Source organism: Sceloporus occidentalis, unplaced genomic scaffold, assembly GCF_023333645.1.
Source record: "Sceloporus occidentalis isolate IW3139 unplaced genomic scaffold, rSceOcc1.0.p SCAF_6, whole genome shotgun sequence".
Taxonomy (NCBI): Eukaryota; Metazoa; Chordata; class Lepidosauria; order Squamata; family Phrynosomatidae; genus Sceloporus; species Sceloporus occidentalis.
The window spans coordinates 56,069,458-56,294,407 of NW_028316986.1; the positions used below are offsets into that span (position 1 = coordinate 56,069,458).

General features: G+C 40.2%; 6 protein-coding genes across 13 annotated transcripts; 4 read left to right on the top strand and 2 right to left on the bottom strand.

The window, feature by feature from the left end:
- Window positions 1–14,937: 14,937 nt before the first annotated feature.
- On the top strand, window positions 14,938–52,836 carry RNF212 (ring finger protein 212). Of its 4 annotated transcripts, none has more exons than XM_089529729.1 (10): window positions 14,938–15,110; window positions 40,373–40,434; window positions 41,124–41,198; window positions 42,841–42,897; window positions 44,187–44,254; window positions 45,954–46,002; window positions 47,222–47,285; window positions 48,058–48,130; window positions 49,332–49,528; window positions 52,707–52,836. In XM_089529729.1, exons 1-10 carry the CDS (start codon window positions 15,074–15,076, stop codon window positions 52,742–52,744), a joined length of 720 nt encoding a protein of 239 aa, XP_089385855.1. In that variant the 5' UTR covers window positions 14,938–15,073; the 3' UTR covers window positions 52,745–52,836. The 4 variants fall into 4 exon arrangements, with proteins under 4 accessions (XP_089385855.1, XP_089385853.1, XP_089385854.1 ...); XM_089529727.1 differs by lacking the exon at window positions 14,938–15,110 and adding an exon at window positions 39,231–39,612; XM_089529728.1 differs by lacking the exon at window positions 14,938–15,110 and adding an exon at window positions 39,231–39,612 and having other exon boundaries at window positions 45,957–46,002.
- Window positions 32,839–37,656, bottom strand: LOC149310779 (N-acylneuraminate-9-phosphatase-like). The gene is given in 3 exon segments (XM_089529726.1): window positions 32,839–33,052; window positions 33,054–33,730; window positions 36,722–37,656. Coding segments are annotated over 3 exon segments (810 nt in total). The 5' UTR covers window positions 36,812–37,656; the 3' UTR covers window positions 32,839–33,009.
- Window positions 52,837–55,393: 2,557 nt separating the features above from the next.
- LOC149310780 (sulfotransferase 6B1-like) lies at window positions 55,394–76,192 on the top strand. Its single transcript, XM_089529725.1, has 7 exons — window positions 55,394–55,589; window positions 57,435–57,547; window positions 59,656–59,745; window positions 60,534–60,660; window positions 66,329–66,423; window positions 68,337–68,493; window positions 75,786–76,192. Exons 1-7 carry the CDS (start codon window positions 55,394–55,396, stop codon window positions 75,914–75,916), a joined length of 909 nt encoding a protein of 302 aa, XP_089385851.1. The 3' UTR covers window positions 75,917–76,192.
- Window positions 76,193–81,407: 5,215 nt separating this feature from the next.
- Window positions 81,408–118,854, top strand: EIF2AK2 (eukaryotic translation initiation factor 2 alpha kinase 2). Of its 2 annotated transcripts, XM_089529724.1 has the most exons (17): window positions 81,408–81,543; window positions 84,030–84,162; window positions 87,743–87,863; window positions 89,590–89,789; window positions 91,492–91,618; window positions 95,536–95,621; window positions 99,665–99,761; window positions 100,539–100,573; window positions 100,747–100,806; window positions 103,641–103,760; window positions 105,160–105,291; window positions 109,767–109,959; window positions 112,715–112,849; window positions 114,263–114,361; window positions 115,624–115,686; window positions 115,762–115,911; window positions 116,575–118,854. In XM_089529724.1, exons 2-16 carry the CDS (start codon window positions 84,035–84,037, stop codon window positions 115,867–115,869), a joined length of 1,704 nt encoding a protein of 567 aa, XP_089385850.1. In that variant the 5' UTR covers window positions 81,408–81,543; window positions 84,030–84,034; the 3' UTR covers window positions 115,870–115,911; window positions 116,575–118,854. The 2 variants fall into 2 exon arrangements, with proteins under 2 accessions (XP_089385850.1, XP_089385849.1); XM_089529723.1 differs by lacking the exon at window positions 116,575–118,854 and having other exon boundaries at window positions 115,762–116,272.
- An 8,937-nt stretch (window positions 118,855–127,791) lies between these two features.
- On the bottom strand, window positions 127,792–139,724 carry GPATCH11 (G-patch domain containing 11). 2 transcript variants are annotated; one of them, XM_089529733.1, is made up of 8 exons: window positions 139,639–139,724; window positions 138,005–138,227; window positions 137,189–137,230; window positions 136,976–137,096; window positions 136,106–136,196; window positions 133,966–134,073; window positions 128,985–129,066; window positions 127,792–128,279 (listed from the first exon to the last, which is right to left on the bottom strand). In XM_089529733.1, exons 2-8 carry the CDS (start codon window positions 138,210–138,212, stop codon window positions 128,224–128,226), a joined length of 708 nt encoding a protein of 235 aa, XP_089385859.1. In that variant the 5' UTR covers window positions 138,213–138,227; window positions 139,639–139,724; the 3' UTR covers window positions 127,792–128,223. The 2 variants fall into 2 exon arrangements, with proteins under 2 accessions (XP_089385859.1, XP_089385858.1); XM_089529732.1 differs by having other exon boundaries at window positions 138,005–138,231.
- A 2,712-nt stretch (window positions 139,725–142,436) lies between these two features.
- Window positions 142,437–208,828, top strand: HEATR5B (HEAT repeat containing 5B). 3 transcript variants are annotated; one of them, XM_089529720.1, is made up of 37 exons: window positions 142,437–142,582; window positions 143,165–143,287; window positions 146,777–146,940; window positions 149,024–149,235; window positions 152,004–152,112; window positions 155,479–155,628; window positions 156,827–156,998; window positions 158,310–158,467; window positions 159,903–160,152; window positions 161,940–162,095; window positions 163,483–163,733; window positions 165,234–165,345; window positions 165,818–165,970; window positions 166,387–166,486; window positions 167,927–168,036; window positions 169,021–169,184; window positions 171,062–171,237; window positions 173,017–173,122; window positions 173,977–174,167; window positions 174,427–174,586; window positions 175,602–175,791; window positions 177,489–177,658; window positions 179,489–179,633; window positions 181,665–181,904; window positions 187,289–187,540; window positions 194,431–194,612; window positions 195,237–195,305; window positions 195,986–196,165; window positions 197,119–197,359; window positions 198,925–199,185; window positions 199,378–199,505; window positions 200,935–201,079; window positions 201,974–202,243; window positions 203,048–203,272; window positions 203,901–204,052; window positions 205,675–205,888; window positions 206,801–208,828. In XM_089529720.1, the coding sequence occupies exons 3-37, from the start codon at window positions 146,815–146,817 to the stop codon at window positions 207,103–207,105; spliced, it is 6,225 nt and encodes a 2,074-aa protein (XP_089385846.1). In that variant the 5' UTR covers window positions 142,437–142,582; window positions 143,165–143,287; window positions 146,777–146,814; the 3' UTR covers window positions 207,106–208,828. The 3 variants fall into 3 exon arrangements, with proteins under 3 accessions (XP_089385846.1, XP_089385845.1, XP_089385847.1); XM_089529719.1 differs by lacking the exon at window positions 143,165–143,287; XM_089529721.1 differs by lacking the exons at window positions 142,437–142,582; window positions 143,165–143,287 and adding an exon at window positions 143,339–144,021.
- The last annotated feature ends 16,122 nt before the right edge of the window (window positions 208,829–224,950 follow it).

Below are 224,950 nucleotides of genomic sequence, written 5' to 3' on the forward strand. Positions count from 1 at the left end.
AAAAAAAGCAGCAATGATAAATACGGACAATATAGCATTTTGTTAAAAGCCCTTTTCCCATCAGCTATTCTCAAAGACTTGTCAAAATGGAAAGGTTTTTAATGCCTCCAGAAAGGAACCATGGATGGTGCCAATTTAGCCTTTGTCTGGAGAGAGAGTTATAGAGCCAGGGAACATCCACCAAGAAAGCCTTCTCCTATGTTCCCAATGATGGATCTATGAAATACATGCTATCTGGGATCCACACCACACTGCAGTTATGACTAGTAGCTTCCATGTCAGTAGGACTGTGAATCTGCTCTGGATCCAAGTCTGAACTTTAAAGGTGATCGAAGGTGCTGAGTACAGAATCCACAAAATATGTTCAACACCATGGATAGCTACTTTGAACTTTGACCTAAAACCTAGAGTAGATTCACTATCCTACTTACATGAAAGTCACAAAGTACCACAGTGTGATCCACAGCAAGGGTGTGTTCCTTATGCTATCCTAATCTCTTTTTCTCCTTGATGGATTTTCCATGATAAGAAAAACAGACATAAAAAAGCAGTGGAAAAAGCAAGAGAAAACTGCAGGTAGATGGGAGCTGCATGAGGAAGCTTTTGCCAAGCTCAGTTAATGAAGCTGAGAAACAGCATGATAAAATGCTGCAAAATCTTGCTTGGAACCACTCCAAAACTGGACCTATCATTGGTAGAATGAGACAACTACCTCAGGCGGAAAATGCTGGGGACAGTGCAAGCAGCCTCCCAGATGATCCCCTTAAGGAACATCCAGTACCATTTATGTTCTCCAAGGACTCCAAAGACTCCATCCTCTGCTCTCTGAAAATCAGGTTTGGTAGAATGCCCTCTACCCGTCCTATCTGTAAATGGAAGGGTGGGGATGCCACCTTGTCTTTTGCCTTAGGCAGCAAATTTTATTTGGTCAGCCATGACCAAATTGTCCAAATTTTCTTTGGACGCCACCACCATCATGTATACCCTAACCTCTCCCCAAAACTAAGACTTCAGGCAGCTTAGAAATTAAAACAAGTACAATATGATTAAACACACACACACACACAACCAACACAACACAACACAACACAACATATTAAAATAGAGTTAAACTTTTAATAATACCAAAATAGTTTAAAATATACAATTTAAAATGTTAAATGGTAGTTGCTTTTTTTAAAAAAAAGTACAATTAAAGCAGCACAGCATGCTCTTAAAAGCTCTTTCTTTAAAAAAAAAAACCCTTCCGTTCTCAAAGTCCTGTTGAATATTTAAAAAGTCTTTTCCTGGCAAAGAACAATAAGGAGGGGGGCACATTAACTTCAGTAGGAAGGGACTTCCAGAGCCTGAGGGTCTTTGAAACTAGTGTAATAGGCACCATGCTGAGCTTATGAGGAATCTGGTGATGAGTTGCACTTCTTTCACACTGCAAGGACAGAAGCTCAGTGGGTTTTTCTTTCTGCAGCATCCTATTGCAATCCAGCTAACTCAACAGGAGTGCTGAAAATATTATTGTCTGCACAAACTATTGTATTTCAAAAGTTATTTAACACAAGGTCACTGGTCACCTAGCCTTCTGGTTCAACATGAAAATATTAGTCTGAGCAAAGAACATTACCCATAAAGTACACCAGTAACAGATTAATAACTATTTCTCCTGGGTCTTTTCCTTTGATAATAATATTCATGCTGCAGAAAATGGCTGATGCTAATTGCTAATAACTTGAGAGTCATCCTATGATACTAGACAAAATATGATAGAACACCTTTAGGCTCCAGTCCTATGCACACTCAACTGACAGTAAGACTTCTTGATTTTTGTGGGCTTATCTCTGAGAAGACCTGCACGGGAGGTCTTATATGAAGACATCAGGTATATTAAACCCTGATGTTGTTTATTAATTTGGAAGGATAGTATTAATAAGCTTAAGAGAGCAGGTAAAAACTTGCCTGCTTTTCAAAAAGCTCTGAAATACTTTCAACCTCAGAAGAACTTAATGATTGCAAATGTTTTTATCTCCCTCACAGTGTCCTCACAGGGGATCTGTGAAGGCTTGAAAGTTGCTCTGCCCACCTTCTTTCTGCAGTGGAGCAGCCACATAACAGGAGCAAAGGCAAAATCAGGCAGGCTGGCTGGCTGGCTGATCTTGCACATTGCCGTTCAGTCCATTCCAGCTGCAAACTGGTAGGAAGAAGCTGAAAAAAGTTCTTCCCTTCCAGTCTAGCATCTCTGAGGGAAGGTTTAACAGATGCTGTAATTGTTAATGGTTCTGTGTTCAAGTATTATTGTTGTTAGAATTCAAAGACGTAGCAACGTTAATCTGGAAGATGAGTATGCAAAGGCACCTTTGAGACTAACTGAAAGAAAGACGTTGGTAGCATGTGCTTTTATAGACCTGAGCCTACTTCCTCAGATGCATATTTGGAATGGAGAATCCAGAGACAGACTTATATAAGCCAGTTGTATTGTTGTTGCTGTTGTTGCTACTGTTGTTATGGTTTCAAATCTTGAGTTAAATCTTGGGAGGCCATGGCAACAAAAGATATGTAAAGGGGGTCCCTGGTAAAGAAAAGGTTAAGAACCACTGTTTTTAACTGTTCTAAGCAGATTTTCTTGTATTGCTACTTGAGATCCTCTGATATAGGGTGGGATCAAAATATTTTAATAAACTAAACTAAAGAGCAGTGCAGTTACTGCTGGATTCCACATGTGAGCAACTGATTGTGTTACAGGGTCAGGGCCTTGAGCTCCTGTGTGTTGTGAACAGCTGTTTAGCTCCCTACCCACCATGTCCAAAGTGTAAGAGAAGGCTGTGTCTCTTGCATAATGACTGGCTGCACTAGGAGCCATGCTTATGCAGTCATGAAGAAAGGGTGGCAATATGCACAACAATTTGTATACTAGAGTAGTTCCACAACAGGGCCCTTACTTACAACATACAACATCCATCAAATTAAGCAATTTAAAGGCAGAGGGCCATCACGAGACTGAGTGGCTGGAGCCCCCAAGAACATTAAAGAAGCCCTTCCATCATCCATCAAAAGAAAGGCAGTGAGATCAAAGCTAGATTTATTCTCTTGATGGGAAGGTTTGTTAACATTCATGGCCCATTGCACTGGCAATCTCCTGGCTAATAATTTTAAAGACTGTATAGAAAATAAGAAATAACTAACGATTTATTTAGGCTGGAAGTCTGTAGGTTAAAATTTCCATTGGATATTTTTAATGCATAGCAGTTATGAGCACTTGATACATAGTTTTACAATCAGCCCCCCATATCTATAGATTCTTTATCCATGGATTAAAGCTTCTACAGCTTGAAAATATTCAAAATTCCAAAAAACAAACTTCAAATTTGGCATTTTATATAAATTATATTTTATATAAGGGACACCATTTTACTATGCCATTGTATTTAATGGGACTTGAGCACCCACAGATTTTGGTATCCATGGTGTGTGTGTGCACATGCTAGAACTAAAGCCCAGTGGATACCAAGGGCCCAGTATATTACTTTTGTTTTGATGATGGACACTATCTGATGGTGCCACTTCACAAACAACATTATACTTGTGTGGACACTTAGCTTTGCATTATGTGCAGGAGGGATATTCATCACTGTTCCCAGTTTGTATAACCAAATGCAGAATTAGTTGTGCCCTTGGTTACAAAATTGAGTGCACATTCTTTACACAACTACTGTATGTGAGGGAGTGGTGCAATGGTTAAATGCCTGTATTGCAGCCACTCACTAACAAACCATAAGGTTGCAAGTTCATTACCAGCCAAGGGGGCTCAAGCTCAACTCAGGCTTGCATCCTTCCAAGGTCTCTAAAATGAGTACCCAGATTGTTGGGGGCAAATACTTTATACTTTGTAAACTGCTTAGGAAGTGCTTAGGAAAAGCGGTATAGAAATGTACTTGCTATTGCTATTGCTATTTACAGAATCAGTTGCACAAATAGAGGCTTGCCTGGAGACCAGAAGAATGCCACCACTTGCAGAGAGGGACCATGGGAAAAACAAACAGAATTCCACAAGTAGAGCTTTCCTCTACCAACCATTATATTGTATTTGTTGTGGTTGCCCAAATAATTTCCAATTTCTGGTGGCCCCAAGGTGATGCCATCATGGGGTTTTCTTTGGCAAGGTTTGTTCAGAACAACATTTCTCTTTACCTTTCTCTGAGGCTGAGAGAGTGTGTGACTTGCCCAAGAAGGTTTCTTGGCTGAGAGGGGATTTGAACCCTGGTCTCTGGGATCCTAGTCCAACACCCAAACCACTCCTAATCCAGTGCTCAAACCGTGCTCTCTTGCTCTCACTCTCATATACAGACACACAGAATAATTTTCACTTCAGTTCTTTTGACCCCCTTCTTTAGTTATTGTTGTGCATTAATGGTGGTGGTAGGATAAACAATGCTATCATTTCCCATTCATCTTACTGTTGGATTTTAAAAAGATGTGATGATGAAAATTCTACACTGAAGAAACAGTTTTAAAATGTTGCAAAAAAAAGAAAAGAAAAGAGAATACAATTTTGTAGTCCTTCCCCCTACCTCCTTCCTCTTCCCCTGCTCAGCACCTAGAAGCAGAGGAGCATTTCTTGGGCCTCCCCAGCCTCTGAGGCTGTATTCTCCCTCATTCACACAGAAGCAGATCTGAGAAAAAGGGTGATGAATAAAGAGTACAATAGCAAAGGCGGGAGGCCGCTGAAGGGGGGCATTTCAACGGGTGCAAACAGGCTGTACAAAGAGCTAGCCGGGATTTTGTAGAAGCCTAGCCTTCTGGCAGAATTTGGGTAAAAGAGACAAAGAAATACGTGAGTGAGTGAGTGCTTTCACATAAGCACCTTTTTGCAGTGAACAAAAGATGTTCATATTTTTGCTTACCACAGTTTTATTTAAATGTTAAAGAACAAGATTTGGATGTTAGAAAAAGGGGAAAGAGCACTTGTTCTTTGCGATACAGGGAGAGTTTGAAATGTTTCTTGTCTCCTCTGTGGCAGTCCTCTTGGCTTTCTGTTCCTTTGTCCCCTGGGTTTTTGTTGCTGCTATATTTTCAATAAATGATTAATTAATTTTGTTGGTTTAATTGTAAATTTTGAGCAAGCCAAGATGTGAGTGAAATCTTAAGTAAGATTATATTATATTATATTATTATATATCATAGCAAAGTTTTCTGGCAAAATCCAGAATCCACAGGCTTTTATTAGGACCTGTTGGTAGAGATTCCTATTAAAGTTGAAGGATGAAATAGTTTGTCCCAATATATAGGATCAACACCTTGGCCCTACTATTTTATTAAGTTCAACTACATATTAACTATTTGTCAGTGGTATTCCCCTGTTTTGAATTCTGGATTCTCTTTTTTGTTTGTTTGTTTGTTTTCCCTCTCTCTTATGAATCAACAGGGCTTTTCTTTATTGTTTTATACATGTGGGTATGGCATGAAATAGTAATTTACCCTCATGCTTTACAGTGGGACAATTTTAGTCTTGTGTTGTCATCTGCACAGTAGTAAACAGTATCCTGGGAATTCATCCACTTGCCCTATACATTTGTTTTCTATAAATGAAAACACAACTGATGGTAGTAAGTATCCCAACTAATCCATGTGTTTTTGTCACTGGGGGTACCTTTTTTTGTTCTAGCTGCTGTATTTTTAGCAGCTCATGCTGCAGAGAAGCAAGAATGATATCCTCTGGTTCTCAGCAGCTTTGCCTCATTTTAGGAAAACAGAATGTATTGCTGTCAAGAAATGCTACAAAACACAATAAATTCTTGTTATTTTAATGTATAATTTTCTCTAATGTTATTTTACTTTTGTTCCACCTTTTGTTCTGGCTCTGGCTGTGTAGATGGAACATACTTGATTCTGCACATACAAATCTTCCTTGGGATTATGGGGCATTCTTATACCTCTCAATATACTGGAACTTGCTTGGATAAGAAATTGCCCATGCCTCATACAATGATAGTGTGTGATGGCTAAACAACTCCCAGAAGGAAATCTTGTCTTGGCAACATTGGTACAGTCTGAACATCTCACCATGTGGGAAATAAATGAGCTCCTTTTTTGTACAATACTCAAATTGTTGAGACAGAATGGAACACTCACTGCCATATCATGTATTAAGTGGCTCTGAACCAATGCTTGCAAATGCACAAAACAGAAGATGAATCAACAACTATTCACTGAATGATAATTTTATCCTGCCCTATTTTTTTCCTTCTTTGTACAACATCCTTCTAATTTTTCTACTGAAATTACACTGTGATATCTCAGAGGCATTTTAAACTGAACATGACAAGCACTGAAGTTTTATTTGTCTCCCTAGGCCTGCTCTTTCTTTTATCCTTTTAGCTGTTTAATGACAACACTGTTATGTTTCATTCTATTGAAGCATAGACCTTGGAAATTGTTTTCTTATACTTTTTTCCTTCTTTCCATTTTTTGTTGCTTAATCTTACAGAGTTCCATTTTTAAAATATGTATCTACTAATATATGTCTATGAAAAATACTTTAATGTTTTCTACACTGTATGGCTTTTCTTCCCTTGATTTCTCAACCCTTAATTTTTGTATCATATTATGAAGTACAATCCTACTATGTATCTTTATCCATCACATTAAGTTCAATAGGACTTAATCTCTAGGAAGCAGGCTTTGAATGGTAGCCTATATTAATCATATTCTATCTGTATCAAAATTCTCTACTACTTATAGAGAATGGGCCCTCCAAATATTTTGTTTATATGTGACCCAAACTGCTGAGCCCAGATTGTTGATTGCTCCAATCCCCTGGATTGTGAGAAAGTATTTTTGTTCCTATGTAACCACTACTAACATAACCAAGATCTATCCTGTGGGCATTTTCTGTTCTGATCTGTTCTGAGAATTTCATGCTTTTAAAACATATCTCACTGATTTTCCAATTCTAATCACCATGCCTCAAAAGTTTTCTAATTTTATCAAAATATGGAAGCCTATACATATTACATTTATACCTATACCTATATATGAAACATAAACATATATGTTTCTAACACATTGTGATTTCTGCATCACTGTTTTTACAAGAAATAATAGCAAATTAATTTTTTATTAGGAAGAGATATTTGGGGGGGAAAGGATGAAAGAGACTGATAGTAAGAGCTGAACGTGTAACAGAAATCGGGTTTTTTGTAAATACTTTACTAAATCCATGTGCTTTATTTCTACAAGGAAAAAAAAATAACACTTATCCTGGAACAATTCTTAATGGCTGTGATCATCAGCCCGAAGATCCTAATTGCAGCCTATTAGAAATAATGAGATTTGCATGGCAGAAGCCAGGGTATTATGAGGATAAAAGGGGAAAAAAATAACAATGCAAAAGGTTATTGCAAACATATACTGCTGGAAAATGCAAAAGACCCATCAATTGGGCCTCATTACTGAAGACTGACCCATGGGTAAAAGTGTCACTCAGTTCAGAGGCTTTCCCATGAGGTCTGGCTGAAGAAGTTACAAAAGATATGGACATAGTTGTGGAAACTTTTAAACTAATGAGAGTTGAAAGTCATTTGAAATATCCCAATGACCTCACAGATGGGATGCTTATTAAGATATCTTCATCAGGCTCCCTTTTTGTCTGTTGCAAAGCTGTGCCGAGGCGTAGGCAACAGTCCGTGAAGGTGTCTCTGTGCTTTCCAGCATAGCTACAAAAAATCTGAATGAATTCGGAATCTGAACCAAGATGCTTGCTCAGTTTTTTGTTTGCAGACATGGGATAGTGCAAGCGAGGCAGTCAACTATGATTATTTCCAAAACTGGCTTTGCTGCTACCTACGTGACTATCTGGTTCAGTGCGCTGGTAGCACGCCAACTCCAAATGTAGGTCTTGGAAGTCCAAAGAAAAGGGCTCTATGTGTATGGGGTCTACGAAGCCTTTCGAAAAGTAATTAAGCCATTTTTTAATAACAACAAAAGCCTATCTACTAGGATCTGGGATGACATAAGTAATTAAAATATAATTCAGGAATACAAATGTGTGCCCTTTTAGCACAATCAGTTTGGAAAGTCCTGTGAAAGAACAAGAATAACTGTTAGTTGGAACTTAGAGGAGATACCAGTTGATCTGTGTATATAACCTTAGTGATCATTAACTGTAACATGGGAGTTTTCTGTTGATATTCACATAGAACATCACTGTTTTATGGAGTTTTGTGGAACCTATATGCCAGAAAACTAGGTGTTGAAGTGATAAGATGCAACTTTGTGGGGGATGTCTTTGTTATGATGATATTTTAACAGCACTTGGAACTATTAAATATTGATTTTGGGCAACTATTAACACATTTAGTCACTCAAGTAGAATGTATGAAGAATGAAGCCTAAACAAACAAACACCCCACAATATTTGAAGATATTGGAGAATCACAATTCTGTCCAAATGAATCTTTCTCATTGGCTTTGACAGGACTTTCCAAACTGATTTTTAAAAAATTCTTTCCCATGCCCATCTTATGAAACATTTCTCATTTGATATGCCATGTTTTCTTCAATGATTATCCAGAATAATTTTTTAAATTACTTATCACCTTATCCCATTAACAAATAAGCCGGCTTACTTCTTCCAGCTTGAATTCAGGATCTGGAATGCCCCCAAATGTTATCATACCTAAATCGCTGCTGATCTAGCCAGGGTGCTGGCACCCGGGTGCATCCCAAGTCAAAGCCTCGCTCAGCCAGAACTTCCAACTTCAAAAATTGGCCAGCTGGGTGAGGCTTCTAACCCGGGATGCATCCAGGCGGCAGCATCCTGCCTAGATAGGCAGCAATTTAGGTATGATAATATCAGGGGGCATCCTGGATCCTGAATTCAAGGTGGAAGAGGTAAGCAGGCTTATATGTTAATAGGATAAGCTCCTTAATGTGGGTTTTGCTGCTTATAGCAAAGAGAGCTAGCAACATATAGGTGTTTGAGCATTGGACTAGGACTCCACAAGACAAAGACTCAAATCCTTGCTTGGAATTGGATATCCATTGGATGACCGTGGGCAAGTCACCTCAGCCTAAGAGGAAGGCAATGGCAAACCTCTGGATAAATATTGCCAAGAAAGCCATATAATAGTGTTGCCCTTGGTCAGAGTTGATAAGAAGGTATGTAACTACTGCTGCTACTATGGATGTATCTACCCTGCAGAAATTGATACCACTTTGTCTGCCATGACTCTAGCCTACAGAAAAACAAACATAAAGTAATAAGAGAAAAATAGACTGTCAGGTGAATTAATGTTGTTTTCATCTAGATTTAAATAAATAATTAATTAACCAAGGCTGCAATCCTAAACACTTTCCTTGGAATACCACTGAACCCACAAGTTGAATTTGCTTGTGAGGAGATAGGAATAGGATTGCACTGCCAATTTAAATGAATGGACACATAACATAATATCAAAAAAATGATAACATTTTTTTTAAACTATAACACTTTTGAATGAAAATTTAGGAAAGAAATATTGCCCCTTAAATGTAAAATAACCTATAGTCATTAAACAAAATCAGCTATTCAGTATAGAATGAAATACTCTTTTAAATATCTCTTTTGTCATCAGTTTTGGAATTTGAAATATCCAGTAACTCAGCAGATTAAAATGGGTTTAAAACTACTTCACACCCTTATTTCTGGAAGATCCTGATTTAAAATATTTACTATCAGTGGTCTTGTCTGCACTGCAGAAATAAAGCAGTTTGACCCTACTTTAACTGCCATGGCTCAATGTTATAGAATTCTGGCATTTGTAATTTTCTGAGATATTTAGCCTTCTCTGTCAGAGAACTCTGGTGCCACAGCAAGAGACCAATTCCAGGATTCCACAGGATGGAGCTGTGACAGTTAAAGTGTTGACAAACTGATGTATTTCTGCAGTGCAGATGCAGCTACTGATGATATTAACTGAGACAGTCAGTTTCATTTGCAGTGTTTGCAAGGGATTTGGTCCCATATATCAGAAGAAGCATGTTTACCATCATTGCTCTCCACTATTAATGTCTTCAGAAGAGTGCCATCTCTGAATACTGTGGAAGAAATACATTATGCATTAAGAAAAGCATGTCTTCATTGTTATTGTGCCCCAACCTTCTTAATAACCTTCTGGGAGAGATGCCATTGATACCAACCTGCAGCTCGTGCCAGTCATACCACACATGCCAAATTCTTTGTGTCCAAGAATTGTTAACTGAACCTTATCTGTTTGTTTGCTAGTCAAATAGATTTTATCCTAAATATTTTGTAATGTTTATAAAATAATAATTTTATACTATTACATCAGGCCCTTTGTATCTGCTGGTTTGGTTCCAGGACCCTCATGGATACCAAAATCTGTGGATGCTCAAGTCTCATTAAATACAGCAGTGTAGTAGAATGGTATCCCTTATATGAAATGGCATAATCAAGGTTTTCTTTTTGGAGTTTTTAATATATATATATTTTTTCAAGCTGTGGATGGTTGAATCTATGCATAAGGAATCCATGGATACAGAGGGCTGGCTGTACTATATTTGGTTTTTTAGAACATTTATTTATTTATTTACTTCATTTTTTATGCCGTCTTTCTCCCAAAAAGGGACTCAAGGTGGCTCACAAGATAAAAACACCTTAAAAACCATTAAAAATAATTTAAATAACTCAGTTAGGGTAAAAAAAAACAAGATTATGTAGCCATATCCCAATGTGGGCATCCATAAACGAAGCATTCTTTAATAGAACACAACTAGACAAAAATAAATGGATTACTTATGAAAAATTACTGGGGGGAAAGCAAACGGATTTAAAATTGAAAACACAAAACCAACTGTTGGGGGAAGGGTATAGTTGTTTCTGGTTTACTTACCATCAAATTAGACACAGATGTTTGTTAGATCTGAAATCGAATAACATTAAAGAAGCAGATCCAAATTTTGAAAAAATGTTTAAGTCCAGTAAGAAACATCAGATTAAGAAATTTTATAACCTACTATTAAGTTAATATTTGGAAGAAGAAGCAATCAAGCCTCAGATGGTGAAATGGGCACAAAATTTGAGACAAAATATACATTTGGATCAGTGGGAAAAAACATGGAATTCGAGATTAAAATATACACTTTGTTACAACATTAGAAAAAAATTATTATAAAATGCAATATCATTGGTATATTACCCCCTCTAAATTGGCCAAAATTTACAAGAATCAATCGGATAGATGTTGGAAATGCGGAAATGAATTAGGGACCTTTCACCATCTGTGGTGGGCTTGTACTTTTGCAAAAAAAATACTGGAAATAAATACATACAATGACAGAAAAAATACTTGAAATATCCTTTTTGTTTGATCTTAAAAGATACTTACTAAATATTAACAAAGAAGACAATTTAGAAACGAAACATGTCAGGTTAATGTTTTATTTGATATCAGTGGCTCGCATAACATATGCCTCTAAATGGAAAGAAAAATCAATTTCTAACATAAATGAATGGTTGCTCAAAACATATGATTTCATGAATCGGATAAACTGACTCAAGTTATTCAGAAAAAAGAACCAGACAAATTTCAAAGAGATTGGTATCCCTTTATTTAGGTATTTAAAATATAATTGGAGAGGAAATTAGACAATAGGCCTGGAATAACTAATACAATAATCGGTTAATAGAAGGTGTTGAAGAATCCAAAAGTTATCTTTTTTCTTTTTCGATAATACATTCAGAAGGTAATGTTAAAAAAATTCTAATTAACAAGGAGAAGTCATTTATTAACAGATAAACAAAGCTGATTGATCTGGTGGGAAGATGTTTTTGTTAATCCTTATATTTTTATTGTCTCTTGTTTTTTGTCATAGTCTGTAAATGTTATTGTTGTTTTGTGTTTGTTCAATGTCTTTAACATTTAATAAAATGACTAAAAATAACTCAGTTAAAACAGTATAGAAATAAGAGTAAAAACATACAAAACTAATCTAATGGCAAAAATTTTTAAATGTTATGAACACCATAGTTGAATCCCTTGGCTCATCATCATCATCAATCATGTCATTACGTTACCAAAGAAAGACCACAGAGGTTACATGCTACAAAATACTGGCTTGTTTTGCATACACACTGGAATGAAAACTCTGAGAGGCAGAACCCTTGTGTCTGCACAGTGGGTATGTTTCCCAGTCTTAGTTCCACAAATTAATCTGTAGTTAAACCAATCTATTCAAGGGGTTGGAATTCGGAGACATAGCCATGTTAGTTTGGAATATCAGTGTGCAGAGATCTTGTAGCAATTTATAGACTAAGTGGCGGCGGAGCAGCAGAGCAGTGGCTCTTTCCCAGGCGGATCAGGGCCATGGCAACTGCACACTGCAGGCCCGATCCAGCCTTTCCAGGGCACGAAAAGGAGCCACAAAAAGCATATCCTTTTTGCACCCTGGAAAGGGTGCCATAGCCATGTTGCCGTGGCTTAGTGGTACTCCTTCAGCGCTGCATCATACGAATGTAGCGCAGGAAGAATGCCATGATGCTGCACACCATGCAGAGTGGTGCGCAGGATCATGATGCCCTGGGGGCAGAGCCAGGCCGTGCGTCGTGGAGACACTACACCCTGACTACGCCCCCCAGCCAGCCTTTCAGGCCAGTCTGAAGAGCCCCTAACTGAAAGAAAGAAGCTGGTAGCGTGACCTTTCATGCATCTGAAGAAACAGACCAAGTCTATGAAGGTTTATGCTACAATGTCTTTCCAGCAGTTAGTTCTTAAAGCTGCTACAAGATCCCTTTGCAATCAATTCAACTTGTTTAAGTACTTATCAAAGGATCTAAATTCCTTAAAGGCACTGCATCCATCTAATCTTGGAAACTAAGAGTCGGCCCTGGACTTGGATGCAAGATAGGCAATGAATGCCAGACACTGGGATATATTTCAGAGGAAGAAACTGGCCAAACCACTTCTGAGTACTCCTTCCCTAAGAAAATCCAGTTAAATTATGGGCTCACCACAAGTCAACAGGTAACTTGAAGTCACATACACACGCAAGTGCTTAGCAAACGTTTCTGCTTAGAAAAAAAGTCCCTCTGAATTCAAGGGGACTTTTAACAGGAAAGTCTACACAAAATTGTAATCTTCATTGATAAACACAGTATGCAAAAGGATCCCGTAGCATCTTTGAGACTGAAATAAAGAAGCTATTAGCATGAGCTTCCATAGACGAGTCTACTTCCTAAAATGCATGAGGTGACAAACACAGTGATTAAATCAATTAAATATATTAGCTAGTTCTATAATCAATTGTTTGTTATTGCCTCCAGAATATAGAACATAGATCCCCACTTCCAGGAGCGTGCCACGCGGCTTTTTTTGGATCCAGGAGTTTTCCAGCTTAAGAAAATGGCCACCAGATCACTCTTGGAAGCAGGGATGCACCCAGGATGTATTCGGGTGGCAGATTTGGTAGCAAAAACCTTCCAATAAGATCAGGATGCAGCCCGAACTAAGACTTAAACTGGATAGAGGTAAAATGGATTATTAAACCATGTGATAAGCTCTTAGGCCTGACTCAAGACTTTATCACACACAGCTTTAAAACCACCACTGATGTTGGATAAGACATGCTAGGTAGGGCATAGGCCAGGAAGTCAAGGTTAGGAAGGAGTGTGGAAGACAGCATGGGTGCCCAGCTGTGCTATTGAAGAGACATGCTCCATGGAATGCTCCCAGACTAGTATGTATCCAATTCCTTTTACTAACATAATCACAGAGAGAATGGGGATCATGTAATAAACTCCTGACTGAGTACAAGATAGTTTCCAATGGTCCTAGTACCTTCAGATGAAATATTTTAATAGAGGCAACAGGAAATAAGCCAGTCTTCCTTCCTCCAACACTATAGACCCAATCATATTTGAAAGTTTCTATGGCTGGTGTCAATTTTGTTTAAAGCTATAAAATATCTATGATCACAGGCCTTTCCTTGTCCATTGGGTTTGGCTGTTCACCTGATTCATATGCTACTTTAGCAATGTGAGAACCTGCTTTTGCATTACTGCTTTGTTATGATCACAGCAATCCTATATAAGAGGCGTCAAATGATCGACCCAGCAGTGCCATACCTTTATTAGGGTTGCTGGTGCTTGTGGGAACTACATGGTGCTGTTGAGCAAAAATTATCAGCTCTTGTACATATCACTGCTGCAATGTGGAATTTGACCACACAGAATTGTTCTTTCTCAATGGTTAATGCATTGACTAGACAAAGAATGAATTGGGCCTCTGTGTGCAAAGCACTTTGCTATTCCTATTGCATTCATCCTCACATTAATCTTGGGAAGAAAGGAGCCAGTTTCATGTCCAAATTACAGCTGAAAGCTTGAGGGATGAGGGAGGGAGAGAGAGTTTTCCTTTAGGATTACTGAGTGAATGTTTGGGCGAACTGGAATGGGAATGCAATGCAGGCCAGATGCCAAGTCAATATATTCAGTGGGACATCCTGGCTTTCTAAATATCTGTGCTAGTGTGGGAGAAAGAAGAAAGTTTTGTCTGTGGGTATTCTGCCAGTTTGAGGCGTATCATTTCCTGGTTTGACCCAGTTTCCTTTTAGAACAGGACGGGAACTGGACAGAGTAGGCACAATTCAAGAGACACAGGCAAGCATGGCAAAGCTGTAATCATTTGTGCTTCAGTTTGGCAGCCTGCAGTGAGTTTTTCTGTCTCACGCTGATTTGTGTACCCAGGCCCTGTAGCTGAGTAGCTCAGAATGATTAATTTAGAAAGAAACAAGCCTGTTCACAATGCTGCAACCTGGAATGGTTGAGATGATGAGTTCCTATTCATATTTAATCACAGCATGAGGGCAGTCCTGTTTTTTTAACCCTAACAAGATCTGTCATTAAAAGTTACTGGAGCTTGACTTTTCTTCATTCTCCGCTAGTCACCCAAATCTAAGGCTGTGGGTCGGATTTTCTTTACAGACAGCTGAGCTACTGCTCTCCCATGAGTCTTTGTTTCTGTTTTTGCTGGATAATGATGATAGGCAGTGCTGGTAGCAGACTTGCTTGTTGGGGAAAGAGGCTTTGATGAATTACGGCTCCTCCAAAGGGACAAATATATCAGGTGTGTTTCGTTTTTTTCTTCCCCGTGGCATTATGATGAAAGAAGCTCAGCATACATTATCCTTATTTCACCAGCAAAAACAAAAGAAATTACTAAAATGGATCCTTATAATAGGTAATGTAGAAAATATTGGTAGTATCAGATATATCTTTATTCAGATCTTTATTGGTATGCTAATCTGAAAAGCTAGGAAGTAGATTCAATTGTCTCTTTTAGGTCTCTTCCAGGGAGATTTCAGACTTGATCTATACAAGGACCCATTTGTTTGTCTTTTTTGTTGTCCACAGTATCCTCAGCATTCTTCTCCAGCACTGCATCTCAAATGACTTGGTTTTCTTTATATCCGCTTTCTTCACTTTCCATATTTCACAGCTGTACATGGTGATGTGGGATAAAATGGCTTGTATGATTCTGACTTTAGTGCTCACTTGTCTTTACTCTTTAGAATCCTGTCTAATTCCTTCATAGCTGCCCTTCTTAGTCCTAGTCTTCTGCTGATTTCTTGACTGCAGTCTTTATTCTGAGCAATGTTTGATCCAAGGTACTGGAACGCTTTAACTATTTCAGTTTCCTCATTGCCTAGGTTAAATTTATATAGATCCTAAATGCTCGTTATTTTTTATTTCTTTATGTTCAGCAGTAATCCTGCCTTTGCACTTTCTTCCTTGACTTTCCTTAATAATTGTTCTAAGTCTGTGGTGTTTTCCACCAGTAGTATGATGTCATCTGCATATCTTAGGCCTATGGTGTGCCCTCGTCACGTGCTAAGGGTTGGCCGAGGGCACACTGCCCATATGTGCCTCACCCCTAGCACGTGACGAGGGCATCAAGATGGCGGCGCCGTGTACACACGGGCTTCACCATTTTGATGTGACGGAGGCTTAGCATCTGCATGTCGCATCCCTTTGTGACGTTGCAAGTGCACCATTGGCGCACTGCAGCGTCACAAGGGTGCTGCAGAAAGAACCCACTTTTTGCAGGTTCTTTTTGCCGCGCAAGGAAGCCACACGGTTTGTCCGCTGTGGCTTCATTGCGTGGCAAAACAAGGTGCCGGTAGACCGCCCTTTTTGGGCGGTCTATACCCCGCCTTAGATTGCTGATATCCCTTACTCCTTGCTTCACTCCTCCTTCTTCTGAGCCTAGACCTATTGACCCTGAGTTCAATCCACTTGTACAACTGCTGATTTCATCTTTATGCAGGTGAAGATTCTCTGGAGGTCCCCCTCCTCTCCTGCTGAGCTAGATGGGATCCCTTGAGACCACATTTTATCTAAAGACTTTGCTGCCACCACCCCATGATATACCTTAGCAATGCATTGGGACACTGCTGGAGAATTCTACTGGTATTTCACTTGCCAACCTAGGAAAGAACTGGGCCAAGCCAAGGCATGTGAGAAAGGAGTGCAAGAGAGGCAGAGTGCCTTAAAGAGAAACTTTGTTCTTTTAAAAAAAGGAGTTTTATAAAAAAAGGATATAACTACATGAAGGACCAATTTGCCCTCTAGGCACAGATAGAAAGTATAAATTACAGAACCAAGTTAATCCAGACAAACTAGGAAAATAAATCCGAAACCTGATGCCCCTGGCTGGTGCATTTTCCCTACTCTTATTAATACAGTACTGTACATCAGATGGGTTTCATAGACTTATTAGTTATAAGGTTCTCACGATCTTCTACCAGGCTTGAACCAGAGAGAAGGCAGACAAGCAGACAGGCTGAAGCATGTTGTTGGGTTGTTGTTGTCATTGATGTTGTTGTTGTTTTGGCCTTCTTAAAACCTCTCATTAGAACAATCTAGATAAAGTTCTCTCTTCTCCCCAATGGCTCATCTCATCTGAGTTTCCATCTCACCACTTGTGTGATGTAGACCCTCATTAAAATGTAACTGTGCCTCCTCCCACATTTAAAACATTGTTATCTGTGGAGAAGGCTCTGATAAATAGAGAGACTTCCATTTCATAGAATCATAGAATCATAGAGTTGGAAGAGACCGCAAGGGCCATCCAGTCCAACCCCCTGCCATGCAGGAAATCCAGATCAAAGCATCCCCAACAGATGGCCATCCAGCCTCCGTTTGAAGATCTCGGAGTGTTGTGGAGGGAGACTCCACTACACTCCAAGGAAGTGTGTTCCACTGTTGAACAGCCCTTACTGTCAGGAAGTTCCTCCTAATGTTGAGGTGGAACCTCTTTTCCTGGAGCTTGCATCCATTGCTCTGTATCTTGTTCTCTGGAGCAGCAGAAAACAAGCTTGCTCCCTCCTCAATATGACATCCCTTCAAATATTTAAACAGGGCTATCATATCACCTCTTAACCTTCTTTTCTCCAGGCTAAACATACCCAGCTCCCTAAGGCATTCCTCATAGGGCATGGTTTCCAGACCCTTCACCATTTTAGTCGCCCTCCTTTGGACAGGCTCCAGTTTCTCCACACCCTTTTTGAATTGTGGCGCCCAGAACTGGACACAATATTTATCACAATACATCTTTAGTATAATAACTGGGGGGAAAGGGATGTAATGTGCTGAAACATTTGTGTTGGAATCAAACTATAGTGAAATAGGCCAAGAAAAACTCATCCATGGGGTTGCCAGGTCATGATTATGTCAGGCTCTAAGATTTTAGGGCCAAACCCTGAAACTGTGGGATCATGTCTTGTGATGTCCCAAGAAGCTGTCCAAAGTGATGTTACAAAGAGCAGCTCCTGGTGATGCCATAAAGCATGATACATGAAAGATCAATCACATTAGCACAAAGACTGTGATTTAAATTAAAACACAAAATCTACCCAATGAGGACAATACAAATACACATACCAGACATATATATGCACTCAATGCTTGTGTGCTGAGGTTCCTCCTGCTTGCTCTGAGAACTGGAGATGAGAGGCCAGGCCCTGAGATTTGGCAACCCTAGTCACCCATATGGTCTCCAGGACCAAGAACAACAGAGCTAAGCAAATTTTGTTTTCCAGTTAATTGGATTGGTTCTCAGAGATTTTATAGAGACCCTGACCTTATTGGTTCAAATGAAATTTTGTTCTAAGGGTCAATAACAAACAGATACAGATTATCTGAAGAGAAACAATGTGCATTTGTCTGGTTCCAGGTTCATACCCGTGCACCTGAACCATATGATTTTATACACCACTACAAAGTTATAAATAATGCAATAAGGATCTGAAGTCCAGTCAGTATTGCTTGTCAAAAACTGTAGGTAAATTCTATATTTAAAACACTAAACAAAACTGCATTCTGAATCCATATATTTCCTGGCTACCTAAAAATCAAGCAGAGGCAAGTAATTTATACTTTTGGGATACTACTCTTAAAGGAAAGAAGAAGAAAGCAGAAATAAATTCCTAATTAATTACAATTAAACCAAATATGTATTGTATATGATTTAAATTATAGACCACCTTAATGGGAATAATGAAGATAATAGTTGGAACAAAGGAGGTTAAACAAAAATGCAGTTAAAGCATCAACCTGATTTCATTTAGATCCAGGGTCCAGCTGCATTGGAACTATTTTTCAATTTAAATTATCCTGTGGCTGTTATTTTAATTTCCCACATTGCCACCAACACATTGTTACTCTAAGGCCTGGTGGAGATGTATGCGTGATAATTACCCAGAATGTAAGTAATGCCAAATTGTGGGGACTGTGAAAAATTAAAATGTCAGAGTGATATATGTGGTTATAATCCTTGAAGAGGTACATAATAAACTCATTAGAGCATGGCCTTCCGCACAGAAAATATTGTAAACAACACCTGCGTTCCACTCTGAAAGCAGAAACACACCTATCCCAGCCTTCTTGTGGTTCATAAACAAACTGTTTTTAAAACTGTATAAGGCTACTTTATTTTAATAATGAGAATGAAGAGAGCAGAGCAAAAATTATATGACTGGAAGGGAGAAATGCATCTGCCTCTGACAACTCTGATGAAAGATAGAAGCTATAAGAGCTATAAGAGCATCAGAAAAACTAGGATGGATTAAATCAAAAGCCTATCTAGTCCACTTCTATATTCATGCATTAAACGATGTAGAAAAAACACATGAGTTCAATAACCCCGTCCTTGTCGTGAATGTCAACATCTAGTATCAAGCTGTAAACTGCCTCTGATACTAGTGGTAACACTATAGGTTGGAAAGTGTAGTTTTCTGGATTACAGTTTCCAGAAGCCCACAACCAGTTACTCAGCTGTCTGAGGAAATCTGGACATTATAGTCCAGAAAAGTTTCTCACCCCCTCAAACGCTGGGTAATACATAGCATCATTACTAGTACCACTATGGCCTTCTCCATGATGCTTTTGTCCAATCTCTCTTTAAAGTTCTATGGGCTATAAACCAGACAGGATGTATATACGTACATATGACAGAAAGGTCTGTTCATGGCCACATGAAAGAAGCTGCTATACTGCAAAAAGTGGAGCAGATCCAGTGGTGTAGCTACAAGGCAGGCAAAATGAAGGCACTGCCCCCCAAATAAAAATACTGTTGCCTCCAAATAAAAAATTCCTCTGGTCCCCACATATCTAGCATTGTAGTAAGTTAAAGCTTCAGATGAATATTTAGCAATACAGTTTAGACTTCCAAAGAAAAGAGATAGGCCAAGTAACCAAAGAAATGTTAAGACAGTAAATATGAGTTCTAGATGTGAATGGTTTTCAATGTCTCCTTCTCTGCAATGTTAGAAATTTAGGGACTGAAGGAAAAATTTATTTGGAGAGGGGCAATGCCCTGCCCCTTCCCTCATGGTTAAATCCTGGTCAGATCTACCAAGATATCATGCACTTTGTGATAAAAGCATAAAATCTGGCACAGATAAAGTTAATTTCGTTGCTAAAGGATCTACAGATGGGTCCAATGGTCACTTCAACTTTAAAGAAAAATGCGTTTGTCATTTTTAAGAGGACCACAACAGAGTTGTTCTGGTTCCTATGAGACACTGCCCTCAGAATTTTCAGTAATGATGATAAGCAGCTTGTAATTACTAAGACTCATGAAATTCTGAGTGTACAAACACTGCAGGATTTGGCATGTTTTACATGGTAATAACACAGATGAAACAAGCAACAAAGTGTGTGCAAAGAAAAATAACATGCACTTAATTCCACCTTATAAGGGCAGCTTTAGAGGACCGTATGACATGTATGGGACAAGTAATCCTACTGAGATTGGATCTTCCAGCATAGCTTTCAGCAAAATGTTGATATTATAGGATGATACAAACCACTATAAAATCTAAACATGTCAAATAACATGCAAACACCAGGTTCAGCCTCATTGTCTCTTATGATACACTTGGACATGGGTGCCATTTTGAAAATGGCTGTTATTGTCTTCAGGAGCCAAATGAATGATGGCCCATTATCCAAATTTGTTTAATATATAGTAAGCAAAATCTGTGACAGGTTTTGTGTTTTTATCAAAAAGTATATGTACAATTCTTTCATATTTTTCAGTTTATCCATCCTGATAGTGCTACTAAGTAACAGATGCATACAATTAATAATAATAATAATAATTAGACCTTGCTTGGTAACATCCACATGAATGCAAGAATAGGAAAATGAATGCCAGGTACAGGTCATTCAGGGCTTGGAATGGTTACTCAAAATAGCATCATCTTACTCATTTGTCTTTCCCCCCCAAGAGTAATATGCTGTTTATTACTTGCAAGTAATGTAATATGTTATTAACACATTACCCACAATATTACTTATTTTCAAAAATTCAATTAAAAATGGCTCGAAGCCCTTCCAGAATTCCCTCCTGCAATATAATGCATCTTGTAAAATAAATGCAGAAAATCCCTAGTTGGTGCGGGGCCATCTAAGGCATTCTTTGTTAGTCCACAATCCGATGGTGTATGTCTACTCCCTCTCATCCAGCACCCACAAAAGAACATTATACCCCCAAGGTAACATTTCAGAAACAGGTGATTGTTGCTCTTTGTGCAAGAATTCTAATGCAAATATAATTTAATTAAAATGTCATACTAACGATTTTGCTGCTAGCCACTTAAAAAAAAAACAAAATAGTGAATATTATTATTATTATTTTTAAAGTGGTATTGTACTTATTTTTAATTTCTGTCCCAGTTTTTTCCTAACATGGGACTGAAGGCAGCTTACACCATAGGTTAAAGTCAAATACAGCTAAAACTATTTGTAGCATAAAAGTTTAAATAATTAAATAAGCAATCCCATTAAAACACTTGTTTAAATAAGCTTAAAAGCACCGAAGACATAATTATTAAGATAAACATAAAGCATGCCAGTTAAACACCTGCTCTACGACAGCCAATTAACAGCCAAATAAGGCTGTCCTTGTAAGGTGTCCAAATAAAAAGGTCTTTGCTTGAGAGAAGAAAGAGGGCAGAGAAGGGATAACCTAGGCTCATCCGCACTGCAGACATAACAAACTACATTTCCCAGAATTCCATAGCATTTAATGTGGTGTCAAACTGGACTATTTCTACTGTGTGGATGCAGCCCTAGTCTTCCATAGGAGATAATTCCAGTCTAAGAGCTGCTGCTGAAAAGGTCCTCTCCTGTGTCTTTGCTAAATGTGCCGGTACCACATAAAGCCCTCCCCTGAGAATCCTAATACTTGGGCAGGACCATATAGGGAGATACAGCCTGTCAGATGGCTTGAGCCTGAGCCACATAGGGCTTTATAGGTCACAACCAGCACTTTGGACCATGCCCCAAAGCAGATCTATAGCCAATGAAGATTTAGTAATATAGGGTTTATATATGCCCTGTAATCAGCCCTGGTCAACAGTCTGGTCAAGCAGGATGTAATCAAGGCTTGTGTCACCCTGGCCAGATCTGACATCTCCAGGAATGTGTGCAGCTGGAGCATTAGCTTTCACTCGGCAAATACATATCTGGCCACTATTGAAACCCTGCGTGTAGGCTCAGTGATGAGTCCAGAAGTATAGTCAAGCTGACAACCTTACATTTCAGGAGGAGGGCAACCCCATCCAGCACAGGCTGAATCCTTATTCCCTAACCTCCCTTTCAATTGAGCAGGAGCACCTCAATCTTGTTTGGATTAAATTTCAATTTTTAAAAGCAATGATCCAATCCATTATTGACAGAAAGCACTGGTTAACAGAATAACAGAAGTGTGGTTTTATCAAGGTGCTTTTTCAATCCCAGAGCACTCAAGTGTCAAAGGTACTTTAGAGGTCTGATAACTTTACCATACCCCTCAACTTTCCCAAATTGTCAGAAACATTCCTGATTCATCCACTGTCTTCTATTCCAGCTGCTTTTAAAATGTCGTAGTTTCTCTCTCCTTCTTCCACTTTCCCCCTTTGTCCAGAGCTTACTTCAGTTGCTACAAACTAAATTCAAAGTGCAAAAGAAATTTGCACACAATTAACTCAGTTGTGGGGAGGGAGGGGTGGAATCTTGTCATTTCCAATAGGGTCAGGCAAAAGCAAGGGGCTGCAGCCTCTCCTAACTTGTGTGTTATTCTTCATTAATAATGTTTGCCATCTTGACCACACACTGATGTTGCTTGGCCACATGTGTCCCACAGTTTTCATCTGTTGGAAGGTATACTTTACATGTGTCCCACATCCAATCTGCTAGAATGGGAAAAACTGAAAATGAAAATAGTCTCCCCAGCAAACACCAAGTTTCGACACATAGGCGCACAAAGGCATGACCCCAGCTGTTTCTCTCAAACTGAGTAGACGACTTGCATCATTGGGAACTTTCTATGCCCTTGGTTTAATGGGTATATTCTTGTAGCAACTATCAATTGGATTTATGCCAGACTGTCAGACTCCAAATGGTTTACCACACCCAGGCACACTTTGTACTGTCATGTGTGGGCTATGACCTCCTTAAGAGAAAGGAAAACACTGAATGTCCACAATAATTTGTTCCTGCCACTTCCTCAGTTTGCCAGCTTCAGAAGAGGACCAAAAACAACAGCAACAAAAAACAGGACCTCGATTTTGGAAGGTGATGCCACACTTGGGCTAAATGGTCCAACCAGTATTGCGTGACTGACTTGATAATCTCAAGGTGTTCCGTGCCAGAAAGACTGCCAAGTCTTTTGAATGCGCTTTTGTTATCTCCTCTACAGTAGCCTGCCAAGGTATGTGGTTTGGCAGGGCAGAAGCAGCTTCCTTGTTTGTATTTTGTTCCCTTGCGTCAACACAGTGGACTTGTAGATCAAAAATGTATTATCATGAAATTCTTGCACGCATGAGATTAAGTAGCTTCTCTATCATTTCAAGAACTGAAAGCCACAGGATGTATCCGTGTCGTTACCATTGGCTTTCTGAGCACCCTGTGGGTGTCCAGGGTGGTTCTTGATAGTCCCAAGGAAGTGCACCAAAGTGAGTAGCAAAGTAAAATGCTCCCCTCCTTTGTGATGCCACTATATGGTTTTGGCAGTCAATCTTGTTTCTTAAGAAAACCCACAACATGAGACAACACCATCAAAACAACCTCTCTGATTCTGAATCTATCACCTGATTTGCACTGCAGACATAATCCGGTTTGACACCACTTTAACTGCCCTGGCTCAAGGCTATGGGATTCTGGGAATTGTTCTTGTGCAAACATGATGTTGCATGATATAGCGATTATCCCATGATAATTTCTCTTTATTCACATGATAATCGTGGGATAATCACTATATCACACAATGACACATGATAATCTTGCGCTATTGTGTGGTATTGATGGGAGCATCACATGCTCCCGGTTTTTTTGCCTGTGTGACAAAGTCCTAGGCTCATAGGGTGCATCTAGAGAAGGAATTTAGTGTACAATGCACTGCAATCACACACTCAGTCATGGAATTTTCTGGGGAGTCCAGATGACACTGTTTCCCATTTACACTCCTCCTGTGTTTTCCTACCTTTCTGTGTCATTTTTCTTCTCCTCCCGTCCCCCCCCCATTGCCCCCCCCCAAAAAAAAAGTCAGAATAGCTGCACAATGCCTTTTGGATTGGTAGTGCAGTACTTGATCTGGAAGCAGGCTCAGGTTCAGGCTTTAGGATTCAGTGGTTATTTGATATGAGAAAATGATGCTTTCCCCCTTGACTGCATTTGAGGTGTCAAATAATCTACTTTTAAGTCTTGTTGACACTGTGATCTTAATGCACTCCTCGAAGGATTAAAACTCTTTCAAACACATCATTTACCTGATATCCTGGCAATAAACTTATTCCAGAAAAATAACTTAATTTTTCTCTTCCCTTTTGTTTAAGGCAGCCTGTAACTTAGATCTGTCAAGATGGGTGTGGTTGGCTGTTCTTCAAACTAAAATGTATTCTGAATGATTAAAGAGAAGCTTGGCACCGTTTCAGACAAAACAACATTTATCTGTGTAAAAAAATGCCACCAAATGGCATGTAGAACAGCTTTCTCTCCTGCAATTACGCAGGGATTTTTTTTAACCGCATGCAGAGAAATAAATGATTCAGCTTGTTCATTTTCTCTAATTAAAAATATTACGTGAGGAAAACGCTAAATAATCTTTCATTGTTTATATGTGGTTTCAGTGTTTATGTTGTTTGTGGTGAAGGAGGCTGAATGAACATGCTGATGCTGCAGTTACTACAATGCAGAGGTCTTAATTACATTGTAAAGCCATTGAATTGAAAGCTAAGGGGGCCATAAAAATAATGGGCTACTATACCAGGCTACATTTCAAGCTAAGGTTTGGGATTAGATACCCTGCTCTTCCACGAAATCAGGTTGAAGATCAAAGCCAGACTGGAATGCACTGGTCTCCAAAGCCATGCATAATATCATGGAAATGCTGAGACAGCAATGTTAGTATGAAAGGTTAGTACCTTTAATTAATCATTAATGAACCAAAAAAATTCTAAGGCATAGCTGTGTTACTCTGGGTCAATATGGAAAGGGACCTTGTAGCACCTTTGAGGCTGAGAAAAAGAGGCTGGTAGCATACACTTTCATACACTTATGTCAACTTCATCAAATGTCAGTCTGATGAAGTACACTTAAATCTATGAAAGCTTATGCTACCAACTTTTTTCTTTTAGTCTCAAAGGTGCTACAAGATCTGTTTGTATACTAAAAAAATCTAATTCAATTGTATTTATGTTGGAATGGCAAAAAATCTATCATATTTATGTTAAATTGCCATTTAAGGACTTTGGACAAGTCACATGTTCTTAGCTTCAGAGGAAAGGAATGGCAAACCTCCTCCGAACAAATCTTGCCAAGAAATCCCCATGATATCTGTGTAAGGCAGGGTGACCAGATGTGCTAACTGCAAAGGAGGACAAGCACCACAAAATATAGGATATGTAAGAAAAATGTAGGACATTACAAAATAAAAGCTACAAAACACTAATATAAATGTAAATTCATGCTTCTTAGTCATGTTCAAAATGGAAGATATTTTGGAATTTCTCCTGGGAAGAAGGCTGAAATGTAGGACATGTCCTAGAACAGGGGTAGGCAACCTGCGGCCCGCGGCCCGAATGCGGCCCGGCGAGGCCTTGGGATCGGCCCCAGCCCAGTCCTGCCACCGATTGCCGCCGGGGCCTTTGGCGTCTCGCGCAAGGGGCATGGTGGAGCAATTGTCTATAGAAGCCTCAGAAACATGCATTTATCTTAACATTTTTTAAAAAATCAGCAATTTTTTTCACCTGTCCTCCATTTTTTATGTAAAAAGTGCCCTCCATTTGAAAATTTTGTCCTACATTTGTCTCGGTTTATTTATTTATTTAATTTTTTAAAAAATTATTTAATTATTTATTTTTTGGCTTCGGCCCCCCAGTTGTCTGAGGCACAGCAACCCGGCCCCTGGCTAAAAAGGGTTGCCTACCCCTGTCCTAGAAAATGGATGCAAAAGGTCACCATATCTTAGGGTCGCCATAAATCAGAAATGATTTGAAAGCACATAACACACACACACACACACACACACACTAAAAGCATGAATATAAAAAATGCCACCCATTATTTTACTCCTTCCTCTTGTCCTCATTTTGAACTCTAGAGGCAAGGAAACAGTCATATCCAAGGCAGAGGACAGAAAGAAATGGATGCAAAAGGTTTTTCTTGTAAAATATCTTGCACACAGGTCACAATAACTCACACAGAATGTGCTAGAGAGGCTCATAAAACAGCACATAAAGATGAATAACTCCTACAGTAGCCTTCTTCAACTTGGTGTTCTCCAAATAGGTTACACTGTCACTCCCAGCATTCTCAGCCAGCATGGCCAAATTACAATCTATCACATCTGGAGAGTGCCAAGGTGGGGCAGGTTGGCCTACTGGCTCCTACACTTTGCTCTATAAAACTGACCAAATGATGGACTCAAACAAGAGTCAATAGTGTGATACGACAGCCAAAAAAGCCAAGAGAATTCTAGACTGCATTTTCTTTTTAATTTTATTTAATTATATCTGTATCACTAATTGCCTGAGACAATGAATAAATCAAAATCAGTTAAAACAATACAAAGATAAAATCATTTAAAATGCATTAAAATACTCTTTAAAAACTCCTAAGAAGCAGTCTAAAAATCCAATCCATCAACACTAAAACTCAAGTATGTGGAATCCTGTATCTACCACCTACTGTATATCTATCTAGTAATCTATCTAGTCTAGTAATAATTTAATTTTGTTTCCAATATAAAAATTATTAACCACTGCAATTCTAGGCTGCTTCAACAGGACTATAGTGTCCAAATTAATTTGAACATTTCAGTGTGGCAGAAATATTATTTGATTATACTGGGGATATTCCCTTTTAACTGAAAGATAGTGAATCTATCTTGTTTTAGAATACTTTCTATCCTGCTTTCAAAGGACCTCCAGGGTTCTTTATGGGGGGGGGGGGGGAATGAAAAGACAATAAAGTGAAAGGTGGACTGTTTCCAGAAATGTATTGCTCACTACATTAACACCAATGACTTTGTATACTCAGCTTTTAGTCATACTACTGGTTGAAATACAAAATAAAGAGGTCGTGCACAGTGACTTTAATGTCAGTGGAATGACACTAATGGCCCTTTCTAATTCAAGCAAGTGATGCTATACAGAGGCCTGAAATTAATGCATTTTTAAAGTTATTTTTATGTTGGAAGAGTTGGAGTAGAGAACAGAGGAAGTGTTAAAGGGGGTTTATTTGATGGGGTGCCCTTTCTGGTCTGCTATGATTTTAAGGCTGTAATTATGCTTAGGAAAAGAGAGATTCTCCTGTGTTTACCAAAAAGGTTATTGACAAAAAATTGTTTACCATACATTATTGGAAGAATGTGCCACAAAGGACTAATGACAGGTATGAAACATTGCACAAATGTATAAAAACACATCCATATCTCAAATACATATACATCAGACACCGATGTAACTAAGGATTAGAACAGAAGTAAGTAGCATTTAAAAAAAACAACATATGTTGCAGTCAAGAAGGAAGCAGAGTTTCCCCCCTGATGTTGCTGCATTTTCATATTGAAAGATAAAATCAGAATATTCAGGACACCAACAGAAGTGGATTGAAAAACAGTTTGAAAAACAAAAGCTTATCTCATGTGTGGGACAGTTGTTCTAATCCCTAGCTCTGACAAATATATATATATATATATATATATATATATATATATATATTCTAAATCACAGAAAATAATTCATGCTAAGCTAATTTCATGTTAAAACACCAATAATTAAGATAGTAAAGAATTATAGGCCTGTTACAGACAGCCAAAATAAAGCTGCTTCGAGTCACAGTGGAGGTACGGTGTTTCAATGATGCATGCGTCCTAAGAGTCCAGAGGTCACAACAAAGCCACGCTCCAGCCCTAAGGACTGGAGCATGGCTTTGGTGTGGCTTCTGGACTCTTAGGACGCATGCATCATTGAAACACCGTACCTCCACTGTGACTCGAAGCAGCTTTATTTTGGCTGTCTGTAACAGTCCATACACCAGAGCTTTATGAAAGTATCATTTTCCTTTCATCCTCCACCCCCAGCAGTAAAAACAGGGTACTGCAAGTGTAGAGAATAAATCATTTTATTACTGTATAAGTTATTCCTCTGTGCTTTAATCGGTCTATGCTTACTGGCCCGCAGAAAATGCAGAAGCAGTGTCTGTAAACAACAAATTATAAGTAATGCAGTAAAATGTAAGGGCTACATTTTTGGTACAGGTTGAGTCTCCCTTGTCCAGAATTCTGAAATCTGAAATATTCTTAAAAACAGGTTTTTTATGGATGGCTGAGATAGTGACACCATTTCTTTCTGATTGTTCAAGGTTCACAAAAGAATAGTGTTTTTATTATTATTATTTGCGGTTTTCTCACATTCGCGGGAGTCCATCACTCCTAACCCCAGCAAATGTGGATGGACCACTGTACTTTGTTATACATCCTTTAAGCATATACAGTGAATCCTTGTTATACGCTGGGGTTTGGTTCCAAGATCCCCCGTGTATAACAAAATCCGTGTATGCTCAAGTCCCATTGAGTATAATGACATAGCAAAATGGTGTCCCTAATAAAAAATGAAACATCAAGGTAAATTTATACTTTTTTGGAACATTTTCAAACCGTGTATGCTTAAATCCGTGTATAAAAAATCCGTGTATAAAAAATCCGTGTATAAGAAGGGCCGACTGTAAAACCCATGTATACAGTGGATGTGAGACCTGTTACTTCTTACCATTTCTTCCAGAAATTCCATGGCCCTATATAGGATTGCATCCATTAAGAACCCATCTACATGCACATCCTGAATGGTGCTATCCTTCAGCTTAAAAAAATTAGGAGTCACACCTATTGCTAGGTACATACACCCAATGTCATACCATATGAATAGTGGTGGGGAGACATGTATGCAGCCCTGAATTTTCCCCATGTGTATGGAACCATCAGAGTACTGAATAAACAGAGTAGTTAAAATATACAGCTAGCCCTCCATATCCATTGATTTATTGAAAATATTTTAATATATATACATTCCAAAAAATAAACCATGATTTTGCCATTTTAAATAAGGGACAGTATTTTACTATTGTATTTAATGGGACTTGAGCATCCATGGATTTTGTTATCCATGGGAGATCCTGGAACCAAACCCCAGTGGATACCAAGAGCCCACTGTATTTAAGAAAGTTCCTTGTTTCCTCAGGCCTTTTTTGTGTAGAACTCAACTATCAATGCATGTCTTGTATGGGACTATATCAGAGAGAACAAAATAACTTGTAATAGCAGCACCCAGTAACATTGTGGTTTGGAAATCTTTTAAACACTGTCAATTTTATGAGGTTGTTCTATACCAGTGCGTTTTAAGCTATCTGATGTGGGTAGGGATGCCATATCCCGGCGGCCCCCAGGACAATTCCGCTTTTGGGGCCCCCTGCCTGCACCGGTCCGGTTCCCCCCCAACCCCGGCCTTTGTCCCGCCTCCAGGCCGGCCCCGCTCATGCAGCCATTGCCACGGCTGCTAATGCGACTGGGCACCAACCCACCTCCTCCTCCTCTTCTTGGGCAGTGCTGCCCTCCTGCTCCTGGGCAGCGCCGCCTTCCTCCTCCTTGCCGGCGCTGCCGCCGCCGCGCCATCCGCAGCAGGGCTTTCCCTGCCGCGTGCGGGGCTATGACGGAGGAGCTCGTCCCCTTGGGCCAGCCGGCCATTGGCCAGCTGGCCAAAGGAGATGGGCTCCTCTTCCCTTGCGCGCGCCGCCTCAGCCGCAGCATGGGCCAGCGGCAGCGCGCGCGCATCCCCCACTTGCGCGCCCTCGCACAGGGCTTCCCAAGGAGCCTTTGCGCCAAGGAGGAGGGGAGGGAGGAGGAGGAGGATGAAGTAGAGGAGGAGGTGGAAAGGTGAGTCAGCGGCCATTTCAGGTCTGCCTTGGGGTTTTTTAAAATTAATTTTTAAAAATATTAAATACTTATTTTTTGTTTTTTTATTTCATTTATTTTTATTATTGCTTTTTATTTTATTTTATTTCATTAATTTTTATTATTGCTTGTTTTTATTTTATTTCATTTATTTTTATTATTGCTTGTTTTTTATTTTATTACATTAATTTTTATTATTAAATATATACACCTCTGCCTTGTTTTTTATTTTTTCCCCATTATTTTTTATTATTAAATATATGCAAGTGCATTTTCTGTGTATTTATGGCGCTTTGAATGCTAACAAGTCTGCCTTTCTTGGACAATTATAGTGATGATGATGATGATGATGATGATGATGATGATGATGATGATGATGATGATGATATTGATATCAACAAGCCTCTGAGGCACGGCCAATGTAACTTGCTGTGATTTTTACAAACTCATGCGCAGTGAAGAAAAACCACAGTCCCTTGACCAAGTACACACTTCTGAGAAGTACAGTTGAACCCGAGGGCAAGTACATTTCTGCCATCTGTCTAGGAATAATGCCAAAATGTCCTCCATTTTGATCATGCCTAAAAAACATGCATTTATATTAACATTTTTAAAAAACCCTCAATGTTTTTGCGCGTCCTCCATTTTAAAAAATTGTGTCCTACATTTGAAAATGTTGCCCTACATTTGTCCTACATTTGTCCCGGTTTTGAGGTCCTGACTTATGGCAACCCTAGATGTGGGGGACTGGCAACCCCCCTCCATGTGCCAGGGACTAGCACTTGTGTCCATTGGGTACAACTGTTTCTTCCTTTCCTGGAAACCTGCCAGAGACCACCATTTTGAGTAGCATTGTTCTATATTCTTCACAGCTGACTCATAATTTGGTCCATATGGTTCCAAGTTGTGATACCTGTGTTGTTGTGTGCCTTCTAGTCATTTCTGATTCATAGCACCCTAAGGCAAACCTATTATGTGGTTTTCTTGGCTGGTTTCTTCACCGTGGGTTTGCCAATGGCATTCTGAGGCTGAGAGAGTGTGACTTGTCCAAGGCCACTCAATGGGTTTATGTGGCAAAGCTGGGAGTCAAAGTGTGATCTCCAGTGTCTTGGTCCAATGCTCAAACCACTACACTACGCTATCATGACAACTGAGTTACATGATTATAAAGCATATCATTTTACCCTTTCGTAAATGGGCCTGTATCCAAGCACATATGTCTGAGTGCTATTTTTAATTTAAGGAAAGCTGGGACCATTTTATTGAAACACATATCCCTGAAGAAAGTTATAAGAGAATACAGAGCTATAAGAATTTATGAGATGCTAGAAGACCAGAGTTGTGTGCCTAGATGCATTTTTGAAGAATAAAGTTCTCTAAGAGGTATGGCATAGTTGTTTGCGTGTTGTGACTCTGGAGATCAGGGTTCAGTTCCCTGTTCAGCAATAAAACCCACAAGGTGACCATGGGCAAGTCACATGCTCTCAGTCTGAGGGGAAGGCAATGGGAAACCATTAGCAAGAACAAATCTTGCTAAGAACACTCCATGATAGGTTTGCTTTGAGTCACCATATGTTGAAAACGACTTGAAGGTGCACTACAACGACAACGTTAGTTCTAAAATCCTAGAACAGGTTTCCCATATGATTCTTCCTCAATGTTATATGTTCATGCTTTCCGAATAGTACTTTTTATTGTGAATCCAGCTTGTTTCCCATCTGTTTATACATAGCAGACTATGTTCTGTGCTTGAACTTTCCAAATTATATTTACTCTTTTTTTCCCCTCAAGGCAGAATATTCCTTACTTTGGTAAAGGTTTGTCAGATAACATGCAAGATGCACTTGTGAGTGCAATTGCAAAGGATAGTCAGATGGGGGAGCAGTGATACCTTCTACAACCTAATGATTCTTCCACACAAGCTGAGCTTTACTTCTGTTCCCAAAGGTAGCTAAAGGAAAAAAAGTTTAGGAAATAGAATTTGTGCAGGAGTATGGTGGTATAAGAGTTAAGCACTCCACTTCTGTCTATTGATTCCTTCTTCCAAATGCCCATCCCTACAATAGCACTTAAGATGGAGATAATGTGTGAACAGAAAACAAGTTTAATCAGATCCACAAGCCAGTTAAACTGAATTACTGTATCTGAAGATACGTAACATTGCAAAGACAGGACAACTAATGGAGTGCATCAGGGAATTCCAAAAGAAAATTTGCATGTGATTTGTTGATTAGAGCAAAGCCTTTGTCTACATAGATCACAGAAAGTTATGGGATGGTCTCAAAGAAACAGGAGTGCCATTACATTTGATAGTCCTGATGTGTAACCTATACTCATGACAAGAAGCTCCTGACAGAACTGAATACAGAGAAACAGAATAGATCACCAAAAAATACCAGGTACTGTGGGCTAAATTTCAGAGGAAGGAACTGGCAAATCACCTCTGAGTATTCCTTGCCTAAGAAAACCCTATGAAAGATAAGTTGATAGGTGACATGAAGGCACACACATATCCATACTTCTAAATAAATATATTTAAAATTGGCCAAATCATTCACAGTGCAGCTCTGTTCTTTTTTCCTAAGCCTGAACATCTTATGCACTGGCACAGCAAGTTTCCATTCTTTCACTTCCACTCATTTCAGTTCAAGTAGGTTGAAGTTAACTATTACAATTAAATAGTGTTTTTAAGTGACAAAATTAATGGTAAAATGTCAGTTTTCTACTCTTTGAATACGCTCATAGTTAGATGCTTCATAGCTAAGTTTGCTGCCATCTCCTGTCGGTGAGTGTGTTGTCACAAGATGAGTCTTTGGAGTGTTATTGAGACATGTACACATTGGGGTTTACTCATATTTGTGCCTCATGTGAACACTGTTAATGTGGGATAGAACAAAGAAATCAAAGAGAAATCAAAGAGAATCAAACATATATTATAGCTAATGTATTTTTTTAAAAAAACATTCAAATTATAGAACATTTAAGATAAACCAATTTAATTTTCACATGAAAAAAGTCCTTATCATCAGCCCTAGCTAGGTAAAGTCTTTGACTTTTCTGTGGAAAACTCACATATTACAATTACCAGCAGCCTTGTTAATTTCTAATGTAGTAGCTCCTTTGTTAGGAAGAAGTCCAGGAAGATCAAGAACAGAAGAAATAATATAGTGAGGGACTGGAGAAGTAGGTTTTTGTGTCACTGTGGCTTTATTTACCCAAATTGTTGCTTTCAAACCTGCATTCAAGCCTCCTTGAATGTCTGTATCTAGAGAGTCACCAACCATCACACAGTCCTCAGGTTGAACTCCTAGAAGTTCACAGCAGTGATGAAATATTGAGGATGCTGGTTTTTCTTCTTGATGCTCTCCTCCTACAACAATGGCATCAAAATATGGTTGGCAGGCACAAGCCTCAATCTTTTCCCTTTGTGTCTGTGATTCTCCATTTGTTAGCAGAAGCAACTTGAAAACCTTTCTGAGGTCAATAAGCATCCTTCGTGTCTCCTCTGACAAAGTCAAATGTTGCAAGCGAGTAGTTTTCCAAAGGAAATAGCATTCTGCAGCCAGATTCCGATTGACTGTCCCTCCCTTTACTTCTTGTATAGCTTCTTCCCAGTGTTGAATCCTGAGGTCAGTAATACACATTTTAGAAGGATCATAGCATTCTTTAAGCAATTTGGCTTGGAATTTATCGCATATCATGCAGGCTTCTCTTTCATCACAATGATGTTTTGACTGTAAGACATTAATCACCTATGACCAGAGGGTTAAAACAGAAAGAATCAGTTCAGTTCAAATTGTACAATTTTGTCTTCTATCAGGCAATGGCTTATTAATCAAGTTGTTCTACTGGAATGAAAAAGAGCATAGACATGGTTCAAATCTCCACTCAAGCAAGTCGCATTCTGTCAGCATCAGAGGAAGGCCTTGCCAAGAAAAAAAACATCATAGGTTCACCTTAGGGTTGCCATAAGTCAGAAATTACTTGACAGTACACAACAAAATTATTCTGCATCAGCGGTATAGGCCTGCACTTATTGTATAGGCTGCATCATCTCAAATAAAGATTTCACTTTAGGATACCTGAGTCCCATTCTCTTCCACTCTAATGTGGCAAATCATGACACATTTTGGGGAATGTAATTATGTCACATATCTAAAGTTTGGTGCTATCTGATTGATTTGAAATTCATAATGAGAATCCAATACTGATCTCTATCCCACAAATTCATTCTTTAAATAACAATAAGAAGAAGACATGCAGGAATATCCCTCCTTTTATCCCACCCATTCACATTCACTTACCTTGAATTATCCAACCCTGAATAAATGACGAGCTTCTGATCACCACATACATGTGACCTGCATGGTATCTAACACACACACATGCCACTACTACTGACAGGCCCACAGGTCCATCTTCCAGAATCTGTCCTCTTCTAAACTCAAAGATATCTTAACAAAGGATATATGGTACAGTTCTTTCAGACTGTTTCCTGTCTTACAGCTGACAATGGGCTTTTCTCTGAAAACTAGACTGAGCATTTTACTGCAAGAGGCAGGAAAAAGCACCTTTCTCACATCTACCCAAGTCAAGGTGCGTACTAAGTTATCCTGGCAAATATGGCATAAAATCCCAAAGTGCCTCTTGCCTTTCCTGGCAGTAAAATACAACGGTCTGTTCCAGACTGCCAAAATAAAGCTGCTTCGGGTCTCTTTGGAGGTATTCTGTTTAAATAATGCGTGCATCCTAAGAATCCGGAAGCACCAAAGCTGCCCTCCAGTGCTTAGGAATGGAGTGTGGCTTTGGCGCGACCTCCAGACTCTTAGGACCCATGCATCATTTAAATAGCATACCTCCAAAGAGACCCAAAGCAGCTTTATTTTGGCAGTCTGTAACAGGCCAACGTCTACAAAATAAGAGCTGTATGACCAATGATATTAGCTACTTTAACCCAGTAGTTGGTGTTTAAGCCTAGTGGGTATGGTCAATTGTTATTGTTGTCATTGTTGTGTGCTTTCAAGTTGCTTCTGAGTTATGGTGACCTCTAAGGTGGAATATCATGGAGTTTTCTTATCAAAATTTGTTTAGAGGAGGTTTGTCATGGCCATCCTTTGAGGATGAGAGTGTGATTTGCCCAAGATCACACAGTGGCCACTTTAGAGGATATAAATAGCCAAATTCTATACTGCAGACACAGTGCATTTTGACACCACTTTAATGCTCCATCGTACAGAATCCTGGGATCTAGTTTATGTGAGCACTCTTTGGCAGAGATGGCTAAAGAACTTGTAAAACTACAAATCCCAGGGTTGCATAGGTTGGAGCTAGAGCACTTAAAAGTGGTGTCAGATTACCTTATTTCTACTTGGAATCCACCTAAAATTAAGCCTCAGGTCGCCCTTTTAATTAGAGCTAGTTAATTAGAAAGGGATGTAAGAATTTGAACTCTATTAATCACGTTTGTATAATTTAGTGTTAAGATGTTCAGTTTAACTGAATCGGATGAGTTGCAGTTGAGTAATTATAAACTCTTTATACAAAGTCATTTTATATCATGAAGATCCACTAAGGCTGAGGTCCTTAGAAGTCCTTTTTTTAATAGTTTTTTTCTTTCTATTTGTGTACAGGTATTTGTTGTTTGCTTGTTTATTTGTTGTTTGTTTTTATGATATATAATAAAGATTTATTAAAAAAAATAAATTAAGCCTCAGAGATGCAACCTTTCCTTCTGCGCTTCCTAGGCTGCATCCACATTGCGGAAATAACCTAGTTTGACACCACTTTTAACTGCCATGGCTCAATGCTGTGAAATTCTGGGAGCTGTAGTTTGTTGAGGCACCAGAGCTCTTTGACAGAGAAGGCTAAATGTCTCACAAAAAAACCTACAATTCCCAATTGAGCAATTGAGCCATGGCAGTTAAAGCAGTGTCAAACTGGATTGTTTCTGTAGTGTGGATGTATCCCCAGGGTGACCAGACTATGTCCTACATTCCAGCCTTCTGTCCACTAGCAATGTCAAAAATGTCCTCCATTGTGAGAAGGACTACAAAACACGGATTTACATTTATAGGAGTGTTTTAATAATAATAAGCAGGACTAAGAAGCATGTATTTACATATATAGGGATGATGATGATGATGATGATGAAAAACACCCCTATAAACCTAAATCTATGCTTCTTAGTCCTGCTCAAAATGGAGGGCACCTTGACATTCCTCCTGGACAGAAGATTGAAATGTTAGTATTAAAAATTATTATTATTATTGTTATTATTACTTCTTACTTGCCTCTCCCCAGGGATCGAGGCAGGGGACAACAACAATTAACACACATCAGTTAAGACACATCAATTAAAATACACATCAATTTAGAGCTGTGCTTTTTAAGGGATGTTGGACTTCAGCTCCCAGAATCCCTGACTATTGGCCAACATGGCTGAGGCTTCTGGGAGCTGAAGTCCAAAAACTCTTAAAGAGCACAGTTTGGGGGACCACTGGTTTTAGAAGGACATGCATAGAGTTTTAAAAGGACAAGATATGCACACATTAAAACAATCCACATTTAAAATTCATCCTTAGCTTTTATTTGGTCAGGCCCTCCATTTTGCCCTGAATGTCCTCCATTTGGGATGTGTGTATGCCTTGTCCTCCTTTGGGGTTAGAGGACATCTGGCCATGCTGGGCAGCCCTAGTTCCCCAAGAGAAGGAGGAAGAGAGGGAGGGAACTGCCTAATCTAGTACCTCTTCAATGGCCCTCCTGCCAGCTCCAGCTGTGTCGATCAAGGTGTTGTCCAGGTCAAAGAAGACAGCCTTGGTCCCTTGCAGAGCCATTGGACCCAGAGGCTTCTTCCTGCAACCTCACCAGTGGAAGAAGCCTTTCTTTTAGTCTCGCGAGAGGAATGCAGAAGTCCTGGGGCTGCTCAAGTTTCCCTGCTGCCCATTGATCTCATAGCTGTAGACAAACAAAGAAGGATTAAAGCTATAGCAGCCCTGTTAGTCTGGAAAATCCGTATGCAAGGGGAGACTATTGTATCTGGAAAATCACTATTTAAAGAGAAATATATTACTGCACTAACACTCATATAGAGCTGCTATTCTACATTTATTGCTCTGGGTGCCTCTGTTGCATCCTGGGATTTGCAGTTTAAGGAGGGGCGTTTAGAATTCTCAGCCAAGGAGCTCCTAGGCCTCACTGAACTACAAACCCCAAAATGCAACAGGAGGCAGATATAGGCATATAAAATAACAGAGCTGTAAAATACCTCAAGGGTCATCCAGTCAACCCTTTGCCATGCAGGAACTCACAATCAAAGCGCTACCGACGGATGGCCATTCAGTCTCTGTTTAAAAGCCTCCAAAGAAAATTGTAGGGCAGTATGTCTGGAAAACCAGTATGCAAAAGGATCTTGTAGCAGTTTGGAGACTTAACTGGAAAAGGGAAGCTGGTAGCATGAGCTTGCCTAGACTTGAGCCTACTTCTTCAGATGCTTACTTGGAGTGGAGAATCCAGGGACAGACTTATATAAGCCAGTTGTGTTGTTGTTGATATGGTTTGAGAAAGTAGGCTCAAGTCTAGGAAAGCTCATGCTACCAACTTATTCCTTTCAGTTACCACATTACCCCACTACCCTCTTAGTTACTTTATCAGACAGGGAAAATTGGGGGTTTAAACAGCTGATTGTCCTGTGCAAAATGCGATATTGCATTTAAGATTTTCAGACACATTGCTATTAAAGAGGCAATAAAGATCAACAAATCATTTTCGGGATTATCCCAGTGAATGATTTGTTGCTGTGTATTGCCCCTTTATTGCCTCTTTAATGGTGACGTCATGTGAAAATCTAAAATGCGATATCTCCTTTTGCACGGGATAAGCGGCTGTTTAAACCCCAATTTTGCCCTGTTTTCCCTGTGTGATAAAGTCCAAAGGTGTAGCAAGATCCCTTTGCATACTGATTTTCCAGACTAACACGGCTATACCTTTGAATTCTACCACCTCTGGATGTTCTTGAATTGCAGCTCCCATCGTTTCTTACCATTGCCTAAGGTAGCTAGGGGTGCTGGGGGTTGCAGTGCAAGAAACACTCCTGGATTACAGCTGAACTCAATGCAACATGAAATGTGTGATTGGCTCTTGTACATGTGTTCATATATTACAATAACCAAATGTTCCTGATGCAAAAACTGGAGACTTCTTGATGAATCCATTGTTCTCTGCCTACAAAAAGGCCTGTGACCTCACTGGAATGAAGACATACTGGATTGCAGAAGAGGAGTCCTTGCTGACATGCAAATAGACTTTACATTTTCTGGACTTTGAAAATCTCCCTATTGCCACATGGCCAGGAGGAGGAAGAGCCTGCCTGCACAAAATATATCCTCCCCAGACAGTATACCATCTTTACTAAGGTCTGAAACAACATCACAGGGTTTTCTTAACAAATTTCTTGAGATGAGCTTTGCCATGGCCATCCCCTGAGGCTGTAAGAGTGTGACTTGCCCAGGGTTACCCACTGAGGTTTGACATTCCAGAAAAATGTATGTCATTGCCAAATAAAAGCTGGAAACACTCATAGAAATCTAAATTCATGCTTCTTAGTCATGCTCAAAATGGAGGGCTTTTTAAAATTCCTCCTGGACAGAAGGTGGAAATGTAGGACATGTCCTGGAAAAAGGAGGAAATCTGGTTACCCTGCCTTAAGATCGCTGTAAGTCGAAAATGACTTGGAAGGCACACAACACACACAGCTGAATATAAAATGGGAGTTTATGGTCCAAAACACACTGAAGAAATAATCCAGTTTGAGACTGCTTTAACTGCCCTGGCTCAATGTGAGAGAATTCTGGGAAGTGTAGTTTTGTAAGACATTTAGCCTTCACTGTCATAGAGCTATGGTGCCACGACAAACTACAATTCCCAGGATTCCCTAGCACCAAGCCAGGGCAGTTAAAGCAGTCTCAAACTGGATTATTTCTGTAGTGTGTTGTTGTTGTTGTTATTATTATTATACTTTATTTAGTTTTGGACCTATACGTTCTGTATTTCTGGTCTCTCCATCACCAACTCCTGTGGGGACTTCAAGGTGCATCTACACTGTAGAAATAATGCAGTTTGGCGCCTGGGGTGTGTAGTTTTTGTGAGGCACCTCATGTCACGCTTTGGCAAAGAAGGCAAAAAGCCTTGTAAAACTACAGATCACAGAAGTCCATAGGCTGGGCCTAAAGCAGTGAAAGTGGTGTCAAAGTGTGTTATTTTTACTGCGTAGATTCCCCCTCATGAGGCCTTGCTCTGGGCCCCTTCCGGACTCAGTAGTTGGGTTGCAGAAAGTTCCTGTCTAGTTTCTGAGAGAGATGAGAAAGAAGTGTCTCTTCAGTTCTCCCTCAGGCAGTCTCTTTCTCTCTCTAGGGCAGGCTTCTGAGGACCTAATTTGAATGGCGGCCTGGTGGCTGCTGTCCCTTTCCCGCCGAGGGGCCCAAACCGGTGTGTTTGTCCCCGCTGCCTCAAAGGCAGCTTGAGAAAATGGCTGCCCTTGTGTTCTGCAACGCCTGTTTCCAAAAGCCCCGGGGTGCCGCCTCAAAGTTCAGCCTGACCAGCTGCGGCCATGTTTTCTGTGAGCAATGCCTCCAGAAAGGTAAACCTGCCCTGTGGCCCTTGACAGCCACCCACAAGAGCAGGCTTCCTTCCTTCACCTTGGCTCATCCCCCAAAGGCTTAAAATGGCTGCTCCTGTGCAACCCTGGATCTACACTGCAGGAATAAAATGTGCCTGGGATGTGCAGAGAAGGCGAAAGGCCTTGTAAAATTACAGATCCCAGGAGCCCATAGGCTGGAGCTATAGCAGTCAAAGTGGTGTCAAACCGCTTCATTTCTATAGTGTAGATGCACCCACAGTGTGAAGAAAGTGTTTCGCTCCATGCTACAGAAACCTAGGATTTGTAGGGTTTTTTTGAGGCACCAGCACTCTTTGCCAGAGAAGGCGAAAGACCTTGTAAAACTACAGATCCCAGGGTCTCATAGGCCTTCCCCCTGCTGCTCTTTGTGCCTCCTGAAAATCTGTGCCAGAAGATTGAGAGACTGGAAAATAAAGGACTTTTTTCTTCACTGGCATCATCCAATGGTTCAAAACCCTTCCATAAATGGAAAGAGACCTTCTACACACAACCTCCTCCCCCCCCCAAAAAAAAATTAAATTGTAATTAGTCTAGTAAATCAGATTAATCCATTGTAATGCATTCTATAACATGTGAATATGAGAAAAACACACAGAAATAATGGCTGAGTCAGGCCTTATCAATGAAACTTATATTTCAAGATTTGTAATTTATCACACATGGCAGCACACATTTACCAGTCCAAATGATACATAGCATAAATTAATCTTTATTTTTTTAGGTAAAAAAGATGAGTGTGTGATTTGCAGAGCTCCTTGTCGAACAATAGTACTTTCAAAAAAGGTATAGCAAAATATTATAACTACAGTGAATTTAGTAATTTGCAAAATGCTTTAAAAACAGGATATTCAATGTGTACCTCAGATCCAGGCACTTACAGTTACCTGGTCTTATTCGTGTCACTGAAATGCAATTCCATTTAAGTGTGCTTCTGTTTTAATTACAATTTTGTTGCCCAAGGTTAGTGAATACATGCACCATTAGCAGAATACACAGTGTGGTTTATACTGAGCTACTGGCAGATCATCTAGAAATGTTTCTAATATTTTAAAATCACTGATGTTAATAAGTATTGCAATATTGTTTGACAGTGAATTCAATTGTGACTGCAGGTAATTTTAGGCTCCAGATTTAAAAGAACAATGAGGCTTTCCCTCTCTAGGTGGCAGAGTGTATCACTTAATTTATTTGAAAACATTAAGACAACCCTGCCACATTTGGGGGCCATCCTGTTCATTTTGCTGAGTGGGACCTTAGATATCTGCCTTGTTCACACCACTGAAAGAATTAAATGAGCATATGTACATTGTGTGAAGAAGGCATTTATTTTTATTGATTCTGATATCTATTTTAACCCATGATACTGAGAATAAAGATGGTGTCTTAAGATTTTCCTGCAAAGTGACTTACTTCTGTGGATTTCAAAAACATCTACTTTTATTATTTTTGCTATATGTAATGTTTCACTGCAGATGAATCCAGATATCCAGGCTCTGTTTATGGGAATAGATGGATTATGCAGAAAATATTCCAAAGAAGTTACACAAGTGAGTTGTCTATTATTTTTAATATTTTTCACAAGAATGTATTAGGTAACGATTTTCACATCTGCTCTGTCATTTCCAATTTATTACCGTATTACTGGAGAAAATTCTGTGTTATCTCCTTCATAAGATAAAATATAGCAAATCGTTGCTTAAAAATTAACTTTCATGTAACTTTTAAAAGAAGAAAAATATGGATTTATATAGGTTCTATAAAAATAGCAATTCTTGAAACACTGGGGCATGTTTCTTCCTCCAACATAGTGTTTTAAAGGTGTGTTTAATAACCTTCATATTAATAAACCTGCAGTATCTAAAATGGAGGGCAACATTTTAACCAAGTAAAGAATGTGATGAAACTGGACCCTTAGCTTGAAACTGAGACCCTTCAATGCATATTTTGTTCTTCTTCCCAAGGTGCTTAGTACATAGGGTTATTTCAATAGGCATCTGAGTAAAGCATAAGTGAAGGCTGGAAAAGGACTGCCCATAGATTATACACATTGACATATGTCTTTAAACTGTATTTTTCATATTTAAATATATTTTACCCTTTTAAATTCCCCTTGCTGAATCTTAACAACATTCATAATTACCTAAGTATATCTATTTTTATCAGTCTTACCAGTATCAACATAAATCAGCATTTTAGGGCAGCATGTAAAGGCAAATAATCAGACTATTAGGAATGATTGTATTGTATGATCAAAACAGCATCTGTTGCATTGGAGGCTGTAGAACAGCCTGGTAAGAACTCTACCTGGGCTTGATTTTGTCCTGTTCTTACATCCAGTCAGCTTGTTGGCTGACCAATCATGAAAGTTCTTCACCTTATGACTCATCCTTTATCTTGTCATCTGTCTGTTACTTCTAATGACACCTCATCTAGTGTTGGTTATAGAGTTCCTCTCTAGTTTCATCAAGTGTCTAGGGTCTAGTGTACCCTTGTGAATGTGTTTATTATCTATTTAAATTCCAGAGCATCTGACAGTTTCCTGTAGCCAATTTTCTGCTTACATGCACATACTCACACACAAAGCTAATTGTCTAAATTAATATTAGGTGAAAATTTCCTTTAAAAGTTATGAGTAGGCTGAGAAGTAGTTAACATAAGTCTGACCTCTAACACTTTAATGTCTGAAATTGCACTGTTTTTAAACTTTAAACTAATGACAAGAAAATTTAGGAATATTGCAGATTTTCAGTATGTTCCATGCCCATTATCTCCTGTGCTAGTAGACTTAAGTAATAGTTTTAATTAGACCCCAGGACATTTATATATGTTATTCTCATGTACACATACTATTTGAGCTGCCAGATTTCTGAAAAATAAAATTCACCTGCCCACTCCAGAAAATCAACATATCAACACAGCCACATAGCCCAAAAACCCCGCCAAAAAACTATAGATGCCAGCTATGAAAGCTTTCCACTTCACAATCCTTGATTTTGCCATTTTATATCAGGGATACTATTTTACTATGCAATTGTATTTAAGGGGACTTGAGCATTCATTAATTTTGGTATCCATGTGGGTTCCTGGAATCAGACTTTCCTCCAGTTCTTGGTCTGCTCTGGCTGCAGCAATTAATAAGCAATATTTCTTTTGTGGTGCTCATTTTCTACCTCCTCTCCCAATTTCTAGATTGTCCAGTTCCAGGAAAAGCACAGACAACAATTATTAGCACATTACAGAGGAAAGGTACTGAATTGATTTTAAATATTTTGGAGGTAGTTTCATGAGATTACATGCACATTCTTATACATATTGTCAAAATGTAACAGATTGACTAACCTGTCAATATAACCAATATTACAGTACATTAAATGTCAGAGGCAGAGCTTCTTACTTCACATGGGACTTTATCACACATGGGGGGGGTGCAGCTCAGATCCGCAGTCACTCCTGTTCTGGCAATGCAAAGCGTGATGTTTTTCCACACCAGATCCAGACTCACTCCTCTCTAGCAATTCGGATTGAGGTTAAAACATCATGTTTTTCCACACCTGGTTGCCTTTCTATTGTCCTTCTGAAGTGAAGGGGAAGAGAAGTCAGTTCGATTACAAGTTAGTCAAGTGATGTATTACCACACCAGAGCATACTGTGAGGGGTCAATGATTCGAATCTGCCCCCTTGCACATGCTCGGTGGGGCTCCGGACGCTGTCCTCCTTCCCTGCCCCCTCTTTAGCTGTCATCCTTCATCGGGGTCTAGGAGAAAGCAGGGGATGATGGGATAGCTCGCTGGGGTTGCTGGGGCCAGGATCAGGATGCAGGAGCAGTTAGGGGATGATGGGTTAGGTGTCAGGGTGAAGGAGAGGAGCAGATGGGGGTCTAGGAGAAGGCAGGGATGATGGGATTGGTGGGAGGCTGAAGGAGTGGAGCAGATTGGAGTCTAGTCTAGGGGGACGCAGGGGATGCAGGGGATGATGGGATCGGCTGGTTGGCAGAGAGGAGGACATGGCATGAAGGAGGAGGAGGGGAATGACAGAGCAGGACGCAGGGGCCAAGGGGGGTGGCATCGGAGTGCTTTTCCACACCAGACCAAATCACGGTGCAATCGAAGGCAGCCTGGAAGCGAATTCTCTGGAGTCACTTTTTTCCCGTTTTAACCAAAATGAGGGGTGACTTCAGAAACGCTGCTGAAGCAATTCGCAAGGGGCTCCCATAGAAATCAATGGTGTCTGATAAAACAGTCCCTTTATGAGGTGAAACCGCATCGTTGGAAGTGCAATCACTTCGGAAGTGAGCTGGAACTGAGCTACAAAACCACCCAAAAGCTCCGTGTGATATACTCCATGATGTGGATGGACAGGATCTAGAAAAATATTAACCTTTGTATCATCTAACAGTTACAGTGCTATGACTGTAGACCATCAAGCACTCACTCTGGAACAATCGCATTAAAGATAGTTGAACTTTTCCAGTAGGTTATGGGAGGCAGTAAAATCACAGAAGTTGAAATTATACTGGAGTGTATTTTTCCATGCAGATTACAAAACTGGAAGGATATCTTAAGAGGGCAACACAACAGATTCAGCAGATGCAACAACTGCAACAGTAAGCAGGATTTTACTTATTAACAGTGTAATTAAACTATGAATATTACATGGGATGACTGTTACCTTCATGCTCGCCTGTGAACTTTGTAAAGTAATTAATATGGAACACATGGCACAGGACTGGATGAATCTTTGGGTTGTTTCAGTAAGATTCTTATATGGGAAAGAAAGTTATAGGTTGAGTTTCCCTTATCCAGAATTTTGAAATCAAAAATGATCCAAAACTCAAAACTTTTTTCATGGGTGGCTGAGGTAATGATACCTTTGCATTCTGATATTCAAGTGTACACAAACTTTATTTCGTGCACAAAACTATTAGAAAATATTGAAAAAATTACCTTCAGGCTATGTGTATAAGTTGGAAACTATTTGAAGGCACACAATAACAACAAAAAGGTTCTTTTATAGATAAATATAAATACAGTATAGAAAGATTTTATTAATGAATTGGAGGAATTTTAATAACATTTAATGATCAGTTTAATTAATTTAAGCTAAATTTTCATCTGTTTTATGTAGGTAATTTTTAAGTATGTTTAACTATAAGGGTTTTTCTTATTATTCTAAAAATGATAAAGGTACCATCCATGAACTCTTGACCAATCTGGGAAGTGAGGTCTGACTGTCCATTAATTTTGACTATGCTTTACAGCTACAGTCCTTTATCCATTTACCTAAGCTCCATGGAATCCAACAGATCTTACTTTTAAATTGAGGCATAGGATTTGTCTGTCACCCTAACCCTTGTCTAGTTCTTCATAATAGTAATTTAAAAGTGCAAATGTATCTATATCACACCCAGAAAGGGGTTGAATCCATAGCACAGATCTTATATATGCAAATAAAGATACATTGTGCATTGGATATGTGCATTGGAGGTTTTTAAACAGTGTTTAGATGGTTGTCTCTTGGAGTACTGTAGCAGAGGATTCCTGTACAACCAAGGGGCTGGGCTAGATAGGCCTTGGGACCACTTTCAGGTCATTTTTGTTGTTGTGTGCCTTCAAGTTGTTTCCTAGTTATGGCAATTCTAAGGTGAACCTATCATGGAGTTTTCTTGGCAAGAACTGGGGGTTGCCTTTCGTTTCTTCTGAAGATGAGAAAATGTGACTTGCCCAAGGTTACCTGATGGTGTCCATGGCTGTGCAGAAATTCGAACCCTGGTCTCCACTGCTCTAACCACTATACCACGGTGGCTGTATGGTTCTATGGATACTATAAAATCAGTATCACACCCCTCCAAAAGCATCAATAATATTATCTTATTCCAATGCTCTATTTTATTATCAGTTACTCATCAAATCAAATCCTTAGGGTCGAAGCAGACGGCCCTCAAGGAGTGATCGCCAGCCGTGATCGCTTCAGGACTGTGGTGACCGGACAGTCCGTTCTCAATGCAGGCCACTGCCACAGTCCTGAGCAGGCCTCTAGCAGGAGTGGAATAAATCTGCCCCTTTTGCTGGTGGCTTCGAGCCGCCTTAGGCAGCCTTGGAGCAGCCTCTGGCCACTTTGGGGGAATATGTCATCTAAACACCACACCCTTGAAGCAGCCGAAAGTCACTCTATTTGGCCTGTCTGTTTCAGGTCTTAGATGTAGTGATTTCTGTTGAATCAGTCTGAAAAATTAATTTAACTGGCATTATAATATTTGACAAGTTGAATATTAATTTTCCCATTTGTATTCCATTCTTTATTAGTAGGGTTTCATCAGTGGAAGTGGATTATGTGCCATCTTCAGTAAGGAAAGTAAGTTGTTTGCTTACTTCATATATACAAATAGTTGTCATTATAAATCTTTATCCATGGATTCAAGTATCCATGGCATGAAAATATTTTTAAAGTACATAAATTCCAAAATGCAAAACTTGATTTTGCCATTTTATATAAGGGATACCATTTTACTACCCCATTGTATTTAATGGGACTTGAGCATTCATGGATTTTGGTATCCATGGTGGGTCATGAAATCAAATTCCAGCTGATACCAAGGGCCCACTGTAATACAGTATTACCTGGCTGTTGCTAGAGAACATGCCATTGACTAGAATCTTACTGTAGGTACTCATTACTTTTCTCTCTGGACTTGACTGTTTAAGAACAGCCTACTATGTTGGATTTTAGGAGGTGGTACCTTTTCTGTTCTCTCCATACAATGGATACCTGTTACACTTTTGTATAACGGTGTAGAAGGAGGGCCATTAGAAGCAAGGCCAACCCTAATGGTACTTACTCTAAATTAATACGGAGTACATAACACACTGTTTGAATCATGTCTAGAATTCTTTTTTTATTTCAAACCTGCTTTCATTAAGTGAAGATCCAAAGGACCCCCCTGCACTCTTCAGTCTTTTATGTATCTCCAGAGTAAGGATGATTTCAGCAATGGGCGGTCTTCAGCACTGTATAAAACAATATCCAATTATATAGAGTTGCCATTTTTAAATTTCAAAAAAATAAATAAAATAAAATAAAATAGGAAGGTTTGAGTTAAAATAGCATATCCATCAGGAGACTTCAGTCTCATGTTCTCCCCATTCTCTCCAGGTATATTTGAGAAGAAGAGCACAGAAGTATCTGCTTTAATTATAAACTAACTGCAGTTTTATTTATTTATTTATTTATAATATTTATACCTCGCTCTTCAGCCAAAAGGCTATCAGAGCAGCTTACATTTTTAAAAATTAGACATTTCCCTGCCCTCAGGTTTACAATCTTTTAAAAAAAAAGGAATTTGACAACATTCGGAAGGTCAGTTTCCAGTCCCTTTGGTTTATTTTGATCAATACAAATTATTAATAATATTTTTGCTTCTCAAAGAAACAGTGAATTCCTGACAACCTGATATGTCCATGATTCATCAGCTCTGTAGCAAAAGTTATCAATCATAAGACAAATAGATATATATGAATTTATGTTACTTATTTTAAAATTATTTTATATTATCTATTGTAATGTTGACATGTAGGCTGAAACAGTGGGTGGACCAACAAGGATATCATTGATAAGCCCACCTCAAGATGGACATATGGGTAAGAAGAGTTAATTATCCATATTTTAAAGCTGTTCATGAATAGCTATGGGTTCATGCTATAGCCTGATAATGATATTCTTCATGCAGTGATTCCACACTGTGGATCAATGGGGAAATTGTACTTTTGGGATCTGGTGAGAGGAGTGACCAGTGGGAGGAGTCCCTCTGAATATGGGAGAGCCCCCTCCAGGCTTCACCTTTCCCCATGATGTAAAAGGTAAAGGTAGTTTCTTGACATGAATGTTTAGTCGTAACTTACTGTAGGGAGCGGTGCTCATCTCCACTGCTAAGCCAAAGAGCCAGTGTTGTTCAAGGACTGCTGTGGTGGCCATGTGGCCAGCATAACTGAACCAAATGCTGTTATCGTCACAATGAAGTGGTACCTATTTATCTACTTACCTTTGCATGCAAACTAGCAGTGTCTAAGCGGTTTACAACTGTAAGCTAATTGCCCCCAACAAGCTGGGTACTCATTTTAGCAATCTCGGAAGGATGCAAGCCTGAGTCAAGCTTGAAGCCTTGCTAGTACTGAACTCACAATCTTAAGGTTTTGAGTAAGTGGCTGCAGTACAGGCATTTAACAACTGCACCACCAGGGCATCTTCAAATGCACCTTCACAATAAGATATTACTTGGTCTATAATGTATTGCATTGTAATGTATTATGATCCTTTACAAGTCTACTGGCATGTACTGAATTCAGTGGGTCTTACTCCCAGGTAAACAGATAGAAATTAATATTGTGATGTAATATGAAATATTATTTGCAGGTAGTGTTTCATGCAGAAGTTCTCAGTTGTCTGGAAAGAATTCATGTCAAAAGAGTTCGTCAGGGTCAATAAGGTAATTAAAAACAACATTGAAAGGCAATTCTGCACTAGAAATAAGAATGTTACCTTTTTTTGCTTCAATCTTCCCAGAGAACAGAAGGCATTATTCACATTGATTTTGTTTTATACAAATATATTTCCCATGGTTGAATTGTACCAAAGTGAAATGTCAGGTACTTGTTTCATGCAAGTAATATTTTTTTTTTAAAAAAAAATGAACACACCTGCATCTACTGTATTACATTCCAATTTATGTACTACATGAATTGTTCAAAATTTGCTTCAGACTATATAGCATATCTGTTTTTAATTCTGTAACATAGAACTTTCCATGTTACTGTCACACATAATATTCTCATGTGACTTAGAGACTGATGGGTCACTCACAAACATAAACCTCTCTTACCTGACCAAGGTGCCTTAGTTGCCTAACCAGCCCCCTCCGCAGCCCTAATGGGCAGTTGAGTAGTTGGCTCCCCCCCCCCCCCAAGAACCTGCACCAAGTGATACTAACATTGAGGATGCCAGAACTCTGTCAGATCTGTTTCCAGCCCTGAATATTGTGTTCTTGCTTAGGGTGCTTTTCCTCCCATCCCAAACTACCTATAAGCAGTCCTTTCACTGCACTATTGGTATGTATAAAACCTCCACCTTTACTATTAAAAGGGACAACTGGGGAAACACAACAAAATGATGCAGTATCTACTAAAGCACTACTTAAGAAGTGTTCTTATGTACAGCTTTAGGAGAAACCTTGTGTTGTTGTTTGTGGAGCAAAGATAGTACTTTCTGATTATTATTTTTTGGGTGCACACCCCATTGAAAGCTCCCCCCCCCCCCCCATATTGTTATATAGCACCAAGGAGCTCTGTTTCCAGCCTGGTTGTTTTGATCATTTGATCTAAACATATGGTATTATAAGGAAGGGGGAGGGAACCCACAAGAAAATGTTGGAGGATAACCCCACATATGATAGGGATGCACCTTTTCAGGGTGCACCTTTTCAGGGTTCCAGACAGCCACAATTTATCCCTTTCTAACTTTATCATTTCCCCAGCAAATTTCTCATTTCGTTATTCATTTGGGGGGAAATGTGTAAGAATAAATCTGTTGCTAAATTTAAAAGATGTACATTCTATTATAATTGATTGCACAGTATATATCTGTCTTCTCAATATACTATAAAGACTCAGTGTGATCCATTGAATTACTAGGTCATCACCATTACGAATACCAGCTAATAGAACTTCATATATGTCACAATTTGTATCATCACAAGATAACAGAAGTCATGTGCCAGATGCTTTTGGACCAAGAACTACTCAGCACTATCTATGCACACCGTCTTTACTCCCAGCAATGGCAAAACACTCAATTAATCTTGGCAGTCTTTTACAAAGACAACATTTAGGTAAGCAAGTCCAGAAATTATTAAAATTAATAAGTGTAAATTGCAGTCTATTGATTGTATGGGATAATAATAGCAACTTATGACTTCGGCAGGTAATTACTTCTTGCCTATTTAAAATAATACATGTTCTTGCTCTGCCATGGTGAACTCCATCTAGCATCTAGAGAGGCCTGGATTGATCACAGTACTGTATATTCAGCTCTGCAGCATATTGTCTATGATATGTACAAAGAGGTGCTAAAAAGTTCTCAGCCTGCCCAAGAAGGAAAGACCTGGAGCCATGAAACTTACATGCTATTCCACACATTCACCCCAAAGATTGATGCACTTGGCACATCATCTCTCAAGTTTCTTTAACTCATATATATATATATATATATATATATATATATATATATAATGTCTGGTCACTGAAATGCTGCTCTATTGTTGCTATCACCTATGAATCATTCAGAAATTTTCGTCCTTTCAAACTCTATTTAACATCTGGAAACAGAAAATAGTCAGATGGAACAAGATGGTTTATGCCCTCAAACCCCAAATTCTTCAAAACATTCATCCTCTATACGGCTTGGGTCCAGACTATTTGAAGGACCGCATCTCCCTGTACGAACCCTAGAGAATATTAAGGTCATCAAGAGAGGCCCTTCTCTCTGTCCCATTACCCTCTCAGGTGTGTTTGGTGGGAACAAGAGAAAAGGCCTTTCCAGTGGCTGTTCCCAAGCTCTGGAACTCCCTCCCTAAGGAGGCCAGGATGACTCTGTCCCTGCTGTCCTTCTGGCAGCAGGTAAAGACGTTTTTATGCCATCAGGCTTTCACATGACAATGAATGCTGTTTTGTTTTTGTTTTATTTAAAGAGTTTTAAATTTTAATTTTTTTATAATATAATGCTTTTAATTGTTTGAACTGTTTAATTGTTTTTTAAACTTGTATTTAGCCTGTTTTATACTGTTTTAACTTGGACTGTTTTAAATTTGTAAGCTGCCTTGCCAGCTCTGTGAGCAGGAACATTGTCCTGCAATAATAATAACTCTTGAATTTCTTGGGCCATGGAAAAGCCAAGTGTCACCATTGCAAGGACTATTGTTTGGTCTCCAAATGATAGTGGTAGAACCATGTTTCATCAACAGTGATGAGTCATTCAAAAAAATCATTAGATTGCTCAAAATCCTGCAAAATCAGCTTGGAGGTATCCACTTGTTTTCATTTCTGGACAGCATTTAAACATTTCAGCACACACTTGGCTGACAACCTCTGCATAGCCAACTGTACATGAATTATTTAGCTGAGATTTGCTGATCTGCCAAGATCAGGTCATGAACAAACTCAACATTTTCAGAAGCTGGCACTGCTGATGGCATTCCAGACCATGCTGCATATTCAGTCTCAAAATCTCCACAATGGAAGTTGGCTCACCACTTCTCCATAATTGAGTATGATGGGCACTTGTCACTCAATGTTCACATCATTCACAGATGGATTTCCTTTGGGGTTTTCTTTTGCAGGAACAGGAACTTCATCACAGTCTGAGTTTCAGTGCTTGAAAATTCCACACTTTTTGTTGACATAGTTTTATCAATGATCTGAAAAAATTCAGAAATTAGAGCTACAGTCCTGAAACTTGGTAATTCATAATTCAAAAGAACACTCTTTCAAGTTACAGTGACAAAACTACCCTGATATTTTGGGAAGTGGATTGAGCCAGGAACTTTTCAGTACCCTCTCATATTGCCATTGCTAAGAAATCTTTAATAAAAGTACAATGTGTCTCTTTGAGTACAGTGGCTGCATTAGGGTTGGCATCACCTGGTGTAATAACTCATGGTGTCACCCTTGCATTGACTTCCTCTCTTACCACACCATACTGAAGCTTTAGTCATGCTATTTGAACAATGTTACTCATTAATCATAAATCCTCCATATCACTGATTGTCACGTTAAAAGTTGTGACATGAACAACTAGCAAAATTAGATTTATGCCTTTAAATTATGATATCATGTGCACAGCCACAATCCATTTACATATACTTAGGGGCTTGGCAGACTTATATTAAGAGGCGCTGCCATGCCACCCCTGAAGGCGCTGGGTTGGGGATGCGGCAACTGCACACCACACCCCCAACCTGCGCAAACAGAAGCTACAAAAAGCGGCTTCTTTTTGCGCTGTGAACACAGTGCCCTTTCTGTGGCTTTTTGGTTCAGCGTGATGCCACCTGACATGTGGTTGGTCAGGTGGCGTGATGCCAGCATGGGAGCATGCAGAATGTGATTGCCATGCCCCCACACTGCCCTCATACTGGCATTTTTACCAGTCTGTTGAGGGCCATAGTTTCATGTGTTTGAAGTGGAAAATTTGGTAAAAGATACTGTTTTTAAAGAAAATAAAAAAAGAATAAATTTTATTTTTTGAAAAAAATAAGTTAAAATTTAATTTTTTTAAAAAAACTGAGACCTCTCAGTCTTAAAGGAAGACTTCTTCCACTAAGCATCATCCCACTCACCCCATCTGTTCAGCATTTTAATGGGATACAGGCAAATGCCATAGACCATTTCTGCCAAAAAGCAGATGTTTGAGGAGCAGTGGTGTCACTTTCCCTTAGGGTGTCTCCTGGTGTGATTTGCATCCCCCCCAGTGCAATGTTTGTATACAAGTAAAAAAAATCTAGTGTGGATAAAGTATTAGCGTGTGGAGGAACTGCTCTTTTTTAAGAAGGCAGGTCTGCTACTTAAACAGAAATTATTAATGTATGTGAGACCTTGAACAAAATACCATTCTTTAACTCACAGAACTATATAATTACACTACAGTTTAACTGACATACAGTGAGCTTTTGTTGCCTTTGTAACTAAATAATAACTTGCTAGGCAGTACCACATTCAGGATATGATTGCCCAAACCAGAATACCTGTATGCCTTTGGGATAAATCTGTGTCTTTAAGTCTTTGTTACTAAACATAATTGCTGCCATTTTCAATTATCTGGCTTTTTTCTTTTTCTTTCTTACAATCATTATTGTATATTGTATACAATCATTCTTACAATCATTACTTTTACAATCTAACAATATTACTGTATATTATATTATACAGTAATATTTCTTAGACATAATGGCATTTCATTGGCACTTCATCTTCAGCGATGATATTGATTTCAGTTTTACTTTTCTCTTTATACAGGATCTGGTATTCTTCCAGGACATTCATTACAAAAATAAGTACATGTGCAAGCTCTGCTCAACAAAACAGAAAACTCATCCACTGTATACTTTTAAAACGTATATTAAGAAGTATATAAAAGTGAATACATTATATAAAGTATATGTTTTGATTAAAAATTGTTTAACTTAATTGTTATATTTTGTTTTTGTTACTCTTTTGTTGTGATCATTTTTGGTGCCAAATCAGTGTCTCATCTGAATGTATCCTGAGAACTGGGAGTTTGGTCTGCGATGCTGAGTGTCTGATTTGAACCTATGCGAGAAGGAGCTAACAAAGCACTCAGAAGCAACATGCAGCATTGCAAACCAAAGCCGTATTTCCTGCAACATTCAAATTAAATACGCAGCATTGAAAACCAAAGCCCAAAGTTAGAGACATGCTGCCTTGTTAATGTCTTCCCAGGATATGTTTGAATCAACCAAGAGGGAGTGAGGGGCAAACAGGAGCACCATGCCTACATTCTTCCTGCTTCCTGGGAGCATGCCAACTGCCCCTTCTGAGTAGCAGAAGCAGAAATAATGTGTTCCTGGTGCCTGGGCCTTCCTGGCCAGCCTCTCTTACTGCCCTGAGACTGCTTCTCAGTCTGGATGCCTCAATCTCAGGTAAAATTAAATTTTAAATACTGACTTGAGTATCCACAGTGTTTGGTATCCGCAGGGGCCCTGGAATCAAGCCACCACAGATACCAAAGGTCCACTATATTTCCTGTATCTACATATGGTTGTGAAAGCTGGATGGCAAAGAAAGCTGACAAGAAAATAATTCATTTGAATTGTGGTACTGGAGGAGAGTTGTACAGACAGATAAAATGAACTGCCAGGGGGAAAAAGGGGGACAGAGGTCCTAGAGCAAATTAAACCTAAACTCTTCCTTGAAACCAACCCCCCTACCGCTGCCTAGACTGTAGTTATTATGCTTCAGACATACCATGTAATGGCATGACTCATTAGAAAATATGATAATGCTTGGTAAAGTCAAAGTCAAAGGCAGTTGGAAAAGAGAATGACCGTATTACAGGAGGATCAACTCAATCGAACTTTTATTGCAGTTATCAAAACTACAAGGCAAAACTCAAGCAAGGAAGCCATGGACCTAAGTTGGCAAGACATTAGCATGATTGTTAATAACATGAGCTCTTGGTGGTCTCTCATTGACAGGGTCGCCATAAGCTGAAGCCAGGTTGGCAGCAACTGACAACACCAAAAAACTGCAGAATGAGAATGAACGGGGGTGGGGGGGAGAACTGGAGATAACTATATTGTCTTGGTTTAAATTTACATTTACAAATGGAAGCTTTCAAAGACACAGATCTAAAGATTCACTACAATTTCTGGCCACAAGAACAATTATTATAATAAATATTACAACTGTATTTTACTGCAGGTACCTGATTATGGTTCTTGTATTTTTACTTCTTGAAGAAAGAAATGTATGGAAAACTGAGACTATTAAGGTCATTCAGATTTTATTGATGTAAAGAATACATATGCAGAGGCACAACTTACATTGTACTTGACATCAGGGAATTCATTTGGACACTGCACTAAAACAGACCAAGTCACTCTTGATTGTATTCACCATGCTCCAATGCCAACTCTGTGGGGTAGATCTCTGGCTGCATCCTACACATCTGTTGATATCTTTTTTAAAAAAAGGTTTAGCTTGAACTTAGGCAGACTTTTTCCTACTCTTTACTAAAGTAGCCAGTTATGCTCCCAGAGTACCTGATTCTGGTGAACATATATTTCCTTCTACTTTTATGCTGTTGCTACCAGTACTATAAAGCTTTATCCTCTAACCTGGGAATAAGTCCCTCTCAGTTCAGTGCACTTACTACTTTGTAGTGTGCATGTAGGATTGTGTTGTAAAGGTCTGGTCATGATCTACACTCCTGACAACGAGGAAGCAATAGTTAAAGAATTTACATTGCATCTCATAAAGCATTCCCTAACACAATATTCATTTCATTTGAGGGATTTTATACACCAAAGTTCAATAAAATCCCCAGGGTGTCTTGCAGAATATTGGAACACAATAAAACAAGATTTAAAAGCAATTCACATTACAAATATACAAAAGTATAATTACAGAACCACCCAGTTATAGTTGGATTGCTAAAGGAGATCTAATCTTACTACATATCTTGCACTGTATTTTAAACACTTTGATTGACTCTTAGAGCAAATAGACAGATTTTTTTAGCGTTACAAAGTTCATGTTACACAGTTGTCAGACAATAACATGCTGGGAAAAATTCAATATAATACTCCTTCCTTAAAGGGACAGTGCTGTCTTTAATTTGTGCATTTGGTTTTAGTCTATTCATTCCACTCCTCTAGGGCCCCTAGTGTTGCAGTCTTGTCCCACAAGCTATTTTCCCTTCCAAAAAGAGTTATACTCAGCCAGGGAAAGAGTAAACAATACTTTGTTCTAGAAACTCATAAAGTCAGATAGTATTACAAGACGCAGTCTAAACTGGAATCCAGCATATGAGCGTATGTGATTCAGGGTTGCTTCCTTCCGTGAAATATTCTTTGCAGAGCAAGAAAAACCAGTGTATGTGTGAACACACTGGTCACAAAAGAACTGAATCTGTTCTTTAAAAGAGGTCGTGACAAGTCAGAGGACTCCAGCAACTAGAAAGGATGGCTGAGGAAACAACTGGCTTTATAAAATTAGATAAACTTTTAATTCCCCTGAAAGATAACAAGAATGAGCTGATGTTTTCATACAAAGGAGTGCTGTATCCTCGGCGCCTTTGTTGCGCTGAGACATTTGAAGCTTTGGAAACTATGAAAGTCAGAAAGGATGATGTCCTGATAGCGGCTTATCCCAAATGTGGTGAGTATTCCTTTAATGAGAGCTTACAAAGGGAAAGGATCTGGTACCAATTCTTATCAGGCTATTGATAGCAGATGCTCTCTCTCGAGGGTGGAACATCAGTGTGGAAACTTGCTCATGACCAAGATAGAAATTCAAGCTGGGTTGCCAGAATTTGGTTGTTTAGCTTTTTAAGCAAAATTATGTGCCCTTTTACCTGTCAGTTGTTGTAGTTTCCTGTGTTGCTCCTTCCTAACATAGTGCTACCCATCTGACAGAGCTCCCTTGGGGATATGACTGACATGGAAGTAGTGTCTCTCTGAACATACAGGAAATTGTAGCCTCAAATCTTGCTCCATGATTAATTCCCTTATCCCATAGTTAGGACTCCTAGACTCAAAACTGGAGATGGCTCCTATACATTTAATGCTTGTGTACAAGGGGGGGGGGGGAGGGGTCAACAGGTGTTGCTTGTCATCCAACCAGGTAACTAGCATCACTTGCTGAATTTCCCTTTTCTAAACAGCCATTAATGGTACAGAGCCCGTCTTCAGTTTCTACTGTGGCAAAACTACCAGAGTTAAAGGGATTACTTGTTGTTTCCTTGCAATTTTAGGTCTCCGTTCTCTTCCCCTTCCTTGCCACTGGATACTTCTCTGGATATGGGAACTATATTTCCAGAGATTGGAAATGTATGGAGGGCAAAATGTGGCTTATCCGTTTTTTGTGGCCCCCAAGAGTCCCAAGGGTCAAAAAATGCTCCCAAACAACTTGTACTGGAGGCATGGAGAGCACTTTTGCCACACTACATTTCTGCCCTGTGAGTCCCAACATGAAATGACTTCCAGGTCACTTGTAGCTTGTCTTGCTTCATAGATATGTAGATATGTTGATGATATTTTGCAAGGTAGGGTGGTAAAGATAAGAAAAATGCTTTTGTAAGATCTGACAAGGAAATCTTGAAAAATTTGAATAAAAAAAATTAAAGTAGCTTCTACACATTCAATAGCTTCCCTTTAGTAAACAGTACCTACAGGTCAAACAAATCCTGATTATTACCCACGTTCAGAGAGGGCTAAGGCATAAGGCCAAATGAATGAGCCAAGAAAAATGATCTCACGATCAAACACATCCTCTTTCATTCCCTTCTTCCTTTATCTGCTGTAAACCCACCCCACTTATTTTGGTTTGAAGGAAATCAGAGTTTGCCATTTCGTTAATCTTAATGAACTCTTACTTTGCAATGTGAAGTCGAAGGCTTTCACAGGCAGCATCCATAGTTTTTTGTGGGTTTTTTGGGCTCTGAGGCCATGTTCTAGAAGAATTTATTCCTGACGTTTCACCTGCATCTGTGACTTCAGAGAATGGTGGCACTTCCTCTCAACCAAGGGTCACACAGTACATATACACCACTCACCTCCATGCCACCATTCTCTGAAGATGCCAGCCACAGATACAGGCAAAACATCAGGAATAAATTCTTCTAGAACATGGCCTCAAAGCCTGAAAAACTCACAAAAAACTAAAGTTTGCAATCCTGGGTGTGCAGAGAAAGCACTAACCACTGTAGGCAGATAAGGATGAAGTGGCAAACAAGGGCTTGCCTCATCGGAGGGGAAGAAATCCAGATACGCAAGGGTTTTGGAGGGAGAATAAAGTCCCGAGACTTCTTTGTTCATTTGCAAAATACTAAACTATAATTTGGCATAATAATGAAACCAAATAGTACTAAAAATTCAGAAAATAAAGGCTGCTTATTTTAATAGCATAGAGCTTGTCATACTACCTCTCCACTGACTGTATGCTTGGCTGTGTGTGTCTTATGTCGTTGACTCCATATGGGACTCATTTGTTTTTATGTTGCAGGTACTAACTGGGCAGTACATATTTTAAACAACCTGGTAGCTGCAAGTTACAAGGATTATTTACCAGGAAAAACCTTACAAGTGCTTGAGTTTGGAACCCCAGAAACAGTTAAGGTCAGCATGGACTCCAAGTCTGTCTAGAAATTTAAGTATTTACATCACTTACAATGTATCACATTTTACGTATATAATAATTAAAATATTTTCACAATATTGTATTTTATGTATAGATTATATTATACAATGTATATTTATACTGTGATTCAGATGTTATTGTTTAATATAATAGTTTTAGACACTTTGAAATTAATCCCAGCTCTAGAATATTGTCAAATAAATAGCATATTATAGATTGTTGAGATACAGGCTTCTAGTTTACTTCTTGTTGTTAAAATTCCTGGTTTAAAAAAGGTCTCTCCTGGGCTAAAACAATGGTGGGAAGAGAACATGGCAAAAATGCCACTCATACCCTGCAGTGGGTATTCAAGGCATTTCTAACAAAGAAAGATTCCCCTCCCACAATTTTAGGAAGGCTAGGAAGCCCTTGGGGGCTCAAAAAATGGCTTGGGGGCCACACTTGGCCCACCTCTGATTGTATATTACCTCTGCCTGAACTCATTGTCTCTTTGCAAAGCTTGGAATGTTATTTTTTTAAAAATAATGTAGTAGTTTAGATACTTAGAAATGGGAAAATAATTTGTCATTAATATTCTGAAGGTAGAATTTTCTTCCTTACATTAATTAATACATATTATTGGTTTTTAAAAACCATGGGGTTTACAAAGAATAGCATATTTAGTTGTTACGGTTGCCCCCACTGGCTAATTTTTAGTGGCGCCTTCAAAAGATGTGTGTACGTGTGTAGTTTTTAAACTCCCTTTCCTATACCTTGGAATTTTCCAAATGCATTGGATTACTAATCCTAGAGTCAGATTTATGCTTGGGGATGGTGTGATTTGTACTGCTATGCATTTCTGTTCGATTGTGTAAAAACATTTATTCTTACCTGTTTATTTGTATATCTTTCAGTATATATTGTATATTTTTAGATGTGTATAGTCTGATATAAGCTGTGCATGTTTAGGGTATTCATACAGATATATATTATATTGTGGTTGTTGCACTTAGTGCACTATATTAACATTTTATATATGTGTGTGTGGCATTGCTTGTATTACTATGTTTTGAGTATTTTGAAACGGCTTCAGGCTATTCAATAAACTTGTTTGTTTGCATTTGGAGATTGCCAAATTGGAGATAACTTTTCTAAATCATGAAATCTAACAATCCATTCAGTTAAATTTTGTAATTCTATATCTCTCTTCGATCCTGTGACACCTATCCACCCATACCAGAATGTATCCTGTTGACTCACTCTTCAAATAATGGGGATTGTTGGTCTGGTTTCGAAAGGTAATAAGGAATTACGTGTTAATTCCAGTTAGAGGACATAATTCCATTACAATACAGAACCATGGGGGTAAGTGGCTATGAGGATGAGCTGGTACATCAAGAAAGGAGATTTCAGATTAAGAAAAAAATATTTGAGTGCCTCCAAGCATATCTAGACATTTTTGACATAAACACTGCATCTTCTGTCTTCCCACTCAGAATAAACAAGATAGGTCTAGAAACATAAATGTTAGAACACATGTGTAGCATGAAGGAGCCAGGTATCCCAAATCCACTCCCTCACATCTCCAGTTTGCAAGAACATCATTGCTCTCCAACAATTCCTCTTTCTCTTGAGACCAGCTCCTCCAAAGAATAACAAGGCAATTATTTGTATCTCAAGCATAATGAATAATGTTAATAAACAAATTTTTGATCTTCATTGGGGGAAGGAGTAAACGTTACATATACCTTGTATTCAAAGATATAGCCATGTTAGTCTGTAGAATCAGTATGTAGAGAGATCTTATAGCACCTTTGAGACTGAATAAAAGAAGTTGGCAACATGAGCTTTCGTAGACTTAAGTCTACTTCCTCAGATGCATATAACTTGTTTATTATATACAGTTACAACTGTTGCATAATGCTTCTCAAGCCCAGCTTCACTATTTCACTACAAACTACACTTCTGTAGAACAATTCTATATTTCCATGTTTGCCAGGTATAGAGATATACATGAAAGCCTTCAACTTCACATATACTTGTGACTTTCCACATGTGTGAAGACAGACTTTTGTTTACGCATAGCTGTATTTCATTTTCTTTCTAGGAAATGGAAGACCAGCCTCCACCTCGTGTTTTTACAACTCATCTCCATTACAATAACATTCCCAAATCTGTTTCTGAGAACAAGGTGAAGGTAAGTGACCACTTTCACTATCAGTATTTTCACTACCAATCTTATGGGAATGGCAGGTAACAAGGATGAAGTTACTAAATAGATTTCTGTAGACCTCATAATACAATATTTTTTTTCTTTTAAGACTAAGCTAATGTTCAACCAACATAACTGTTATTTTAACCTTAAACTGTTTAATTCTTTTTTAAAGGGGGGATATTTTGTCTATATGGTGTACTCTTTTAACATTATAAGCTGCATTGATTGTTTTTACAAAAAGCAGGGTAGAAATATAAGTTTTATTTATTATTTATTATAACTTGAGGTGGAGATGCTCTTTTTTCTATAATGTCTGTCCCAGATAACGTGTCCTTGAACAAAGGACCTTCCACACTGGAAGCCTTCTACAAATTTGACACACATGACAAATCATAGCATGCAAAGTCTCCTTTCCTGCCTTCTTCCTCCTTGTAATTTGTACCCAAAAGTATTGGACTAAAATTCTTTCTTGGACACAAGGAGGGAAACATGGATCCTTAATATGAAATATAGCCTACTCCCATGTCTTCACAAGAGCAAATATTGAGGTCCAAGGGTGAAGTTGTCACTCTTTCTCTTTCCTCCCATGTTAGGTGGGATGTGAGGTAATGGGAACCTTACAGATTTTGATGTCAACTGAATATTTCCAGCATTTTTAGTTTGCCTCTAAACTAATGTTAGTTTCAGTACAGAAACAGTTCATATCACTAGATGTCAATGTCTGCTGTCAGTCACAAGTCTAACATGCCTTTTACTGTTGTTTTTCATAGATACTTGTGATATTTCGAAATCCCAAAGATACAGCTGTCTCCTATTATCATTTTTACAACAAAAATCCTTTGCTTCCCAATGTCAGCTCTTGGGATGAATTCTTTCAAATGTTCATGAATGGCGAAGGTATGTCAGAGGTATTTCTCCTCTCTCTTTTAAAAGTGTTTTAAGAGGTCTAAAAGCTTCTGAAAGCTTGTAATATGTGGAGATGAGACAGTTGGGTTAATTAGAGACTTGTATTGGGCATGTGCCTTATGGGAAGAAGAGCTTCAATTAATCTGCCATCATCTAGGTATTGTACAAGAATTTTGGAGACCAGGGTTTGAATCCATGCTTGGTCGTGGATACCACTAGGTGACCCTGGGCAAGTCACACCCTCTCAGCTATAGAGAAAGGCAATGGAAAACTCCTTCTGAACAAAGCTTACCAAAAGCACCCCATGATAGATTCAGCTCAGTGTTGCCGTCAGTCAGAATTTTTTTTAAATGTAACACAAAATTGTATCCAATATGTACATACAAACTATATTTGGTAAATCTTTGGCATGTTTCACATTTTCGATAAGCTAATCTGAAACATTCTGTGCATTGTTATGTCCAGGTAGTTCCCACTACGATAAGCTCCGAATTCTGATTTGAGCTATATGCTCCTAGTTCCCACTGGAAATTGATCCCGATCCTCATTGGATCCATTCCAGTGAGGATAATGCGGAGCAAATGCAAAAAGCCCAGGATATTTTGATAGCACTTTTTTAGAGGTTCTTTTGGTAAGAATCGATTCTGATGCGATTCCTAACAGTGGGAATGCCAGATCAGAATCAATTCTTTCAGAGGGGAGGGTCAAATGGCAGAGGGGTGTGTGCCATCCATCCCCAGAGATGTCTCACTCACACACAGTGCCTGCCACCCTTCTTTTTGGGTCCTTTTTTAAAAAAAATCAAATTAATTGCAAAATTGATAGATTGGCAAAGCAACTACTGTACGTGCAAAGGCCTGTAGCTGCTAAGCCATTCTACCGATTTTGCGATTATTTATTTATTTATTTATTTATTTATTTATTTATTTATATGATTTTTTTTTAAAAGTCTCCCCCATCCTCCTGGCTCCTTCCCCCAGCCTCAGATCTTCATTTCCTGGCCTCACCTTGGCCCCTTCCCCGGTCTCTGTGCTCCCTCCTCCCGGCCTTGCCTCCGTCCTCCTCCTCCTCTCCGCTCGGCATTCCCCTCTGCTCTCCTCTCCACTCAGCATTCCTTAGATGCCTCTGCAGACCTCTTGTGGGCCCAGGCACCCATGCAAGGGAAGGGGTACAGAGTCGATTGTGGGTGCCGTTTTTGCCCTCTGGTGCGCCTCCTTCTCTGCCGATGCACCACGCCACTGACCTCCAGCCCCGCGCCTGCAGAGTGATGCACCCGTTGGCGTGCCGCTGCCATCGTAACACATCCAAGGGCCGAGAGGTCCTCCCAGAACAGCTGGCACCACATGCTCTGAAGCGGTGAGAGGGGCCCGGCCTGGCAGAGATGGAGGAAGGGCTCCCTGCCTGCTCCTTGCCCAAGCCCAGTGCCCCTCTGCCTCCTTGTGCAGCGGTGCTTTCAGTGCTGCCTGCTGGGGCTGCCACTAGCCTCCCTCCCCCAGCTCAAACAGCTGATCAACACTAGGTAACAGGCCAGGGGGAGGAAGCGCGGAGGCTGGGGGAGGAACCAAGTCATGGCTGGGGAGCAGGAGCCAACAAATTGTGATGAGAATCGTGCCAAAGAATAGAGATTCCAAAAGACCCCAGTTCATAGTGTGGATAAGGGACCTTTTGGAATCGATTGGCATTGCGGAGCAGAGCCAGATCGGGACTCGGATTTTTCAGTAAGTGGGAATGAGCCCTAAGATAGCATCACCATAAGTGAGAGTTGACTTGAAGACACTTAACAGCAATAAATAAGTCTGCTGCAGTGATTGACTTCTCTTATATTATGTTTCAAGAAGCAGTGGACAACATGTGGCCCTCAAAATGTTGTTAAACTCAAATCTGTGGCCAGAAATTCTGCATTGGGGTGGCCTAAGTACAATGTGGATAGCCAGCACAGAGAAATGAAAATAGATGAAGTAAAATACTTTGTTCTTGTATGCCTTTAAGTTGTTTCTGATTTACGGCAACTCTGACGCAAATGTATAATGATGTTTTATTGACATGATTTGTCACGGGTGTATGTGTGTGCTTTTGTCTTCCTCTGGGGTTGAAAGAATGTGACTTGCCCTAGGTGACCTAATGGGTTTCCATGTCCAAGCATGAATTCAAACCCTTGTCTTCCAGAGTCATAGTCCAACCACAATACCATGCTGGCTCTCTTGGTTCAATATTTGCAAATACATTATTAAATAGGCTCCACATCATCTACCAGGAAATAAATATGCAGACAGACACCCATGCTCTAGGGATGGAGGATAGAAGCATGTTTTTGGCAGTCATATCTTTGTGCCTTCTGGCTATGGGCCTGGTTAGGCTACATTTCTCATCATCTTTCACCACTGGTTATGCTGGACAGAGCTGATGGGATTTTCTGCCCCAAAATATCTGAACAGTTATACGTTGCCCATCTGTTTTAAGAGCTGAATAAATGATTAATGTGAATAATCACATGCCCCTTGCCTTTCAAGATATTATAATGTATCCACAATAAGGACTGCTGTTGAACAATAGCAAGATAATAACTCATCAAGAAAGGTTTAGGCAGAATTCAGGGTGGTTTTCTTTAGATGGCAATAGAAAAGGTTTTACTATATATGAGTTAAGGTAAGACAAGATCTTATTGGCATGAAGAGGAAGAGTTCAGGTGGCTCTAAAGATGTTCAAAATGGTAAAATACAGTTAGCCCCCCATTTCTATGAGATCTTTATCCACAGATTCAAATTCCAAAAATACATAAATTCCAAAAAACAAATCTTGATTTTGCTATTTGATATAAGGGAAACCATTTTACTATGCTATTGTATATAATGGGAGTTGGGCATCCACAGATTTTGGTAACCACAAGGGGTCCTGGAACCACACCCCAGCGGATATCAAGAGTCACTGTATTTGTAGGACAGAATGCAAAATTTCATACTGCAGTTGTAATTCTGAGTGGTATCCTGGTTGTTTGGAAGGAAGTACACTGAATAATGTGGAATTATAAAACTCTTCATATATTCATTGGAGAGATAGAAAAATATCTCACTTGATCCCTAATGTGGCAAAGCAATAGTCAAACTATATTAACTGAAGAAAAATCAAAGAGCACCAAGATGGCCCAACACAAGAAGCTGAAAGGCTGGCATCATGTTTTGTACCATGTCATTGCTAACAAGATGCTGATAATGTTGGGTAGTCAACTTTTTCACTGATTTATCAATTAATCCAGTTATTTCCCTTCCATTTAATAATCTTGATTCATGCATACAGGCTTTAAAGGTAAAGATATTCCCTGTTGACAAAGATGTCAAGTTGTGTCTGACCATAGCGGGTGGTGCTCATCTCCATTACTAAGCCGAAGAGCCAGCGTTGTCAGAGACTACTCTGTGATCATGTGGCCAGCATGATTGCACAGAACACTGTTTACCTATTTATCTACTTGCATTTGCATGCTTTCAAACTGCTAGGTTGGCAGAAGCTGGGACTAGTGATGGGAGCTCACCCCATCATGTGGCACCTGGGCCTCTAACTGCCAACCTGCCGATCTTGTAATCAACAGAATCAGTGTCTTAACCAATTGAGCCACTGCATCCCTTTTATACAGGCTTTACATGTTATGAAAATAGGTGATTTGCTAGTCAGTCTGGGACTAGTATTACCGGCTTGGATCCAGATTTAAGACTTTATCACACATGGTTTTTAAGCCAGAGTTCCCACAGGAAGGAAGTGGCATGATGATCACACAAAGCCACTTTCCTCCTGTAGCTGCCCCATCCCTGACCTGGGCACTAATCATAGAATTGGAAGAGACTGCAAGGGTCATCCAGTCCAACCCCCTGCCATGCAGGAAATCTAATCCTCAGGTGTGCAAAGCCATTCCCACAGCAGCAGCGCAACTGGCAGTGACATGATCTCACTGGCCCCTCCTGCCTGCTTTCCCTCCTCCCTCCCTTTTTAATTATCCCTTCCCCCCCCCCCCCCCAAAAAAAACACAACCTTTTTTGTGGTATTTCGGAGCTCCAGAGCCCGGAATGAAGTTTCAGAAATTATTTTTAGAGTGGATTGGGGCTGCAGAGCTCCAAAATGGGGGAGAATGGTTTGGGAATTCCCTCACCCCAACCCCCCCCCCCAAAAAAAAAAAAAAGCATTACTGGGCAAGGGAGGGGAGAGGTTAAAGGAGAGGAAAGGAAATGAACAGAAGGAAGTGTGGTAGTAGCTGCTTCTAAATAAAGGTTAATAATAATAATAATAATAATAATAATAATAATAATAATATGCTGGTATTGTTCCTTTTTACTTTTACTGCAGGACTACACCGTGAAAGGGTGATAAAGCCCATATAGGGACCTTTCACACTAGGCAATTATAGCTGCATCCTATTGAATCATGGGGTTTGGAATTCAGTGTGAGCTACTGGAGTGCTCTGGTGGGAATTCAAAATGCCCCTCCCTAAACTGCTAATCCCAGTATTCCACAGGACAGAACCATGGAAATTAAAATAGAATAATTGCACTCTTAGTCTGTAGTGCAAAGGGCCCTAGCCATGCTTAGTTTAAATCAAATCTTATCGACTTCTTAAAGTGTAATCCTATATACCCTTGCTTGAGAGTAAACTTGATCAAAGTCAGTAAGAGCTGCTTCGGGTCACTTTGGAGGTATGCTGTTTAAATGACGCATGCATCCTAAGAGGCCAGAAGCTGCCCCAAAAGCCATGCTCCAGTCCTAAGGACTAGAGTGCACCTTTGGCGCAGCTTCTGGCCTCTTAGGACACATGCATAATTTAAACAGCATACCTCCAAAGTGTCCCGAAGCAGCTTTATTTTGGCCTGTCTGTATGGGCCCTTACTTACATAATAGACATGCATGGGATGGGATTGTTACAGGAGTCTAAGCATAACTAAGGACTTCTTCACACAAGCTCTGTCTATTCTCAATCACATTAGTAAAAGTAAACAGATGCATACTGGTTTGGGAGCTTTCCTTATTACACATTTCTCCAAAAGTATAAAAGGGGCTATTTCTGGCACTGATGGTCCCTTCCATTCTCTTCTGCACTCCTGCTTAACCCTGCTCCCCTGCCCTATGCTCTACTTGGCATGTTTTTCTTTCTCTTTGTAACACAATTTACCAATGATAGCAATGTCATTTAGGAAAACAAAAACAAAAGGAAACAAAACAGTCTGCTTAAGAATAGCAGGGGTGGGGGAGAAGAGGAGACTGATACCAGATGACTGCCCAATGCCAGGACTGCTGTGGGAAGAACTTATTACACCACAGGACTAACGCCACAGTGGAGTGACTGGGGGCTTGTTGATGGGTTTCCCCCATCAATGAAAAGGCATGCTCTAACCACACTTGGGAAACACAGCAGCTAAAAGGTTGGAGATTATGTAATTGACAAGTATTGCCAAAGACACTATTTTCAGATTTTCATTGTGGTTTAAAAGCTGCATGTGCTCCTGTAAATCTGGCTCCAACTGCATGGATTATCTGTAATGAATTAATAGTTATATTGTTAGCATATCCTTGTGAAGTTTTTATATAAGCTGAAACTGATGGCATTGTGGTACCCACCCACCCCCACCCCACCCCCCACACATAATTTGATGTATACTGTGTTGGCATTTCATTTTAGTTGGTTGGCGATCCTACTTTGAACATGCTCTTGTTTGGGACAAACATATGGATGAAGAAAATATCCTGATCCTCACATATGAAGAGCTTAAAGAAGTGAGAACACATACTTATTCCTCTGAGTAACCCCCCCCCCCCCCCCCCATGCTCAGTCTCCTTCGTTTTGTGATACTGGTCAGGAAATAGAGGGACTTGTCTTTGGAACTCTCTTTCACATGGGGTTTAAATGGCTCCTTCACATACCGTATGTGTTCTGCCATGATGTTTTCTCTTCTATTCCACAAGAAGAATGGGGTTTAACTTGTTCTGCTGTTGTTCTGCTGCTGTGAATATTTATTACTTATTTCTGTGGCAGCAGTTATATTTATTTTTATTGTATTCCTTTTTTAGTATTTTGTTAGCTGCATTTGATATTATGTTTTAAAATTAAACAAAAAAGTAATCTTGCATTTGATTAACACAAAATGAACAAATGTGTCCTTGAGATTACCACTATATTGCTATCCAGTTTTACTCAGAAGTAAATTTTATTAAGATCAGGTATGTGGGTATAGGATTGCAGCCTAATCCTTCGTATTGTAAATTTCACAAGAATGTAAAGACATTCACTAAAATATTAACGTAATTAACAGGGGACTTTGGATACATACCCACGAAGCAGTGGTAGTGTACCTAACTTGCCACTAATTTTATATATTTTCAATTTAAGTAGAGTTTTAAAAAATTAACATGGATGATGAGGCATGACAGGAAAGTGAAGAATTCTGATAGCAAAAAACTAAGAACATTTTCTTTTCAGTAAATTCATGTTGCAGGTCTTCTTTTTATGAAGTAGACCCACCCTACAAAAGCTTATGTTTCAAACTTACTTCTCTTAGGTCCAAAACATACTGCAGAAATAATCCAGTTTGATACTGCTTTAGCTGCCCTGGCTCAATGCTAGGGGCTTCTGGAAACTGTAGTTTTGTGAGACATTTAGTCATTAGTCAGAGAGCTCTGATGCCACAATAACTACGGCCCGGTACATACCTTATTGAAGGTTTGGAGCGGCGGCGTTTTTTCCTCTGCAGGGAAGCCGCAGCCACCAAACCATGCGGCTTCCCTGTGGAGGATAAAGAACTCGCAAAAAGTGGGTTCTTTTTCTGCTACGCCAGTTACATCCGAGTGTGTCCGCAATGTGTGGATGCTATGCATCTGTTACATCATAATGGCGGCACCCTTGTATACGGGGCGCCCCCATTATGCCATCGCCAGTACATGCTAGGGTTAGGTCTGTGAGGTTGCTGTGCAGTCCCGTAACCCTAGCACAGCACGAGCATGGCGCTTTAGCAACATCTGTACCACGCCTACATTTCCCAGGATTCCCTAGCACTGAGCCAGGGCAGTTAAAGCAGTCTGAAACTGGATTATTTTTGCAGTATGTTTTGGACCTTAGTTAGTTTCAAAGATGCTACAAGATGACAGAGTTTATTGCACTGCTAAAAAACCTGGCTTACCTCTCCCTATTTGAATTCTAATTCAGGAAGTAGTCACGTTCTATTGCACATAATTCACCACTGGATCCATCGGCTGAATACAGCCTGGGTCCCAGGATGGCTCAGAAAACTGCTTTTCAAAGTCAGAAAGCTCCCGACTTTGAAAAGTGGCTTGCTGAGCACTCCTGGGACCTGGGTTGCATCCAGGCTGTATTTGGCTAGTGGATTTGGTGGCAAATTACAGTACATGTGATAGAACACAGCTGCTTCCCAAATTAGAATTCAACTTGGGAGTGGTAAGCCGGAGTTTTTTAACGGTGTGATAAACTCTAATCTTCCATACTTTTTCAGACTAATATGGCTAAATTATAATTGCAGGGAACATGTGGCCTTCCAGAAGTTGTTGGATTGTAACCCCCATCAGCCTTGACCAGCATAATGGGGTTAGAGTAGAAATGTCTTTGTCTCCGATTTTAGTCTATCCCATCCTGTTTATGAAATCATAATGAACTTGCTTGTGTTATTATTTTACAGAATCTTTATGAAGGAATAAAACGTATAGCAGATTTTTATGCATTTCCTCTTTCTGAAGAGAAGATCAAGGCTATAGCAGACAAAGCTACCTTCCAAGAAATGAATGACAATTCCCCCCAAACTCATGGTGCACTTGGACCTATAATTTTCCGGAAAGGTACTACTTTATTCTGAGTAATAATGCCATTTTCAGGGCCCTAGGTGGCAGGTTACTGTTTAGGTATTGTTTAGTCTAATAACATGCAAAAGAGATCTAGAAGTCCTGGTAGACCACAAGCTAAAGAGGAATCAATAGTGTGATGCAGTAGCAAAAAAAGCCAATATGATCCCCCGTTGCATCAATGTAGCGTCTAGAAGGAGGGAAGTAATAGTGCTACTCTATTGTGCTTTGGTCATACCTCATCTGGGATACTGTTCTGGGCACCACAGTTCAAGAGGAATATTAACAAGCTGGAGTGTGTCTAGAGGAGGGCAACCTAAATGGTGGACGTTCTGGAACCCATGCCCTATGAGGAGTGACTTAGGAAGCTGGATATGTTTAGCATCAAGAAAGAAAGAGATGACATGATAGCTATGGACTTTATCACATGGGAAAAAGAGGGGGTTTAAACAGACATTATCCCGTGAAAATTGCGCAATCGCGTTGAAGAGTTTCACATGACACCGTGATTAAACTTATCCTGGCAATAAACAGGTAATAACCAGCAACAAGTAATTCACAGGGAAATCCCATGATCTTTCCCCCCTATTTTCTCCTGTGTTATAAAGTCCTATGTTTAAATATTTTAAGGGATGTCATATTGAGGATGGAGCAAGTTTGTTTTCTGCTGCTCCAGAGAACAGGATGCGGAGCAATGGATTCAAACCACAGAAAAAGAGATTCCATCTCAACATTAGGAAGAACTTCCTGACAGTAAGAGTTATTCAACAGTGGAATATGTTGCCTCAAAGTGTAGTGTAGCCTCCTTCTTTGGAGGCGTTTAAACAGAGGCTGGATGGCCATCTGTCTGGAGTGCTTTGAATGTGTATTCCTGCATGCCAGGGGTTTTGCCCTTTCCAAATCTGTGTTCTGACACAAGAGCCCTAGACGATGCATTTATGGTTAAAGGCAAGACTGAGGCCTGTTACAGACTGCCAAAATAAAGGTGCTTCGGGTCTCTTTGGAGGTATGCTGTTTAAATGATGCATGCATCCTAAGAACCCGGAAGCTGCACCAAAGCTGCACTCCAGTGCTTAAGAATGGAGTGTGGCTTTGGCGCGACCTCCAGACTCTTAGGACCCATGCATCATTTAAATAGCATACCTCCAAAGAGACCTGAAGCAGCTTTATTTTGGCAGTCTGTAACAGGCCTGAGTTTTATAAAATTGTATTTTGCCAGTGTCTAATAAATATTTGGAGCTGATTTCAGCTTTCCATTGTGATTCAAGGAATAAAAGTTAGGGTTGGTTTCCTCTGAATTTGATTGCTGGCATTTTGCTGGCCTTTTGTACTATATGCATTTATTTACCAAATAGTGCAAAACCAGCAAAGTTCATTTCTTCCACACAAGATTTCAGAGTGCTCACACAGCATCTTTGGAACCCATAGAAATTTCCAGTTTGACTCTTACTTGTTGTGACCAGCTTCTTTCTTTTTTAAAACCATGCCATCAGGGGAACTTGTATTCTGTATGATTAACTGGATTCTTTCAGACAAATGGGCTGCTGCGATCAGATTTATGAATTAAGCCCCAGTTTACCTTCAAATTACTAATCACAAAACAAAATATACCAAATATCAAATGTGTAGGTAAAGAAAATTGCTAGTGTAAAAAAATTCAATTCAATTTTTATTAATGCTTAAGCCAAAGGCCATTCTCATGGTTAAAATGTAAAACTGATGACAGAAATTCAGAATTATAAAATGCTCCATGTTCTAGAAGAGTTTCTTCCTGATGTTTCACCAGCATCTGTGGCTGGCATCTTCAGAGAATTCTCAATAGCCTGAAAAACCCACAAAAAACTATGGATGACAGCCATAAAAGCCTTCGACTTTACATATAAAATGCTCCATCAAATAACTAACATCCAAATTTTATACATTAAACATAATAAAATTCCAGACAATTAAATAAAACAACATTAAAAACAACTTCAAAGTTTAGATAAGATCATCCTCATGACAATCAACTGCAATGTCCGCTATTACCCTTGCCCGAATTTTGATTGCTGCTGAGGCAAACAGTGAAACCTTATAAGTTACCTTAGAATCAATATCAGACAGGAGGTAAAAAATCTTTTCAGAAGTGGTATTAGACTGTAAATTGGACAGAATAGATCCCATAAATTTAGTTCTTGGGTCAGTATATAGTGAGCAAAAAAGCAGATAATGAGGCAAATCTTCAATTTCTGGAGGTCCACAAATACATAAACGGGAATCCTTAGGTGTGTGTGAATATCTGCCATCGATCATGGCTAAAGGCATTGTTTGAAAACGAAGAGCTGTAAAAGCCTGCCTAAGCTTTGGGAATGTAAGCTTCCCTAGGTAAACAGCCATCTGATGGTCCAATTTGTGTAATCTAAACCATTTGGAAAATTTTGAATTGTTAATAGCCAGTCTATCCAGATACACATCATGGTTACAAATGTATTCACGAAGCTTCTCTCTTGAATTCCAGGTAGAAGGATTTTCAGTTAGAGCAGGATATGATTCAAGCAACCTATGGTATCTTAAACTCCAGACTTTGCAGCTTGGTAAATGTTGGAAACACAACTTAGGAAAAACCTTAAACGGAGAATCTGTTACAGAACTCCAGTAGTTAAATAAGGTAAAATTAATACAAGCTCTGATGGAAGGGAGGCCGACCTCAGCCCGAACCAAAGCTGCAGGCGTACCAGGTGGAAGTATAAGCAATTTCTTTAAAAATGTATTCTGGAGGGCCTCCAATTTGACCAGTTGGGAATCATCCCATCCCGACACAGAAGCGCCATAAAAGATCTGAGCTATAACTTTACTCTGAAATATTTTTAAAGCTGGTGCGACTAGATGACCTCCTGCCTGGTTGTAGAATCTAAGGATTGCTCCAATAGATCTCACAGCCATTGCTCTACTAGTTTTTATGTGGGACTTCCAGGAGAGGTTTTCTGTAAAATAGATGCCAAGATACCTAAATTCTCGGCATTGTTCAATCTGATGACCATTAACAGAGCAACGAAAATCAGAGTGTCTTTTCCCAAACACCATCACCTTTGTTTTATTATAATTGATAACAAGCTTTTCTTTAGAACAAAATACCTCAAGCTTGGAGAGTAACCTTCTCATACCTATACATGTAAGTGAAATTAAAACCATATCATCAGCATATAACAGAATAGAGATCTTTTTTGACCCAAGTGTAGGTGGAAAAAATTCTGGGCCAGAAAGTGTTGGAATGATGTCATTCAGTTATAAATTAAAAAGTGATGGCGCCAAAAGGCATCCTTGTTTGACTCCTTTACTTGAGGGGATAGGATCAGCTAGTGAACCAGAGATACCAACTCTTATCCTTGCTGTTGTATTGGTATAAAGTTCCTTGATCAGAAACAGTAAGCGGTTATCTATATTAATATTGGCCAGTTTATTCCATAACAAGTTTCTATCAATTGAATCAAAAGTTGCTGCTAAATCAATAAAAGCAACAAATAGGTGTTTTGTGGGACCCTCAATTCCTTGTTGCGCTAAAAAATAAAGAGTCAGACAATCGTCAATAGTACTCTGGCCTTCCCTGAATCCGGCTTGTTCAGGGTAAATGATCTGATTACTAGATTCCCATTCCTCCAATCTATTTAATAAGTATTTACTATATAGCTTGGAATCAACATCCAGAAGGCTTATAGGCCAATAATTGTTGGGATCTTGCTTATCTCCCTTCTTGTATATGGGGACAACTAAGCTCTGTTTCCAGCGTACAGGAGTTATCCCTGTATTACTGATTTGGGTAAACACCTTAGCCAATATTGGAGCCCACCATTCAGAGAAGTTTTTATATATTTCTGGGGTCATCATATTTTCTCCTGGGGCCTTATTCAAAGCAAGAGCTGCAATCAACTTTTTTATCTCAGACTCTGAAATCGGGGGCCAGTAAGGCAAACAGGTAGTTTTTAATGAAATAGAGGAATGATGCTCTGCATTTGTAGCTCCATAGAGTTTACTAAAATGGCTATACCATTGTTGCGATGTGATGTGCCCAACAATAACCGGTCTGATCCTGTTCATGCCAGAGGCACTAAGATCCCAAAACTGTTTCTCATTCTTTTCTGTGACAGCTTGTGATAATTGTTTCCACTGTGTTCTAATATACATATATCTTTTTTCTGTTTTAAAAATGCCTTGTAAGATGACCGCACAGAAGCTAAGATGTCAGGGGAGATATTATCATTATTTCTAAGTACCTGTCGAGTGCAATCCATCAATGCTTTCCGAGCGCTTTGGCATTCCAAATCAAACCATCTGTTAGTTACTAACTTGTTGGGGTTAAATTGTTTATTACTCACCAACTTGGGCCTAAGCTTTTGAATAATAGTTTGGAAAATGTGTGAAATATCTGAATTGGAGTTTAAAATAGCTGATTGTAGGGACTTAAAAGTAATACTCTCCAACATCTGATGAATTGAGGTGCCCAAATTAATTGATCACCTGTTCTCCCATATGAATTCCATTTAAATTTTGGAGAATACATGGGGGGGTAAAACGACCCAGAATTAAATAACAATGACAATGGGAAATGATCACTTTCAGCACGATTAATAACTTCAAATCTACAAATATCAGGTACCAGGTTTGCATATGCTATTATATAGTCTATTGTACTTGCTCCCCTGTTGGTGACATAAGTATAAGGGCCCGATGTCAGATCATAATGGGTTCCATTAAGGCATTGCAAGCCATGCAAAGAAAGAACTTCTATAAGCTTTAAGCCAGATTTGTTGGTGGTTATATCTTGAGAAACTCTAGGGACAGGTACAACATAAGCGGTCGATCCGTGATTAGTACTCTCCACCTGCCTTGAGTCATTTCCTATTCTAGCATTAAAATCTCCACAAAGTAAAAACCTTGTAGAGGGATATTGACTCTCCAAAGAGGACAGGGTTTCAGATAAACTATCCCAAATACTATTAGGATCTACGTTCTTTGCTAAGTTAGGAGGAAAATAAATATTTATACAGATTAAGGAACCAAAATGTATGCTCTTGATGACAACCACTTGTATACATTGTGGAAAAGCACTAGTTATTGGTTGAATCTCAGCATGTAAATCAACTGAGATGAGTATTGTGAGACCACCACTACCACGGCCTCTTGTACAAATTTTAACTGCAGGAACTGAAAATGCTTGAAATCCATGAAGAGATGGCAAATTAATTTTGAGGGCCCATGTCTCTTGTAAACAAAGAATTACTAACTTGTAACAAACAAAGAATGTAAAAAAATAGATAAATTGCTAAATCTATTGTCTGATTTGACCCATGGATTGTACTACATTCCTTAAGGGAGGAAGGAATCTAATAGAATCAGCTTTTGGCTTTCGTGTTCTTTCACAAGGGTATCTGATGCATATCAGCTCTGCTCCTGACAGAGTGACATGTCCAGGCAAGAATCTCACCAGAACAATCTGCTAGTTCAGGATCCTTTAGAGTTAGAATCACTATGTTGGAAATGACCCCACAAGAGACCTCACTCTCATAACAATATTTTGTCTTAGTCATTAAGTATTTTAGAAGATAAAGTATCATGTACAGTATTTCTTAAATCTAGAAGATAAAATAATGTATAGCTGGTTTTTTAAATCTCCAATTAAAAAAATTAATTAGAAAAAAGGGCATCTTCTTTATTTTCACAAGCAAAACTAGCCTTTTAAAAAATGGAAAAGTCTCCAGACATCCCTCCAGTGTTTCTTTCCCTCCCTGCAGGACTTCTAATTTCCAAATATAGCCATCCTTTGCATGTTTTCTCAGACTGAATTTCCTTATTACCTTACTAGGGCCCCATTCATACTGGTCTAAAAGACCTGGAAGGAACTGGGCTGATCCGGATGCCCCTCCCCCGAATCGCTCCGTTAGCAAGTGCCCACTACAAATTGAAATCGAATGCATTTTGACCTGCAAATAAGAAATCGAATGCATTCTGTGTCTGCTGGCGAGGTGGCTGCTGCCAATCAAGCTATCATCATGGTGACGTTTGCAGGGCATCGGGGAAAGTGTCCTCCCTTTTTAAAGAGCCAGGTACAGGGGTTTCAGCGGCTGAAGCAGGGAGAGAGATGCCTTTCTCTCTCTCTCTTTTTTTATAAACCTGTGGGCTTTGGGGTCAGATCTGCCCCTGTCCCAGGCAAAGGATGGGATTGCCATGCATTTTTTTTATGCTTTTAAAAGCAACATTAGCTTTCCCTTTGCTTCCCTTGCTGTATCTGCTCAAGAAGACAAACCATGCACATATTTGCTCCAAAAAAATGGTTAAAAATGTAACATTGATTGTTTGCAACATTTGTAGCTTCCCCCTCTGCAGAAGGCAAGGAGATCCAAGGATATAAAGTGCAAGCCTGGCTCCATCTGCCTCTGGAATACAAACATAATGTATTCAATGCGCATATTTGCTCAAAAAAAATTGTTTGAATTTGAAAAGGGGGGGGGTTGCCTGACATGAGCTCCGTTCGTGACCTGAATTTTTTCCTCCTGCAAGGGAAGGAATGCCCAGCGACAGAGGGCTTTGGGCAGGGGATGCAGGGAAAAGAGGCTCCTAAAGAATGCCTTCCCTTGCTCTCTTCTTCCCAGGGCTCTTTCCTCCTCCCCCTCCCCTCCGATGAGGGGAGGAAATGCCTTGCCCTTTGCCCACCCTCTGACCTAAATCCCTCCCTCAATTTGCCTCGATTGTGATCGAGGCCAAGTTCTCATTCCCAGGACCCGGGGTTTTCAAAAAGAAACGGTATTTGCGCCGATTTCAAAAACACCGCGCTAGGGGCCATTTAACACGGAACGGGTGTGCAAGCCCCGGATTCGCTTGTGTGAGATTCGGGGTGAGTAGGAACTTCACGTGATTGAATCGGTTTCAGAACCGATTTTTTTTGTAATGTGAATGGGCCCTAGGTAAACTCCAAAGTAAGATCCTAAAGCCACAATCTAGAAAGTGAGTCCCACAGTGGGATATATTTCTGGGAAAATAGGTGTGTGGGATAGTGTACATGATTGTAGAAGTGTATATTTTTATTCATGACTTTCTATGGTTCTCATCTGTATTATTTTAAAATGTGTTGTTAGACTTCTCAAGTCCCATTATTGGAAGAAAGGTGGAATATAAATTTATGAAATACATACTGTAACTAATAGTAAAATAGGATTGTACTACAAAGCAAGCAAATTAGGACAAGACAAGATTGAAAAATTATCTAAGTTTAGGAAGGAAGACATCATAGAATTCATTGTCCTTGTTTTCTGCAGGGGAAGTGGGCGACTGGAAGACATTGTTCACTGAAGCTCAGAGCCAGGAAATGGATGCAAAATTTGAAGAGTGTTTAGCAGCAACAAAACTGGGTAGAAAACTACAATATGACAAATACTGCAAATTCTGAAGTGGGCTGAAGTATTTTAATTGTGCTTCTTCTAAATGGAGAAATATTCAAACGGCATAGACATTTACGTATAGAAAACTGACAAACTTTCTCAATTTTTCCTTTCTTTTTAAATCACGGGCTCAGATTTTAAACATTCAAATGGGAGAAATTGAAGGGTAACATATGTACAATAATATGAAGCAATTCCAGAGAAATGTATCCTCCTTGTAATGTATTATGTCCTACCTCAAAGATATATCTCATTTACCTTGCTATCTTCATTTAGCTTAAAACTGAGGAATCTGAAAAACTGAACTTGATTCTGTGAAAGCCTAATCGATAATAAAATTTTTAGTCTTTGTGTTATTTGTTGTTGTTGTTGTTATTTGCTGCAATACACACTTCATTCCTACACTTTTACAGGTACACTGCTCTCCTTTTTATATAGAGGTAGCTTAGGGTTGCCATTTGGAGCTGGCAGGGGGCGGGGTCTGCTGGTCTGCCCTGCCCCTATTGGCCAGCCCTCTCAAGGAGCCAGCCCTCTGCTTCCTTATTTGGGCATGCTCCAACTTCTAAGCTGGCCTGGCGGAGCAGGCATCAAGTAGGCTGCTGGGGAGAAGGAAAGGGGACTTATTCATGGCTCCCCATGGGGCCATTGGGGGCTTTTTTGGTCTCTGGGGCAGCCTGGCCTGGGGGGGGGGGTGGTAGAACAGGAAAGGACCCTTTCCAAAGTTACCTGGTGCCATGTTTGTTTCGTTTGCTAAAGGGGCTTGCTTCTTCTATTTGAAATCCTAAAGGGGCTTGCATTTGGGAAGTCTAGTTTGCCAGGGCACTGCAGAGACCTCTTCTGTTTGAAATCCTAAAGGGGCTTGCATTTGGAAAGTCTAGTTTGCCAGGGCACTGGCTGCAGAGACTGTTCTGTTTGAAATGCTAAGGGTGCTTGGAAGTGGAAAATTCTAGTTTGCAATGGCACAAGAGGCTGCCTTTGGTGGTTCAATGCTAATATTCTGTGGACTTTTATTTCCAATGAATGACATCTAATCCAGATTGGTGTGTTTTTTGTGCTTTTAATGCTAATGAGTCTGCTTTGTTTTGGCAATGATGATGATGATGATATTGATACCCTCTGAGGCATTTCTAATCGTAAGTTGCTCTGATTTTTACAAACTCAGGCGCAGTGAAGAAAAAACAGAGTCCCTTGACCAAGCACTCACTTGTGAGAAGTACAGTTGGTGCAAGAAACCTGAAATGGCAAATCCACTTCTTGTTAAACCACCTGGACATGTTCAATATACATAGCCATGTTAAACCATGCTAAGTGTTAAACCCAAGGGGTTTGGTATGCAATAAGCCTCTGAAATATGCAAGAGGCCATGTTAAATAAAGCCATGTTCAATGCCGAAATGTGCTGTTGTGTGTGTTTTGGAATGGAGGGGGGTGGTTTGGCCAGAAAGGGAAGTACATTTCTGCCATCTGTCTAGGAATAATGCCAAAATGTCCTCCATTTTGATCATGCCTAAGAAACATGCATTTATAGTAACATTTTTTTAAATCATCAATTTTTTTCCACGTGTCCTCCATATTAAAAAATGTGTCCTACATTTGAAAATGTTGTTCTACATTTGTCCCGGTTTGGAGGTCCTGACTTATGGCAACCCTAAGGTAGCTACATGTATTTCATATCCATTGTATGTACCATAATAGAGCCATCTTAGGCACCACGAGTGGAAAGCCAGGATACATTGATGGAAAGGTGGGATACAAATTTAACAAACAAAATGTCCTCAAATTAGAACCAAATTTAGAGAAAAATAGAGTAACTATACAGACACAAGCACACTTGCTCATTCACACACATGCACAGAGAGAGGAAAGAGGAAAATTAATATTGTAACCTGCCAGATCAGCTTCTCCAGGTGTCCGTTCTCTCTCAGCCATGAAGGTACAGGTATCTGGATGAAAAAATGGGAAACTGTCAATGCATTCACACCCCAAATACGCTCAAATTATTTACACTACATAATTCTAGTGCTATAACTCCACTTTAATAATAATAATTTATATTTATATTTATATTTATATTTCCCCGCCTCTCCCTGCAGATCGAGGTGGGATTACAATAGAAACAACATTACAAGATAAAAAACTACAATTTCATATAAAATACACTCAATAAAACAGTAAAACCGCTATCAATACAATACATAGACTAAATCATTTAAAATATATATCTTTACAAATAGAAGTGGGGTATTTCTAACTCTCTTATAGCTGATTGAGTGGATAGGCCTGCCGGAAGAGATCCGTCTTAAGTGCCTTCTTGAAGGCATCTAAGGTGGTAATGAGATCTCCTCTGGCAAGCCATTCCATAATTTAGGAGCTATGGCAGTAATTGCCCTGTGAGAAGTTGTTATTAACCTGGTATTTATATAATCTAATAAATTCTTCCCAGATGTCCTGAGGGTGCAGGGCGGATTGTGTTGGGAGAGGCGCTCCCTCAAGTAACTCGGGCCCAAGCCATGTAGGGCTTTAAAGGTAATAACCAACACTTTGTACTGTGCACGTTAACTGCCATGACAACATCTTAGGGAATCCTGGGATTTGTAGTTTAGGGAGGGAAATTTAAAAATTTATCCCACTTCTCCAAATTGCAAACCCCAGGATTCCATAGGATGCAGCCATAGCAGTTAAAGCACTATAGTTATGTATCACGAAAGAGATAAGATGTGCAAGTTTGAATAGGGAGAGGGGTTGCCATTGCCTGAGGCTGAGAGAATGTGACTTGCCCAATGGATTTTTGTGCTCAAGTAGGGAATCAAACCCTGATCTCCATCATTAGAAACACAATTCTGAATAAAATTACGTGGACACAATTGGTGAAGCAGCATACGTTTATTAATACAATACAGTCTTGCAAGATTGGGTGTCCTAAGCAAGTAGGCACACCTTTTACAAGTCTTTTTGCCCAAGTATTTATTCCTTAAAATCTTAACGCTTGAAGCCCTACCTCATTTCTCCATTGGTTAGGTGCTTTGAAGTCTACCATCTGTCCAAAAAGCCTGTGTTTTTCATCATATTCACCTTAACTCTTTACATTTATCCTTCATCACTTTCTTTCTTCTTTTTTAATTTTCCCTTTCTAATCTCAATTCCAGTTTCTGATGAGTCTCCCTGTCTAATCATATGCCATAAATTCTTTATTTCTTTTGGTGATCTTGTCTTCCCACATAAACACTTGTCTAGTCAAGACAGTCCATTCTATATTGTCCTGTGATTGTTTGTATATATATAATATATATATATATATATATATATACATACACACACACACACACACACACACACACACACACACATACATACTTTCCAACTCCTTCTTTACAACAGTTTTAAAATGCCTATATGAGAAGGCAACATGTTTGTTCATATTTCTCACATCCAGGATCGTAGTCTAACGTTCGAACCACTATACCATGTTGGCTCTGATACCTTTATGGGGCCAAGACAAATGCAGAAAATATATTCTGCAAGCTTTTGAAGCTTCGCTGGCTTCTTCATCAGGCAAAGGTGCTAAAAAACCAAGCAGGAGAAAAATTATATATATATATATATATATATATATATATATATATATGGCAGGGTGACCTGATGTCCTAACTGCACAGGAGGACAAGGCAGTGCAAAATGCAGGACATCCAATAAAAATGTAAGAGATGACAAAATAAAAGCTAAAAACACGCATATCAGTGTAAATTCATGCTTCTTAGTCATGCTCAAAATGGAGGACATTTTGGATTTCCTCCTGGACAAAAAGTTGAAATATAGGCAGGGTGACCAGGCGTCCTCCAACTGTAAAGGAGGACAAGGCGCTGCAAAATGTAGGACATCCGAGAAAAATGGTGGACCTGACCAAATAAAAAACTAAAAACACTCATGGGAATGTAAATTCAATGTAAGTGTTAAAATGGCTTTCTAATATTGTTAACTGTTGGTTTTGTGTGCTTTCTTTTTACATTGTGTCTTGTATTTTAACACGTTGTACTCTGGCTCTGAGGAGAGGCAGCGGGAAAAATAAAATGTATAACAACAACAACCAACAATATCCATGCTTCTTAGTCCTGCTCCAAATGGAGGACATTTTGGAATCCCTCCTGGACAGAAGGTTGGAATGTAGGACATGTCCTGGAAAGGGAGGGTGTGTAGTCACCCTGAATGTGCAACATGTCCTGGAAAAAGAGGAGGTCTGGGCACCCTGAATGCAGGACATGTCCTGGAAAAGGAGGACGTCTGGTCAGTGAATGTAGGACATCTCCTGGAAAAAGAGGACCTCTGGTCACATTGGATGTAGGAAATGTCCTGGAAAGGGAGGGTGTGTAGTCACCCTGAATGTGCAACATGTCCTGGAAAAAGAGGAGGTCTGGACACCCTGAATGCAGGACATGTCCTGGAAAAGGAGGACGTCTGGTCAGTCTGAATGTAGGACATCTCCTGGAAAAAGAGGACCTCTGGTCACGTTGGATGTAGGAAATGTCCTGGAAAGGGAGGGTGTGTAGTCACCCTGAATGTGCAACATGTCCTGGAAAAAGAGGACCTCTGGTTACACTGAATGTAGGAAAGGTCCTGGAAAAGGAGGACGTCTGGTCAGTCTGAATGTAGGACATCTCCTGGAAAAAGAGGACCTCTGGTCACATTGGATGTAGGAAAGGTCCTGGAAAGGGAGGGTGTGTAGTCACCCTGAATGTGCAACATGTCCTGGAAAAAGAGGAGGTCTGGGCACCCTGAATGCAGGACATGTCCTGGAAAAGGAGGACGTCTGGTCAGTGAATGTAGGACATCTCCTGGAAAAAGAGGACCTCTGGTCACGTTGGATGTAGGAAATGTCCTGGAAAGGGAGGGTGTGTAGTCACCCTGAATGTGCAACATGTCCTGGAAAAAGAGGAGGTCTGGGCACCCTGAATGCAGGACATGTCCTGGAAAAGGAGGACGTCTGGTCAGTCTGAATGTAGGACATCTCCTGGAAAAAGAGGACCTCTGGTCACATTGGATGTAGGAAATGTCCTGGAAAGGGAGGGTGTGTAGTCACCCTGAATGTGCAACATGTCCTGGAAAAAGAGGAGGTCTGGGCACCCTGAATGCAGGACATGTCCTGGAAAAGGAGGACGTCTGGTCAGTGAATGTAGGACATCTCCTGGAAAAAGAGGACCTCTGGTCACGTTGGATGTAGGAAATGTCCTGGAAAGGGAGGGTGTGTAGTCACCCTGAATGTGCAACATGTCCTGGAAAAAGAGGACCTCTGGTTACACTGAATGTAGGAAAGGTCCTGGCAAAGGTAAGGCCCTTTGGCCAGCCATTCTGTCTGCCTGCAAAACCATCAGCCACAACAACAGCTCCCTCCCTCCCTGGCCTAAAATGCAACGTCGCTTGATTGATGCTGCCATGGCAGCCTTTTCCTCCTCCTCCTCCTCCTCCTTTCGGTTTCGATTCCTTGCTTTGCCCGCCAGCCCTGGGAGAAGAAGAAGAGGAAGGAGCTCAGCTGTGGGAAACGAAAGGAGAGAGAGAAAGCCTTGGAGGGAGAGGAGAAGGGAAGAGGCGCCTTCCAGCTCCAGGATCCTCTGAAGGAAGGAACTGCAACTGCTGCCACCATTGTAAGTGCTGAAATCAGGCTGCATCCACACTGGAGGATTAATCCGGTTTGGCACCGCTTTAACTTTTTGTCAACTCCAACTCCCAGAATTGCTTAGCCTTGAGCCAGAAAGAGAGTTAAGACGGTGCCATGCAGCCAGAGTTAGCAATGCCAGGCTTTCAGAACAAGAGTAAAGGGCAGTCGAAATTCATGACAAGAAGTTGCTATTGGCAAAAGTATTGATTTCCATTAGCTTTGCCATGCACTTCTCTGTAAAAGACCATGGCGACCCCATAGGGCAGTGTATGCATGGGGCCTTCTTGGCAAGGTTTATTCAGAGGAGGTTTTGCTGCCATGACCTCTCCTTGAGGCTGAAAGAGTGGGACTTGCCCAGTGGTGGGTTTACACTTTCCATGCCTGAGCTGGGAATTGAACCCTGCTGGTCTCCAATAGCAATAGCAAGTACATTTCTGTGCCGCTTATCAGTGCGCTTAAGCACCCCCTAAGCGGTTTACAGAGCGTAAGCTAATTGTTCCTGACAATCTGGCTACTCGTTTTTAGTGTCCTAGGGAAGGATGCAAGCCTGAGTCGACCCTGAGCCCCCTGGCTGGTATTGAACTTGCAACCTTTAAATAAACATCAACGTCTCAATAACAGTGGAGAAGGGCAGGAAAGTCCCTGACTATATGCACCCACACTGCATAAATAATCCAGGTTGACACGCTTTTAACTACTTTGGCTCAGGGATTTTGGGAATGGTGGTTTCTTGTGGCACCAGGGCTCTCTGACGGAGAAGGCTAAATGTCTCATAAAAATTACAGTTCTCAGAATTCGACCCAGGGCAGTCAAAGCGGCCCCAAACTGGATTATTTCTGCAGTGCAGATGGATAGTGGCGCACGACTTGCTTCGATCCTGTTCAGGTTTGTTTGTTCAGGTTTGTTGACCAACTTGATTCAAGTGGTACCTGGACCTGCCAAAGACATTTAGCTGCCAAAGGCAAAATGGCGAATGCCACCTGCTTACAGCCCATGAAACCTGACCTTAGACTGTTGTAAGCAAAGTTGTCAAGTTGTTTAAACCCTGGAGGCAGAAAATGCCACAAAATCAATCCCCACCTGTATCTTTTTTTGTGGGTTTTTCAGGCTATGTGGCCATGTTCTAGAAGAGTTTCATCCTGATGTTTCGCCAGCATCTGTGGCTGGCATCTTCTCTGAAAAAAGGGCGGGTTACACACCGCCATTTAGTACGTAATGAATACGTACTAGGGTTAGGAAGGGGCGGTGCTTCCGCACCCCCCTAACTCTAGTACGTATTCTGTACGTACAATATGGCGGCGGCCGTTCCACATGGCCGCCGCCATATTTACGTATCAGACGCTGTGTGTCCACATGTGTTGCGGCGTCTATGACGTCGCAAGTGCGCCCCTGGCGCCTCACAACGTCATAGAGGCGCCGCTTAAAGAAGCTCCATTTTGGAGCTTCTTTTTTGGTCCGTAACCCGCCACAGTTTTTAGTTTAAAAAAGAGAAAAAAATTGCTATTATCCAATTCATGTTGCTGCAATTCTGTTAGATCCAAGATTCAAAGGTGGTAATATAAGTGTTGATAGCACTGCTACTGCATTTGACTGGGTTACAAAACAAGCATCACGCTTAGGACTTGGTGTTGGAAAGGTACTTGCAAAGACTGCAGAATGTAGAGCATCTTCAGGGATTTGGTCCAGGAATGCAATCTGGGATTCTACCAAACATATCCCTCCTGCAGCATAGTGGGAAGGTCTTTATACAACGCAGCCTCTGACTTCTCTTGGGGTGGGCGTCATATGGACAAAGCAGAAGGAGAGAATGAAACTAATACTGATAACTATAGCTCAGAAAGGAAATTTGATTACATTTCATGCCTAGTCATTAAATCTTAGTCCCTCCTCCCTCCCCCCCCCCCCCCACACAGCCTCGATTATTTTTATAGGAATTAGTGCTTTATGTCTATTGATAACGTGGAGAGGAAATATAAATAATTTTTGTAACTAAATAATGTTGATGATTTCTTCTGTGATTTTTAAAAGGGTTTTCCCCTTTTTTGCCTGCTCCGTATAAATATCAAGCTGTTATAATTGTGCAGTGTGGATACAGCCCTTTCTATGGAAAATAGACTGACATCCATGGAGGGAGAGAACCATTGTTTCTCATACTTCCTTTGTCCCTTTACCACTGATAAAGCCATAAGCAGTGTGAAAGTTGATCAAGCATCCATCTTGCAGAAATTGAAGGATAGCTAAGGCAGTTTTCTGTCGGGAGAAGTGCATGATTGTAATGTGTGTTTTGTACCTCTTGGGGAAAGGAGGTGGCGGGGAAAGCCATTGTGTCTGCCACAACAGCAGTAGTGTAAAGGGAAGAGGAAAGAGAAATTGAAGGGGGTCCTTGGTTTAGGACTTAAAAACAACAAACTATATTTGTTACATTAAAATATGATGAAGTGTTCCTTATCAGAGCTTACTTCATTTTCATAGGTCTCATGAAAATGGCAGATAACCATGGCGGTTCATGTGTGTACATGGCGAAGCTTAATGAATATTGTCAGAAATATCGTTTACGATTGGAATTTCCCGATGTCAGTGTTACAGGCCCTCCTCATGATCGAATGTAAGTTGATAGAGTATGTGAAGATGGGGATATGAGGAATGTTTGGTATTTGTTCAGGTGTGTGCAGTACAAAAAGTGAACAAGTCAGGTTGCTTGTCACATTTGCCAAAGGGTCAGGTCTGATATGACAGGGTTAAAATGATCCAAGCCTTTCCTTTAAAATGTTCAATCCACCCACCCACCTGGCCAGCCCTACTTCTTCATCTGTTCCAACTTATCCCTCCACTTGTATTTACTGGATATCAAATATTAGATAGAGTTCCCTTTTTATAGCTAGTTTTGCCCTTTGTTCCTCTTCCCAGATTCATTGCCTACGCTGAGGAAAGGACGATGCATTTTCTGTGTTACACTGCCTCATTTTTCATCTCCTGAAACCAGCATCTGGATTGTAGCAGATCAAGACCAGAAATTCACCAGTCTTTCTCCTTTCTGAAAGTAAAGTTCTGGTGTGATCTGTTCTTAGGTCCAGCACCTCCATGTGCCATTAATTAAGGAGAATTAAAAGCTGAATCCATTCTGCAGTATCTCAGCTGAATCACTCGCTTTTGTAGTATACTGAATTAAGAGATTGGCAGGACAAAAAAATAATAATAATGGCAGTGCATCAGGAAATTGTAGCATGTATCTCCATTGTAGAAGTAATACAATTCAAACACCACTTTGACTGCTGTGGCTCCATCCTACAGAATCCTGAGGAAGTCTTTGGCAGAGAAAGCTAGAGACCTAATAAAACAACAAATCCCAGGATTCTGTTGGATGGCAGTTAAAGTGGTGTCAAACTGCATTGTTTTCAAAGTGTTGATGCCTCAAGAAGAGTATTCAAGTATCATTGTTCAAACAGTTACTATCCTTTTACTAGAAGTAAAGGGGATCAGAATATCAAACTAACAGCCAGCATTCTATACAGTCACCCTTACCTGCAACCAGATAATTAATTATTTTCTCTTGCAAAAAATGTAAGCATTTGGACTTGCAAGTGACTATGAGTATTATTCAGTTTAGCACTGTAAAAATCTTTAGCTAAACAACTGTAAAATATCTTCTTATCTTCCTACCATCCTCAAATGATGTTTTTCCCCCCCCTGGAGATTTTATATGTGAGAAAGGGCAAAATAGAGTTAGCATTATTGTATAAAAATTAGAGATGAGACATTCATAGTTTTAAAAATATCCATAAATTCTATTTCCTAGCATTCTTGTTAGGTTTCAAGAAAGGGAAGATTTTAGAGCAGTTTGTGAAACAAATAATAATTAATTAATAATAATTTGTTTTATTTATATACCGCTATTCCAAAGATCATAGTGGTGAACAGCAAGTAAGCTAATTTGCCCCCAACAGTCTGGGTACTCATTTTAGCGACCTCGGAAGGATGCAAGCCTGAGTCAAGCTTGGGTCCTTTTGCTGGTCTTGAACTCGCAACCTTGTGGTTTTGAGTGAATGGCTGCAGGACAGGCATTTAACCACTGCGCCACCAGGGCTCCGTGAACACTTGGAAAGGAATGCTGTGGTTACTAAAAATCAGCATGGCTTTCTCAAAAACAAGTCATACCAGGTTGATCTTAATTTCTTTCTTCCTTTCCTTTCCTTTCCTTTTTTTTTTTTTTTTTTTGGATAAAATTACCAGCTTGGTAGATAAAAGGAAAGCTGTGTATATAGTATATCTTGGTTTCAGTAGGGCTTTTCAAAAGGTCCCCCATGATAGTCTTGTAAACAACCTAGTAAAATGTGGGCTAGGCAATACGACTATAAAGTGAATTTATAATTGGTTGACCAGCCAAACCCAAAGGGTGCTCACCAATGACTCATCCTCGTCCTGGAGAGATATGACCAGTGGGGTGCCACAGGGTTCTGTTCTGAGCCCAGTGCTATTCAAGATCTTTATCAGTGATTTGAATGAAAGAATAGAGGGCATGCTAATCAGGTTTTCAGATGACACCAAATTAGGGGGAGCAGCTAATACCTCAGAGGACAAAATCAGAATTCAAAATGATTTTAACAGATTAGAAGCTGGGCCAAAACTAACAAAATGAATTTCAGCTGGGAGAAATGTAACGTATATTGCACTTAGGCAGAAAAAAATGAAATGCATAGAGATAGGATGGGGGGGCATCTGGCTTGGTGCATATGAAAAGGATATAGAAATCTTAGTGGACCACAGGGTGAACATGAGTCAGCAATGTGATGTGGCAGCTAAGAAAGCCAATGCAATTCTAGGCTGCATCAATAGCAGTATGGTATCTAAATCAAAGAAAGCGATTCCACTCTATTCTGCTTTGGTTAGATGTCACCTGAAATACTGTGCCCAGTTCTGGGTACCACAATTCAAGAAAGATGTTGACAAGCTGGAGCATGTCCAGAGAAGGGAGACCAAAATGGTGAAAGATCTGGAAACCATGCCACAGGAGGAATGGCTTAGGGAGTTGAGCATGGCGTGGGACAGACCGCCAAGGAATCGCGGTCTTCCGGCAGCCGTTTTTGCTCCTCAGGGACGGTGCAGCCGCCAAACGGCGCACCGCCACTGCGGACCAAAAAGATCCCAGAATTTCGAGGTTCTTTGTACGACACCACAGTGACATAGTGAGTGCGCCATTGGTGCACTTGCAATGTAAGCGTCAAGTGGTGCCGCGCGGATGCTGAGCAGCATGTTACGCTGCCGCCACGTGGTAGGGTTGCTGGGCGTATGGTCGCTCCGCCCCCGGGCAACCCTACTACCGTACATGTCCAGGTCTATGTTTAGCCTGGAGAAGGGAAGGATAAGTGCTGATATGATAACTATGGCGCGTTACAGACGTGCCTAAAGTACGTGCTCCGCATGTACTAGGGTTAGGAAAGGGCGTCCCTTCCGTATACACATGGGTGCCACAATTGCTATGTCACGACCGCGCCGCCTCCAAATGGGGCGGCACGGAAGTGACGTACTGGGGCGCCCTTTCCGCGGCCCCGGAAGGAGCTCCGTTTCAGAGCTCCTTCCACCTTTGCGTCGCTGTATGTACAATCATACAAAACCCATATATATATAAAAGATACAAAATAAACCATAGTAGTCATGGCAAACATAATAATAACAAATAGCAAATAATAATACAAACTATATAATACAATCAAATAACATAAGTATAATGCAACAGAGAGGAAGGTTCACTACAAAGCTAGCTACAAAGCTCAAATGCTGATTAGAGCTATGCATATATAGCTGTAGGTCATCTGTGTTCTCAGTAGCTCTCCATTAACCCTGTAATGGTTATTAACCCTATGATGGCTCAAGTGTTCAGCTTGTTACGATTCAAACAGAAAGGGGAGCTGATTGTCCTTTGCCAATGTATCATTTGGCGCAGCAATACACTGTACAGGCAGTCCATCCATGTGCACATATGTGGCCAATCAAAAGTGCAGCCATCCAATGGGATGGCATCTGAGTAGGACGTGGGAGGTACTTGGAGGTAACAGGTGGTGTGTATGTGAAAGGGTGTGCATGCATGGTGAGAAGGCAACAAAAAAACAACAATAACAACAACCCAGTGGCATGGGTTTAGATGTATTCTGCAGGTTGAGGTTCATTAATCTATCTTTCCTTTGCAGCTTTACTGTAGCAGTGGAAATAGACAAGACACGGTATAGTGAAGGCACAGGAAAATCTAAGAAGGAGGCAAAAAAGCATGCAGCAGCACTAGCCTGGGAAATTATACAACAAGAAAAGCCGGTAAGTCATAGTGTAGCACAGACTGCATTGTAATACAAATGATGAGCAAGAAGTGTGCAGTAGAGAGTGAGAAATAGGCAACAGCTTGATTCTAAATAGCTGGGGTCACCAGGAGCAGAGAACAGAATTAACCCAATTCCTAATAGTGCCCTTCGTGTATCCCTTTATGTTCTCCTTTTATGAAGATGAAAGCAAACAGAGTTTTTGTACCATAGCTTTTTAGCCTTGGGACTTTATAACCAAGACTGGAAAAGTAAAATTAGAGCAGGATAGTAGCATCTGTGGCCATATCTTATCACATGATGCTGTGTCTTCCCATCAGCTGGTCTGTAGTCCATCTATTGGTGGAGCACTCTTTCTCATTAGTGATGCCCATCAACGCCTTCTAATCATGCTGCTTTTGGCTGTGGATGCAGATGTGATAAGTTCCTCTCAAAGCAGTTCCGATATGCAGGCAGTCACATGGTGCAAATGGGTATGATTTTGCTTCTCTCCCTCCACCACCTTACTACTACCAAACAGGCTGCCCCCCCCCCTTCTCTTCTTTTCATCATCATTATTTGATGGACTACCATGACTGTGCAATTGTGCTAAAAATAAAAATAAATAAAAACAATTATAGAACAAAAGTCATGCTGGGAAGGGCATAGGGCAGGGAAGCAGGGCTATGGAGGCTGGTGTGCAGAAGACAGAAGCTGAGACTGAGGAAGCACCATGGTAATTTGGAAGAGCTGTGCAGTAATGATTGTCAACAACCTAGCATGTTTTCATTTCCTAGACTAATGTGATTATGACATTTTATGAGCCTGTTGTGATAAAGTCCTGTGCTGGATTGGAGCTGTGGCAACCGCACACTGTGGCCCCGATTTGGCCTTTCCAGAGTGCAAAAAGTAGCTCCTTTTTGTGTCCTGGAAAGGGCACGGCTTTAAGCCACAGCTTTGGTGCTGTGGCATGTGGATGCAGCACCAGAGGAGCACCGTGACACTGTGCAACGTGTGGAGTGGCACGTGGCGTCACACCGCCATTTGGGCAGAGTTGGGGTGGGCGTCATATGGACAACATGCCCCGACTCTGCCCCAGGCCTGCCTTAATGGCTGATCTGCACAGCCCCTAAGTGAGGGCTGGACCGTCTATCCAGAGGCATTGGGTTTTAAGTTCTTTTGAAAAAACAAAACCCAGCCACACACAAGGCTCCCTTTTCACCTCAGAAATACATTGTTGTTTTATAAGCACTAGACCACAGGTGAAGTTGGATAACAACCCAGATCAAATGTGCACAAAATAGTTTGTTAAATCTTGCACAGTAAATCAAAATTTACAGCTATAATAATTTAACTGTATTCTAGGTTCTGACATTTGTAGTATTTTTTTTTTTGCTATTTATAAAATCATATTTTCATTTTTTGTATACAGTCCATCCTCCCCATATGCGGGGAGTCCGTTCCGGACCCCCCTGCATATGGGGAAAAGAGCATATGCTCAAGCATCATAGAAAATAATGGGGTGTGTGCTCATGGTGGTGCATGGGATGTACGGCGCGAGGACACATCCCATTATTTATGCCGGGGCTTGCCTTCTGCGTAAGCTCAAAGCTGCGGAAGGCAAGCCCGCCTATAAGGAGGGCCGACTGTACTTTGTATATTTTTAATGTATTTGTCATGGTCTTTGGCTAACACAATGCATTCATTGATGATGACCTAAATGAAATGATGTGTATTGTCTGTAGGCAGAACGGGCTTCAGAAATACAGCGGCAGCCTTTGCCTGCTCCATCACCGGTGCCATCATTACAGGCCCCTCTGCCTGCTGAAAACATAGTGGAACCATCACGCAACCATATTTCCTGGCTTAATGAATATGCAGCAAAGAACAACAAAGTTGTTCAGTACAGGTTGGAGTCTAGCGATGGACCAGCTCATAAGCCAGTGTAAGTTATTGATAATACATAATTATTATGGTGAAAGGTCTGGAAACCATGTCCTAGGAGTGGTTGCTTAGTGAGCTGGGTATTTTTAACCTGAGGAAGAGAAGGTTAGCAGGTGATATGAAGACTGCCTTACAAGATGAATAGACTCAATCAAGGAAGCCATGTCCCTGAGCCTGCAAGACCTGGTCAGGACTGTTGATGACAGCGTCACTTGGAGGGCTGTCATTCATAGGGTTGCCATAAGTCAAGTCAACAGTACAGCAGTTAACAAGAACAAAAAGATGTTATGATCCCTCTAAGTCTAAGATGAGACCTCTACAAAACTGTGCTCCTTCACTATTTTTATTTTTATTTTATGTATTAAAATATTTCTATCCTTCCCTCTGTTAGGGAAAGGTGGCATACAATTAAAATATTATTTAAAAAACAAATTCCAAATAAAAATAAGAAAGTAATTTAAATTAGATAAAGGCATACAAAAGAGATCACCAAGTGAAAACAGCAGAAAAGGCTAAAACAATTAAAAGCACATGCATATACAATTTATTTTAAAAAGGGGATTAGCCCCCAAAGGCTTTAACAAAAAGCCACCTTTTAACTAGGCACCTGAAAGAAACCAGTCTTGGTGCCAATCATGCTACCAAAGGAAGGGCATTCTATAAACAAGATACAATGAATGGCAGCTCAAAACCTTTTCTGATTATGGTAAATTGGGAACTTATTGCTTTCTGTTGAATATTGTAATTTTCTATCCTCACAGCAAAGTCACATGTTAACAAAGTGCATAGAATCAGAGCTAAAAACAGCAGCACTATGTCACATTTCCCCTTCCCCTTCTGCAGCATTTCCTTCAACTTATTCTATGTCCTGATGTCATTACTGTGTACACTTCCTTGCAACACCTCTAACCAATGGAAGTAATACAGGAGCAGAGAAATGCACATCTTGTGTGTATTAGTGTGTATGTGCTTTCAAGTCCGTTGTTGACTTTTGTCTAGCCTATGAATTTCACAGGTCTTTCTTAGGCAAGGAATACTCATAGGTAATTTTGCCATTTTCTTGCTCTGTGATATAGCCTACAGTACTTGGTATTCGTTGGTGGTCTCTCATCCATTTTAATGACAAAAAAGATGTCACAGAAATGGGAAATGTGGTGATTTCATACAGTACTCAGCTTGTTTGGGGCAATTAGTTTACAGTTTGTAAACTGCTTAGAGAGTGCTGAGTTCACTGAGAAGCAATACAGAAATGTACTTGCTATTGCTATTGCTCTTGCTAGTCATCTTGGGTTCTTGATTTGCTCTAATATTCATTCATTCGTAGCTTCTTTACTGTACATATATTCTACAGTGTTCCTTTTACCCTCATGAGTCTTGCATGACTATGTAAATATGGAAGAAACAATTTGCCTGAATATGCCATTTTTTTCAATAATTTTTAGTCAAATGTTTAGTTTGGGTGGTTAATTTAAGTACTGTTGTGCAATTACTTTAATCGTTTTTTAAAGAAGTTGTATGTATGTAAGGAGAAGATCCTATTATAAAATAAACATCACTCAGCTAATTAAGGTAACACTTTAGGTATGGACAAACTGTGCCTCAATAGGCCTTACACCTAGGAAAGTGAAGATAGGATTATAGCTTTTGTCTACAACAATTAACATTAACTTATTATTCTCCACACTTTTTAAAATTTCTTTTAGCTTTAACCTGTTCGTTAAAATGGATGGAGAAGTTTTGGGTGAAGGTACAGGAACCAATAAACAGACAGCAAAACTTAATGCAGCAAAATTGGCATATGAAAAGTTGATTGGCCGAACAACCTCCACGGTTTGTATTACATCTGGGGGGGAAATTAAAAAGAAACATCATTTGTTTCGTAAAATCTATCAAAAGCAAAGTTATTCTGTATAATTCATATGACAGCCTGTGGTACAAGATAACAGTTAAATTTTCTAAGATTTTTTTGCATGGGGATTTATGATTCCCTGTGCAAAATGTTTTATAATGTTATGGAAAATGTAAGTATCTGTTCCACAGATGCTTAAATTTTGCATTGCATTATAGGTCCCTCTCACCCAAATAAACTTGCTTTGCTGATGAAGGTAACCTATTCAGAAGTAAATTAAGTAGGTTGTGTCAAACAAGTAAAATGTTTTCTCCGTTGTTATCTGTTGTGTATTTGCCTTGGAGGCCTTTATTGTTAAAAATGTGGTAAATTTCAGTTAATTAATTAAGTTAAATATTGACCCTAATCAGCAGTAATGCTTTATTTTTGAAAAGGGATGAGGGCAAAGTTGTGTAAGAAATAGTTTTTTTTTATAAATGTAGACCAATTATCAAAATAAACTCTTGTTATAACTTCATGTAACATGCGCCTGAGCTTTGTTTTCAGATCTGCAGATTTGTTCTTTTGTATATGTTTTTGTCATCAACAGAGTATACTAGCATGACATGGCATGTCTTTTGTCCCACAATTTATTCTGCTTGTGCTGAATTGGTTAACATTGTATTTATTTTTTATTGTATTTGCTACATTTTTATTCTATTTTTTTGTATTCACTACATTTTTCCTTCATTGAGCACAAAGCAAGGTGCATGGCTTTAAAAAGGATGTGCAAGTTTGCAGTAATGTGAAGCAAATCAACCTATTTCCTAAATGTTGTTGTTGTTTTTATTAACCTAGAGGGATGATGTTGGAAGAAGTGTCTTCCATGAATGATCTGTTCTTGCTTATTTTCACATATTACATTCAATACAGTGCAGTTCATATATATCATGGGTGGATAAGGTGCACCGTGCAGCCCATGGGATGTATGTGGCTTCCAGGGCCATTTTTGTGCCTTCCTGGACCCCCTAGATGTCAAAAACATTTTTTTTCAAAAAGGGTTCAAAATTTTTTGTACCAGAATGTCCCAAAATGTCCATTGGGGTATGGGGTACATTTAGGAACAAGCAGTGAAAAATGCCTCTTCTGTTCATGAAATGTCCCAGGAAGCCCCCAGAACATGGTAAAAGTGCCCTCATACCCCCTAGAGGGTGTTTGGAGCAAAAAGAAAAATAATGTTTGTTTGTTTGTTTTTGTGGGAGCAGGTGTAATAAAGAGTTACAGACCTTCAAGGTCTCCTAGGGCACTAATGCAGCCCCTTAGCCTTCCATAGTTGCCTATCTCTGATATATATGTATAAACAGATTAGTGATCTGTACACAGGTAGTATTTCTCACACTTTACATTCAGTATGTATGCAGTGTACACAAATTGCTCAGCTCTACACTGGTAGACTTCTTCCTTTGTGTTGAAACGTACATTTTTTCATTCTGGAGCATCTGGATTTACATTGCTGTTCCAAGTAGCCAAGCTACTTGGTTAATGAACAGTAAAAATAAGAGGTTCTGAGGTCTTCTGTAGATTGATTATTTTTTTAAAAAAAATCAAACTTTTTTTTAATAAAAGCTCTGTATATACTCATGTATAAGTTAGGAAATTTTAGTTAAAAATCACTCTCCCAAAATTGGGTTGACTTATCCGCAGTTCCATGTAAGTACTGTACTTTAACTCTTCATCCAAAAAAGGAACCACCCTCTTTTCTGAGTAGAGTAGTAGAAGGTGAGAACTTAGTACATCTCAGGAGAACCCAAAAGAAGCACCAATGATGCACCTTCTGACCTGTTTGAATGCCTGGTTGGGAAAACAGCAGTGGTGGCTTTGGTGCTTCCCCTTGAAGACGTGCCAAGAGCATAGAGGGGGGGGGGGTCAGTGCTTCTTTTAGGTGCTTCCAGGTTAGACAAACAGGCAAAACAGATGGTCAAAAAGAGCTGGCTTCCCAGCGGACTGGTGGCATGACATTTAGACAGCAGCATGCCCCCAGTCCACTGGGAAGCCACATGTCTGACTGCACATGCAGTGAATCCACAGCATTTTGGCAGTACAGCGTTTATGCATGCTGTGCTGAAGAAACACTGAAGAAATGCCACCGCCAGGGCAAAGGCATCCTTTCCCTGGTACAAAAAGGAGCATGGGCTTTTTGCTGCTCTTTTTTGCATCGTGGAAAGGCTGTGCGGTTGCCACGGCCCCAACCCGGTGAGCAAAGGGGCGGCCAGAAAACGCTCCTTTCGCGCCATCTAAGAGACGTTAGTTCCCACCGTTCATGACTCCGTTCAGAGAAAGAGATGGTTCCTTTTTTGATAAGAGTTAATACGGTGCCTTAACTGTTGCCTTTCCATCCTTTCTGACATGTGCATGCTTTCTTAGCCTGCTACACCTGGTCATCTTCCCCACACATCACACAGCCACAATTTACTGTAGCTCTCGTCTCATCCATCAAGTCCTTAGTGTAAATACAAACAGTTATGCATGCCAGGTTTTGTAAGTTCTTTGGCCTTTCCCTTTAGTTCATCCTTTGTTACCTGCCCCTAAGTTTTACCCTTGCCTTACCCTTGAGTCATATCAAAATCCATAATTTTGGCCCTAAAACTTGCGCACAACTTATACATGAGGATAACTTATTCATGAATATATACAGGTACTCCAGCTGCCCTACCCAAAAATATATCCCAGCAAATTTAGTGATGCTTACGCAAGATTGCATTATCTAGACAAATTAGTAGTTCTTCCTAAACTGTTACAAATAATGAAGTTGTATAAGTGGTTTTTTTTAAAAAATACCTACCTGTTTTGAAAACAGCTAAAACGAGAATGAAAGTCAAAAAACTTTGGTTATAAAAATTCATTTAAAAAGACGAAAAGAAGGAATTGGAGAGTTAGTGCATAGGTCAGGGCTGGGCGGGGAGAGAGGAGGGGATGGGATGTAGTACAGTAAATTAGATCATTAGTTGGGGTCCATCTTTGTCTGCTGGATGGAATGGAGCTGTGCACCTCATTTTGCATCTTGGGCCTCCAGGCTGCTGCTGAATGAGTGCTTTGTTGAGGATATTGACTGGAGTTCTGTACTATACCTTCTAGTTAATGCTTTTAACTCGCACTCTTCCTGTGCTCTCCTCACCTTTCCCCCTTTCTCTCAGGGAAGACTGCATAAAACTTGTTTTTTATGGCAGTTTCGTTATAATCTCACTATATGCCATTGTGGTATGCTACACATACAGTTTTCATAAAGTGAATGTGTGTACATCAGTTCACACAAATGTCATTGTGTTCATAGACTCATAGAATTGTAGAGTTGGAAGAGACCACAAGGGCCATCCAGTCCAACCAGGAACTCTCAATCAAAGCATATCTGACAGATGGCCATCCAGCATCTGTTTAAAGACTTCCAAGGAATGAGACTCCACCACTCCCTGAGGGAGTGTGTTCCACTGTCAAACAGCCCTTACTGTCAGGAAGTTCCTCCTAATGCTAAGGTGGAATCTCTTTTCCTGTAGCTTGAATCCATTGTTCCGTGTCCTGTTCTCTGGAGAACCAGAGAGAACTCTATCCAGAAGACTCTTGTACCTGGATACAGATCAAAGTGAGCATGGGTACTCTCACAGACATCTGAACCTGTGTACATCTTGCATGTACACAAGTACAGTTTAGCATATGAACACCCTGTTGTGTGTGATGATTTGATTAACAGTTCAGTCATGTAACTGTTGCCATTATTTATCATTGACATAATTATTTATGATTGAATCAAACTTTTCTGTCAAAGTAATGATTTAAATGCACAATTTGACATGATACCATTTTAGTAGCAGTTAAATGGATCTTTTAGTTGATAGTTACTGAGTTATCTCTTGTTCTTTTCCAGCCTGAAAGAAGTGCTACCCCTACAAATAGTCCTGCAAACAGGGTGATTTGTAGTTCCAAAGGAGCATCAAAAGTGGCATCTGTGAAGTAAGTTATGACAAATGTATTTTTTTAAAAGAAAACCTCATATTAAAGTATACCTCAGCTGACATCCTGTTTGTGATATATAATGACCTAAAATCAAAGTGTGCCATCATTAGTCTTTTTCTTGGTCAGAATTGGCTGGGGTCAGAATTTTCCATTGTCCTCACACAAGGACCGTTATAATAAAATAAAACTTTAATTTATATCCCGCTTTTTGTTACCACCACAATCAAAGCGGCGTACAACCTTTAAAAAATACAATATATACAATTTCCAATCCCTCCCTTAAAAAAGGATTTAAAATTACAGACAATAAAATCTAAAAACAATAATACAATAATAGAATAACGGTGGGCAGAGTCTTCACTTATATATGTCTGTGGGGGGATCTTTATGTGACCGGGTTCTATTCCGGGAAGGCCTGCCATATGAAATCCGTCTTGACAGCTTTCTTGAAGCTCTCTGGGTTGGTAATTTGATGGATCCTGTCCGGCAGGTCATTCCATGAAGTTGGAGCAATCACGGAAGACGTCCTCTGGGAGGTCGCCGTCAATCTGATCTTTGTGGACTGCAACAAATTCCTCCCAGAGGATCTGAGTGCACGGGGCAGATTATATGGAAGGAGGCGATCCCTTAAGTAGGTTGGCCCCAAGCCATGAAGGGGTTTAAAGGTAATGACCACCACCTTGTACTATGCCCAGAAACTAATAGGCAGCCAGTGGAGTGATTTCAATATTGGTGTAATATGGTCACTCCTAGTTGTTCCTGTAATCAATCTGGCTGCCATATTCTGTACCAGTTGAAGTTTCTGGACTAGGCACAAGGGTAGCCCCATGTAGAGCGCATTGCAAAAATCAAGTATTGAGATTACCAGCGCATGTACTACAATTTCGAGGTCACCCGGCTCCAGGAAAGGGCGCAGCTGACATATCAGCCGAAGCTGATAACAGGCACTCTTGACCGTTGCATTCACCTGATTTCTCATCTGAAGCGACGAGTCGAGAAGCACCCCTAAGCTGCAAACACAGTCCTTTGAGGGGAGTGTGAACCCCTCTAGGACTGGAGGTTGCAGCCCGATACCTGGTTTGGGGGCCCCTACCATAAGTACTTCTATTTTGTCTGGATTCAGCTTGAGCTTGTTTCCCCTCATCCAGTCCATTACTGATGCAAGACATTGATTGAGGGGGTAAATGCCATCTGTCATCGTTGCTGATGACCGAGACATGGAGAAGTATATTTGGGTATCATCAGCATACTGATAACAACCCGCTCCATGTCTATGGATGATTTCTCCCAGCGGCTTCATATAGATGTTGAATAACATCGGGGACAGGATGGCACCCTGAGGGATGCCACAAGCTCTGTTTTTGAAGAGCAACTGTCCCTGAGCATCACCTTCTGGAATCTACCTGAGAGGGAGCAATGGAACCACTGCAAAGCAGTGCCTCCAATTCCTAGCTTTCTCAGGTGTTCCAAGAGGATGTCATGGTCTATTGTGTCAAATGCCGCTGAGAGGTCTAATAGCACCAGCAGGGTCATGCTTCCTCTGTTGATGCTTAGACAGAGGTCATCGGTTAAGGCGACAATGGCAGTTTCCACCCCATATCCCGTCCTGAAGCCAGTTTGAAATGGATCTAGAAAATCGGCTTCATCCAAGACCACTTGGAGCTGAAGAGCGACAGCCCTCTTGATCACTTTACTCAAAAATGGCAGATGAGAAACAGGACTCAGGACTTCTCAGGACTCACCTTTCAGCTACTGCAACCACCATTTCATTTCCATTTAGTGACTTTTAGAGAATGGGGAGCAGTGAACAAGAGCCTGACTGTGTCCTCATAGCCAGATGCAGAATAATGACATCATCTGCCGAGACTTCCTGGAATCCTCTGGAGGTCTCAACAGATTATATTAGGTGAATCCCAGAGAGGGTAAGCAGGCAGATGACACCTAGTTTTGCCTCCATAAATTTTATTCTGGGTGTCGGCAAGGCAAGAACTTCAGAATTGATGAAAGTATACAGTTTTTGATGTGCAGGAGTAATCCTCAGGTTGCTACACATGAGCCTTCAAGCAAAGTTACATAGCTGTTCTGTTTGATCTGTTGTAGTAAGGCTTTAAAAAAAAACACCCTGTATATACTTTTTTATAGATTGAATGAGTGATTAAAATATCTATATGCTGTATCCAGGGATCTTGGGATGACATACAATAAAATCAATTCAAACAATTTAAAATTTACAACATTAAAATAATTACAGTCAAAAACTCCAAAATAATTAAACTCTAAAATGTTAAAGGCTGTACAAGTCTGATAAAATCATTAGACTGTAATGTTGAAAACCCAACATCTGTTCCAATTGGGCCTCTAAGAAGAGGGCATTGCACAGCTAGGGTGCCACAGGTGAGAAGGCCCTCTCTCTCGTCCTCCCACATTATATTGTCCCTGAAACAGACCTCAGTCAGGTTATATAGCGAGATGTAAACAGTCTAGTGCTGTTTAGGGCTTGAAATTTCATTACCAGTATCTTAAATTCACACTGGAAGTATATTGGCAGCCAGTGCTAACTTTCTCAAACTGGTGTTATATGGGTTTTAAGGATTATGAACTGCCATGCAGGTTCTCTGGGATGTAGATGATCAGGCATATAGTGCCTTTGGAGTATCTGTGTTTTCCCTGGCAAAAAGAAGGGGGAATAAGACTGGGGAAAGTTTTTGTGTCATCGTAACTTTGAAGGAAACCTAATCTGCAGTTTGAAAACTTGTCTTTCAGAACTGTTCAAGAAGCCATGGATGTTGCTTTGGACACATCAGATAGTATAGTTTTTCAATACTCAAAGTAAGAGACAATTTCAGTGGTGGTTTAAATAACAAAAAGCAACCGTGCCTGAGGAGAGAGCCTGCGACATCCACTTATTTTCTAGTTTGTGTCATCTTTGTGGAAGAATTGGGAAGAGCCAATGGAGAGAAAGGAGAAAAAATGTTTTTTTCCATGTTTCCTAACCAAGTTAGTCTAGTATCTGTTCAAAGTTTAGGATGGTTAAACTCTCCAAAATTGATTGAATTCCTGTGGGATGGGATTCAAGCCAAATAAGCAGAAGTCAGAATTTGAAGTGGATTTCCTTTCCCACACTAATAATTGTAGTTGGGGTATTACCATTAAAAAACTATCAAGTTAACATTATCACTTTTTATATTTAAAATACTCTGTTACTTGGTATCTAAAGTAGTATTCAGTCCTTCCACCCCTTAAAATTGAGAAAATCCCCCAACGTGCCAGCTAGTAGTTTGGACATAATGAGTAAATCTCTCTTTCTCTCTTTACACAATTTTTAAATGCGAACTGTTTTATTAACTTTCTTTACTAATAGGTAACATTGTTTTCACATTTTATTATGAAGTTCTGTGTATTCTGGGCTGAAGCAGATGGCCTGGAAGGAGTGGCCTCTGGCCATTTCTGTCCTGATTGATAGGACCGGGACTGTGGTGACCGCACAGCCCACTTCCAAAGCGATCTCAAGCCAGTAGCTGAAAAGAGTGGATTAAATCTCTTCCTGAAAGGACCAGTTCTTGCTGGCTTGACGCAGCCTTGGCACGGTTTCCTGCCACTTTGGAAGACTGCATCATCTAAACACCACATCCCAAAGCAGCTGGAAGCTGCTTTATTTGGTCTGTCTGTTTCAGGCCAATATCTCAAAATCTTGTACATTATACAAGTGATATAACAGCACACATCCATTTTGCCACAATTTCAACTTGGCAAATTAATATTTTTGCTGCTGTCCTCCAGCACTGTCACAGTTTTGGCCTTTATGCAGATACTTTATTGTTTCATCTTAGGAAATGTGATGCTTTGACATTTCCTTTTATCCTGTTTATGTATAAAAGAGCGGGTGACAATAATATATTAAGCTCAGTGGGCTCAGACCTCCATAATGGACATGAACTATTATGGATATATGTATTGTCCAAAAAACCCCAAACCTATAACAGCCCAAAACCTGAACTGGAGTACAATAATAATGAAATTCATGAATATGTTTCCTGCAGTGGTGTACATTTGGATTCAGAATGCAAGAGTACAGCTGACAAACTGGCTGATCAAATTGGTAGGATTCAGCTGAATGAGTCTTCTTCATCCTCTCTGGTACAGTATGAGAAATGTTTTCCTTGTCATTACTTTGTATATTATCAGGTATTGGTTTTTGTGTATGCATTCTGAAATGTTAATTGTGCTATATTTGTTTTTAACACAGCAGGACTGAATTTAAAACCACTAGTTGTCTACTGATTTTTTTTCAACATTCATTATAAAATAACAACAACAAAAGTAAAAAAAATACATCTCCCTTTAGTCAAACAGTTCCTAAGGTAGTTCATAATGCAGTTGTGTCGACTCAGTAAATTGTCCAGCAGACCATTCACACTACACAATTATAAAACTATGATTCCACTTTAACTCTCATGGCTACATCCTGTGGAATCGGGGGTTGTAGTTCATTGAGATCTCTGGCTGAGAGAATTCCAAGTACCCCTCCCTAAACTGCAAAACCCAGGATTCCATTGGATGTTGCAATGGCAGTTAAGGTGGAATATAGCACTTTATTCCAATATGCTGACAGACAGGGAACACTTTGGAAGTGAGGAAGGACAATTTAGTGGTTTCCACCCAAAGGGAGAAAGCACAGAAAACCTAGAGCTATTAAGTAGGAAAACTTCCAAGTCCTGAGGTGCTTTTGTTGGATATGCAGAGTCAAGAAACAGGAAATTGGTTCCTGCCTTCTACTGTTCTTGGTATGAGTGATGTGACATCTGGCACTGTCTTTTTTTTTTTTTAAGAAAAGCTTTTACATTTAAGCTTTTGGCACTAGAGTACAACTTTTAAAGTGTTCAAAAGTAATGCCTTTTCTTCATTTTGCTGTAGGCCACTCCAAAAGGATCTGCTATGAAGCCTAAAAGGTACATGTTTGTGTTTTTTTTAAATGGATAACCTTTAGTCAGTTGATTTACAAGTAGGGGGTAAAGAATTAAAATTTTAAAAATTAATTGCATTTCCATTCCATTAATTGCATTCTGTAACACTTAAATGTTACAGAATCTTCAATTCAATTTCTTATTTTTATTTTTCCAAGATTGGCAGCTAACTTCTCAATGCTGTATCCGAAGGAAAGTCGGTACACTGTCAATGAAGGGTAAGAGTTGGCGCTAAAATACTCTGGAATTTGTTTAAAAATAAGATTGAAATTTGTTGCCTTAGCAGTTTAATTTCATGTGAAATTCATCAGCTTGGTATAGACAAAGAACTGATTTCGGTTGACATGACACATGATTTGTTAACAGATAATTTCTAGTGTGTGTGCAGAAGACCTGATGAATACAGGCATCTCTATCCATTATATTAAAATGACCAACTAAAATGACCAACTGTGGCTGAAAAGGTTCTTGTATGAATATCGGGATCTTTTTCAATTTGAAATCTGTGATTGGCTCTGATCTAAATAATTATTGGCCAAGACCATGGTCCTGAAAGATGGTTAAGGAATATATTCAATAAATTCAATTTAATAAATAGCAAAGAGTCATGTGGCACCTTAAATACAAAGTTTTTTTGTGGCGTAAGCACTTGTGGATTGTGGCCCAGTAATAAGGGGGACTATAGTTCATGAAAACTTATGTCAAATATTTTAATCTTCAGTGCATCACAAGACGTTGCTTTACTGAAGCTAATATGCATATTAACATGTTACTGCAGATAATCCTTGTAGATGAATTAATAGATAGATTTTCCTCAAAGCTAAATTTGAAAACAAAAAAATGTATTGATATGAAGCCACTGCTTCATTAAACATAGTTATTAAAACAATTCTAAAATGCTTGTCTACCACAATAGAGTTCTTCTCAAAAAAAGAAAGAAAAAAACCAGTTGGATTAACTCACAACAAAAGTGCAGAACAGTCTTTAAAACATGATAGAGGATAGAACAAATTGCCAATTAAAAACCGCTGATGTCGGTTGGTATAAAATCATACTCACTGCCTACTTGAAAGTGGGCAGAGATACTGCCCTGCCAACTTTCTTTGGGATGGAATTCCACAATCAAGGTGCTACCAGAGAAAAGATCCTGTCCTGTATTTCCATCATCCTAACTTCTCTAGGTGGTAGGACAGAAAACAAGGCCTAAGAAAAAGAAAAAGAAAATGCATATATGTATATAGGCGGAAAAGTCATTAAGATATCTTGGACCCAAATGGCACCTTTTAAAATACGAATTGGTGCAGTGAATTGGGCCCAGAAATTGGAAACAAATGCACATGATATATGACTATAATATATGACTGATATAATGCATTCTACAAAATGATCACTAGACAACAAAGTGAAGTGGTTGCAGTGTTTTGCACCAGTTGCTCTGAGACCTCTTCAAGGGCAGCCTTAAATGGAACACGTTTCAGAAATCTCAATATGAAGTTACTGAAAAATGGAACAATCTGGCTATTGTCCTCTTCAGAAAGGTACATACTAGTAGAAGTTGGCCAGCAGCAACTTTGTTTCAGCAATTACTTAAATGTCCAGGAATAATGGCAGATCTGGAATTCTTGTTCCTCCAGGCAAAAACCTTTACCTTCAGAAGATATGTGAAGTTGTGTGGTGGTTCCTAATAGTGTGCTCTAATTCAAATCTTGGCATTGGGCTTTGTAACATATCCACTTCTAGCCTATGCAAGCATAACTCACTAAACAATACCTCTGACAAAGAATCTCCCTTTTACAAAGTCTTCTTACACTCATCCAGTCCAATTTTCCACCTTGTCATATGTCTAACTAGAGGTTTTTAGCAGCATCAGCATTGGGAGGAAGATGAAGGGGGGCTGGAGAAACACAGACATTTCTGTATTGGCTTGCAGTAGTGTGTCTGGAGTAAAAAGTACAATAAAGTTTGAGTTGATGTCAGGATCATAGGGCCTGACATGCTTTTTAGCTGTATTTGTATATATTCCTTGTATTGGAATGATGAGATGTGTAACACAATTATTTAAAGACTGTTTGCTGTTCATGCCTCCGGATACTGATAAGATGTGTAGGGAGGAGATAATGAACTGTGAGTTATTAACTTCAGTCGTATGAAAAAGCCTAATACTAGGAAAAGGAAGGGTAGCTCTGGGAAAGGACAGAATGTTTGGGTTTGTAGATGAATGGGATGCAAGCCTGCAAAACTGTTTCAATTGCTATGTGCTTTTAATATACTTTGTAATTGAAAATGCTTTAGTCCTGACATGTTATGTTGTGATCAACCCAGTTTTCTGACTAAAGGTTTCAGACTCTGCTGAGGCTTGTGTTTCTGAAGTTAGTCAGTACATGACAATTAAGTAAGAATGGGATTCTGCTCTAGTCAGTCCTACTGTAGCTGTGTTTGCCTTTTTACAAGAGGCATAGTAAACAGCATCTGTCTGCTGAAACCCTTATTGAACATTTGTGAACAGCAAAACAGAGAAAGAGAAAATTGGATAAAGCTGGCTCACCAGTTGCCCCCAGGCATATTAAAAAGCATAGTTCTATAAGTTTGGCCACCAAAATGGAAATCATAAAAAAAGGAAGAGGTTGGTGAAACAAAAAGTTATCCCTGGAAACATTTTAGAATAAGCCTTCAGGTGGTCCCTAGAAAGCTCAAAATGTTTTCATTTACTTATGCAAGGCTTACCTGACCTAGTTGTTTAAAATGTGCATATTTTTGAATAAAATGTTTGCTGAAACATGTTGAACTGTTTTCCTTTTTTGTGACATAGGAACCTATCCATATTCTTTTCATGTTATTTCTGCCTCTGGTACCAAATTGTCTCTTAAACAAGTCGTGTCCAGGAACACATGTACTATGTTTACTTAGGTACAGCTGAGTGCCACAAAATTATAAAATCCATAATTGTGTTTTGTGGGTACTATGTTGCCATCATAATGTCTCCAAAGGTTATTGCCACATTTAATGCTAAGATTTCCATTCCTTTCTTTTCCTTTTATTTTGTTAAAAACAGATTTCTGACGGAGTTTGAAAATATAGAGCTACTTGGGACTGGTGGATATGGAAATGTTTTCAAGGCAAAACATAAAATTGATAAGAAAATATATGCTGTCAAGCGAGTCAAGCTTACAGAGTAAGTTATTTTGTGCTTGCTTCTATTTATAATGAATGCTGTTTCCCAGATAAATGTTACTTGTTCCACACGAGACTATTTTAATCTACTTCCAGTAGAATCACAAGACATAGGTGGTTGATGCTTCCATGTACAGAAGAAGACAGAATGGGTATTGAATTTTTAATACTCAGACCACTGTGGAGTGGTTACACGTCATTGCTCTTTAAGTGGTTGTATATGTGTTGTAACTGAGATGTTATTTCATGACCTTTTTCTATGAAACAAGGAAGTGTACACTTCGTGATCAGCAAATAGTAGTAGTAGTAGTAGTAGTAATTCCATACCTGTGTCTCCCCATGGATCAAGGCGGGGAACAACTACAATCCAAAAATATGCATCAGATAAGAACAATAGTAGTAGTAGTAGTAATAATAATAATAATAATAATAATTTCTTACCTGCCTCTCCCCATGGATTGAGGCAGGGAACAACTACAGACCAACAAATATGCACCAGATAACATTCGTTAAAACATACATCAGTTTAAAAGTACAAACAAGACATATACATATTCAAATAATCTATCTTTAAAATTTATAGTTTTAAAAATCATCTGGATAGGCCTGCTAAAAGAGATTAATCTTTAATGCTGTTTTAAATTTGGACAGCATATTCAGCTGTCGAATCTCTTCCAGCAGGTCATTCCACAGCCTGGGGCGGCCGAAGAAAAATTCCTTTGGCTAACAGTCACCAGCCTAGTCCTGGCTGACTGAAGTAAATGTGTCCTAGTGGACCTGAGTGTATGGGGTGGATTATATGGGAGGAGGTGATCCTATAGGTAACCTGGACCCAAATCTTGTAGGGTTTTGATAGTACTGTAACAGAAGGATTATGTAAAATGTTAAAGCACTCACACATTGTGCTTAAGACTTTCTTTGAATGTTCCTGTAGTGATGGCAGTTGTCAGTTCCTTTCTGCTCCCACGCAGAACATGTATTGTGTAAAATGTTTTGAGCTGGTGCTTTTGGGGTTTTCATGATTCCCAGATGTTGGTCATTTTTATAAAATGATTTTTTGTCAGTTGAAGCTAGCCAGCAAGTAAAGTCAATTTGTTCTTCTGGAAGTTTTTGTAATTTCTGTATTCTAGAGTAGTTATTTTTTTAATCATGTCCCTGACATAATGAAGATGCCTGATATAAAAATTTCCCTATTATTTCTGACACTGTTTTTGGACATGCATTTCAAATAAAAAACCTGATTGTGGGGATATGATCTAATAATATTACAAGTATCTTTATAGTAAATCACATATCCAAATTAACCTTAAAATGACTGATTTTGGAAATGATGATTATTTCTTTAAGATATCCTTTCTGAATATTTGTAACAAAGTCTTTTTCTCCCTACCTCCAACTAGTGGGAAAGAAGAGAAAACAAAAAGAGAAGTACAAGCTTTAGCAAAGCTTGTCCATGAAAACATTGTTCAGTATTTTGGCTGTTGGATTGGGGAAGATCGTTTTTCATCAGAAGATAGCATGAGTGATAGCAGGTAATTCTGCTGCATAATCAGTAGGTCTGGGAGGTGTCAATATGTCATTCTTGATATGCGTTTGTTGTTGTTGTTGTTTTTGTGTGCCTTCAAGTCATTTCTTATTCATGGTGACTCTAAAGTGAAACTATCATGGAATTTCTTAGCAAGTTTCTTCAGAGGGGGTTTGCCATTACAATCCTCTACACCTGAGAGCATGTGACTTGCCCAGGGTCACCCACTGACTTTCATGGCTGAGCAGGGAATCAAACCCTGGTCTCCAAAGTTGTAGCCCAACACTCAAAGCACTACAACAGCTTGTTCTCTTCTTTATCCCTGCTACCAAGACACTGATGTAGATGTATGGAGCTGATGCTTTTCGATTAGAGAAAGTTTGACTTGCAATATTAAGCCTTCGATTGGCTGTCAGTGTCACACACATGGTGTTGGACAATTAATATAGAGTGGAATGCAGCATAGTAGTGAAAATAGGTAAGTGTCATAGAATCATAGAGTTGGAAGAGACTGCAAGGACTGCAAGGGCCATCCAGTCCAACCCCCTGCCATGCAGGAAATCTGTCAAAGCATCCCCAACAGATGGCCATCCAGCCTCTGTTTAAAGACCTCTAAGGAAGGAGACTCCACTCCGAGGGAGTGTGTTCCACTGTTGAACAGCCCTTACTGTCGGGAAGTTCTTCCTAATGTTGAGGTGGAATCTCTTTTCCTTCAGCTTGCACCCATTGTTCCGGGTCCTAGTCTCTGGAGCAGCAGAAAACAAGCTTGCTCCCTCCTCAATGTGATACCCCTTCAAATATTTAAACAGGGCTATCATATCACCTCTTAACCTTCTCTTCTCCAGGCTAAACATCCCCAGCTCCCTAAGTCATTCCTCATAGGGCATGGTTTCCAGACCTTTCACCATTTTAGTCGCCCTCCTTTAGACACGCTCCAGTTTCTCAACATCCTTTTTAAATTGTGGTGCCCAGAACTGGACACAATATTCCAGGTGAGGCCTGACCAAAGCAGAATACAGTGGCACTATTACTTCTCTTTATCTAGACACTATACTTTTATTGATGCAGCCTAAAATTGCATTGGCCTTTTTAGCTGCCGCATCGCACTGTTCACTCATGTTCAACTTGTGGTCTACTTGGACTCCCAGATCCCTTTCACATGTTGTCTCCTTAAGCCAGGTCTCCTCCATCCTATATCTGTGCATTTTATTTTTCCGCCTTAAGTGCAGTACCTTACATTTCTCCGTGTTGAATTTCATTTTGTTAGCTTTGGCCCAGCTTTCTTGTCTATTCAGGTCATTTTGAATGTTGATCCTGTCCTCTGGGGTATTAGCTATTCCTCCTAATTTGGTGTCATCTGCAAATTTGATAAGTATGCTCCCAATTCTGTCATCCAGGTCATTGATAAAGATGTTGAATAGCACTGGGCCCAGGACAGAGCCCTGTGGGACCCCACTGGTCACTTCTCTCCAGGATGAAAAGGAGCCATTGTTGAGCACCCTTTGGGTTCGGCCGGTCAACCAATTACAAATCCATGTAACAGTTACTTTGTCTAGCCCACATTTTACAAGCTTGTTTGCAAGAATGTCATGGGAAACCTTGTCAAAGGCCTTACTGAAATCAAGATATACTATATCCACAGCATTCCCTTCATCTAATAAGCTGGTAATTTTATCAAAGAAAGAGATTAGAATTGTCTGGCATGACTTGTTTCTCTGAAACCCATGTTGACTTTTTGTGATTATGGAATTGCCTTCTAGATGTTCACAGACTCTCTGTTTAATGATCTGCTCTAGAATCTTTCCTGGTATTGATGTCAGACTAACTGGACGATAATTGTTGGGATCCTCTTTTTTCCCCCTTTTTGAAGATAGGAACAACGTTTGCCCTCCTCCAGTCTGCTGGGATTTCTCTTGTTTTCCAGGAGTTTTCAAATATGATTGCCAATGGCTCCGATATTACATTTGCCAGTTCTTTTGTGGCAAGGTTGCTTCATAGGAAGTGGTAGGGGGAAGTGAATCTAGCTGGGGAAGGCTTTTCACTGGGAGGGAGTAGTCAGTGCAATTGCAGAATATGTCTGATTTGTGATATATCCCAGAGTGTAGAAAAACGTACAGATCAGATCAAAGCTCTGCTCTAACCATTCCGCTAACCAAAGAGGTTCCTGTCCATTTGGTAGTTGTGGATATCCTGGGGTCTATCCCTCAAGAGCCTTCTGGAGGAAATAGAGTGTGTTCACATTTAGGGATTTTGCTACTAGATGGCCTGAAGCTGTATTGGGACATTAGCCAAAGTCCTAGTCAGTGGCATGATCACAGCTCAAGCTTCCAGGGAGATAACTGACAATTCTGCTGTATTTGGGGATCTTTGGGCTCCTTCCTGATTTGTTTTTGTTAAAGTCCAGATGGGTCTTGTTTTCCCAAACCGGAAGTGATCGCTTGGGAGCTTGTCTGGGCTTGGAAAAGGTTTGTCTGGGCTTGGAAATGTTGAGTTTCAATCCCAGTAAAATTGCTAAAATTTATTTATTTATTTACGGTATTTATACCCCGCCCTTCAGCCGTAAAGGCACTACTGGCCATTTTTTAAAGCAATTTTGACCCCCAAATTTTGTGTTGTGGGGTGAAAATGAGGGACAGTCTTTCAGGGGCCAGTGTAGAAACTGAACTGCTGAACTGTTCCCATTCTTGTTTGATTTGTGGTGTCCTCTTACTCCAAACCACAGTTTTCTAGTTTGCATTCTGAACAGTCAACCATTCTTTATAGTCATAAATAAATGTGCCCCAAATATATATCTGCAGTTACTTTAAAAGTGGAAAAAGACATATTCCTTGATTAATGAAAAGATGTAAATTTTTGAAAAGGTTCCAGTCCATGGGGGAAAAATTATTTCCAAGTCTTTTGTGGGGGTGAGTGTTGGGAAATGGAGATGTTTGGAAAATTGAAAAAAAAGATATTAGACCTTTTTACAGATTGCAATCCTACTTGTTATTGTAGGAGCATACATTTATTTTGTATAAATTGTTTTAGTATAAAATCATCATGTTTAGTATATTAAAAGTGCAGTTTATTCAGCCAGTAATTGCAAATTGATTTTTTTGTTACAAATTGAACTACAAGTTACAAGAGAGTAACTTATGGCTTAGGACTTTATCACATGTGCTTTTAAAATAACTTTTAAAGTTTGAAAATATCACCTTTGGCTTAATTACCACACAAGGCCATTTCCAACACATTGCTGCCTTGCTACCCAAGCGTGGTTACACCTTGTCATTGATTGGAAAACCTATCAATACGTTTTCAAACATGCAGCTGTCCCATTAGTCCCCAGGTATGATAAGTCATTTGTGTTGCAGTTTGAAGATTGGACAGTCACATGGCATTAGTGTCCTCTCCTCTCCCTGTGCCCTCCCTCTCGCTATCCCAGGCAGGCTTCCCCCCCCCCTCTTTTTTTCTCTTTTCTTATTACTTTAAACAATTGTATTAGCATACCTCTAGGATTGTGTCACCCCTCCATCAGAAAACAAACAAACTTTAAAGGAATTCTGGGTAGGATTATCAGATGGCAGGATAAGGGAAGAGTGTGGTAGAGAGTGTGAGGCCCCTTTTGCACTGTTGCAAGGACATGTGAGAGAGGATGTTTTAAAACGGGTATGTATCCAGTTCCCCTTACTGACATGATTGCGGTGAGAAAGGGGCTTGTGTGATAAACTCTTTAAACATTTTATTTATTATTTTAAAAGGAAATACCCATAATTGATTTTTTTTTTCAAATTTTCTAACTTGGGGGAAGAAAACAAAAATATTAGAAAAATCGTCCTCTCTGAAATTCTTCTATTCCCCTACTCCCAGATTGTCACATCTCTCTAAAAATAGCACTTTTTTCTGTCAGGAAGAGTCATTACTTTGCAATTGATTTAAATAAGTGTTGACCCAATTGAAATTAGGTGGCCAGATAAACATCACTTAATTTGAGGAAGAATCTAGGGTTGCAGAGTTGTCATCTAGGAAGGTTTGATTTTACAAAAGCCACCATGGGCATATGTTTCCTTAGGATATAATACATGCTGGATTTTACTGAACTATAGTAGAGATTATTGAGATTTTGTGTTTGCTCATACATTGGGTGGGTGGGTATTCCTTCCCTATAGAAAAAAATCTTCTATCTTGTAGTATTTCTTGCAGTATCAATTTTAGTTATTGATCCCAGTATGCTTGATTGATTTACAAAAATACCACTTTGTGCTAAATTAAACATCTTGGCAGCAGCCCAGATTAAGAAATGCTCCTCCTGACTACTGCTGGTCAATTTAGAGCCAAAATCAAAACTCAGTTAGAAATGTAATCCATCTCAACTGTTGCTGAATTCTTCTGTAAGTAATTGATGTTAAATGTGTGAAACTATTAGTCCCAGAATTCATTTCCATAGAGAAATTGTGCCTTTTCTTTCATAGTATATCCTTTCTTTATTTCAATTTTTAACAGCTCAGGGCAAGCTGTTCCGTGCAATTGCCTCTTCATACGTATGGACTATTGTGAGAAGGGAACACTGAAGAACTGGATTGCTCAGGAGAAAGGGGAAAAAAACTATAATGAGGACGTGCTAATGAAATTCCAGCAAATAGTGAACGGGGTGAAGTTTATTCATGAACAAAAATACGTTCATAGAGATCTCAAGGTACATGGACTAATAAGTACATAATTTCCGTTCTCGGTTATTATATGTAGATACAATAGAAGCTAGTGTCCACTGGAGCTGGAGGGGCAGAAGGTAGGAAACCAGAGAAGAAGCCAGGAGGCTACATCCCTACTCCTGTTCCACTGCTGTACTCTCATACATGCCTACCTAATCACATTTATTTATTCACAGACATACCATGCTATCCATTTATTCACTCACCACATTCACCCATAACACTTACATGCACATGTATGTGTGCATGCATGTGCACACACACACAAACACCATCCACCTACATATAATTTTCTGTGAAAAGAACCTTAAGATGTTAGAGTGGGCAGCTGGTTTTATATATATATATGGTTTCCCCCCAGCTAGTCATGGTTGTTTTAAGAATATAGACAACCACAAAAGGTTCTTTTAACAGAGGCAGGATGGCCATCTGTTGGGTATGCTTTGATTGAGAGTTCCTGCATGGCAGAGGGTTGAACTGGATTGCCCTTGTGGTCTCTTCCAACTCTTATGATTCTATGATTCTCTATAGAACATCTGGAAGGAAGCTACTATATTTACTTGGCCTTTTTTTTTATCAACCAAGCCAAATGAATAAATAAATTAAATAAATTCTGGCCTCAAGTTGTCTCTGACATCCTCCTGTGCCTCCATAACAAAGTTTCACAAAAACAGAGCCCAGAGGGCAGCTTTTTCTTGCTAGAGTGAACATTTTAAGTCCAGATGCACCATTTAAATGCTGGTTCCTCCCTTCATTTATCCTCCCATTGTGCTGTGCCTGAGCTGATCATTTCACCTTCCTGCATGGTAGGACTGTTCTGGTCCAGGGACTGTCCCCATCTCCAGTTTTTAGATGGAAAGTTACAACATGGATAAACTGAAATGGGTGCTTTTATTTCACTCAGCCACCGAACTTCCTTCAGAATCCAGGAAGGAATCCAGGTGTTTTTTAAAAAAAAAATTCTGGAGAAAGAGGGACTCCTTTCTTTTAACCCTTAGATTATATCTTTGTGGGCATGCCTATTTCAATAGCAATCCCATTGCATGACAGCTGGGGGGGGAAAGAACTGAAGGCAACCATTGGGAGAATGGATTGGAAAGACACACACACATGTCTTATCTTGGCACACATTGGTAGGCCCTTCGGCAGGGTATAGCCCTCTGTTGTAATTTTCTGGAATGGATCCAGCAAAGCTTCGCTGTTAAGGGGGCATTAATAAATGTGATTCTACAAATTAAGGAATCATCTCCCATTGCAGTAGGACCTTGGTATCCACAGACTTGCCATCTGCAGATTTGAGCATCCATGGATAGCAAGCCCACACTGTCTCCATTGGCGGCACATGCATGCAGCCGCACTGCCATTGGGGACAATGGGGCTGAAGTCCCTCCCTCTCTCCCCTTCCTTTCTTTCCTTCTTCCTTCCCTCCCTCCCTCCCTCCCTCCCTCCCTCCCCTTCCAAGGCTTCTGCCCTGGGCTAGGCTTTTGGGGTGGTTCGGAGGTGGAGGCTGGAGCCCCATTGACCAGATGGAATCGGGACTGGGACTGGGACTGGGACCAGGGCTTGGATCTTGGAGACCCCTTCCCCAGCCCAACACCTGGGATGGAAACTCCAGGCTTTGAGACCCAAGCTCAGGCCCTGGTGCTGGTGGCCTCTGTCCCTGAAACCATGTCCATGCAGAAGCCTCAGAGAGGAAGGAAGGAAGGAAGGAAGGAAGGAAGGAGGATTTCAGTCCCATTGGGGCTAGTGGTGGTGCAGCTGTGCAACATCCACAGATTTTGGTATCCGCAGGGAAGGGTCTGGAATGGATCCCCCCACAGATACCAAGGGCTAACAGTACTAGATTGGATTAGTGTGTGTACAGGTGTCTTCTTAATCAAAGGCTTCTTAGTCCACTGTAAGCCACTCTGATAGCCTTTTGGCTGAAGAGTGGGGTGTAAATAATAATAATAATAATAATAATTATTATTATTATTATGACGGTACATATAATAGGGATCTCCCAGTTCCTGAGTCAGGGGCTGTATATACAGCCCTGAAGGAGTGACATGCAGCTGCCCCTTCTTCAGCCAGATCGGGGCTGCGGCAGTCTCACACTGCGGCCCCATTCTGGCCTACTGAGGGTGCAGAAAGGAGCCACAAAAAGCAGCTCCTTTTTGCGCCCTCTAAAGGGCACCATAGTCACGGCAGTGTGGCTGCATGGTGCTCCTTCAGTACTGCATCATTTGGATGCAGTGCCAGAGGTGCACCATGACAGCTTGTGCTGTCTGGAGCAGTGCGTGGCATCAGGGTGCCCTGTGGGGGTGGAGTCGGGTGTTCATCGTCAAGACACTGCACCTGGACTCTGCCCCAGGCTTTCAACCAGCATCATGCATCTTCCCATTTTTCCAGGAGGGAAAGGGCAAATGGTTGAGCACCCCTTCTTTGGGTTTCTTATTTTCCCCACAACGTCCTTGTTCCAAAGTAGGAAAGGCTATCAGCCCTATACCACTGGCTGCTAGTCATATTTGCCACATAGGATGGTGCAGTGCTTGCTCTGATGAGGCCCCTTTTGCAGTTTGAAGTGCAGGATATAAATAATAAAAAATAAATAAATAAAATAAGCTGTGTTTGATGAATGTTCTGCAGGGTACGTATACTTTTGAACTGCTCCAGGCTGACTCTGAATAACGTTACCAGTTTGTATGCCTGAATATAAGGCAGTTAATTTGACTTTGTCTTTTGTGTTTGCTTCCACAGCCTTTAAATATATTCATATCTAGAGATAATAAAATAAAAATAGGTGATTTTGGACTGGTATCATCAGGTACAGATGAACTCTTGGAACAGCGAACACAAAACAAGGGAACAAGACTGTACATGGCCCCTGAACAGGTAATTCTTTTAACACCTGAGCAATTTCCTTCCTGGATCCGTATTACACTGCATTGTAATTCTGAGTCAGAATCTCTAGATGGAAGACACATACAATTTTTGGTTAGATTGTAACTCATGATGTTCTCAAGATGAGCCTTCTAGAGATTATTTTATTTGTTTTTCCTAACTGGTTTACTTTTTTCCTCAAGGAGCCTCAGTACTAGGGATGGGAAGAATGTTTGAAAATATTCCAAAAAATGGTAGAAAAACATGTTTTCTAATGTTAAGAAACCCTGATGAGAAGAATCTTGGACTGAGAGAATTTTCACAGTTTGGGACCTATTCTATGCACATGGTTGTTTTGCATAGAAAATAGCATTTTCTGCACAGCAGATAGCATTTTCTGCATAAAAATAGTATTTCAATGCAGAAATATAAATCACTATGCAGAAAATGCAGTTTTTGTACAGAAAATGCTATAATTGGGAATTTATTCTGTGTAAAATATACAAAGGTTAATTTGTATAGAAAACAGAATTTTCTTTGCAGAAACTGCATTTTCTGCAAAGGAATTAATATTTCTGTGTTGAATTATTACTTTCATACAGAAAATGCTGTTTTCTCTGCTAAACTACCATGTGCCAATTCTGTATAGAATAAGTCCCGAATAGCAAAAACCCTTCAAAAATTGTGTGTTTCATATGAGAAAGACTTTTTCACAGTGGGAGGAAGATTGCAGAAATTACTCATTGCTAATTTCAGGAAGAAATTGAGAGCTTCCAGCCAGCTTGGGGCATGGTGTATGCATGATGCACGCCCTCAAGATGCCGGGAAGCCGGCTCATGCTGCCTGGCTGCCCAAACGTGGACTGGCTTCTGGACATTCAGTGGCATGGTGTTTTGATGCTGCCTGGGCACCTTAAAGCCATGCTGGGGTGAAAAAAGCCAGCTTTTTGCTTGGGCAAAAAGGACCAGCAATTTGCAACCTATTTTTGGGCCAACAAAAAGGCGGATCGGGGCCCCGGCATGCTGTTGCCGCGGCCCCAATCCAGCTTTCTCAACACCAATCTCAAGCCACCTCTTTGCGGTGGTCTGTTTCATCCCTCAGTGAAAAATTGCAAACTCACTGCTTTATGGTTCTCGCTTCCCCATCTATTCTGTTATCATAACTGCACTGTGAGATACATCATGGTTTAAAAAAAAAACAAGATTGGCCCAAAATCACTCAGGAGGCATAACAGCTGAATAGTAATTTGTTTGAGAAAGAACCACTTCTATTGATTTTGTAGTTATATTTTTAGATAAAATGTCGGTAAGGCTTATGTAATTAAGCTCTGCAAATGTTCCATTTTTTAAAAAGGAAAAGATAAAGGGGAATAGTCTTAAAATGTAAGGCAGTAGTCCTAATGGGATTTTGTTGTATTATCTACAGGAGGGGAGCACTTATGGAAAGGAAGTAGATATCTATTCACTTGGATTAATTTTGCTTGAAATGCTTTCCGCATTTGAAACAGAGCATGAGAGGACTGAGGTAAATAATCTGAAATTTCCTTTCATTTGTTTGCCTGCATGTCTTTCTTACCCAAATGCGTAGGAACTAAGTATCCAAGCCCCAACCATTTGAGAGCCTTATCTCATGAGAAAAGAAATCTGAAATGAAGCAGGAGAGCAGTGGCTTTCTCCATGTTTCTCTGAATGACATCATAGTACTTCCATTCTCTTTCCAAGGGAGACAGTAGTAAAAGCATGTCTTCTGTAGTACTAGAACTGTCTCTTTTGGGAACAAGAATGACAGAGCTATGACATCATGTGATGAGACACAGAGAAAGCTGCCGTTCTCCTATTCTGTTTTGGATTTCTTTTCTCATATGATACGAGTCTGAGATGAACATGATGAAGAGGCTTTCTAATGTGCATGCTTACTGATGAAAAGTGTTCTGGAGAACCTGACTAAAGAAACTTCTTAGAGCCATCCCTTTCCAGCTAGGCACCATATCACCAGAAGTCTTGAGAGACCAGCCAACTTCCTGTTCATAAAAATGACAGAGCACAACCTCACATTTTTACCAGGATCCTTCTCCGTACCTCTCCTTTCTCCTTTCCCCTCTCTCCTGCCAACAGCCCTGGTACCAACCTCCCGGTTTTACCAGGATCCTTCTCCACACCCCTTTGGGAGGAAGAAGAAATAAGGGGTGTGGAGAAGGATCCTGGCAAAACTGGGAGTTTGGGACCAGGGCTATTGGTAGGAGAAAGCGAGAAGGAAGAGGAAAAAGGGGTATGGAGAAGGATCTAGTGGCTGATGCAGCCATTGTTGCTGCTTCTGTCTAAAATCGGAACTGTTCGTTAGAGAAGAGAAGAAGCAAGAAGAACAACCCACCACTGGTGGTGCTACATTGTTCATGCTTGGTGCTGTGGCTATTGGCGAGGAGAAGGAAGAGAGGGCGAGGAGATCAACATAATTCAGTAGCAGCTATTGTATGAACTTGCAAATAAGCAAAACCATGAAAAGGAAAGCCGTGAATATTTCCCTTTCATGTTTTTGCTTATTCTTAAGGGCCTGCTGTAGTCTCTCATCCTCTGTGGGATCCCCTGAAGAGGGGTGATTGTTCCATTCCTCTGTTGTCATTAGAACCATTAAAGGAAACTGCATTATTTGTTGTACTTAGTTGGTTTACTAAAGAACAAGGGGAAGGAACATTTTGTTTATTATTTGGAAAGTTAGAGAAGTCTGACAATTGTTTCATCACATATATCATTAAGTGGAAATTATAAATACACTGTGTGTTTCTTCAGGTGATTCAGAGTGTTAAAGAAAGCGGGCCTCCAGAAACATTCATCAGGCAGTTTCCAAGAGAGGTATGCTGCAGTAAAGCTTTTCCATTTATCCATATCCATTATGTTTGTTTTTTAAAAAATCTTCTTTGTTTCTAGGCAATTCTAATTAAGAAACTACTTTCGAAAGAGCCTTCAGAAAGACCAACAGCAAATGGTATTTTGAGCATGCTAAAGAAAGATCCATCCTACCTACATACTTATTAGCCAACATTGTTCAAAACACAGCGGGAGTATTTTGATCTAAAGGTGATTATTGCTGTTGCTAATTTGTGAAATCTTTTATGGATCAAAGCTTGACCTGTCTGTGCACAGGCTGTATATACTGAGGATATATGTGAGAGAGATTCATTGGATTCCAGAACACTTTCCCAGCTTACTCAGGGCCCATTCACATTACAAAAAAAATCGGTTCTGAAACCGATTCAATCACGTGAAGTTCCTACTCACCCCGAATCTCACACAAGCGAATCCGGGGCTTGCACACCCGTTCCGTGTTAAATGGCCCCTAGCGCGGTGTTTTTGAAATCGGCGCAAATACCGTTTCTTTTGGAAAACCCCGGGTCCTGGGAATGAGAACTTGGCCTCGATCACAATCGAGGCAAATTGAGGGAGGGATTTAGGTCAGAGGGTGGGCAAAGGGCAAGGCATTTCCTCCCCTCATTGGAGGGGAGGGGGAGGAGGAAAGAGCCCTGGGAAGAAGGGAGCAAGGGAAGGCATTCTTTAGGAGCCTCTTTTCCCTGCATCCCCTGCCCAAAGCCCTCTGTCGCTGGGCATTCCTTCCCTTGCAGGAGGAAAAAATTCAGGTCACGAACGGAGCTCATGTCAGGCAAACCCCCCCCCCCCTTTTCAAATTCAAACAATTTTTTTTGAGCAAATATGCACATTGAATACATTATGTTTGTATTCCAGAGGCAGATGGAGCTGGGCTTGCACTTTATATCCTTGGATCTCCTTGCCTTCTGCAGAGGGGGAAGCTGCAAATGTTGCAAACAATCAATGTTACATTTTTAACCATTTTTTGGGAGCAAATATGGTTTGTCTTCTTGAGCAGATACAGCAAGGGAAGCAAAGGGAAAGCTAATGTTGCTTTTAAAAGCATTAAAAAAAATGCATGGCAATCCCATCCTTTGCCTGGGACAGGGGCAGATCTGACCCCAAAGCCCACAGGTTTATAAAAAAAAAGAGAGAGAGAGAAAGGCATCTCTCTCCCTGCTTCAGCCGCTGAAACCCCTGTACCTGGCTCTTTAAAAAGGGAGGACACTTTCCCCGATGCCCTGCAAATGTCACCATGACGATAGCTTGATTGGCAGCGGCCACCTCGCCAGCAGACACAGAATGCATTCGATTTCTAATTTGCAGGTCAAAATGCATTCGATTTCAAATTTGTAGTGGGCACTTGCTAACGGAGCGATTCGGGGGAGGGGCATCCCGATCAGCCCAGTTCCTTCCAGGTCTTTTAGACCAGTATGAATGGGGCCTCAGTCTTACAAACAATATATCAAATCAAACTGAGTTTTCTTCCTAAGAAGTATAAAAGTACTTTTATTCATAAAACCTATGCATAATCAACAAAGGTCCATTTGCTTGAGGAAGGTAAAGAAAAAAAAGTTATGCATGCTTTTAGGAAAGTTGAATCATTCCACAAAGAGAGAGCTCTTATCTATATATGCAGCATGGATGGTAGGCAGGCAGGAAGAGAGAAGCAAGCAATCAAGCACAGGGAACAAAGGAGTGCCTATGTGATCCAGGAAGAGAGCAGGTGGGGACAAACAAACAAACAAACAGGAGGTTACCATAAAGGTTCTGTACACTAAACTCAAGAGTGCATATACATTGTACTGAATTTAAGGCACACTCCAATAGTTTAACTGTAGATTGCCCCTTACCATATTCCTAGAGGTAGCCTTTGAGATCATCTTGGGATTTTCCCATTAAATATGTGCATTGCCCAGAACTGTGGTTCAGGGCACAGTGAAGTGCTCCAGAAAATGACCCGCTTCAGCTTGGAAGAAATTTGCTTCAACAGTGGCTCTAAGCAATCTGAGTAGCAGAAATCTGAAGGGTTGCAGATCTCATTCACTGTGATTAGAAACTTTATTTAAATGGAAAGTGATTTAAACTTTTTTCCTACCTGTTAGATTGAAACTATAATGAATAATACCCCTCAATGGTAGGTTATATTTGCCAAATTTCAGACAAATAGGTACAAGGATTTTTGTGCTACATATTTTAAAAAGATTTTTGTAAATAAAACTGCCAATCATTTTTATTCCTTGACAGTCTGGTAAAATGTGCAGGCATAGTTGCATTTTCTGATGGTATCAAGGCTGCAGAAGTTTCACATGAATGAACATAGGATTTCTTGTATAAGTGCTTTCCATTTTCTTGTACTGCCTTTCCATTTGAAGTGTATACAAAAGAGCATATTCTTATTGTCAGGTCTTTGCAAAATGCATGTCTGAAAATGACTAACCATTTAAAGGTATTTCTATAACAAACCTGTACATTCACAGAAGGATAGGTACAGCAGCTTAAGAGTTGCTTATATTGCTAAAAATTCTTAAGTTTTTGTAAAAAAAAAATCTTTTCAGTGTTTTGTAAGAAATGAACATAAGATAGAGTACTGAACAAAATCTAAGATTTGTTAACTGCTTCTGTTTGTTTATATGTTCATGGTTTTGGGTACACAACTGCAAGTAATGTTGTTTCAGGAACCATATACTATATGTGGACTCTGTTTACTGGGAGGTAGTCGAGAGCCTTTTTTTTTTTTACTCTATCTTATGATCTCAAAAATCAGTCAAAAATCAGTGCTATTAGCAGCACTAAAGTATGATCAGTGTGTGTAAGAAACTATGGAGCAGGGAATCGGGAGAACACTAAATCCCTCCCTCCCCCAAGATCCTCGTGCAAATCATTGGCTGTTAGCAGCAATAAGGAAAGTGTGTTATGTATGAAATCTGCTGGGGGTTGGTTTGATGGCAGCAGTGATAGAATGATTGGGGGATCGCATGCAATATGTGGACTACAACAAAATCCACAAAAGAGCATTACTTTTGTTGCTCAACCAAAACAAAAAATACACCATGCAGGCTGTTCAGTCTTCACTGGCTTCTTCATCAGGCAAAGATGTTAAAATCATATAGGTGAAGAAAAGTGATGAGGTTAGAGTCATAGGCCTATGTTATGTTTGAGATGTTATCAGTTAAGATGGGTTAGAGCAGTGCTTCCCAGCCTTTGGTCCTGTTTGTTTTGGACTTCAGATCCCAGAAGCCCCAGCCCAACAGTTGGGAAATAAGGGAGGTGAAGTCTAAAACATCTGGAGAATTAATGGTCTATACCAGGGATTCCCAACCTTTTTGACTCATTGAGCCCTGAGGGCTCCACAGAGCACAGATTGGGAACCCCTGGTCTAGAGGAATATCAATATAGGCAAGGGCCACTCCCCTTCTTGGCCATGTGGGGGCTGAGGACAAAGGGCAATGAAAGAGAGGTAATACATTTTCAACAACAGAAAAGTAACCTCCCTTGAGATCCAGGCTGCTCCTGTCTTGTGCTAAAGTAACTGGCCCCTTCTTAGCCAGAGAACACTGAATTTCTCAAAAGGTCCCTGTGCTGTTAAAACTGGAAAAACTCTTAGGTGCTGTATAGGTAAAACTTGCTAATTATTGGCCAAGTGGAAGAGTTTTACCTTTGCTGGAGGTAAAAAGCTCAAAGAATTAAGTCCCAGTCCACTAACTTTCTTTTGTTAAAGTTTCCCATTTTAGCAAGCTAGTATCTTCAAATCCAGGAAACATATTCACAGTAGTGGTGTTGGCCATGCAGCAAAATACAAAATCCACAAAAGAGTGATAGTTTTATTGCCAGAAAAAAATGCAAGAAATGAATCATGCAATCCTTTGAAGCTTCTCTGGTTTCTTCTTGTAATTTTGAGATGTTAAAAATCATATCAAAGAATCATAGAATCGTAGAGTTGGAAGGGACCAGAAGGGCCATCCAGTCCAACCCCATTCTGCCATGCAGGAAATCTCAATCAAAGCATCCCCAACAGATGGCCATCCAGCCTCTGTTTAAAGACCTCTAAGGAAGGCGACTACACTCTGAGGGAGTGTGTTCCACTGTTGGACAGCCCTTACGGTCAGGAAGTCCCTCCTAATGTTGAGGTGGAATCTCTTTTCCTGCAGCTTGCATCCATTGCTCCGGGTCCTAGTCTCTGGAGCAGCAGAAAACAAGCTTGTTCCCTCCTCAATATGACATCCCTTTAAGTATTTAAACAGGGCTATCATATCACCTCTTAACCTTTTCTTCTCCAGGCTAAACATCCCCAGCTCCCTGAGTCTTTCCTCATAGGGCCTGGTTTCACTGTTTTAGTAACCCTCCTTTGGACATGCTCTAGTTTCTCAATGCCCTTTTTGAATTGTGGCGCCCAGAACTGGACACAATATTCCAGGTGGGGCCTGACCAGAGCAGAATAGAGTGGCACTATTACTTCTCTTGATCTAGACACTATACTTCTATTGATGCAGCCTAAAATCACATTGGCTTTGTTAGCTGCCGCATCACACTGTTGACTCATGTTCAATCTGTGGTGTACTGAGAAGGAGGAGTAGACTCCGCCACAATCTGAGTGCTTTCCACTGTCGAACAGCTCTTACTGTCAGAAAGTTCCTCCTAATGTTGAGCTGGAATCTCTCTCTCTCTCTTTTAGCTTGCATCCATTGTTCCATGTTCTAGTCTCTAAAGCAGCAGAAAACAAGCTTGCTCCATCCTCAATGTGACACCCCTTCAAATACTTAAACAGGGCTATTATATCACCTCTTGACCTTTTCTTTTCAAGGCTAAACATACCCAGCTCCCTAAGTCTTTCCTCATAAGGCATGATTTCCAGGCCCTTCACCATTTTGGTGCTCCTCCTTTGGACATGCTCCAATTTGTCAACATCCTTTTTGAATTGTGGTGCCCAGAACAGAACAGTGTATTCCAGGTGGGGCCTAAGCAAGGCAGAATAGAGTGGCACTATTCCTTCCCTTGATCTAGACACTATACTTCTATTGTTGAACTGCTTTTATCTTGATGTATTTTTACTTAAATTTGTACGCCGCTTTGATCAAAATTGGAAAAGCGGGATATAAATAAACTATTTATTTTATTATTATTGTTATTGATGCAGCCTAAAATAGCATTGGCCTTTTTAGCTACACATCACACTGTTGACTCATATTCAACTTGTTGTCTACTAGGATTCTTAGATCCCTTTCACATGTAGTCTCATTCAGCCAGGTGTTCCCCATCCTATATCTGTGCATTTTATTTTTTCTACCTAAGTGGTAGAATCTTATCTTACATTTCTCCCTGCTGAAGTTCATTTTGTTAGTTTTGGCCCAGCTTTCTAATCTATTCAGGCCATTTTGTATTTTGATCCTGTCCTCTGGGGTATTAGGGAGTCTTTCTAATTTGGTGTCATCTGCAAATTTGTTAAGCATGCCCTCTATTCTTTCATCTAAGTCATTGATAAAGATGTTGAATAGCACTGGGCCCAGGACAGAACCCTGTGGGACCCCTCTGGTCACTTCTCTACAGGATGAAGTGGGGCCATTGTTGAGCACCCTTTGGGTTTGGCCGGTCAACCAATTACAAATTCACCTAACAGTTACATTGTCAAGCCCACATTTTACTTGTTTGTTTGCATGGGGGATCTTGTCAAAGGCCTTACTGAAATTAAGATATGCTATATCTACAGCATTTCCTTTGTCTACCAATCTAGTAGAAAAGTGTCAAAACTATATAGCATCCAAAGGTTTTTCCAGATGGAACAGTATTCAGTGTTCTCTACCTAAGAAAGGAGCAGTTAGCTTTGCATAGGGTGGGGCAGCCTGGATTTCAAGGGAGAGTGAAGTTAAAATTATATTACTTGTCCTTTTTTGCCCTTTGTCTGTGGTCCCCACATGGCCAAGGAGGGGAGTGGCCTCTGCCTGCATTGCTATTCCGCAAGACAGTGGTTCCCAAACCTTTTTGGGCTGTCCCCCCTTTCCTCTTGGGCAACAACCCTAATGCCCCCCAACACCTATTTCCTGATATTAAGTTTACTGTTCTGTTGAAAATTTAAAACAACCAATCTCCATCACTGCTCTCTTTGTACCCAGCCACCTTGGAAGCAGCAACTGAGCAGCCGGCTGAGCAGCAACCACGAAGCCTCTTGCCTGTGCTAACCATGTGGTAAAGCTGGCACACATGAGAATCATAGAATCATAGAATCGTAGAGTTGGAAGAGACCACTAGGGCCATCCAGTCCAACCCCCTGCCATGCAGGAAATCCAAATCAAAGCATCCCTGACAGATGGCCATCCAGCCTCTGTTTAAAGACCTCCAAGGAAGGAGACTCTATCACCCTCCGAGGGAGTGCATTCCACTGTCGAACAGCCCTTACTGTCAGGAAGTTCCTCCTAATGTTCAGGTGGAATCTCTTTTCCTGTAGCTTGCATCCATTGTTCCGGGTCCTGTTCTCTGGAGCAGCAGAAAACAAGCTTGCTCCCTCCTCAATATGACATCCTTTCAAATATTTAAACAGGGCTATCATATCACCTCTTAACCTTCTTTTCTCCAGGCTAAACATCCCCAGCTCCCTGAGTCGTTCCTCATAGGGCATGGTCTCCAGACCCTTCACCATTTTTGTCGCCCTCCTTTGGACACGCTCCAGTTTCTCAATGTCCTTTTTGAATTGTGGCGCCCAGAACCGGACACAGTATTCTAGGTGGGGCCTGACCAAAGCAGAATACAGTGGCACTATTACTTCTCTTGATCTAGACACTATACTTCTATTGATGCAGCCTAAAATAGCATTGGCCTTTTTAGCTGCCGCATCACACTGTTCACTCATGTTCAACTTGTGGTCTACTTGGACTCCTAGATCCCTTTCACACGTAGTTTCATTCAGCCAGGTGTCACCCATCCTATATCTGTGCATTTTATTTTTCCGCCCTAAGTGCAATACCTTACATTTCTCTGTGTTGAATTTCATTTTGTTAGCTTTGGCCCAGCTTTCTAGTCTATTCAGGTCATTCAGCTTCTCAGTTGCTGCTCGACTGGCTTAGTCACTATTCCCTTCACAGCAGCAACCGTGCAACTGGCTAAGCAGTGACAGAGAAGCCCGTCACCCATTCCAGCTTTGTCACTAAGGCCTGTGTGGGCAAGAAGCTTCTTGGTCACTGCTCAGCCAGCTGCTTGATCCCTGGTCCTAAGGTGACCAAGTGCAAAGGGAGAAGCATCGCCCCCACAAAGGACTCTCAATCCTTAATTGGGGCAGAGAGGAGTGCAGCCATTGTGTGTACAGTGGGTTACAGGGGCTATGTGCTCTGGATTGGAGACCTTTTTTTTTCAGCCTGTCTGATGAAAGAAAGCAGGAGCAGGCCAGAGCATACAAAGCTTAAGCATGGTTTCAAACCTCAAAGCTCCTTTTGCTGCTGCCTCTTCCTCACTGCCACGTGCTCTAATTATTTGCTCCAGTCAGTGAGTCTGTCTCAAAATGGTGCTGTTCCAAGTAACTGAAATAATGCCTTCTGCTCAACCCTCGCAAGAGTTTCCTGCCACTACTAGCGAAATTAATTAAATTAATTAAATTAAATTCCGCCCTCCATAACTGCCATCCGCCGGCCTGAGAGGCAGGAGACTCCGCCCTCCATAACTGCCATCCGCCGGCCTGAGAGGCAGGAGACTCTGCCCTCCATAACTGCCATCCGCCGGCCTGAGAGGCAGGAGACCTTGCCCTCCATAACTGCCATCCGCCAGCCTGAGAGGCAGGAGACTCCGCCCTCCATAACTGCCATCCGCCAGCCTGAGAGGCAGGAGACTCCGCCCTCCATAACTGCCATCCGCCGGCCTGAGAGGCAGGAGACTCCGCCCTCCATAACTGCCATCCGCCGGCCAGAGAGGAAGGAGACTCCGCCTTCCATAACTGCCATCCGCCGGCCTGAGAGGCAGGAGACTCCGCCCTCCATAACTGCCATCCGCCGGCCTGAGAGGCAGGAGACTCCACCCTCCATAACTGCCATCCGCCGGCCTGAGAGGCAGGAGACTTCGCCCTCCATAACTGCCATCCGCCGGCCAGAGAGGAAGGAGACTCCGCCTTCCATAACTGCCATCCGCCGGCCTGAGAGGAAGGAGACTCCGCCCTTCATAACTGCCATCCGCCGGCCTGAGAGGCAGGAGACTTCGCCCTCCATAACTGCCATCCGCCGGCCTGAGAGGAAGGAGACCTCGCCCTCCATAACTGCCATCCGCCGGCCTGAGAGGAAGGAGACTCTGCCCTCCATAACTGCCATCCGCTGGCCTGAGAGGAAGGAGACTCTGCCCTCCATAACTGCCATCCACCAGCCTGAGAGGGAGTTCACCAGGCAGGTCCAGCTCCCATCAGGGCTAGCCTGAAGAAGACTCCGCCCTCCATAACTGCCATCCGCCGGCCTGAGAGGGAGTTTCACCAGGCAAGTCCAGCTCCATCAGGACTAGCCTGGAAGAAGGAAGAGCCCTCCCTCCAATCCATCTGCCTTGGTCCAGGCCTCAGAGGGAGAGAAGAACCACTGGACCTCATCCCTTTTCCCTCCATCATTCCCTTCTCCTTTTGTTTCATGTCTTTTAGATTGTAAGCCTGAAGGCAGGGAACTGTCTGATTAAAAACAATAATTGTAAGCCGCCCTGAGAGCCATTAGGGCTGAAGGGCGGGATATAAATACCTAAATAAATAAATAAATAAATAAATAAATAAAGTTGCAGCTAAGAGAGTGAGCTTGCACGGTCAAGTAAAGAGTAGGAGATACGTGAAGTGAGGCTTCATGGTATTTTAAGGGACCCTGAAAAGAAGTTTCATGCAACCCTCATCCCTACACCATGGTACTAAAGGCTGATGATCCTCTTGACTTTCTGGTGCACCAGTACTTTAACTGAAGGCCCTCCACTGCCCTTGCAACCCCCCAACTTCCCCCTTTCCCCCTCACCACCCCCTTGGGTGTTTCCACCATCCCCGGGGGGGGGGTATTGCCCACTTTGGGGATTATTGCACTAGACCATCTTAACTGACTTAAATAACATCAGAAACAAAAAGTAGGTCTGTGACTCCTAGCTTTGTCACTTTTCTTCTCTAAGATTTTTAACATCTTTGCCCGATGAAGAAGCCAGTGAAGTTTTGAAAGCTTGCACAATTTATTTCGGTTGGCCAATAAAATTACCGCCCTTTTTGTTGTGTTTTGCTGCATGGTCAACATGGCAACCCCTGAATATATTTCCAATATGCATACTGGGAGTTGTGCATGTTACAGAAATGATGTTCCCCCTAATAAAGCTCTGAGGTGGCAGTTGTATACACTAAATGGCGTAGTGTGGCTGGTGACCATAAAAGAGCAGAGGTTATCGGGAGCCTTTTCTGCTGGCATGAATTGCTCACCTGAAACCATCTGCCACCAGATACCATTTTATTATAGGTGCTTTACTTCAGCAAATATGCTAAATTTGAAAACATCCCATAGTTAATCTGAATTTAAATGATCAATGTGACCACACCTGCTATTAAGAATTTCCTCATCTGGATAACGAAGGGGCTTTGAATAGGTCAGATCTTTAGATTATGTATTTTCCTAGTGCCAGATGGGATCATACTGTTCTAATTACTTCTGCACATTTTAAGTTGACTTTGTATGTATAAGGAATTTAACAAATTCCCCCAAATAGCTGAATCAATCTATTGTAATGACTAATGGAAATTTGTAGATTAATGCATAAAATTTCCTGTCCTAAAAGTATCAATTGGCAGTGTGGGATCAGTGTAAGAAATGGATATACCTACATAATTAATGAAAGACCCATCAAACATACCTGCTTGAAAGAATTTTTGAAGCACAAACAGGTCCATTATTTTCTAGGTGATGGGAATATTGAGATAACTACTCTGAAATCACTTCTTGCATCCCTCTTCTTGCATTATCTTGATGATAAAGATGTCCAAGTTGAGCAACATGTAGAGGTTGCCATCTCAGTATAAGAAAAATCCAAAAATCCTTTCAGTAGTTTTGTTCAGGCCAAGGAAAGGGCAGAGAAATGTGCAAGCTTTTGAGGTCTCACATTTCTTCATTAGGCTAGATGTTACAAAAAAAAAAAAAACATGTGGGGAAGTGGGGTGAGGCTTACTTGCTCTTGTTTACATGCCACATGCTGACCTCTTGGGAGAGCATTCAGTGTGGGTTCTTAACTAGATCTAATTTATGCTAGGAAATTTCTGTGAAAGAATTTTAACTAATATGTTAATCTCTTAAGGAAAAACCTTTTATTGAAATTTGGCATCGTGCTCATTCTTGAAATTAATGCTGTACTGCTATAGTTATGTGTAAAACTGATGTCACTGTCTTATAATTGCTTTCATCATTCCAATAAACTGAATGCCTGAAAGAAATTAGGCCTAAATGCCCTGAAGACACTAGATCTCATCTAATCTTGGAAGCTAAGTAGGGTCAAGTCTGATTAGTACTTGTATACAAGACTGCCAATGAATACCAGATGCAGTTGGCTATGTTTTAAAGGAACTGGCAAAACCATCTGAGTACTCCTGGCCTAAGAAAACCCTATGAAATTTTTGGGATTGTCATAAATTGATGGGCAACTTGAAGGGGTACACACATATACAAAACTGCTTGATCATTTCTTCACAGAATATCTTTCTCTAGGAAAGATTTATATATCAACAATGTTTCACTTAAACCTAATCTTTGCACGTCTGCTGAAAGGCACTGGAATTTTACTGTAGTCTCTTTAGGTTGCAGCTGAACCAGTTTTCTCAACATACAGTAATCAAAACAATCTGGGAGACAGTCCATTTTCAGACTATCTACAGTAGTCTCATGCTAAATAAATAAAAGACATAGAGCTTTGCACTATTAATCTAGGCAAACATGAACTCTTTAAAGAGCCATTTTTCAGTGGGCAAGATTTGTAAAGTCTGCTCAATTGTCCTAGTTAATATCTGGCTTGAATCAAGTGGTGTTACAGCTGAGTATTGATTTGGGATTGTGGGCCCCATACAGACAGGCCAAACTAAAGCTGCTTCGGGTCACTTTGGAGGTATGCTGTTTAAATCATGCTTGCGTTCTAAGAGTCCAGAAGCTGCACCAAAGCTATGTTCCAGTCCTTAGGACTAGAGCGTGGCTTTGGCATGGCTTTTGGACTCTTAGGACACATGAATCATTTAAACAGCATACCTCCAAAGTGACCCGAAGCAGCTTTAGCTTGGCCTGTCTGTATGGGGCCTCAATTGCAAAATTCAAGTTTCAGTGTGCTTCAGTTGAGAGTGGCATAGGCCAAAATACTATTTAGCCTTTCAAGTATGGGACTGAAAACTGCCAGAGATGATGGAGGCATCCAACTCAGCACACACACTGTGGACCAAAAAGTGGTTGTTTTGTTTCACTGGGGTAGGATAGTGGGGGTTGGAGCTGGGCTGGGATCCAGGCTAACCTGCATAGGAAGACATTGCACTGCCAGGCAAATGAAGGAACCTGTACCATAAAGAGGTATTATGTAAGCTGGAAATAAGTACAGCTTTATGCACAATCATGAGTTCCCCAACTGGATGCTGGCTATAGTTCTTTTATTCCCCCTCTATTTCAAGAAATTATCCCAGTCTGATATTTCCCCTCTTTGTGTAATTTAATAACACTTTTCCAAACAGGCTGCTTATGCTAGGAGAATTTTACCTTATCTAATTTTACAAAATTACATTTCTATCAGATGAATCCACTCACAAGAGGATGGGGGGGGGGGGGGGTTTGCACATATAAAATGGATGGCCTAAAATGGAGACACCTATCGGGATTTAGCTCTTGCCTCAGTAGAGTTGCTTCATTTCAAATGAAATCCTCATTGTACCCACTATACACTTCTAAGTGTAAACCACTTCATCTATGTTTTTTAAAAATAATCTACTAAACACAATGTGTAAAGCAAATGTCTTCAAGCTACTAATGTGTATACAAAATATATTTAACAAAAACCACATTAAGTCATCAATGAAACGTTAAAACCTGATAAAATCATTGTTATAACATAGCCAAAATATCAAATATGAACAGTTTGGTCAATAGCAAAATGTTCCATTACTACGTTTATTCTGAAGAAAGACTTACTGAGTTCTGTAAGTCTTACTCCCAAATATCAGCACAGATATCCCCATTAATATTATTTAGAACCTCTCCAGGTCTGCTGCCCTTTTTCAATAATGAGCAGGAAATGGGGGAGAATGGCCAAATCCTCTCAACTGCTTCACTGTTGTTGTTTTTGAAGAACATAATACTTGCACACGTAATAGCTCATTATTCCCATGTTCTGTGGTGTTGGGAACAAATCCTTCATATCCATTCCTCAAAATGATCAGGAATTCAGTAAGTTGCCAAACGTATAATACACCTCCAAAATACTATAAAAAGATGTGGTCTTCCAAATTAGTCCATAGTCCCTGGAACCTAGATCTTTCCATAGACCTAAAACAGGCCTTTTGCTTTCTTGTTTTGCTTCTTAAGAGCATTACTCATGATCTGTAAAAGTGTCTCCAGGGCAATTTGAAGATAGATCTTCTTGATCTGTAAATTATAAAAAGTTAGATTATATAAATCTCAGAATAGATAACGTTACATTAATATTATGGAGAATGAGCTTTGTAAAGTAAAAAAGAAGAGTGACAAGACAAATGAAGTATGGAAACAGAACAACCGGCTGAAATTAATTCCAGACATATTTAGCACTTTCCTTTTTCCATTTAAATTCCACTAACCAAGAGCAAGAGCTCCCATTTATAATGGTGAGAATTCGTACATGCAGCAAGAACAAAATTAAGACCTTGGGTAATATTTGAAGTCTTATAAGCAGTTTCAAAAAGCAAGCAAGCAACAGAATAATAACAATGAGATAAAAAGAGACTACTTGTGAAACAGCTCTCCCCCCTCCTTGGACACACCCCAAAAATTGCTTAAGAAAGTTTTCTCAGCTCTTCAAAGCAAACGCGGGGGGGGGGGGGGGGAATGTCTGCTGGTAGAAGCTGTTCCCACAGGAGGAGGACACAGCTGGATTTTACCTTATCAATATAATGAGCAAATGCAATAAATCAGGACATTGATGATGTTCAAATAGGTGACTTTGCCTTGATCTGAAGATGAAATTTGTACAAAGAGGAATGGGGACTGGATTTTCAGGTCCAATGAGAGCCCTTTTAGTAGTAATTGAGAATTACTACTTCAGAATTACTACCACCAGTATGTATTTAAAAGGAAAAAAGGATTTATGCTTACCTTCATAGGCTGTGCCACACCAGATGCAATAGAAATATTCTTTCCTTAAATACTCTGTCAAAATTCGTAACTTTTCCGATTCCTGTTTAAAAAACAAAACAGCAGAATTACTGTACATATTAATATAAAACCCCACTGAAGCTAATCTAGCATTCTGAACAAGATAGATGTGATCTCAGATTTGGAAATGGGAATATAAACCAGAATCCTGTTAACTCTTTATGCAGGAGTAAATGCTAATACACAAGTGGCTGCCTTTGATTATGCACAATAATGGTATTCTATTCAGTATTATGCAAGCTCTCATATGCCAGCATAAATTGTTTCACAAGTGGCTGCATCACCTTGGAGATTCTGTAAGTGAGCTGGTTCTTACTGGTGGGTGATTAATTGGATTGATAATGTGCATGACCATACTACTAGCTGTGCAATGGTGCAAACTACACCAGTGTAACATTATATTACCCAAGTGATGGCCATTATCTTTATTGGGTGGGATCCAGACCATCCACAGGACTTTCCTGCTGGACAAAGGAAGGAGGCATATTGGCCAATTCGCCTTTTCATTTGTTATATTTCAAAAGATGCTCCAGGATGCCTCCCTTGCTTCTTCCAGCAGGAAACTCCACTGGATTTTGGTACTTTCTGTTCATGGAAGGGCAAGTTTATGTCCAATCCTATCTATGGTGCGTTACAGAGCACCCAAGAAGGGTGCTCTGCCGGTGCCGCCGGACGCAACAAAAAGAAGCCCCAAAATGGGGCTTCTTTTTGCACCCCGGAAGTGGCGCCGTGAGTCGGTAGTCGCACACTCGCGTTGTCACTTCTGCTGTGTGACGTGTGGACGCTATGCATCCGCGACGTCAAGATGGCAGCGCCCGTGTAGAATGTGCGCCACCATTTTGTATGTCCTCAGGATGTACTAGGGTTAGGGGCGTGCGTAAAGCACGCCCTTTCCTAATCCTAATACGTCCTGAGGATGTACTTTAGGCCCGTTTGTAACGGGCCAACATTAAAAAAAAATACAGTTTGAAAGGCTTAGTTAAGAATTAAATTTTAAAGCAGGTCACACCTTATAGCACACTATCATCAATTACTTCTTATTTTGGTCATTAACTAACTGCCATGGCTCAATGTTATGGAATTCTGGGATCTGTAATTCTGTGGGATATTTAGCTTTCCCTGCCAGAGCTCTGGTGCTACCCTTCTGTCCCATTAGCATTCAGCCATGGCAATTAAAATGGTGTCAAACCGGGTTATTTTTTAGTATGGATGCAGCCCCAAGCACATTACTTAGCTTACTCAGGGTGAAGGTGCAAACTGCTTTCTGTCTTCAAATAGTAACATGTTAAGTGAAACAAGACACAAAATATTCACTGAAGCTTCCCAACAGGATATATGTTACTGAAATAAAAGTACAGTGGGTCCTCGCCTTACACGGGGATCTGTTCCGGATCCCTCCGCGTAAGGCGAATTCCGCCTATGCTCAAGCCCCATTGTAAACAATGGGGCTCGTGCGTGGCGGCGCGCGCGCCCATTCAATTGAATGGGACGCACCGCCCCTTCCACCCCGCGCGTGCCCTGCGGCTTGAGCGCGTATGCTCAAGCCGCGTAAGGTGCACCCGCGTATGACGCGGGCGCGCTGTACATGCGGACCAATGTATTTTCATCCACCCCTTTGATTTCAAGTACAAAGTCAATGCTAACAGTTTTCTCCAATGGATGTTGCATACAATGTTTACATGAATCCCAGTTATTCAGAACATCCCCTAAGGACACTTTTTGAGACCAAAGCAAAAAGGAAGGACAAGATCCATCAAAGAAAGGTGAAGAGATATAAATGCAAATTTCCAGCTACTTTCAGTGATTTCATAAGCACAACCAAAAAGCAGCCATTGGAACAGAGCAATGTATGTCATGCGACAAAATACTGCCTAAGAAAAATATTTAACCGAGAAACCTTGAAAATCTACTGCAAAAAGTGTCAGAGATAGCATTTCATGCATTTTTTAAAACTTTGCTATCTCTGGGGTTCTCTGCACATTTTGTTTATTCCTAGGTAGCAAACAGATATCAGCAAGGCACAAAAAATGGTAAAAAACCAACACTATTTTATCACAAGGAAGCCCAGTTAATCAAATCGTGTTTTTCTGTCGTCCCCCCCCCCCCCCCCACTGGTAAAAGCAAACAACTCCCACATTACATTCAGATGTCTGAACAATGGAGGTTGAGAGAGAGAGGGTGGATGAAGACACAAAGAAGGCACAGTGTTCTGCCAAACCTACATTGTTATTAAACACAAACAATAATAATAATAATTTGTTTTATTTATATACCGCTATTCCAAAGATCATAGCGGTGAACAGCAAGTAAGCTAATTAGCAAGTAAGCTAATTTGCCCCCAACAGTCTGGGTACTCATTTTAGCGACCTCGGAAGGATGCAAGCCTGAGTCGAGCTTGGGCCCTTTTGCTGGTCTTGAACTCGCAACCTTGTGGTTTCGAGTGAATGGCTGCAGTACAGGCATTTACCCACTGTGCCACCAGACTGGATGACTGGATTTGCAGGGGTTACGGGAACAGGACCACTGCAAATATGGAAAATTAGCAAATAAGGTAAACCCTTCCCATCTCCCCTTTGATGCCTGGGACGGCTTGTCTGAGACATAGCAGGGGCCAGAAGGAGCTCTTCCTGAGCCCTCCTCTTCCTTTAACCGGCTCTGGGAAGCCAGTTAAAGGGACAGGAGGGCAGGGGGAAAGATGCACAGGTACACACTTGTCTCTCTTCATCCCCCTGCCTTCCTGTCCCTTCCCACAGCCAGAGGGTTAGGAGGGTGTGAGGATGAGGAGAAGCAGGTGTGTATGTCCCTATCTCATCCCCCCACCCTTCTGTCCCAAATAATCAAAACCTTGAATCTGAAGTCCTTGAATCTGGAGGGACAACTGTACTAGAAAAAAATATAAAGGCCGTGTACAGCCAGGCTGACTCAGGGGGAAGCACAAAGGCTCAGATGGTAGCTCAGAGGGCGATCAAAATGGTGAAAGGTCTGGAAACCATGCCCTGTGAGGGGCAGCTTGGGGAGCTGGGTATGTTCAGCCTGGGGAAGAGAAGGTTAAGAGGTGATATGACAGCCATGTTTAAATATTTGAAGGGATGTCATACTGAGGATGGAACAGGCTTGTTTTCTGCTGAGACGCTTGTGGTCTCTTTCAATGCTATGATTCTACCTAGCAACAGGCACAGCCAGCTATAGAATCTGGAAGCGCTGATGGAGATATTAGCTGAAGTGGAGGAAAATGGAGAAAATCAAGTTCTGCCTAGCCTATCATTTTAATCCCAGTGCTCAGAAGCTTAGAGGACCTAGCTTTACCACAGAATTCACCTGGAGATAATTTCTCTATACTGATACAGACAAAACTGATTTGTATTCAACATCCTCACGCCTTCTGCTTACTTTGAGGCATATATTCCATTAATGACAGTAACTATTCTCTGATTTTTAAAAATGTCTTATAATGACTGAAATTAGTCACTTTTTTTTACCAGGGGCTCCATGCACACACTGTTGAGTTTAAGTAAAAAAATGGCAGTGATTCAATAGGTCAGCAACATTGTTCCACCTGGCCTGATGTTAGACTTGGAAGCTACCACCTCCATTAGGTCCAAAATGGGCCATAGTGTTGCTAGATATGGTGACAAAGTGGAGTTCAGTTTTTGTAAAACTGAACATCAAGGATATACATGTCACAGAGGAGGCACCTTATGTTTATTTTATTTTGCTATTATTTTCAGCAGTCTATTGCTGTTCTGTGCCTTCAAGCCATTTTTTATGGAAACCATATCATGGGTTCTTCTTGGCAAGATTTGTTCAGAGGAGATTTGCCATTGCCATCCCCTGAGGCTGAGAGCATGTGATTTGCCCAAGGTTACCTAGTGGGTTTCATGGCTAGGCGGGGAATGCAGCCCAACACTCAAACCAGTATGCCACACCGGCTCTTTTACCAAATCTCAGAATGCTTCTCTTGCTGTTTCCTTGTTTTGTGAATGACTGTTGGAGAAAGCTCTAAAAACATAGTGTGTTAGATATCTATTTATGTTCTATCTATTTAGTCTAATTGCTTTAATAGTAACAGAAAAAGATAACATATTTGCTAGAGTGGTTAAGTCTTGTAGCAAAAAACCAAAGTAATATCCTAGGCGCGTTACAGACTGCCGAATTGCGGCGGTCTGCTGCCGGCGCCGCTTGCAGCGTCCGGGAGCCGCAGCTTCTAAACCGCGGGACTCCCGGACGCTGCGAGGAAGGAGCGCGGAAACCGCGCTCCTTCCTGGGCCCCGGAAGTGGCGCCGCAAAGTGCAAGTCACTTCCGCCGCGACACATCTGGACGCAAGGCATCCAAGACGTCAAAATGGCGGCGGCCATGTGGAACGGCCGCCGCCATTTGTTACGGACAGAGTCTGTAACAGGAGTAGGGGCATCTAGAAGAGATGCCCCTTTTTTAAACTGGGACATCCTAAGGACGTCCCAAATGGCGGTCTATAACCCGCCTTAATAAGATCCACCACCCATAAAGCTTCTTTAAAAAAGGAGGAGGACAGTATGCAACCTGGTAGTTAGCTGAACAGAAGGAACAGAGAGGAAAGGTAGCCAAAGAAGAGTACCACCAAAAAGGAGCACCAAGTTGGATGTTAGTCTGATGTAAAGCTTGGAAAAGTTTCATTTTTTTGCACGACAACTTCAGAATTCCCCACCCAGCATAGTCCTGATGCTGGCCCACAGCTGGTGGTAGAGGGGTACCTGTTTCAGAAGGCAAACAGGTGTGAGAGCCCATCTTAACGCAAGAAATCCAAGCATATATTGGGCAGAAGGTGAAAAAGGTCACAGCAAAAAGAGCACAACATTTTTTGGCATTAAAGATTCTTGATGTTCACCCACAGGTTATCTGCTCTACAGAGTTGCTTAAAACAATATTGAAAGAGAAATTTACTCCGTGTTCTTCTTCTTCTTCTTCCTCCTCCTCCTCTTCTTCCTCCACATCTTCTTTTTCATTCTTTGGTTTGATCCAGTACCAAATCTCCTTAGGGATTTCAAGGCCCTTAAAAATGAAAATACAGAAAGAAATGACATACTACAGTGGTACCCCGGGATACGAAATACCCAGGTTACGAAATTTCCGGGATACGAAAAAATCCCATAGGAAATAATTGTTCCGGGTTCCGAATGTTTATTCGGGTTACGAAAAAAAATTTTGGTGCTTTTTTCGGCTTTTTCGCACCAAACGCGGCTTTTCCCCATTAGCGCCTATGGCGATCCGGCTTACGAAGGCTTTTCGGGTTACGAACGGCGCCCCGGAACGAATTAATTTCGTAACCCGGGGCACCACTGTACTTGGGCAGTTCCTCAGCAATTTGGTAACCGGGAAATAAAATGCTAATTTCATTTAATATTTTGAATACTCTAAAATAGTAAAATACTCTCTAGAAAAAATCTGCACCATGTCTACATGGTATATACTTCTTAGGAAATAATATATGTTCAGAATACACTGTAGAAACAATCCAGTTTGAGACCCCTTTAACTGCCCTGGATCAATGCTAGGGAATTCTGGGAACTATAGTTTTGTGAGACATTTAATCTTCTCTGTCAGAGAGCTCTGGGGTCACAAGAAACTACAATTCCCAAGATTCCCTACCACTGAGCTAGGGCAGTTATAGTGGTCTCAGATTGGATTATTTCTGCAGTATGTTTTGGACCTTAATCTTATAAACTCAGGGTGTCCAGCTGTCCTAATCACAAAGGATTAGGCACTGTGAAATGTAGGGCATTCAAGAAAAATGTAGGACATTACCAAAAAAAAACACTAGAAACACATCAATATAAATGTAAATTCATGCTTCTTAGTGATGCTCCAAATGGAGGACATTTTGAAATTCCTCCTGGACAGAAGACTGAAATCTAGAACATGTCCTGGAAAAGGAGCACCTCTGGTTATCCTGTATAAACTACCACTGCCCTTCTATCAGTGGCTCCAGAAAGCCAGCAAAGGAAGTATTTTTTTGTATTTTTGTTTTCAGCCTTTTATTACAACTCAATTAGCTTACAATGGTACTATGTGGCTAGAAGACTAAATATATTTTGTTGAAGTCTGGTAGCTTTTGCAGACTTCCAAGTCTGTAATATGGGGTTGCAAGGCAAGATACTCATATTGAATCCTAGGACATCAAGTACATAAAAAACATTAAAAAGAGGGGTGTAAAAGTCAATTTCCCTTATTCTCTACAGCAAACACCGCAAATACAGTTGGACCTCAACTTTCATGGCTTTGATTATTCACAAGTTTGTCCCTTCCTCCTCCCTTTCCAGGCTTTTCCCCATAGGGAGAAATGTCCAGGAGGAATGGAGCAGCCAGGAAGAGTGCGTGCACATCCCTCCAGTTTTTCTCCATGCTTTAGCCAGCTGATGGAAGGTGGCTATAGCACAGGGAGAGGAAGAGGTGCATACATGCAACCCCCCCTGCTTTTCCCTGTGTTTTAGCCAGCTGCAGGAAGCTGGCTATAGCACCGAAGGAGGAAGAGGAGTGCATGCACATGCTGCTCCCACTTTCCCTCACTCATTTGTGCTTTTTCCACTTTCACAGGGGTCCTGTGCCCCTAACCCTGCAAAGGTGGATGGCTGACTGTAGTTTCTTTTTAATGCATAGATAAGAAAAGTGATAAATTAAATCTGATTTTTTAAAAAAGCACTTTCTCTGAGCACGATTGTGCAAAATATCAGATTTTGCAAATCCTAAGCAAATATAAACCGTCTAAAATTCCAAAGGCGTTCACACATAATAATAATAATAATAATAATTTGTTTTACTTACATACCGCTATTCCAAAGATCACATGATTTGTAAACTTGGTGTAATCATCCCTTTACACTGTAAAGATTATGGGATGTTTTCCCAGGACATCCCCCCCCTGCCACCGCCAGTCCATTCTAATTTTTATACCTGTGGCAGGAACTTCTGAAGATTTCCTTAGCAAACTCTTTGCAGCATTGAAAAGCTGAAATTTTCAAGGATGAGCAATTTTTAAAGTATTATTTACATCCCTATTAAAAACAGTTTTTAAATGTAAACTTACCTTTTGCATATCTAATTGCTGACAGGCTTTCTGGCTTTTCTGAAGGTCCCGCTGTACTTGTAGTTGCTCTTGTTTTGTCTTCAGTCTCATTCTTTTAATTAAAAAAAAATAAACATAACAGAAGAGTATCAGTTTTCAAAATTAGTTGAAAAATAAAACACTTCCCACGATTGAGACTAGTGAGAGATACTGCTCTATCTGCAAGGGCTTTAAAGTTTTCACTCTGAAATATTATGACAGGGTACAGTGGGATTCAGTGTAAAAACACTCAGTGAGCCTGAAAGGAAAGGCTAGGATTCTAATGTATACTTACAGTGTCTCTCCATGCATGAAAGCATTGAAATTAATACTGTTTGGGCATTTAGCTGAGCTTCTCTTAGGGAAATCATTAGAAACCCCCCCCAACCTAAAACTTGCAAGTCAGCATTATTTGCATTTATAGCTCTAACCTATAAGTGTGCTTTGAGTTTATGCATTATTTTTCTTTGTTGGATTAGTTAAAAAATACAACTCTACAAAAGAGACAGGCAACCTGGCACCAGATAACAGTACCATTAGCTGTGCTGGCTGGAGTTGTACTCTAAAACATTTGGAGGACTTTGGGTGGCCTACCTTTCCTTTATAGGTTAATCTATCCCATGACACATTCATAAGAAACATTTCCCATATCAAGTTAGATGTTCAAAGAGCCCCACATAATTGGAGATTCCAGGAATTAAGTCCAGGACCCTCTCCACGCAAAGCATGGGCTGCACTGTCACCCACTGCACTGTCAGCCTTCTTCTAAATATACAAGTGTCATTTGCTGATTAAAGTCTTGAAGCACTTCATAAATAAAGGTTAATAATAATAATAAATAATAATAATTACTTGAAGAGGTCAGCCGTCTGTTGTTCTGCTTTTTGTTTCAAATGCATTTTTCTTCTGTAACTTTCCAGGTTTTCAGCAGCTTTCCTTTTTTTTACTTCTTCATGGCCAAGCCCACTCCTACCTGTTCCACAATTGAAAGCACTGCTTTAACAAATTGAGCTGAACCATGTTTGAACTAAAAATATTAAAGAAATTTGAAAATCTGTCACAAACCTGTGGTAATGTTCAGAGGAATAGGCTCAACAATCCCTTTTCCTGCAGAAAATGAAAGCATTCACAGTTGGTGTTAAAAAGCACCCATTACATGATATAAGTACTATTTTGTGCTGCTTTGCTCTCATTTTTCACATACATTTCCAGTTGCAATTTTTTTCTTTCTGGATCACTTAAAGGACATTCCCTAATGGATGTAATGGCTTGCCTTCTCTGGAATTTGATTAAACACTTAAAACCACTACATTTCTTCAACAGTGCTGTCTCTGTCAGCTCCTTTCAAGAGGCTATGCTACTCTAATATATATTATACTGGGTTCTAGTCCTTTTCAATTTGAAAACATAATTCTTTCTTTAACATGATGCTAAAACAGGAATTATTTTTCCTTCACATCAAGTGACTGCAGCAAATATTTCCGAGAGAGCAACAGTTGTATAATGGCACATAAAATTGGCTCACTATACAAATCCATTCCTTTTGCACAGCTGCAGCAGCTGAAGCAATGCTTGATCAGTCCATTGCTAAGGTTGACTCTAGCTTTCTTAGTTTACTGGCAGCTTCATCATTTTCAGGAAGTGGATTTTGTACAAACACAAGTTACACATGGACCTATTTTTGTGTCAAGGTGGGCAGCCTGTGGCCCTCCTTGTTAGAATGAAATTCCAATGATTCCCCATCACTGATGTGGGCTAAGGCTGATGACAGCTGAAGTCAAGCAATATGTGGGGAATGCCACATTTCCCATTTGTGATGGAACACCAGACACTGGAACAGTATTAACTTTACATCTTGAAAATTCACATTGAGAAACTCACCGCTCTTGCCAAGAGGCTGCCCAGTTTTGTAGCCCATCTTCTGAAGCATAGCAAAGCCTTTATTTTCATTGCCCAATGCAATATTTAAGCCGGTGTCACGTTGTTCTTTTTCCTGCTCTTTTATACTTTTCTGCTTACTTTTCTCATTGGCTTCTTTTTGTTTTTCTTCTTTCTTAAACGTTTCTTTCACCCGCCTTGGCAACGGCATTCCTGGCCTGACATCCTGGCTGAGCAAAAGCAAAGCATCAATGAATTATAAACTATAAAGGACAAATTCCTGCCTGAAATGTGTTTTTATACACTTATTAACACAATTATTAGATTACATTTGGTAAATTGTTGACAATCTTGGTTTTGATATGTCTATTTTGTGAGTGTGAGAGCCAGTGCTGGACTACAGCTACAACTCTGGAGACCAGGGCTTGGCCATGGAAATCTACTGGGTGACCTTGGGCAAGTCACACTCTCTCAGCCTCAGAGGAAGGTAGAGGCAAACCCCCTGTGAACCAATCTTATTAAGATTGTGATTGGCTTGCTTTACGGTCGCCATAAGCCGGAAACAACTTGAAGGTACATAACCAACCATTTTGTGAGAAAATATTGACTCCTTCAAATTGGATATGAGTTACTAACATAAATAGATAGATAATAATATGGACACATCTGGATGATCAAAGACTAAATCAACTATCTTTCTCTTTCTTTTCCTAGTAACTGTTCCCTATTAGCTCCAAACAGAGGGTCACAGAAAGCTGCCATGTACAGATTTAGATCACTGGTCCATCTAGCTCAGTACATCAAATCTGACTGACAATGGCTCTCAGCGTTTCAGAGACAATTGTTTCCTAGCCCTACCTATAAATGACTGATATTCTCTGGTGGTCTTTCATTCAACCCTACTTAGCTTTCAGAATCGTTAAGACAGGGTAGTATGTTCATTTCAAGTAACTCCCTGAATCTGGAGCATAAGGTGTACAATGGTCATTCGTATGGTGTTAACTCTTGCTTAACGTAACACTGAAACTGGCATGCAACAGGAGGAGGAGCAACAAGAGAGGGCACAGTGCTTTTCCACAGCCTCATACATGATGCTTTACAAAGACCTGGATGATTCTCTAAAGGTCACCAGTGTGTATGTTGGCAAGTGCCTTTCCTTTGTCTATTTCCTTTGCTTCTGAATAATAATTAAGCTACTTAAGTATTAGCAATGTGAAACCTAAACTATTTAGGAAGTGTATGTAGAAAAGGAAATTACACAAGATATTGAAAAGCCTTCAAACAGATGAACTGGGATGAGAAAGTTCAAACACATGGACAGGGATGGATAGGAGGGAAAGTAGAGGAAGTGGATAAGTCAAGAGTTAAATGTGCTAATGGCTCAAAAATATAATAGATACATTTGTGAGATGTATTTGAGGAATAAGAGCAAGAAAGTCCTATTAATTGTTTTCCTCAGAGTTGTTTTAGGCATTTATCAGTTTGAAGTATGGCATATTAGCAAGACCTTTTACCAAAGCTTTGTCTGATACCCAATATTTATTGAGCATCTGAAATGCACAAAGCCATTTTGACAAAAACCAGCATATTTACTAGACAATAATGAGCACATACATTTAGAAAAACAACCTACTTACTTGATAGTAATAAAGGAATCAGACATATAGTCTTCTTCTGGATCATCCATGATTTGTATCAATATTCAGCTCCAACCGTTTTGCCTATAAATGATATTTTATTAGTTTTTAGAATGCACCAAAAGTAAAGTTCTTTCCGAATGTCTAAACTGTTGTCTCTTCCAAATGGAAATAATCTGATTTGACGCCATTTTAACTGCCACGGCTCCCTGCTATGGAATTCTGGGAACTGTACTTTGTTGTGGCCCCAGAGTGGAGCAGAGCACGATTTAACAGTCTTGTATTAAATATGTCCCTTCTTAAAATACAGGAAATGGTTTTTTCCCTCCCATGCGCTGTAAATGTCAGGAATTGTTTACGTTTTTTATAGTGTAATGTCAATAAAAGCACACCCTGGATTATATTCATTCACTTCTTTCAGTGGGTGGGCCATACAACATAAAGAGATTGGGTGATAAAGGCTGCCTCTGCACTACAGAAATAATTTGGTTTGACACCATTTTAACTGCCACGGCTCCCTGGTATGGAATTCTGGGAACTGTAGTTTGTTGTGGAATCAGAGCAGGAGCTGAGGGAGTCTATGAACATCTAGAAAGCAATGCCATAATCACAAAAAGTCAACACGGGTTTCAGAGAAAGAAGTCATGCCAGACAAACCTTATCTCTTTCTTTGATAAAATTACCAGCTTATTAGATGAAGGGAATGCTGTGGATATAGTATATCTTGATTTCAGTAAGGCCTTTGACAAAGTTCCCCACGATATTCTTGCAAACAAGCTTGTAAAAGGTGGGCTAGACAAGGCAACTGTTACATGGATTTGTAATTGGTTGACCGACCAAACGCAAAGGGTGCTCAACAATGGCTCCTTTTCATCCTGGAGAGAAGTGTCCAGTGGGGTCCCACAGGGCTCTGTCCTGGGCCCAGTGCTATTCAACATCTTTATCAATGACCTGGATGACAGAATTGGGAGCATACTTATCAAATTTGCAGATGACACCAAAATAGGAGGAATAGCTAATACTCCAGAGGACAGGATCAAGATTCAAAATGACCTGAACAGACTAGAAAACTGGGCCAAAGCTAAGAAAATGAAATTCAAGACGGAGAAATGTAAGGTACTGCCCTTAGGACAAAAAAATGAAAAGCACAGATATAGGATGGGGGACACCTGGCTGAATGAAACTACATGTGAAAGGGATCTAGGAGTCCAAGTAGACCACAAGTTGAACATGAGTCAACAGTGCGATGCAGCAGCTAACAAGGCCAATGTGATTTTAGGCTGCATCAATAGAAGTATAGTGTCTAGATCAAGGGAAGTAATAGTGTCACTGTATTCTGCTCTGGTCAGGCCCCACCTAGAATATTGTGTCCAGTTCTGGGCGCCACAATTCAGAAAGGACATTGAGAAACTGGAGCGTGTCCAAAGGAGAGCAACTAAAATGGTGAAAGGTCTGGAAAACATGAAGCCCTATGAGGAACGACTCAGGGAGCTGGGGATGTTTAGCCTGGAGAAAAGAAGATTAAGAGGTGATACGATAGCCCTGTTTAAATATTTGAAAGGATGTCACATTGAGGAGAGAGCAGGCTTGTTTTCTGCTGCTCCAGAGAACAGGACCCGGAACAATGGATGCAAGCTACAGGAAAAGAGATTCCACCTGAACATTAGGAGGAACTTCCTGACAGTAAGGGCTGTTCGGCAGTGGAATGCACTTCCTTGGAAGGTGATAGAGTCTCCTTCCTTGGAGGTCTTTAAACAGAGGCTGGATGGCCATCTGTCAGGGATGCTTTGAATTGGATTTCCTGCATGGCAGGGGGTTGGACTGGATGGCCCTAGTGGTCTCTGCCAACTCTATGATTCTATGATATATCATTGTCCCTCCACATTTGTAGCTTTGACTTTTGCAGCTTTGATTACTCACAGATTTTATTAATGTGTCCTCTCTAGCAATCTCTAGGTCCTCCAGCACAACTCTATGGTCAACTTTAACCAAAGGTTGCACTGGAGGACCTAGAGATTCCTAGAGGGAACACTCTCTACTAGGCATCTCTAGCTCCTCCAGGGCACTTCTGTGATCAATGCCTGGCAGATGTTGACTGCACAGATTTCCTGAAGGACCTAGATATCCCTAGAGAGGCGCTCTCTCAGGTAAAGACTTGGTGCTTTCGTTGTCTGGGGATCCTCGGGGGCCCTGTGCCCCAGCCCCAGTTGTAAGAGCACTTACAGGGTAGGGCTGGCAGCTAGGAGCTCGCATCCCGGCCTCATGCAGCCGAACCAGAGAAGGCAGAGTCCAGTGATCAATAAATGCTCTTGGACTCAGCCTGGCTGTCCGGCTGAAGTCAGTGCGATCACTGTTGGGACTGGCCTCCCTCCTGCTGCCCAACCGAGGGCGCCTCTTACACCAAGGGTCCCCAGCTGTGCCCTTTAAGGGGACTCTGGACTTCAGCTCCCCCCAAAATCCCAGGCTAATGGCCGACGTCGCCGAGGCCTCTGGAGCTGAAGCGCGAAACCCCTCAAAGAGCACAGTTTGGGAACCCCTGCTCTAGGCTTTGGACATACAGTACAGCAATGCTCTTTGACAGCCCTCTGAGTCTCAGGGCTCCATCCCACGGAAGCCAGGGAGGGGTAGCTTTGCCAGGCCTTTCCAAGCGGTACCAAACTGGGTTATTTCCCCAGTGCGCATAGCCTCCCAGCTACCAACAAACCTTTCCTTTCTCCTCCTCACAGAACCGCCATTTTCCGGTTCGAGCCAAGTGCGCATGCGCGCCCGCTCTGTCGCGCTTCCTGGGTGGCCATTGCGCATGCGCCTCAGCCGGCGCTTCCTCCTCAGCTGGCTCTGAGGGAGAGGAAGGTCGGTTGCCGTCCTGGGCTATGGCGACGGAGGGGCCAGGTCCCTCTCGGTCCAGCGCCACGGCTGCCTCCCTCGGCAGCAACTGTCGGTGAAGGTGGGTCTCTGAGGGGCAGGGCCTGGGGTATATTTTTATATACGTGAGGGAGACGTGCAGCCGCAGCTGCTACGGGTGGCGAGGAGGGCCAAATTAGGGCGGGTTGGGGCGCCTTCGCGGAGGGATGCTTGGTTCCAGCTTCAGGGGAGAGGGAGACCCAGGAGGAGGACCAAGACAAAAAAAGGAAAAGGAGGACCAAGTCTGGTCGCCCTGGGTGAGGGAGTGTGAGGAGACCGAGGAGTATAATGTTGGGGAAGGTTGTCAAGGGCCTGTTACAGACTGCCCCAATAAAGCTGCTTCGGGTCTCTTTGGAGGTATGCTGTTTAAGTGATGCCTGGGGCCTAAGAGTCCAAAAGCCATGCCAAAGCCACGCTCTAGTCCTAAGGACTGGCGCATAGCTTTGGTGCACCTTCCGGACTCTTAGGACCCAGGCATCACTTAAACAGCATACCTCCAAAGAGACCCGAAGCAGCTTTATTGGGGCAGTCTGTAACAGGCCAAGAGACATCCACAATTCCTCTCAGACATTCACACGTTCCCTGCCCTGTTTTATCTCCCTCATTCTCATTCAAACCTATCCAGGAAACAGGATGACCAGGTGTGTTCCTCACAGCAAAGGAGGACAAAGCACCACTAAATGCAGGACAGTGAAGAAAAATGGAGGACGTGACCAAAGAGAAGCTAAAGACAAACAAATAGATAAATGTAAATTCATGTTTCATATTGATGCTCAGAATGGAAGACATTTTGGAATCCCTCCTGGACAGGAGGTTGAAAGGTAGCACATGTCCTGGAAAAGGAGGACATCTGGCCACCCTGTCAGAGAGCGGGTCAGGGACAGAGGGAGAGGCTTCTTTTTTTGCCCCCTTGGCACCCTTATTATCACTGAGGTGGCCATAGGATGGGGCATAGATAACTGTTAAGGTTGGTGGACTGGTAAAAAGACACAATAAACGGTCCCTGAAGAAATCAAGCTTGAACTCTCATTAAAAGCCAAGATGACTAAATTGAGGCGGTCGTAATTTGAGCGTCTGATGAAAAGGCATGACTCTTTAGAAAAGACAGTAATATTTGGTAAGGTAGAAGACAGTTGTTATTAAGTTATTAACTGCCTTTGAACCGTTGCAATGTAGTGGTTTGAGTGTTGGACTTTGGAGACCAGGGTTCGAAGCCCGGCCCAGCCATGTAACCCACTGAGTGACCTTGGATAAGTTACACTCTCTCAGCCTCAAAGGATGGCAATGGCAAACCCCGTCTGGAGAAACTTGCCAAGAAAACCCCATGATAGGTTCAGCTTAGGAGTGCCATAAGTTGGAAACAACTTGACAGCACACAACAACAATGAAATATCTGGAATGATTACTGAAGAAAGTCAAGGAAAAAAGTGCAAAGCCAGATTTACAGCTGAACATTAAGAAACCAGAAACTCATGACCACAGGTGATTTACATAAGTTGATAGTGAAGACACTGAAATAGTCAAAGATTTCCTATACCTTGGCTCAGTCATTAACCAGTATAGAGGGCCTGAACAGACAGGCCAAAATAAAGCTGCTTCAGGTCACTGGAGGTATGCTTTTTAAATGACACATGTACCTTACGAGGCCAGAAGCTGTGCCAAAGCTACACTCCAGTCCTTAGGACTGGATTGTGGCTTTGGCAAGGCTTCCGGCTTCTTAGGACGCATGCATCATTTAAACAGCATACCTCCAAAATGACCCATAGCAGCTTTATTTTGGCCTGTCTGTTCAGGCCCAGAGACTGCAGTCAAGAATTCAGAATAAAACTGACTTGGAAGGGAAGCAAGGCTTAGAATTGACTTGGAAAAGGATTTTAAACATTTACTTTAAAAATGGGCAAACAGACTGTATTTGTATTAATGAAAAAACTGACACAACAAACCATGACACTTTTTATTACACACATAAATGATAATATACAAGAATATATTATTTTAGCATTGCATGGATCCCTGTGAAGGATGTCATAGGCTTACAATTATAAATACAATTATGTTGGGATTTTATATGACTGATGTCTGACTGGTTTCTTGTAATATCTGTTAATTACTGCCATCAGTGATTGAGTTCCATGTTGTCTTTAATATTCCCCATCTCATCTGTTCTTATGGATTTAGGGCTATATATATATATATCTATGTAAAATATATATTTTAAAAACTTCTCTTCCAGTACACACTTATCAAAATACTGTGTTACCACCAGCATACAAACACTCCAGACACCAACAGCATTGTGAAGAATCTAAAAGGAGGCATGGATTTGGTGTCCTTTGCAAAGGTTGCCATTCCTCAAAAGGTCATGTTCATACATAACCTCCATGTTAATGACTGCTCCAGAATTAACACCTCAGAGAGAAATTCTTCAGGCATCATATATTGTATTATCTCCACTTTTTAGGAGACACTGGTGGACTATGTAAGAGATAGAAACCATAAATGCACTATAGAACAGTTATTGTTGCAAGCTGACATGCACCTTGGTGGAGGAGGAAACAGTATGTTCACCCTCAACCCCCTCTTCTTTTATCCATCACCTTTGACCCAGTTACCCCCATATCTCCCATGTGTCCTCATGAGTCTATCCCCACTTCTGTGCTATCTCTCAGGCTGTTATCTCACCTCTCTATCATATTGTTAGCCATTCCCGCAGTTGAGCATTCAAACACACCATATTTCCCCCATTCTCAAAAAAAACCTGTATTGACATGTATTTTATATCTAATTACCACACATGATATGATTCTATGATATGATACCACACAGTTTCCCTTCTCCAGACTCCTGAAGCATGTTGTTTACTTCCATCCTCTCTCTCTTTTTGAACTCACCCTTTGAAGCCTCTAATCTGGCTTTTATCTCCTACACTGAGCATCCTTCCATGGCAAATTGCCAGTGGTTTCATTGTCAACTCCATGGTCTTTGTCCAGTCCTCATCCTTCTTGTCCTTTTTACAGATTTGGATACAGTTGATTAGTCTCTTACTTGTGTCACTTTACGTCCTAAGTGTTTGTGGTTCTCTCCTTAGCTATTTGTCTTCCAGCCTTTTTCACAGAAGAAGCTTTGTTTTTAAAGTGTCTCCTAATTAGAATCTTACTGGGCTCCAGACTTTTCTGTCAAGATACTTCATGTTTGCATAAATCTCATCACATTCCATAGCTTTTGGTTCTAAAATGGTGATGACACCTAGCTGCTTTTTTCTACCCCAGAACTTTCTTCCTGCATCCAAACTTGTATCTCTGATAGTTTTGCTTGGGTGTTTCATTGCCTATCCCAGGTTCAATATGTCCAAGCATCATCATTTCTGTCTAGTCCTCTTCTCTTTGTTCACTGGCCTTTTCCATTGAGAGCATTGATATCTGTTCATTTATTCTTATTTAAAGCATTTATATATTGTTTCTTAGCCTGTCAGGGCACCCCAAGATGATTCATGATGTGTAAATATATTTAAAACAATCAATCGATAAAAGCTTTTAAAAACAAATGAAAATGCTCTGTAAATTAATTTAAAACCAAACAGCTCTCTCTTCAGTTCTGCCTGCTTCTCCTCCCCACAGCTTCATATTCAGTCTTTTACCTCCATATTCAGTCTATCTCTCTTAGTGAAATTCCAGCAGTATGACCCTTTTATTCAGTAAAAAAAATAAAATAAATTGGTTCATGCTTTGGTACCTTTGATTTTATTTTGTCCATTCAAAAATCTCCTTTCCCCAGAAATTATTTTCCCTTTCCCTTGTCCCTTTTGTCTTGTACTGCCCCTGTTCTAACCATTTCCTTATTTTTTCCCAAATCTCCTGAACAATCACTTTCTGGAAAATCTTTGGAACAAACTTTGTAATTAGGCTAAGGTGTCTATGTAGTACAGTAAAAGAATTACAAATTCTTTCCCTCTTTATCCTTATTCCTTCCTCTTTGATCCCTTCTCCATCCCACCCATCCCCATTTCCATTGTAAATAGTAAACTGTTTGGGACTTGTCAAACCTGACCTTTGTAACATGTGGATAGATAGTCCTAAATACTGATGTACCAGTGCAATTGCTTTATGTTGTTTGCCCCACTGAGATATAGTGTAAATGGCATTAGTTAAATGATTGGTTTTTCGTAAACTGCCACTAGGAAAAAAGTAAATAATAACATCTGTTGTTCTATTATATGTTCTTTCTGTTTCTATAATAGGAAATAAGTGAATCTGTTAAAAATTAATTTAGCCAGCCATGGAGCTAGCTCACAGTTTATTATTAAATGAAGAGGCTTTGGCTCAGATCACAGAAGCAAAGCGACCAGTTTTCATTTTTGAATGGCTGAGGTTTCTTGACAAAGTCCTTGTAGCTGCTAACAAGGTATATTTTCATTTTTCCTTTTTGCTTTTATTTTTATGTTTGTTCTTCAATAATATAAACAGGCTGGGATACACTTGAACACTGCAAACAGCCAAAAATGTCTTACTGAGATATATAAAACCTTTGTGTTGCCTTGTTGGTCTGTGTCTAGCACAGTCTTATACACCTCTACACAGAAGTAAGTCCTACTGAGTCTAAGGGCCCAAACAGACAGGCCAAAATAAAGCTGCTTCAAGTCACTTTGGAGGTATGCTGTTTAAATGACACACGCATCTTAAGAGGCCAGAAGCTGTGCCAAAGCTGTGCTCTGGTCCTTAGGACTGGAGCATGACTTTGGCGTGGCTTCTAGCCTCTTAGGACACATGCAGCATTTAAACAGCATACCTGCAAAGTGACCCGAAGCAGCTTTATTTTGGTCTGTCTGTTCGGGATCTAACTCTTCTGCACTGGGAGGAGTATGAACCCACAATGCATCTCAGTAACTGATATTTGGAACTTTTTTCTTTGTTTCATATGATAAACCATTGATTTAAGGTGAATAGCTTGCTAAGCCATGAGTTGTAATTTCTTTCTAAGTAAAATTGTATCATCAGGTTTGAGGAAATGTCAAGTAAATGGGCAGTGCAGAAAACCAATATTGACTTTGCTTAATGAACCATCATCTAATGATGCCAGCACATCTTCATGTAAAGTAAGATAACTAGTTGAGTCTCCCTTATCCAGAATTCTGAAATCGAAAATATTCCAAAACCAAAATTGCCCACATGGGTGGCTGAGATAGTAGCACCTTTGTTTTCTGATGGTTCAATGTACATAAACTTCGTTTCATGCACAACATTACTAAAAATATTAGGTATAAAGTTACCTTTAGGGTATGTGTATAAAGTGTTTATGAAACATAAGCGATTTTCATATTTACACTTGGATCTCATCTTCATTATGTACAGTGCGCCTACGTCATACACGGGCGCCTCTTACGCAGCTTCCAGCATACTGCGGATCGGAAGAAGCAGTGGTGTGCGTGCCACCGCGGGCACAAGCCCCATTCACTTGAATGGGGCTTGAGCATCCACATTTCTTCCCTTCTGCGGGCAGGGGGGAATGGATTCCCCGCGTAAGGGTAGGGTGGACTGTATATGCAAATATGCCAAGATCTGAAAAACCGAAATCCAAAACACTACTGGCCCCAAGCATTTCAAATAAGAGAGACATAACCTGTACTAACCAAAAATATTGTTATAAAACATCTTGGCCTCAGAGGGAGCGATCAGGCAGACCCAGCGCCATCAGGGATTGCCTGAAGGAAGAGGCTCCTCCCTCTTTTAACTGTCATCTTGGCCTCAGAGGGAGCAATCAGGCAGACCCAGCTCCATCAGGGACAGCCTGAAGGAAGAGGCTCCTCCCTCTTTTAACTGTCATCTTGGCCTCAGAGGGAGCGATCAGGCAGACCCAGCGCCATCAGGGACAGCCCGAAGGAAGAGGCTCCTCCCTCTTTTAACTGTCATCTTGGCCTCAGAGGGAGCGATCAGGCAGACCCAGCAACATCAGGGATTGCCTGAAGGAAGAGGCTCCTCCCTCTTTTAACTGTCATCTTGGCCTCAGGGGGAGCGATCAGGCAGACCCAGCTCCCATCAGGGACAGCCTGAAGGAAGAGGCTCCTCACTCTTTTAACTGTCATCTTGGCCTCAGAGGGAGCGATCAGGCAGACCCAGCGCCATCAGGGACAGCCTGAAGGAAGAGGCTCCTCCCTCTTTTAACTGTCATCTTGGCCTCAGAGGGAGCGATCAGGCAGACCCAGCTCCGTCAGGGACTGCCTGAAGGACGAGACTTCTCCCTACTTTAACTGTCACCTTGTATTGCATTGTATTGCAATTTTTACTGTACACTGCTATGATCATTGCGGAATAGCGGTCTATAAATAAAACATCATATTATTATTATTATTATTATTATTATTATTATTATGCAAATTTCTTCCAGTATTCATCTATACAGGTGAATAGCAGTCAGCTAACAGAACTAAACATTTGTATTTTGAGATGTAGCTATCAGAACTGAGAAATCTGAATTTTTTTTTAAACAGACGGATGTAAAAGAAAAACAAAAAAAGCTTGTTGAACAGTTAACTGGTCTTATCAGCAGTTCTCCTGGGCCACCTACCCGGAAATTACTTGCTAAAAATCTTGCTGCTCTGTACAGCATTGGAGACACCTTTACTGTATTTCAGACTCTTGATAAATGCAACGACATTATCAAAAGTAAAGATGATACTTCTGCCTACTTACCAACCAAACTGTAAGTACTGTAATAGCTTATTATGAGTACTGTAACAAGTAAGAAAAGCAAAGATATAGCCGTATTAGTCTGTAGAATCAGTACATAAAAAGATCTTGTAGCACCTTTGAGACTAACTGAAAGAAAGAGATTGGCAGCATGAGCTTTCCTAGACCAAACTCTACTTCCTCAGATGCATTTTGTGGAGTGGAAACCAGACACAGACATAAATATGCCATTAGTATGTGAGGATGTCAGTTCAAATTAGAAATCCTTTATGTATAGAAAATAAAGTTGCTGATGTTCATTAGTGCACAAAGACATAGCAAACTGAACTTTGTGCATGGAGATGAACTGACAGATCTAGTTTTGCAGTGGGACTAGCCTGTGATGATGGCAATAGATGAATGTAGGGCACCCCCATTAGGATGGGGTCAGATAGTGTTGAAGTAAGTGTAATGTGTCACGAAACTATTGTCTTTGTTCAATCCATTTCTGAGGGATTGTAGTTTGTGGATGAATTCCAATTCAGCTGTTTCTCTTTCCAATCTACCTTTGTAGTTCTTCTTTTCAATTACCTCTGTTCTGAGGTCTGAGATAGAATGCCCAGGGAGACTGAAATGTTCTGCCACCGGTTTTTGTGTATTCCCCTTCCTGATGTCTGATTTATATCCATTTATTCTCTGGTGCAGGGACTGGCCTGTTTGCCCAATGTAGAGTGCTGAAAGGCATTGCTGACACAGTATAGCATAGATCACATTGGAGAATGAGCACGTGAAGGCCCCCCTAATATTGTGGGTGATACCATTAGGTTTTGTAATGACATTTCCTGGATAAATGTGTGGGCAGAGTTGGCATCTTGGTTTGTGGCAAGGCTTGGTACCTGTGTCACCATCTGTGTCGTCCTGTAGGTGAGTACCTGTTTGAGGCTTGGAGACTGCCTATTGGCGAATAAAGGTCTGCCACCAAGAGCCCTTGAAAGAGTGGCTATGGCCCATTACAAACGGGCGTAAAGTACGTCCTCAGGACATACTAGGGATGTACAAGATCGCTGCGCCTGTTCTACATTCGCGGCGCCACTTCCGGGGCACAAAAAGAAGCGCCATTTTGGCGCTTCTTTTTTGTGGCACCGGGGAGCTTCGCATTTTGGCTGCTGGGGCTCCTCGGCGGCACTAATGGTGGCGGTGGCAGACTGCCGCTTTCAGGCAGTCTGTAATGTGCCTATATTGTCCAGAATGGGTTGGAGTTTGTTGATTATGTGCCTGAGTGGTCCCAGTTGGGAGCTATATATTACCACTAGTGGGGTTCTCTCATTTCACTCCATCAATTTGTTCTGTAATAATTAGTCCTGGGTACACGTCTTGTCTTATTTATTTGTTTTTTCACTTCATGAGGTGGGTACTATAGTTTGAGGCATGTTTGTTGTAATTCCTTGAGTTTTGCATCCCTGTCTTGTGGGTCTGAGCAGATGCGATTGTGTCGGAAGGTTTGGCTGTAGACTATGGATCAAGTGGTGTGTTCAGGGTGGAAGCTGGAGGCATGTAAGTACGTGTAGCGGTGCAGTGGGTTTGCGATACAGTGTGGTGCTTATCTGTCCATTTTGTAGCTGTACCGTGGTGTCCAGAAAGTGAACTTGTTCAGTAGATAGTTCCAGGCTGAAGTTGATAGCGAGGTGGAAGTTGTTGAAACTCTGGTGGAATGTCTTGAGTGAGTCCTCTCCATCAGTCCAAATTATGAAGATATCATTAATGTACCTCATGTAGATGAGTAGTTTCTGGATTCAGGTGTTAAGGAAGCGTATTCTAGGTCAGCCATGAAGATATTGGGATATTGTGGTGCCATGCGTGTGCCCATGGCAGTGCCATTAACTTGAAGATATATGTTGTTATCAAAGGTGAAGTAACTGTGTGTGAGAACAAACTGGCAGACCTTAGTGGCTATGTCGGATAGGTTCCCATCTGGAAGGATGTTCCTGATGGCTTATAGTCCATCTTTGTGTGGGATGTTGCTGTACAGGGATTCCACATCCATAGTGGCTAAGGTGGTGTTTCCTAGAAGTTTGTGGATGGATTGTATCTTCTGTAGGAAATCTGTGGTGTCCCTCACATAGCTAGGGGTGTTGGTGGCATATGATTTAAGGATATTGTCCATATATTTGGAGGAAAAGACTGTAAGTGTTCCAATGCTGGGGACAATAGGCCATTCAGGGTTGCCCTGTTGTATGTATTTTGCCAAACTTTATTTGGTTAACAAATTATACTTACAGTGAGTCCTTTCGATATGCAGGGATCCGTTCTGGACACACACACACGCATCTCTCGCATATGGGAAAAAACATGTATGCTCAAATACCATTGGTTTCAATGGTGGCATGCCCACATGCATTCCTGTATTGCACACGTCATTTTCTCCTGGGCTTGCCTTAAACTCAAATTCGTACAAGGCAAGCTTCCCTATGGTGCATTTTGAAATATGTGAGTAATGTGAGTCATTCTGTGGGAGAAAGATGGGGTAAATCATGAGACTCAAAACTGTTTGTGAAATTGTTCTGAAATGTCTGTTTTACTTGTCACCTTATTGTTAATTTTTCTGAATTGTTGCCAATTTATTTCTAATTTTTTCTCTATAGGCAAGATGTAAGTTTGAATTCTCTGCATTTTCACCAGAGTTTGTGCATTGCATAAATCTGCCCATCCTTGCCTGAAGATATTTATCCTTTAATCCAATGCGCAAATTTACCTGTATGTTACTCAGTGGACAATGCTAGTAATTATTTTGCCTTTTTGTAGCACTGCAGTGGCATGTGTTGGAGCCTTTTATGAAAAGATGGGGAGAATGCTGGGCAGTTCTTTTCCAGAAACAGTTAACAATCTATTAAAATCCTTGAAAAGTGCTGAGGTGAGTGAAAGTAATGTTTAAGAATGTCTTACATATTCACTTTCTTTCCATGTTTGGTTAACAGACATTATCCATTTTACAGCAGGTTAACTACATCAGTTAAGGACTTAATCAAAACATTCAAAACATGTGAAGCCGAAGCCTTTCATGGCCGGCATCCATAGTTTTTTGTCAGTTTTTTCTGGCTGTGTGGCCATGGTCTAGAAGAGTTTATTCCTGACGTTTCACCAGCATCTGTGGCTGGCATCTTCAGAGAAGATGCTGTTGAAATGTCAGGAATAAACTCTTCTAGAACATGGCTACATAGCCTGAAAAAGCCCACAATTTTTTTTTCAAAACAGTTTGTGGTTAATCTGTTCTCTTTCCTTCATTTTGCTATATAGTTCAGATTGAAAAAATTGTATCTGCTGCTATTAGTTTAAATTGGAAACTGAGGAAACCTAGTTGATTCAAACAAAAGATGTAATTGTGTTCTAACACTTCCTTGTTAACATTATTTATTCATTATCTTTACTGGTTCTGTATTCTTTTGTATTTCAAAGTGTGATTTTGAGTAGACACAAATTTCATAGCAAGTTGAAAATTTTTTAAAAACAACTGGCAGTCTTATTCCTAACATACACATTTATCAGATGTTGGGTTTGGGGGTAGGTGGGTGGGTGGAAAGGATGTATTTGGCAAATATAGTTTAATACATAAGGTCTGCAACAATGTTACATCAGAGACAACGTCAAAGCCACTCTGTATGGTATGGCTTGGAAATGGGATGTAGATGTTTCCCCTGCCCCTAGAGCAGGTTTTTGAAGTGTATAGGAGTCTACAGTGGGTGGTAAGATCCCATCTCCTGATCATGTTGACAGAAGCAATTTTGCTGATTGAAGCAGATCTTGGCCATTATGCTTATCCCAGGAGTGGACAGTCTTACTGAGTGTAGGGTCCAATTTTCACCTCTGAGGGCTTTCGGTCAACTTTGACTCATTGCAACCCTGTGGATAAGACATCTCCAAGTTCCCATGCCCTCAACCTCTCTGCTCAAGGCCTGCAGGCTCAGGCCCATATCTTCCCTGATAAAGTCTAACCATCTGGCATGTGTATTTCCTCTCTGTCTACAGCCTTCCACCTTTCCTGGCATCATCGCCTTTTTGAATTATTCATTTTTCCTCCTGATGTGGCCAAAGTTTGACTGCTACAATTTAGTTTTCTTGGCTTCCAGGAAGAGTTCCAGCTTAATCTGTTCTAGAACGCATTTGTTTATCTTCTTGGCTGTCCATGGTATTCTCAGTACTTTTCTCCAGCAGCACATCTCAAATGAGGGGTCATGCAGACTGGCAGCTTGGAGCAGCCTTGGAGCAGTCACTGTGGAACAGTGGTGACTGCATGGCCCAGTGCCAGACAGGACACTGGCGAAGAGTGGACTTTCTCTGCTCCTTTTCCCATGACTTCCAGCCACTTTGGGGGTGTGCATCATCTGCACAGACACCCCCCCCTCCGGAGTGGCCAGAAGCTTCACTTTACTGTCTGCCTATTTCGGGCCTGAGTTTATTTTTTTTCCAACTATTTTTTTTCGTTGTCCAGTACACATCCGTACATGGTATATGGATACCATAGCTTGAACTATCCTCACTTTAGTGTTCAGAGTGTAAAGTCTTTTCACTTTATGATCTTGTTCAGTTCTTTCATAGCTGCCCTTCCCAATCCTAGTCATATTCTGGTTTCTTGACTGCAGTCTCTTTTCCTTTCTAATTAATCTTTGAACCAAGATATGGAAATTCTTTGGCTATTTCAATTTTCAGTGTATAGGGTGAATTCTTGTAAATTGTCTGTGGTCATTCTGTGGAGCTAACACAGACCATACAGCCCAGAATATGAATGGGTCCAAGGGGTGCCCAGGGCACATGAAAGTGGCTTGGGACATGTATTACAACTTCTGAGCTGACTTTGCCCACTTTTGGCTCATTCTCTGAGGCGGGGTACAGACTGCCCAAAAAGGGCGGTATGCCGGCATCTTGCTTTGCTGCATGAGGGAGCCACAGCGGACAAACTTCACGGCTCCCTCGCGCAGCAAAAAGGACCCACAAAAAGCGGATTCTTCTTGCGGCACCATAAAGACGTCGCAGTGTGCCAATGGCACACTCATGGCGTCCTTGTGATGCCGGCACGTGTGGACGCTAAGTGTCCCTTGCATCAAAATGGCGGCAACCATGTAGACAGGGTGCTGCCATTTTGCCGCCACCAGTATGTACTAGGCTAACTCTAGTATGTAGTGTTAGGGAGCGTCTGAATGGTGTGCGCTCCCTAATCCTAATGCCGCTGCTGCCATGCTACATTTTGCTGGTCTGTATCCCGCCTATGTTTCTTTTTAATGCTTAGATGATGGAATAAAACATGCTTATCAGATTTGCAGGTGACACCAAATTAGGGGGTGTAGTTAAATCCCCAGGGGACAGCATCAGGATTCAAAAGTAGCTTGACAGATTGGAGAACTGGGCCAAAATTAACAAAATGAATTTCAATGGAGATACCACACCGCTACGGTGCAGTGGTTTGAGCCCTGGTTTACTGCTCTGGAGATCAGGGTTCGATTTCCTGCTTATTTATGGAAGCCTTGAGCAAAACATACTCTCAGCGGAAGGTAAAGGCAAATCCTCTTCTGAAGAAATCTTGCCAAGAAAACCCTGTAATAGATTCACCTTAGGGTCACTATAAATTGGAAATGATTTGAAGGCACACAACAATATCTAGGCATGAAAAATGAAATGCATGAGTATAGGATGGTTGAAAGCAGTACATGTGAAAAGGATTTAGAGATCTTAGTAGACCATAAGTTAAACATCAGTTAACATTGCAATAGCAAGTACAGCACGCCCACTCCATACACAGGTGTGCCATACGTGGTTTTTGGTTTACACAGAAGCTGCGCTGCAATCTATTGAATGGCGTGTGCACACGTGGCATACGTGCCGCAAGCACAAGCCCCATTCTGAGCATTAGAAAGAACTGTTTTATTGTAACAGCTGTTCAACAGTTGAATAAATTGGCTGGGAGTGTGGTGGACTCTTCATTTTTGGGGGTGTTTAAACAGATGTTAGATGGGCTATTTTTAGGAGTGCTGTAATTGTATATTCATGCATAACAGAGAGCTGAACTAGATGGCCCTTGTGGTCCCTTCCAACTCTTAAGATTTTATAATTAATGAAGTATACTGTTGTTTGAGAACATTCGGTATGCCAATTTATTCTTATGATTAAAGTCTTGAAGAAGTAAGCATGCCATGTCATTATAATCCCCAATATTAGTTGAGTTACAAAACAATTTGTTTATAATTTCTCTTTCTTTTGCTTCTGTGTTTCCACTGCATTTTTATAGTCACAAGGCCGGAGTGAAATATTAATGAGTTTACAAAAAGTCTTAAGCGGGCTGGGTGGTGCAGCAGCTTCTTGCCACCGTGATATTTACAAAAATGCTAGATCTCTCCTGACAGACAGAGCCATGGCTGTACGATGTGCAGTAGCTAAGGTAGGACCTCTTTTCTATTGCATAGTATAGAAACATTTGTTTTGGTTCTCTGCAGTTTTCAGATGTCTTTATTATTTGTTTTAATATTTTTAGACTGTGTAGTATTGGTACTTGGGGTCAGCACTGCTCTGCTTGTTGCAAAGGCCATTGCTGGACAGCAATGGTAATAGAATTTACATTCCTATACTACTTAATAGTGAACTCAGCACTTTCTAAGTGGTTTACAATCTGAAGCCAGTTGCCCCCAGAAAGCTGGGTACTTATTTTACTGAGCTATGAAATGAGTCCTGGGATCAAACTCACAACTTTGTGGCTGCAGTACAGGCACTTAAACGCTGTGCTGCGAGGGCTCCTGCTGGATGTAACACTGATCATTGTTGAAAGGTTTGGTGTGGTCTGGTAGTTGGCTTCTCTGTCAATTGGTCTTCGGATTCAAATCTTACAATGGATAATAAATCTTTGTAATTGGGTTGTAAATGACAAGAAATAGCTGTTGTCTCTCTTGCTGAAGAGAGAATGCTATTGAGGCAACAATATAAAACTTCATAGATTTTTGTGGGTTTTCCAGCTATGTGGCCATGTTCTATAAGAGTTTATTCCTGACATTTTGCCAGCATCTGTGGCTGGCATTCTCTGAAGACGCCAGCCATAGATGCTGGTGAAATGTCAGGAATAAACTCTTATAGAACATGGCTACATAGCCCGAAAAACCCACAAAAAACTATGGATGCCGGCCATGAAAGCCTTTGACTTCACAATGTAAAACTTCTTTATCTATTCAAATACGGAAACTATTATTTTAGTAGAGAGTTTGGCCAAAGCCCCTTATTTTTTGGTGTGAAGGAGCTAGAAGGTTTATATGGCAGATCTGAAATTGTAAGGTTGGAGGTGGCTGGACAGGACCCCATACAATGCTACATTTTAAAACTGGAAATTGTTGAAGTGTCTTTGGAAAGGAATTAATGTTTCCATCTTGTTGTCTAAAATTAGCAATAACATTAGATTAAACTCACATTTTCCAGAAAGTATAAACATAGATTTTACTCTACATTTTTCAAAAGTTCTGAAGTGATTATGCCACCTGCACAAACCAACAGGGATAAATGATGACAGGAATTAATAGTTTTGGCAGTATTCCAGTGCTGTATAGATATGCATTTACCAGTGTTAACAATCCTTGGTATTTTTTTTTCTTTAGTGCTTAATGGAACTACAAAATGAAGCTGTATTTATGTGGACAGCAGAACTAGAAAATGTAGCCACTCTTTGTTTTAAGGCTCTGGAAAACTCAAATTATGGTGTACGAGTTGCAGTATCCAAACTTTTGGGGACAGTTATGGCTACAGCACTGATACCAAAACAAGCAGCAGGTACTAAATACTGAATTGTATATGTAATTATGGTGGGTTACAGACCGCCCATTTGGGGCGGGCTGTACCCACCCCTTTCCCCGGTGTATCGGGGCCTCAGCAGCCAAAACGGCAGCTGCTGAGGCCCCGATCCGCCGCTTTTCAGGCTGCGGGGAAGCGGCAAAATGCCGCTTCCCCGCAGCCTGAAAAGGGGTGTCCCTGGGGCTTCAAGCCCCAAGGACACCCCGCGGCAGCGGGGAGGAGGAGAAAGGGGCCGCTTGGCGCCTTTCTCCTTTGGTCCGCTGGGTGCAGCCATGTGAAGGCTGCGCCCAGCGGACCAAACCAGGAAGGAGCTCCGAAATGGAGCTCCTTCCTGCTCCGCGCTAAGGGCGCACTAAGCGCCCTGGCGCGGAGCGAGGACGTCACGTCCGCACCACCCCATATAGAGGCAGCGCGGTCATGACGTCCTCATGGCGGTGGCCGTGTGGAACGGCCGCTGCCATTTTGTGCATGCGGAGCGCGCACTAGGGTTAGGGGGGTGCGGAAGCACCGCCCCTTTCTAACCCTAGTGCGCACTCCGCACGCACAAAACGGCCCGTTTGTAACGGGCCAATAATTCTGTACTTTTATTTCATATTATGTATGTATTCTGACATAAGTTGAATATATTTTTGCAATTTTGAACTGTGGACTAGAGTTGGGAAGGGATTTGTCTTCTACGTTTTTGCAGCTTGCCAAGGTTAAATCATTCATTTACAATGACAGACCCTGGTCTATTGAGACAGAAATCCTTAGGATTGGAGCACAGCTTCTGGCTCTTAAGATGTGTGTATCATTTAAACAGCATACCTCCAAAGTGACCTGAAGCAGCTTTATTTTGGCCTGTCTGTTTGGGCCCTAAGTTGGCCCCTTATTGGGTCTCTTTCTGCAGGCAGACAATAAAAATACTTCTTTAAAAAAATAAAAAGCTGGGCCTTTGGTTGTTAACTGGTTGTTGAAGAAGTCTTTTAATGGGGATACTGTCCTTTTCTTTTCATAACATTAAACTATTTTAAAGATAAATTGTTTAAAACTGTTTTAAATTAATGTCAAGCTATTTTAAATCTGTGTTTTAATAGAATTACTTACTGTTTTTAATTTTGTAATATAAATTACTTTTCATGGATATAGGATAGGTTTTGTTTTAATCTTTGCTATAAGCTACCTTGGGTCCCATACTAGGAGAAGGGTGGGATAGTAAACAATAAATTAATTGTGTAAATACCTTTGTTACTGTAGAAAGTCATGGTGCTTCTCAAAATATTCTTTTACATTATTATTTTTCTCTTGAAGTGATGCGGCAGAATGTGAAGCGAGCTACACTGGAAGAAGTCTTGGAACTCATGGCCACCGGTTTTCTGCGAGGGGGATCTGGATTCTTAAAAAGTGGTGGTGAAATGTTAAAAGTTGGAGGATCTGTCAACCGAGAAGTACGAGTTGGAGTTACTCAGGTGCATTTACGTTTTTAAAATACAATGGGCCTGCCATATCAGCAGGCTCACAATCTGTGGATTTAAATGCCCATGGATCACCATACCTCACATTATTTAGTGATAACGCATGCACATGGGCATGCTGACATGGATACACGCACTTTCTCACCCATTGATTAATATGGGGTGTGAGTGTCCATGTTTTTTCCCTTCTGCAGTAATGCAGAACTGAACCCTCATGGATGGGAAAGATCTGCTGTATTTATTTTACACTTCAATTGTTTTTAATTGAGATCCATATAATTGTGCAGCTAGTTCTGTTTGCCAGGTGGCCTATGAATATGTTCTTTATACAGTAGCCCCAGTGACAAACCTCTTTTAAAATGGAGGGAATTTTATTGGCAGTTGGGGCATCAGCAGTTTGAAGAAAACAAGTTCAAAATCCTATTGGGTATGCCCAAACATTCAAGTCAAATGGGATACACACGAACATGGTATAACATCAGACACTAAGAAGAATCTGTCTTCTTGAAGCCGCAGCTAGCCTGGAGCAAGAGCTTTAGAGCAATGTCCAGGGTATTCCATATATGTATGTATGTATGTTCCTGTTCCTTTCCCCAGAGGCCTTACCCTCTGTGTGAAGAACTGAAATCCTAGATAGCGTCTACCATACTGATTAGATATTAAGCACACTGATTAGATATTAATCTTGTCTTGCGACTTCTTATCTTAGTACAGTTGGCCCTCTGTATCCACTGATTCTTTATCCATGGATTCAAACATCCAGAGCTTAAAAATATTCCAAATAAATAAATAAAACCACAAACTAAACCTTGATTTTTTCAATTTATATAAGGGATGCCATTTTATTACTATCTATTGTATTTAATGGAACTTGAACATCCACTGATTTTGGTATCCACAGGGGGTTCTGGATCCCCAGCAGATACCAAAGGCCCACTGTATAGGCATTTTATAATTAAGCATTGTATGATTATATAGTATTTTATCTCTTCATATTTTTCAGTATCCTTCATGAAAATACATGTGTGTCACTTTAAGAAAAACCTCACTGCACAGTCCCAATTTACCTTTTCATAATTATGGGATATTCACCATCTTCTTGAAGTCTGCTTTTTTACTCTCCAAGCCATTATTAGAGACAGTTCAGTTGTCAGGATAGGCTTTTTAAAAGGCTTCAGTGGACTGTACAAGTGCAGAGATAGCTGGAAATTCCCTTGTACAGATATCACTTTGGCCTCTGGTCACATTGAATGCACATCCCATTGTATATGTTTGGAATATCTAATAGTTAAAAGTATGAATAAATTAAAATGGTATGTCTTAGAAATGTCATACAGTTTATATCATTTAAACCGTCTCTTTATGGTTCCCCTTTGTTCTTTTATCCCATTTTAGAAATGGTGGTAATTTGTGGATTTTGAATTTGCAGGCCTATGTTGTCTTTGTCACAACACTAGGAGGTCAGTGGCTGGAGCGAAATTTTGCTACATTCTTGTCTCATGTACTGGATCTGGTTTCTCACCCTCGTGCAACTCAGACTCATGTAGAAGCTGTGTACTCTCGAAGATGTGTCTCTTTTATCCTCAGAGCAACTGTAGGCAGTTTATTGGGAGAGAAAGCACAAATTGCTGCAGCCAAAGATATTTGCCAGGCTATTGGTAAACAGATGAAAGCAGTAGGTAAGAATCAGAACTTAAGTGAATAATGATGCATTTATTATCAAATACAATCGTTTTTGCTACAATTCCAGTAATGCAGTGATTATGTTTCTGTATTTTTTGTATGTCAGTACATTATTTGACAGCAGTAAACATGTATGGGATAAAGGGCAGGTATGAATACAAATCTGCTACTTAACAGTTGGTAATGTGTGCCCACAACATGGTGTAAAGTAAAATGGAACTGTTCAGCATTTCAACAGCCCAATCCTTTCTTGGGGACTCTGTTAAGTAGGGACAGGAACTCTAAGAGCCAGAACAGACCAGCTCTAAAAGCCGCCATCTGGGCAGCTTGGGAGTGCAGCATTTATACGCAGCCCACTCCCATGCCGCCCTGAAGTCAGGTGCCTAGAAGTCAGGTGGCAGCCCAGACATGGGCAGCTTCAAGATGTTGCAGCAACACAGCATTCACATGCTGCACACTGCCGCAGCATCTGCTCCTTTTTCGGCCAGGGAAAAGGTGGATTAGGTCTGCAGCATGTGTTCACCGTGGCCCCAATCTGTCTTAGGAAAGGGCTTCAAGCCGCTCCTTCCACCTGTCTATTTCACCCCTAAGTTCTCCAGATGTTGTTGTATTACAACTCTTAGTATTGCTTATCATTTGCTATGCAAGCAGGCTTATGAAAGGAGCATGGAAAGCTGCCTTACAGTGAATCCCTTGGTCCATTTAGCTTAGTTTTGTCAGCTGCAACTGGCAATGGTTTTCAGTATTTCAGGCAGGATTCTTAACTAGTTTTGCTTTTAGATTCCTGGTATTCCTTGATGGTCTTCTATCTAAATATTAACATGGCCCAACCCTGCATAGATTGTGAAATCAGAAGAGATTGGATGTGATTAGGATGATATGGTGCTACATATCTGCACAATTCCTACCACTTCTGTAAAGATTCCTCTTAATAAGAGGAAATGAGACATTTGTTTGCCTCTGTTCTTGTAGTCCTTTCACTTCTGTTCTTGGATTGATCAAAGGCTATGTATGAATTTGTATTCTGAAAACTTCATTGGATATAAAATCCCTTTTCCCACCTTTATGACACGTTTGGTTGGTAATCAGCATGACTGAGATGCTAAGGTTGATATAGGAAAGAAAGACATTCCATAAAATACAAATAAGAATTGGAATACTCTTCTGTAAAGCCAATATATTTTCTGGTTAAGCATAGATAGTGAACATTGTTATTTTTAGCAAGTTGTGTGTTTAACTGAAGTTCAGCAGTGTTAACTCCCCTGTAATGTTATAATTATGGTCCAGGACACAATAATATGATGCTTTGGTTCCCTATTTCTCATTTTTGGTTTTTATTTTTTATTTTCTACTGTCTAGCTTGTATTGCTTGAAAACAATAAGAAACAACAGGTAAATCTTTCTAGTGAAAAAATATGGTATATTTCATAGTAGGGATTTTTTTCAATTTCTTGAGAAATTATCCAAAAATTGTAGTTCTGTTATGATTTTTCAACATTTGTGATGCGAAAAAAGCCTTTAAATACGGATTACTGGTAAGATATATGGGAGTGTATATAACACATCTCTGTTCTGTAAAAGATTCCATTGTGCTTGTTTGGCTCACAGTACTGAATTCTATGGCATCTTAAAGATGTGGACATATTGTTTAACTTCTTAGCCACTGTATTACAACTGTTCCAATTTCTACCATACTTCCTAGTTGTACTCTTCTGACTATACTTCAGATTTAGTGGAATGGTTCACCTCTCTCTCTCTTCTCCCATCTCACTCCTTTTGACAGAAGCTGTTGTAAATGATGCTAATACTGAAAATAAATCAGGAGCAGCTGATGTTTCTGCAAGTCAGCATGTAATGGTTTGCGCCCTTCAGGAGCTTGGGAGTCTCGTTCAGAGCCTGAATGCAACTGCATCACCTCTTATTCAAGAACCTTCTATAGGTTAGTCATTACGTCTACTAACCTGTACACACTTAACTTGAAGTAAATTCTCACATTCTCAATTCACTATATAAATAGTAAGACTACTTATAACATTATGGAAGAGTGCCAGAATTTTGCAAAGAAATTATCAATATAGTTTTGTTGGTTTTATCTATTGAATGTATTTGTGTATCACTTTTTTCTGTTGAAAGCATTTGTATCTCATCTTTCCAAAAAATATCAAAAAATTCCCAATAAAGATAGTTTATCAAGAAAAAGATATTTGAAGGCAGATATAACCCTAAGTCCAAAGTGATGCTCGGAATTTGGAGCCCCCTTCTCCCCACTGAAGCTCTTTCTGTGCCAAAAACCTTTTCCAGAGAGTTTTCAAGCCCACCAGAACAGGCTATTAAGGTTTTTGGAGTCTGTGAAGGCCTGCAGGAGGGGAGTGGTCAAATTAGTAAGAATCACTTCTGCACTCACCTGCTTTGCTGACACACCACCACTATTAGCTTTATCCACTGCTGCAATGTGTCCCCAATCCTTTCCCCCATCAAAGTGGGATTCAAGCCCCTGAGAAAATGATTTCTCATCCCTGTCACACAGAAATGATATAGCCATTCAGACCCCATTATAGTTACAATGGCTAAATGTTATTCAATAGGGTAAGATTTTCAATTAGCTTACTTTTGCTGTTATAATTCCATGTTTGATTTCATTTCAAGGAAACCACAGAGGGTGCATTCATTAGTATTCTTCAGATTCCAAATTTAAGTTCATTTTGAATTGCCTTTCTTGTCTTTGACCAGTTACTGCTAAAATCTGATAGCCTCCTTTTTAAGGAAGGAGTTTCCAGTGAGCCAGATAGGGTTTAACTGCTGCTTTATAGGCTTTAATACTTTTTATGTAATGAGATTTAATGTTTTATTATTCTGACTATATTTTATTTTTAGTGAAGTGCTGTTATTGCATTTGTGTGTGGAGATTCCACAGTCAGATACAGCTTCCATGAAAGGAACAAAGCACAGCTCATTCCTATGCATGTCTGGAAAAAGCCTCTATATAATAGCTTCCTGGGCTGCAAAGCAGTTCTATGCCAGTGGTTCCAAATCTTTGATACTACAGATGTTTGGACTTCAACTCCCAAGATTCCTGATTGTTGGCCAAGTTGGCTGGGGCTTCTGGGATCTGAAGTCCAAAACAAATGGAGGACCAGACGTTGGGAACCACTGGTCTATGCCATAGTTTCCTGGCCTTTAAATATCTTTTTACGTTTTACCTCTGACCATTAACTGAAGATAACAGAGGTAGAAGCCTGTGGGCAGGATGGAAGCCAGTTCTCCTTAGTGTTTAAAAATGTTTTGCTGATCTCTTAAGGAACTGCTGTTGGTTGTTATTTTTTCAGGATTGCTTGAGACTGTAACTTCAGTTCTTCTTCATCCCAGTATGGCTGCTCGACTTGCAGCTGCGTGGTGCTTGCGCTGTGTAGCTGTGGCCTTGCCTTTCCAGTTGACTCCTTTCTTAGACCGATGTGCAGAAAGGCTCAACAACCTGAAGACATCACCAGAAGCTGTTAGTGGTTACAGTTTTGCAATGGCTGCTTTATTGGGTGGAGTTCATCAATGTCCTTTAGGCATTCCTCACGCGAAAGGAAAGGTAAGATTGTGAACTGTTTAGTTTAGAACATTGATTTGTTTCTGTGGGTCTGATGAAGGCAATTATCATAAAATAACATTAGTATTGTGAACATAATAAAGACTGTTTTAAAGAACCTAGAGGCAAGCTTATGAATAAGAATGCAAAGAAGAGCCCTGATCATTCAGACTAGTAATCTGCATACCCACAAGGGCCTGTGAGATGCCTCTTTGAACCCCACAAGCAAGGAGTGAAGGTACTAGCCTTCTCCTGCTGTTGCTCCCAGCAATTGTTATTCATTACCATGTTGCATCTGAAACTTGAGGCTACACATGGTCATCATAATCAATAAATGGCATGTGTATTTTCCATGAATTTATTTAATTTCTTTTAGTAGGTTCTAGTTGGTAACTATTAGCATATCTTGGAGAAAGTTTGCTTTGGTTGTTTTTAATGTACAAAAAGCCCCATTCACTTTAGGCTTAGGACACAACTTCAGAGGGCCCAGGAATTTTCTTTACCCCTCCACAGGCCTTGGAGGATGCCCATATCTTCCAAGCTTCTGCAATTGTGTTTCATCCCCAGACATCTTGGGGAGGCACAGTCTTCCCTCTAAATGTAATCTCCTTCCCCACAGAACCCTAGGGGAGGTAAGAAAACCCCCTTTTTTAGAAACAGAAACTAGCTAGCTGCCTAACAATGCATAGTTCACAGTGCCATGTAACAAGATGTGATCAATAAGGGAAAACTTCTGCTAGAATCTGCAGTAGATTTAAAGTAGTATAGCAGAGCAGCCCTACATCATAGAATTTCACAGCAAGAAAGCTTGGCATTAAATGCCATGAACCATACATAATACAAAGTTCTAACAGAATTGTATTTTAGCAGAAGTTGGACGAGTTAATTTTGTCTTTTAGCCTGAAGGCACAATTGTTCATTATGACTCTAAACTGTACCATCCTCCTAACCCATTTGGTGTAAACTCTTCTACCACCTGATTCTCCCCGTGCTGTGTATTATTGTTGCCATCTCTGTCCTTTGAATTTCTTCTTCCTGCTTTGAGACCAGTTAGCTGAATCTTACATATTCCTCCATTGCTTCTGAGCATGTTTCACTTACTTTCCCACTCTACCTCCTCTTGCTTTCTTTCCTCTGACTTCTTCTCAATTTGCTTTTCTTTTCCCTTTTCTGCTTTCCTCTTTCCCAGGTTTTTCCTTCATCAGCTTCATCCCTCATCTTGTTTTTTTGTTTCCCTCTGTTAAATCTTTCCTTATCCATCTACATCTCCTGTTAGGTCTGAGATTGTTTGTGAACCAGTCCTGTGGCTGGCTTCCTGACCTTATCAAGACAGAGATATAATAAAGGGGTGTTTATAATAAGATTAAAATAAATGATTATGGCTATCATATTAATGAAATGTTCTTTTAAAATTAATTTTGTATCCTATGGAAACCTGGCTCATTAAAAATTTTTTTAAAGATCAGTGCTAAATTATCAAAATATCTGTTTCCTTGCTTTCAGATGGTTGTTAGTATTGCTGAGGATCTCTTACGAACTGCGGCACAGAATAGTAGATTATCCTTACAGCGAACTCAAGCTGGATGGCTTTTGCTTGGTGCTTTAATGACTCTAGGTAAGACTGACTGTCTTTTTCACTGTGTTTTAATGTAGTTATTACATTTTTGATAAGAACATTATCTTCTTGTATAAGGTACAAATATTTTATAATCTAGAAGCAGCATATCAAATGAGTTGACTATACTGACAAAATTATAGAGGTGTTCCCAAACGTGAGTCATCCCAACATAATTATAGTTCCCAAAATTCCCAGTCATTGTGGTTTATGGTCAGGGATTCTGGAAGTTGTAGCCCAGCAGCAGCTGAATTCAGGAAAGATTGGGAACCACTTTAGCAAAGTGTGCAAAATATATTCTTATTTGCTGTGCTTGTTTTCTAATTAAAATGTGCCCAAGTGATCTACAACATTGTTTTTCCAAGTTAAATGTATACATTGTATTGAGGGATTTTACAGTAATTTGGTGGGTTTTGTTTTGTATTTCACTAAGCATTGGTAAGCTGTACTCTTAATTTGTCTCTCTGGCTAGGTCCTTCAGTTGTTCGTTACCATCTTCCCAAGATGTTGTTACTGTGGCGAAATGTGTTTCCCCGTTCTCTAAAGGAGCTGGAAGCAGAGAAAGCTCGTGGAGATTCTTTTACATGGCAAGTAACACTGGAAGGACGTGCAGGAGCTCTCTGTGGTAAGAGTCTCAAAGAGCTAGCAGACAGTTCCAGTACTAATTCATTCTGTCAGCATTACAGTTAGATAATGCAGTTCAAGTTTCCACTTATTTACAAATCCTGCTGGGGTGATCTTGGAAAAGCCACAGTCTCTCAGCCTGGAGTACCTCACAAAGTAGTTAAGGTAGAATCTGAGGGGCAAGGAGATCTAATAAGATACCCTCAGCTTCTAGGAAATAATCAGTAAACAAAACACTATATGCATCATTTTAAAATTCTTTTCCTGGCTTTTTAATTTGTTAAGTAAATTGCGAGTTGAATTGTATTTTTTGTAGAGAAACACCTAGCATTTGCACCAGTATTTGAATTACATTGCTTCTTTAGAGTTTCCATTTCTTTACTTGCACAGTTAAACTAACATATTTTTCATTACTAGCTATGAGGAGTTTTGTTGCTCACTGTCCTGAGCTTCTAACGGAAGATGTTATTCGAAAACTGATGACCCCTATAGAATGTGCTATGACTATGATGTCTCAGTAAGTATTATTTCACAGGCACTGGAAAGCAGTTTTCCCTTTCAAAATCTTTTTTGACAGCATATTTATACAAGCCTGAAATAGCTAGCAAAGTTCTCATTTAAAAATTATTAATCAGATATGAGAACAAAGAATTGGCGAGAGAACATTAAAAATACCTACCAAGAAATTTCTTTTTAAATTATATGGGAAAAACTGCAGAAGGGCTGTGCAGTATACCAATAAAAATAAGATGAGTTCAGTAATGAAAGTTCTAAAATGTTAATTTGCCAACTAAGGGGGGAAAAGAGTAAACAAGAATAATGGATTTACTACCAGTTAAGAGTGTGAAATGTATAAAAGTGTTTAATTCAAAATAATTAATGAATATGTATGGGTTGTTGTTGTTTTTTCAAATCATTTTTCTAACTCTTGATGGAATTAGCTATTGATTCTAAAAAACTGATACTCGGAAAAACATATAAATACTTCTTAATTTAAAAAAATTCCCCTAATGAAATTCATAAGGCCGGACAGAGGCTAACACATATAAAATACCTAGGTGTGATCAGCTTTTAAATAAAAAATTGAAGAAAAATGTTTTGGCCCACTCTGTGCTAGGTTTAACTTGGTCATGGAGGTTGCCCTTTTTTCTGAATCATTGGCAACTTTCCAAGATTATTGAAATTAAAATCCTGGGGAAAATGGAATCTTACCACTTTTAAATAAAATTTAAAATCTTACCATCACTTATTATTATTATTTAGTCTATATTCAATAACGTTGCCAACTCATACATAAAGATTTGGCCATTTTTTCTGTACCTGCTAGCCAGACTGGAAAGTGCCTTGATTTAGAAAGATTCTTATAAACTATTCTCAGATTTGGGGTTGGGAATTGTGTGGCCATCCAAATGTTGCTGGACTGCAACATCCACAATTCCTTATAACTAGTCTGGAGCTTGGTCCTTATGGAAAAATCACATAAATCAAATAAATAAATAATGCACATTCAACAAATGTTTTTTCTACTACACATTGTTCTCATTATTTACTACACCAGTAGTAATCAGAAGAATTTCATCATACCCCTCACAAAAGCACATGCTAATTTATGAAATGATGAACTTTCTTGACTGATGTTAATAGGCTATGAACTATGGTTCAGAAATAATCCCATTTGAGATGGTATTATCTGCCCTGGCTCAGTGCTAGGGAATCCTGGGAACTGTGGTTTATTGTGGCACCAGAGCGCTGTGACAGAGAAGACTGGATTATTTCTGCATTGTTGTTTCGAGCCTAAATTAATGAACTGTGACAGGTTTTAAATTTTTTTACTCTCGACCTGTTTAATTGCAGTCCCCTTGTTCAGCATCATGTTTCTTGTATTTTAATACTGTATTTTTTGACAAATACTCATGAGATTTTACTAATAATCATTGTTGATTTTTTAATACCACAGCATTCCCTCTGTAATTAAGGCCCATGGAGCTCATCTGAAGGCTAGTGCAGCAATGGTCCGATTAAGGCTTTATGACATTTTGGCTTTGTTACCACCAAAAACATATGAAGGTAAACTGAAGTGAATTGTTCTTAATAACCTGGCTCCATATTTTTTGGTTTTAATACTTAATTCCTTGGGACCTTGCTCTTTGGATCAGCTTTTCAATGAGTGAGTTAGCTAGAAATGGTTGGGATTATGGGTTGGATGAAACCACTGATTTCTAGACTAGTTTTGTTTGGGTAGAGATACAGGTGATGATCCCAGTTTAGAAACCTAGTCAATGAAACAGAGAACCAGTTCAGATGCAGAAATGTTGCCTATAATAATCTTGTTATAACAGTAATTTTATTCATCTACAACCTAAATTTATTTTGCAACAGTCAAAGAATCCTTTTAAGGACGGAAGGTATTGTACACAACAGTGAGCTAGATTTATGATAATTGGACATAATTGACTTTGGACACTCTTCATGCATACTTGACTTCTGCATTAGAGCTTTTCAACTTTATCTTTTCTAGCAGTAGCTCCTTATGGGATCTAAAAACTTACTTTAAAGATTAAGGGCCAGCAGTTTATCATGAACTAGGGACTGTAGAAGGAAAAAGCAACAACTGTGCATGCAAAAAGAAAATTATATATGTTTGAATTCTAGCCTCTGCATCTTTTTGCTATATTTATTCTGGCTTTATTTCATTAAAGAAATAAAGTATACAAGATAATACTGTCTAGAAATCTATGATATGCCCCCATCCTCTGTTGCTTTCCTTTTGCCTGTGTGGAGACTGACTCTGATGTTTTGCTTTTGATCAAAGCTACATGTTCAGTTTTTTTGGAGGGGTAGAATGAGATTTTCCCTAAAGCTTACACAGTTTAGTGGGAGCATGTGTTTCCAGCAGATGAATATGATTTTTCATAATTATACAATTCCAACCATAATATTACTACTCTTTTTTGTACAGCATTATCCGTGTCTTGGATATATGCTTGCTTCTTATAATATTGATTAGCATGCTGCACCAATGTTGCATTTTTTCAATTTCTTATTCTCTAGGATCATTTAATGCACTACTTCGGGAGCTAGTGGCAGAATTTACTCTGACAGACAACTCTGCTAATACTACTACCTCCTTACTGAGATCACTTTGTCATTATGATGACAGTGTTCTTCTTGGTTCCTGGCTACAAGAAACTGATCATAAATCCATTGAAGATCAGGTATCAATTTTTTAAAAAGATCTTCCAAGCCTCTACTGTTTGTCTTTTAAAATTTCTTAATCAAACCCTGACTGTTTTTGTTTGTTTATTTGTTTTACAGTATGTACTTGGTAAATACTAGTAGGACTGCTTAGTTCTCCTGATTCTTAAATCCCAAAGGTTAGGTTAGACTCCATCAAAAATGCGTGGGAGGAATAAAACAAGCAGTTTTTCAGCAGGGTTGGTGTAATAGCCCTGCTTGCTACTGCCTCTCTCTCTGTTACAGCCTACTAGTATGGCTGCTAGTGATGACCACTGAGGGAGGAGACTTCATGGAGGTGAGTCTCTCTCTGCCCCAGCCTGCTGAAATATTTTTCTTATTACCTTTGCATTTCTTTTCAAATATAGCTGCGAGTTAAGTGATTTAATTTATTTGAAAAAACATGCCTTTCCGATCTGCCTGGTATAATCACTGAGATGCAGTGGACAATACAACAATAAATTCACACCATAAACATTGGTGTGAATGGCGGTTGGATGGAGGAGGATGAGTTGGCATTGGTGACTGATAAAAGCACTTCAGAGAACGCTGATATATAATGGGCATTCTGTAGTTTGTAAGTGCTGCTGCTATTGTTATTTTTTGTTTATATATCAAGATATATAAGGCAAATAGGGACATCGTGGCTCAGCGGTTAAGATGCTGACTCTAACAACTGCAAGAGCAGATTAGCAGTTCAAGGCCTGAGCACTGTATGATGGAGTGAGCTCTTGTCACTAGTCCCAGCTTCTGCCAACCTAGCACTTCCAAAGCATGTAAAAGTGCAAGTAGATAAATAGGTACCACTTCAGTGGGACGATAACAGCATTCTTTGGAGTCATTCTGGCCACTTTATCACAGAGGCATCTTTGACAAAACTGACTCTTCTGCTTAGTAACAGAGATGAGCATTGCCTCCTACAATTTAATATGGCTTGACAACCTTGTCAAAGGGGAAACCTTTACCTTTTTTATAGGGAAAATATAATTTTCATAATATTCATTGCCACATGAGAGTAGTTCAGCTTGTGCAGTAGGGCTTCTTCTCTTTCTTCCTTTCTGTCCCCCCGCCCCCAAAAAAATCTTCTTCAGAGGATACCTCAACCCTCCAGAACAGATTTTGGGGAAGTTTGGGAAAATGAGGAGTAGATGGGCATGCACTCCACCAGCAGTATTTGTTCCTAGACAGCTAAAGCTGGCAACTCATAACTGAGAAATGTGTTTCTTCTTCATATTTCTGGAAAATGTGAAATTGTTTGCTTGTAACTCATTGAGGAAAGTTCATGGAATCGTGAATTTTATGCAGTCTTGGTATTTGCATAAATAAGCACAAGCAAAAACATTCAATCTGAACATTATATATAAGTTTGGGTTCTGATTTTTTAGCTCTATGAATGACAACTTCTTTCATTCATGAAGTGAAAACTTGGGATCTCTGCTTTAAAATGTAATCTTTATTGGTACTTGCAATAATGAAGACATTTGCAATATCCAGTAGATATTTTTGTTGGATTTACTTTGTATTGTGTAATTGCCAATATCTATGCTCTGTTGAACAAGAATATAGTCGCCCCTCCTTTTTTCCAGGGGAATCGTTCTGCACCCCCTCATGAAAATGGAATTTTGCTTATATTCAAGCTCCACTGGCTTGAATATAGGCATGTGGCTGCGCACCTCGGGCACGCACCCCATTGTTTCCCCCTCCATTCGTCCTTCACACATAAGCAAGGGACATGAGTTTTAAAACCGTGAGAATGGAGGGAGGACTGTAATTTAGATACAGTAGTCATTCTTTGGGCTATGGTATCATATGTTTTGCCAGTGTGTAATGTCAATGGGCTTCAAATTATGCATTACAGCTCCAGCCAAACAGTGCCTCTGGAAGTGGTGCCCTAGAACATGACCCATCTTCCATTTACTTGCGCATCCCTGCTGGTGAAGCTGTGCCTGGTCCTCTTCCTTTGGGAGTATCAGTCATCGATGCTTCGGTTGCTCTGTTTGGAGTAGTTTTCCCTCATGTTTCCTACAAACACAGGTATGTTTATAGTGAAAGTTTGTGCTTGAATGTTTCACTGGTGTACTTAATTCAGCAGTATTGAAACCAGAATCCTGTTATGGTAGGAATATGCTGACAGAGTTGTGCACAACACTTACCTTTACCTGTTAGACAGGACCAATTCTTAGGCTGCAGGAGGCAGTGGCTGTCACATCAGTGTGGGCACCACACATTTCCAGTATCAGCTGAGGTGTGGAAGTGGCTGCAATTGCATCAAGGAGAATAAGGTTGAAGGAATATAGAAGAGTGCAGGCGGTTTAAAAGGTAGGAAGAGATACATGGGTGAAGACGAGTACAGCATAGTGAGAAGGACAGTGAAGGAAGAGAAAGGAACAGAGACAGCAGGAGGAAAGGTGAGGAGGAGGACAGAGGGGAGAAACCCAGCATAAGAAAGGAAGCAAAAGAGGAACAAGAGGGCAATGCCAGACAGAGACAGTGAGGGCACTGGAGGGAGTGGAAGAACATTAAAAAGCAAGAAGGGAAAAGGGATTACTGAAGGAGAAAATCTAGTGCCGTCCCCCTTGGTCAGAGGCAAAGTAGGTGCATTTAAGGTAAAGGTGAAGCAGGGGAATAAGGACACCTTCCCACAGTCTCAGGTTAGTGCCATCTTTCATCCTCCACTTCAATTCCTTTGGGCTCAGGGATCTATCTTGTAGATCCTTGAGGCAACAGCCCAGGACATAAGGCAGGGGCTTTGGGGAGGAAGAGGGGACTCCTAATTGTCAAGTGTCTGCCATTGGAAGAGACCATGGTAGAAGAGTCCCTGCAAGGGAAAAAACATGCATGGGAACCTTATTGAAAAGAAGACATTAAAATGCTTATGCCTATAGGGGGTAGAGAGTTACCTGTAATCCAGTTCTTGTGATGGCCATGGGCCACAACCTGTGGAAGGGTACTGAAGCAAAATTGTACAAAGATCTTACCCATGAAGCTATTGAGATGGCTAATAAAGTTATTTGCACATCCTAAGGTCGATTGCTCTGCAGATTCTGGAACAAATGGCAGGAGTTACTACCTCTGTGGAGGCTACAAAGGGACCTGCAACATCTGTTTAAATGTTAGCAGTTAATAATTTTTACACATTTGTAATTTCTCAGAGGTTACAAGATTCAAAATCCATAAAACAGCAATACCTTTATTGGTCAACCAAAATGCACAAAATATATGATACAAGGTTTTGATGCTGCACTGGCTACTTCATCAGGCAAACGTGTTAAAAGTGGAACAGAAGGGGGGAAAGATGATGTTGGAATCATAGGTGAATCATTTTGTCGAAATGTTGTTACAGTTGTTCTCAGTTAAACTGCTATGGAGGGATATCCATGTAGGCAAAGGCCATTCCTTCTGGCTGTGTGGGCTCTAGGGGATTGACATAAATAAAATAAATAAAGCTTTTATTTATATACCGCGCCTTCCATAGATCAGGGCGGTTTACATAAAATTACAGTGCACATACAATGGTTAAAAACAACACTATACACTATACAAGAATAAAATTAAAATGAAACCAGCTAAAACCCCAATAGCATCTCTATTGTAATTAGCAAATCAACAAATGTATAACATTTTGAAATCTTCTGATCAAACATTTTATAAATAGTAGCTAATGTTAGTGATAAATGAAAAATAACTAGCTACAACTTACTTCACATGTGGCACAATCCTTTTGCCTTGAGGAGGTGTCTGGTGGTCATAACCTCTCTAGTGATTTTTTCTGTCTTTCAAAGAACATTTCCCTCAGAACAATTGTATTTGCAGGCTACAGATGTTGGATCATTTTGCAGAATGTGTCAAGCAGGCCAAAGGTGTTCGTCAGCAAGCTGTGCAACTTAATATTTTTACTGCTGTTCTCAGTGCATTAAAGGTAAATTTGCTTCACAAAGCATAAAGTTGTCTTTTGTAGCATTCTGCTTTTGCTCACCTTATGTAATTAGAATTGAATAATTTTAAAACTGCAAGACATTGATAAATGTGTGCAAATGAATTGATTTCTGATACTATTATTGTGCTGATGTAATTCAAAGAACCAAGTGTTCTTTCTAAGAGAATTGGAAATCAAGAACTGCTGCCTACTCAGATTTTCTTAGAATTAATAAAGAAATGTTTTATATCTTACTTTCATACTTCTGATCTCAAAGAGGCTTTTTTTGAGGAGCTGTAATATTTGGTGCTAAAATATGCGCTAGAATTATGTTGAATTAAGATAGCAGGTACAAAGGAGCCCATGCTAGGATAAAGGATTGATGTTGATATAGTCTAGTGCTAAACACTTTAATGGTAGTATTTAAAAACCATGTGGAAAGATAATTTATGGTTTTGAAGAGAAGAAGAAAAATTATTTTCATTCATAAGCAGTGTTCCACACTATGTTGTGCAAGTACTAGTGAAAAATTCTGGAGATATAGAGTTGTTTGTCCTTCACATTATATGTCACTTTGCAAACATGAAATGTTGAACTAAAAAGAGTTTGATATGGTAACCTGAGAAGAAACAATAATCATGCTAACAAAATAATATATCAGGATTTCAGTTCATTACTGCTCTCAGAAACAGCCCATCTTAAGCAAAAACACACTACAGTTGAGTATGAGACCATCTCTAGAGCACTTATACAAACTTTAACTTACTTGTAACTGGAAATTTATGGAATTCATTTACACAAGTAGTACTTAGAGCCAATTTAAATATGTACTGTTTTATTTTTCTCCTTGGTTAAAGGGCTTAGCTGAGAATAAAAGTACGTTAGGACCAGAAGAAGTTCGCAAGTCTGCATTGACATTAGTTATGGGAGCTCTTGACAATCCTAATCCCATTCTAAGATGTGCAGCAGGTGAAGCTCTTGGGAGAATGGCACAGGTAGTTGGAGAAGCCACATTCATTGCCAGGATGGCTCAGTATAGCTTTGACAAGTAAGTTCTGTTTTCACCCTAAATAAAAGATGACAAATCTCTGTCTCCTGAATGTGATAGCTGGCTTTAGATGACTTTTTACATACATTATTTCAGCGTGTCCTGTAATTTATCTGAAAGTTTTGGTTTCCTCTGTATTGTTGTGTGAAAGTCTTTCTCTTTTGTTAAAATAGTCTTCAAATTAGTTTGTTTTTAACAAATTCTGTATCAACAACCAATTAAAAGAAATGCAACTTTAACTTTAAAAATGTCTTCACAGGCTAAAATCTGCTAGAGATGTTGTATCGAGAACAGGCCATTCCTTGGCTCTTGGCTGTCTCCATCGTTATGTTGGAGGCATTGGATCTGGTCAACACTTAAAAACCAGTGTTAGTATTCTCTTAGCACTGGCACAAGATGGAACTTCTCCTGAGGTTCAGGTAAAAGAAATCAATATCCAGCACAATTTAAGGTTTATACAGTTTACAGTTTGTCTTGTCTTCTGTCTGTCTGTGGATTAGGGATGTAAATCTTTATTTTGTTCTTGCAAACAGGAAAGAAGAATTTCAGAAGTTTTTTTGTAGCCAAAATCACAAGACATTTGTGTATTTTTTTGCTCATTGTTCACATTTGGGGACTTATATGAAAATTTCATCAGATTTAATATACTAAAATAGACTGTTTTCTGTGCAGAACAATTTTTGTACAAAATGTGAAAAATCACATGGTAGTTGACGATTTTTCCAAAACATGTTTTGAAACACCCTTTCTCACTGAGGATGAGAAGGAGGCACTTTAGGAAGAAATACTCTGAGAGATATCTAACTTTCTTTTCATGTTAGTGGCTGAGAGGACTGTGGATCCAGTAGAAGAAATCCAACACACCCCTTTTTATCATTTTCACAACTAGTATATCTACCCTCAGAAATAAAGATGTTGTAAAACCTCCACTATTACTAGGTGAGGCTGGGAGATAGCATCTAGTATCACATCTCTCTATCCAAAGCTGGAGCAGTGTCAATAACCTCTGTTTCTGTGTATGCACTGAATTGTAACCAGAGTCAGCATCTCTGACAATTTAGTCAGAACCCCCAAAATGTGCAAGCTGAAAGTGTGAAACTTGATGGGACTAGGTACCAGAGGTCTAGCCCACCGTATCCAATCAATCACATAAAAGAAGTTGTACCTTTCTTGTGTTGGTGCTATGCTAGAGTTTAATGCTAAGAGTCCATTTCTCAGAAATCTTACATCACGTTGTGGGCCCAGGTGGGTCTGCTTTTTATTTTGTTTTGTTTGTTATGAGAGGGAAGGTCACTACTTGCACTTGATTTCCTTCCTAATTTAGAGAGAAATTGTATGGGCCACTGAGGACTCTTGTTGCAACCATGTTTTCTATAATCCTAGTGTATTTTGCTTTGAGTATATGCCTGACATATTCATTCATTCTTCTTCTAGACATGGTCACTCCATTCACTTGCTTTAATAGTGGATTCTAGTGGACCAATGTATCGTGGATATGTAGAGCCCACTCTGTCTTTGGTTCTCACCTTGCTTCTGACAGTGCCTCCATCACACACAGAGGTTCATCAGTGCTTGGGCCGATGTTTAGGAGCTATAATAACAACAGTTGGTCCTGAGCTGCAAGGTTAGTGTAAAAAAGAATATACATGAAAATGTGAAAATGTCATTTTTCCACCATCATCATATATACAGAGTGTCAGCTAACAAAACTCTTTCAAGTGGTTAGGATCCTATTTCAGTTTGTGCCACCTGAGAATATTGTCAAAGAGTGTGCAGGATTATCACTTTCTCTTTATAAGATTGCTCCTCCCAGCTAGTGAAGTCTGCCAGTCCTGGTCTTAAAATATAGGTATCAGAAGCATTAAAGTATGGGGTTGTTTTTTCCCCAAAAGAGACAGTAGTGGCACTCTCAAAGAAAATAGGCCCGAGTCTCTTGGATATGAAGCTTTAATTGACCAGTTTCAAATCTGCTGTTTCTGAGCAAGGTCTTAGAGTATAAGGTGTGACAGCAGTTTTTGATGGCAATAATTATTTAGAGCTGTTCCAGTTTGGCTTTGGGATGGCTGGAAATTCTGGTTGACATTTGAGAATGGAGTGTGTGTGTGTGTGACCCTGTTGGCTCTCCTGGACCTCTCATAACTGGATCCTTCTGGACTGTGCAACTGGAATGAGAGTAGGAAGCAATGGCTGCAATCTTACATGGGAGAACAGATCCAGAAGAAGTCACTGGGGAACTTTAGCTTACCCGTGACCATTGACATTTGAGGTGTCTCAAGTGTTTTGTCTCCCAAGCTTTTTGTTACCTATGAGAAATGTCTGGAAGCAGTGATTTGGAGATTTGAGTTATGATTATCAGTATACATATGTCACTACACCTCATTTCCACTGTTTAATCCTAGAACTGTAGTTTAATCCTGGATGGGATTCTGAGAGTAGTGTTGGTATGGCCAAGGGAGAACCATCTGAAATGTAATCTGTGTAAGCTTGTAAAGTACTATGGATGGGAAAATGTGTTAATGTTGATGGAGTTTTAGATCTGATTTTGGAGGAGGTCACATTTCTCTTGAAGCTATATAGCTTATCAGTGCTCCTACAAAGAGGCATTTGCTTCCTAGGATGCTTTCTATTAGTTTGGCAGCTGTCACGTTGTCTTTAAAAAACTGATCTGGATCTAAGTTAAGACTTGGATTTAGATTTATGTTTCCTTTCTGATTATGTGGTAGAGAGTGGTGAGAGACCCAAGTAGGTCTGATCATTTTTAGTACTGGGTAGAAGAGGGCCTTGAACTGTGCCTTAAGGGTAATAAAGGGTTACATTTGTGTGTGTGAGTCAAACTTGGAGAACCCCTTTAAGCGTATGTAACAAGATCTAGGCGCATACAGTGGCCCCTCTGCATTCACTGGGATTAGGGGTGAAGGACTCCTATGAACGTGGAAAACTTGCAAAAAAAAAACAAGCACTATTCTTTTTACCTAAAAACACCTCTCTAGGAATTTCCTGGTCCTCCAGTGCAACCCTAAGGTCAACATCTGCCAGGAGTTGACCATGGAATCATACTGGAGGACCTACAAATGCCTAGAGAAGTGTTTTCTCTAAGAACATCTAGGTTTGCTGGTATAACTATGCTCAAGTTCTAGCAGAATTGCGCTGGAGGACTTAGAGATTCCTAGAGAGAACATATGAATCAAAACCGCAAATAATGAAATTCACAAAAGTCAAAGCTGCAAATGTGGAAGCCAACAGTATAACACAGGTGTGAAATTGAAGGGGAAAATATTATAGTTGTTTTAGAAGCTGCTTTCATAATGTTAATTTTCTTAGGTAATGGAGCCACTGTTTCTACAATCCGCTCCTCATGTCTGGTGGGATGTGCAATTACACAAGATCATTCAGACTCTTTGGTTCAGGCAGCTGCCATTTCCTGCCTCCAGCAACTTCATATGTTTGCACCACGACATGTTAACCTTTCCAGTCTTGTTCCCAGTCTTTGTGTGAGTATAAACCATGTTTCTCCTTGAAACAGTCACTGCTTGAAAATTAATACACATCTCATGTTAATCCAGATTTGGTATTTCATAGTTTTTTGTGGGTTTTTTGGGCTAAGTGGCCGTGCTCTAGAAGATTTTCTTCCTGACGTGATGCCAGCATCTGTGGCTGGCATCTCTGAAGATGCCAGCCACAGATGCTGGTGTAACGTCAGGAAGAAAATCTTCTAGAACATGGCCACGTAGCAGGAAAAATCCACAAAAAACTATGGATGCCAGCCATGAAAGCCTTCGACTTCACATTGGTATTTCATGTTGTGACAGTGGTGAAAGGAGAATACCACTTTTGGGGTTTACTTGTTGTTATTTTCTTAAGAAAACCTACTTCACACATTTTTAAACTGTTTCAAAAATCCAAACAGATAAGCACTTGGGCGTGCAAGAAGGGTAAGAGCAAGTATGCTTTAAGCATAACTTCTACCAAGCTGGCAACTGTTCTGCAGAATGAACTGCTTTCTCCTGTGGGAAAACCCTATGTACAAGTACCTCTGTGGAGAAAAGCCATGAGCCTGATAATTTAGCTGAAATAAAAAAGAAATATTTAGATGTATTTTGGTAGGAAGAAAATATGTACCATAATTTTGAAAATGCTTGTATTTGAAAAAACATAGTTAGCTTTGTGGTTTATATATTATATAATCCATGTTTTACATTCAGGAGCAGAAGCCTTTCATGACACATCATGTGAACTTCAGCTGCTCCTACTTCATTTTCTTCACAAAGCTTTAATACTGTTGCCCTTGGCTGCTGATACCGTTACCCCAATTGGCTGACAGTAAAATGTCACCTCCTCCACAGTCTGGCATTATGCCTTTATCCTTTTGTAGTTAGGAATGGTAGCAATTTTAGCTTTCTTTTAGATGCATATTTTGCAAAAAATAAGGTGAGTGTATAAAACTTTTACAAATATTCAGTATCCAGAAAATCTTAGCAAAGGCTTCTAATTTTTTTTAAAAGAGGAATTTCCAAGGAATTAGGGAACACTTCTGTATATCTAACCACTAATGAAGCAATGGATAAAATGGATTTTACTGTATGTATTGATTGAATGATAACTGTTAAGAAGGCAGGCACGCTGAATCATTTGGGGGAAAGGGGTCCATCTTTATAGGTTATATCAGAAATGAGGAGAATGAAGCAAACTAAGACTCAGCTCAGTATCCCATTATGTGAGTGAGCTTTCTCCCCATTTTTTCTCCACTAGCACAGATGATAAAAAGCTTCCATTTGGTATTTGTTTTTAAACTATGGGTAGCGAGAACATGCCTGTAATGAAACTGAATCAGGAGCTTGCTTTTGTGTGTGTTTTCTGTCATTGAACAGAGTGCAAACCATAGGTTACTAAGAGAGATATCAAAGGGAACTATGATTAGTTTAAAACAAAAGAAGATGCATCTGATCTCCTTCTCCTAGTGTACAGAAGAAGAACAAAAAGGAGACTTGGCAGCTATGCTTGTTTATAGAATATAGTTTTTGTTGAACAGCTAGATTCCTATATTGTGATATAAGTATAATTATTTTGGACATATAATAGTCTGATTTTCAGTGTGAATCCTAATTTCTTGAACTACAGTGGACATGCATGTACACATATGCACATTCCTCTGAACTTCTTTTTGCAATGTGTGCATGTCATTAGATTGATTTTGTATCCTATGAAAATATTACATCTTTTAAAATGGTTAATATAATAGAAACTTCAGTATATAGAAGATCTGCCATTAATAACATTTGGTGGACATTTCTTTAAAGTGACTCAACAATTCATGGTTTCAGGTTCATCTGTGCAGCTCCCACCTCCTACTGCGTCGGGCTGCAGTAGCATGTCTGAGACAGCTTGCTCAGAGAGAAGCAGCAGAAGTATGTGAATATGCCATGAGCTTAGCTAAAACTTCTGGAGAAAAAGAAAGTAATGGGATGAGTAAGTTTTGCATTTATATATTCTCTTTTAAAGCCAAAGTCGATATAGCTGGCACTGTCAATTTCCCTTTTGGTGCCCCTAAAAAGGTAAAGGTTTCCCCTTGACATGAAAGTTTAATCGTATCCAGCTGTGGGTTGGTTCTCATCTCCATTATCAAGCTGAAGAGCCAGCATTGTCCAAAGATGACTCTGGTGGTCATGTGGCCAGCACGACTGAATTGAACACTGTTACTTTCCCACCAAAGTGGTGTCTATTTATCTACTTGCATTTACATGCTTTCAAGCCGCTAGATTGGCAAAAGCTGGGACTAGTGACAGGCGCTCACTCCATCACGTGATGCTTGGACCTCAAACTGCCAACCTTCTGAGCTTATGCTTGCCTGAATTGCTGTCTTCACCATTAAGCCACCACATCCCTACCTTGCCTTTACTATTACATTTTTACCTGCATTTTGCCAGACTTCATTTGTAAAACTCTCTCCTTTCAGATTTTGAACACATAACTTTTATTGGTGACATCTTGGTTGGTGTGCTAAGCCCTTGTGGCGCAGTGGTTAAATGCCTGTACTGCAGCCATTCACTCAAAACCACAAGGTTGCGAGTTCAAGACCAGCAAAAGGGCCCAAGCTCGACTCAGGCTTGCATCCTTCCGAGGTCGCTAAAATGAGTACCCAGACTGTTGGGGGCAAATTAGCTTACTTGCTAATTAGCTTACTTGCTGTTCACCGCTATGATCTTTGGAATAGCGGTATATAAATAAAACAAATTATTATTATTATTGTTGAACTTATACTTTGCATATATTAAGATTAAATAACTAGCATCTTATATTAACTGCTTCTGAGTAGCAGAGGTAGAAGATGTGTTTGTTTAGTTTGATGATACAAGGCTAAGTATGTTTGTCCATGGCCCATTGTTTGTTAGGCTTAATAGTGCAACCTCACCTACATTTACAGTAAGATGTACTTAAATTCATCACTTATTAAGGGAGGCATACATTTAGATCCTGCCTGAGATCCTTGGATATAGGATGGGATATAAATACTTTTATTAATAAAATAATACATTTGTTTATCTTGTGTTCCATAGGTCTTTTCCTTGTTTTGTTATTTCTCATTTCTTGATATCTAGAATACAAATTTATTGGAGAAAGGTTTGGTGTTTTTTAATTTACTTGTTCATAAATGCCATTTACATTCATAGAATCCTACAGAGAAAAAAATTAGTGTTTTTAATAACTAAAATTCAAGTAATTTTATTTATTTATTATCCCACACTTCTCCTGAATGGTGGTTTAGGAGGTGGTTCACAATATGAATTGAAAGCAAGTTATGTAAATTAAAATGATTAATTAAAAAGTTGAAAATAATTAAATAACCTACCATATCCACACATTAGTACTTTAAAACAATATAATAGCATTTAAAAGCCAGAGTTCTTCTGCAGAGAAGTCTTTGTACATTTTCATTTTATCTGGGAATGTTTATTTTTAAGTTTTATATAGCTTAAATCACACCCCTGATAGTCTGTGTTATTGCAAATAACTGTACCATTCAGAATAGTTGAATGGTTATCTTCGGGACTCTACAGACAGGCATAGTGTTACTCAAAATGATTGTTCCTTGATTGTTACTGGTCCTTGAACCATTGGCTGTTAGTCCTTACTAAGTTTCTAAGAAAGGCAAACAATTGTAGCTAGTGGGAATAAATATGGTGCCTGTCCCTGTCACATTGGAGGAAAAATTTACCAATCCTACCCAGATGATAGCTTGAGAAGTGCTGCACTAAAGAAAAGTACATTCAGTTTCAGATTATGGCTACTTTTTAACAGCAGGTTGTTTACCTCAACTGTTACATTTACTGTTTTATTCTATTATTGCAAATTATTTTGAAACCAGATTGAAATTATGTCAGTGTTCTGCCTTTTTGTATTGCATGCAGCTAAATGTTTATTAAAACAATATCAGATATATATCATTTTGAAAAAATGAATGTGCATTGTTACCATAAATGTCTGCAACTTGTTTTGCAGACGTTAATTCTTTTGCTCCAGGACCTGCATTCCGAAGGGATATTCATGGTCGACATCAAGGAATTAATATCACAGAGACTGGACTTGAGGGAGTTCTTTTTGGGATGTTGGATCGGGAAACAGATCGGAAATTGTGCTCTGATATTCATGATACTTTGGGACATATGCTTTCATCTCTGGCAGTGGAAAAACTCTCTCACTGGCTACGGTTATGCAAAGATGTCCTTGCAGCATCCAGTGGTAAGGATCCAAAAATAATTGCATGAATTCACAAAGCAATTATTATAACCTATAGAAGGTTTACATTTAAATACATAGAATCATAGAATCGTAGAGTTGGAAGAGACCACAAGGGCCATCCAGTCCAACCCCCTGCCATGCAGGAAATCACAATCAAAGCATCCCTTTCCTTATGGTTTGTATATTGCTTACTCTTATGTTACAGATATTAAAATTTCATATATAGTGTGCTAAAGTATCCTCCTTTGAAATTACTGCTTCACCTCAGAAAACAAATGTAAGCAGTAAAAAGCTTTGGAAAATAGTTGGGCTTTAGTTCAGTTTTCAGAAGATGGAAATTTCTTAGCTGTGGAGCAGCCATTAATCAGTTTCTGTGTGAACATATCAGAAATAGTGTGTTTATGATTGTTTTCTTGATTGTTTATGATTGTTTTCTATTGGGGTATGACACTCAGGAAGGGAGGTATTTTGTAAACTGTCAATAAACCTACTAAGATTGATTAATCTTCCTACTGAATTTTTCATTGTAACCATCTGATCATTTTAAATCACAAACCTTAGTACAGTTCTAGATGCACATTAAATCCATTTGAAACCTAATCTGATTGAAATGATATATTCTTGGAAACTACTTTTTCTGAGCTATAACGGTCAGCCTATACATTATAACTTGTAATGTTAAGGCAGGTGCTGAATAGTGTTTTCCGCTAATGCACAGTAGCATCCTAATGTCAGTGGAGCCCTGGACAAATTTAAGAAATTCATTTGCTTTCTGAAAATTATTAATGAGGTAGTGACACATGAATAGAGAGCCAGTGTGGTGTAGTGATTTGAGCATTGGACTATGATTCTAGAGACCAGGGTTGATTCCCCCATACAACCATGGAAACCCACTGAGTGACCTTGGGTGAGTCACACCCTCATCCCCAGAAAACCTTGTGGTGTTGCATTACAGCAGGGGTAGGCAACCTTTTGGAGCCGGGGGCCGGGTTGCTGTCCCTCAGACAAGTTGGGGGGCCGAAGCCGAGGGGTGGAGCTTCCACCCTCCGGGGGCGGGGCTGCATGCTGGGGGCAGAGCTTCCACCCTCCAGGGGTGGAGCCACCCTCCAGGGGCGGAGCCTCCACTGAAGCCCCGCAAGGAGGAGGAGGTGTGTGCCCGCCCTCTCCTCCTCGGTCCCTTTCTGGACAAACACCCCCAACCTGCATTCCAAAACACACACAACAGCACATTTGTGCATTTCACACTTTGGAAGGTGACACTCTCTCGGCTTCAGAAACAGTAGTTGCCTGCCTCTCAAGCTCACTCATCATCATCACCATCATCACACTATCATTGTCAAAGCAAGGGAGACTTGTTAGCATTAAAAGCACACAAAACACGCTTTGGAAGGTGACACTTTCTCAGCTTCAGAAACAGTAGTTGCATGGCTCTCAAGCTCACTCATCATCATCACCATCACCACGACCACGACTATCATTGTTACAGCAGACCTTTTAGCATTAAATGCACTGAAACTACACAGAAATGCACTGCTCCTCCTTCCTTCCTCCTCTTTCTTCCTCCTTCCTCCTCTTCTTTCTCCCTCCTCCTCTTCTTCCTCCCTGCTTCTCTTCCTCCTACTTCTTTTCTTCCTCCTCCTCCCTCCTTTTCCTCCTTCCTTCCTCCGCCTCCCTCCTCTTCCTCTTTCCTTCCTCCCTCCTCCTCCTCCCCCCCCCACGCCTTCCTTCCCTGCCTGGAGAGAGCCGGCCAGGGCCAAGGGAGACCTTGCTGCAGAGGGGCTCCTTGGCTCTGGAAGCCCTTCCGCCGGCGGGGAGAGCCGGCCAGAGCCAAGGAGGCCTCGCTACAGCGAAGCCTCCTTGGCTCTGGAAGCCCTTCCGCCGGCGGGGAGAGCCGGCCAGAGCCAAGGAGGCCTCGCTACAGCGAAGCCTCCTTGGCTCTGGAAGCCCGCCCGCCGGCGCCAGTGACGGCCCCAGCCTCACAGAGGCCCACTGCCGCCGTCTGAGCCCAATTTGAGAGCTCCGGCGGCTGCAGCGGGCCTCCTGGAGGCTGAAGTCTCCTGCGACCTCTTCTGTGGTCGCGCGAGACTTCGCCCCTGGGCGCTGCCATTTTTTCGTCCAAAATGGAGGCGAAGTCTCGCGCGACCTCAGAGAAGGTCACGCGAGACTTCGCCGCCATTTTGGACGAAAAAATGGCGGCGTCCAGAGCAGCAAAAAGCCGTGACCGCAGCCGGCGGTGGCAGCGGCAGCAGCCGCAGTCGGGGGCCGCTCCAACGGCCTCCGCGGGCCGCATCCGGCCCGCGGGCCGGAGGTTGCCGACCCCTGCATTACAGACATCATAAGGAGGAAATGGCTTGAAGGTAGAGAACAACAACACATGAATGAAAGGTTTGAGTCACTGAGCTCTTAATTATTATTATTATTACTTCTGTGAACATTTTTACTAAGTTTCTCACTGTAGTGTGCATTGAACTTTTGACTTCTCCTTACTTTTGATACTTTATGTTGCATAGTGCTATTATTTTAGACTCCTGTCAATTATTTCTCTTTGCTCTTGCAAATGACATGTTCTGCCAGTATTTGTATCTTGTTCAACTATTTCTTCTTTATCGTGTTTGGGCATGATTTTGACATTTTGGAAAGGTCTGGATACTATTTTATTGATATCAAAGCAATATCATGTATAGTTTTTAAGAAGGTAAGTATAGGCATTTTATACCATGCCTCATCCCAGATCTAAAATTTTAATGATGATCTTATAATTCCATTGTTGGATTTGCAGCTGATCGTTGTATTAATGATCCCCTTTCCCTTTTGTTTTATATTACTTGTGGTGGTGGGATCATTAGGTGGAAGTGACCATGTTCTCCTGGAGTTTCTTATACAGTGGAAAGGAGAAGCCAGGCATAGTCAGACACACATTCTAGGCTTTAGGAGAGTGGATTTCAGTAAACCTAGAGAAGTATTGAGGGTGATCCCGTGATCAGAAATACTAAAAGAGAAGAGAGTTCAGGATGGATGGGAGTTTCTCAAAAGGGAGATACTGAAGGCACAATTTCAAACAGTTCCAGTGACAAAGAAAAATGGGAGGTGTCTCAAGAAACCAGGATAATAATAATAATAGTAATAATAATAAGTTTTATTTATAGACCGCTATTCCGCAATGATCATAGCGGTGTACAATAAAAATTGCAATACAATACAAAAAATTGCAAGGCCTCTCTCCCCCTCAAGATGGTGGTCGGGAGGAGGGCTCTTAGTCTTTCCAGGCCAGGCCTTGTCTCTCCCCCTCAAGATGATGGTCGGGGGGAGGGCTCTTAGTCTTTCCAGGCCAGGCCTCGTCTCTCCCCCTCAAGATGGTGGTCGGGGGGAGGGCTCTTAGTCTTAGGATGGATGACTAAGGAACATTCAACTGAGCTAAGTTTGAAACGGAACATATATAAGAAATGAAAAAATGGGGAAATCACGAAAAAGGAATTCAAAGAAATAACAGGCACGTGTAGGGGTAAAGTCAGAAAAACTAAAGCGCAGAATGAACTCAGGCTTGCTAGAGAGGTTAAAAACAATAAAAAGGGCTTTTTTTAATATGTCTGTAGCAAAAGGAAGAAGAAGGAAATGGTAGGGCCACTATGTGGAGAAGATGACAAAATGCTAACAGGGGACAGAGAAAAGGCAGAATTACTCAACACCTTCTTTGCCTCAGATTTCTCAGAAAAGGCAAAGGGTGCTCAACCTGAGGATAATGGAGCAGAGGACAGAATAGGGGAATTTCAGCACAGAATAAGTAAAGAGATTATACAGGAATACCTGGTTAATCTAAATGAATTTAAGTCTCCAGGACCAGATGAACTCCATCCAAGGGTATTAAAAGAACTGGCAAATGTAATATCGGAGCCAATGGCAATAATCTTTGAGAACTCCTGGAGAACAGGAGAAGTCCCAGCAGACTGGAGGAGGGCAAATGTTGTCCCCATCTTCAAAAAGGGGAAAAAAGAGGATCCCAACAATTATCATCCAGTTAGTCTGACATCAATACCAGGAAAGATTCTGGAGCAGATCATTAAACAAAGAATCTGTGAACATTTAGAAGGCAATTCTATAATCACAAAAAGTCAACATGGGTTTCAGAGAAACAAGTCATGCCAGACAAATCTAATCTCTTTCTTTGATAAAATTACTTGCTTGGTAGATGAAGGGAATGCTGTGGATATAAGTATATCTTGATTTCAGTAAGGCCTTTGACAAAGTTCCCCATGATATTCTTGCAAACAAGCTTGTAAAATGTGGGCTAGACAAGGTAACTATTACATGAATTTGTAATTGGCGGACTGACCGAAGCCAAAGGGTGCTCAACAATGTCTCCTTTTCATCCTGGAGAGAAGTGACCAATGGGGCTCTGTCCTGGGCCCAGTGTTATTCAACATCTTTATCAGTGACTTGGATGACAGAATTGGGGGCATACTCATCAAATTTGCAGATGACACCAAATTAGGAGGAATACCTAATACTCCAGAGGACAGGATCAAAATTCAAAATGACCTGAATAGACTAGAAAGCTGGGCCAAAGCTAACAAAATGAAATTCAACAGGGAGAAATGTAAGGTACTGCACCTAGACCGGAAAAATGAAATGCACAGATATAGGATGGGGGACACCTGGCTGAACGAGACTACATGTGAAAGGGATCTAGGAGTCCAAGTAGACCACAAGTTGAACATGAATGAACAGTGCGATGCGGCAGCTAAAAAGGCCAAAGCAATTTTATGCTGTATCAATAAAAGTACAGTGTCTAGATCAAGAGAAGTAATAGTGCCACTATATTCTGCTTTGGTCAGACCCCACGTGTAATATTGTGTCCAGTTTTGGGCACCACAATTAAAAAAGGACATTGAGGAACTGGAGTGTGTCCTATGAGGAATGACTTAGGGAGCTGGGGGAGTTTAGTCTGGAGAAAAGAAGGTTAAGATAGGTTAACACCTATGATAGCCCTGTTTAAATATTTGAAGGGATGTCATATTGAGGAGGGAGCAAGCTTGTTTTCTGCTGCCCCAGAGAACAGGACCTGGGAACAATGGATGCAAGCTCCAGGAAAAGAGATTCCACCTCAACATTAGGAGGAACTTCCTGACAATAACGGTTGTTTGACAGTGGAACACAGTCCCTCGGAGTGTGGTGGAGTCTCCTTCTTTGGAGGTCTTTAAGCAGAGGCTTGGATGGCCATCTGTCGGGGATGCTTTGATTGAGATTTCCTGCATGGCAGGGGGTTGGACTGGTTAGCCCTTGTGGTCTCTTCCAATTCTATGATTCTACTTTATTATTATATATTCTTTTGATAGTAAGATAATTTGTAATTTGTTCTACTGAAAAATATTCTGTATTATTTGCAGATATGACTACTACAGTTCCATTGGGAGGTGAAAAAGATGAAGATGCAGAAAAAAAGGATGAAATGGATGATGATATGATGTTTACAACACTGGGTGAAGAAGACAAATCAAAGCCTTCAGTGGCTCCTCGATGGGCTACTCGAGTATTTGCTGCTGATTGCCTCTGTCGAATTATCATGCTGTGTGAAAATGCAAACAAAGCCCACTTTGATCTTGCTCTGGCCCGTTCAGCCAAACTCAGAAACCCCAAAAGTAAGGAGAACTGATGGCTGCTCCTTTTCTTTTTCTTTCTTTCTTTCTTTCTTTTGTAATTTTCCTTCCCCTTCTTTTTCTTCTCCTTTTTCTTCTTCTTCTCTTCCTCTTTCTTCATTACAGTTATCATCATCATCATCATGATTTTTGTTCCCTTTTTAGGTTAAAATAATGATTCACAAAGCAAATATTACCACCACCTGGGTGGAAAGATCCAGGGGGTGCTGGGGGCAAAAAGGGGCATCAGTCAAAGTACTGGAGTGCTAGAAAGACAAGGTGAACAAGCAGCCTTTAGGACCATGGTGGGGATGAGAAATTAGAGCATGTGGTGGTGAGAGAGGAGTGGCAGCAAAAAGAATCTTTCACATTTGAGCCCCTGCTTAGGCTTTTTGAGTTTTGCTGAGACTTGGCTTGCATGTTGGAGTTACACTGCTGTTCCTACTTTCTTTTGTTGGATGGGGTGAGACAAGGAGAAACAATGTTTGTGTGGTGTGGGGAGAGGGGACAACTTGAAGTTCTGTGGGAAAGGCATGTCTCTGGGGAAGGAGGGGAAGGGGTATTCAGGGTTGATTCTTCAAAAGAGCCCTTTGCCTGTCTGGGATTGAGAGCAAGGTGGTAGCTGCATTAAGAGATATTGGGAAGAATAAATAATCAGAAACAGACACTATTCCAATAGAATTGCTATAATCCATTGCAGTGGAGGACAGGAGTCTTGGAGATGTCTCATCCACAAAGGGTGCCATGAGTCGAGGTCATCTCAAAGGCGGCTAACATGAACAGCAACATCAAGTGATGCATATGTATACAATCACTTCTTGGGTAGCTTGAAGAAGGTAGAAGGCAGTAGAAAATGGAGAAGATTGCACACCAGATGGATAACCTCAAACAGGGAGGTCACAGGCCTGAATTTAGTGGACCTAAGCAGAGCAGTGGAGGATAGGGGGTCTTGGAGAAGTCTCATCTACTGGGTTGCCATGAGATGGGACCAATTCAAGGGCAGTGAACAACAACAACAAATAGTGTGAAAGGTTCAAGTCCACATAATTAACTTCATATCTGAATAGGGTATTGCTGTCCAGTTTGTAGCCATAGTCTTTCCCAATGTGGTGTTTTAGGGTTGATATTTTTGCTCCATATGTAAACAGTGACTTATTTTCACACAGTCAGAACAGAGCAGCCAACTCATTTTCTTGATCTTGACATTTCACTGGCTAATGAAAACCATTACCTTTCCCAGTGACTGCATTAACTCAAATTAAGTCTGAAATCTGAAAATAAGATGCAAGCCCGAAACATACGGACCAAATAAAGCACCTTCTGGGCACGTTTGGGAGCATGCCTCCAAACCTCCCAGAAATCACTCAGAGGCCACCTAAGGTGGCCCAAAAATGAGTGGCAAAAAGCTGCTCCTGCTGGTGGCCTGTTTGGGACCACAGCAGCAGACAACTTCAGCACTGCAGCATCTGTTCACCACGGTCCTGGAGCAATCGTTTTGCTCTATCTGCCTCACCTTATGGTCTTCATTAACTATTTGCCTATTAGAAACTACTTTCTCGTAGTGCTATTAAAGCAAAGGGGAAATTATAATTCTTAATCTATATTGTGGAGGCTAGACTATTTTAATATGTTCTTGTACACATATGCTCACTCCACCTTTGCATCCCTTGCTACATTTTAGCTTTACAGTTTGTAGTTTGTTTCACATCCTAGTTTATGTCAAAACCTATAACCAACATTTTCTAATTCAGACAGAACAGAAAATTGTGGTTAGTTAGCTCAAGAAATCTTAAGGGGTTTTTTTTGCATTTTTTTTTATTTATGATTAACAAGACATACAAATTTTATAGAAACATAAAACATATAAATCAAATAAACATATAAAACATCGCTTACTATTTGATGTTCTTTTGGTGCCTGTTTATCAAATCATTTCCTCTATTGCTATGTACTGTATATGCATTATCCTACTTGAGAGTAGTATTTTCCCTGGAAAATGATTAACCATCCATTATGAAGCCAAGCCCTCCCTCCAGTCCATCTGTCTTGGTCCAGGCCTCGGAGGTAGAGAGGAACTGCTGGACCTCTTACCCTTTCCCTCCACCACTCCCTTCTCCTTCTGTGTCATGTCTTTTTAGATTGTAAGCCCGAGGGCAGGGATCCGTCTAACTAAAAAGATTGCATGTACAGCGCTGTGTAAATTTACAGCTTTTCATAAATAAAGGTTAATAATAATAATAATAATAATAATAATAATAATAATAATATTTACATTGTGATACATTGTCATTAACTATATATGTATGTATGTCTATACACTAGATACCTCTGTTTTAAGAGCATGATTAGGTTATTTAAACGGGTATACGGCATTTTCTTTCTGTCGTCATCCGTTACTTATAAATTATTTTGCAGCATGTCTGTTATTCCATTAGGGTTGTTGTTTCACATCCTAGTTTATGTCAAAACCTATAACCAACATTTTCTAATTCATACAGAACAGGAAATTGTGGTTAGTTTGCTCAAGAAGTCTTAAGTTTTGATATACCGGGAAGGGAAGAAAGAAAGAAATTCTTTCCAGCGTATCTTTGTAGTATGATCTCCAATGCCTCTTCCTTTTCTAAAACCAGCTTGAACAGCTGGAATTTCTCACTCCATATATGGTAAAAGCTTTGTTGTAAAATTTTGAACATTCATTTGGTTTAATAAGAGTACGGTGTGTCCTCGCCTTACATGGAGGATCAATTCCAGACCACCACCACCACCACCCCGCATGAGGCAAATTCCACAAATGACCAAGCCCCATTCATTTGAATGGGGTGCGCCGCTGCAGCGCACACCCATTTACCTTATTAGGGCTCACCATCCGCGTGACCTCAAATCCATGTATGGCGAGTCTGCATATGGCGTGGGTGCACTGTAATTCAGTAGTCTACAATCTCCATTGTCTCCTTTCTTGGGGAATGTAATATGTAATATATATAAGTATGCACATACATGTTTGTAAAATATAGTCTGTAGCATTTTCAGTCTGTGGACAGTTGCTTTATTTTCCAAATTTATTGGTGGGGGGTGTTGTTAGAATTTGGATAGTTTCTATCTCTATAGTTTGGAACAGCTTTATTGGTATGCCATCTGTTCATGAATTCTTCCAAGTGCTTTGAAAGCAGTTTCCACATTACTTTCTAAAGTTACAGGTTCCTTGTCAAATGGTTCTTCCTTTTGAAGGAATGTGTCATGTCTTCTGTGTATTACTTCATGGTCTTTTACAAACTGCGATATTTCCTTGGCTTTGGGTAAAAATGACAATTAACATTTTGCTGTTTTTATCTTCTTAAAGGCTTCATATTCTAATGTGCCAGTTCCTCCTAGTTGTATCCAGTGGTGGCTTTGCTGTACTGGAAAGCCTTCCTGGTTGCACAAGTTGGAGCACCTGATTTTTGCCATTGTCACCAACCTCTGTCCCATCCAAATAACTGCTCAAAAGGGTCTGGGAAACTGATAAAATAGAATAGGATATGATACAGAAAACTACAGTAAATAGATGGATTAGTGAAATTTGTATGCTTCTGTTTGGGTGTGCAGAAATTCCAGCTGTGACAATTTTCCACCTCTGCACTAAAAGAAAACCACCGTTGGATAACACTTGACTTTTCATGATGATTAACTCTTTCAGAATTCAGTTAAATTTGTCACTGAATCATCTGCAGAATGCTATGCAACTTCAATTTAATGTACAGTAGGCCCTCCGCATTCACTGCGGGTTAGGAGTGCAGAACTCCCATGAAGGTGAAAAAAGCTACATTTTTTTTAAAAAACACTCCTTTTTTAACTGAAAGAACACCTCTTTAGGAAGCTCTAGGTCCTCCAGTGTTGTTCTGTAGACAACATCCTGCAGATGTTGTCCATAGAATTGTACTGGAGGACCTGCAAATGCCTAGAGAAGTGTTTGCCTTGTGAATCTCTTGAGTCCTTGATAGTCTATGTCAGGGATAGGCAACCTTTTGAGCCGGGGTCCGGGCTGGTGTCCCCCTGACAACGGGGGGGGGGGGGGGGGATAATTAAATAATATAGGACATTTTCAAATGTAGGACACATTTTTAAAAAATGGAGGGCGTGCAAAAAATTTGATGATTTTTAAAAAATATTAATTTAAATGCATGTTTCTTAGGCATGATCAAAATGGAGGACATTTGGGCATTATTCCTAGACAGATGGCAGAAATGTACTTCCTTTTCTGCCCAACCCCCCTCCCCCCATTCCAAACAGCACATTTGGGCATTGAACATGGCTTTATTTAACATGGCAATCTCTTGCATATTTCAGAGGCTTATTGCATAACCAAACTCTTTGGGTTTCGCACTGAACATGGGTTCACATGGCTGTGCATATTGAACATGTCAAGGTGGTTTCACTGTTCTTGCACCAAGTGTACTTCTCAGAAGTGTGTACTTGGTCAAGGGACTTTGGTTTTTCTTCACTGCACATGAGTTTGTAAAAATCACAGCAATTTACATTGGCCGTGCCTCTGAAGCTGGCTCATATCACCATCACCATCACCATCATCATTGTTAAAACAAAGCAGACCTGTAAAAATGGAATGGAAATCCTCCTCCTCCTCCTGTTCTTCTTCTTCTTCCTCCTCCTCCTCCTCCTGCTCCTTCCTTCCTTCCTTCCTCCCTCCCTCCTCCTCCCCGTGCGCCTGCCCACCGACAAAGGCCCCGCATGCTTGCGCGAGGCCAATAGCCCAGCGTGCTTGCAAAACAGGCCTAAGGCCCCATGGGGCCTTTGGAGGCGGGCAAGGCGGCGGCAATCGGCGGCAGGACCGAGCTGGGGCTGGTCTCAACGGCTCGGTGGGCTGTAGGTTGCCGACCCCTGCTCTATGTCTAGCAGAGTTGTGCTGGAGGACCTTGAGATTTCTAGCGAGAACATATAAATCAAAACCACAAATAATCATATTGCAACATTCAAAGCTGCAAATGTGGAAGGCCAACTGCACCTCAGATTAATAGTATATAACAAAAACATCTTTGAATTAATTTGTGGATTAACATGTTAAACTATTAATTCATTGTTTTTTTAATGATTTTACCTAAATATCTATCTTGCAGTGGTGTGGTACATGTGCAGGCGCGCGCGCCGATCAATGAATACAGCACGGCTTCTGCGTAAACCGGAAGCCGCATATGGCATGCCTATGTATGGAGTGGGCGCGCTGTACACATATATAATAATTTGGGCTCTTTCAGAAAGGATTTTTGAGTTGAAAAACTGGTGCCCCTCAGTGGGCATATATGAGGGGGAAGTGTTTTGGAGTGTTGGGGTGGGTGTGTGGGAATGCATTCAGTAATACACCAACCCACTGTATGCTGTACTGTTTTCTGTTGTATAGTACAATGAGCCCTTGTACTATACAACAACGCTGGGGTTTGGTTCCAGGATCCCCCATGGATAACAAAATCTGTGGATGCTCAAGTCCCATTATATACAATGGCACAGTAAAATTGTGTCTTTTGCATAAAGTGGCAAAATCCTGGTTTGCTTATTGGAATTTATATATTTTGGGGAATCTTTTCAAGCTGTGGATGCTTGAATCCATAGATACAGAGGCCAACTGTATTGCTTAATATCAATTATAATATTATTTGGGGTGAACTGCACTGAACCTCTTTATAATTTTTAGTGCTAGGCTCATGGATAGTTAAACAGACTTTTCTTCAGACCTATCCACTATTTCTTTCTCCAATGTCTTTTTCCTCTCAATCATCTCCCCCTCCTCTCCTTTCACTGATTGATCTTTGTAGATATCCACTTACTGCTATACCTGCAGTGGTTCAGTGCCCACTAACTGAAATTAATTACTCATTTACTTTTTCAAACAAGGAATTTAAAGAATGAGTGAACTGTGTATGTTGGTAGGGTTGGAAAGGGAGATGAGATTAATGTTCCCCTGCTTTGGGGCAGCCTTTCCTCAGCTGACAGTTCCCCAATATGCTAGACTCCCACCATTTCCAGGCAACAATTCTATTATGGAATATGTAGTCTGGGGGATGAGGGAATTTCAGGTTGGAGGAAGGCAACTTTAGGCCAAAAAGATATTTTGGAGGAGCCAGTAACAGAAGGTGCCCCCTTACAAAGTTTATGCATCTTTGTAAACCGCTTTGATCTGTTGGAAAAGCGGTATACAAATAAAAATTTATTTATTAGTGTTTATGATAGTGAATTAATTTCCCACTTTCTAGTATTTGACATTATTAATTTAATTTTCAAACTGAACTAAATTAAACTAACATTCCACGCTCTAAACAAAAGTCATGACTTTACCGAAATCGGGTGACATTCCTTATCCATCTCCTCTTTGCACTACATCTGTTTTTATAGTCTGAATCAAGCTTTTGTTTTTAAAATAGTGGGAATAAATTGTTCCTTTAATCCCAAAGGACCAATGATTGAATCTTAGAAGCGATCACATGTTCTTTTGTGAACAATAGACACTCTAAGCTTGCTAACTACAGTTTAGATTTTCTGTGGATAGGAGCAGAATTCTATTCTATGTGTATTTAATTTTTATTTTAATTTCTCATTTAATTGTTGTCAAACTTCAGTTTAATATTGAATGTAGGTCATATTAGAAGTATTCAGTTTAACACTGAATCTGGCTTAGTTTAGAAGTATGTTAAATGAAATTAAAGCTTGACAGATCATGGCTTTTAGAGCAATGCCAGGACTTGGTTTTTCTTCTAGCTGGCTCAGCTGAGATTGGTAAAAACTGCATATCATAACGTAGCTTCTACATTAGAAGAATGTAGAATGGGTGAGAGGCAGGTTGGCAGGCATGCTGTTACAGGTACCTTTTGAAGAAACAATGTGGATTTTCTTGCTTGTGTTTTCAGATGACCTTCTAGTGCTTCACCTCTCAGATCTTATCCGCATGGCTTTTATGGCGGCAACTGACCATAGCAACCAGTTGCGAATGGCTGGTCTCCAAGCACTTGAAGACATTATCAAGAAATTTGCAGCTGTTCCTGAACCTGAGTTCCCAGGCCATGTGATTCTAGAGCAGTATCAGGCTAATGTAAGATAACCTTTGTGTTTATGGTAGTTTAAAATTGATTGTAAAATATCTCATATTAGTGTCATCTTGATTTTGAAAGAATTTTGAATTGATGATATTTGGGACAGGTGCTCTGCAGTACACACCTAGAGCACTGGAATGATAGTCAAATCAAAGAGTCTAAATACAGTTCTGGAGCTCTCCCATCTAGTGCTGGTTTCATAATTACATCACCAAAGCAGCAGTTCCTTTATTCTTCATGATGAGTTTATTCATATTTGGGAGGTTCTGGAGGGTGAAAGTGTTATCAGCTGTGCTTAGAACCACTGGCATCTTTTCCATTATTAATTACATTAGCACAAACAGTATTCCTTTGTAATGGCAATTTTAGAATGAAACATATTTAATAAAATAGTGCTGGTTTGCAAGTATGTCTGTTTTTAAAACAAGATTTTCTTCCCCAGTGAAAAAATGAGACTAACAGTTATGTATTATGTATGCCCAGTTGTTAATCAGCCTCTCTCCCCTCCATCTCCCCCAGTGGATATGCTGCTACAAAGGTTACCTAATGCAAAATATATGATATCAAAACATGGGATTTTGAGGGTCATTCCATCACACTGTTTTCTTCTTTTTTCTTTATAGGTTGGAGCTGCTTTAAGGCCAGCTTTCTCACCGGATACCCCTTCAGATATAACAGCAAAAGCTTGTCAGGTACAAAGAAGAGTATTATTGCAACTTGATTTTAGAAGGAAATCATCTTAAGGTTATGGATATAAGGGAGAAAAAGAATATGTGTTTTTATGTGCCTTCAAGTCATCTGTTGAATTATGGCAAACCCAGGAATTTCCTAGAGTTTTCTTAGGCAAGGAATACTCAAAGATGGTTTTGCTAGTTCCTTCCCCAGAAATATATCCTACACCACCTCGTATTCATTGACAGTTTCCTATCCAAGTGCTAACCAGGACTTGCTTAGCTTCCAAGATTAGATAGGATCTTCCAACCCAATAATGTAATGCTATTTATTGGGGGAATTTAAAAAGTATATAGAAACTATATATTGTCCATTTAATACACTGTTTATATATTAATAATATCTTTCTGAAACCTCCTTGATCGGTGCAGATATATTGATTGCTTTTATATTTTATCATTTTTCAAACGAACTGAGCTCTTCCTATGTGACAAATACTTCCATTTTATTATTAAAGCATTTCTGGTAGGTACATTAGGTTTAAACTCACCCTGTGACTTTCATGGGTGGGTGGATATCTGACCTTATCCAAGAGTGAGATGGTACTAGATCTACTTTAGTAGTTCTCTGTATTGTGGTATGCTTTCTTAAAAGATGGTGACAATCACAATTCAAGTGATTAAACTGGTGTGTTTTTTAGGTGTGTAGCACTTGGATAGGAAGTGGCGTGGTAAGTGACCTGAACGATCTTCGGCGTGTTCACAACCTTCTAGTCTCTTCTCTGGATAAAGTACAAACAGGAAAGGGTTCTTCCAGCCAACTTTACAGGGAAAGTGCGACTACTATGGAAAAACTGGCCGTACTCAAAGCATGGGCTGAGGTAAGCATTTAGGAATATTGGTATACCAGAAACCACTTATTCTAGCTTTTCTGTGGATTAAAAAGTGCATTAAATGCAAATATTCTAAGTAGTTAATCTTCTTTCTATCTGTCTATTGATTATTTCATTTTACAAAACATATTATATGCATGTTAACAGAAAGCATACTAGCTGCATAGTTACTGTCTGCAAAAATTCCAAAAATGCTATTTGGTTTTAAAATGCAGTAGAACAAGGTACTTTCTGCCAATAGCCATTTATTTATTCTACTTGGAGGGTGTGTGATTCTGTCTTGGATATTGCATATTGCTTTGGAAGTAGTATCATCTGCCTGCCTGCCTGCCTGCTTGCTTGCTTTACAAAATATACAGGATTTTTTGTTTATTTTTAGAGGAACACAAAGATCAATATTTCTACCTCACACATTTAAACTGAACTTTCTCTTAAACTAGTGTCTTCAGTCTTCCTTGCCCTGAAAAGAGGGGCCACCAAACACTATTCTAAGTTCTGTTTATTTTTAGGACATATTTTCTCCTTTACTGTTTACATTATTAATGAATTTTGTATTCATGAATTTTATATTAAAGAATTTGTGTTAAGGCGTTTCAGAAGCCTAAGCCAAATATGATAAAACATCATTCCAAACTTACTTACTTTCTCACATGTCTATGGTAACCATTTTTAAAAATTTATTTTGGACCGATTATTTATTTTCATTTTTAGTGAGTCCTTAAACAAACAGAACACACAGGAAGGGCTGTACTGTTCTACCACTACTGTACTTATTTTTCCATCAAAATCTGGTAGCAAAAGACACAGAGCTCTGTGTCTAATGTAATGAAACACAGATAGGAAGGGACACATTCACGGAACATGGGATACTTTCTTTCTTTTGTCAACCCAGCAAGACACAACAAGTGTCGTTAAGTCTTTGCATTAATCTTTACATAAAGGTGTATGTTGTGGCTATGAAGATTAAAAAAGAAGCAGAGACTAAACCAAAGAAAGCCATGAAGAATGGGGGTGATGATGATGACGATGACTATGGCACAGCTGATGAGCTGCCACCAGACAGTTTAATAACCCTTGTGCAACCAGAGCTCCCGGCTCTTAGTCGCCTGTGGTTGGCTGCACTTAAAGACTATGCTCTTTTGACTTTACCAGCAGAATTTGCAAGTCAGCTTCCTCCAGATGGTAAGAAACAAAATTTATCTGCCATAAAATTATTTCTGTCTATGTGAGATGCAGATAGGTCCCTGACAGGCAAAAGTAGTTTTAAGATACAATGTCTTCCATGCATGTGCTTTGCTGTGATTTATTTATACTGGAAAATTGCAAAAGACTGAAGGGCACAATCCCTTAGCATAGGGGTTCCCAACCTGGGGGTCACGACTCCTTCGCGGGGGTCGCCAGGTTGGGAATCCCCCGCCTCCCCCTCCCCTTTTCTCCGCGGGTGCCAGCGCTAGTGCAGGCACCGCGCGGGGAAAAGGGGAGGGGGCGGGGCTCCCTCCTCTTTCCCTTCTCCCTGCAAGGGCTGGCCCTGGTACAGGCACTTGCAAGGAGAAGGGGATGGGGGCGGGGCTGCCTCCTCCTCCTTCCCTTCCTTCCCACAGCTGCCAGACAGCCGCGGGGAGGAAGGAAAGGGGGTGGGGGTCCTCCTGGTCCTTCCCTCCCTTCCCGCGGCTGCCAGACAGCTGTGGGGAAGAAGGGACGGTCGGGGCTGCCTCCTCTTCTTCTCCCCACGGCTGCCAGGCAATCACAGGGAGAAGGGGACAGGACTGCAAGCCCCAGAGGCCTTTGCGGCCGGAAGTCCTGCCCCTTCTCCTCTGGTGGCCTCCCTAATTAGTTGGGAGGCTGGGAAGGGGCGGGACTTCCGGCCGCAAAGCCTGCTGGGGCTTGTATGCAGCCGAAAATCCCGCCCCTTCCTGGCCTCCCAACCTATCAGGGGGGCCACGAGCGGGACTTTCCTCCCCAATGGGGGTCGCGGCCCAACAAAGGTTGGGAACTGCTGCCCTAGCATTTATTATAACCTTTTCTTCCTTTCTTTCTTCAATACTACAGTGCTCTCTCCATTCTCGCGGACTTGGGATTTGCGCCCCTTGAACATCCTCGGCAACCAAACAGAGGGAGTTAATATAGGGCATGTGCCTGTGGCACATGCCTGTACGTCCCTATGGGAGCCTGCCTGCATTAAAGCCAATAGGGCTTGAATATGCACGTTTTTTGTTTTCACGGGGGGTGTCCGTAACGGATCTCCCCACAAAAACAGAGGGAGCACTGTACTTGCTTCAGAGATAAATGAAGAAGATAACATCCTTTGACCACAAGAAAATGCTGGTCTCAATGTAGATGTCACTTGATATCTGCAGCATCAAAATACGACATCAATTGTATGAATGAGACCGCACAATCAATCAATTTTTGGTAACATTTCAGTAATATTGTTCATACATTAATCTGTAAGTCCTCAAGTGTAAAATTGGATGATAAATGCCCAAAGGATGCACTTGTTTGTTTGAACTAGCTGAGAATACCATGTTTTTGGTGATAGTGCACCACCAGCTGAAGAATTCTGAGTGTATCTTTTTGGGGTTTTTTCCCCTCATTCTTTGGTCCATTCTGCATAGATTCTAAGATTTATATGATATCATAAAATGTATTTATTATTCTAAATACTAAGCACATATATTTGCTATTAATGTTGTTCTGTTCACCACCACACCCATACTAAAGATACAATGTAATGATTATCTTAATAGGTGGAGCATTCTACACTCCAGAGACAATTGATACAGCTAGACTGCATTACCGCAATTCATGGGCTCCAATTCTACATGCTGTTGCGCTGTGGTTAAACAGTGCAGGATTTAATGCTTCTGAAACTACAGAAGATGCATCAGCAGGAATAACTAATCCACAAAATCATGCCACATCCATTATGTTAAACCCGGCACCTGGAACACCACCTTCCACCAAACCATTGCAAGAAATAAATAAGGATAGAATGCACTTGATTTTGGGTAATATTGTGCACTTGATTCAGAGCTCTGTCACACTACTACTGTGTATTGTATGGCTTCTCAGATTGTGATAGTGCTGTTTGAGAATCCTATGCACAGAAATTTGTAAACCATGTGCTTTTTTAAAAAAATAATCCTTTACTGTTAAGAATTTTGAATTTACCCCACAACCTAAAATACTTTGCCTTTCAGGTGTTAGTATACAGTTCCTCTGTTCTCCTCGACCAGAAGAGCCTGTTGAACACGTTACATCCTGTTTAGAAGCACTGCATACTTTACTGGATTCCGCTTGTGCTAGAACCCATATTGCAGAGGATCAGGTATACTTACTAAAGATTGCAACTGTTGGCTATTAATTATAGATCCCTTTCAGGACACAAGAACAAAGCAGAATGTTGAATTGAATGAAAGTTTGATTGTTCTGCTTGGAATGAAAAAGTTTCTGAAATAGTGTAGTCTTCAGGAGAAGGTCAAATCTTGATACCATGGTTTGAGCATTGGACTAGGACTTTGGTAGACCAGCCATAGATGGCCACTAATCAGGGCAAGTCACTCTCTATGAAATCTAGGGCCCGTACAGACAGGCCAAAATAAAGCTGCTTTGGGCCACTTTGGAGGTATGCTGTTTAAATGACACATGCATCTTAAGAGGCCAGACACTGCACCAAAGTTGTGCTCCAGTCCTTAGGACTGGAGCGTGGCTTTGGCGTGGCTTCCAACCTCTTAGGATACATGTGTCATTTAAACAACACACTTCCAAAGTGGCCCAAATCAGCTTTATTTTGGCCTGTCTGTACGGGCTCTTAAATAAATCTTCTCTGAATAGCCAAGTCCTTAGTGTAGGTTTGACATAAGTCAGTGTCTGTTAGAAGGCATAGAAAAACAACCTAGGCCAAGCTGTAATGTTGCACTAATACAGTGGGCCCTTGCTATCCAGTGGCATTTTGTTCCAGGACTCCGCATGGATACTAAAATCTGTGGATGCTTAAGTCCCATTAAATACAGTGACACAGTAAAATGATGTCCCTTTTATAAAATGGCAAAATCAAGTTTACTTTTTGGAATTTATGTATTTTTAAAAAAATACTTTCAAGCCATGGATGGTTGAATCTGTGGATATGGAGGGGCAACTGTACTGCAACACCAGTGTGATACAACTTTTTTCCCTTCTCAGTATTAGTCATTGAAACCACAGAGAGAACAGTGTGTGTGTCACAAGGCCTCCTTGCTGTCTGGTGAAGGCTTTTGGAAAACTCAGGGGGGCTGGAGTGAGAAGAGGAGAGTACCCTCTCTTGTTACTGCTGGTCTACTAGCTGCTGTCCAGTATTGGATCCTGTCCATGATTTCCCCCTTCCATTTTTAAATTTCATGATGGAAAAAAAAGAAGAGCTGAAAAATGCCAGCTCAGACACGCATAAAAGATGAAATAGGGATGATGACAAAAACTAGACAAAATGGATTTTTAAGTGGATTTGTAAAGTATGTTCACAAAGAAAGGAATATTGAAGTTAGGTTAGTTGAGGACATGAAGCATATGGGAAATGAAAAGGGATGACTTTGAATGATATCTTTAGTAACTGTATACTTTAAAATAGCAAATGCTTCCAATAGTCTTTTAGATTCAAACTGAATAAGATACTGGCTGGATCAACAAAAAACTTGACAGCAACTGAAAAAAAACTTTATTGTCTGTAGAATCTTAGCTTATAGTTACTTTCAATGTTAACAATTATTTTTTCTTGATGATAGCTGCTTGGTGTTGAACTTCTCAGTGTGCTTCATCGACTCCTGTTGACCTGCAATCCTCCTTCAGTCCAGCTACTAGTTACAGGTGTGGTGCAGCAGATTATAAGGGCAGCTCAGGACCATTTGCAAGAAAAAAGAAACACACTGAGTAAGACATGCATGTTGAAATTAAGTTTTTATTGTGAAATTAGGATATGCAAAATTCCTCATTTAGAGTGTTATTATAATAGTCCTGCTGTAAAAGTTGTGACTTTCACTGTAGAGTTTGTAAATTATTCAAAATAAGAGCAATAAGATTTCTGGAAAAAGTTAAGAATATTACTTTTTGCTGCTGGAATGTAGAAATGTTCCTGCTTGTATGTCATTTGTTATTTATTCTAGACTTGTATTCTATCAACTAGTCAACCATATAGTTTATTCATGCGGACAGTCTTACTGTACTATATGCTAACACATTAAAATGGTTTTGATGGATTTAAAATTAGTTATTCTGTGAAGAATAGAAGCAAGACAGTGTAAAATATTGAACTAATATTTATTCTACTTTTAGTTAGAAGAACTGTTTATTGAATCTGTTTGCTAGAGGAAACTCTAGAGGAGCAGGTGTGGTTTTTTGCTGATTTTCTCTCCACTCTCTTTCAGCTCCCCCCCCCCCCCTTCATTTGCAGAGGGAATATAAGCACAAAACAAAGCTAATCCAAGCTGAATAGTTTAATATGAACTGATTCATATTAATGATCTTTGCCTGCTTGTCATTTCTCACAGTTTCAGAAGGGAACAGATTATACTTGTGCATGTTATTTAGCTTATAACTTAGGTATTATTTCATCTTTGATCCTGCCTTCTCTACAGTTTATAAAGGAGAAAAGAAGCAAAAGTCTGTATTTTAATTCCTGATACTATGTTTGAAATAAGAAGTGTCCATATTTACACTTCCAGTTTTTATTATGCACTGTATAATAAACCCTTGCTGTTTTTTCTGTAGTGGCTTCCATGAGTGTATTTTTTAATATATATATATATTTATGTTCTTTTGTTTTAGATGAAGAAGATGTAAAGGAAAAAGACATTAACACCATAGTGGGTGAAGGAGGAGAAAGTGGGGGTCTTGTACCTGGCAAATCTCTTGTATTTGCTGCCATGGAGCTGCTGATGTTTATCTTAGTGCGACACATGCCACATCTGAGCACAAAAATGTCAGACTCTCCAAGTCATCTCTCTAGCAGAACCCAGCTCCCAGAAGAAAGTGCTCGCCTTGTGGCTGCCACTGTTTCCATTCTATCTGATCTGCCTACTCTCTGCTCCCCTGCTGGTACATTAATTTAATTACTTTGTGCATAATGAAAAAATAGTTATTTGTAAAGAATGTAATCATAACAAAATTGTAATTATACATGGTGTGTGTGTGTGTGTCACCAACACTCATTGTCTTTCAACCAACATTCTTACCCATCTGCTTACAGAATAACTTGGAACTGCAGAGGTTTGCTACATTTGGTTATGTTTGAAATTTGCATGTAGTTATTTCTTTAAACTAAATTCATACTACTGCAGTTTCTTCCCCATTAAGTAATGTTTGGTCCTTCAAAAACTTGGGAACACAATTTGACATACTTTAGTTTTTTGCACATCTATAGAAAATTCAGTTTCTGGTCATAATTTAACAATTACAGTAGGACAGCATATAACATGAGTGTATAACACGGGTTCACTTACGGGCATCAGAAAAAAATGGTTGATCTAGGCATTTGTAGGTCCTCCAGCAGGACTCTATGATCAACTTCTGACAGAAGCATAACAGTTTTGTTCTGGAGGCCCAAGAAAATGCCTAGAGAGAACATTTCATTGTTCATTTCAGGTAAGAGAAATCAGATTCCAGACACTGGTATGTCCTGATATGGTTTTGATATGTCCCCAAGGCTGTGTGTATGCAGGGATACTTATTTTCTCTCTTGTCAGTCAAGTCATGTGGCATAAATTTTGAAATTTCTTCAGCAGAGAGGAACAGGGTAGTCTTTGTTGAAGAACACTGTGTCCCATAGAACTGTGGATCATGCCCACAGGGTACCATTTTGTAATTACAGTCACCAACAAGAAAATGTATTTTATATTTCAGGATGCATGACTATATTGCCCACAATCTTATTTCTGGTAACACAAGTGTTGAAAGATACTGCTGTAAAAACAGTAGGAAATCAGGTTCCTTTGCCAGTCACTGCAGCACTTCAAGGACTGAAAAACATTGTTACTCTTCCAATGTGTGTAAATGGAGAAATTCACAAACAGTGGACAAATCTTATCCGCAGCACTCTGGCTTCCATCTTAGATTACTCTCAGCCAGGTAATTTGCATGCAATCACTTGTAACTACTTTTTAAAATGAAGGAAAACTAAGAGATTTGCTATGGAATACAAATCTGATGTGCTCATTTCACATAACTATGCATTGTAGAACTGAGAGTAAGGAATTACAGGCAAATATTGAGAAATCCAAATCACCTTTGTTATACTTGTGGTATTTGATAGAGTTTGTTATTCTCTTTAATGCATTAAATGTACTGTATTGGTTGATGTTGTACTTTCATCATAAATGGGATTCACATGGATCTGTAATTCAGATCTTTATAATCCAGGGTGGGAGATTACATTGAAAAAAGTTCCAGGTTTTCAAAATCTCATACAAATCAGTAAACTTAAACCTGCTTTCAGAAACTTATCAAGATCTCTCCTCAGTGGCAATCACTTCCAGGCTACATTACAGTGGTATATACTGGTATTTTATTACACGCCTCAGAAAGTTTAGCTTGGAAGTATTGTAAAATATTATATAACTTTTGCGATAGGAATGTGCATGTTCCAGTATCCTCCTAACTGGAAGTAGCTCCATTGCACTTCCCTGTTCCAAACCCCTTTCAGCATAGCCTCTTGGCCTGTTTTCACTGTATGTCTCTGTATATGTTTTCCCCCTAGAGGCTTCAAAGCCTATTTTAGATGAAGTAAGCATACTTACAGCTGTTGCACTATTCCTTTGGTCTGCAAGCACAGAAATAATTGGAGTGCAGTCATTACAGAATGGCTGCATGAACAGATTCAAAACAGCACTGAATTCTCCTGATCCTTGGGTAAGTAGTTTCTATATGTCCAGCCAGCATTTCTTGATATGCTACCATTGTTCACCCAAGCTCTTTTGATTACATTTATACAAATTAATTTGTGTACAGCTGTAAAGTATGTACATTTTTTGGCATAAAATTTTTAAAACCAAAATACTATCCTACTCAAAACAGTCACTTTCTTCTAGCAGTTCTTTCCTATGTCTTGTTAGAGCTTGACAAATAGTACTGAAGTTCAATTGTTTGGCTTTTCGTATTTGTAACACATGGACAAATCTGGCAAGCATCGCTCCGTCATCTGCACCATGTAATTTTTCATTGAGACTTGTGTTATCTAGATGACAGTGTGTGCATCCATGTCTAATCTTGTTCCCCCATGTTTTGGATGCTGCACAGTTGACATCCTGTTGTTCATATCAGCCATAATCTAACAAAAGGATTTGTGTACAAGAGCATGTCTTTCTGTGTGAATTCCTCTTGTATAAATCAGTTTATTAAGTATACAGCATGTGGGTAGTATGTACACAGTAGAGATGGTGTTCTTTCCCTTTAAAGTGAAAAGGAGCTATTGAGAGTAACTTGTAATTTATGTCTAGCTTTCAAAATTTACTTAGCATTGAGTTACATTGTTGTCATTTGCCACTGAGTTGGCTTTGATTTATGGCAATCCTGTGAATGAGAAACCTCCATATATATGTACTTATACTTTACTACTCCACTGTTTGTTTAGCATAGTGGTTCTCAAACTTTGATCCTCCAGACAGTTTGAACTTCAGGTCCCAGAATTCTTGACTGTTGGCCAGGATGGCTAGGGCATCTGGGAACTGAAGTCCAAAACACCTGGAGGACCAAAGTTTGGGAACCACTGGCAGAAAGAGAGAGAAAGTATGAAATTGAAGGCTTTCATGGCTGACATACATAGTTTTTTGTGGGTTTTTCGGGCTATGTGGCCATATTCTAGAAGAGTTTATTCCTGACGTTTTGCCAACATCTGTGGGTGGCATCTTCAGAGAATATGCTAGCCACAGATGCTGGTGAAACATCAGGAATAAACTCTTCTAGAATATGGCCACATAATTTTTGATAGTTGGAGAAGGTATGATCTCAGATGGGTTGCTAGTGGGGAGGGAATGATTAACCTCCCCTAGCTGCATGTTAGGACTCCTCAAGAAATCCTTGCCCCTAGCCTGGCAATATATTTTACATCTCCTATTGACTTCGGTGTGAGGCTTATTTCAAACCTAATTGCTGATACATGGGAGGATGACTGCACGTAAGATTGAATGGAGACAGGATGGGCTTGGCTTCACTTACCTGGGCAGTTACCCATAATGGAATGTAATTTGATATTAAGATGTTTCCTCACCATGGTTCTAGGTAAAGAATGAGCGTGAACATAAATAATGTATTTCTAAACATAAATGAGACATTTATGAGAGAAAATAATTGCAGAGGGGAAAAGTCTTTTCAGATTCATTACTGGAAAAAAGTATTTTCTTATGATTAGTAGTGCTATTCTTTCCCACTTTCCTTTTTGAATAATTACTATTTCAGTGTTATTTAATCAATAGCTTGGTAGGCTTAATGCAAATCCTAAAATGACACAGCAATGTTTTTATATATATGATTAGGTTCAGGCCAAATGCTACCAGCTTCTACTTTCTGTATTTCAACACACCAACCGTGCCCTCTCAACCCCATATATCCATTCATTGGCACCGATAATGGTTGAGAAACTGAAGAGTGTAGAGAAGAACCGCCCAAACAACAAAACAGAACTTCTAGCAATCCAGGAGGGAATTAAAGTCCTTGAAACACTTGTTGCTCTTGGTGAAGAACAAAACAGTAAGTATTTTGTTTTTCTAGGAGAAAATAATTGCAGAGGGAAAAGGCTTTTCAGATTAATTACTGGGAAATAGTAGATCATTTAAAGTCAATGGTAATATGCTTTCAATTTCATTGATAGATTATCATCCTTTTGCATTTATTTCTTATGGACATAGAACTTTGGTAGGAACGTGGGTGAATACCACTTGAATCTTTCTGCTGGTGCAACTGTTTCCACCAGTAAAACAAGAAAGGGTCCATCACCTTGCCCTACAGCTGACCATGCGCAATCAGAATCTGCTCCAGAGGATTGGATGGCCCTCTGGAACAGATTTTGGAGGGATCCAAGGAAGAGCAGAGGGAAAGAGGAAAGGTGAAAATCCCACAGTGCATATCTCCCCTACTAAGGGCTTGGATGTTCATTTGAAGATATGTACATTCTTTTTTTGAACAGAGAATAGAGCTGTATAGACATTAGCCTCCACAAATCCTTCAGAGTGCCGAAGGGATTCTGGAACAGGCCATTTGTATGTGGCAAAGATATCTGTGATGCTACAGGGTACATGCTTTGTGATAATGCTGTGCTAATTCTCTTACCCATTTTCAATAGATTAAAATAGTAGGGTTTTTTTTAAGCATCTATTCTTCTTATGGTTATATATTGGTATGTGCAGTTTTATGCTATATCTGTACCCATGGTAACAGAGTACCTGAGGGAGTATTTGGCTATTCTGGAACTGAGCACAGTGTGAAGTTGTAAGGTCCTAAAAATAGTTCTTCTGCTCTCTGCCATTGGGCCTTTTGGATTTGTATTAGGGGGGAAATAGATCGAAACCTTCCGATTTTTTAAAAATTCCTAATAAAAATAAATTAATATGGAGTATGTGTCTAAATTTAAAATATCTAATTTTAATTATGCTCTTTTTTTAGGAGTCCACTTGCTTGCTCTTCTTGTTCCCACTCTCATATCATATTTATTGAATGAAAGTGCTTTCTCTTCTGCATCTGTGGTATCCAAAGAACTGCATGAGTTTGCCCTCCAAGATCTAACCCGCATTGGACCTCTCTATCCTCATGCATTCAAGACAGTAATGGGAGCAGCCCCTGAATTGAAAACACGGCTGGAAACTGCAGTGCGTGCAAGCCAAGCAAGCAAAGCAAAGGCAGCTGCCAGGCAACCACCACCCACAGTACATTCCACTCCAACAATTAAACTCAAAACTAGCTTTTTCTGATTTATTCCTGTCGGAACCAATCATAAAATTGATCACCAAGCAATGCATCATTCCTTTTGTATTGCTGTATAGCACTCTGCATTTTTCCTTGTTTGTCATAACTGTCCACTAGAGGTTATGTGTTACATGATTTGAAATCTGTGCATTAGAAGAGATATAATATTATCTGTATGTACATACTTTTTATGAAATAGAATAAGTTTGATCATGCATATGAGTCTGTGTTAAACTATCACCTGTGATAAAGTGTTTTGTGTGGCACTTGTCTTTATTTTTAGAATGTTGATGTGCTCAATTGAAGTGTATTATTTTAGAAGCTTGCTGATTAGGTAAGGTTGCTGACATGTTGCAGGGGGAGTAGAAAATCAGTGTTAATTGCCATTATTACTGAAAATCTCAGGTGGCTTAATGCATTTTTTGTACTGACGAAACAGTAACTGCAATTGTATCAATATCGTACCTACTGTAGTATTTTTAAAAAGAGTAGGTGACAGCCATTTAGCTATATTGATAAATTGCAACAAACCTGACAGGTTGAGATTCTAGGTAAATGGAGACATTTCTCTCCTCTGTTGGAGAAGACAGACCCCTTGGCTATATTTGGAACATATCATTTATTCCACTGAATCACTGTGCATGAGTTCACCCTCTGATTAAGTAAATATCTGTATTCCAATCTCAAGGAATAGGATCTAGGAAGGCTTGAGCCTTAATACTGCTGTAGATATTAAGCAACCAAATAACATTCTGTTTTCATTCCAATACATTTTCTCTGCTGAGACCTGAAGGGTTTGTTATATTATGCTGACTTGAGATTTGCCCTTCAGAAGGTATTGTCCTGATTTAGTGTAAAATCCTTGTGCCTGAAAGTGAAATGAAATCCAGAACTGTACTTCTTACACAATCTCTTACACATTGGGGCGAAACAGTCACGTGGAAGGGGTGGCTTGAAGCCTCCCTTTCCAAAGACAGAATGGGGCAGGAGTGAACACATGCTGCAGCCCCAATCTGTTTTGCTTTCGGCCAGAGAAAAAGTGGCTTTTCCTACCCCCGCCACAGCTTCAAGTCACTCCAGCAGTGTGCAGTGTATAAATGCCATGTTCCTAGAGTGCCTTGAAGCCGCTCACATCTGGGTGGCTGCTCAACATCCAGGTGGCTTGAAAGGGCCGCCTGTTCTGGCCCATTGTTTGATTGGATCTTCTGTAGTAGTTCATTGGATGGTGCAGCTGCCACACTTTCTTTTATTTCATTTCTGGGTCCAACCCAGTATATTTAGGGTACAGTTGTGGCTGTGATCAGTCAGTGTTTTCTCTAGAGCTGGTAAAATTCTTTTTTTAAAAAAAAAAATATTTGGCAATGTTACAGCATAACACTCTAATATTAGAGCTGGTAAAATTCTTAAGACTGTTCATAAAAAAAACAACACCAAATCAAGCACTACTTCCTATATTGTTCACATTTAGGCCAACTCTAATTCTCATATGAGTATTTCTGCACAAGGTTATCATCTAGTGATAGCAGGAAGGATAATTCCATCCATCTATCAGAATTTTGCTAAAAGTTTACATATTCCCACTCAACCTGGTCTGTTAAGACTGCTGACTATGGTAGTGCATGGAGGGGAAAACTGCAGTCTGAGACACCTCCTCCCCTTTCCATTTTATCAATTACTAGCTTATTTCACAACAAACGGTAGGGGTATTTCAGTCATATCTTCCATTTTAAACAATCTCATGTAGTACAGTGCCAGGGTATTCTCCCACTCCACCCCCCAATACTCCAGGGACTGGTACCATATTTGTGCTCATTGGCTATGACTTTTCTTTCCTGGTAATCCACCTCACACCAGCACTGCTCCATAGACTACCACTTTGAATAACACTATTGTATAAGACACATTAGCAATTAGAAGAGAATGCCATTTGTACTAGTTAAGTAGATACCCTTGGATAATGAAATAAATATTTTGTGTCTTCAGTCGTTTAAAGAAAAGGACAAGGAACTACAACAGCTTCATTGGTTATCAGGCTCTACTGTTTCACAAAGGAACCTTGCTTTCCTTTGATAAAATTAGAACAGAACCTTTAAGTGAAGGGTCTCTGTACATATATTCATTGAGTATCAACACTAAGCCTGTGTCCAAGCTTTGTACAACTTCTATTGGATCCAAACAGAGACCTTTTCACACTACTAGTTGAGAACTGTCTGGTTTGCAGTCTTTACACAAGTTCACCTCTCTAGTTAAAGAATTTACTGAAGGGCAAGGCTGTTTTATAGCCATAAATTCCTGAACTGTTTGCAATGAAAATATGGGGGTTGTTGAATTATTTTAAAAATTGAACAAGTTTTTTAATGGACAAATTTATAATACAAACTTTAAATTACTTCTCAGTTCCTGATTATTTAAAAAAAGTTCCCCCAACTGGCTGACTGAATGATCTATTATCGTACTTTAAAGATGTTAAAGATGGAGTATGCAAATTTGAACTTTGTGGTCTACAAAGATGGCAAGTACCATTGACATGAGAAGAGTCTGTAACTTGAATATATGCTTGAATATATGGATAGGAGTACATCCAGCCTTAGCAAAATACATGTAGGACATAGGGGACTGGATCTGGTTGTAACAGCAACACCTAATGCCAAAATACTTAACTGGAAGGAGAGGTTCGTAACAGTGCTGTGTGTAGGCCTGTGTCCGTTGCCTTTCACTGTCTCTGGCATATATCTTTGTTCCGTTCCTTCTGCATATAGGAACATTTCAAATCTCCAGGCACTATCTTTATGTCTATGAACATTCCATCGTCATCCTACCTACTAAAGTTCCAGTATCAGTATTTTTACACCTATACACCTAAGTGAGCTTCATGGCTCAGTAGGTGCTTGAACTTGGATTTCCTAAATCTCACTTTTTTGTAACACTACAAAACTGAGAGAGACAACAAAAACGCTTGTTTTTAATGGTGGAAGTGCCCATGATAAAGAATTCAATTTTTGTTTATTGTTAAGCTATGATATTTCAGTCTACTAATCCCAGTTTTCTACTACCCCAAAAGTCACAAGTAGATTACCAGTAGACATTTGCTTAGGGTATGTGTGCTGACACAATACTGGCTGCACCTCATTGTTCAATATGTTGGTATGTTACAAATCTGTACCTAGCGTGAACATCCTTCATCTAGGATTAGAGTTTTGTAGACAAAATGTTGTTTGAAACAGGATGTGGCATCTCATTATTTAGAGTGATTAGATTTTAAAAAATGGATTATGATGAGCTCCAAATGGGTCTTTCTAGACAGGAACAATGGCATTAAAATGATAAGCAAAATTCAATTTAAACACAGTGATGCACACAAGTGTGTGCATAAATATCTCCATTTAATATATATGCATAATTGGGGTCTGAGCTGATGATAGCTGACCAAGAAAGGAAACTGGAATGATTGTGGACACTTCAATAAAAAATGTTAACCCAGTGGCTGAGTGTCTTTGCAGCAAGCAAGTTTCATGTTAGGTATAATTAAATAGGGCTTGGTACCACAGGCTGGTTCACCCACTGAAGCTGAATGATGGGAGATTCAGAACAGATAAAAGTACTTAAAGTACATTTTCCAGCTGTGGAATTCACTTGCACAGGATGTATTGCATGCCACTAGCTTGCATGGCTTTAAAGGGACATTCAATAAATTCATGCTGGGTAAGGCTATTGGTGGCTACTAATTTCTATGACTATACTTTCTGATATCAAAGGCAGTATCTTTCTATATGCTAGCTTCTGGAGAACAAGTGATGTGTGTGCGTGTGCACTATCATCTTTCCTGCTTGTGGACATCCAAAGGCATTTAGAGGGGGTCACATTTTTATCCTCCCCCCCAAAGCAGCCTAGGGAGCACAAAAACAGCTTGAGGGGGAACAGCTGGTCTTTCCTTGTGTCTGGTTTAAACCTAAGCTGGACTACATTCAACCAAAATGAATGTTTTCCTTTCAAAACCAATCAGTAAGTGATTTCTTCAGTTCCCTTGCAAAAACTTGGATACGTGCACACACGATTAATGATGTATGCTTTAATCTGGTTTTAATTTTTTGTATTGTCTAATCTCACTTTAACTTTTGAATCTTGTGGATTTTTAACAGTCTTTTTAATTATTGTAAGCCTCTTTGAGTCTCAAACTGGAAAAGAGGCAGGATAGAAATAAAAATCATCATCATCCCATCTCTAGACAACCCTCTGGATGGACAGGAAGAAGAGGTTGGGATAGGAAGGGGAAGAGGAGGACTAGCCCTGCCTGCTACTACCTTCAGTCCTAGCTACTTTTAGCATATAACTCCTGACAAATTACTCATATGAGAATATGACCCTCAACTGAGGGGGGAAACCACTACCTTAAAAATATACACACATAAGTCTACTTTTATAATATCAAGTTTAGCCCCTATGATTCAGGCTTCATGGAAGCGGACACCCAGAGACAAGAGACAAAGCAAGATTCCAGGCCAAAAGCCAGCAACCATAGGTACATTGTTCCTGAGAACAAGGAGTTATTGAACTACATTCTCATGGCAAAGTGAAAAATGCAAATCGTAGTTCCTCAGTAATTATATTTATATCCTGCTAGCAGGCCTTCTGTCAATTAGAGTGACAGTTTTGCTCTGTGCAGCACATGTCAGAAGAGATATGGCCTCATTTTTCCCCAGCCTGGACAGATAAATGTGCTTCCTCAGAGAACTGCCTGTCTAACTGTTCCCTGTCCTGTTTACAATTCATGAATAACTAAAGCATAGCCATGTTCATTGTGAAGCAGGGCATTAGCTAAAGGTGCAGCTCTGAAAACCATGTAGAAATATAATTAACTACCCATCTTCCATGTAAACATTCCGTCTGTTTACAGCTGTAGTTGGAAATGGATACAGTATGTGTGTAAAAGCAAAGGTTGTGACAATAAGCCCTTAGGCCATGGGGCAGCATAGAACAAAATGCTTGGGAAATGGTTTTATGTTCACCCTCAGGGACCTAAATAATAGGCTCTGCAATTCTTTGAAGGCAGTAACCCACTGGACCTTGGGTTACAAGTTCTCAGCAATATTTTATACATTTAATTGGTACATTGAAAAGGGCAGCAAATTTTGTACCCACCCAGTGTAAGTGTTTGGGGCTATAACTTACATGCATCTTCCCAATTTGAGCCCCAGAGAGTTAAAGAGTCAGAAGAGAGGTATCCAGTCCACAGTCAACTGAAGTAATTTGTGGGTGTTTCATGATAATGATGCAAAATACACCATTAAAAATGGAATAACTCTTATTTTTAAATTTTGTATAAGGAAGGAAGAAGGAAAAACCCACCTGCAACTCCAAGGTCTAGTATTTCATCTACTATGTGTTATACACTAGCATCTTTCCTATTTGGCCTGTTACGAGTGTCTATGAAACAATAAAATAATGTAGAATTGAAATATAATTGCTAAGGCATCGTTCAGCCATGGAAACCCTCGGGAACTATACACAAAGGAGATAGTGAGGAAAATCCTCAGTGTAACTCCCCTTTGAGCCATGAGGGTTCTCAAATATCTGCCAGCGAAAGATGTTGATGGCATGCTCTGGAACTACAAAAGCTTTCCTTATCTGTGGAAGTATCAGAATGATTTGCCATAAGCAGTCTAGAAAAAGCAGTTAGACAGTGTCAGTGGATCTGCTGTAACTAAATAGCCAATTCCCTAATTCCTTGATCATGGTATCAGGTGAGAACTCAAATTTAGGCATTCTTGACACAGTTCTAAACCCATTCCCCCTCTGCTTAAGTATTTAAACTGAGCAATATTTAACATGGGTCCAAAACACACTGCAGAAACAATCCAGTTTGAGACCACTTTAACTGCCCTGGCTGAATGCTAGGGACTTTGTGAACTGCAGTTTTGTGAGACGTTTCACCTTCTCTGTCAGATAGCTCTGGCGCCACAATAAACTACAATTCCCAGGATTCTCTAGCACTGAGCCAGGGTAGTTAAAGCAGCCTCAAACTGGATCATTTCTGCAGTGTGTTTTGGACCAAGGTCTCTAGAACTGTTAGGTTGTCCAAGCCCCACACTTCAGCCCCAGATAATAATAATGTCTGCCCTAAGTTTTTATAAGTGTATATTTTAAAAATAAGGTTTATCATTTGTCCTTCTTTGGTGTAATACAAATTCCAGACTTGATTAACTCATCTGATAGATTATAATATTAGATTATTATAATACATCTAATAGATAATTTGCACTACATTATGAATTGTAGGATCAAATAATTATTCTCTCTAGTGAACATGTCAGAATTACTAGAACAATTGATGCTTTCTTGACCTCCTGGATATCTTGCAGACATACAGTACATTACTATCTTTGATGTACTAAATGGTAAAACTGGTGTCGGGAAGCTCCTGGAACCCCATCTTTCGTAGTGAATTGTTTCAGCTCTGAAGTTCAAATTAACATTGCACCTTACCTAAGATGTGAGATAGAGCTTTGTCTGTGTTATCCAAGGCTTTGCCCGAAGCCTTGGATGACATGTCCATTGGCTATCATGGATAAAATAACAAAATTGTTATGCCATCATAATAAAAAAATGTACACCAACACACCATGAATGAAAGTTATAGTACTATAACACAATAATGGGGTACAACATGTACTACAATCAGATAATATGATAATACAATGCTATTATTTAAAAACAAAACAAAAGACCTATAGTTTTTTGTGGGTTTTTCGGGCTATGTGGCCATGTTCTGGAAGAGTTTCTTCCTGACGTTTCGCCAGCATCTGTGGCTGGCATCTTCAGAAAAAACAAAAGACCCTTGCCAATTACTACTATTTTTGCAGTGATCAGGAAGGAGGATCTGGGGTGCAGAAAAATTTAAAATATCATTATTAGAATGATTTGCCATAAGCAGTCTAGAAAAAGCAGTTGCTTTTCTTCTCTTTGACTTAGAAAATGTCTTCAGCACTAATGAAAAAACAAAAATAGAAGGATAAAACTGGGGCATTACAAAGATTATTCTGAATGTGTTCTCCAGTCATTATCCAGCTGAGGTCCCTTTAACACTGCATAGCTATACAACTTTGATAACTACTAATTGCCATTCTATGGAATCCTGGGATTTGCAGTTTGGAGAATTCCCTGTATATTCAAGGGTTCCACAGGATGGAGCCATGGCAGCTAATATGGTATCAAAGTGCTGTGTATCATGACAGGAATCTGAGTAGCATATATTTCTGAAGACAGACTATGGTGATATGAGAGCTAGCATGGTTTAGTGGTTTGAACGTTGGACTAGGATCCCAGAAGACCAGGGTTTGAATCCCTGTTCAGCCATGGAAACCCACTGGGTGGCCTTGGGCAATCCATTCATATTCTCTTGGCTTCGGCAGAAGGTCATGGCAAGTCTGCTTTGGACAAATCTCGCCAAGAAACCCTGGATAAGGTTGCCATGAGTTAAAATGTCTTCAAGATACACAACGGCAAGGGCACATCACTGAATTATAATATTCCCTATAGTGTGAGAATTTCATTTAAGCTTCCACTGGTAATTTTCCATGAAAGAAGATTGAGCAGCACTAGGAATCGTAACCCCCTACCTGAAAGCAAATAGATCCCCCTTAAATTTGATTTGCTTGAGACGATGGCATCATTGAAATGATGTATGTATACCTGTATATAACCTAAATTGTTGTGTCCATGGGATTTTATTTCCAGATAAGTGTGCATAGGATTGCAACCATGCAGGTTTCCAGTCTGTCAAGATATAATGAAGGAGTTTGATGACTTACTGCTTAGTTATTGCCCAAGCATTAGGGCCTCAGGCCTGGGATAAGATTACAGCAATATATTATATACAAGAGATATGGGGCCTATTGACATTGCAAAATTATAGTGCTATGATTCCACATTGACTGCTATGGCAACAGTCCATGGAATTACAAAGCCCAAGATTCCCTAGGATTGTGTCATGGCAGTTAAAGTGGTACACAGTGCTGAATGGGTCGCTGGTAAGAAGTGTTACAAAGTTTAGGAAACAGTAGAGCCTGGAAAGTTACTTATAAAAATGAACAGAATCTACCCAATTGTGGATGGCTTCAAATTGAAACCTTATAGTGAAATTTCATATTAGTAGCTTTTCAATGCACACATGTTGTTTTTTGAGTACTAAAATCAGACCTTGCTTCTAGCAGCTAGATTAGATCAGGGACTGTATGACTTCAGTCCATGATAAATATCTCTATAATACAGAACATGTACCCACCTAGCAACACTTGTTTGCTACCTAGCAACACCTTCCCTTTTATACATCCCACGTGCTAATTTATTTTAAAACCCTCCTCAAAACCCACAATCCCTTAGTTCTTGCACCCTGCTGTAATTAAACTTAGGCAATTAGTTCCATTCTGATCTTGGAAGCTAAGTAGGGTCAGCCCTGGTTAGTACTTAGATAGGAAACTATCTATGAATACCAGGTGCTGTAGACTATATTTCAGAGGAAGGCAAAACCACCTCTGAGTATTTCTTGCCTAAGAAAACCCTATGAGATTCATGGGCTCGCCATAAATTGGCAGGTGACCTGAAACATGCATGTACACACACACACACACACACACACTAAAATAAACTGATATATTTCCCTATTTATCCCTGCTTTCTTCTCTTTCGCTTTCTTCCACTGTCTAGATTGACACTGTGAAAATAATCTGGGATGAATCCAGGTTAAATCTCCATTGTTCACATGCATCCCAAATGCACCCAATTCAGTTGACAGAGGGGGGCTACCACTGTTTATCACTGAGCAGGTGACAATGTTGTACAGTGAGCTATGTTGTAGGTCTACATGTGTGAGACAAAAGTGCATCTGGGGAACTAAAAAGTGCTATTGCAATGCATGAGGGTTTTAAGAAACACATACTACAGTCAGCAAGGGCAGGTGTAATATTTATTTACAACCAGGCTTAAACAATCCAGACTTGTATTAGATGGTTTGAAACTGCTGATACCTCAAGAATCCACTGATTTATGTTTGTGAGAGGGGGAAAATACAGGAAATCATTACCAAGGAATAAGAGAAATCAAAGCACCACAATAATATTACACAGCTGTTCCACACTGACAAAACAACAACAACCAGAAAGGGATTGGCTGCTGATCTAATCAAAGAGGAATTTTAAAATATTCATATAAGAAAGGCTCAAAACAAGCACTCACCTCATCTCTCAGTCAAAATAAGGATCAAATAAGAACCCATGAGCTGTTTTCCAGCAAAGCACCTGGACACAGACAATTGTGTTGTACTGCATTGAGAAGGATGTGCTGAGAGGGAACAAGGACACAAGCTGATCTAACCTTGATGTATTTTCTGGATTTATACCTCAGCAGCCCCCCCCCCCCCCCAAATGGGACTAACACTGCAGTTTGGACACCACTTTAACTGTCATGCCTCTATCCTACAGAAACCTGGGATTTGTAGTTTGATGATGCACCAAAACTCTCTGACAGACCAGGCAGAAAACCTGATCTAACTACAAACCCCAGGATTCCACAGGATTGAGCTATGGCAGTTAAATTGTTGTCAAACTGCTTTATTTCTACAGTCAAAAGCCCACAGTGTGATGGAACAAAAATACAACCAAACCAAGTTCACATATTAAAATAAAATAATACTAGTGTGCACATTAAAATACATCCATTAAAAAATACAGCACACACTCAGTAAAAAGGCCCTTCTTGACTTGCTAGTCAGTTCCCAAAATCTTGCCGGAATGAAGAAGGCCTTTGCCTGCTGGCAGAAGGACAACAAGAAGAGAACCAACCTAGCTTCCCTTTAATAAAGAGTTCCAGAAACTGGAGCCCTCAGTTTTATAGCCACATGTTTATTGACTAGGCAATGGATGTTTCTTTTTCTGTGAAAAAGAAAATCAAGATTCAAACAATAACCCCACTGGGCAGAGTGAGATGGGAGAATGGGGCAGGAAATGACAACATTGTGTTGAAAGACAATGGTGTACATTCTATGGCCCTGCATTTCCTCACCAAGTTGCTGCTCTCAGGTACAGTGGAAGATGTGGCCTCAGCCAGCATTAAAGTAAGAGTCAACAGCCTATCTGACCCGCTTCTCTACATGGAATGGAGTGGTGACATATGAACACAAGAAAAGCCATGCTGGATCAGATCAAAGGCTTAGCTAATCCAGCTTTTTGTTCACACAGCTTCCAAGCCAGTTGCCTAAACAGAAGCCCACTGACAAGACATGAGCCTAACTGCAATGGCTTCCTTGCTTTCCCCAGCAACGGATACAAAGAGGCACACATATTGTTTCTGATACTGTGTAGAGTGGTCATATCTCAAGGCCTGGTCCTAAGTGTCTAGTTCTCATGGACCAGCTTCAGGTGAGAGACAAGGGATGTAAATTCTTCAGTTCTGCTGGGGTCAGCTGTAGGCAAGAGGAAAGGACTCTGTGCAAACCTCCAGCTCAGCTATTAAAGCAGCAGTTTGTTATTATTTCATGACTTCATTGATTTGTTGTTGCAAATTGCAAGGGGTTTCCAGAGGCTCTCTGTATTCATTCCGTTTCCTCTTTCATGTGTAGTTGTTACAGCATCAGGGCTCACTCTCCACTCTGCTCTTGCATCCACCTTCTTGTTGCCGTATGCCTTCAAGTCATTCCCAGCTTATGGTGACTCAGTCTAAGGTGAACCTACCATGGGTTTTCTGGGGTTTAGTGTATGTGATTCACCTGTGGTTACCAGTGATTTCCATGGCCAATGGGGGAATCAAACCCTGATCTCCTGAGTTGTAGTTCAATACTAAAACACACCACCACACTGGCTCCACCTTTGGCAAGTAGGATAAATTAAGTGTTACTTACTCTATCTCCCTAAGTAAGTGAGAAGGAATAATTTCCTCAGTTCACCTTGCCCTGGGAAGAGCTATTTTAGCTAAGATTTCTGTATTAATTTCCAAACAGAAAAATGTGTTTCTCTGTGTGTGCATGACAAAGTGTGAGCAACTGTGGTTGGTGTTTAATTCATAATGCTTAATGACATCACCAGGGACTATTTGTAGGTCTCAGATTTTGGCCCAGAAACATCAGAGCCCGGGACAACCCTGAACTGGCAAATCTAGATACTGGAGAAGATATATGGACATCTTATATTTTGTTTGGGCCACCCTTATCTAGAACGTCTGGTGTGATTTTATGCTGCACCACATGGTTTCTATATATAAATATACAACAGAACATCCCAAACACAAAAAATCCCATGTATTCCTTAAAAACTAACATACATATATTAGCTTTTGAAGACCAAGTTGTTAGGTCATGTGTCCTCACCCTTAGTCTCACGGAAGAAGGGAAGAATGGGGCAGGAAGATGAGGAAAACTACAGGAAAAGAGATTTCACCTAAACTTTAGGAAGAACCTCTTGGTGTTAAGAACTTTTTGACAGTAGAATGCGATGCCCAGAGTGTGGTAGAGTTTCCCTTTTTGGAGGTTTTTAAACAGGGTCTGGATGGCCATCTGTTGGGAGTGCTTGACTGTGTGTTCCTGGGTGGCAAAATGTTGGACTGGATGGCCCTTGTGGTCTCTTCCAACTCCATGAATTTTAGTAAAATGCAAGACTAGGAGGATCAGCAATCGCAAGTAAGACCAACATCTCATTAACTATGGACAGTTCAAGCAAAGAAATCCAATCCAAATGGGAAAAGATTCAGTCAGACTTGATGAGATCCACCTCTGTCAGGCCATTAAGAAAACAAAATGAAGAGGATAGATGAATATCAAAAGCGGGACAATAGCTTAATAATTTATTGAGTATTCTGTAAGTTCCCTAAAATGCCTCTGAGATGTTTTAGAATCAAATCATAGTTGCTACTAGTGATACACTCTTCAGTCCAAATTTTGAGAGGGAGCTATAGCCAAGTCACATTACATCCCCCATAACCCCAGCTCATTAGGCTTCACCATTAATCAGTCATTCAGTTATCCTCTACCCATCAGTTTGGCAGGGACAATCCTGTTCGACTTTTTCAACTGTTTTAAAAATGTCCCAGTTTTTCCCATTGCACTTTCCTCCTTTGTTATCATACTATTTCAGCTAGTCATAGTGCAAAAGTAGTTTGCAGTCACTTAACTCTTGCTTTTCCCATTAGGCTCAGGCAAAAACAAACTGCTGCATTCTCTGACCAACGTGTGTGTTCTTTCTCATTAATAACTTTTGCTATCTTGACTACACTGATGTTGCTTGGCCACACATGTCCTCATTTTCATCTGTAAAATGTTGGCGGGCATGTCATCCCATCTTTCTCCCAATATGGATCCCAAAGTGGTTTATGGTGTAAGTTAAAAACAAAGACACAACAAAACAACATATAATACAGATGTTTTAAAAACATTAATTAGACAATATTATTAAAAATAAATTTAAAACATTTAAAAACACATTTAAAACATAGTCAAAAGAAAAAACCAAAGCACATCCCATTGAAAGAGGCTTATGGTACAATGTTAACAGCCAGCATCAATAAAAAGGTCTTTAGCTGCCATGAGATAGAGACCAAAGAGGGGACTAACCAATCTTCCCATGGGAGTGAGTTCCAAAACCTGGGAGCATCTGCCAGGAAAGCTCTCTAAAATGCCTCTGAGTATGATGGAACTGTGAGGATGATGCAACTGAAGAGAAAAACCTTCCCCAAAGGAGATATGGGCTTTCAAATAATCTGGGCCTGAGCTGTAGAGGGCTTTATAGTTCATAACCAGAACTTTGAAATGTGCCCAGAAATGGATGGGTAGCCAGTGAAGCTGTTTCAGCAAGGAAGTTATAATATTTCCCCCATAACCAGTCCCCATTAGCCATTTAGATGCAGAATTTGGGGCCTCCTGAATTTCCAAACAATTTCAAAAGACAGCCCCATGTAGAGTGCATTACAGTAACCCAAGTAGTATGTAATCAAAGCATGTGTTACTGTGGCTATATCTGACAACCCCAAGAATGGGCTCAGCTGGTGCACTAGCTTTAATTGTGCAAACACACTCCTGACCACTTGTGTAGTAAACCTACCAGGAGTGTCCTTTTCCTGCTCCTTTCACATGTTTTTACATGATGTATCAGGAGGCATCCTGGGAAAAAGTTGGTGGTAGATGGTTGCGAACATGACACCCAAGAGGAAGGAAGGAAGGAAGGAAGGAAGGAAGGAAGGAAGGAAGGAGGAGTGACAGCAAAAAACATGTACCTTGTGGATAGTCTGCTCCAGTATTTGCCAACCTGACCAAATGATGCTGATGCTGGTACTGGGCCAGAGTCTATGGGGTGATAGGCTCAGATCTCTGTAAGAATGTTAACTGTCAGGTCTACCTAAGACATTTGGTTATCTGATTTGAAACCTAGATAGCATCTGCCCTACTCTTATTTCAACAATGGTTCCCATGAGGAAAAGCAAGTGATATATAAAATAGATAATTAATAAGTAAGCGTAGTGTTGGGAAGCATTCTCCTTTATCACGCCTGGAGGCAGCAGGTTAGCTTCTGCATTCAGCTAGCTTTTGCATTGCCCTCTACTCCCTCTGCCATTCTCTGCCTGCCAGCATCACCCTCTTTTCATTGCTTCCCACTTAAACAAATGAGGAGTAGGAGTGGTGGTGCCGGTCTGTCTCACCAGCTATGTCTACAATAATTTTCCTTAGGGAGGCAAAGGTGCAATGTGAGCATATTTTGTGCATATAGTACACATTGCTACAACATACCAGTACATTTTCATTATATGTTTATACTGGCATTGATCTTTGTCATAAATTATCTTCATAGTCATAACTCACCTTCTGGAATGTAAAGAATCAGATACAGAGGAGTCAGATTGCCAATAATGTATGCCTCCAGATAAGAGTGGACTCTCTGAATCCTAGGAGCTGGGGCCTGAAACAGACGAGGGCCTTCTCCTCAGCAGGATGTGGCAGATGCCAAGGAAGCATCTCCTTCCTTTGAAGTTCACAGGAGAAACGAGAGACTTCACAAGACTCAGTGTCTGTTAAACAGGAAACAATGACTCATGAAGAACCTGGAAATCAGAGGCGGCGCCCTATAAATCTCCCAGCAGATCCTTGGAGTTTTTGTGGCTTGCAACCATTCTGTCCTGTTGACTGATCACGCTCTCTGCATTCATGTGTCATTGATCTTTGAACTTGCTAAGATTGATGACTCTGTGGAGATTATCACACATCATCGTCCTGTCCTTGTCCCGACCTTTCTGCATGATCGCGGGAAGGACTTTCAGACATCGTGCTTATCTGGACGTTATCCCATCTGGAAAGTGCAAGTGACAGTGATCACACAAAAAACTTTCATATGACCTTGCACTGATCCTGTCACTGTCCCATCATTGAAGTGGCACTGCCTGGCATTTTGCATTAATGGGAGTTTGCATTAATGCAATGCCGCTTCAATGGCAGGATAATGACAGGATCGGTGCTGCATTATGAAAGGCTTTCTTTCTTTTTTTTTTATAATAATCTTTATTGAAGTTTACAATATTTACATCCCCTACGTGTTACCTTCATCATATATATATATTTGCATTTTACAATACAACACCTTTTCCCCCCTCTCACCCTCCCCCCCTTTTCGTTTGTAGTAAATACTTTCTTAACAGCTCTTCCCTTATAAAATATTTCTCTTTTATCAACAACTTTCTCCATAACTACGATCTTCTTATCTAACTGTTTTTCTTTAAAAAATGTCCTTAGAGACTGCTTCAAACCTTAAGCTCTCCATATCTATTTCCCGCCTACTACAATATTGTACTCTTAGTATACTATATATTTTGTTCTTTACACATCAAGATATGTTATGGGAGAAGAAACAAAAATGGTTGAAAGAGTTCATTTTAACTTCCATCTATCTTTACAGAATTCCAACAGTGGTTCCCAGGTTTCTTTCACCTCCTCATATTTGTCTTTTAAGGCCATTGTAATCTTATCCATTTCTATTATTTCTAAGGATTTGCAAAGCCATATATCAATCATGGGCAATTCAGAATTCCTCCACATTTTTGCTATCGCCATCCTGGCAGTAGTTATCATATACAGAATTGGTTTTAACTTTTGCCTAATATCCTTACTATCAACCATATTTAATAAGAAGAGCTCTGGGTCCACTTTTACTTCTACTTGATATATGTTCCCTATTATATCTTTAATTTTTCCCCAAAATATTTGTATCTTGGGGCATGTCCACCACATGTGGAAAAAGGAGCCAATGTTCCCATTACATCTCCAGCATATTCCTGTTTTCCCTTTATAGATTTTGCTTAATCTGGAAGGGGTCAAGTACCATCTGTGGATCATTTTTACCAGATTTTCTTTTATGTCCATGCATGCTGTAAACTTCATATCTTTCCCCCAGGCTTTTTCCCATTTATCTAAATTTATCGTATGTCCAATATTTTTTGCCCAATTGATCATGCATGGTTTAATCCTCTCACTTTCTAATTCTAATTTGAGGCATAATTTGTATAATTTTGATATTAAACCCGTCCTTTTCCCCCCTCGGATAATCTCATCTAGTTCAGTTTCTTCCCTGCACACTCCTCATTCTTTACAATCAATCCTGAATCTTTCTCTTAGCTGAAGGTAGGAAAACCATTGTAGTTTAATACCACTGTCCTCAAGCTCTTTCTTAGATTTCATTATCTTTTGCCCTTTATCTGTTTTTAGAATTTCTTTATATCTCAGCCAATTTTCTTTCTCAATACCGGTGCTTTTAAACAGCGCTTCGTGGGGCGATACCCATTCTGGGAGGGCTCTATATATTTTCTCCTTATATTTATTCCATACCCTAATTAATGAATTTCTAATTATGTGATCATTGAAAATTTTGTTCTTGGGCACTGTCCCATACCACATATATGCATGCCAACCGTAAATTAGATTAAATCCTTCCAAATTTAACAGTTTATGATTTTCCAGATGTATCCAGTCCCAAACCCATTCTAAACAACATGCATGGTAATATATTTTAAAATCTGGCATGGCTAAACCCCCCCTTTCTTTACTGTCTGTTAATGACGACCATTTAAGTCTTGCTTTTTTGTTTGACCAAATAAATTTTAGTATGTCTTTTTTCCATTGTCCAAATACTATATCATTTTTTATTATCGGAATATTCTGGAATAAAAACATCATTTTTGGGAGAATACTCATTTTAAATAGTGCAATTCTGCCCAACCATGAAATTTGTAATTTTGACCAGATTTCCAATTTTTTCTTTATTTCTTGCCAATTTTTCTTATAATTGTTATCAAAGAGATCACTATTTTTATTTGTTAAATATATCCCTAGATATTTGACTTTCTTCTGGATTTGAATTCCCGTTTTTATTTGTAAATTTTCTTGCTTCTTTTTTTCCAAATTACATGTAATCATTGCTGATTTAGATTTGTTGATTTTAAAACCAGCACATGCCCCAAAGTCATCAACTAATTGAAGAATCTTTTCCAAATTTACTAATGGATTTTCCACGATGATCACCAAATCATCGGCATAAGCTTTAATTTTATGTTCATGCCCTTTTATTCTAGTTCCTCTGATTTCTGTATTGTTTCTTATATCATTACACAGCATCTCTAAGCTCATTATAAATAACAGGGGAGATAGTGGGCACCCCTGTCTAGTGCCTCTCTCAATTATGAAAGGCTTTCATGTGATCGCTGTCATGGACAGGATAAGGACGGAAGAGCTATCCTGTCCCTATACTGTCTGTGTGTGATAATCTCCTATGTTTTACCACTTGCTGGCTTTATGTCTCAGGATCTGGCATAACAACTCCTGGACCAGCTGAAAACCTCTCTCCTTTTCCTCCTTCGTCTTGGTGGCATATCTGTGACTGACTTGGACTTCACTGACTGCCTTACAATCAGCTGACTCTTGCATCACCTGCAGACTGTAGCGTAGGACAATCATCATCATTATCATCATCATCTCACCTTTTCCCCCAGTCTACTCCTCAAGGCAGCTTGCAAAAGTTAAAACAGATACAGCAAAAATAATTATATCATGTGTGTAGTATTATGAGCCTTCAAGTCATTTCTGATTCATATAATGGGATTTTGTAAGATCTCTGCAGGGAAGGTTTGCCATTGCCAGTGCTTAAGGTCACCCAGTGGGTTTCATGGCCAAGCAGGAATCGAACCCTGGTCTCCAGAATTGAAGTCCAACACTCAAACCACTATGCAACACTGGCTCTCTAATTATATCACACCAAAGTTAAAAATACAATTAAACTATCAATAACATTGATATAATAAAGTATAACTATTAAAAAGAACAACAAATATTCATAGCACACGAAAGGCCCCTTCCTCTTGACCAGTCAGTGCCCAAAGGCTTGCTGAAACAAAAAGATCTTCACTTGCCACAAAAGGATAGCAAGGTGGGCCCAAGTCTAGCCTCTGTAGGAAGGAAGCTCCAGGGCCCGGGAGCAGCCACCAAGGAGGCCCTCTCCTGTGTTCCTACCAAATGCTTCCATGACATTTAGAAGCCGGTAGCAGTCAGTGGGAGGAAAATCCGCACAACTTGGAATTCAATAGCACTAATGCAGAACACAAGAGGCATTGTGAATTCCATGAAATGCCTGTGTGTGGAATGAGGGACATTGAAAGAAAGGTGTGGGGTGGGATCCAGATGAACAAACGCAGTATTTAGCAACGCATTCTGTATTTCTGGTATCCCTGGGCTTCAGGGTTTAGGAAGGTTTTCTTTTTCATCTTTGACCCATCTGAGAGTAGCATTGACATCTGCTGGGACTAGTAACTTTGGCAGGAGGAGCTGAGTAGCTC

Coding starts and splice junctions, on each gene's coding strand:
- RNF212 (XM_089529727.1), top strand. CDS start 39,501: ATGGCTGCCCTTGTGTTCTGCAACGCCTGTTTCCAAAAGCCCCGGGGT. Junction 44,255..45,953: donor CAGATGCAACAACTGCAACA/GTAAGCAGGATT, acceptor ATTCTTTATTAG/TAGGGTTTCATCAGTGGAAG. Junction 46,003..47,221: donor TGCCATCTTCAGTAAGGAAA/GTAAGTTGTTTG, acceptor GTTGACATGTAG/GCTGAAACAGTGGGTGGACC.
- LOC149310780 (XM_089529725.1), top strand. CDS start 55,394: ATGGCTGAGGAAACAACTGGCTTTATAAAATTAGATAAACTTTTAATT. Junction 55,590..57,434: donor AGCGGCTTATCCCAAATGTG/GTGAGTATTCCT, acceptor TTTATGTTGCAG/GTACTAACTGGGCAGTACAT. Junction 57,548..59,655: donor GAACCCCAGAAACAGTTAAG/GTCAGCATGGAC, acceptor TTTTCTTTCTAG/GAAATGGAAGACCAGCCTCC.
- EIF2AK2 (XM_089529724.1), top strand. CDS start 84,035: ATGAAAATGGCAGATAACCATGGCGGTTCATGTGTGTACATGGCGAAG. Junction 91,619..95,535: donor TTGGCCGAACAACCTCCACG/GTTTGTATTACA, acceptor GTTCTTTTCCAG/CCTGAAAGAAGTGCTACCCC. Junction 115,687..115,761: donor TCAGGCAGTTTCCAAGAGAG/GTATGCTGCAGT, acceptor CTTTGTTTCTAG/GCAATTCTAATTAAGAAACT.
- GPATCH11 (XM_089529732.1), bottom strand. CDS start 139,688: ATGGATGATCCAGAAGAAGACTATATGTCTGATTCCTTTATTACTATC. Junction 138,232..139,638: donor GATTCCTTTATTACTATCAA/GTAAGTAGGTTG, acceptor GCTTTTGCTCAG/CCAGGATGTCAGGCCAGGAA. Junction 128,280..128,984: donor GTGTGGCACAGCCTATGAAG/GTAAGCATAAAT, acceptor TATAATTTACAG/ATCAAGAAGATCTATCTTCA.
- HEATR5B (XM_089529720.1), top strand. CDS start 146,815: ATGGAGCTAGCTCACAGTTTATTATTAAATGAAGAGGCTTTGGCTCAG. Junction 165,971..166,386: donor ACGTGCAGGAGCTCTCTGTG/GTAAGAGTCTCA, acceptor TTTCATTACTAG/CTATGAGGAGTTTTGTTGCT. Junction 177,659..179,488: donor GTCTTGTTCCCAGTCTTTGT/GTGAGTATAAAC, acceptor TCATGGTTTCAG/GTTCATCTGTGCAGCTCCCA.